The sequence below is a fragment of the Rhinatrema bivittatum genome, chromosome 7 (assembly GCF_901001135.1).
Source record: "Rhinatrema bivittatum chromosome 7, aRhiBiv1.1, whole genome shotgun sequence".
NCBI lineage: Eukaryota > Metazoa > Chordata > Amphibia > Gymnophiona > Rhinatrematidae > Rhinatrema > Rhinatrema bivittatum.
In genome coordinates, this window is record NC_042621.1 from 216,577,957 (window position 1) to 216,801,717 (window position 223,761).

General features: G+C 43.6%; 2 protein-coding genes across 7 annotated transcripts; one reads left to right on the top strand and one right to left on the bottom strand.

Annotated features, from left to right (window-relative positions):
- The first annotated feature begins 15,257 nt into the window (after positions 1–15,257).
- Positions 15,258–145,084, top strand: STAMBPL1 (STAM binding protein like 1). 6 transcript variants are annotated; one of them, XM_029609815.1, is made up of 12 exons: positions 15,258–15,504; positions 25,790–25,958; positions 93,537–93,620; positions 101,203–101,420; positions 105,977–106,052; positions 107,662–107,757; positions 116,468–116,822; positions 130,086–130,210; positions 132,596–132,733; positions 140,747–140,859; positions 141,824–141,923; positions 144,790–145,084. In XM_029609815.1, the coding sequence occupies exons 3-12, from the start codon at positions 93,537–93,539 to the stop codon at positions 144,844–144,846; spliced, it is 1,362 nt and encodes a 453-aa protein (XP_029465675.1). In that variant the 5' UTR covers positions 15,258–15,504; positions 25,790–25,958; the 3' UTR covers positions 144,847–145,084. The 6 variants fall into 6 exon arrangements, with proteins under 6 accessions (XP_029465675.1, XP_029465677.1, XP_029465676.1 ...); XM_029609817.1 differs by lacking the exon at positions 25,790–25,958; XM_029609816.1 differs by lacking the exons at positions 15,258–15,504; positions 25,790–25,958 and adding an exon at positions 16,044–16,416.
- A 10,600-nt stretch (positions 145,085–155,684) lies between these two features.
- On the bottom strand, positions 155,685–199,201 carry ACTA2 (actin alpha 2, smooth muscle). The gene is made up of 9 exons (XM_029609830.1): positions 199,048–199,201; positions 197,218–197,394; positions 191,640–191,768; positions 178,319–178,429; positions 177,226–177,310; positions 176,631–176,792; positions 171,856–172,047; positions 168,977–169,158; positions 155,685–155,983 (listed from the first exon to the last, which is right to left on the bottom strand). The coding sequence occupies exons 2-9, from the start codon at positions 197,344–197,346 to the stop codon at positions 155,840–155,842; spliced, it is 1,134 nt and encodes a 377-aa protein (XP_029465690.1). The 5' UTR covers positions 197,347–197,394; positions 199,048–199,201; the 3' UTR covers positions 155,685–155,839.
- Positions 199,202–223,761: the final 24,560 nt, after the last annotated feature.

Below are 223,761 nucleotides of genomic sequence, written 5' to 3' on the forward strand. Positions count from 1 at the left end.
GACAGCATCAACTGGTGCAGCAGGAAGTGATCCTTTAGCAATGACCTACTATCCAGGTGATGCATTGTCCTCTCACACCGAGGATGTGTCTCCCAGGACTACTACCCAAGAGGGAAGGGTTAGGTTGACCATCATAGTTGGTGATTTGATTATTAGGAATGTAGATAGCTGGGTGGCTGGTGGGTGTGAGGATCGCATGTTAACATGTCTGCCTGGTGCAAAGGTGAAGGATCTCACGCATCATCTAGATAAGATTTTAGACATTGCTAGGGAGGAGCTGGCTGTCGTGATACATGCAGGCACCAACGACATAGGAAAATGTGGGAGGAAGGTTCTGGAATCCAAATTTAGGCTCTTAAGTAGAAAGCTGAAATCCAGAACTTCCAAGGTAGCATTCTCTGAAATGCACCCTGTTCTATATGCAGGTCCCCATAGGCAGGCAGATCTCTGGAGTCTCAATGCATGGATGAAACAATGGTGTAAGGAAGAGGTATTCAGTTTTGTAAGGAACTGAGAAACATTTTGGGGAAGTGGCACCCTTTTCCAATGGGACGGGCTTCACCTTAACCAGGCACACACATCAGTGAATCTTTTAAAGGGCCCGCGGCGGGAACCTAGCCACATGATCCATAGCATTGCCTTTGCAACAGGTCTCCTCTGGGTTCCTGTTTCAGATCTCAGAGTACTTGTTGCCTCCGTGCTTGTCTTGCTTCATGTTCCTGTTGATTCCTGGTTCCTGATTCCTTCTCCGTTTTGTCTGTGTGTTGGATTGACTTCTTGGTTCTGACCATTGCTACATCTGACCTTGCCTGCCTTCTCCAAGCCTGACCACTGTTATGTCTAACCTTGCCTGCCTTCTCCGTGCCTTGACCATTGCTTTGTCTGACCACATCTGTCTTCTCCATGCCTTGACCATTGCTTCGCCTGACCATACCTGCCTTCTCCGTGCCTCGACCATTGCCTCACCTGATCATGCCTGCCTTCTCCATGCCTCGACCTGTGCCTCGCCTGACCACGCCTGCCTTCTCTGTGCCTTGACTTCTGCTACGTCTGACCATGCCTGTCTTCTCCATGCCCTGACCATTGCTACGAACGACTATGCTATAGACTTCCTTGAGTCCAGAGTTCTATGTTGCTTGCTACACCTTCTATTTACTGCCAGCCTTGGTTCAAGCTTGACAGTGACACCTCTGGACGTGGACTATTAAGGCTCTGGCCTTTCCTTGCTCAGGCACCTTCAGTTTCTTCTTGTTCCTTGGTGCCTGAGTTCCTGTACCAGATCCCGTCCAGGATAGACCTACACCATCTACTGGCTGCTGCCTCTGGGCTGAACCACCTATTGACTTTATCTAACCTCGAGGCCCGCCAAAGTTCTGCCGGCCTCAGCACCAAAAGGCTCAACCCGAGGGGAACTTGGGCTGGTATAGGTGAAGCTCCAGTGGCTTCTAGCTTCAGCCCACTCCACCTGCTAATGGTAGGGACCCGTAGGTGCTTGCCTATGGGTTGCATCAACCCCACCTCAACCTGAAGAATCCACCTCCAGCGCAACAATTTCACTGTCTGTCTCACCATCTTGGCCAGGTGGACAGTAGTATACACCTATCACTATACTCTTCTCCAACATGCAAGGGATTTCTACCCATATGGAACATAAAGCTCCACCCCATCACCAAGATGCTCCTCTCTGTCATTGCAATGTAATTTGTACCCTGGTATAGCACTATCCCATTGGTTATCCTCTTTCTACCATGTCTCTGAGATGCCAATTAAGTCTATGTGTTGTGTTCATGGGTAGATGTGAACCCTTGCGTTGAGATGAGCGTTGTCACCGCCACAGGGACCTGTGAGCCTCAACGTCAACAGGCGTGGTCTCAGCAACGTAGGACAAGCTGTAGTAGAGACTTTATTATGAGGAAGGAAAGCAGAACCCGTGAAGTGGGGCTGTTAGTAAACACAATTCTTGAGCAAGGAGGTATATAGGAGAAATACCACAGCTGATGATCTGGTAGTGGCCCGCAGTGCAGGGTACACCGATAAGTTCCACCGGAGGTACAGATGACCTCAGGGGTGCAGATCCGGTAGTGGCCCGTGGAGCGGGGTATGCCGAAGAGTCTGTACAGAGATGAGAAAACTGAGATGTAGAACCCGGAACTGGAACAGGTAGCTGTAGCTAGAATACCCAGTAGCACAGGATATGTAGTAAAGGCTTCACTGAAGCAGGAGCGGTAGTGGCCTGGTGTACGGGGTAACCCGCAGGAAGGCTTCAGTATAGCTTGACTCGTAGAAGTCTGGAAGAGGTACTCACAGGTGGAGGTCCAAGGTAAAGTCCAAAAGTAGAACAGGAGAGTTCCCAGGGTAGAAAGGCCCTCCGAGGAGCGGATAGCCAAGAACGAGGTAAGGCCCACGAGGAGCGGGCACACAGAGCGTTCAGTTACCCAGAGGGAATCCAGAACAGGAACTCCAGTGTAGAGCGGATTCAGCAACGAGGAAACTCCTTGCTAACTCGTAGGTGTAGAGGGCTGGTCGGCTTAAGTACAGCATCATGCTGATGTCATCCGGAGGGGATGCCCCTGAGGTTCCCACCATGACGTGTACAAAGGATGCCCTCGTGGTCGCGCGCGCCTTAGGTGATTCCAGGTTCAAGATGTCGGTCAGCAGTGCTCACGCCATCCCGGGGACGCCGGGGAGGTCGGCGTTGACTGGCAGAGATCGCCACTCTTCCCAGAATTGTCAGAGAAGGGAAAAAAGAGGTGAGCATGAGAGGTCGCAGCCGTCTGCGACCGATGGGTGTAACACTATGTCATCATTCACTGCAATACACTCTAATTCTCACATCATACCACCACCACCTGCAACCCTTCTCACAGTAACTCCTTCATCTTCAGAAAACCTTGTTCCACCGAGGACCTAACCTCTGCTCTATCTGAATCCCTGACCAAACTTGACTGCTCCACCCCTGAAGCTGCTCTTAGTTCATGGAATAACCTCACCCACAACATAGCAAGCAAACTATGTCCTCTCACTACCCAAAACCAACACCCCGCACAAAAAAATAAAAAGCCATGGTACACCCCAGAACTACATCGAATGAAAAACAACCTCAGATTGAGAGAGAGAATCTGGCATAAAGACCCCACCCCACAACATGCTGCCACTTACAAATCTACCCTGCACTCCTACAGACTCTCTACTCTAAAAACTAAACGTGACTACTACACTTCCAAAATACATGAGTACAAGTACAATCCTAAAGCCCTTTTCTCATATGTTGCAGCCCTTACCAAGTCTGCTCCACCTCCTATCCCTGACAACGAAGCCAGCAGTAAATGTGAGGAACTTGCCCTCTTTTTCCACAATAAAATAGCGAACATCCTCCTCCGATTCCCCGTCACCTCCCCCCCATGTATCGTCCCCCCCCCACCCCACTAACACCAATGCTACCCTAGACTCTATTGACCGTACATCTTCCAAGGAAATTGAATCTATCCTCAAAAAGATTAAACCCGTCTCCCACCCCTCTGACACCATCCCCACTAAAGCACTCCTAACCATTCCTAACACTGGGGTAGATTTTCAGACGAGCGCGAATAGCCTACTTTTGTTTGCGCTCCAGGCGCAAACAAAAGTACGCTGGATTTTAGTAGATACGCGCGTAGTCGCGCGTATCGGCTAAAATCCTGGATCGGCGCGCGCAAGGCTATCGATTTCGTATAGCCTGCGCGCGCCGAGCCGCGCAGCCTACTCCCGTTCCCTCCTAGGCCGCTCCGAAATCGGAGCGGCCTCGGAGGGAACTTTCCTTTGCCCTCCCCTCACCTTCCCCTCCCTTCCCCTACCTACCCCACCCGCCCGGCCCTGTCTAAACCCCCCCCTTACCTTTGTCGGGGGATTTACGCCTCCCTCCGGGAGGCGTAAATCCCCGCGCGCCAGCGGGCCTCCTGCGCGCCGGGCCGCGACCTGGGGGCGGGTACGGAGGGCGCGGCCACGCCCCCGGCCGTAGCCACGCCCCCGTACCCGCCCCCAAAACGCTGCCGACACGCCCCCGAAACGCCGCGACGACCGGGCCCGCCCCCGACACGCCCCCGACACGCCCCCCTCCGAGAACCCCGGGACTTACGCGAATCCCGGGGCTCTGCGCGCGCCGGGAGGCCTATGTAAAATAGGCTTCCCGGCGCGCAGGGCCCTGCTCGCGTAAATCTGCCCGGTTTTGGGCGGATTTACGCGAGCAGGGCTCTGAAAATCCGCCCCACTATTGCCAAACTCCTGGCAGACATCATTAACTGCTCCCTCTCCATCGACTCAGTCCCTGACTCCTTAAAGCACGCTGTTGTCAAACCCCTTCTCAAAAAACCCTCTCTAGACCCCAAAGACCCAGCTAACTACCATCCCATTTCAAACCTTCCTTTCATTGCTAAAATTATGGAAAAGGTGGTCAACTCCCAACTTATGGACTACCTTGAAAGCAACAATATCCTTCACCCCTCTCAATTTGGCTTTCGAAAAACTTGAGCACCGAAACACTCTTACTTTCCCTCACTAACGCCCTCTTCATTGGCCTAGATCAAGGTCAGAGTTATATCCTTGCCTTCCTTGACATCTCTTCAGCCTTCGACATGATGAGCCACAACCTCCTCCTTTCCCGCCTATCTGACATTGGCATCTCTGGCGCAGCCCTCCTCTGGTTCAAAACCTACCTGGCTAATAGACAATTCTCTGTAAAACTAGGCAACTCAGAATCTACACACTTCTGCCTCACCCAAGGAGTCCCTCAAGGCTCCTCCACCCTATTTAATATATACCTCCTGCCCCTCTGCCAACTACTATCTGACCTTGGCCTCAAATTCTACATCTACGCAGATGATGTTCAAATCATCATACCAATACAAGAATCCATCTCCAGAACGCTAAAATTCTGGGAGAAATGCCTCTCTTCCATTAACTCCCTACTCACTAATCTCCACCTTGCCCTCAACTCCTTGAAGACAGAACTGCTCCTCATCCCCAACCACCAAACGCTCAAGCTCTCCCCAGCAAGTAACCCAGCTTCCAACTCTTTCGCCTCACAGCCTCCCATACGAAACCTTGGTGTTCTAATGTATCAGCACTTAAACCTAAAAAAACACATCAATTCTGTCCTAAAAGATGGCTTCTATAAGCTCAATGTTATAAAAAAAACTCAAACCTTTACTCCATACCCACGACCTCAGAACAGTCATTCAAGCAACCCTTTCTTCTAAACTGGACTACTGCAACTCCCTATATCTAGACCTACCCTTCTCCACTATCAAACCACTTCAAATGCTACAGAATGCTATTGCCAGAACCATCATGAATGCCTGCAAATCTGACCACATAACCCCCCTCCTCAAAGACCTCCACTGGCTCCCTATCCCTTCACGCATCCTCTTCAAGACCCTCACCATTATTCACAAATCCATCTGCAATCACAACTCCAGCTGGCTCGATGAGCCCCTCCGGTTCACACCTTCCACTCGCCCTACCAGAGCAACTCTTAAAGGTACCTTGCACATTCCATCCCTCAAGAATGCTCACCTCACCTCCACAAGGGATCGTGCCCTATCAATTGCTGGCCCCACCCGCTGGAATGCACTACCCACAAACCTCCACCTTGAACCTTGCTCCTTCAAATTCAAGAAAAAGCTAAAGACCTGGCTTTTCCCCAGGCCTATCCAGACTAGGTCCATGCACTAGAGATGTGAATCGGAACCGGAATCAATTCCGATTCCATTTCCGATTCACATTGTGCATTTTTTTTCGTGCGGCCCAATCAGGTTTTTTTTTATCGACTGCGCCCGAGCCGATAAACAAAAAACCCACCCTGACACTTCAAAACAGCTCCCTTAGCTTCTCCCACCCTCCCGACCCCCCCCAAAACATTTTAAATCACCTGGTGGTCCAGTGGTGGTCCCGGGAGCGATCTCCCGCTCTCGGGCCGTCGGCTGCCACTAATAAAAATGGCGCCGATGGCCCTTTGCCCTTACCATGTGACAGAGTATCCGTGCCATTGGCCGGCCCCGTCACATGGTAGGAGCACTGGATGGCCTGCACCATTTTTAAAGACTCCCCCTTCCCCAAAAGGTTTCCCAGTTCCTGACAAAAGTGAATCCCCCTTCCTTGCACCATCTGCGCATTGAGACTCTGGAGCTCTGCCTGCCTCTAGGGACCTGAGCGTGGAACAAGGAGTATTTCAGAGAATGCTACCTTGGAGGTTCTGGATTTCAGCTTTCTACCTAAGAGCCTAAATTTGGCTTCCAGAACCTCCCTCCCATATTTTCCTATGTCATTGGTGCCTACATGTACCACGACAGCCGGCACCTCTCCAGCACTGTCTAAAATCCTATTTAGGTGACATGTGAGGTCCACCAACTTCGCACCAGGTAGGCATGTTACCAGGCGATCCTCACACCCACCAGCCACCCAGCCACCCCAGCTGTCTACATTCCTAAGAATGAAATCACCAACTATGATGGACCTAACCCTTCCCTCATGGGCAGTAGCCCTGTGAGACACATCCTCGGTGTGAGAGGACAATGCACCACCTAGAGAGAAGGTCCTTGCTACAGGATCAATTCCTGCTGCATCAGGTTCATGCTCTCTGATCATGAGACCTTCCCCTGTAAGGTAGCATCAGGGTTACCAGACTGGAGTTGGGACTTAAAAATATCCTTCTAGCACCCCCCTCCCTGCCTATGGGGATGTGTGCACATACATCATACTCACATTCTATGTTCCAGTCATCCACCTGCTCTCTGGGCTAGTGGAGGGTCCCTCTACACCACCACCTAGCAGGTCTCCATCACTGTGTTGCATCCGAGCTGCATCCTGCATCTCCTTTGGTGTCCGCTGTTGTGTCTGCCTCTCTCTCTGGATAGTTGTCTGTCTGCATGTCTCTCATATCTGCTGCTGATCCACATGTGTCCGCATCTCTCATGTTTGTGTCTAGTGCCTTAAAAAGCTAAGAATCAATCAAAAAAATCAAGGTACAAATGTGAAGCTACTGATACCAACACAAAAAAACAAAATGTAAAACTTCACCATGTCATGTTTCAATCATCCTTATTGACCATGAATTTACAGATGCTTAGAAAAAATGGAGGAAAAAAAGACCTCAGGACCTCGTGTTATGTTCTACATAGAACTTTCAACATGTAAGAGGTAGTTGTAATCATTGGTCTTTACAAAAAACCTCCAACCTCCAAACTTTTAATTGATTTATTAATTTTAAATCTTTTTAATCAATTTTCTAGATAAATCAATTTTCTAGAAAAGTTTTTCTAGAAAAAAAAGACCTCAGGATACGAGGTCCTGAGGACTTTTTTCCCTCCATTTTTTCTAAACATCTGTAAATTCATGGTCAATAAGGATGATTGAAACATGACATGGTGAAGTTTTACATTTCTTTTTTTGTGTGTTGTGTCTAGTGCCTTGCCATCTCATCTGATCTCTCTCTTCCTCTGGACCCTCACTTTCCTGCCCCAATTTTCTTCTGTTTCCTCTATTAGACCAACACACTGCCCTATCTATATTTTAGATCAAGAAATGAATGAGCTACAAATAAAATTCACCCTCATCCTGGTACTTTTAGTTGGTCTTTTTAATGCGAAGGAATTACTTTTCTATGCCATCCCCTGTACCTGATATCCAGCTGCTATGCCTCGGCTGCACTGTGGGCCAGTTTCCTCTCTGGTTTCCCCTGTTCTGGTCCAGTTTGGCACATCGCTTTACCAGACTGGGAATCCTGCACACTTCGTTCCTTAAAATCAATGCCTGGGAGGTCTTTATATTATGGTACTTTGGTAATTAAAGTTTTCTGCTTGTTCTCTGCTACCATGCTCCCCCACCCCTCCATTACTTCTCCCTTCCATCTGTTTAATGACTCTTCAGGACTCCTGCAGCTACAACTCTGGGATTGGAAGCATATTGCTCTCCACTCACTTTTGATTACTTTTGAATTTTCTTTCCCTTCTCATTTGTTCCTTTCCTTTCCTCTCCCCCTGCCATGCTTGCCCCAGGATGTCTGCCCAGTTATGCAACCTGTGCCCTGGCTAGCTAGGCCTCCTCTGTCTTAATTCTGATCGTGCTGAAAACCACTGCATAACCCTGGCACACTGCACACATTCAACCATTCCCCCTGATCATGCACTCCCTACCCCCCAATTAGAAACTACACCATTTGTTATATCATTTCAAGCTTATGTAACCACCAACGTCAGGGTACATGGCAACATTAACTTGCTAATTCTAGCCTTAACACTAAACCTTCCTGACAATGGAGAAATTAGGCCACAGCTTCGAATATATTTTATAATGCAGCACTCACCGCCCAGAAGATTTTTATTGTGTAACCGGATTGTTATTCTCTTTATCACCATATCACCATTATTCACCTTGTAACCCCCCAGCATCAAGCCATGCTGCACAAGATGTCTGGGACACTGGACAATGGCGCTGTGCTGCCCCTGCTATTTATTTATTTATTTACCACATCCCTATGCCCGCCACATTCCTTTTGTTATTTATTTTTCTATACCCTCCCCAGCCATTTGTTATTTGTGGTTTGGGTACTCGGAGCTATTATAGCCAAGCTAAAACTAATGCTTATTACCAGCCCAGCTATCTAATGGCACCTGAGCACCCTGCCATTTTTCATCTTCTTTTTTGGCTGGTGAGTTGCCACCACGGGAGGGGCCAGTAACCTAATGTAATTTGCAAACCAGTTTTGCAGAAGCTCGTAAAGATGTGAATATACTTTACCACTGCAGTACTCTGATCTCAATATTGTAGGTTAAAGAGCCATTTCTAGTCTCTTGTCTTAATTCCTAATGCATATCATGAACCTCTCCAAAATTTAACATTCCTACTCATCATAAAAATTGGGACTGGCTTATTCTCAACCTTTTGTTTTCACAAGTGCTGTCTCTCTGTTTACCCAGCTTTTTTGAATAGGGACAAGTAGCTAGCTCCGTTGGTAAATGTAACCATCCTTGAATTAATCTGTTAATTCATTGAAAGACTGTTGGTATTATAAAATAAATCAATCTTCTCCGGAAACTTTTAGAACCGTTCGTTTCTTACATTGCTCTTTAAGTTATAATTTAACAGCAAAGTAAGCTTCTCCACAAGTTTAGCCAAATGTAATTGAACTATTATTTTCTTGTACTGTATGCTCTTGCCATTTAACTATTTGAAAGTACAACTCATAGACAAGTTATCCAGAATTAACTATATCTCATCCTAGCTATATAAATTCTGCATGCAGCATATAATGTTAGATAATTATAGATCTGTCTATACACATATACATACTGTAAACATACAACCTCTCTCCCCCGCCCCCTAACTAGAAAACTCCATGGTGCCTGGAGTTATCATAGACTTCCAGCAACCCCTAACTGGTTAACTTGCTACTATTCAGATTCTTTTATAGAAAGATGCAGTTTGTCATTGCTGGGGATCCCAACCATTTGCCAGCCTTTGTGTATCTAAAGATGGCGGAAAAATCCTTGCCCTGAAAGAAAACAAGAATACTACACCCTTCTTCAGAAATACAAAAAAGATATAATAAAAGCCAAAAAATCCTACTACACATCTCAATTAAAAAAAGCATATGGAAATCCGAAAATTTTATTTTCCATTGTAAAAGACCTCACGACAATATCAGAACCTCCAACAACATCTATATCAGATGATTTATGCAACAATATAGCAAAATTCTTTACAGAAAAATCTGAAAATATTTCTGCTGAATTCAAACATTTACCTATTCCAAAACCATCAATTCCACCACTTGACTGTAACTTCTCAAAGTTCACGAACATAAATGACACCATAATCAAGAATATACTTACAAAATCAAAACCTTCAAAATGTCCCTTTAATTCATGCTCAGGATATTTACTAAAAAACATTAAAGAACACATTACTCCCTCTATATCTGAAATAGTAAATGCTTCACTATCGCAAGGAACATTCCCTGACTCACTCAAAAGAACATCAGTTATACCCATACCAAAAAAGAAAAACCAAAACCCCTCAGATTTATCCAATTACCGTCCAATTGCTACACATACATCGCTGGCCAAAATAATTGAATCAGTTGCCCTTCATCAAATATATATATATATATATATATATATATATATATATATATATAGTCTATATATCGAAGAAAACAATATACTACACTGCAACCAGCATGGTTTTAGAAAAGGGCACAGCACTGAGTCCCTACTTATATCAGCCTTCGATACAATCATAAGAGGATTTGACTCCAACACAAATTATATACTTGTCTTGATAGATATATCAGCTGCCTTTGACACCTTAAATCACACAATATTACTCTCCAATTTACAACAAATCGGCACCACAAACACAGCCTTACAATGGTTCACCTCATTTCTACAAAATCACCCGCAAAGAATATCACTTGGAAACTCCAAATCTGAATGGTACACCACCAACACAGGTGTACCACAGGGTTCGTCACTTTCTGCACTATTGTTTAACATATATCTTCTACCATTGTGTCGTCTCCTTGACGGCCTAAGCCTAAATTTTAAACTATACGCAGATGACATACAATTCATCCTACCTGTAACAGATTCATGGAATAAAACATTTTCATTACTTCAAATCTACCTAGAAACAATAAAAACTTGGTTGTCTCACAACAGACTCAAACTGAATGCAGCAAAAACTGAACTAATTTATTTATCAACCGTTCCTGACTCCGCTCAACGTCCTCCAAATACGTTTACCTTCGACAGACAATCCATAACCATAAAAAACCACGCAAGAAACCTAGGAATAACTGTTGACTCCAAACTATCACTAACTAAACATATATCGGAAACTGTTAAAAAATCGTTCTTCAAAATACATATGCTCAAAAAACTTAAACCACTGATACTATCATCCGACCTTCGAACCGTTACACAAGCTCTAATACTATCAAATCTAGACTACTGTAATGCATTATACATAGGTTTACCTTTATCCATGCTACATCCCCTGTAACTAATCCAGAATGCAACCGCTAGACTAATCTTCAATTTACCAAGAAAAGAACACATTACCCCCATATTACAACATTTACACTGGCTTCCCATAACTTACCGTATTAGATATAAAATCTTGACCATTATCCACAATCTGCTCTACAACCCCAGTTCTGTATGGATTTGCACTATGTTACATATATACAAACCTACAAGACAGTTACGATCAATAGACAAATGTCTACTAGAGATTCCATCGGTTAGGACAACCAGTTTAGCCTTAACAAGGAAAAGAGCCTTCTTGGTTATAGGCCCAACTCTGTGGAACTCCATTCCTGATTCTATTCGTATGACATCCAACCGCAAAGAATTTAAAAAGATGCTAAAAACCTGTTTAATGATGCTTATAAATACAATAACTGATATCAATTTATACTGCTATTTAACCTAACTCTTTGATTTGATAACCTGTTAAGACTAACAAGTTTGTTTTTATTATGTATGTAGGTTTGTAAACCGCCTAGACGGACATGTAATTGCCCAAGTGTGCGGTATATAAAAAACTTTTAAATAAATAAATAAAATAAATAAAACAGCTTCTTTTACAATGCACTAACATTACTAGTTATTCAGATTACCTGTTTTACTGCTTCTAGCTAGGTGTCAAAGCCCATTCAACATGCTGCTACAGTTAATACCTGTACATCTCTGCTCATGCATTAAACAAATTGATATTATCTTGTTTATAAAACTCGGCCACTATTATGGCTCTCCCAGCATTTTGCTTTCAAAAAGAGGACAATCATCTCAGAAGTATCCCTCTCACCTCTCCCCCCAGCCCATGTGTGTGTGTGTGCGTGAACACACATACTATACTTACGTTCTCTATTCCGGCAGTCCACTTGATCCACTGCCTCATGAATCTGCCGTGTGTGCAAACACACATAACAAACCCATGTTCTGTGTTCCTGCAGTCCACCTGATCTTTGGCTAGAGGATGCCCTCTGCACCACCACCTAACTGGTTTGGATCACCATGTTGTATCCTCACTGCATCCTGCATCCTTCTCTGGTCCCCCGCCATTCTGCTGTATCGTGAATCTTTTGTGTGCGCGCAAACATACACACAGCAACCTCATGTTCTCTGTTCTTGCAATCCATTAGATGCTGGGCTAATAGGGGCCCTCTGCGCTGCTTTCTTTTATATCCATGCAGCTCCTTGTCGGTCTGCATCTCTCTCTCAGGTCCCTCACTGTTCCTTTTCTGTTTGGTCCCTCCCTGCTCTGTGTCTTTCCGGTTCTCTCTCAGGTCCTCGCTGTTCCTCTTATGTCAGCTTCTCTACCTGATCCTGCGCCATCCTCTGACACTCCTTCTGCTCTCGCTCTCGCTCTCTCCCCTCCATTCCCTCTCTGTCCAGAGACTCTATCTGCAACTTCTTTATTCCCATCACTTGCTTTGCTGCTCCACATGCATTATTGCCATGTAGTGAAACTGTAGGTGGCAACTGAAAATCCTACTCTGTCCAGTCTTTACTGCGCTGCTCTGGTTCCATAACTACACGTGCTTACACATACAGTCACCTTCTTCCAGGTCCTTTAGTCTGTTTCTCATGTAGGGGATTACTTGATAGGTCACCCATGTACCTGACATTGAACTGTCATGCCTTTCCTGTTCTGAAGCAGCTTGGCACACAGTCCTAGCAGGGTTGCCAACATTTCCACAGAGCAGGACTGGACACTTGAGGACCAGGGGCAGGAAGAAGAGAGATGGTATCCCTCATTCGCATAAATTTTAGATCCTGCCAGTGTACTGCCTAAACTCTGTATCTGGGTAAGCAATAAATAGCAATAATGAATTGATAGGCTGCCCACAGGCAACAATTTCTCTTCCAGCCTCTCAGGGCAATGAAGGGGACCCCCCTGACACTCAGTTGTTCCCCATTTCTTATCTCTTGGATTATTAGGGGTTAGTGGTAGTTGGCACAAACCTTTTCCTGTCCTTCTCTCATATGCATTCATTCTGTAACACAAAAACACACTTACTCATACATGCTCCCTCTCTCACACATGATCTCAGAAGGTCAAAAGCATGCTGGGCAGGGAAGCGGGGAAAGAGGGGAGAACTAGGGCTGTTAGAAGAGGCAAGCAACTGCCCAGGGGGCACTATCGCCTTAGCCCCTATGTGGCTGCTAGCTCAGCTGGCCAGTTATGCACACCCAACGAAGCACTGCCTGCCCCATCCCCCCCCCCCCCCCCCCCCTCCTCACCAGCCATATTACCTACATTATCCAGGGCACTGGGCAGCCCAGCAATAGGCCTGAGGGGAGCAGTGAGAGAATAGGCAGGGGGAAGACTGGGTTCAGGGCAGGGGGTAATGGGCAAGGAAAGGGGTACAGTCATGGGCAGAGAGGGGAAGGGAATCACTGCAGTACAAGTATGCTTTTGTTTAACGCTAGGTAAAGTCCAAGTTGCTAAGGGAAAAGGCATGGGTCCAGAGTGAGACCTGAGGAGGTACAGCAATTTTCCAGGCAGCTGCAGCTGTCTGCCGGATTGAGCGAGAGATCCTTTGACTCGTTCCTTATCTCCACCCCCCCCCCCCATGTATCTCAACCCTACCATGCTCCCCATGTGTCTAACTCCCCTTTCCTCCCCTCTGTGTCTCTCCCCTCTCCTCACCCTGTACTTCCATCTGTCCTTTTCTTCTCCACCATCTCCTCTGTGCCTGTATCTATCTCGGCTGGCTCGCTGCAGGGGCAGTAACACAACACAGCTCTCCTCTGTCTTTCTTCTCTACCTGTAACCAGCAGTCTGTGCGGGAGAGGAGCCACCTGCACTTTTAGCGTCCGGTCAAGACTTCTGACTGGATGCTGCACAGCATGCCTAAAAACCTGGCTGTCCAGTCCAAAACCAGGCAGTTGGCAACCCTACGTCCTAGTGATCTCCATGCTAATGAAGTACTGGGACTGTCACATTCCTCCTCCTTTATAAATACTATCTAGTAGTTGTCCTTATACCACATGAAACAAACCAGATTCCCAGCTGTACCTCTGAAAAATAAAAACCACTGTTGTCTCCTAGCATCAACTGCTGTTCACATCTGCTGTCCCCTTCTTTCTGCCTTGCCACTGAAGCATTCTTTTTTATCCCCTTATCTTTCACATCCGCCTGCTAATCCCCCACCTCCTCCTGAATTTTATTCCACCCCCCCCCCCATTATTTTAGACCCCAGGGATCCCCCATGGATAGAAATTGGGACCCCTCACATAGTTTTCGGTCACCCCCATAGTTCACAACTAAATTGTAAACTACGGCTGGTTATACACCTCTCCCCAAAACTGCTCTCTTTCCCCCTCCCTCTTCGCTCCATCCCCTTCCCCAGCTTTCTTCTATTACACTTCCCAATGCTTGCTTCCTTCCCCACTTCCCTTCATAAAGCTACCATCCGGGTAAGGAGCACAGAAGCTAAGCAAGATGGACAAGAAACGTTGATATAGAGAAGAGGGGCAGAGTCAGCTTCTTACACGGAGGAGAGAAGCAGTGGCGTCTTGGAAGCGCGAAAATAAGGAAAGAAGTGACAGCATGACGTCAAGACGGGGGAGGAGGGACAGGCCCAGGGGAGGGCTGAAAGGAAGCTAATGCTGCATGGCTCGGGGAAAAGGCGGAGGGCGGTGCCTGCATGGAGCCGGGGGAGGGCAGCACTCGGACATGAGGTCTGCAGGCTCTGGGGGAGGGTAGAGTTGCGTAAATCGGGCTCTGGCCTCTGTTCCTGCGCTGTCCTTCTGCCCGGATCTGGTCGGCCCTTCTTTTGAAACATGTTCAGGATAATGTAAATTAATGGGCGGGCATTCCCCTCTGAAACCCTCCAGTTTTCCGGGACACTTCCCTGGCACCCAGAGCCGGGAGAATCATTTTACAGCAGCGCCAGGTGAAAACGCAATAGCAGCGGGCGACGGTGCCAAGCCTCCAGACTTGAGGTGTGCGGAGACCTGGAGTTTATCGGTCACCCTCTGCCGCTATTGACAGATTAATTCACAACTAACCATGAGGCCGAAACCAAAAAAGTCTCGATGGACAGAAAGACAACGCAGCTATCGCCTGTGAACAACGAGGCACCTTTTTGTGGTGGCTGCTTCGGGTAATGGTGCCTCCCCGTGAGGCGTGGATAGAGCTTTACCAACGTTTTTGCTTCCTGCAGGGGCGGGGAGTGTGTTTTTTTTTTTTTTTTTTTTTTAACTGGAAGAAGTCAGTTGACCTGGGGCATTTTTTTTTTTCACTGGAGAAGTCATTGAAAGGTTGTGCTGCTTTTCTTTAAAGCAAGGGCATTGGGTTCCTTGTGCAGAGTAAGCGAGGACACGATGCATTTCTTGTCGCTGCGTGGACTCTTCTCGTTCTCCCCGCCCAGAGCATGAAGACGGGACTTTGGCTTTGGCTCGCGGTAGAGCAGAGGAGGACGCACGGGCTCCAAGCCGCACATCTGCTGCCGAGAAGGTAAGCAAACTAATGAGCCGGGGGAAGGGGCGCGAGGCCATGTCACTGGTCGCTCGCCGAGCACGAGCCGGGGCTGCGGTCCTTCCCACAGCACGGGCGGGCGGGCCGGGCACGTTCGGTGAGGGAGCGACCTGCCTCCCTTTCGCCTTTCTCCGGGAGATGCTGCCTTGGTAGCCCGCAGATCACTGCGGAAGAGAGGTACAGGCGAGGGACGCTTGCTCCTGACCTCTTTTTTTTTTTCAAGGATCTGTCAGCTTCTTCCGGCGAAGGGTTATTTATTGAGTAGAAATGCCCACTCTCTTGAAATTCTGCATGCATGGAGAGCATATGCTGGTGGTGGATGTAATAACCTGACAAGAAATTGTCATTAAGACTCTAGTTTTGTGCTGGGACCATCTGGAAGGGAAGTGGGGGCAGGTGGCGTTGTACCATGTTATTCATGTTGACTGTGACTGTAAACCTTCCGTTTTCTCAGGGGATGTGCACGCATGAGTGTAAATATCCACCAGCAGCATGCTGGTAATTATAAATGGAGGGGGAGGCAGCTGGGATAGGTAGGAATAGGGGCGGACAATAGGATTAGTGGGGCCAGTTCAAACCTGGGCATGAGCCAATGAGACAAAGAAGGCGGCGTCGCGGAGCTCAGGTACTTAGAGGTAGTACGGGGTGGGGGGAGCACATTTGCAGCCTGGAATCGAGAGTAACAGGCTGATCTCAGCACGGCTGTGGTGTTAGAGGCTCCAGCCGGGGTGGCTCATCTCTCAGCACGGCTGTGCTGTTAGGGGCTGATCGCAGCACGGCTGTGCTACAACAGTTTTGCTTTTACTTTCACTTTGCCTCCAGCACGGCTGTGCTGTAAGAGGAGCAGATCAGCTAAAGGAGCAGGAATGATTTCTTTGATTACATCATTGGGTAAAGTACAAAGATTTTGTGGCTTATAGGCAAAATGTTGAGAATATTAATGGTAATTTTGTGTTGCTAAGGTCTGGAAGGTATGCTCACCCCCTCCCCCTTTTGCATTGAACTGGCTCTGCATTACCAGTACTTTATTTAATGAAAAGGCTTTGAATGCATGGCTGCTTCTGCCTGGAATGTCCTTTTATTTAAGGAAATGCCTTAGCACATGGCTGGTTATATATATTTTAACTAATATATATTTAGTGAAATGCCATGGGCACATGGCCACACTTTACCTGTTATTATATATATATTTTATGAACTCATGGCTGGCTTTCAGCACAATGCTTGCTCTGCATGTTGCTGTATTTATTGAAAGGGCAGCGAGTGCAGGGCTGGTTATCTTTCACTTGTAGCCTTTTAAGAAACGCCATTGAAGGGGTCTGCACATGGTGAATGCATAGGTGGTTAGAGCACATGGCTGGCAGTAGCAGGCTTGGTAGCTCAGTGGTTAGAGCACTGATCTTGTAGGCTTGCTTTACTTTAAAATTGACTTTTCTATGTATTGCTTTACCCCTCGCTCTCTAAATTGCTAGGAAGTGGGCAGGCTTCATGTCTGCCATGCTACCTCAACAACCTGTGGATGTGCTTTGTTATACCTAAGTAATCTGACAATTAAAAAGTAGCCAGCATTCCGTAGTTGGGAATTCTGATGATATGTCTATGGGACTGCGGTACGGCATTTGAGTGCTCAGCCAGGTTAACAGGATGTTTTTTATATTAATCCTAAAGGTGATATTTAGTATTCGGTTACCATTTAAAGGGACAGCTGTCCCATGTGCACGTTTATACTGAATTATAAGGGGTACAGGACCCTCAGCTTGATAGATATGATTTAGGCTGCGCTATGCAGCTCTATACAAAGTAAATTAAAATATTAATGAAAGGTCAGCTTACATCTTAGCATGGTATTGTGGTTCTTATTGTAAGGGCTTGCCAGCAGAGGTCAGCACATGGCAGCGGCCATTTTGGGAGGTCAGCACATGGCAGTGGCCATATTTAGGATCGCCACGAGCATATTTTGACACCGGTGCCGAGATAATCCCAACTAAGAGCCTGTATTTACCAGTACAGAATGGTGACGGCGAGCCAGTGGTCATCGACCGCTGCCGAGTCCGCGACGCTGCATCAGCCCCCCCCTTGAGGCAGACGGGTCAGCAGTGGGGCTGATTGAAGTTCAAGGCCTAGCAGGAAGACCGTAAGGAAGGGAAAACGTCAGAAGCAAATGGATACTTCCAATCCATCATAATCACACTCCGCTACAACTCCTCCCAATGTAACAGCAGCAACACCCATTCCTGCAGTTACAGCTATAAGTGACTTAGACCTGTTGGAGGTTAAGGAGCATGCTGCCACGCATGGCACAGATTGGCTTAGGCAGCGCATGTCAGAGTTTCCCCCTCCGTCTCAGGAGCGCCCACCAAGCGACGAGCCACAGCAAGATGCCACATTGATCTCCTTTGTTCCAAGGAGTTCGTCGGCAGCTTCTCACAAGAGGAGCACCAGACCACAGCAAGTAGGGGCATTAGTCGGAAAGAAAAAGCGCCCGGCGGACCTGAAAACGATTGCGGCCGGGCCCCACGGTGGCGATGGGGCGCCCACGCCGACATCAGGTTCTGGTTCTGCCCTCTGCTCACTGGCTACAGCTTCTACGGCTGCTAGCACTGGGACCACTTCATGTCACTTGGGACGAGGTAAGCCCCAGACTTGTGACACTTTATCGTCATCAGATTGCAGTGATACTGAGAGAGTGTTAGCCAAGTCGCTTTGCTCTCTATTCCATTGTCTTAAAAGAAAGAGGAATATGAGCCAAGGCAATTCGGCTGCCGTTGTCTGGGGTGCTAATCCGGTAACCGTGCCAGTGATCAGTGGGCAAATTGTTACTGAATCAGGGAGGCTACAGAGTATGCTGGCCACTCAAGGTATGCCAGCCTCACCCACTATACCAGCCAACACTCTGCCAGCCCCAGTTCAACCTACTTTGCCGCCTGTAGATGTAAATCCTCTTTTACACACTAATTCAGCGGTGCAAATTCCAACACAGCAGTTAGGGTATGAGGTTTTATGTGGGGTTACTTCCTTAGCTCACAGTGTGCCAGACACAATAAAAGACAAAATATTGAAGAGGGAGTACATTGACATATTTTCCCTCCTTGTTACGGATATGGAAGTGGACCCCAAAAAAGGGGGATCCACTGAGGCGAAAGATAAGAGGCCAAAGGTTGCCAAGAACATCCAAAATTGGACCAGGGCTTTCCATATTTTTATGTCCGTGATTGTGGAACATGAACCTGCACATGCTCCCTTTCTCATAAGATACATGGACACCATCTTGACAGCACAAAGGAGGGGAGGGTGGGCCTGGCTTAATTATGACATTCATTTTAGGAAAAGCATGGCCCATAACCCTGCCGTCTCTTGGCAACACAGGTTGATTGTCCTTTGACTAGATGAGATGACCCAACAGAAGTCCTCATGGGCAGAGAGAGCGGGTACATCATACAGTCATCAGAGGGAGAGGGGCCTATATCAAAGGGATAGATTTTCCTTTCAAGGTTCGGGGAGGCGGGACACGTGTAGGCAGTTCAATGCTGGCCACTGCACATGGAAAATTGCAAGTTCAGGCACACTTGCTCCACATGCGGTTTTGGCTCCCACCCAGCCGCTCAGTGCCGTACCTCCAAGGATGAAAGGCAGTTTCCTCAGCAGCAGGTGGGACGCTCGCCTGATTTCGCGAGCCCCAACCCCGGTCCGCGTTGACGCAATGCGCCCATGGCTGGATCATTATCCCTACCAAACCGAAGCGGAGCACATTTATGCTGGTTTCCTGTATGGCTTCCGAATCCCTATTCAATCTTTACCCCCTTTAGCGTTAGACTACCCCCCGAACAATGCACGATCACTGGCGATGCATGAGGAGAAGGCGGATAACGTTCAAGCGGAATTGGCGCTAGGTAGGATAGCGGGCCCGTTCCCTTATCCATCTTTTCCAAATCTAGTAATATCTCCTCTGGGAACGGTACCCAAGAAAGAGCCAGGCCATTTCCGGCTCATACACAACCTGTCTTTCCCGCCGGGTAATTCGGTTAATGACCAAATTGACTCCCATTTGTGTGTGGTGTCATACTCCTCCTTCGACTCTGCAATCCAGCTGATCAAAGATGCAGGGCCCTGTGTGAACATGGCTAAGGTGGACATAGAGTCAGCATTCCGCCTTCTGCCGGTGCACCCAGACTCCTTCCACCTTCTGGGTTTTCAATTCAAGGGGCAGTATTATTTTGACCGCTGCATTCCAATGGGCTGTTCAATTTCCTGTGCATTGTTTGAATTGTTTAGTTCCTTCTTGCATTGGGTAATCGAACAGCAGTCGGAGAGAAAGCAAATAGTACCCTACCTTGATGATTTCCTATTGGTAGGGAGGGACAGCGCAGACTGCCATAACCTACTGGCCCATCGCTCAAGAGGTGGCCAGGCGTTTTGGCGTCCCCTTAGCACAAGAAAAAACAGAAGGTCCAGCTACCACAATTACCTTCCTCAGTATCGAACTGGATGCCCAGGCCCAGCAGTCTAGGTTACCTACTAAAAAAAAAATTTTTAAACTCAGGGAGACAATCTTGGAGATGCGCAGCCTCAAGAAAGCCACCTTGAGGCAGTTCCAGTCATTGATCGGATTGCTTACCTTTGCGTCAAGAGTAATTCCTATGGGCAGGGCCTTTTTATGCAGGTTATCACTTGCTACAGCGGGGGTTCGGAAAAAACACCACCGAATAAGGGTCTCCAGGGCAATCAAGAGTGACCTGCTGGTGTGGGAGACCTTTCTAACAGAATTTAACGGCTTAGCTTTTGGCAGGACCCCCCCCCAAGGCATAACAGTGAGCTAGAATTATTCACAGACGCGGCAGGAGGTGTTTGTTTCGGGAATTATTTCCAGGGAGCTTGGTGTGCCGTGCAGTGGCCGCAATCGTGGCACCAGCACAAAGTCGCCAATGATCTAACCTTCCTTGAATTATTCCCAATTGTGGTTGCCCTTGTCATCTGGGGGGAGTCCCTTGTTGGATCTCACATCATTTTCAGATCCGATAACATGGCTGCGGTGCAAGTCATTAATGCACTGTCTGCACGCACTTTTGAATCAAATGCCCTCATCCGGCATTTGGTGCTCACGTGCTTGCGTTTCAATATCATATGTAGAGAAGACACACGTGCCTGTAACCTCTGTTACACGAACGGCTTTTTTACATTTCTCCTACCGCTTTAAATTCTAAAGACTAATCAGCTTCAAACCTTCGTCTTCTTACCCTGCATCTCAAGAAACCTCTGTTCCTCCCTCTCCCACCCATTTCCAGCCAAAAGGATCTTCGTCTGAGGCTACTTCGAGTTGAATCCAATAATTGTGAGTAGTAGAAAAATTATCTATGCATCTTTGTTTGGATACTGATTTAAAGGAGAAAAGTTAGCTGTCTGGATGAGAAAACTTGGGAAGTTTTTATTGAACCAGCGTACTCAGAGACATCACTTTTCTCGAATTGTTCCCTATTGTTGCAGCAATACACATGTGGAAAACATGTTTCCACAATAGAAGAGTGGTTTTCTGGTCAGACAACATTGCGGTTGTACAGGCTATAAATTCTCTCACCGCTCACTCCCCCAGGGTCATTATGCTATTGTGCCATTTAGTACTGCTCTGCCTGCGCATTAACCTGGTCTTTAAGGCTAAGTACATACCGGGAGAGGTTAACGGCATCGCTGATGCATTGTCTCGTTGTCAGTGGTCTCGTTTCAGATTCCTGGCCCCGGAAGCAGAGCATCAACCATGTCGCATCCCTCCTTGGATTTGGGAATTAGGGTGCCCGGGATCGGCTCCATATTGAGATCGGCTCTGGCAGACAGTACTTGGAGAGCATATTCACGCGGATGGAGCGTGTTCCAAAAATTTTGCCAAACAAACAGCACACAAGTTCAGGGGACAATGACAGAGAAGAAGGTAACAGAATTCTTACTCTACCTTAAGAACTCGGGTGTATCCAGAGCACAAACAGGGCAACACGTAGCTGCTATTGTTTTTGTCTCCAAACTATGGGGTATCGGCAACATTACCCACTCCTTTCTCATAAAAAAGATATTAGAGGGTTGGCAGAGACAAGAACCACTTAGAAGGGACACCAGAAAGCCTATCACACCGATGCTGCTTTTAGCACTGGTAAAGGAGCTCCCCAGCCTAGTTTGGGACAATTATGAGGTAAAGCTTTGGACCGTGGCCTTTTCACTAATGTTCTTTGGTGCATTTAGAAACAGTGAGCTTATCCCGAGGGCAAAGGTGACCAACAGGGTTGCGGATGGGGGTCTCCCAATAGACAACATAAGGATGGTTAAGGATGCAGTAGAGATCTTTATCAGGCGAGCAAAAAATGATCAACGGGCAGTAGGTCGGCGGATTGCTTTATGCCCTGCTCATATGGGAGAGATATGCCCCGTAAGGGCCACAAGAGAATATCTCAAGGTACGACCTCCGGGGGGGGGGGCCCTTACTAAAACACAAAGATGGCAACGCGCTATCGCGTTACCAGTTTATCAGTGTACTGCGCAAAGGATTGGAAAAAATAGGGGAAAACGCGGAAGATTATCACACACATTCATTCCGTATACGTGCAGCATCCTTTGCCAGCCGCAGCGGTTTCAGCGAAGAGCAAATTAAAGCGGTAGGGCGGTGGAAATCCAGTAAATTCAGATCCTACATACGGCCCAATAACCATTCGGCACAATGACCAGTTTCACTGGGTAAGATAAACTGCATAGCATATAACTACCAGCCTGTTAACCATAACCCCATAACCAATTTATTTTGTCTCATAGACTCGTCAGCTGGGAGCGCGAAAGTGTTACGGCTATGGCTGCAGTGCATCCGCCTCACCACCAGGGGTCCCTCTAGTGCTGGCTCTCCTCACAGGCCCAGTCCATCTCCCCTGTCCACTCTATGTTCTGGGCTGTCCCTTATAACCTTGCCTGACAGTTCCCTCGGTGCTTCGGCATCGAGCTCACCTGGGCTCCCTGCTCTAGCCTTCCTTCCCTGCTTGCTGTGCGTTTGGTCCCAGGACCTTGCCTTGCCTTGCGCGGCCTTCGGGCCTTATTCCTTGCCTTGCCTTGCGCGGCCTTCGGGCCTTATTCATTCCTTGCTTTGCCTTGCCTTGCACGGCCTTCGGGCCTTCTACCTTGCCTTGCTCTGGGTGTACCTTTGGGCCTGCTACCTTGTACTGTGTGTGGCCTACGGGCCTTCTGACCTGCCTTGCCCTGCTTACGGTGTGTGGCCTACGGGCCTTCTGTGTGTGTGTGGCCTACGGGCCTTCTGACCTGCCTTGCCCTGCTTACGGTGTGTGGCCTACGGGCCTTCTGACCTGCCTTGCCCTGACCCAGCCTGAACCCAGACACTGCTATCTGCCGCCTGCCCTGACCCAGCCTGGACCCAGACACTGCTAATTGCCGCCTGCCCTGACCCAGCCTGGACCCAGACACTGTTTCTAGACATTCCTGTCTCTCTCCACCTGGAGCCACCCTTCTGGGTGGTGTTCATGACTCCTGACCGGAGCCCATTCGTAACAAAAGTGATATGGATCATGGAGCACTCTTACATTTATTGGGCGCACATTAGAACCAGGAAAAGGACCTCCAGCGATCAGATGGGAATTCCTCGTAGCAAGGCCAGCATATTCTGGCTGGGCAATCGAGGGATGAGGTGGGTCCAACTAATGCCTTGCATCCTCCAATACGCCAGGCAGTTACCACGGCCGGACATTATCATCTGTCATTTGGGAGGTAACGATTTGGTCGCAGTCAAAAACATTGACTTAATAATCACTATCAAAAAGGACTTGACTGCAATTAAGGCTATATGGCCATCCGTGGTATTGGTGTGGTCCCACATTATCCCCCGATTGGTCTGGAGGAACGCACGATCGCATACAGCCATCGAAAAAGGAAGGCGCAAATTAAACAAGGAAGTGGGGACTTGGTTGCGGGCAATAGGGGGCTACGTCATAAAACATGAGGACATTTCTCACACATGCCCAGGCATGTATAGAACGGACGGGGTACACTTATCTGATGTTGGGGTAGATATCTTCCTTCTCGCCCTGCAAACGGCCACAGCAGCTTTAGTTAATTAGTGGGGGTAGGAAACAAATAAGGTTTTACTGTTTCCTACTTTGGCAGGGGCCCTCACCGGAGCTTAAGGGGATGTGTCGCTGCATAGGGGGGAAGTTTTTGGTGTTGGGGGAGGGGGAGGGGGAAGGGGAGGAGCACAGCACCAAGGACTTTGCATGGGGGGAAAGCGGGGGCATGGATATAACTAAGCATGGCGGAGACCGAGATAATGGCCGGTCTGGGGTTGGCCCAATGAAGGCCTGGCATAAGCAAGAACCGCGGCCTGCAAGGCCAGGGGTGGGAGGAGGCGGCAGAATACTGCACGGAGCGGCAGTAGCCACGGAGGCGTTCACGGAGCGGGATGCCAGTGGCGGGCGTTCCCCTTCACGGAGCGGAAGGCGGGATTGGCACTCACGGAGCGGGGTGCCAGTGGCGGGTGTACCTCCTTCACGGAGCGGAAGGATGGAGGGCTGCCGTCTCCAAAAACAGAAGGGTGGGGAAGAGCAAGGAAGGTACCGGTGAGGGCGTTGGCTTTAGTAATGCCAATTGTGGTTAAGATGCTTCAATATAAATTAATAATGTTATAATGTTAAATTTGGCTGTGGCCGTTTTCTTCCACTTAATAAAGGATATTATGGTTTACCTTACTCTGCTGTCGTGTGGTCAAGGGTGGGAGGGGCGGTCGTCCCTAAGCTACGGTGTGCCCGAGTTAAGGAGGCCCTGCCTCTTGAGGCGAGGGCCGTATAACTGGGCTGACGTGCTGTAGGCAGGAGGGGGGGAGGCAGCTGGGCTAGGTAGGAATAGGGGCGGACAATAGGATTAGTGGGGCCAGTTCAAACCTGGGCATGAGCCAATGAGACAAAGAAGGCGGCGTCTCGGAGCTCAGGTACTTAGAGGTAGTACGGGGTGGGGGGAGCACATTTGCAGCCTGGAATCGAGAGCAACCCTCCCACCACCCCACAGCGCAAGGGGGCAATGGGATTGGGGGGATAAGTCGTCACAGCCATAACAAAAGGAACAGCGGGGCAGGGGCCCTCACCAGAGCTTAAGGGGATGTGTCGCTGCATAGGGGGGAAGTTCTGGTATTGGGGGAGGGGGAAGGGGAGGAGCACAGCACCAAGGACTTTGCATGGGGGGAAAGCGGGGGCATGGATATAAATAAGCATGGCGGAGACCGAGATAATGGCCGGTCTGGGGTTGGCCCAATGAAGGCCTGGCATAAGCAAGAACCGCGGCCTGCAAGGCCAGGGGTGGGAGGAGGCGGCAGAATACTGCACGGAGCGGCAGTAGCCACGGAGGCGTTCACGGAGCGGGGTGCCAGTGGCGGGCGTTCCCCTTCACGGAGCGGAAGGCGGGATTGGCACTCACGGAGCGGGGTGCCAATGGTTTACCTCCTTCACGGAGCGGAAGGATGGAGGGCTGCCGTCTCCAAAAACAGAAGGGTGGGGAAGAGCAAGGAAGGTACCGGTGAGGGCTTTGGCTTTAGTAATGCCAATTGTGGTTAAGATGCTTCAATATAAATTAATAATGTTATAATGTTAAATTTGGCTGTGGCCGTTTTCTTCCACTTAATAAAGGATATTATGGTTTCCCTTACTCTGCTGTCGTGTGGTCAAGGGTGGGAGGGGCGGTCGTCCGTAAGCTACGGTGTGCCCGAGTTATGTAAATTAATGGGCGGGCATTCCCCTCTGAAACCCTCCAGTTTTCCGGGACACTTCTATGACACCCAGAGCCGGGAGCAGCTGGGAGAATCATTTTACAGCAGCGCCAGGTGAAAACGCGATAGCAGCGGGCGACGGTGCCAAGCCTCCAGACTTGAGGTGTGCGGGGACCTGGAGTTTATCGGTCACCCTCTGCAGCTATTGACAGATTAATTCACAGCTAACCATGAGGCCGAAACAAAAAAAGTCTCGACGCACAGAAAGACAACGCAGCTATCGCCTGTGAACGAGGCACCTTTTTGTGGTGGCTGCTTCGGGTAATGGTGCCTCCCCGTGAGGCGTGGATAGAGCTTTACCAACGTTTTTGCTTCCTGCAGGGGCGGGGAGTGTGGTGGGTTTTGTTTTTTTTTTTTTTTTTTTTTAACTGGAAGAAGTCAGTTGACCTGGGGCATTTTTGTTTTTCACTGGAGAAGTCATTGAAAGGTTGTGCTGCTTTTCTTTAAAGCAAGGGCATTGGGTTCCTTGTGCAGAGTAAGCGAGGACGTGATGCCTTTCTTGTCGCTGCGTGGACTCTTCTCGTTCTCCCCGCCCAGAGCATGAAGACGGGACTTTGGAAAGAATTCCTGAGCCGGGCGCCAGGCTCGCGGTAGAGCAGAGGAGGACGCACGGGCTCCAAGCCGCACATCTGCTGCCGAGAAGGTAAGCAAACTAATGAGCCGGGGGAAGGGGCGCGAGGCCATGTCACTGGTCGCTCGCCGAGCACGAGCCGGGGCTGCGGTCCTTCCCACAGCACGGGCGGGCGGGCCGGGCACGTTCGGTGAGGGAGCGACCTGCCTCCCTTTCGCCTTTCTCCGGGAGATGCTGCCTTGGTAGCCCGCAGATCGCTGCGGAAGAGAGGTACAGGCGAGGGACTCTTGCTCCTGACCTCTTTTTTTTTTTTCAAGGATCTGTCAGCTTCTTCCGGCGAAGGGTTATTTATTGAGTAGAAATGCCCACTCTCTTGAAATTCTGCATGCATGGAGAGCATATGCTGGTGGTGGATGTAATAACCTGACAAGAAATTGTCATTAAGACTCTAGTTTTGTGCTGGGACCATCTGGAAGGGAAGTGGGGGCAGGTGGCGTTGTACCATGTTATTCATGTTGACTGTGACTGTAAACCTTCCGTTTTCTCAGGGGATGTGCACGCATGAGTGTAAATATCTGAGATGACTGTTGTACTTGTGGCTGAGAAGGGCACCGCGGGTTGGGCATGTTGTCGGGGGGCAGTGCGCAGGAGAAATTTACACTGCCACTTACCGTAATTCCGACCTTGGTGAAAACAACTTGAGAAAATCAAGTCGAGAGCCAGTGCGGCTTTAATGTGAGCTATGGATGGAACTGGCCTTGTATGGCAGATTCGGGCCGTTTTTACGAAGCCCTCTTATTGATGATTTAGCCTCTAGTGAGGATGACTAACCGTCTCATCTTTTTCCAGAACAGTTCTGTGTTTTGAGAGGACTGTCCTGCAACGTTTTAGATTTCAATCAGGCTGCCTAAATGTTTTTTCAAGCATGCCCGTGTATTGCTCAGTAATTTGCATTGCGCAGGGCATCACGTTTTAAAAGCAGAGCTGGCTTTGTAGAACGCAGGCAAGAATTGCTGGCGAGAACCTGATGAGGCCAACTCCAGAGAGAGAGAGTGTGGCTGGTAAGGAGGGTTTGAGGAGCGGGGTGTTGGCTTGCACTGCGAGAGAACCTTTCTCGCTCATTGGTGCTCCATTCCTCTGCCTCCAGAAGCTGTCAGCTATCTAATCCTTACCTCATCCCCATTGGTGCCACTTCTCTCTGCTTCCCCACCTCCCACCACATCCTCCCAGTGTCTCTCTTTCCCCAACCTTTCTGCCAGCACCTCTCTCTCTTCCCCACTCCCTGGTGCTGCCATTTCTCCCTCTCCCCCAGATGTCCTGCTTCTCCCATAGCTTTTCCCCTTCCCCATGTGCTGTAGCCGTACTCTAGCAAGGATGTAAAGCAATTAGAGAGGAGAAAGGAAAGTCAGAGGAAGCAAGGAATGGGGGGGAGGGGAATAAAAAAAAAACAGGCCACAGGATCTGAAGAGAAGATGGAAGGAAACAGGCTCTTGAGAAGTACATGGGAAAAGACAGATGGGTAGGATAAAAGTAAAGATTGTTGAGATTGCTTGTATTTGAGGGGAAAATACAGGTTAGCTGGGGTCAGAAGGTGAAAGGACAGACTTGGTGAGGGAGAAGGGAGAGGAAGTTGGACCTGGTGACAGGTGTGGAAATGGTAAAACTAATGGAGGACAGAAAAGGTAGTAAAATGTTTTTCTCCCACAGATGTTAAGTTGGTCAGCAGAGGAGTAATTCTAAGGCATGCCTTACTTATGGGATTACAACAGATGAGAGCACGAGACGCTTGTCTGTGTAAGCCAAGGCTTAGTTTTGTTTATTATTTCTCTATACTGCACTTTAATTATTCATTTATTTACAGTAATTATATCCTGTCTTTCTGTTTGCAATCATGGAGCAGCGTTACATAGTAACAATATCACAATGCTAAAACAAGAAAAAACTGAAACTGGGGATGTCTTTAAAGTGTTTTAGCAAAATAAAGAAGAAACAAAACAAGTAAAATTAAAATGCCCATTAAAATACCAAATTACAATTTGTTTTATTAAGGACACAAAATTACTATTATATAAAATTTGGAACATCTGGAGTAATACGAAATACTAGAGCAGGGGTGGGCATCTCTGGTCCTGAAGTGCCAGAAACAGGTCTGGTTTTAGGTCATCCACAGTGAATATGCATATGAGATATATTTTCATTCAGTGGAGGTGATGCATGCAAATGTACTTCCTGCATATTCATTATGGATATCCTGAAAAGCACACTTGACTGTGGCACTCCATGACTGGAGTTGACTATCCCTGTATTAGTGACAATTTATGTGAATAAGTAACATAAGAACATGCCATGCTGGGTCAGACCAAGGGCCCATCAAGCCCAGCATCCTGTTTCCAACAGTGGCCAGTAAGGAAAACAGGGCTGTGCTCCCCACCACAACACAATGCACTTCCTCCATCTTTCGCCCCACATATTTATTTATTTATTTAATTTATGTTCCACCTTTCAGACACCTCAGTGGATTTCATTCAGGTACTGTATGTATTTCTCTGTCCCCAGAGGGCTCACAATCTTAAGTATAGCTGAGGCAATGGAGGATGAAGTGACTTGCCCATGATCACTAGGAGCAGCAAAGGGATTTGAACCCTGGCTTCCCTGATTCACAGCCTGCTGTTCTAACCACTAGGTCACTCCACATGTAGCTTGGAACCAAATCGCTGCCGTTAATCCCTTTCCATGCCCCCTTAGCACAAATCTGCTTCACCTCGTGGCCTGTTGTCTACCAAAGGATCTCTGCATTCCCCAAAGCCTTTCCTTGCCCTTGCATGACCTTTCCTTCCAAGTCTCTTTGCTTCCCTGCCAGCCCTTACTGAACCCTGTCTCTATACTTGAGTCTCTCTTCAGGTCCCTGCCCATCCAGATTTCTACCTTCTGTACTGACAGGCTTTTCCCTAACTCCGCTAGGTCTCCTGCCCTGAGCCCTGGCTGTTTGGGGAACCTATGAGAATGTTCCACAGTTGCTTCTGCTACCTGGTGCATTTATTTATGAAAAAAGCACACTGAGGGGGATGCAATACAAGCACGTGCGCCCATCCACTTCTCCTGGGCACCTGATGCAATATGTTAATGAGGTGCCGCGCTAAAAATGACACGTTAGGGATAAATTGTGCGTCCCTAGCATGCCCTTGGCATCTGGCGCCCAGGAGACGTGGCTTTGTGGGTTAGAAAAATGGATGCTCAATTTACCAGCATCGGTTTCTCTAACCTGACTGCCGTCATGACTTTTTTTTTTTTCATGATGCTGTTTTCTGTGGTTCTTCCTACTTAGTATCGTGATATTAAGTCAGAGGAAACACAAAAAAAAAAAAAAATCAAACAGTATTTTTTGCTGTTTTGTTGCGGCTTGGGGGCGCCTCAAGACTTAACACCAGCTGCGGGGCTGGTGTTTAATCTTTGCGGGTTAAACCGTGCATGTTGGGCACATGGTGATTTTGTTTTTGCTTCGGGGGTACTAGCTAATAGCATCTACATGGCATTTACATTTGATGAGTGCTATTAGCTACGCGCTGGTTGGGAGGCGCCAATCCCATTATTGCATGAGGAGTTATTCTAGCGTGTCCAGCGCACTATATTGCATCGGCCTGTGGGAAGGCAAGGAGGAGCATCTGCTGGTATTGCGAGTGCTCCGTGCTTCTGCTAGAGGGAAGATGCCAGAAAATGTGATAGGCAAACTAAGCAGAGCCAAGCCAAAATAATAACCACAGGCTGTTTGTACCCGCAGACCTCTGCTAGAATTCTTGAAGCTGCCTGTGCAGCTATACTGCATCATCCTATATGGCCTTGCCAGAAAGTTTTGTATAAGGCACCTAGGTTACCAATATTTAAGGTCTCTAATAAAAGAAATGGGTAGGAGAAGATCTCTGTTGAAATGAGGGAATGCACTGCCAGGCACTGTGTGGTGAGGCATTCGGATGTTTTAATACATGTGCATATGCTATATAAGGAGTGTAGAGGTTGTTTTTTTTTTGGGTTGGGGGGGGATTCTGTACTTCTTGCTTTCTATACTGTGTGGAATATGTCAGTAGGTGTTAGATAATATTGTGGCCCAACGTTCTTATAAACTAGTGCTGTGTGCGCCGTGTCCCAAATTATCAGGCCAATACAGTACAGCGCGGTGGAGCGCACAGTTAACCCGCATTTGAACGCGCGTTTTCGACACGCTAGCTTTACCCCTTATTCAGTAAAGGGTAATAGCGCTTCAAAAACGCGCGTACAACCCCCCTGAGACTAATAGGGCCCGCAACATGCAAATGCATGTTGATGGCCCTATTAGTCATTCCCGTGCAATATAGTAAGTAAAATGTGCAGCCAAGCCGCACATTTTACTTTAAGAAATTAGCGCCTACCCAAAGGTAGGCGTTAATTTCTGCTGGCGCCAGGAGTGCACAGAAAAGCAGTAAAAACTGCTTTTCTGTGCACTCTCCGACTTAATATCATGGCGATATTAAGTTGGAGGTCCTGAAAGTGTAAAAAAACAAACAAATTTGAAATCGGCCCATGGCTTGCGGGTTGAAACTCGGACGCTCAATTTTGACGGTGTCCGGTTTCCGAACCCGTGGCTGTCGGCGGGTTTGAGAACAGACGCCGGCAAAATGAGCGTCGGCTGTCAAACCCGCTGACAGCCGCCGCTCCTGTCAAAAAAAGAGGCGCTAGGGATGCGCTAGTGTCCCTAGTGCCTCTTTTTACCGTGGACCCTAATTTAAATAAATTAATTTACTGAATCGCGCGCACAGGAGAGCGGGCGGTCGCCCACTCTCCTGCGATTTTTACTGTATCGGCCTGTATGATGTCCCATGCTTTGCGTGCATATAGCAATAAGACGTACTGAAAGCTTTTTAAATTTTATGCATGCTCCCCCGTGGCATAAAATGAAGTTACATCCTGATTCCACCCAAACTCCATCCCCAAATGCCTATTTAGTGTGTCATAAAACTACATGCAAAACTGTGTTCAGTGTCTACTTTTACACACACAGCCACTTGTGCGCATAAAGTTGGGCTTGGTCTGTGTGTGTGTAAGTGCCTTTGAAGATTATCTCCATTAAATTTAAGCTTTTGGTACTTTTTTTTTGGTTGCTGGTCTGAGGAGGGTGCACCTATGCCTGTATAGAAATTTAGGAAGTGGCACCGTGTGAACATGTCACAGACCACACTTTGAATTTTGTTCAGGTATTAATTTGTGTTTAAACCTTGATTCATTTTGTTGGGATAGAAATTAACCCTTTGTACAGCTTGATTTGGCTTCATCAGTGGCTAGAACTTGTCAGACGTAACAGTTGGAATCACCTGTTTTGTCATAGTGTTTGTGTTGGTTGATTCAGTCATCATAAAGCAATGCAAAAATAAACATAGGATAAAAATAAGATATGGCCTGGAGGAAGATATGTGCTGAGATAACTTAGTCGCCATGCTGGGTCAGACCAAGGTCGGTCGAGCCCAATATCCTGATTCTGACAGTAGCCAATCCAGGTCTCAAGTAGATGGCAGAAAAAGACCAATTTACCCATCTAGTCTGCCAGTTATTCCTTCTATCACAGCTGCCAGCAGTAGAAACTTTTTTTTTTCCCCATATCAGAGGTGGGTCGAAATCACATTGGATCAGTGGGTCTGAGGTGATACGAGAGGAATATGCGCTAGGATTTCGCAATATTCCTCGGGATGTGTTCATGGTTTCTCCATGCCACGCACCACAAAAAAAAAACCCAAAACAAAAGCAGGCAGTAGAAACTGCATTGGCAAGCTCTCCTCCGTATGAGGGCTGTGGTCCCAGTGCCCACGTCTCAAGAAAATACGGGGCAATTTTCCATTATTTCGTTGTGCCAAAGGAGGGAATTCTCTGGAAGCCAGGGCGATCCAGTTGGCATGTTTACAGTTCAGCGACAGGCTGCAGGGTTGCTCGGTCTGCGTAATGTCGGACAATGCAACGACTGTGGCTTAAATCAGTCAGCAGGGGAGGTACCAAGAACCAGTAAGTGTCGCAGGAAATAGATCGTGTTATGGAATGGGCAGAGGTGCATCTCCAGATGATATCAGCCTTGCACATCGCAGACTTTCTCAGCGGGAGAGTCTGGACCCCAGGGCGTTGTCAGATGAGTTTCAGCTGATTCGGGATCTCTGGGGTCTCCCGTTCCTGGACCTGTTGTGACTTTGCGCACTGCATAAGTTTCGCGATTCTTCAGCCGCAGAAGAGATCTGAGGTCATTGGGGATCGATGCCCTAGTGCAGGAGTGGCCGGAAGATAAGTTGCTGTATGCCTTTCTTCCATGGCCCACGTTGGGCAGATTTGATTCGAAGGAGCGAACGCCACAGAGGGATGGTGCTCTTGGTGGTTCCAGACTGGCCCAGAAGGCCGTGGTATGCAGATCTGAAGAGGCTCCTGGTGGATTTGCCTCTTCGACTTCTGGTGCACAGGAACCTGTAACAGCAGGAGCCTCTCCTTCACAAAGATCCGACTCGATTTTGTCTTGGGTATGGCCCTTGACCGGCCTCGCGTGCTGAAATGCGGATACTCTGTGGCAGTGATCTCCGCTTTGCTAAGAGCTAGAACGTTCTCCTTCCTTGGCCTATGTGTGGATTTGGCGTGCGTTTTGAGGCCTAGTGTGAGGATCGTGGCACTCTTCCTTGTTCGATCAAGATACTGTTCATTTTAGAATTATTTTCAGGCTGGCTTGAATAAAGGCTTGGCCTTTTATTCCTTAAGGGTTCAAATAACTGCCCTCGCCTGTTTATCAGTAAGCATTATGTAATAAGTTTTAAATATTATGAATGAGTCTCTGTGCATGTGATTTATTTCTTTCTTATTACATTAATAACGTTTCTATATACAGCAAATAACTGCAGGTAAAAATGAAAGAGAAGCATGGGGGGGGTCCATGAAAATTTTGGAACTGAAAAAGAGTCCCAAAAAGGTTGGGAACCCCTGCACTACACTAATCTAGAAAGCTAGTAACTAAAGCATGGTAACTTTAACATGGGTTAGTGAATTGACCCCATCAAACATATAATGGGTCTGAAGCACTTACTACATACATTTAATCTGCATTAAGGTTAGTGCAGGTTACTGTGCTTTAGTGAATAGCCCTCACTGACTCTTCAAATCCCCAGCTCATATGTCAATTCAGTGAATGTACTGAAGGCTGCAATTTATCATTATGTTCAAAATTTTTTTTTTTATTAAGTTTTAACCTATATATATTCTACAGTAATAGTGAAAGGATGCACATGAAGATGGTGTACTCTTGTATCTCTCCCCATAGAGTTTACACAGCAACTGTGCGTGCCCTGTAAAGTGTAAATATTGTTGCAAACAGTAGAATGGCCAAAACTAACAAAGTCGTTGAATTATGGTATTTTGGGATTAAACATGTTTAGAGCAGCTCAGAGCCTGTAAAAAAGTCATGACCCAGGGATCATGTCAAATAACCAGAGATGAGCTGCAAAATCAGTCATAATCCCCCCCCAAATTACAGGCAAGTATTTTAGCTGCAGAAGGGTTCAGAATGTCACTGCCACAGATTTTGCTAAGGTAGAACCATTTCACAGCCCAAGTGCAGCTGTACCTCCCTCTGCCCCTCATGACTCCCCCCTTCAGCTGGTCTGTGCCCTGGTTTTGGCTGCTCTCAGGGATGGCAGTAGCTATACAGCCTTGCTTGAGTGTGGTACCGTGAGCTACTCACTCTCTGTCCCCACAGCAGCCCTTCCACCCTCTGGCATGGTCTTTCTTAACATGGAGCTTGTAGGGATAGGAAAGGGGGTGGGCATGAAGACTGTGTCTATTACCATCCCTGAGAGCATCTGAACACAGTGTGCCCCACACATGTTTGCTAAGACATAGATCAGCTAAACAGGTGAGAGAGGGGTGGGAGTTGCAAGTAAAGTCAAACTTCAGTGATTTTAGGTTTTTAGAATATTTATTGAAGGAGGCCATGTTTGTCAATGCTATCCAGCAAACGGTGGGTTCTTTGCTTTGGTCTTTACTGAGGAAGAGGTAAGGCAGATAATCATGCCAGAAGTGATTCTTAAAGGTGATTATTCAGAGGAACTGAAAAAAAAAAATCTCATAAGAACATAAGATATGCCATACTGGATCAGACCAAGTGTCCATCAAGCCCAGTATCCTGCGTCCAACAGTGGCCAATCCAAATCACAAGTACCTGGCAAGAATCCAAACATTTAAATGAATAGATCCCAAGCTACTACCGTATTTTTCGCTCCATAAGGCACACTTTTTTTCCCCCAAAAGTGGGGGGGGGGGGGGGGAAATGTCTGTGCGTCTTATGGAGCGAATATAAAAGATTTTTAGTTTTTTTTTTTTTTTTTGTTTTGTTTTTTTTTTTTTTAACAAACCCCCCCCCCCCCCCCCCCAAGACCTGCCAAAAGTCCCGCGGGGTCCAGGAGTGATCTCCTGGACTTGGGCCCTTGGCTGCCAGTAATAAAAATGGTGCTGATGGCCCTTTGCCCTTACTATGTCACAGGGGCTACCGCTGCCATTGGTTGGCCCCAGTGACATAGTAAGGGCAAAGGGCCATCAGCGCCATTTTTATTACTGGCAGCCGAGGGCCCAAGTCCAGGAGATCGCTCCAGGACTGCTCCTGGACCCCCGCGGGACCACCAGGGACTTTTGGCATGTCTTGGGGGGGGGGGTGGCAGGTCTTGGAGGGGGGGTGGTGTCAGGAGGGTTGGGGTTGTTAGTTAATTTAAAGGGTTGGGATGGTGTGGTTTTTTTTGGGGGGGGGGCTGGTTTCCCACAGAAAGAGAAAGATAGAAGTTTTCTGATCTGGGGAGTGGACCGAAATGGCCCTCCCCTGACCCGAAAACAAAATGGGGAGAAAAAAAATGTTATGCACTCCCCTAATTTGCTCCATAAGACGCCCGGGGACAGAGCCGGTTTAGCACAGCATTTTTTTTTTTTTCCCCTCTGAATCCTAGGTGCGTCTTATGGAGCGAAAAATACGGAAATTCTTATCAATTAATAGCAGTATATGAACTTCTGTTCTAGGCACTAATCCAAACCTTTTTAAACCTAGCTAAACTAACTGCAGTAACCACATTCTCTGGCAATGAATTCCAGAGCTTAATTATGCACTGAGTGAAAGAATTTTCTCTGATTTATTTTAAATGAGCTACTTGCCAACTTCATGGAGTGTCCCCTAGTCCTTGTATTATCCGAATGGGTAAATGTGAATCTGTTATTTACTCTTTCAAGTCCTTTCATGATTTTGAAGACCTCTATTTTATTTTTTTATTTTATTTATTTATATTTATATTCCACTTTTCGCACTTTTTTCAGCACTTCAAAGTGGATTATGTTCATCATTTCCCCCCTCACCTCTGTTTTCTCCAAGCTGAACAGCCCTAACCTTTTTAGCCTTTCTTCATGGGTGAGCTGTTCCATCCCCTTTATCATTTTGGTCGCCCTTCTCTACTTTCTCCAGTGCAACTATATTCTATTTGAGATGCAGCGAGCAGAACTGCATATAGTATTCAAGGTACAGTTTCACCATGGAGCGATACAGAGGCATGACCTCCACAATTTTATTCACCATTCCATTCCTAATAATTCCTAACATCATTTGCTTTTTTGACCACCAAACACGCCTAGCCAACTATTTCAATGTATTATTCACTACTACGCCTAGATCTTTCCTGGGTGGTAGATTCCACATTAAGCGTTAACATTGTGTAACCATAGCAAAGGTTATTTTTCCCTATATGCATCACCTTGCACTTGTCCATATTAAATTTCATCTTCCATTTGGGCACCCAATTGTCCAGTCTCAACGAGGTCCTCCTGTAATGTATCACAATCCATTTGAGATTTAACGACTCTGCATAATTTTGTATCATAGGCCAATTTTAAGCACCTTACTCATCATGCCCCTTTCTAGATCATTTATAAATATATTAAGCAATGGTCCTAGTACAGAACCCTGAGGCACTTCACTGTTTACGTTTTTCCACTGTGAAAACAGACCATTTAATTCTACTCTCCATTTCCTGTCTTTTAACCAGTTTGTAATCCACAAAAGGATATCGCTTCCAGTCCCATGACTTCTTAGATTTCTTAAAAGCCTCTCATGAGGGATTTTGTTGAACGCCTTCTGAAAATCCAAATACACCACATATACTGGTTCACCTTTTGTCCACATGTTTATTCACCCCTTCATAAAAATGTAGATTTGTGAGGCAAAATTTCCTTGGGTAAATCCATGCTGGCTGTTTCACATTAAACCATATCTATCTAAATGTTCGGTGATTTTATTCTTTATATTAGTTTACATGATTTTTCCCGGTACTGAAGTCTGGCTCACTGGTCTATAGTTTCTCGGATCTCCCCTGGAGCACTTTTTAAATATCGGGGTTACATTGGCCAGTCTCCAGGTACAATGGGCGATTTTAATGATAGGTTACAATTTTTACTAAAATGTCTGAAATTTCATTTTTGAGTTCTTTCATGACCCTGGGGTGTATAGCATCTGATCCAGGCGATTTACTACTCTTCAGTTTGTCAGTCTGGCCTACTACATCTTCCAGGTTCTCCCTAATTTGGTTCAGTTCATCTGAATCATTACCCATTCCGGAGATGGTTTTCAAGGGTATCTCCCCAACATCCTCTTCAGTAAACACCGAATCTCCTGATTGGAGAGCATCAACCTGGTGCAGCAGGAAATGATCTTGTAGGAAGGACCTGCTCTCCAGGTGGTGCATTTAGCTCTCTCACTGAGGATGTCTCCCCCCAAGGCTCCTGCCCAGGAGGGAAGGTTAGCTTGGCTGTCATAGTTACTGATTCGATTATTAGGAATATAGACAGCTGGGTGGCTAGGGGTGTGAGGATCGCCTGGTAACATGCCTACCTGGTGCAAAGGTGGTGGACCTCATGCGTTATCTAGATAGGATTTTAGACAGTGCTGGGAAGGAGCTGACTATTATGGTACATGTGGGCACCAATGACATAAGAAAATGTGGGAGGGAGGGAGGCTCTGGAAGCCAGATTTAGGCTCTTAGGTAGAAAACTGAAATCGAGAACCTCCAGAGTGGCATTCTTTCTTTTTTTTTTTTTTTTTCTATATTTTATTTATAGTTTATTAAATTTCTTAATACATTTTAAATGAAATAAGAAAATAGGAATATTGTGATTTACATTGTATTAACACATAGCACATTTTAACTCAAAGAAAAATCCCATTTGTAATATCAACAATTCAGTCATTATAGGGAGCCTTTTATAAAGAAATAAAAATACATGAAAATATCAATAATAACAAACCTAGGAGATTCATACTATTTATTGCCATTAACTATCCTACATGGATGCTGCATCTACTCTATCCACCTTTATCTTGAAGAAAAGTTTCCAGATGCCCAGGGTCAGTGAAAACAAATTTATTCTTTTGAAATGAGACCAAGCATTTGCAGGGAAATTTGAGAGAGAAAGTAGCCCCTAGGGCCAATACTCTCTGCCTCAACAATAAGAATTGTTTTCTCCTTAGCTGTGTGCTCCTGGAAACATCTGGGAATATCTGCACTTGTTGACCACAGAAACTAAAGCTCTTACTTTTAAAATACTTTTGCAAGACCACATTTTTCTGTTGTTCTAAAGTAAACACCACTATCAAAGTGGATCTAGTTTGAATATTATCTACTGAAGCCTCCAAAAAAGATGTTAAATTGGGGCTTTCTGGTAGTAAAACATCCATATCCCCCTCATTTGTAGCAAGATTTTTCTTTAAATTTGAAACATAATACAGATTAGAAATAAGCAATTCATCTGAAATACATAACATTTCTTTCACGTATTTTTTGAATAACTCATGTGCAGACAATAACCTAGTAACAGGAAAATTCAGTACATGCAAATTCTTTTTTCTCATTACATTTTCCATTCTTTCTAATTGTTTATATATAATCAAAGTGTCCTTTATGAACACAGATCCTGTTGTCTGCAGTGAAGTAATTTGCAAAGCAGTAGCTGAGTTTGATGAGACTAATTGCTCTAGTCTCTTCCCATAGTTTTCCAGTGCTATCTCTGTTTCAGAAGCAAACTTAGTGGATTGAGACATGGATTGGACCAACCTCTTTTCCATATTAGTTACAGCTCTCCAGTCATCAGCCAAAGTAACATTTTTCAGGTTCAGTCATACTTAGTTCTAATTCAAAGAGAGGGTTACTTGTACACGTTACTGTGTTACTTTCACTCACTTCTCTTACAGCTGTAGTCTGATCCCTTTAAATTATTCCCTCTGTCCTCAGAAGGTGTTAAAACCAACTGATTGGGGGTAGTTGTAGCACCACTAACCCCATCCTTTCCAGAGGGAATTTTGGATGTATGGCTCTGGGCAGGACTCACAGAAGCCCCCGACGAAAAGGATATATCGTGGATTGCCTCTCTCGAGGTGTAACTCACCCTTCTTACAAGATGATCGTCCATAGGGCCTTTCACTTCTTTCATCACCAGTGTAGAGGCTGTGACTTTCATTTTTTTCTTTTTCCCCATCTAGTGCAATGTTAAAACTTCTTTACCAAATTCTCTCCCAGGGGCGCGCGGCCAAAGCTGCTTAGTTGTTTTCCACAGGACTTCTTGCTGGGAACCCCAGGCTTGTACAGCTATTTGAAGCTGCTCTTGCAAGGCTTCTGTAATCTGTCCCAAAGAAGCTTGTTGCTTATTCAAATCTCTTGCAGTGCTTCCTGCCAGACTTGTACTTCTGTTTGTTGTTGCTGTTGTCCCTTTGCGAGTACCTGTAGTATTATGTCCATTTTAGGGTCCTCTGGTGCAGCAGAGGCTTCTCCACTTAGAGGGCCACTGCCCTGTTCAGGGACACCGAAACAAAACCTCTCCCCTTTGCTTTGGGAAACAAAAAGAAAAAAAAATCCTAGCCTTCCTAGCTCTGACTTACTGTTCTTCCCTTGCTATCCCTTAGCCTCCTGGATTTGACTCCCAGGCTGCTGGTGCAGCCAGACCCCAGAGAAAAATGAATTTTTTTTTTTTTTTTCTGGCGTGGATCTCTGTTTGTGCAGGCGCTTAGAGCAGAAATTCCACTGCTACCACTATATGTAATGCCATGCGAGCAGTCTTGGGCTTTAGAAGAAGAGGGTGGGAGGTCAGAATAGTCTGGACTCTAGCCTTTCTTCACAGAGAAATACTTTCTTCACAGTGAAGCAATAACAAACGGTAGTAGAAGCCCAGCAGCTGAAGTCAGAAATTCAGTCTTGGTAAGATATTGGTCTTTCTCCAACCCCCAAGGCCTGTCTTTTCCTTCCTGCTGGCTTAAATCCCTTGCTCAGGGAAACATCCTGGGACCAGGATTCCCTTCTGGGCCGTGCCTTAAGGTGTGGACCAGGCTAAATGTCTGGTAAGTGAGGCAGGAATTGCTCACCATGAATGCTGGTTGCAGCTATGCAGCTCCATTCAAGTTCTGTAAGAAATCCACACATTGTTTCCTTCCCTTCCATCTCTTCTCCAAATGTCCTCTTCCTTTTTTTTTGTCTTTGTACAAATATTGTCCCCTTCACCCTCGCATTTTGCTGCCATCTCTTCCATCCCCGTGGTATACTGCCACCTCCACCCTCTGCCATGTATTTGCTTTTACTTTCTCCTTCATTTTGCCTATTCTCCAGCTTTTCACTCCACATTTCTCTACCTCCTCTGCAGCCCTTCACCATAGCCTCTTGCCCATCCTGGTCTTTTGAAAGTTGTGCTTCTATTTCCACATGCTCCCTGTGAACATTCTGTCTGTACTGCCAAACCCCTCCAAAGAACCATATCCTCCATGCAGAGGGACACCCTTTCCTTGACCCTCTTTGCCTCATACAGGTACTCTGCCATCTCTCCCTTTTGTCTTTAAAATGTCCATCTATATTAAGCATGGCACATGATCTCCAGCTCTCGCTTTCTATTCAGGACCCTCAGACAGGCAAATAAGGGTGCTCCCTGCTCCCCCAGACGTTTCATTACATGCAAACTGCACACAGATATGAAATACAATACATACCATAAACCAATCCTAAAAATCCTGCACTGGCTACCCATCCAATATAGAATACTCTTCAAGGCTCTCACCATCATCCACAAATCCGTCTACCAGCAATCCACACTCCAACTCGCCATCCCTCTCGAACTACATACTTCCGCAAGGCCGATCAGATCTGCCTACAAAGGTTCGCTCAAGGCCCCCCCCCCCCCCCCCCCCCCCCCAACAAATCCTCGGTCCATAACTCTATTCATAAGCGAGCACTTTCGACAGCAGGTCCACTCCATTGGAATTCGCTTCCCCCAGATATACGCCAGGAACAATGCCATCTCTCCTTCAGCACGAAACTGAAAACCTGGCTGTTCACACAAGCTTACCGCTGAAGGATCCTCTATCAACCAGCATTGACTCTCACCCTCCGACCTCTTCCCTTCGACCTCTTCCCTGTTCCAGTCCCTGCCCTGACACCCCCCCCTCCCCTGCTTACCTCCCCATGTCTCCCCCTTCCACAGGATATATTAAGTTAATAATCGCCTAGGATAAATCTCCAGCCGATCTCAACAATCTGTTTGTCTCGCTACTCTATTGTTTTTTGTTGATTATTTTATCACTCTCCAGTTGTTATCGTTTAAAATCTTTCCTGTCTTCCATCTCCCATGTTTTAGCTCCCTGTCTAATGTAACTTTACCTTCTACATAGTTGTTAATTGGTTTCCCCCTGTTCTGTTGTAAACCGGTACGATAAGACCTCATCTTGAGTATCTGTATAGTAAAAGAATTTAAATAAATAAACAAAAGCAGAATTAACTGACACAAACAGAATTAGTAGGCAAAATGATAGCTGTGAAGATATTTAAAAATGTGTGTGTATATATATTTATATTTTGCTTTTGAAGAGGAAAGTAAATACAGTTCCATCATTGAGTTGTTGGTGGCAGTCAGGGATGATATCTGCACCATCTGTTGGCACTGGCTTAGAGACATGAGAGATCAGAGATCATGATGGGGCTCAGCTGTTAGGCATGAAGAATAGAGAAAGATCTTCAGGGTTTGGATGAAGAGAGCATTTCCCTGGCAACAAAAGAATATCTTTCCAAGTGGGCATTTGTTCTTTGAGAGGATGAAACCAGTGTACACTGCATTTGAGGCCAATACCTTAGAAAACCAGACTGAATATCTCTATGTAATCTTTGATGGGCAGGCTGACATACTTTTTTTTTTTTTTTTTTCCTGCCTTAGGCAGTCTCATGTTTAGGATGAGGTCCTCTGTAATAGGTTTCCTCCTCGCTCTCCCATGTGCCTCTACTTTTTCCCTTCCACCTTTCTTGCGCACCTCATGAGTGAAAAGAAAAAAATAACCCCACAACATGCACATGTTCTTCTATCCCTACTCATGCCTAGCCTTCTAGCATTTATCTCCCTCCTTGTGACCTGTCACCTCCTCTCCCTTAGCAGTGATCCCGCTCCTCACCTATCCATTTTCAGTATTCAATAACTCTCCCTCCCTATAAATCACTCAAGTTTGTCTGGTGGGGGGGCTGCCTCCCCCCATCTCTGCTGGCAGCAGAGTCTCTGAAGTCCCTGGAGCACAGTGTGGCTGCTGCGCTGATTCAGCCCTTCCCTCTCCTGTCCCAGCAGCAACAAGTTGCATGTTCAGGGTGAGTTGCTGCTGAGAGTAGAGCAGTCTTACTGTGCTCCTGTGTCCACTTACTTCCATTTCCAATCTGGGCTGCTGTGGTCCTGCCCTGCTGGCTGTGTGATTTTTAACATAGCTGGCAAGCAAGAGAGAGGAAGTTCAAAACAGACTTTTATGTTGCCTGTTTTGAACTTGGCTGGCAGGGGCCTGGCCAGGTAAAAACTTGTCCATGCCAGATGCATATTGATCAATTGACAACCCTACACCTCCATCCTCCCCTCCCCTATGCCTTCCACTTACCTTATCTGTGTCCCAAAGTGGTGGATTTGTGCTGGGCGGTGCTGGGCCTCTGGCCCAGCTGTTATCAGGGAGCAGCAACAGCTGTACTTTTGTCATTGAATGTGGTGACTATGAATCAGAGCATGGTCATGGTTTGCACAGTGAGCCCCTCCTCCCCTTACACAGACTAATAGTTTGCAAAGGAAACTTGAGCTGTAAAATAGGCTGTATGCCCCATTTCTTAGTGCCATCAGCAGTTGGGGCACGTTCCACGGACTCTGCCCTTATCGGAATGATTCCCTCAGAGGTATATATGCCTTATAAGGGAGGTGACAGGAGAATGTGGGTGGCTATTTCATGGCCTAATTTGGGGCAGGGCTTGCAAGATATTTTAACTCTCACATGCGTGAAATGGCTGAGGTCCTGGGCAACGCCTCAGCCCTATTTTTAAACCCAAGATGCAAATATTTACATTTACACTAGCACATGAATATCTCAGAGGAAATCTTGATGGAATTTCTTTTAGCAGAACATAGGCCTCTATTTTGCAATTGTTGTCTCCATGAATTTTAGACAATTTTTCTTAAAACACATGGAAAAAGCTGCAGCCGGGGGTCTTCATTTTTGACTGATGTGGTAAGAAATTGAAAAGCAATTATATTTTTGATTTTCCGCCTTCATAAAACTTGACTCTGTACCATGGTCTGTTTTTACAAATTGAGTTTCACTTCTGTTCTAGTGCAGCTTTTATGATCGTGCAGGTGGACAGGCATTGATAATTCACAAGGCTGAAAAGTCCAGACATGCTTTAGAAACCAAGGCAGTTCTTGTTTTGTTTGCTACAGTTTCTTTAACTCAATCTTGCCTAAGAAAAGTGGTCTCAGGATTTTTTTCTGTCCATAAGCAGTCTGAATTAGCCATGAAATTTGTCATTTGGCAGCACCAAACAGACTTCTCTCTCCTAGCTGGTAGAGCTTTTTCAGTGCTAAAAAAAAAAAAAAAAAGGCAGAGGAACAAGGGGAGGACTCTCTCACTTTCCTGCCTGTTTAAAATGTCCAGCAAAAAGAACTTCTGTGAGTGCCTCTGCGGTAAGATAATGTCCCTCACCAATTGACACTGTTATTACCTTGGTCTGGATTATGACCAGGCAATCTGTTATGCCTGCGGACAGATGTCCCCATACACTCAGTGTTCTAGGTGCACAAAATAGAGGAACTGCGCAAGTCTCTTAGAAGCTGCAATCGCTTCTCAAACTCCCCTGTCGGTGCACCAGGCCAAAGTCTCTAGGCTGAGTATTGCTGGCTGCCTTGCATCGAAGAAGATGCACCATCACTCGACGGACCCGCTGGATTGATTGGTAATGAAGAAACCGAAATCCAAGCATAGAGGCAGATTTTATAAATCTGCGCACACGCGTACTTTTGTTCACGCACCAGGCGTGAACAAGAGTACGCGGGATTTCAATAGATATGCGCATAGCCGCTAAAATCCGGGGTCGGCGCGCGCAAGGCTGCCCAAAATCGGAGCGGCCTCGGAGGAAACTTTCCTTCGCCCACCCCTGGGCCCTATCTAAACCTCCCCCCTACCTTTCTCGGCAAAGTTACGCCTGCTGGAAGCAGGCGTAACTGCGCGCGCCGGGCCGGCTGCTGCGCTCCAAGTTCTGGTCCGGGGGCTGGACCGGAGGCCGCGGCCACGCCCCCGAAATTCTGCATCACTTGCGACACGCCCCTCCATGCAAGCCCCGGGACGTACGCGTGTCCCAGCGCGCAGGGGGGTGGGGTTTGGGATAGGTTTTCGGGGGGTATGCGCCTATCGTACGCGCGTACCCCTTTGAAAATCTACCCCATAGTGTATCAACACCATTGATGCATTGTCAACACATAGCATATGGAGTTTGAGCTTCAGCGTAAGCTACGTCTGCACTGCTGCTGTTCAACACATCGATGCTGCTACAGCTCAGTGATGGTTTCCATGGTGCAAGGCACATCAACATCATTGCATGGCCCATTGATGCACTGTCTCACAGTACCGGAATCCTGTCGATGCAAGCAACACCGTGATTTGTTTCAGCTATTCTGAATCACCATTAAATACTATTTCCAGTATGGATATCTCCCCAACATCCTCTTCAGTAAACACTGAAGCAAAGAATTCATTTTAGTCTTTTAGCTATGGCCTTATCTTCCCTAAGTGCTCCTTTAATCCCTCGATCATCTAATATCCAGTTGACTCCCTCACAGGCTTCCTGCTGTGGATATAGTTTTAAACAGTTTTTTATAAGTTTTGTGTTTGTTTTTTTTTCCTCTCTGCCCAACTTCTTTTCAAATTCTTTTTGCCTGCCTTAACCATGTTTTATATTTAACTTGCCCATGTTTATGCTTTTTCCTGGATCCTTTTTTCCAATTTTTGAAAAATTATTTTAACCATACTGGCAGTTGTTTGGCCTTCCTTCTGCCTTTCCTAATGCATAGAATACATCTGGTTTGGGCTTCCAAAATGGTATATCTTAACAGTGTCCACATATGTTTTTTTTTTCCTAACTATTTTCCTCATTTTATCAGTCTCTTTTGAAAGTTAAATGTTAGACTAGTAGATTTACTTTAGTCATTAATTCAAATTTGTTTGATTATGATCACTATTACTGAGTGGCCCATTATAACCTCTTGCACCAAATCCTGCGTTCCAAAAAGAACTTGGTCTAAAATGGTTCCCTCCCTTGCCCGTTCCTGGTAGAGCCGCTTCATGAAGCAGCTAGAAACTTTATCTCCCTAGCATGTCCTGATGTGACTTTTACCCAGCCAGTATTGGGGTAATTGAAATCTCCCAGTATTACTGTGCTGCCAAATTTGTTAGCTTCCCTCATTTCTGTTAGCATTTCATTGTCCGTATGTTCATTTTGGCCAGGTGGATGATGGTATATCCCCACCGCTATACTCTTCCCCATCACACATATGGAATTTCCACTCTCAAAGATTCTATTGTGCATTTGGTCTTCTGCAGGATCTGTCACAATTCCATCAAGTTGATCCGCCCTATCATTGCGATATAATTTATACCTTGGTATAGCACTGTCTCATTGGATATTCTCCTTCCACCAGGATATCTGAGATGCCAGTTGTTTAGCTCTTCATTCAGTGCTATACATTCTAACTCTCCCATCTTATTTTTTAGGCTTCTGGTATTAGCATACAGACATTTCAAGGTACATTTTTTATTTGTATATATACCTTTCTTAGCAATTGACAGGGATAATTTGGAATCTATTAACTCAATCTCTTCTTTACTTATAGGCAAATGGGCTACGTATGCTTCTGTTGGAGCCTCTCTATTGGGATGCCCTGTTTTACTATCATTTGGAGATACCTCTCTCTGAACCATGTGCTGCTGAGCAATTGTCAGCTTTCCCCCATATTCTAGTTTAAAAGCTGCTTTATCAACTTTGTAAAGGTTAGTGCCAGCAGTCTGGTTCCACTCTGGTAAAGTAGAGCCCATCCTTTCAGAATAGGGTCCCCCTTCCCCAAAATGTTGCCCAGTTCCTAACAAAATTAAAGTCCTCTTCCATGCAGTATTGTTTCATCTGCAAGAAACTCCGAAACTCTGCCTCCGTCTGAGGAATATTTCAGAGAGGATCTGGATTTTAACTTTCTACCTAAAATCCTCAATCTGGCTTCCATAACCTTTCTCCCTCATCTTCGACAGCAGGCTCTTCCCCAGCACTGTCTAAAAACTTATCTAGGTGACATGTGAAGTCTGCCACCTTTGCATCAGGCAGGCAAGTTATCAAGCAATCTTCATGTCCACCAGCCACTCAGTTATCTACATTCCTAATGATCGAATCACTAGCAAGGACGGATGACATAACGCTTCCCCTTTGGATACAAGCCCTTGGAGAACCATCCTCTGTGCATGAGGATAAGGTATCACCTGTAGAGCAGGGACTGCCAGATTGGAGTTTGGACTTGTGTACTTTGTCCCTGTCTCTGTCTGCCTCAGCTTCTCCATGTCTGCAACTCCAACCTTCAGAGATCGGATTCATTAGCTTTCAGAGATTAATGAAAGGATTGTGGAATGTCAAACTGTCGGTACGGAAGCCTTCTGTGCCATGTGACCTGAATGTTGTCCTCTCTCAGCTGATGAAACCACCTTTCAAACCATTGGAGTCTACTCCTCTCAAATTCTTGACATGGTGAGTGGTGTTCCTTGTAGCAGTGATATTTGCTAGAAGAGTTAGCAAACTCCAAGCTCTACATTTCTTCCACCATAGGGTGATCCTTCGCACACACCCAAAGGTTGTCTCTGCTTTCCATATTCAATCCATTGTATTACCTACCTACCTTTCCGAGACCACATGAATGAAGGAGAAAATAACCCTTCATACCTTAGGTTGCAAGAGAGCCTTGGCTTACTTATAAAAAGAGAACTCTACTGCATCGCCAAGCTTTACAGTTTTGTGTCGTATGATCCTAACAGACTTGGTATAGCAGTCACCAAACATACATTCAACACTGCTCAGAATAGCAGGCTTATAAATCAGACTCTCAAAGCTCAGCAAGTGAGAGCTATGGCCTCTTCTGTTCATCTATGAGAAGTGCCTATTGAAGACATCTTCAAAGCTACAACACCCTCTCAAGGCTGTTGTAAATTCAGACACATGGTTTTGTGTAAATGGTTCTCACAGTAGTCTGTCTACAATGGAATCCAGGTTGTTTACTCAAACGCTGCACTGCAGCCCTTATCTCGGGACTCCCCACATGTCATGGATAATTCAGCTTGCAAGTTTTTCCATAGCTGGTGTTTTCTGTAAATAGGATGAATCAGCCATGCTAAACACCCGCCCACCTCTCTGGAGAATCAACTACTCAGCTAGATTTAGCTCAGATATCGACCAAGGAGGCTCCTGAGGCAACACTTGTGCAGGAACTCCTGCATGTGACTAGTTAGTTTGGTGCTGCTGGATGATGTCACTCTCATGGTTAATTCAACCTGCTATCTATGGAAAACAGTTTATGATAAGCAAACTTGCTTTTTTATTCTTTGATCCTTTGTAATAAAGCAGTTTCTCCAGGTACTGGGGAGCTTGCAGTTCATTTGCATACTACTTCCAGCTGCCTCAGTGGAGCCCAGAGGAAAGCTTGGGCTTCCACTAACTGGTTAGGTTTAATATACGATAGTATTACCTCAGGTCAGATTTTTTTTTTCTTATTTCCTGTGGCTCCACTACATCTACTCTACTTGATATTAATCCTCATCAATTTTATTCCCTACAGCAAACGACTACTAACATAGTCTACTGTCCCCATTCTCTACATCCTTCTCATTACCAGCCATTCTGTCTTCTGCCTTGTCCACTGCTCTTTAGCTTCAGTTTTCTTCCTCTCATCTATCCATCTTCACTCTCCCTGAGAGCACTCAACCTTATCGCTTTTGTTACTTCTCCTTCTCTTTTCAGATATCAGTCCAAATCCTGGCCTCCACGTCAACTTTCACCCTATTTGTACAGCTCAAGCCGTTGCTCCTACAATATTATCCCTGTCCCCCTTTCTCCCTCTTCTCTTCTCATAAGTACATAAGATTTGCCATACTGGGTCAGACCAAAGGTCCATCAAGCATAGTATTGAATAGTGGCCAAACCAGGTCACAAGTACCTAGAAGGATCCCAAAAGGTAGATTCCAAGGATAAGCAGTAGATTTCTGCAACTCCACCTTAATGATGCTTTATGGACTTTCCTCCAGGAACTTGGCCAAACCTTTTTTAAACACAGCTACACTAACAGATTTCTCCACAACCTCTGGCAATTAATTCCAGAGCTTAATTACGTGTTGAGTAAGACAATATTGTCTTTGTTTTAAATGTATCACCTAGTAACTTCATAGAAATGAAATGATGGTAGAAAAAGACCAAATGGCCCATCTACTCCACCCAGCAAGCTCCCACACTTATTTTCCCATACTTGTCTGTTTCACCGACCACCAAGTTCAGGGCTCTTGTTGTAATTACTCTCTGCCGTTGATGCAGAGAGTAATGTTGTGTGTCCCCTAGTCTTTGTACTCTTTGAAAGAATAAACAGCTTATTAATGTTTACTACTTCCACTCCACTCATTATTTTATAGACCTCTGTCATTTTTTCCTTCAGCTGTCTCTTCTCCAAGCTGAAGAGTCCTAAATTCTTTAGCCATTCCTTATAGGGGAATCATTCCATCATCTTTAGTAACTCTTCTCTGTACCTTTTTCTAATTCTATATCTTTTTGGGATGTGGTGACCAGAACTACACACAATACTTAAGATGAGGTTGCACCATGGAGTGATATAGAGGCATTATAGCGGCCTTCGACACCATCAGCCATAATCACCTCCTTGCCTGTCTGGAAAGCATTGGCATCTCAGGCCTTGCCCTTGCCTGGTTCAAATCCTACCTCTCGAACAGAAAGTTCTCTGTTAAAATTGGTGATGCCATATCCGCCCCCCACCCATTACAACAAGGAGTCCCACAAGGTTCATCACTTTCATCCACCCTTTTCAACATCTACCTTACCCCTCTCTGCCAGCTCCTCTCTGATCTCAAACTAAAGTTCTGTCTTTATGCGGATGATGTCCAGATCATCATACCTATTCACAACTCTATCTCAGATGCTCTAAAGCACTGGGAAAACTGACTCGCAGCCATCAACTCCCTGCTCACCAACCTCCACCTTGCACTCAATACTAACAAAACTGAACTGCTACTTATTCCCCCCCCCCCCCCCCGGTCTAATGACCTCCAAACTTAATATCACCACTGCTCAACCATTCGTAAGGGATCTGGGAGTCCTCCTCGATCAACAACTAAGCATGAAGAAATACATTAACTCCATACTTAAAGAAGGTTTTTTCAAACTCAATGTCCTAAAAAACTCAAACCACTACTATACACCCAAGATTTCTTCACAGTGATCCAAGCCACTATCTTCTCCAAATTGGACTACTGTCATGCACTCTTCCTAGGGCTTCCCTACTCCACGATAAAACAGCTACAAATGCTGCAAAATGCAACAGCAAAAATCATCTCAAATACCCATAAATTTGAACATATCACCCCATCCTCAGAGAGCTACATTGGCTCCCTATCCTCTCCTGTATCCACTACAAAACTCTGACCATTGTACATAAATCCATCCACGCTCATAACTCCAACTGGCTAGACATTCTTTTCATCTCTCACCAGTCTACCCGGCCCACCAGAACTGCTAACAAAGGCACCCTACTAGTACCCGCACTTAAAACTGCCCACCTCTCCTCCATACGCAACTGTGCCCTCTCAATTGCTGGCCCCTCACTTTGGAACTCCCTGCCTCCAAACCTGCGCCTCGAACCATGTACCACCAAATTTAAAAAGAAGTTAAAAACCTGGTTATTCAAACGAGCCTATCCGGTTTAGTCTTCCACACAAAATATCCACCTCTGTATGGATACTACTTTCCTTATGTTAAGGATCCCTATGTTCAATTGTTGTTGTTAACCTATACTTCCATGCTGCTCTGTCATTTAAGTTATCCCCCTCCCAGTTCCTTCTCCCTGTTAACATGTATTTTCAAACCTGCTGTTAAAATGTGAACCGGTATGATGTCCCTACAAATACCGGTATATAAAAGCCTTTAAATAAATAAATAAAATTATGATATTCTGTTTTATTCTCCGCTCCTTTCCTAATTCTTAGCATTCTGTTTGCTTTTTTGGCTGCTGTGCACACTGAGTAGAAGATTTCAATGTAGAAATCTCCTAGATCCTTTTCCTGAATGGTGACTCCTAATGTGGAACCGTGCATTGTGTAGCTATAATTTGGGTTACTCTTCCCTAAGTGCATCACTTTGCACTTGCCCACACTAAATTTAATTTACCATTTGCATATCCAGTCTCCCAGTTTTACAAGGTCCTCTTGCAATTTCTCACATTACTGTTCTGATTTAGCAATTTTGAATAAGTTTGTCTCATCTGCAAATTTGATCACCTTACTCAGATGATCTAGGCATCATAGTGATAATACTTTAAAATTGTTGGCTCAGTGTGCTGCAGCAGTCAAAAAAGCAAACAGAATGTTAGAAATTATTAGGAAGGGAATGATTAATAAAACAGAAAATGTCATAATGCCTCTGTATCGCTCCATGGTGAGACCGCACCTTAAATTCTGTGTACAATTCTGGTCGCCGCATCTCAAAAAAGATATAGTTGTGATGGAGAAGGTACAGAGAAGGGCGTCCAAAATGATAAAGGGGATGGAACAGCTCCCCTATGAGGAAAGGCTGAAGAGGTTATGGCTGTTCAGCTTGGAGAAGAGATGGCTGAGGGGGGATATGATAAGAGTTCTATAAGAGCATGAGAGGTCTTGAACGAGTAGATGTGAATCGGTTATTTACACTTTCGAATATTAGGACTAGGGGGCATTTCATGAAGTTAGCAAGTAGCACATTGAAGACTAATCGGAGAAAATTCTTTTTCACTCAACGCACAATAAAGCTCTGGAATTTGTTGCCAGAGGATGTGGTTAGTGCAGTTAGTGTAGCTGGGTTCCAAAAAGGTTTGGATAAGTTCTTGGAGGAGAAGTCCATTAACTGCTATTAATGAAATTTACTTAGGGCTAGATTTTAAAAGCCCTGCGCGCCTATTTGGCATAGGCCGCCGTCCCGGGGCTTCGTAAAAGGGGCGGGAGGGGGTGTGTCCGGGGGCGGTCCAGGGCGGGTCCGGGGGCATGGCGACGGTTCGGGGGCGGGCCGGGAGTGCGGTCCCGAGTCCCCCGGCACTGCGGCCTGTGCTGGGGGATGCCGAAGCGGCGCGCGCAAGTTACGCCTGCTTCAAGAAGGCGGAACTTGCACAACAAAGGTGGGGTGGGGTAGATAGGGGAAGGTGGGGGGACGCGGCGGGAGCAGAGGCAGGTTGCATGGCTCGGCGCGTGCAGGAAGCCGATTTTGCGCATCCTTGCATGCGCCGACCCTGGATTTTATAAGATACGTGCGTATCTTATAAAATCTGGCGTACTTTTGTTCGTGCGCGCGTACTTATTTAAGATCTACCTCTATGGGAATAGCCACTGCTATTAATTACATCAGTAGCATGGGATATTCTTGGTGTTTGGGTAATTGCCAGGTTCTTGTGGCCTGGTTTGGCCTCTGTTGGAAACAGGATGCTGGGCTTGATGGACCCTTGGTCTGACCCAGCATGGCAATTTCTTATGTTCCCATTTCAAGGTGATTTATAAGTATATTATGAAGCAGTAGTCCCAGAATAGATCCCAGAGGGACTCCACTATTCACCTTTCTCCCCTGGGAATATTTAACATTTCGCTCTACTCTGTTTTCTATCTCTTAACCAGTTCCCAATCCACAATTGGATACTACTCCTATCCCATGATTTTTTTAATTTCCTAAGAAGTCACTCATGAGGGAGTTTCAGATGATTTCTGGAAATCCAGACACACTATATCAACTGGTTCACCTTTAGCCACCTGTTTTATGTGGTCAGAAAATGTAGCAGATTGGTAAGGCAAGACTTGGCTAAATCAGTTTTGACTTTGTCCCATTAAACTATGCTTATCTATAAGTTCAGCAATTTTGTTCTTTATAATAGTTTCTACCACTTTGCCTGTTACAGACTCAATGGTCTGTAGTTTCCTGGATCACCCCTTGGTCCCTTTTTAAAAATTGGTGTTACATTGGCAGCTCTCCAATCTTCAGGTACCATAGACAGTTTTAAAGATAGTTTACAAATTACTAATAGGGCCACAATTTCATTATTCAGTTCTTTCAGCACTCTGGGATGTATACAATGTGGTCCAGGTGACTTGCTATTTGTTAGCTTCCCTATTACATCTTCCAAGTACACTGAGATTTGTTTGTTTATTTATTTATAGTTTTGTATATACCGCGGCACGTAATGCACATCACCTAGGTTTACAGCAAACAGTAATTCAGCCAAAGGCTTTACAATGAAATAAGTGGAAAAAGCAAAGTGCTTATTTAACAGAAAAACTAGGAGTATACATATGTGTAACAATATTAACTAAAGTCTGTCTTGAAGGGAGTTATTTCTAAGGAAAAGGAGGGTAAGGGAACGGGGAAATCATAGTGGGGGGGAAGGGAGTCAGACCCGCACTGCTGGTCTGACTCTCTTCCCCCCCCCCCCCCCATGTCAGAGAGGAAGGGGAGTCAGAGGGGAAAGAGAAAGGCAAGGTAGAATAGAGGAATCAGGAATAGGTTGAGCAGCGAAGTATGTAATTGCGTGATTCCCATCCTTCAAAGGAAGGCTTTTCTAAACAGTCATGTTTTTAGGTCATGTTTAAATTTTTGGTGGCAGGGTTCTTGGCGCAGATCCGCAGGCATACTGTTCCACATTTTGGTTCCTGCTATGATGAGCCGAACGTTCTTTAGTGGATGTAAGTTTAGTTAGTTTAGGAGAAGGGATCGGAAGTCTGGCCTGATGTTGGGATCTGATTGGACGGTTTGTTTTTTTGAAATACAGGTGCTCAGGAAACCATTGCATGTTTTGGTTATAAGAACATAAGAAAATGCCATACTGGGTCAGACCAAGGGTCCATCAAGCCCAGCATCCTGTTTCCAACAGTGGCCAATCCAGGCCATAAGAACCTGGCAAGTACCCAAAACTAAGTCTATTCCATGTTACCATTGCTAATGGCAGTGGCTATTATGAATCAGCGTAATCGATTTGTATATGTTCCTGGATGCTACGGGTAGCCAGTGAAGTGATTGAAGCACAGGAGTGATGTGATCGTGGCGGTGCGTGTTGGTGATGATGTGCGCCGCTGCATTTTGAAGCATTTGTAATGGTTGCAACGTGTTTAAGTTCTGCTGAAGCATCACCTTTGAATATAATTTCTGGCATGAGTATCTCTCATCTTCCTCGGTGAAGACCGAAGCAAAGAATTAATTTAGTTTCTCTGCTATGGCTTTGTCATCCCTAAGTGCCCCTTTTAGCCCTTGATCATCTAATGGTTCAGCAGACCCCCTTCCAAGCTTTTTACTTCAAATGTGCCTGGAAAAGGTTTTATGAGTTTTTGCTTCCATGGCAAGCTTCTTCTTACATTCTCTTTGCCTTCTTTATTAATGCTTTGCATCTAACTTGCCAGTGCTTTTGCTGTTTCCTGTTTTCTTCTTTCAGATCCCCTTTCCATTTCTTGATAGATGTTCTTTTAGATATTATAGCCTCTCACCTCATCTTTTAACCATGCCGGTGGTTTAGCCTTCCTTCCACCTTTTCTAATGCATGGAATACATATGATGTGGGCTTCCAAGATGGTATTTTTAAACAATGTCCATGCCTGATGTAAACTTTTAATCTTTACAGCTACTCCTTTCAGTTTTTTTTCCTTACCATTTTCCTCATTTTATTATAGTCACCCTTTTGAAAGTTAAATGCTGTCGCAGTAGATTTCTTTAGTGTCCTCCCTCCAGTTAAGTCATATTATGATTACTATTGCCAGGTGGCTCCAACACTGTTAGTGGAACACAGGATTTGGTGTGAGAACTAAGGACTAGGTCTAAAATAGTTTCCCCTCTTGTTGGTTTTTGTATCAGCTGCTCCATGAAGTAGTCGTCTATTTCATCTAGGAACTTTATCTCTAGCATGTCCTGATGTGATATTCACTCAGTCAGTTCTGGGGTAATTGCTGTGCTGCAGATTTTGTTAGCTGCTTTAATTTCTTTAAGAATTTCATTGTCTCTCTTTCATCCTGGCCAGGTAGATAATATACCCCACAGCTATTCTATTCCCCTTTTTTCACCTGGAATTTCTATCCATTAAGATTCAACATTGCATTTTGTTTCCTGAAGAACTCTTATCCTGTTTGACTCAATGCCCTCTTTAATATGTAGTACCACCCTTCCACCAATTTGATCCATCCTCTCATTTCGATAAATTTGTACCCTGGTAGCACAGTGTCCCATCAGTTATCATCCTTCCACCAGGTCTCTGAGATGCCAATTATATCTACCTCTTCATTCAGTACTATGTACTCTAAACTCCCCGATCTTATTTTTAACATTTCTAGTATTTGTATAGAAACATTTCAAAGTATGTTTTTTGTTTGTATTAGCAACCCGCTCATCAGTTGATAGGGGTAATTTGGAATTTTTCTTCTCTGTCTGTTCTTTACTTAAAGGCACCTGGTCTGTGTTAGCATTTATTGCAGCCTCTACTGGGATGCTTTAATTTCCTTGTTCTCTTATGGGTAGATTTTAAAAACATACGCGCATGCACATGGACGTGATTTTATAACATGCACACGCCAGCACGTGCATGTTATAAAATACGGGCCGGCGCAAGCAAGGGGGTAGATTTGGCCAATTTACGCGCGGTGACTAGATTGGGCCTCCCCCAGTTCCCTCCCAGTCCGCTCCAATTAAAGAGCGGACTCTGGGGGGAACTTTTCTACCACCCTACCCTCCCTCCCTCTTCCTCTCTCTTCCCTGACCTCCTTTTCATGGCCTAACTTTTTTTTTTCTTATTTATTAGTTTTTGTATACTGGCATTCATGTAAAAACATATCTCGTTGGTTTACATCCATGGGCAAATATCAATTAAAACATTTGCAATTCAAAATTAAGTCTAAAATATAAATACATAATATCAACTTTTTGTAAAACCTATTAAATAAGCAACTAAAAACAATGCTTCAAAATAAAATCATAAAACCTATAGAAATAAAAATAAATCCTGTTTTATTTATTGGTTCTTTATTTCAGAACTTATGCCAGCTCCTGAGGCTGCCGGCGAGTGATCCCCCAGCACAGCGGCAAATGGCTGCTGTACTGGCCGCCTCCAGCTCCGCCCCTCCCCACCCCTTGGATTGCCCCTTTTCTTGGGCCCAGCACTTCTGTGCATAACGGGAGTTGTGTGTGTGGCCGGGCCCCTTTGAAAATGCGCGCAGTGCGCTCAAGGCCCGGTCACACATGTAGCCCCCAGTTTCCCCATGCGCAGGGGATGTAAAAGATACATCATTCCAAACCATGCGCTTCTGAGCGACTCTCAGCTTTCCCCCATCATCTAGTTCTCATGTACTCTGTGGAATGTCCACTCTTTCTAAAAGATTTTCCTACATTCATGACCTCTTTCTCATACTTTTCATCTACTTGGCTTTCCCCTGAGGATTCTGCTTCAGTTGTTGCTTTCTGTCATGGAAGTTACCTTTCCTCCCATACTCCTCACACAATAGGCATTGGTGGTGATGTACTTCTGCTCTCTCCCTCCTGTAGGTTTCAACTCCTTTTTCCACTTCACTCCCACTCCTTTTCTTCCTTTTGAGGTCTACTTCCATCTACCTGTTACCCCACTACCTCTCTTGGTGACTGTCATTTATCAATCTCCTGATAAATCCCTCTCTTCCTTTCTCACCAACTTTGACTCCTGGCTTTCCTTCTTTCTTGAACCATTTTCCCCTCTCATCATTCTTGGGGATTTTAACCTTTAGACTTCTATACCTCAAAATTCCTTGACTTAGGGGTAGATTTTCAAACCGCGCGAATTGGCGTACTTTTGCTGGCGCATCAGTCGCAAGCAAAAGTACGCGGGATTTTAGTAGATACGCGCGTAGCCGCTAAAATCCTGGATCCGCGCGCGCAAGGCTATCTATTCCGTATAGCCGGCGCGCGCCGAGCCGCGCAGCCTACCCCCGTTCCCTCCGAGGCCGCTCCGAAATCGGAGCGGCCTCGGAGGGAACTTTCTTTTGCCCTCCACCCGCCCGGCCCTGTGTAAACCCCCCCCTTACCTTTGTCGGGATTTACGCCTCCTGGAGGGAGACGTAAATCCCCGCGCGCCAGCGGGCCGCTAGCGCGCCGGGACGCAACCTGGGGGCGGGTACGGAGGGTGCGGCCACGCCCCCGGGCCCGCCCCCAAAACGCTGCCGACACGCCTCCAAAATGCCGTGCCGACCGGGCCCGCCCCCCGACACGCCCCCCTCGCCAAACCCCGGGACTTACGCGAGTCCCGGGGTCTGCGCGCGCCGGTAGGCCTATTGAACGTAGGCGCACCGGCGCGCAGGGCTCTGAAAATCCGCCCCCAAATCTCCTCATTTGACCACCAACCTGTTCTACCATCCTTCCTCACCAGCAAGGTCAGTACCTTGAGCTAGCCTTTTCTTCCAACTACTGTGTCTGATTTCTCCACCTCAGTTCTTTCTCTCTGACAATCATCTGATAACTTTCACACTAAACCTTCCTCCCCCACAGCTTCCCCCAGTCACAGCTAAATGCCTTCAAGAATCTCAAGCTATTGACCTTTGTACCTTCTTCACTATTGTCTTATCTCTCCTTTCTTCCACTACATTGAGACAATTGACAAGGCAGTTTCTTCTTACAACACTATAGTCTCCTCTGCTTTAGACACTCTTGTCCCACCCCAAACCCAAGCCTTGGTTTACCCTAGAATTTGCTTCCTATGTTCCTGTGCCCACTCTGAAGAGTGGTTAAAATTCTTTGCCCAGGCTGAATTTATGCACTTCAAATTCATGCTCCTTCCAATCTGCTATTGCACTTACCAGGTAAGCTCACTATGTCCATCTGACCAACTCTTGGCTCCAACCCTTGCTTTCTCTGTGCCACTCTCAATTCCCTTCTCAAATTGCCTTCACCTTCTATCCACAGACTGTGCCTGACTACTTTTAAGACATTGTTTATAATTTTTTTTTCAATTTAAACATTTTATTATTTTTTAGAAAAGTACAAAATTTCCATTATAACATTGAGCATAGACAATCAGGACAAGAATTCCTACTTTCAGGAACACAGCTATCTTCTCCAACAATCTACACATAGTGGATAATAAGCAATGTAAATTAGTAGCTGGTGTTACAGACAGCTTTTCATAACTACTCAATGAAAACTATAATCATCATGTACTGTAAACTTACAACCATCCTGCTCTACTGAATTCTAATAAACTACTGTTTTGAAACCGTATAGCGTCGTCAATTTTGTAAGGAAACTTTGATTATACAAATCGTTTTAAATTAAATCTGTTCATTTCTATTCCCCCCCCCCCCTCCCCCCCTGGTCAACCAATGATGTTAAAAGTGAAAGTGTATCTCCGAGGTGGTCTCTTGATAGCTCTATTCACAAGTACTGCCAAATGAAAATCATGAACTTTACACTCAAGTGCACCTTCTACAAGGCAGCCTCTTAGAGCTGGGTGGTGAGCCATTGTTCATACGATACCCATATCTGATGAAATTGCTTTATGCGTTTGATAAATTTAATCTTAAAATTGACCTCATTGAGAACTCAATCTCCCCCTCCCACCACTTCTTTCCTCTTTCCTTCCTCTGGCCCCTGATAGCCTCTCCTGAAATCATTGTAAGAAACTGCTTGTCTTCTCTCCTTCAAACTCATTACTTATTCCTTTGTCTGCATTCCCAATGAGCTTCTCAGCTCTGTTTCCCCTGAAGTCTTCCATCTGTTACATCTTCAGTCTATCACTTTCCTCTGCAGTTCTTCCCACTGTTTTAAACATGCTGTGATCACACTACTCCTCAAAAAGCCCTCAGTGGACCCTACCTGCCCTACTAACTATTGTTTCATCTCCTTGTTTTTGCATCCAAATTATTTGAACATGTTCATCTCTGCTGTCTTGACTTTTTCACCTCAAGCCATTCTAAGTTCACTCTAGTCTGGTTTTTGCCGTGTACCTTCCACGGAAACAGCCTTGCCATAGTCTCCAATGACCTGTTTTTGGCAAAAACCAAAGGCCTTTATTAGATTATTACCTTCTTTGACTTATCCACTGCTTTTGACATAGTTGATCCCACTCACTTCTTGATTCTCTATCCTCACTTGGATTTTGGGACTCCGTCTTGGGTTGGTTCTCTTCCTACTTCTCCCATCATACTTTGCTTTCTAGTGGATTTTCCTCTATCGCTATTCCAATATCAACTGGTGTGCCTCAGGGCTCTGTCCTGGGTCCTCTTCTCTTTTTTTCTGTCTAGTAGTTACCTTAGTGTTATGTTCTCTTCTCATGGCTCTCAATACCATCTTTATGCTAATAATTGCCAAATCTACCTCCTGAACATCAGAAATTTCATTAGGATTCCTGTCCCAAATCTCAGCCTGCTTGTTTGATGATGTGCTCTGGATGTCCCACCGCCACTTTAAACTCAACATGGCCAAGACGGAACTCCTTGCCTTTCATCCAAAACCCATTTCCCCTCTTCCACCTTCTATTTCTCTGAATAATACTTACATCCCCCCAGTCCCCTCAGCCCATAACTTGGCGGTCATCTTTGACCCTTCTCTCTCCTACACATATCCAGAACACTGCTAAAATGTTTCATTCCCTTATCCAGTCTCCCATCACCTCCCACTTAGACTACTCTAACCTGCTCCTCACAGGTCTCCTGTGGATCACCTTTTTCCACTAAATATTAACCAAAATGAAACTGTGCAACTTGTCTTTTGCCAGTGTCACTATATCCATATAACACCTCTTCTCAAGTCACTATCGGGCTGATACAGTACAGTGCGCTCCGACAGAGCGCACTGTTAACCTGCCATTGGTCGCGCGTTTTCCCTTACCCCTTACTCAGTAAGGGGCAGAAAACGCGCGTCCAACCCGCGAACCTAATAGCGCCCTCAACTTGCAAATGCATGTTGATGGCCCTATTAGGTATTCCCGTGCGATTCAGTAAGTAAAATGTGCAGCCAAGCTGCACATTTTACTTTCAGAAATTAGCGCCTACCCAAAGGTAGGCGCTAATTTCTTTGGGCACCGGGAAAGTGCACAGAAAAGCAGTAAAAACCTGCTTTTCTGTGCACCCTCATGGCACATATCATGGCGATATTAAGTCGGAGGTCCCGAAGGGTAAAAAAAAAAAATAAAATTTGAAGGCAGCTGTCAGGTTGAAAACCGGACGCTCAATTTTGCCGGCGTCCGGTTTCCGAGCCCGTGGCTGTCAGCGGGCTGGAGAACCGACGCCGGCAAAATTGAGCATCTGCTGTCAAACCCGCTAGTGTCCCTAGTGCCTCCTTTTGCCCGTTTCTACAGCTGGACCTCATTTAAATACTGTATCGCGTGCACAGGCGAGCGGGCGTTTGCCCGCTCTCTCGCGGACTTTACTGAATCAGCCCGTATGTTGGCTCCCTATCCATTTCTGCATACAGATCCAGTTCCTCATACTCACCTACAACATTCTTCATGCTGCAGCTCCTTGCTCTCTCTCCTTTATTTCTCCCTACACTTATCCTTGTGAACTTTGCTTATCAGGCAAGTCACTCATCTATACCCTTATTCTCCATTGCTATCTCCTATGCTTTCCACCTGCTTACACCATATATGTTTGGAAGAGACTTCTGAGTCTGTCATGCTCCTTCTCTGGCCTTTTCAAATCTAGTCTAAAAACCCACCTTTTTGAGGCTGCTTTTGAATTTTAACCCCTGATTATCCCACTCACAACCTTATTGATCTTTAGAAATTTCATTTATTAAGAACATGCTTAAGTCTCTTTTGACTTATGTTTGTCATGATTAGATGGTAAGCTCTACTGAGAAGGGGCTATCTTTTATATGTATCACTGTTTGAGTAGTGCTATAGAAGTGAGAAGTAGCAGTAATTCTATGCCTATAGGGAAAAAAACATTTCATAAGTAAGATCCTTTTGTCTGTGTCCTTTCTTAGCTTAGTGTATTCTATTCCTCACCTGTTGCTGTGTAACTCACATTGTAGTCTGTGCTATCACCCAAGAGAGAGGAATGAGCACCTCAAAATTCTGACTAAATTCTTCAAACAAAAAGGCTACAACCACAAAATCATCTCCAGGAAGATAGCTTGCTTACCTAAAATACCCAGGACAAACTTACTGAAGTACAAAGGAAAACTGCAGAGCCCTTGTAATTATATAGAACTCGGAACTAGAAAACTTAATCATAAAAGACTTCCAGCCACTATTCCTGAAGGATATGTCATTGAAAGAAATATCCCCTGCTCCACTGGTACTGGCCTTCAGGTAACCACCTAATTTTGAAGCAAGAATTAGTGAAAAGCAAGCTTCTAACAGAAATGCAGAAAGAAGAAAATGGCACACATTCCTGCAATGTATCATGCTGAAAGTTATGCCATCACATATCACAGGACCTCATAATCATCTACATAGGAAAATTATTCAACATAAGGGGATCCTACTCATGTTCATCCTCTAATGTAATATAATATATATATATATTATTCATTGCAGAAAATGTGAAGAAGCATGTGACATTGGAAAGATAGGCCAGGCATTAAAGGCAAGAGTCGATTCACACAGACACAAAATCAATCAGCACAGAGGAGACCATGGTAACACGTTCCTGGAGGAGCACTTTTCAGAACCAGATCACTGCATCAATGACATTATGATCAGGATAATTAAAGGCAAATTTTAAAGCTATCCAGGAATATAATACTTTTGAAGTTAAAATGATCAGACACTTTGGAACTGACGAGAGGAAGCAACAAAGATCAATGTTTCTTAACTCATTGTGAACCATAAAATTATACTGCTTGTCGTCATGTGATAACCCATCAAGCTCCCCTTCACACTATCATTGGAATGCCTTTTATGCCACTTATTTTCTGGTAATGTCATCCCAAAAACTGATCAAGAAATGAATTGCGTTGGTTCAATAAGAAGGTATTAACATTTTTTTTTTGTTCAACCTTTATTTCTATAAAAGAACAGGTCAGCAGTGCTGTTCTTGTTTTTGCTGACACCCAGTGATACTCAGCCTTGTGATCTCTTGCTTTCTCCTTCTTTATAATAGACCCTTTTCAGGGAAACCTCACCTGAGGGAGGGTGAAATCCAGAACCTGTGCAGCCAAAGAGTCTAGGACTATACACTGGGCTTTTCACACTTTTTCTAATGGACCCTGCTTCCCAGATTCTAGAGAGCACCTAAAGTAAAATGCTGGGGCAGTTTTGGTTGGGTTTCCTAGGGTTGCCCTGTAATGCTTTGTCTTGCATTTCTTGCCCTTAATGTGGGAGGGGCACAGAGTATTTGCCGTTCTGATGCACTCGGCCGAAAATATTAAAGTTGTGTCCAAACTTGGTAAATGTTCAAGAAACTGAGACCACAGACCACTCCCTCAGTTCTCTTGCTTGAAACAGCCTGTATTGTTCTCCTGTTTGTGTGCAGAAGGTGCACACTCAAATTTCAGATGACATGTTGCATGTCCTAGTTGTATGAAACTGGGGACTGAAATCGTGCTTGTTTTTTGGTCTAACAGAAAACCTATTGATGATAAGAGCCTGGCTGTCTTTTGTGTGTTTTGCTTTCTTATCCAGCTGAACGTTGCATATTAATTAGCCTCTTGCACAAATTAGTTGAAGAGGCTTATTGCTTCAGTTGTGCTGGACTTGTACTGCAGATCTGCTCAGAATGTGTTATGCATGCATGGACATGCCTAAATGAGGGGCTCTCAGAAGTCCCTTGTGAGATTATTTTATAAAAATGAAGTGATACTGAATGAAACAGAGGTGGCAAGTTTAGATAGTGGAAGTGCAGACTGAAAAATATAGCAAGGTATAGGTCCCCATATAGAAACTGCACGGTAGCAGAATACCTCATCTCTATCAGACATGCGCAGTACAGACAGATTCTCACCAAATGCAATATAAGTAAAAACAAATTAGAAGTAGGAACATGCAAAGAAAAACTGAAATAGAAACTTCATGAAACCATAGTTTGCATGTAGTGAAACAGTGGAGAAAATAGAAACAAATGTTTTCTTCTATACTGTCCAAAATACAAAGAGGTCCATCTAGCCCAAGACTAGTGGGAAAAAAAATCAAAATCTTCCCACAAATAATGAACTGAAAACTGAAGAAGCAATTATAGAAGCAAAATGATGTATCCTTTGACCAGGTTAGGAATGTAAAATGATGGACATTACTGAGGAGCACAGGAATGCTTACTCCTGGGGAAAGACTGCGCACAAAAACCTAAAATTCTGCAAACTTTATATTGGTTAAAATAACACAATTTATATGACAGTCTTTAAGTAATTACATTTTAAATTAATACAGAAAAGTTATTACTTAGATGCAGAATTTTAAATATTTTGAGCAGAATTTCCCTATAAATTCACTGTAAGAGTGACCCTTCCACTCGCTCTCCCTTCTCTCCTGGCCACTTTGCCCTCTCGGGCCCCAACTCCTCCACCTGCCAGTATCTCTCCCCTCCACCTCTAGGCTCAACCCCTTCCACTCTATCATCCCAGAGTTTGACCCCATTCTCAGTACTGCCCCTCACACACATGCTCCTTCCCTCTAGTGCACATACACCCTCATGCAGGCTTCCTCACTCTTTCGCACATACATATATCCTCATACAAGGTTCCCTCTCTCTTGCATACACACCCACACAAGCTCCCTTTCTCTCTCACACATACATCCTCACACAGGCTACCTCTGTCTCTCTCTCACGCACCCCTTCACACAGGCTCTGTCTCACACATACACAATCCCTTCACACAGGCTAGCACCCTCACATACACATGATCCCTTTCTCATACACACTAGCTCTCAGTCTCTCACACATATACACACTCCTTCACAATCTCCTCATATAGGCTCCCTCTCTCTGGCATCCAAAGTCAAGCATCCCCCCCCCCCTCCTCTCTCACACTTCCTCCCCTTTCTCAAGCCCCTCTCCCTCTCCTCTCACACACACACATTCACTCTCACTGGGGCCTTCGTCTTTGCTGCAAGCAGAACACACTCCGCAGCACACGGGGGCCTTCATCTTCGCCTTGCACGGCACACAGGGGCCTTCAGCTTCGCCACAAATTGCGCACGTCCTGTGGCACACGGGGGGCCTTCATTTTTGCCACGAACGGCGCACCAGGGCCTTCATCTTCGCCACGACTGGAGCGCGTCCCGCGGCGCGCTGGGGCTTTCATCTTCGTACGCTCCGTTAGCGACATGCTGGGGTTTCCTGCCATTTTCTGCGCAGGGGGGGGAGTTCTGTGTGAATTCTGTGCTCCACAGTAGCACAGAAATCCCCCAGGACAATTGCTGCAATGATAAGTGGTGGTTATTCTCTAGTTTTAAATTTTCGTTTTGCCACTTTTGATCTGAATCATCAATCTTTTTCCATAGACACAGAAAGGGGAAAAAAACTGTAGAGAATCGACCTCTTTTAGCAATGAATGAAGGGTAATGATGCCAAATCTCAGCCCTGATACTAACAGAGCTGGAAGAATTTTTTTTTTTTTTAAAAAGATGGAATCAGTGGGCCAATTAAAAAGAAAAACAAAATACATCTAAAGCTCCATGTTCCCCTTTTTTAGGCTGAGGATTCAGGGTCTTAGTCTCCTGCACTCCTAAAATAAAATTTGTATTTTACTATGGATAGTTAACTTAAATAGTATAGTGTTATAATATGTACAAATGAAGAATGTGATCTTTCTCTTGGAAAGACTTAGGTTGAATTGACACTATTTTGGTGATTCCATTTTGTGTTTGGGATGTTAGTTCCGGTGTCTAGGCTGAATCCTGTCTCCTTTCTTTTGCCCTGTTATCTATGGTTCTCCCCTCCCCCATAGCCTTCGCACCAAAACCAATCTGATCAGTTCAATCAGTGAGGTCACTGAATGTTTAATGGAAGCATTGCTAATGCATAATGTTTTTCAGGTTTGTGCTTGAAAGCAAATGATCATTTCTTTCATTTTGTATAGTGATAGAGCCATGTCTAGAAGTAACAAGATACTTAATACTTAGTGCAAATAAAATACTGGATCAGCAGACCAAATCTTGAAGAAGTACTTGGCTCCCCCAGTTAGTAGTCCTTGGAGAGCTGGGACCTGTAGCCAGGGGCTGGAAAAAGAATTAACCTACTGGTAAACTGACACCAAAGTCCATAATGAAATACAGAAGTGGTTAGATAAGTAAGCAATTTCTCCTCCAGCTAGGTGATCTAACTGCATTTTCTTTTCACTTTCTTTCATGCATTTTTTGTGCACTGGATTCCAGAATGGATTATTAAAATATCTGGGCCATGTGGTCCAATTTACAAGGGTTGCCAAGGTTGAACACGTTTTCAAGAGGAAGATTTTCAAGGCACAACATTGCATCCCATCATAACTTTCAGCCCTCCCCACCCTATCCTTGCAGTAAAAACACTTGAGCACTTTTATACACGTATCCATACACAGGACTTTTGTGCGAGCAGTTAAGGAAATGTGGAGTATTATTCACCCCTCCCGCCCCCAAAAAAAACAAACAAACTTAAAAATATGTACAATTTCTTGAATCCATTTTCTTAGAAGTTAGATATTATAAACTCCCTCATTAGTTTAAAGGAATCGTAGGTTCTGATACCTTTTGAAAGGACCTACCCAATGATGTATAACAAACTACGCTGACTCCAGGTTTCTCCAAGACCAATATGGTTTCCAGAGTTGTGCACCACTGATCTGACGAAGAAATCTTATTTACCACATATATGTGATATTATTGTAGAAATAGAAAATCTGAATCAAACATACAAAGCATACTAGAAACCAAGAACTAAGCAAAACACTGTGGGCCGGATTTTAAAAAGGCTACGCGCACAGAGCCTATTTTAAAAAGGCCCGGTGACGCACGTAAAGCCCCGGGTCAAGTGTAAATCCCGGGGCTTTACAAAAGGGGCAGGGTGGGGGCGAGGTGGTCTGGGGGTGGGGCCAGAGGCCTCTGACAGAGTGGCCATTGCCACTGTGTTGGATCGCGTGCCGACAGGCTGCTGGCGTGCGCAAAGGTTTTGGGGGGGTTAGAGTAGGGGGAGGGGTGGGAAGGTCAGGTTAGGGGGAAGGCAGCGCGGCTCGGCACGTGCAAGGTGCACAATTGTGCACACCGTTGCGAGTGCCGACCCGTGACTTTATAACTTGTGCGCGCAAATTATAAAATCAGGTGTACATGTGCGTGCGCCGGGTAGCGCGCGCACCTTTTTAAAATCTACCCCTGTGTGTACATCCTGCCCAGTGCTGTTTATTCCTGGTATTATTGGTGGCAAACCAGGTAAGTGCTTGGGGCCTCAAACCTTAGGGAACCCCCAAAATTTTGAAATCAGTTGTTTTTTGTAACACTCAAATATTTAGCTAATTTCCTTAAGGAATATAAAAAAAAAATCCACTACATAACTTCCTTTGCAGTTTCAGCTGTAGGGCAAATTGAAAATGTCCAACTTGTATATGTCGTCATATTTTAACTCTTGACTGTAACAATATTTTTCGTAGCAACATAGTGTATGGTCATTTTCTGTATCATGTTTCTATCTAGTCTACCTATCCACATCAACTGCTCAGTTCTACCCCTCCTATCACTCCCTCAGAGATCCCCCCTGTGCTTATCCCATGCTTTCTTGAATTTAGATTCTGTCCTGGTCTCCATCACCTCTACTTGGGAGGCTGTTTCATGCATCTACCACTCTTTCAGTAAATAACTATTTAATTACTTCTCAGTCTATCCCCTTTCACCCTCTTCCTATGACCCCCTTGTTTCAGAGCCTACTTTCCATTGAAAAAGACCTGGCTCCTGTGTATAGCTTGGAGGTATTTAAATCTCCCCTATCCTGCCTTTCCTATAGGGTATACTATATATATATATATATATACTATATATCTTCATCACATTTATCTATGTTCTTTGTTGTATTCATTGCACCCCCTTTTTTTTATGTAAACCGACATGATGTGAGAGCCTCATGAATGTCTGTATAAAAAAAACTTAAATAAATAAAATAAATATATATATATTTGGATCTTTGTCTATCCCCATATTTATTTATTTAATTTTATTTAAAAACTTTTCTATACCGTCATTTAGTGATATACCATCACAACGGTTTACAAATAGGCACATAAATAAGTTCGAAATGGATTTTACTTTAACCAGAGGGTGCCACATTTGTTCAGATACATGATTTGATATTATAAGCTATATGTAAAGTGTATTAAAATTCTCTTTATGAGCTAACCGTAGATGCGGTATACTGTAATTCTTTAACTTAATACTTAAGTGTGATAAAATAAAAAAAAACCCCACATACCAAAGACCATTGACCATTTAATAGTCATCCTTTGGACCATCTCCATCCAGTTTATATCCTTTTGAAGTTGCAGTCTCCAGAATTGCACACAATATTCCAAATGAAATCTCACCAGAAACTTATTTCAGGGGAACATCACTTCACTTCCCTTTTTTCTGCTGCCTGTTCTTCTCTCTATTCACCCAAGCATCTTTCTGGCTTTTGCCATCAGCTTATCCACCTATTTAGCTACCATGAGATCATCAAATATAGTCCCTCTCATTTCCCATTCTTGTTTCGTTCATAGAACAATTTCACCCCTTTTAGTATAGGGGCTGCAAAAACCCAAGATAGCAGTACACTATAGGGCATATACTGTATCCCTCCCTTGACGTTTTGCAGCCCAAATGCATGACAGCAATTTTTAGTATTAAATCTTAGCTGCCAGATTCTAGACCGTTTTCCAATCAGTGTATCCTCAGACCTGAGCAGGGGTGCCATGTAAAAGTCACCACTAGCTGGTGCTCGGATATAGACCAGCAACTGGGCTCTGCTCTCAGTACCAGCAGTGGTTCTTAAATATGTAGGAGCTGCTTTCTTTTTTTTTTTTAACATGTGTAATGCTTGCTTCTTTCCTAGCTACTGCACAAATCTAAAGCCCAAATGTTTGTTAGGAAAAGTCTAAACACTCGAATGTATTCCATAGAGTAAATGTCTCTTACAATTATTTAAATTCTTGTTTTATACTGTTTGCTGGACCTAGATCTATTGGGAGTCACTTGGTAACAATCTCATGTGATTCTTTAAGGATAAATGGTCTTTTAAATTGTTTTTTATGCAAATGTGTTCAAATTAGACATGGTGCTTTAAAAAAAAAAAAAAAGGCATAATTTAGCTGCTAGCCCCTAGCTACAGGCATGAGATCTCGAGTCTGGTAATTAATGGGCAGCATGTAAGGCATGAATAGCTGGGCCCTGATTTGTGCTACACGCACATTTGCATGCAGCATCTCCTCGTCTTTGAGTTTTTCCAGTCTCCGTTCTTTATCCCCTGGCTGAGTGAGATGGGGAGAGCAATACACTAAGCAATGGGAATTCACTCATTCCGAGGGTTGGGAGTGACAGCCAAGGTAACTAACCAAGCCCAGCTGCCTGCATCATTACCAACTTTTTTTTTTTTTTTTATTTATTTGATTTATCTTGTTTACATTACATAGTAATTTCCATTCAATACAATATTGATGTAACTAATTTTCCAACTGACTATATAACATCATATTTAGAAAGAAATATTAAAAAAGAAATAAAAGATTATAAATTAGTCTGTTGGTGAAATAAACTATTAAATTAGTTTCTGTAGGAGTGTTAATACACACATCTGAAACCCATTAGGCAGGATAATCAAGGAGAATTCCAAAAGGAAAAATATTTAAATTAAATGGTACCTTTAGCAGCTATATATTACTTCTATCTTACACCTTAGGTTGCTACTGGGGATGAGGTAGTAGGCTCTCTAGCCACTACAAATTGGCTTAGATGGTCAATCTGAGAAAAAGTAAAGGATTCATGTCCACGCTTAATTATACACTGACATGGGTATTTTAGAAGAAAAGTGAAACCCAGAGCAGTTACTCTGGGTCTCAAAAGCAAAAATTCTCGTCTTTTGCTACGGGTGATTGGGGCTAAGTCTGGAAATATTTTTACATCCTGACCCATAAATGAAACTGGGAATTTCTGAAAATAAAACTTCATCAATTTGCTAATGTCTGTGGTAGTTATAAATGAAACTATCAAAGTGTTTCTATCGATCACCTGTTGAGATGAATCTTCCAAAAAACTGGTAAGGTTTGCAGGAATAGATACTGGCAAATCTGAGGTTCTTTTCTTTATGAAAAAAAGAATTTATAGAAGGTAAATCATTCATTACCAACTTAATCCTTCTCATTCACCTGTATATGGAGGGAATTCACCCATTGTGACGAGTTCATGTGTGTTTCTGCCCCCCTCTCCATTTCTTTTAAAGTTTGGAAGAGAAACTGATGGGACTTTCAGTGCGTACCTGGCTCTTCATTTGACCATATGAGTCCTCTCCATCATTGTTCTCTCTAAGAATGTGTATGTGGGTTATAAAGCCTGTGCACACAGCAAAACATTGCATGCACAAGAAGTCCCTATATTTGCATTATAGTGGCTTGAGGTGCACAAATTTAAACTGGACATAAAAAATTGGAAAGAAGAAAGTATGCCATACAACATTTTTGCTAACGTAGCGGTGCCTTGACCTTGAAAAGGTTGGGAAACACTGGTCTACTCTAGACCAATTCCTTAAGCTTTGCTAGATCTCTCTTTGTGTTTTCCACACCTTCCTATGTGTCTATCCTGTTGCAGATTTTGGTATTATCTGCAGATTTCCTGTTAGTCCTGCAATATCACTTACAAAAATGTTGAAAAGAACCGATCCCTATAGCAGACAGTTTAGTAATGCCCTTCTCCTCAGTGTGTACTCCATCTATCACTACCCTTTATTGCCTCCTATTCAACCAGTTTCTAACTTAGTCACTTTAGGGCCATACCAATAAAATATTTGCAGATATTGCCATGCTGGGTCAGACCAAGAGTCCATCAAGCCCAGCATCCTGTTTCCAACAGAGGCCAAACCAGGCCACAAGAACCTGGCAAGTACCCAAACACCAAGAAGATCCCATGCTACTGATGCAATTAATAGCAGTGGCTATTCACTAAGTCAGCTTGATTAATAGCAGTTAATGGACTTCTCCTCCAAGAACTTATCCAAACTTTTTTTTAACCTAGTTACACTAATTGCACTAACCACATCCTCTGGCAGCAAATTCCAGAGCTTAATTGTGCATTGAGTGAAAGAATTTTCTCAGATTAGTCTTAAATGTGCTACTTGCTAACTTCATTTATTTTTCTTTGTTCCATTCTCCTGAACCCTCCTCATTTTTTTACGTGTGATTTATGCTTTTATTTATATTTTCACTTTTCTTTTTTCTTTTATTCATTTTACATTTTTGACATTTCCTCTCCCCCTGATTGTTTTATTCTTCTCTTACCCATCTGCAACATCCTAACACACATTCCTCCCCAGCTGTCATACACACGCACATTACTCTCCTCCTCTGTCTCACATATAATTCATCTTCTTCCTCATACAACTACTCCTCTTTTCCTCCACCTCTCCTTCCTTTAGTTTTTCATTTTTCCACTCATTCCACCCTTCCTACAGCTCTCCCTTTTCCGTCTTCTTCCTTCCCTTCTCTCATCCTTCCCTCTCTCATTCCTTTCTCTTATACTACTGTCGTGCCTGAGCTCTCCTGAACAGGTGCAGTGCTTCCCGTTCCTGTGGTTCGCTGCCTTCCTCCACCTGCATGCTTGTGTTAAATTAGGCAGGCCACAGGGACGAGTAGTGCTGCACTTGCCAGAGACCCTGTAGTCTGCACTGCACTAGCTGCTCCTTGAGTTTTGAAGGGTACTGGCAGACAAGGCCAACCTTGTGGGGAAAATAGGGGTGACAGCTCTGTGCCTTGTGCTGCCACAGTAACCTCATCCCCTGACATTACTTCCTGATTTTCAGTAATGCTGCAGCTGAGAAATTCGGGTGTGATCCAGAGAAGGCCTGCTAACACCCGTGAAGATATGTGACTGAATAAGAAGCAATCCATGAGTGTTTGAACATAGTATGCAGCCTGTGTGAAATCTAGTGGAAAATGATGATTTTTTTTACCTCTTGGGTACATGCTTAAAGCAAAATCTGCAAGGAGACCATTGATGCATTTTTTTATACTCCATCTGCACTTACATGAATGCCATATGATACAATAGAGCCCCTGATGCAGCCCCTTGACAGAGGGCGAAACTCGGCCTGAGTCGGGCGCTTTTGAAAATTCCAAGTCTCCAATAAAGGATTAAAATTTGACATCTTGGCTTCTAATCCTCATTTTGTTCCCTCCCACTCTTTGACCTGCAGAGTTTGTGCTTGGGCGGATTAGCCCTGTGTCCTGCACCCCTCTAGGGTTAGACTGGCAGGCTCGAAGAAGTTCTCGCGAAGTGATTGGGCTTCTGCTACATCAACAGTGCCATGCATCCTCCATTTGGTGGAAGTTTAGTGATGCCATGTGGGAGACTCCTGCCAAGTTCACAGTCTTGGCAGGTCTAGGGATGTCTCCCATTTTGTGTTTGTGAGAAAACTCTTTAATCAGGCCAAGGATCACTTGTTTTACGATCTTCTAGTTTCATAGTAATACTTGTCCATAGCTCATATACAATAGTTGAATTTGTTTGCATGCCCTCATAAAATTCTTTTATAATTTACTAAATCTAGTTGATCAGATTTTTTTTTTTTAATGTTTTCTTTGATATGCATCTACTATGCAGAGGTTTTGAAGCTTTTATTGATTGACCTTTATTTGTCTTTATCTAAGTGGGCTTAACCCAGCGATCACATTACTCGTTAAAGCACACAGAGGATGTCATTTAACACTAAGATTTTCATCTGGTAGAAAGATCTTCCATTCATTGGTGTAATGATGTCATTACACTCTTCCGAGGGGTGAGGTTCAAGATTTTTTTTTAGCTTTTTGATGTAACACAAGACTACAGGTAATATGGTATGAGAGTTGAAACACTAGATCAGGATAAAAATATTTTAACGCATGGTGTTAGAGTGAATTTCTGTTTCTTTGGATGAGTCTTGCTGGTGCTCTGTTACATGAAATATTAAAGAGCTGATGCTTTCAGGAAATCAGGAACAGTTCAGTCAACAAATGGTTTCTAATGGCATTACATCTTAGATAAAATGATATATTTTGCTGATCGGGTTTTATTGTTTTTAAGCCAAGTGATTGGAGACTAGTCTGTTCAAATAAAAGCAAAGCACCAGCTGGCAGAGCAATTACTGTACAGTTTTCAGCAAGTGCTAATATGCTTCAGCTCCAAAGGCTTTGAAAACGCGTTATGTCAAACCCACTTATCATTTTTGACTCTGACTCAACTGCCGATTCGGTAAGGCTTAAAATTGCATTAGTATGCATTGCAGGAGTCTGAATGCAATCCTTGATGTATATAACCATAGCCCCAGATTTTCTGTATTGAGTGTCAGAAAATTCTGCAGTAAAATTTCTGAAATTCTGCAGCAATTCTGCAGTACACTTGCATACATTTGAATTATTTTGAATAATAAAGTTTTCCAACCTTCCTTTGTATCTGAATAATTTCTTTTGTTCTTTTAGGAGATTGGAGAGTGAGGTATTTCAGATATCAATACAGGGGAGGAGATCTCAGGGATGGGGCGAGAAGGAGGGAAGATGAGGGGTAGGATGTGGTTCTGGACCTTGTGGAGGGGGGGAGGATTCAGAGAAAGGAGAGGGAAGCGCGCACCCCCTGGCTCCAGCCTTGTTCTCTTACCTCTCCCTCTCACTAACTTCATTTCTAATCCTACCCTTACCGTGGTCGTCTTTCTTTCCTTTCCTCTCTTCATCCTATGTGCTAATACGCATTCTCTCTCTCACTCCTTTTTTACATACCCCATACTCTCTGATGCACTCCCCCCCCCCCCCCCCTTTCATCTCTTCCCTGAGCTGCACACAGATTGGACTGGAAAGTGGAGGAAAACAGAAGCTCTTTTGGCCATATTCTCCTCCTGTCGTCCATGGCTGATTGATTCTGTAAACCACGCAGGACACTGTGTTAACTGTGCATTCAAAGAAGTAGTTGGGCCCCAGCCGGATTTGATTCGAGGTGCCATAGCTCTCCTTCTTTTTCTTGTTTCCTGATGAGCATAGTATGGGGGGAATCAGTCACGGGAAAGGGAAGGATTTAAAAATTGTGTTACCAGATAGCTTCTGGCTCAGCCCCTGGTCTCCTGCGGGAAGGAAGAGTTGAATTTTAAAGCCACAGTCCCCTCGGAATCATGGCCACAGAATTGCAGAAAACTGGCGGCACTCCATATAACATTAAGGTCCAACACTTAAGTGCTGAGGCTGGTCATGGTTCAAAGGCACGAAGTCAAAGACTGAATGATGCAAGTCTTTCAAACTGTGATGAGCAGGTCAAGCATGAGTTAGAAAGCTTCAGTACAATAGGGATCATAGTTTAAAAAAGGGATCATAGTTTATTAAATATTCATAGAGATAGATATTAACCATTATCCAGGTAAGAAATATCTGGCTAAATTAGCACCACCAAATATACCCAGTTATCTAAAAGTTAGCTAGCTAAGTTTAACCAGCTAATTTTAGACCTACTCAATAGCAGCTAACTGGATAAGGCTGAAAAACGCGACGCGTTAGCAAGGTAAGTAAATCTGCCCCAGAGTGCCCCCATCCACTCACCACTTAGCTGGATAAATAGTTGTCTAAGTAGCGGTCACTGAATTTATCCGGCTAGGTGGCGCTGAATATTGGCCTCATCATTTTTTGTTTTAATTTCAAAGATTTGAGATGGCACACCAGTGCTTTTATCTGCCATTAGCACAAGAGTGTGACTTCACAAAGTAGCTTTTGAAGCCACTAGGATTGCAACCTACATCTGTTAGCAACCAAAGGACATTAGCTTTAAAAGTGAACAGAACACATGTTTTGAGCAGTGAAATGAGTTGTGTGCCTATCTTAGTTGTTTGTGCAGTTTATTTATAGTAACAAAAAAAAAGTTTTTAAATTTAGACTGTTACATGCACCAATAAAACCACCATCGAAGCATGTGGATAGAGTTGAAAGAAGTAAAAACTCATCAGGGTATGTGAATAGTAGATTTGCTCATATATTTTAAATAAAGCCCATAATTATTATAAATTACAAATGATATCTAAGTATTCTGAGTAAGTACTATGCTTGGCTTCTAGAAGCAAAGGGCCAGATGGTACTAAACATTTTCCTATAGAAAAGTCCCTTTAGTACACTTGACTCCCAAAACACTTTAGCTTCAATCTGCCCACTGAGATTTCTAGTTTTTCTCCTCTGTTATTCAAAATACATTTCTGTTTGCATAGAAGCTAAACGGAACACATACTCTCCCATAAAAAAATGCTATTTTACAGACAGCATTCACAGCCCTTGGGGGCTAGGGAAGGGAGTCTGAGGCATTGTACAGCAGCAACATTTAATGGCTAGACTCAGCGTGCATGTTGGGTTTTGGAGGGAAGCACGGTCAGTGGCCCCTAGTCAAGGACTGTTGTTGTGATGACTGACTAAATGGGGGGGGGGGGGGGGGGGGGGAAATACCTGAGTGATTAGGAATGATGGCTGTGGCCCATTAGGAGCAATTTTCTATTGAGCTCAAAGCCCAAAGGAGCAGGAGGAAACTTGGGCTAAAAAATTAATAGAATTAGATGTTGGTTGTATAGCTAGAATAATGCTTGCTTGTCTCTAACAATGTACAACAGCCCTGTCAAAATTCTAAATGGACCTTTTTCATGTCATCTCTTGGTAACCCTGAAGTGTCCCTCACAGGAAAATGTCACGATTCTCAGGTATAGCAAACCTGATGCTGGGGTTTTTCAGCTATGTGTCACCTCATCATGCATTTTAATGATCTGGTTTTTATTGCTCCCACATCTGCATGCAAATAAGTGCTGTTGAGAATTATGTTCCCAGGTCATCCGAGTAGTTCAGTTTGGGCTAACAATATTGTAGCTAGGATGGTGTTTGTGGTTCATTAGCACAGGGAACATCTTTGAGAGGGTCACACACTGAGCTATCACAGATGATGTGAGATGGCAGAATTGTTATGGCTGTCCTTTTGGCCAATGGAGGGGCAGGGTCCAGACCTTTCACTGTTTAAGCACAAGCTTGTTTATATAGCACCTGTAGTGGAGATAGGCAGAGTGTATGGGGTAGATTGCCACTTGTTTACTGATGACATTCAGTTAATAGCAGCTGTGAACGGTGACCAAAAATCTTGCGTAGGAAGTCTTTTGAATTGTTCATAAGCAGTAGCAGTCTGGTTGCAGTGGTACAAGTTGAACTGGCTGTCAGAACTGCTTTGGGTAAGTAGGCCTAAGGAGGAGTTGACTATTTATCCCTCAGTTTTGGGTCACAGTTTGAAATTGAAAGATGTGGTCCATGGTTTTGGTATTTATTTGGATTCCCAGTTATAAATAGATGCTCAGACTTCACAGGTGATGAAGAGTGCTTTTATGTCTTTATGACATTATCACCAATTATGGGCATTATGACATAAGAAAGATCTGTTAGTAGTGACCCATGCACTAGTACTTGGAAAATTGGATTACTGTTAATGCCTGTACCAGGGACTGTCACAAATTAGGATGAGATGATTACAATGAATGCAAAATACTGCAGTTTGTTTAGTAGTAGAGGTAAAAGACTGCGATCCCCTGTTCTTCGATCATTATATTGGCTCGCAGTGCAGCATAGAATCTAATTTAAGATCGTGGCATTCATTTTTAAAAGCTCTTACTCTGCCAAACCACCGTATTTAATTGAGCTGTTGTCGTATCATGAGCCGCAGTGATCACTATGATCTTTGTCGCAAGCCTTGTTGATAGTACTTGCATTTCTGGAGATAGGTTTAACTTGTACCAAGAAATCCACCTTTTGATGTTATGGCCCAGTGCTGTGGAACTCCATTACTTTGGGGTTCTGCTTGGAGTTAAGTTATCTGATATTTCAGAAGGAAATTAAAACCTGGTTATGTCAGCAAGATTTTACATAATTTGGGAGGAGAACAAAAGAGAGGAGGGCAGAGATGTGGTAGAAGATATCAGTAGTGGGTTGAGTTGTAGGAACATTAGGTCTTTGGGGTGGGGGCTGAGGATGTTTTTTTTGTTGATGGTTGGTATAAGAAATGAATTAGCGGAAGGCATGGGCAGGGGTAAAATAGTGTTCAAGGGGGAAGAGGGGTGGTCAGGAGGGTTTTGAGTTGCTAAGAAGGGGAGGGGGTTTATAGATGAGTTATTTTATAGGCAGAAGGATGGAGTTTTTAACAGATTGATTTTTAAATTGGGTATTGTTAGTATTTGTTATGTTTCCTTAAGACCTACTTTCGGATTACTGATGTAATGGGAATTCAAGTTGAAATAATAAATTATGTGCTAAACCTTCTGGCTATGGGCCATCACTGAGGCTAACAAGCGGGATTCAGCACTGTGGGTTACTCAGGAGTGCACTGCCCTCTGACCACTGTGCTGTGATTCCTATGAAGAATATATGTAGTCAGATGATAGCAGCAATGAGGACCAATAAACAGACATTAACAATGTGATGTTTAAAAATAAAGTAAAAGTTAAACAATTCTGGACAGTGTGTAATTTTAGTAACACCTGGTGTCTGACCCATAAAAACTTGTTTAATTTTACCCATCTCATGAGTGCAATGTCTTCGCCATTTGTAACGCTTAACACAGCATCTTCAAGAAGGGTTAGTCATTCCCATTAACTTGTGTAATACTTCCAACTACTTTTGTAAGTGGTGTTTTTCCTTTATCTAATTTAACTTGAAATGTCTACAGGCTCACTGTAAGGTGGTGGAATCAGTGGTCAGGTCCTTGTTTGCAGATAACTGTGCTCAAATTGGCAACTTGCTGGAGGATATTAGGATATCATAAATCGGTTCGCCCAGACAGCTAGATTACTCATGCTCACCATCAGCCTGAAAAAAATAGAGATCATATATCAGCCAGTTCCATTAAACCCTATGTCAAACCTTTTCAACATTACTACCATTGACAATGAGATTATGCAATGCATTACCAAAACAAGCTCCTCCTTTGTCTGGCTCCATCATCGTCTGTGGGATATGAGAGAAGTCCACACTGCTGTAGAGATGTGAATCCTGGACATTATACTGTAAATGCCTTGGGCAATGCGAACAATTCCACTTGTGCGCTGTGGGAACCATCTGCAATATAAAGTGGCAAGACAGGATATGCAGTAGCAAAGCCCTTGAAAGGTGACAAATTTCTAGTATGGAAGAAATGGTGGTGAAAGCTCTGCTTTGGTAAGCAGGCTATATAACAGGGGTTGGGAACCTTTTTGGCTGAGAGCCATGAATGCCACATATTTTAAAATGTAATTCTGTGAGAGCCATACTAACTACAGCCCCCACCCTCCTGAACCCCCCAAGACCTACCAAATTAATTTACTACAACCCCTACTCTCCTGACGCCCCCCCCAAGACCTGCCAAATTAATTTACTACAACCCCCCACCCTCCTGACCCCCCCCCCCCCAAGACCTGCCAAAAGTCCCTGGTGGTGCAGTGGGGGTCCAGGAGCAATCTCCTGGACTTAGGCTGTCGGCTGCCAGTAGTCAAAATGGCGCTGACGGCCCTTTGCCCTCACTATGTCACTGGGGTCGACCAATGGCGGCGGTAGCCCCTGTGACATAGTAAGGGCAAGGGGCTATTGACGCCATTTTGATTACTGGCAGCCGACGGCCCTTTGCCCTTACTATGTCACAGGGGCTACTGCCGCCATTGGTCGACCCCAGTGACATAGTGAGGGCAAAGGGCCATCGGCGCCATTTTGACTACTGGCAGCCGACAGCCCAAGTCCAGGAGATCGCTCCCAGACCCCCGCTGGACCACCAGGGACTTTTGGCAGGTCTTGGGGGGGTCAGGAGGGTGGGGGGTTGTAGTAAATTAATTTTGGAGGTCTTGGAGGGCGTCAGGAGGGTGGGGGGTTTTGTTAGATTTTTACTTTTTTATTAAAGATTTGTCTGTGAGCCAGATGCAGCCATCAAAAGAGCCACATCTGGCTCGCGAGCCATAGGTTCCCGACACCTGCTATATAAGGATGGAGGATAACACAATTTCCATAGTTGTGCTCTATGGCCAACTACAACTTTAAAATCTGCAAGGTAGACCTCAGCGTTTGGGATGAAATGGCCTTGGACAGGTTCAGATGGAGGCAGTTCTGTTACTTGGCTGTCCCAAACTTGAAAACCAAATGAACTCAAACACTAATGAGAAAAATGAGAGAAGAAAGGCCAACTCCACAACCTCATCAATTGCAGGTTTTTCCTATGCTACTTGAGGTCTCATTTGTGGATCAGGAATCCATCTTATATCACATCAATGGGCACATAAACTTAGTCAAAGGGAGTTGCTGAAAACCGATGCATTGTCATAAAAGGGAGACTTCAATTAGCCACTGAGCATTGACCAGCTAATTAAATACAACAGCAGAAGCTAGAATGTATTTAACTTATTTCATTTTATTATTTAATCATTCTTGATTTCTCACCATTCAGATGAGCATCATGGTGAGGTAGAATAAAATAAATACATAAGATATGCCATACTGGGTCAGACCCCAATGGTCCATCAAGCCCAGTATCCTGTTTCCAACAGTGGTCAATCCAAGTAACAAGTACCTAGCAAGTACTCAAATATTAAATAGATATCAAGCTAGTAGTGCTGGCATCAAGCAGTGGCTATTCCCTATTGAATAATAACAGTTTATGAACTTCTTCTCCAGGAGCTTATCGAAAGCTTTTTAAACCCAGCTACATTAACTGCCTTATTTCATCCTCTAGCAATGAATCCCAGAGTTTAATTGTGCATCGAGTGAAATAATTTTTCTCTGATTTGTTTTAAATGTGCTATTTGCTAACTTCATGGAGTGCCCCCAAGTCCTTGTATTATTTGAAAGAGTAAATAACTGATTCACATTTACCTATTCAAATCCTTTCATGATTTTGTAGACCTCTATCATATCCCCCCCTTAGCCTTCTCTTTTCTAAGTTGAACAGCTCTAACTTCTTTAGCCTTTCCTCATAGGGGAGCTGTTCCATGCCTATTAACATTTTGGTCGTCCTTTTCTGTACTTTCTCCAGTTCAACTATATCTTTTTTGAGATGCGGCGACCAGAATTGCACACAGTATTCAAGGTACAGTCTCACCATGGAGCAATACAGAGGTATTATTACATCTACAGTCTTTAGTCACCATTCCCTTCCTAATAATTCCTAACGTTGTTTGCTTTTTTTGACCACCACAGCACACTGAACTGACTATTTCAATTATCCACTGATGCCTAGATCTTTTTCATGGATGATAACTCCTAAAATGGAACCCAACATCATGTAACTACAGCATGGGTTATTCTTACCCGTATGCATCAGCTTGCACTTGTCCACGTTATATTTCAAATGCCATATAGATGCCCAATCTTCCAGCCTCGCAAGATCCTCTTGTATTTTATCACAATTCGCTTGTGATTTAACTATTTGTCATCTGCAAATTTGATCATATCTTTCGTTGTGTCCCTTTGCAGATCATTTATACATATATTAAAAAACTCTGGTCCAAGTACAGATCCCTGAGGCACTTCACTGTTTGTTTTTACAGTGGAAAAAAATAGACCATTTAATCCTACTGTTTCCTGTCTTTTAATCAGTTTACAATTCACAAAAAGACAGTGCCTCCTATCCCATGGCTTTTTAGTTTTCTTCGTAGCCTCTCATGAGGTACTTTGTCTAACACTTGTGAAAATCCAAATACACCAGATCTACTGGTTTACCTTTATGCATATGTTTATCCACCCCTTAAAAAAAAATGTAGCAGGTTTGTGAGGCAAGACTTCCCTTGGGTAAATCTATGCTGGCTGTGTCCAATTAAACCATGTCTTTCTATATGCTTTGTGATTTTATTCTTTATAATAGTTTTCATGATTTTTCAGACACAGAAACTCAAACCTTTTTCCTACCTTTTGGCTTGATTTTTGTAACACACTTTAAAGAATATTCCCCAATAGTTTACCACTTGCCAAAAATTTCCAAAAGCAATACTTATTGATCCTCTTCAGCCACCAGCAAGATGATCTCCTCTCAGTGCTCTCACTAGATTGAAGAATATACCACAATACGCCCATACAATACAAGATAATGAAATCTTCTTGTCTTGCTCATCCAAGTTGTAACTCTTGAGACTCTGATTTTGGGACTCTGTCCTGTCTTGGTTCTCTTCTTAACTCTCCCATTGCACTTTTAGCAGTTCCTCCGGTGGTTCTTCCTCTACTGAAAATTAGTTTGCCTCAGTGCTCCATCTTGGGCACCTCTTCTACTAATTCCCTTGGTGCTCTGATTTCCTCTCATGACTTTCAATACCATTTTTGTGTTGAAGGCTCCCAGATCTACCTATGTATACCAGAAATATAATCCTGGATTTTGGCCTGCCTGTCTGACATTGATGCCTGGATGACCTGCTGCCACCCTAAATTCAACATGGCCACGATGGAGCTCTTTATCTCCCCCCCCCCCCCCCCCCCCAAGCCCACCTCCCCTCTTCCTCCTTTCTCTATTTCTGTAGATAACACAGTCGTCATCCCTGTCCCATCAGATGGTAACCTTTGAGTCCTGTTCGACTCCTCTTTCTCCTTCTCTGCGCATATCCAATACTCTATTAAAACATGTTTCTTTTTTTTATGCAAACAGGTAATGCAACTACATACACTGTTTGGAGCTATTATCAGGATAACTTTTTTTTCAGTGTTTATCACAGAGCTGCTCCTCCAATGTGAGGTTTGTGCTATTTTGAAGTCCTAAAGTCGATAATTATTTTACAATACCAAGATATATGCAACACTATACACCAGTTTAGCCCCTGATGCAGCCCATTTAGAGCACTCTAATTTAAACTGAAGCTTTTACAATGAATAAAGTATTCCTGTATCTCAAGTGGATAGGTCTGTTGTCTTACTGTTTCTTTCTTTATAACATTGCCAAAATCTGTCCTTTTCTTTCTGAACACACTACCAGAACTCTTATCCACTCTCTCCTCTCCTCCCGCTTAGACTATTGCAACCTGCTCCTCATAGGTCTCTCTGCAAGTCATCTCTCTCCACTGCAATCTGCCCTAAAACTTGAGCTGCGTAATTTCTTTCACCAAAGTCACTATGCTCACATTACTCCTCTTAAGTCACTGCATTGGCTCTTTATCCGCTCCCTCATACGCTTCAAGCACCTCTTTCTCACCTACAAATGCCTTCATTCTACAGCACCTCACTACCTCTCCTCGCACACTCTGCTCATGGGATAAGTCACTCCTATCCGTGCCCTTCTCCTCTACTGCCAATTCCAGACTCCATGCTTTCCATCTGGCTGCACCATGTGCTTGGAATGCTCTTCCTGAACTGGCGAGTCATGCTTCCGCTCTTGCCATGTTTAAATCCCGTCTAAAGACCCACCTTTTCGAAACTGCTTTTAAATCTTATGCCTAGTTGTCTGCTTTTAGTCTTGTTAACTAACTTTCTTTTCTTTTAACCAAGTCTCTTGTCCTGTGTGGTTTTTTATTAGATTGTGAACTCTGTGAGCAGGGACTGTCTTTTTGTATGTTTGTACAGCATTGTGTATGTCATGTAGCACTATAGAAATGTGTAGTATGTGTAGAAGAAGAAGATTAAAATTATTGTGCTATTGCACGGATTACTGTAATGCCCTTCTACAAGACCACTTCAAATACTTCAAAACAGCGGCTAGAATACTAACTGGAAAAAGGAGGAGGGACCATATAACTGAAACCCTTGCGGAACTACATTGGTTACCGATTGAACACAGAATTAAATACAAAACCCTATGTACCATCCATAAACTAATTCATGATGAGAAATCAGACTGGCTAAACACAGCATTACGGGTACACGTCCCACGCAGAAACCTTCAATCAGCAAATAAAGCACTCTTAACCATTCCCTCAGTAAAAACAGGAAGACTAACCCAAGTGAGAGAAAGGGCTTTATTAGCAGGACCCATACAGGCGGATTTTAAAAGCCCTGCTCGCGTAAATCCGCCTGGATTTACGCGAGCAGGGCCTTGCACGCCTATTTTCCATAGGCCGCCGGCGCGCGCAGGTCCCGGGGTTTGTCGAAGGGGGCATGTCGGGGGGTGGGACCCGATGACGCGGCGTTTCGGGGGCGGGACGCAGCGGCGTGGCGCTGGCCCGGGGGCGTGGTCCAGGCCTCCGGACCAGCCCCCGGGTCGGAGGACGGCGCGCCAGCAGTCTGCTGGTGCGCGTAGATTTACGTCTGCTTCTCACAAGCATAAATCTAGGAACAAAGGTAAAGGGGGGGGGGGTTTAGATAGGGCCGGGGGGGGGGTGGGGAAGGGAGGGGGAGGGGAAGGTGAGGGGAGGGCGAAAGGAAGTTCCCTCCGAGGCCGCTCCGATTTTGGAGCGGCCTCGGAGGGAACAGAGGCAGGCTGCGCGCCGGCTGCCCAAAATCGGCAGCCTTGCGCGCGCCGATCCAGGATTTTAGAGGATACGCACGGCTATGCGCGTATCTTATAAAATCCAGCGTACTTTTGTTTGCGCCTGCATAATTTGGCACACAATGCTTCCAGAGATCAGATTACAAAGTGATCTCAAGGCATTTAAGAAAAGTTTAAAAACATGGCTTTTTAAACAAGCATTTTATAAAGAGACGGGAGAATAGGAATTATTCAGGAATAGGCAGAAGAGCACTGACACACAGTACTTAAGACTGTACAGTACAGTAGTCTATGAACTCTACATCACAATTATAATAATAATTATCATAATTATAACACTATATATAATAAATTTACCCGTGAAAGTACCTTTGGTACACTCTGTCATGACCAACTTCTCTAAAATGATTGTCTAATGATATATTGTAACCGAACCTTTGAAGGCATCTGTTAGAATGTACTATAGTACACTGTTACCTACATTAAATATGTGCCTTCATGTAAACCGTTGCGATGGTATATAACTTAGTGACGGTATAGAAAAGATTTTAAATAAATAAATAAACTATTGTTTTACACTTCCTTTCAGAGGGGCTGCAAAGTTTTGCCCTGAAAGTTGGTGTAGAAATGCTTAAATTAAAAAGCAGCAAAATGCTTGGGTTTTTTTTTTTTTTTTATAATTCCATTGACAGGCAAATCAAAGTACTATTGACTCCTTCATTCTAAGGTGGTTTTAGTTCTTGAGTCGGTGAGTGTGTTAAGAATACTTAAGCCTATCCCATTGTTATGAATCTAAACAGATCGGTGCATTGCTGTGCTGACAAATAGCAGAACCTCATGCAAGCATCACTGTGATTTACAGAAACCAGAAATGTAGCATAAACAGCTGAACTTAAGAATGGAAAAAGGCGATAGTTTTTTTTAAGATCAGGAGTATGATGAGAATGTAAACTGTACTAGGACAAAAATAAGGCCAAAAGATAAAATAGCCATTTAACTAGTTCTTCTCTATTTTAATGCTGTATCTAGCTAGCATCTGGTAAGCTGATGCAATAAGGTGTATGTGGTGGTGTGTAGATATTAGTACATGGTTGTGTGTGCACAATTTCCAATGTAATAATGAGCTTGGTGCTTAAATTGTGCATGTTAGCGCAGTTCCATGCAAATTCATGTCAATCAAGGCATTAGCTTTGACTCCCAAATGCAGAGAGATGTCTAGACTTTTTGTTTTCTAATTTATATAAATGTAATTCTTCCTTAAAGTAAAGTTTCTGGGATTAGTGTTAGACTTTGGAGCTAAACCTGGCATTTGTGGTGCAGGGGTCCTGTGTTTGCGATTTATGAGCACAAAACATGATTTGCATGCATAATGCATGTGCTCAGTGCCTAAATCATATTTTATGCCCACCAGGCGCATTTTTGTTCGCACATTTTCAGATTAAACTGTCATTTTAACATTAGTTTACTGCATCTGGTGTTGACTATTTTTTTTTTTTTTTTAGTGTGTGAATAAAGAAAATGTGCACTGAAGTTCAGCCACATTTTTTGCTCATGTCTTATTGCATTGGATTCAGCCTGGTGGTCGGTGTAGCTCCTAGGTTTGGTTCCCAGTCCTGCCTTTTACTCTCCAGGTTGGCCAGAGTTGGGGGTGCTGTGAAGGCACTATTCACAGCTCCGGGGGGAAGGGAGTCCCAGCTATTGCCCAGTGGTGACACCTACTGGCTAGAATGATGATGTTACAAAGGGAATAGTGGCGTGTGGCTTCTGGTCAAAGATCACTGTGATGCATGGTTATAAAAGAGAGGGAATACTCTAGTTGTAAATGAAAGCTCATATTGCTGATGCCCAGTAAGAGTCTGGTTTGATTGAGCTGGAAGTCTAAAGGAAAAAGATGAAACTGGCAGGTGAAAAATACATTTAAAAGAAAATACATTAAACCCTCTGATCATGAGCAAACAGAAGGCCCCACTAGGTGAGAGCTCCTCCCACCAGCAGGCAGGTGGAGACAGTACTTCTGCTGTAAAGTCTCTTGTGATGGCCTTCTCCCATGTGTGACTTCTGTAAATACGAGTGGACATTACCAGGGTGTCGCAGCTGTTTATTAATTGCATGGCAGCTTTGGTGGGTGAAAAAAAAACTTACCTGGGGTAAGATAAATTTCCCCAGTGAGGGCATGAATATGGGGAGAAGTAGTTCGTACACTAATGTGCAGGATAAACTTTCTTTTCAGTCCAACACCAAATGCCTGTAACTGTTGCATTTATAGTACCGTACGTAGCTTTATGCTTGAATTGTTAAAAGTGGGTCTTGTTTCTTCCTGAGGTCTCTTTGTGGCTCTCAGTCTTTGCTCAGTATCAACTGTTTATGTATTTGAATACTGTTAGAAAAACCTCTTGTCCTTTAAGGTCATTATAAGGGAGTGGCTAAGTACATTTATCTGGGGCAAAGTGACTTTTTTTTCTTTTAAGAGCTCTGTGAGAATAGTATTCCATCTGTGCCACTAATGTACTAGATATGCAATGTGAGCATGTTCGTGCTAAATGCATGCTTTTATCTGTTCTGTAGTTAACCTTGGCATTTTACAGGTTGGTAGTTCAGTTCCTTATGTACAGCCTTTTAAGGTGGATAATAACTATCAGATTATTTCTTTTTAACAACTGTTTGGAACATCATTTGCATGATGTTCCAAACAGTTGTTAAAAAGAGCAAGCCTAAGTATGTTAGATTTCTAAAAGGAACATTAGTACGCTTTGCTTCTAAAGTTATTCTGAGTTTACATATTATTTGGATCAATTTAACTTAGCAAGATTACAAAACAATACAGTGAGTTGGTTTATAGGAGCACTTTTCAATAGATACAATTTAAATTCATATCATTTAACTGCAGAGTTGTCATACTGTAGGTTATTTAAGGTGAAATCTACTATGAAAAAAGACTTTGAAGAGAAACCATGTAGGCATTAGATATATAGTAGCTACGTCTATCAGTGCTCCCATCGTAAACCCTTGAAAGACAGATTAGACTGGATTTTGGAGTATTCTTTCATAGCATTCTCCCTGATATTTTAACATTGTTTTCCATAAACTATAATTAGAAATTTTCCAATGTATTTGACTCTCAGGCTTCAACTTTTGCAAATACATTATACAAAGGGATTGAAACAGGGATTTTGTATTTATTTATTTATTTATTTATTTATTTATAGAAATGTATTTTCTGACTAATTACAATAATCATATTTAAAGACAAGGTTAATTTAAGGTTAATTATATTTAAGGTTAATTGCTTCAGTAGACAATCCTTGAGGGAATATTAAGTACCCAATATTCAGTGTCATTTAAGAACATAAGCTTCCATACTAGGGCAGTCTGAAAGTCCATCAAGCCCAGCATCCTGTTTCCAGTGGTGACCATTCCAGAATACAAGTACCTGGCAAGTACCCATGCTACTATGCCAGTAATGAGCAGTGGCTATTTCATAAGTCAACTTGATTAATAGCAGTTTATGGACTTCTCCTTCAGGAACTTATCCAAACCTTTTTTTAAACCTAGTTACACTAACTTCCTTTACCACATCCTCTGGCAATGATTTCCAGAGCTTAATTGTGTGTTAAATGAAAAATAATTTTCTCAGATTTGTTTAATGAACTGCTAGCTTCTTGGAGTGCCCTGTAGTCCTTGTATTATCTGAAAAGGTAAATAACAGATTCACATTTACTTGCTCTAGTCCTCTCATGACGTTTTAGACCTCTATCATATCCCATCTCAGCCATCTCTTATCCCCCACTTAGGCAGATAAGTTTTGACTTTATCCAGCTAAGTGATGGCATTTGAATATCCTGCTGAATTTAGTGGCCACCACTTAGCCAGATAATTACTTATGCAGCAAAGTAGTTAGCCAGCTAAGTGGTGGGCAGAACAAGGGTGTAACTGGTAGGAGCTACTTATCTGGATAAGTAACTATATTGAGACTTATCTAGCTAACTGGGTCATTCATCAAAATGTGTTAGGGCCAGAACACGCATTAAATAAGGTCTAACGTGCATTGGGCATGCTATAAATGGTATAACATAAGCCAGCATGCAAATTTTAAATTTAGTTATACATATGGGAGGAGTTAATGTAAATGAAGGTGTTTTCTTCCGCATTCTGTGATAGCTTAACACACACTAACGCGAGTTTTAATGTTAGAAATAACCACCTTTTTTAAATTTGTAGAATCGGGGGGGAAAAAACTTTATCGTGGGCCCATTATTGCAGATTTTGGCGATTATCACGCTGAATAAAAAGAGGTATTCTATTAGATACACCTACCTGGCCCTGCTGGGCCAATAAAAACACCTGTTCTTACCTGGCCTGACTTTCTAAGCCCATAATGTTTGTGGCAGGTTTACTTGTTGGGGATATAGGATGCTTCAGGGAGTTTGCCGCAGATGACGACAAAAGGAATAACCACAAGAACAGGCAAAAGAAGTTCCAACCCCTCCTAGAGAAGTCCCTGCACCAGGGCCTGAGCCACTGGCCCCGCGCGGAGAGGGTCGGGGCTCATGGCAGCACCTGGCGCACAGGTGCCCATTGCAGAGGCGATAACAGGGAGCGTGTCTTTCCTCCACGAGCCTTGTTGCTGAGCATGCAAGAGGATTATGTGGTTAGCAGGTATCTCCTCAGTTCTCAGGCTATCCTTGAATTATATGAAGAAATCAAGAGGGGACCTGGATCCGGGCACGGAAAATCCCATGCTGTGCCGGGCCTCACCAAACTATTGGCCACCCTGCATTTCATGGCAAGTGGCTTCTTCCAAATGACAGTAGGGGTCATGGGGGGGAATGTCCCAAACCACTTTTTCCCCTCTGTCTGGACCAGGTCATAACAGCTGTATGTGGCTGCATGAATTGTTACATGTCTTGCCTGTCCCGAGGAAATGCTGTGATGGAATTTAGGAGAGGCTTTTATGCCATTGCAGATTTTCCCAATGTAGCAGTCATCCCACCCTGTGACAGGGAGGAAATCTTCCGCAACAGAAAGCTCTTCCACGCCATCAACTTGTAGGTGGCCTGTGATGATATCATGGCCAGGTATCCAGGAGCCAAGTACGATTTCTTTATACTTGGGCCTGTATGAAAATTTTGAGGCCGGACTCTACGGTGACAACTCGTGTGTAAGAGAGATGCTTTTTTTTTATTCCATCTCTGGCTATGTGTTTGCAGCAAACGGCACAGACATGGGAGGAGGGGGTAGATGATACTTGGCTTGTGAAGTTAGGTCTGCATGCCATTGTGCCAGGGCCTGGCTTTCTCTCCCCATGCTCCAGATGCCTGCTAATCTTGTGAGACCAAACAATTCACTTGCCATAAAGCTTGGTGTGTGAGCAGGCACTACACATTTTCTATGGGTTCACTGTAAAAAGTGGCTGTTTTCAGTTCTCCCATTTGGAGCAGTTGAAATTTCATAGGTTAATCACAACCTTTAAGTGTCCACACAGCTGGTACTCGCAGATCAGGTGTGGCCTGTTAGTGATGAGTCAGCCAGGATGTCAGGCACGGTTTATCTTGCTCATCACTTAGGTAAACCAGAAGCAGCAGCCTGTGCATTTTAGGGCCTAGCATATTCCCTGTGTCACGGCTGACAAATTTGTATCTCTAGAGGACATACTGCAGAGCAGCCAGGAACTTGCACGTTCAGACCACGAGCTAGAGGATTTTCTGCTAGGACAGGTGTGGCAGCTCTGATGTACCTCTTCAGGGTTTGATGACTGCTATGAACGAGTAGCCTTAGCTTGGTTGTGAGGGGCAACCACACATTTGGTGGAATCCCCAGATGCAGTTTATTAGTCAAGAAGATCTGACCTAGATTCAGTTAATGCAATACTGGTCAGAAAAAGGTGGCATGCGCTTACGGTAGGGAAATAGACGGAACCTTACAATCCTAAGCTAGAGGCTAGCTTCTACTCTACTGACTTATAGCATCCTGTGGTTTGGCAGCTAGATCTCAAAGTGACTGTGGTGTGATTGATGCACCCATTATGTCTTTGCCTCAGGAGATCTGGGAAACAGTTGCAGGACCTGGCTTCTCACCCCCATTGCTGTTCCCAACACGCCGACAGAGATGAGGTACAACAAGGCATTATGTTCTACCCGCTGTGTGTTAGATCGTACCTTCAGAATTCTCAAAAGTAGATTTTGCTGTTTGGACAAAATGGGCTTAGCTTTAATGTATGCCCAATCCAAAGTAGGAAATATAGTGCTGCTCTGCTGTATATTCCATAATCTTGCTCTACGTCATGGGATACCAAATGGAAATACTTCCGGATCTACCTCCGGATCCCCTGTGTGCACCTGCACAAGCCGAGAACCCACACTGAATGGCAATCAGTTTTGGCAAAGCATCATAGAATGCTACTTTGCCAGTTAGGCCTCAACTACCTTTTCCCTTTCTATGGAAAGAAGGCTAGTAGAGTGTTTACAGCTGCTCTCCTCTCTATCATTTTTGTTTCACTCACTGCTCCTCTGTCCGGGTCAGTGTGTAACAGAAATCACGTCTGCCTACTTAGGCTTTCTCTTAACAATGGAGCAGTAGACTGTACTTGAAAAATTGTAATCAAAGTAAAGGTAACACCAAATACATGTGGCTGGCCTAAAGTTTTCTGACTGATAGTGAGTCTAAAAGAGGCATGTGTTGCCAGATAGTTCATGTAGGACTGTCAACACCATGTACACAGCTTGGCTGTCCTGCAATGTTTTGCGTGGCGGGCCTCCACCTAGGACTGTGTCCTAGCCCTCACATGTGGGTGAGATAGTGCCATAGGTGTGATGGAACTCCAGCTGGGCCTTGAACATGGAGAGCAACAGCTCTAGAAATCCTATAAATCACAAGTAGCTCTGACGCTTAAAGGAGCAGCCTAAAGCTACAGGTAGACAGTTTAAGGTATCAGAGTTCGCATTTTACAGCCTCATCCCATAGCTGACAAATTTGCATGTGAAGTTATGCACTTGTACTTGGGATACTTTGTGTCGCATTGGCCTGCAAAGACACTGCTGACAGCACTGCCTCAGCTGTTTCAGAGCCAGTGCTGACATCAAAGTGCTCACCTAGGAGGACTTCACTTACAGCCTTTGGTAAAGTGCCTATGCAACATTGTGACGTTCCCACAATGCTCGCAGGTTCTTCCAAGCTAGTATACCTCTTTGTGGTTGCATGTACCCATACAAAGATGCAACCTGCCACACCTACCTAGGCAAAATGTCAACTATCATGTCCAAATGGTGAGGCCATTGGAATGTCATGTTGGTTAGGGTAGCTTCTCGAGGAGGCGACACAAGGATGCTAGTCAGACTGTGTGAAGGCAGGATTGGGAATCAGATGATGCCATGCCTTCAGTTGTTTTTGCACATCACCTCAACATCACAGTGGGGAGTCCCCACATCTCCTAAGAAAAGGTTCATGCCATTGATCCAAATGGAAAGATGTTAGACGCTGTTTGCCTCACCTGACCCGACAAAGGTAGCTTTAGTCAGATATGGAGATGTCACGGTGCTGCTAGGCCCTTGGCTGGACTTGCTCAGGGCTAGTCATGTGGAGCTGCTGTATGTATGTACCTAGAAAATATGCAGAGCAGTTTGCTTGTTGTGATAGCTAGTATCAGTTACAGTCCTTATGCTATCTATTGCCACCCTTAAAGCACATAGGCTGAGGAGTCCTGGGGCAAATAGCTTGCAGAATGGTCTGTTTACAAGGTCAGTCACCACATTTCAGAGATGTTATGGTTGCAGGCCCTTGCTGATCCACATGGTTGGCAGGACTTAGGGCCAAGCTGGAAGAGTTGTTGTCTTCTAGTCTGTGCCTCATGTAGTGTTTGTCACTTTTACAGTTAGTGGTGAGCAGGGCAAGAGTGCTTATACACTCTGTCATTAGCTTTGTGTATAGTATAAAGGCTAGAGAAGCTGTTGTCAGCTGATATCCTCAGGGGCCTACAACCTGCCTCATTCGGAAACCTCTCGCTGTGCTGAATGTATGGGGCAACTGCTCTCAGAGGTGTCATCCGGTTGCCATGATGGCTTATGCACTTTCTGTGTTGGCGCCTTTCAAGACCAGCATTTCCTGCTCTCTGAGGGCTTGAGGGGCCGATGTCAGTACTTCTGACAGTGGCAGGTGTACCTAATCTTCTGTGCGTACTTTGGAATCCTGACACCCTCAGTATCACTTAGGGACCAGGCAGTCACAAGCATCGATGATAATTACGGACATGCCAGGAATATACTCATTGGCCATGTGTGTGTGCACAAACTGCTGGAGGTAGTCTATCCTCAAAAAAGGCCCAACACATGTGACTGTGTGCATCTGAGTGTGTGATATGCTGTGTTAGCCTTGGTCTACATTTGCGTCTGGAGGTGATGTTTGCCTTGTTCCCTCCATTACCACACCTATGCATATCCCAGAGCAGATGTATCCATTTTGCTCAGACTGTCTTTCAACCCAAGTGATCCTGTGCTTCCAGTGTTTACAATGGGTGCCTCAGAGATACGATTGTATCGTATGGGGAGAAAATGTCCTCACGCTTGCTCAAAGATCATTCCACCTACGGCTCACACTGTTTATTCCTTGTGTTGAGATGGGAAGGATGTGAAACTTTATAGCTTCAGACCAAAGATATGGTGTGTTACGTTTCTTGAGTAGAGCTTTGCCTGTATGTGGTGGAGGTGGACATCATGGTTCCTTTCCAGCAGGTCCAGCTGCTCATACATTGAGGCCGTGGTGCCAGAGCTGGTGCTGTGCTAGTTATGGGCAGAGTGGAAGTTCTGAACTTCCAGAAGTGGCATGAGGGAGCTGGTGGGCTGCTTCGGCTCAGTGTCTGCTTCTTCAATCTGACCATGTGGTATGCTGGAGGGAGGTTGTGCTGGCTCAACTGTGCACCCACTGCAGGCTGGGCTTCCTCCATGAAGCTTGAAAGGTTTAAGCTCACATTCAGTGGGCTTGCTGAGCCCAAGGGCTTGCAGGATCTGGCTTTGCTCAGGATGCTGCTCCTCCACCTCTTCCTCGCTGAACTGTGTCTGAGTGTCCATAAGCAAGAGGGCATGGAAAAGTGCTGCTGCACGGCTGGGCCCTGGCTCTTCAGTGCTGGCCCCTGGGGCTGGACAGCTGGGACAGGCAGAGTCCTGGGTGAGAGACACAAGTACCAAAGTGAAGAGGTTACACACATGGACCTTTTGGCATGAGATGCACACTTTGCATGTCAATCAATGTGAGCATCTTATGCCAAATGATGTGCCCAATTATTTATTTATTTATTTTTAGTTTTTATATACCGATGTTCCTGTATAATATACATATCACACCGGTTTACAAGGAACTCAAACTGACACCTCAGAGGGCAGTTTACATTGCAACAAGATAACAAGATAACAGATAAAATGGGGGGGGGGGGGGGCGGAACTTGGCAAAGGCTACAGAGATTAAGCATAAATAGCTAAATAAAGGTAACTAAATATACAATATACAGTAAACAATGTACATAAGGTGAGTTGGGTCAGAGACCAGGCTGATAGTAGTAGCCTTGCCATTTACAGGTGAAGTGAACTTACTGGCTCTGGCTCACGTGGTGTCCAGCCGGTCAGCCATGTCTTAAACACATCTGGTCCCAGCCGTTGGACGAGGCACTCCTCCATGAATAAGCACAATTGGACAAGGGGCTCCTCCTTCAGTCTGTTGGATGTACTTGTTGCAGTTCACCACCTTTGTCTTTCACTGGGTCTTTATGTCCCGGTACCTGTGGGCCATCTGCTCCCCACTGTCTCTCACGCTGCTGTGCCTTGAGATAGCCTGAGTGATGGTTCGCTAGATCTGGCCCTTGGCTGCCCTCGAAGTCTTGGCCACACAGTTGCCGAACAGCATGGCATAATGTTCCAGGGCCCCAGCAATGATCATCTCATTTTCTTCCGGGCTGAACTTCAGTGCCCTTAGATGAATGCGCCCTGCTGCCTAAAAGGGGTGCCACTTCTACTTCTGGAGAGGTGTTCTCCCTTTCCTGACTCTCGCTCCCACGCCTCTCTCCCCCTTCTCCCCTCCCCTCCTGCACCTGATCTACTGATTCCCCTCCCCTCTGCCCCCTCTGTCTATCCCTAGCCTGTCATCTTCCTCCCTGCCTATCCCCTTCCCCTCCTGCCTCCTGTCTCTTTCCCCTCTCTGTCTTTACTCGTCCCCGTCCCTACGCCTACTCTTCCTTCTTTCCCCAGCACTCTTGCCCTTGTCCTCCCTCCTCTCCTCACCTCCTGCCTCTCCTCTGCCTGTCATGCTCCAGCCTCTCCACTTCTTAAACCCACCGCACTTCACCACTCCTCCTCTGCCTCACCACCATGGTTTACCACTTCTCACCACTCTTCTTCCACCTCACCACTCCTCCTCCTGACACAAACAGGACAATGACAAAAACACACTCACACAAAAGACAAAAAAATCAAGGTAAAGGGAAACAGATCAGAACAGAAGACAAGACCGCACTCAAGAAATTGAAATCTATAAGCACCTACTCGGGCTAATCCACTCACCAGCTCTCCTTTCTACAATGCCTGACACACCCTCAGAGGCAGCTTCAGGAAGCTGGTATATATAAACTAGAAAAATAAAGCTACACACACAAATCAATGTGTGCCACGTAAAATGACGAGCTATATGCTGATGCAATGCGCTATGTGATAATTTCTTATGCGATACACAGGCAATTAGCCCAACCACACCCATTTTTTTTTATTGTGGGTGCTATTTTTGCTATATTTATAGCATTTTGATGAATCTAGGCCAAAGTTAGGTTGATAAGTTAGACCTGCTATTGAGCCAGCTAACTCATAAGTTTTCTGGGCATATTCACGGCTAAGTTACAGCTCGATACAGTAAAGTGGGGCCGCGGTTACCCCGCTCCTAACCCGCTTTCTACTCACTTTCTGGCCGCGTTAGCCCTTCCTGCGATACACTATCCCCTTTAAGCCATCCTTACCGCCTCTTTAAATCCCCGGGTAACCCCTTCCGCACGCGGCATGTATATCAGATGTAAACGATCGAATTAGCTATTCCCTCCCATACAGTAATGCGTGCCCCGACTATCGCTATTTTACCCTGCCATTTTGCCCCGCGTTTAACCTGCTAACTTACCGCCTACCCTTACCCCTGCGTTAGAGGCAAGGGTAATGGTAGACGGCAAACTTTCCCCCAAAAGAAAACCTCTAAAAACCTAAAATCCCCTCCTCCCGAAGCGACTCAACATTACTTTCTGTTGTTTTCTTACCTTTCGTTGCTTTTCAGCCCCTTCCCTTCTCTACCGCCCTCCGGAGGGGGCAGCCGGCGGCGAAAGCGGCTCGCAGCGGTCCCCCTTCCGCGCAGGTCCCGGTTCTCCTGGCTCGGCAACAGCAGTGCAACAGCTAGGGCTCCACCCGGCTTGCAGCGTTCCTCCCCCCCCCGTGCAGGTCCCGGTTCTCCTGGCTCGGCGTGAAGTGAGAGCCCACTGTTCTGTGCCCTCTCCGGCACGAGCGAAGCGTTCTTTCGTGGGCCGGAGCGCCCGTCGATTTGGGCGCTCCGGCCAATGAAAGCACATAGATGGGCGCGCGTGACGCACGCCATGACGTCACGCGCGCCCATCTATGTGCTTTCATTGGCCGGAGCGCCCAAATCGACGGGCGCTCCGGCCCACGAAAGAACGCTTCGCTCGTGCCGGAGAGGGCACAGAACAGTGGGCTCTCACTTCACGCCGAGCCAGGAGAACCGGGACCTGCACGGGGGGGGAGGAACGCTGCAAGCCGGGTGGAGCCCTAGCTGTTGTACTGCTGTTGCCGAGCCAGGAGAACCGGGACCTGCGCGGGGGGGGGACCGCTGCGAGCTGCTTTCGCCGCCGGCTGCCCCCCTCCGGAGGGCGGCAGAGAAGGGAAGGGGCTGAAAAGCAACAAAATGTAAGTTGGCACATGTCGAGCCGCTTCGGGAGGTGGGGATTTTCGGTTTTTAGGTTTTCCTGGGTTAAAGTTGGGATCCACTTCCTGGTGCCTGTCATTTCAAATGTCATTTGAAATGACAGGTACCAGCGCACCCAGGATACTGTATAGGCGCTGTATTAAGCGCCTATACAGTAAAATGGGTTGCGCGGGCCTAACGCTTTGCCTAACGCTTTGCATACGCGGCTTGCATTTGCAAGCAGTTTAAATAGAGTATCGAGCAGTATGTGATCAGAACAGTGCGTGGGGCAAACGAGGGTGCGCCCGGCACTGCCGCACTCTTTCTAACGCGGCCTTACTGTATCGACCCGTTAGCGAGATAAGTTTATCCAGTTTACCTACCTAGCTGGCTATGCTTTGAATATGGACCTCAAATTGGTTCGTACTGGATGTATCTGTGTGTGTATATATTTCTGTTCAGTTGACTTTCTTATTGATACACTATCAGAAAAAAAAAAAACGTTTACGTGTACAGGCTGAATAGGGAACAGATTTTGGTATAAGCTATGTGCATGGCATTGATTTATTTCTCTCTTTTGTTTGAGTGTAGATGGAGGGACTGGGAGGAAAATGTGAATATACGAATGTGCAGACAGAAGCCAACATGGAGCAGCCTTTTACTGTCAGCTCGCTGGTATGTCTTTAAAAATGTATTTCCACATAAGCAGTGAACATGATCTGTCATGGAAAATGCAAGGTTTGCAGCGAATGTTATGACATGAAGAAAGGCAGATTTCCATTTACCCTTCCAGAGTTATAGCAACACATTGTGCAAGCATATGGCTTTAATATATTTAATTTGCATAATAACTGCTTGTATAATATCCACATATCACTGCCTGTATAATAGCCAATTGTTTGTTCGTGCCATGTTTGCTTCATATGTAGTGTGCCGTGCTATGTGCTTTCTGCTGCTACACTGTTTAGCCACTCAGGAGAAGAGGGATGGGCCTGCAGTGCAGAGAGAGCCCCAGTGAGCGGTGTGGCTGGTGGGGAGCTGTGCCTTCTGTCGCATGCAACTGCATGGTGAGGTAGACAGCAGTGGTGTGTGTGTGGGGGGTGGGGGGTTGGTTGTCTGCACAGGTTGGAGGGCTAAACAAGCAGTGGAGGGTAGCGTGAAGAGGCACAGGTACAGAGGCGGTCTTGCCCATCATTTTTAATGGGGCTTTTCAGCTAGTTTAATTATAATTTCTAAAATAAAAGTATCTTGTATTAAGTTACGCTCAATCCCAAAATGAGATCTTGCTTTTTAAACCCTTTTTCCCTTTAAAAAAAAAAAAAAAGCAGCTTCTATATTTGCTTTGTCTCTTTGTATATACATTTATCTCCTGAACCAATCAACTTACAACAATCAAATTTTCAGAATAGGTATATCCATATTAAAACTGGAAACTGAAAATGTTTATCCAGAAAATCTGTGAATCTAGCCCAAAATTGAAGAAAAGTACTTTTTCCCATTAAACTTGCACAGCTAGTTTTAGGAAGAAAGCGCTTATTAATCTTGCTGCAATTCTTTTCTTATGTTTTTTATTCTGTTTATCATCCATGCCAGACTAGCCCAGGCAAGTGGATTATGTCCTGCTACCCGCAGATGGAAACAGAAAAAAAGCTCAAAACTGGAGCCTGAGAAATAATGAAGAGCTGAAGGCAGCACCAGACCTTTATATTAGGAGTGAAGTCAATTTTGAGCTTTTCTTTTCTCTGTCTCCATCCGCTGGCGGGAGGAGGACATAACATACTTGTCTGGACTAGTCTAATAGGACTAAAGGAAAGGAAATTAATTGGTAAATTTAAATTTCGCCATTTGTGAATTTTAGAGTACTAATAATTGCATAGAAATGAGATTTTTATCTTTATGTATTCATGTCTACACAAATTGACCTCTGAGAAGTATTGTTTATTATGACCACTTTATTTTTTCTACTTGGGGCCTGTTGGTACATTTCTCTCCTAGTTCAGACTGTCCCTAGGAGTACCACTAAATAGATTGCTCACAATATTAAGTTTAATTTATATATTTTCTATTTTGTTCTTATTCATATATCTCCTTTTCTTTTTGTCTGAAAAGGTGATCTAAATACTCCCCATTGCAAATCAACCTAAAACAGAACATAAACTATTCAAAAAAGCTTTCATCTTGTACTTTTTTCTACTCTGTAAGCATGCTAAAACACAAACCTTCCAAAAACTCTCAATATGACTTCTAAAACTGGGAATTCATAGTTAGATGGTAAGAGTGCTAGCAAGAGTCACCAGACAAAAAGCTTTGACATAGAAGATATTTGAAACATTTAGGGGATATCATTGCACATAAATGACATGGTAAATACGTGGATAAGTTACACCAGTTTTTAAAGTGGACTTAGACTTATAAGTCCGCTTTGAAAATTTTCCCATTGAATTTATCAATGTGCGTACTTCCTTTTTCAGAGGACAAACAGGATCGTAGTCCTCACACATGGGTGATATCAGATGGAGTCTGATGTGGAAAACCTATGTCCAAGTTTTTAGAAACTGTGACTAGGTACACTAAGCATGCCCAGCATGCCCTATACCACGTGTCTACAAAGGGTCCCTCTTTAGTCTTTTTTTTTTTTTTTTCCCGATGGATCTGTGAGCCTCATGGTTTGAATGAGCTCTAAAATTTTTGCTTTTTGCCTTGTGGAAAACTTCGGTTTCTGTGGTTTTTTTCGCTATCTTTTCCTTTGTCCATCACTGGGTCCCTCTCTGTGCCTCCCCGTAGTGCCCCCAGTCAAGGATTTCAGCGTTTGGGTAAGTTTCATTTCGTGGTCAGTTCCCTCCATGGTGGCGGTGCCTTGGTGCCCATCAGCAATCAATGCCCGCCGCCATCATTCTGTCTTTTTTTTCCTTTTTGTTTCACCCCGTTATGGCCGCGTCTGTTTTCCGCCGATGCCCCTGTGCCCGAGGATCATGTCGATCACCAATCCTCATGATTTTTGCATCCTCTGCCTAGGGGCATCGCATGACATCCGGGCTTGCCGTTTGTGTGTCCAGATGACCCGAAGGGACATCGGCTTTGACTTGACAAGATTAATCATCTCTTTGGGTCAAAAGAGTCCAAGCCATCGGCATCAAAGGACTTTGGAGCCACACCGATGGGCACCATGCCATCGACATCAGTGGGCCCATCAGTTTCATTGAGGTCGCCAGTGGATAGAGGCGCTGGAGAGACTGATCGTTGTCTACCTCCTCCAGGCCGAGGACGTCATCCTCAAACTCTGCACTGGGGAAGGACAGGGCCGAGTATCGTGGGAATACAAAGAAGCATCAGCACTGGTCCCCGTTGATGCACAGTGCCGAGCACGGAGATGCACCAGCTTTTGCCTCTATGACCCTGAAATGATTGTGGCGAGGAACGCTAATCGTCCATCGATGCCCGGGTTCCGCAACGGTCTCCACTGCTCATGGTGCCAGTCACCGATCCCCCTCTCTGTCCAAGGAAGATCAGGCCATCCCTTCTTCCTTCCAGTCAGGGTTGGCATCGGCAATGTTCAAGGAGGAGATAGAGCGTCAAGTCCAGCTAGTGGTGTAGCTGGTGCTGCAGGGCTTTAGTCCTGTGGCACCAGAGCCAGTGTTATCCTGTCTTCGTACACTTCTGGAGAAGCTCAATGTGCTCATCAGTGTGTTACAGACTAAACTGGCGTCTGTTCATGGGGTGGTACCAGTGCCCGGCGAAGCACTGAGGATTTCCCCCCCTACCAATATTGTGGTTGTCACTGGTTCCTCCAAGGAGGAAGTTCCGCCAAGGCTGGCGAAGACACCAAGGCCTGTAGTCTCCCATTTCCATCGGTGCCTGCACCTCTGGACATAGATTGAGCACCTAGGGCCCCATCAACTGTGGCATACAGTGAGGATATGGGTCCCTATGACCCCTGTGGGGATGATCAGATGGAGTCCTCCTCAGAGAATTTGGATGGTCTCCCATCAGACCCTTCTCCTCCAAAGGAGCGAAGGAAGTCTCCGCCTGAGGACTTAACATTTGCAGGTTTTGTAAGGGTGATGGTGAAGGTCATGCCATTCCAGCTTTTGACTGAATATGCCAGGCACAAAATGCTTGAGGTTCTTCAGTTTGTGGACCTTTCTAAGGAGATCTTGGCAGTCCCAGTGCATGAGATCCTTAAGAGATGGCATCAAGGGTCTGTGCAGCGGGAATCTGTGCCCACAGTTTGGCAAGGCTGTGGGACTCTGATCTCAGACCAGAAGTACAGGAATGACTTGCTGATGTGAGAATCACTGGAGAGAATCTCTTTGGAAATAGGATGAAGGATGCTGTGGCCAGCTCCGGGACCATCATGAAATCCTCCCAACATCTCTCCACCAGCATTCCGGACCTGCCCTCCTCATCCAGGAGGTCATCGAGGCTAAAGCCAAGGAAGCCTTTCTTTCAATAAAGGAAGTACTATCCTTCGTCTCCTTGAGCTGTCAAGACCATCAGAGCTCCTGCGGCTGGCCTAAGCAGCAGAGAGCTCCCGAGCCCTAGCCAGCATCTCAGTCAAATCCGGGGATAGGGTTTTGACTGGCCTTGGAGCATAAGCCATATGCCTGTACCCAGCATGATGGACCCTCCAGTTGGGGGCAGGCTGCAGTTCTTTGTGAACCAGTGGCCCAGTTAAACTTTAGACCAGTGGGTTTTGTCCATCATCTGCCAGGGGTACCAATTAAATCTACTGGGTGTCCTGCCAAATTGCCCTTCGTGCCCATATTGGGAGCTGGTAGCACACCAGGAGATCCTACAAGTGGAGCTCTCCTCCCTCTTTATGACCAGAGTGGTCAAGCACATACCACCAGTGCAAAGAGGGCAGGGATTGTGCTCCAGGTACTTCCTGATTCCAAAGAAAACTGGAGGGTCTCTGAAGACAGTGAACAGATTTCTAAAACAAAAAGAAAAGTTCAAGATGGTTTCCCTGGGCACCTCGATTCCCCTTTTGCAAAAAGGGAACTGGCTAGGCTCCCTCGACCTAAAGGACACACACACCCATATTGAGGTCTTCCCCAGTCACAGGAAGTATCTCCAATTTGTGTTGTATAAACAGTACTTCTAATACCGGGTGTTGCCATTCGGGCTTGCATCCGCCCCATGGGTCTTCACAAAATGTCTGGCCGTGATGGTGGCGCATCTCCACGGACTGTGAGTGCATGTTTTCCCATATCTGGACAATTGGCTGGTGAAGAGCATGTTTCAGGCAGGGGCCATTTTGGTCCATGCGCTTGACCATTCGGGTCATAGAGGTCATAGAGGCATAGAGGTTTGTTTAAGTGTTTCTATACCGCTTTTACAAACAAAGTTTAGTCAAAACTGTTTACATAAATATAAAAATCATAAAAATAAAAAATTACATAAATCCCATAATAGTAAAATAAAGGTTAATAAATTATCAAAATCTAATTAAATCAAACATATCAAAAATCAAGTGCCATCTTGTAGCCACTACATATGTATGGGAAAGGGGAATTTGAGGAAAAGGGGTAATTTCCAAATGTATATAAAGACTAATGGGAAGGGAAATTTCTCAACTACCCAAAGTCCCACCTCAGTCAGTCACCTCAGTTGGACTTCATTGGAGCCCTACTAGATATGGCTCAATTTAGGTCCTTTCTACTGTGCCAGAGGGCCATCTGTTTGACAACCATTGTGATAGAGGCAGCAGGTGTCAGCCTGGCACATACTGAGGCTGTTGGGCTATATGGCCGTGATCGTCCATGTAACTCCCTTGGCACGCTTATGTATGCGCAGAGCCCAGTGGACCCTGAGGTCATGGTGGCACCAAGCCAATCAGAGCCTCCAGGATTGCATCTGAGTCACCCTGTCTCTCAGGGATTCCTTGTCTTGGTGGTGAGTATTTTCCAATCTGGAGTAGGGGATTTCCTTTCGGAGTCTCCCTGCTCAAATTGTACTACCACGATGCAGCCACCCTGGGGCGGGGAGCTCATGTAGATGGGCTTGGCACCCAGGGAGTTGTCAAAACAACTTCCTAAGCTTCGGGCGATCAGGTATGCGCTATGGGCTTTCAGAGATCGGCTGTCCAACAAAGTTGTCCTGATCCAGATCAACAACCAAGTAGCGATATGGTATGTCAAAAGGCAGGGAAGCACGGGATCATACCTCCTGTATCAGAAAGCAGTTGGAGATCTGGTCTTGGGCCCTGTCCCATGGAATAGTGCTCAGTGCCCTGTACCTGGCCAGAATGGAGAACATGGTAGCAGACAAGGTTGAGTTGAGCCTTCAGACTTCATGAGTGGTCCCTGGACAGGGGGTAGAGAATCGGATATTCTGCCTCTGGGAGAGTCCAGACGTAGATCTATTCGTATCTCCCTGCAACAGGAAGGTGCCTCTATTCTACTTCCTGTACAGGTCAGACAGCAAACCAGCCTCTGACCCCCTTGCCTGTCATTGGGGTAAGAGTCTTCTGTATGTGTTGTCTCAGATTCCCTTAGTAGCGAAGACTCTCTTGAAGCTTAGCGAGGACAGAGGGACTATGATTCTCATAGCCCCTCATTGACCGATGGAGGTCTGGTTTCCAATCCTGCAGGAATTGTCTATCCGGAAACTAATCAGTCTGGGGACTTCCCCAGATCTCATCACACAAGATCAGGGCATGCTGCAACATCCCATCCTCCAGGCCCTGTCGCTCACAGCCTGGATGTTGAGAGGTTAATCCCGCAGCCGCTTGAAATTTCAGAGGGATATGTCTCTGGTCCTGGTGGTTTCCAGAAAGCCTTCCACTAGAAAGTCCTATGTATTGAAATGGAGGAGGTTTTCCGTGTGGTGTGAGCAGAAGTCCCTAGATCTATTCTCCTGCCCAACAAAAGATGCTTGACTATCTCCTACACCTATCGGAGACTGGCTTAAAAACCCTTTGAAAATTGACCCGTCAGTTCATAACGCATTAATGTAGTAAATGATGGCAGAAAAAGACCAAAATGGCCCACCAGTCTGCCCAGCAAGGTTTTTAGGGTGTTAACATTTTGTGCAGGTTACACCCATGCCTTCCATTTAGGGTTGTAACTGCCACAGTGCTGTTGTGTACAGGTAACCCCTCTGCCTTCCCTTTAGGGTTGTGTTCATCCATGCAAGTTACCCCTGTTCCTTTTGTTTAGGATTATAACTTCTGCTCCATGCGGTAAGCCCCGGCTTTCTTGGTAGCACAATAGTCATTTCCACTTAATTTAGAAAATCCTGAACATCCCCTAACGTAGCTGTGGTTCATGCTCTAAAGCTCTGACTCGAGGGGAATTAACTCGAATGCTTTTCTCATTTCCTAGGGTACACCAAATCCCCTATTTCTAGCAGCCTTTTCCCCTGAGTGTGTTCACCTCTCAGTGTAATAACTGCATGGGGTTTTGCTGAAGTTTGGCATAGGAGTGCCCACCCATCCCTGTCCTGTTTGATCAAAGTTTTGTGATGGTGGGAGTGTGAGGAGGAGATGCTGTCAGAAACTTTGCACACTAATGCCCCTTCAAGATTTCAATATAAATCAAAACGTCGAAATGGTGGGATCCTGTCGACTGCATAGACTCTCACCTAAATGAACAAATTGTGTGTACGTTGCTGCTTTAAAAGTAGATTCCAGTTCTGTTTGTGTTTTGGCTCCTTTTCAGAACACAATCAAGTCCGGGTTTACATTAAATGTTGCTTCAAACGTATTATAAAAAATAAAAAGAGGATTAACCTTAAAAGTAATTTGTAGTTCATTGTCAGTTTATAAATAGCTGCTTCTTATTCGTGTGTCTGAGTTGCATCTCTTTCATGTGGCATGCTCGTTTAGTGATATTAGTAAGTGGTGGTGAAGGAGATAAAGCAGTTCAATGAGTACAGCTCCTGCAGTAGACAAATGCCTTGAAAACATTCTTCCTAGTATACGCTAGAAGGCTTTTATTTTGCAGGCGCGTATGCCAGCAAACATCAATGAGCTGCCATGCTTCGTGTTTCAGCCTCACCCCGCTACACGTATTTCTGTGGGTGTTATTGTGCTAGGCCATGGCAGGGGAACTAGAGTGCCTTTGTATGCCTGTGAATACTGGGGCAGCTCGCCCTGCGAGGCGTGTGAGCCTTTGAAACATTCAGTGTGAAGTTTTCTGTTTCCAATAGGGGGATGGTACGGGATGGCGGGGGGACGGACAGACGATGAAGTAACTCTCTAATTTATATTCTGCAGTGAAGTAACACTCTAATTTATATTCTGATGAATTTGCAGAAGAAACTGGCAGCTGTGCCTGACCACACAGATGTTTCCTTGAGCCCTGATGAGCGGGTGCGTGCCTTAAGTAAACTTGGCTGCAATATCACAATCAATGAGGACATTACTCCACGGCGCTACTTCAGATCTGGAGTAGAAATGGAACGGATGGCATCTGTATATATGGAAGAGGGAAATCTGGAAAATGCGTTTGTCCTTTATAACAAGTTTATAATGTAAGAAATGGTTTTACTGCCTCCTAAAATGACATACCGTCTGTCTGGATTGTTTTGCCGAGGGCTGTGTTTGTCATACCCTGTTGGATGCCAGCTGAGTGTGTGTGTGCTTGTGAAATAACAGGTGAACATGGAGAGGAACATGATGCAACAGGGAAGTTCTTGTTACGATATGAGAACACAGAGAGCAGCCTCTAATTTACAGGAAAAGAAAACGTCAGCACATGGGTGAAACATCCTCCAGGGAATGGTTTACGGTTCAGATTTCTAGCCCAGCTGAGATTTACTGCCCATATTTGGAATCAGAGCTCAGACCGACTCCTTTGTAAATTGATGAGCGTTGAATTATCATTTTTACACAACAAAGATCCTAATGAAAAAATAAACTGACAAACCAACCTCACAGTGAACACTGGATCACTGTGTCAGAACGATGGTAGTGGCAAAGCTTAGTTGTCATGGTGCTGCTGAATACTCTGGCCACAGTAGCATTCTATTCATGAGAGCTATCACTAGACCTGTGTTACTGACTGGTCAACAAAGAATCTCCTGCGACTGCTTTAGGATGCAGAATGGACTCCACCTGATATTTAAGTGGAGACCATGTGGAGGTGTTTGCTGTGAAAGTCCAAAAAATATTCAGTGTTTCTTGTTATCTGAATTCATTCAACGAATTCATGGAATTTTATGCATAAAATACATAGGGCCCAATATAAAGCTACTATCCAACTGAATAACAAAGCTGGATAACCTTGAATATCAGCGTTTATTAGCCAAGAAATCAGACAAGTGGCTCCAGCCCGGAACACCCCTTGCTTAGCTGGCTAACATTTTAGCTGAATAAAATGTTAGCCTGCTGCTGACTACTACGAAATTTTTAAATCCTTCCATTCAGCCAGCAAAGGCCGAACTTAGCCAAATGTTGTTGAATATCGGGCCTATAATTTGTTTTACAGGAAACAACCTTGCAAAAAAAAAAAAAAAAAAGTTAGAAACAGGCAATATAAGAAAGCTGTAATTCCATCCAGCATATCCATATCTTGAAGGCCCATTTGCCCTGCTCCCAACTGTTAAGCTTTTGTGAGTTAAACAGACTGTTTTAATGGATTGCAGCAATAGTTTTAAGGTTCTGATGAGATTATGATGACAGTATTTGCTTGTATAGGAAAAGACACCTGTTGAATGAGGTTTATGACACACACACACACACCCACCATTCTCAGAGAATTTGGGGCTTGCTTCTGGGTGCTGTGCAGCCGTCTGATCTCTGCATAGCACTCAGCTTCCTGACACACTTAGCGGAGATTCCGATTGAAGTCAGGTAGAGAACGCACAATAGACCCGAATCTCCGAGAAAATAATATCCAAGGTGAAAGTGGCTTTCTCCCTCTGAGGTTGGGAAGTGTCATAGGTTAGTGCTAAGGCCTTCAGGAGTCATTCCAACTTGGTGACTTTTTTTGAGTTTGTGATGTTGAAATATGTTTCATACTACTACTGCCACAACTGTATGAGAATCTCATGCATGTTCGTTACGGAGAGCCTGAAAACACAACCAGTTTGTGACTCGCAAAGAACAAATGATCTCCACCCCTGCTCTAGTGCATAAAACATCTTGAATTTCCAAAAATCATTAAGGAATTCCTATTTTTAAAATTGAGGCCAGAATTCTTCCTTTTATTCAAATTTGTTTGTCCCACTTTCTGTTACTAATGGATTTGCTAAAACTACTAATCAGCATGTGTTTAACAAATGCAAAATAACTTAGTTGGAGAGGTGAAGGTATGGGGACTATTTTTTTTTTTTAATCATTACATTTGCTGGCCAGGAAGCCTAGTTATATGAGTATAGCAGAAATTGAGAAAATGAGAATTAAAATTGGTCATGGAATACATATTCTAATTCCAGACATATGCCATGATTGTGACTAGAAGCTGAGGGGAAGGTACAAAAAGACATTTCGGTATAGTAAAGAATTAGGGGCTGGCCTGCTGGTTCAGTGGCAGTGCTGCCAGAGGGACCTGGGTTTGAGTCTCAGGTCAGGTCTTCAGTTTCCCAGGTTGATCAGGACTGAGAGCTAGTCATTGTGCAACAGTGACCCCTAGTGGCCGCAAGATTTCAGGCAAATGGGCCCAGCTGAGAACTGTCGCTGCAATGATTGGATAGAGTAAGTTGGGAGAAGATATACAATAAGGGAAAAATCCAATCTCCCCCCCCCCCCCCCTGAAAATTGCAAATGAAAGTTCCTGGCATCAGATCCCAGCCCTGGTTCCAACTGATCTGGAAGGCATAGGAGCAAGAGGAACCTGCCAAGTCTCCCCCCCAAAAATTATTATTATTAATTTTTTTTTTTTTTTTTTTTTGTGGCCTGGCAGTTTTATTCTTGCTCCTTTTGGTTTCCAGGTTTTCTGGCATCCTCAGCCTTCACTTGCATGGTTTATTTAGGATTTGAGGGTAATGAAGCAAGAGCTATGGAAAAAAGGAATGCCTTTGGCCTAGAACTCGTTCTTCAGCTGATCGTGATATTTATAAAGATCAATTAGAGAAGTATAGCATCACCATAGCAAAGCTAAGAAATGATTGTTTACATCTGGTCATATGTAGCTAGACTTAATCATTCCCCTCTCACACTAGTACTGAAGAAGTCATCTCTCGATTCCTTAATGATGGCTAACTATAGATCTATTTCTTCATTGCCATTTTTGTCTAAAGTAGTTGGAAGCTGCTTACTGAGCATCTTGACAGCTACTCTTTGCTTGACCAATGCCAGTTTAGACTCCATAAATTTCATAGTATGGAAATTCTCCATCTCTAGTTTTGGTGTTAGCCAACATGGTTTTGATCAAGGTACCAAATATTTGTTAATAGTGCTTGTTATTTCTGCAGTCTTTGACACCTTTAACTATCATATTCTCTTGACTATCTGGAAATGTACCATAATAATTTACTTCATACGTGGAGGACAAGGAGCAGCAAGTGAGATATGGGAATGGGGTGTCATGAATCTGGCTTCTAATCATAGGTCTTTTAATCAAAAGATTTTTTTAGAACATTTTTTTCTTTTTAGAAGTCCATTATCTTTAGGAAATGCTTTCTTACAATTCTTATATTTCTAAATCCAATGAACAAATTTAACTCTTATCTTAGTTGTACTGAAGACACCAACTCATTCATTTTACTATTGGAAAAAGATTTTCTAAAAAAATATCTTTTGATTAAAAGAGCTATGATTAGAAAGTACCACGGGTATATGATTCATTTGTAGTGATGTCAGTCAAGCCTTAAAAGAATCACAAATAAGTGATTATTACCCTAAATCCTATGAGGTCTTGCAAATGGTAAATAAAGTATTTCCTCACATATATTTAATAGTTTGTAATCTAAGGCTGCCATAATACATTACAGCCTTATTCTAAAATGGATAATATGCAGTTAAGGGATCTGAATACTTTCTGAATGCACTTATCTCTGCTCATTTCTGAGGATATATTGACCCTCTCAGGCTCTTCACTCAAGTAGTTGGAGTCTTTTGGGGGTCTCTTATCCTAAGCGTGCATTTAGTTGAGGGTCGGGAATGACCTTTTTCTGTTGCTGGTCCGGTGTTTTGGAACTCGCTTCCAGTGTCATTACTGTCCGAGTCCCAGCTGTTTCAGAAGAATCTTAAGTCATATCTTTTTAGGCAGACATTGTGTTAGAAGTATGAGTTGCATTCTGTGTCCAAATTTGAGTGTTTGGTCTTCATATACTGAATACACTGGGAAAACATTGCAAACAGATGGCCCTGGATGAAGTGGTTCTATTCATCTTCTTTGTTCTGCATCATTATAATAAGCCGAACATAGCGTGGTATCCTTGGCTGATGAAAATATATATCTTATGCTATGATTTCCCAGTACTGTAGTGATAATGACTTCTACCCATTGGCCTATATTGACTCTTGTTGAGGGGGTGGGGAGGGAGATGGGAGGCAATAATGATTGTGAAAAACCCTTGTTCTGTGTTCAGATGATTATGTGATTGTTTGGTATGTATACCATTTTTATAATGCAGTAAACTTTAAATGAAAAAAGTTGTGCCATGCAAAATATTTATATAATATCTTGTTACATTTGAGGAATGCAGGGTTGATCATTTTCATTTTGTATATGTTTTGATTTCAGTTTATGGTTGTTATAAAGCGTGTTGGCAATACACTACGTAAGACAACCCTCCCTTTTAACCCTACTTTGTCTAATCCAACTATCACAGCAACAATTCTCAATCATGGGCCTGGTTCATGTGTACCCTGAATCTGGTCAGTAGGTGGCACTGCTGAGCAATGACTGGGATTCCTATTCCCCAAGAAAGATGAGGGGAAGGGCTGTGAACCCTGACTGTCCAGCACTCCCAGCCCTGGCTAATCCAATAAGCAGAATATGAGCCACTGGACCAACCTGAATTATCTTATTTTATAAGTTTTTTAAAGTTTATACTCATTTAATATGTAATAGTTTATCCCTGTGTAAAAGAAAAATTGTGACTAATAGATTTTTATTTTTGATGCATACTTTAATTTTTAGCTTGTTTGTAGAAAAACTCCCTAACCATCGAGATTATCGGCAGTGTGCTGTACCAGAAAAACAGGATATTATGAAGGTAATATATTTTATGATTTGATGTGGTGCTGTATCATGGCAAAATGGAAAAAAAGGATAGAAAACAGACCTCCTGTGTACATCAAAAAATTACTTATTTCCATAAATATGATGTCCCACAATCTTTCACTCCGATTTCCATTCACTTCTTGGCAACCCAAAGATATTTGTTCTTTACTCAAGTCACTGTTCTCAAATTTGTGTTCCCTACAAGGGACCCACATTATGCTCATTTGAGCTTCCTCAAGGGAAAACATACACACCTCAATACAGTTTTGTATTGGCGAAAAAATGTGATCAAGCCACATTAACAGAGTGGCAATGAATAAGTGTCTCCCCTATTGCTGCCTATGAAGAAAGCTAAGAATTGCCAGACCGTAAGCCACCCTCAAATAACCTCTTCAAAGATCATAAACTGCCATAGTCTATCATAATGACGTTACCCAGCAGAGCACAGGAACAGGTTAGCTGGAAACGTTTTTTTTATACACAGAGAATTGTCTCCTGGGACCAGACTGCAAAAGCAGCTTTAAAAATACCCCTGCAGGCTAAGAAGAGTAGTTCCACCTGGCTAGAGAGAGTCTGTATAGTGAGTTGGATGGAACACATAGAATTTTCCTTCTGGGTGTAAAGAAAGATAGTTTGAACAGGTCATGGTCCTTGAAACAAGGCCTCTCCTGCCAGAGTGTTTCTCTGAAAGAAGAGAGAAAAGTTGTGCTATAATGTATTTTTGTGTGGTAGCAGTTCATCCCTCCTGAGTGGAGAGAGAACCAGAGTCCACCCAAAACAAGGAAGAACTTAGGAAAGGCTGAGGAGATAATGCAGCCAGAAAAGCTGGCCAAGATAGAAGAGCCAGTGAACCTACTCTTAGGAATCCAGGCCAGGCAGAGAGGCCAGTAGCTGCAGCTGGTGGTGGAGATACAAGAGATTGGAGCAGAGATGGACCAAGTAGAGAGTAAGGTGATACAGCTTGTCAGAGTGATTATCATGCTGAAGGAGTTACAACAGGAAGAGAAGTGTAGCATGGCGGAGGCTCACCCTGATGGCTCTGTGGGCAGGTCCCTGAGAGGAGGAGGAAAAAGAGCGTAGGCCCAGAAGGGAACAGACAAGTCCCGGTCTCCAGGAGAAGGCAGCTCCTGAAATACTGCTGTGCTGATTATGAATGCTGAGCTGTTATATACTGCTGAAGGTAAGCAGACTGAACACTGTACTATATTACAAATAAACCCCTGCTTAAGGGGGATAAGGCTGGAGTCTTGCATGATTCATTGCTCCAGCCTCACTGCTCAGCTATGTTGCACACCCTTTAGTTCTGGAAATAGACGTGTAACAGCATTCTCTGGTTTGAAGTACAGAGGTACTGGCTTCTCCTGCAGAGAAGGGTTAAAAGGTGATTTTACTGTCTCCATTATAAGAATTGTTCCATTGCCGGTGCCATGCAGCATTAATGTGAGAAAATCATACAAAAAGTAAACACAACTGAATGTCATGAGAAGTTCTAAATATAGAAACAATTTACAAAAACCATAGAAATCTGCTAAAATCATAGCTCCCATAATGTACTATCTGCCTTCCCCCAAAAGCATAACCAGTATTTTTTCTATTTAAAGAAACTGAAGGATGTAGCCTTTCCAAGGAGAGATGAACTAAAGAAAGCTCTTTTAAAGAAGTACAACACAGAATACCAGGAACATATCCAAGGCAGAGTAAGTATTTGCAAGTTATCTGTGGTTCTGCTCCTCTCTCTTTCCATCTGGCTGTGTCTCTGCTCATCTCATCAAACTTCTTTGTGGCCCTCACACCAAGCAGGCTGCTTCTTGGTTTCAGGCTTTCTGTCCTTTCTTCTCCTGAATGGAACAGACACACTCCTAACATTCAGGAGACCACCAGGTAGACTTGTTTAAATCTGTTTTTTTGTTGTTGTTTTTTTAAACTTTGTATTGGGAAATTCATTATTTAGTATTTTGGCCATAATTTCTATTCATATGGGTTATCTATCCTCTGTAGTCTTCAGTGTCTTAGAAAGCATTCTGGTTAGATGGTTATTGATAAATGCATAAATAGTTTTAAATAACTTGTACATTTTATTTGCATTGTATCTTCCATTGATTAATTTTTTGTAAATAACTTTAATTCTAAACAGTACATTTTTTTTAAATCTGTATGTCAAGTAAAAATTCACCACTTACCTGTGGATTAGATGTCCTGAATTTTGGTTGTATTGAACAAGGAATATTATATTATCTACAAGTAGCATAAGGAATATGTACATCTAATGCTTGTGTGCATTAGTAATGTTGGCCTCCTATATGTGTTAATGCAAAGTAAAACTTGGTTACAGAGTGGTAGATATTCAAAAGTCATTTAGATGGATAACTAAAGGTTATCCGTCTAAATGGCACGTTTTTTGGGATATTCCGACTGATATCTGGCTAAGTTATAGCTGGATAAAGGGGCATTCTGAGGCGTTCCAGGATGTGACAAAGTTTTCTGACTCTTAGCCGATTTTCAACTATAATCAGCTAACAGGGTCATTTATCATTTTGCATTAAGGTATTAATGCTAGCGTTAAGGCCCAAACACACGCAATAATGCTGTAATGTGTGTTATATAGCACAACGCCTATTAGTATGCAAATGTACCATTTTCTAGCGTGTAGCCAGATGGACTAAGGACCAATGGGTATTGTGCTCTCCTGATAGCAGATGGGAGACTGAGTCAGATTTCAAAGCTGACGTCAGCCTATATATACCCGTGCAGCAAGCTCAGCTCTTCAGTATTTCTCCATCTCCATAGCAGATGCGGACACTATCCAAAAAAGAATAGTGTAACAGTTACAACAAAAAAGAAAGAAAATTAACCTTTTAAGAAGAGAGCCCTTCTCCTGTGGTGAAACCTAATGGTCCCTCCCACAGTCGAGACTTTCCTGAGGTGACTCCGATATCCCTCCAAGGCGAGTCTTGGTCCGACTGATGATTTCTGGCGTGGACTTAACCCCCAGGGTGGCTGAAAGGCAGCGGGTGCAGATTCGAGCGTGGCAGTGAAGGTATTCCCCTCTCCCCCCGCAGCTGGAGACCACCTGGCATGCGACCGGTAAGCGCAGAGACCAGGTAAGGTAGAAACCTTTACTTCTAAGTCTCTGGTCTCCAAGGCTCGAATAGCCGTACCAATCTTCCTCCCGACGATGTTTAAAATCAGGTTGAGCAGCCCTCCTGAGGCTAGGCCCCGATTCGGTGCGAGGGTCCAGACATGTGGAGACCCTCCGGGGGGGGGGGGGGGTCGCTATCTTGCCGTCGGGGTCTTCTGTGCCATTTCCCCCCCCTCGACAGACGGTACACCCGAGGCGCCTAGCTTGAGCGCGCCAGTAAGGGCACACGCTTAACTATGCGCACATCTGGGTTGTGCGCACAGCGGTGTGCAGAACTAGGCCGCATGCACAAATTCCGTTGTCCGCATGCACAACTTGTGCGCACGTTGTGCGCATAACTTCTGCGTATACGACGTGCACAACTAAGCGCATCCGCGCGCATAACTCCACGCATGGACAAGTTTTTTTGAAGCCCTACATGTGCACAAACAATGGCACTGCCATCCAAGAAAGCCAAGGGACCCTTCCTTTGCCCAGCCTGCCACTTAAGAGCCTCGCAGCCTGAATTGGAATCCCTCCTGTGCCTACAGTGTGAGCAGACCCATAAAGAATCAAAACAAGACCTCCTACAACCAGGAGAGGGATCCAGAACCACTGATGACACTCCAGACCTGAGTATTGCCAACTCGGCGCCCCCACAGGAAATTACCTCTTGGGCTCCCACTTCAATCCCTCCTGGGATCAACATGGACCCAGGAACCTTCTCCTGGGTAGAATTTTTTAAACTGCTGCAAACCTTTGTCCAGGCACAACCAGCCCCTGCTACCCACCTAACTCAAACTCTGCCGGAAGTTCAAGCCCTTCCTGGCCCCTCCCGAGTTCCTCGAGACATGCCTCTCCTAACCAAGAGTGTCCCTGATGGAGACCCAGACACCTCAGATGAGGAAACTGACTCCCTGGAAGAGGGAGAAATTCCCCCAGGGATGGAGCCATACCGGACCATGCTCTGATCCTTTCACAAGGACGAATTACCAACCCTTGTGTCCCAGACTATGAAGACACTGGGTCTTCCAGGCACGGAGCCTATATTGGAACCAAAGAAGAACCCCATGTTGGTGTACCTCCATAAGGCCTCCTGCTACTTTCCTATGTTGGAGCCCAACAAGGAACTGATTGACCTGGAATGGAATGCTCCAGAGGCCAGTTTCAAAGGGAGACGGCCAGCCGCCGCAGTGGCAGCCAGAAGACAATTATAGCTCCGGAATTGGCCAGCTGATGCGACTTCCAAAGCGAACCTCACAAAAATGCCTTTTAAAGGATCCCGCCTGTTCGGGAGTGAACTGGAGAAGTTAGCCAACAAATGGGGCGAATCCCCAGTACCCTGATTACCTGAAGTCAGGAACAAAAGAACATATCAGCGCTTCTCCCCCAGAAGAACAAAGGGTAGAGGATTGCAGCGTTTTAAGCCTTACCGGAGCACACAGTCCCAAGCACCTCGTCCGTCAGGAAGGCTTATTATTCCTTTTGGAACAAGAACATTGAGAGGAGCAGGCGCAGGCTGTACCCCACAATGAGAAGATGCAGACCCATCGACAGGAAGAAGACATAGGAGACAGACTTGCCCTCTTCTACCAAAGATGGGTCGAGATAACATCGGACAAGTGGGTCCTAACTATCATTCGAGAGGGGTACTCTGGAATTTCAAAGCTTCCCTCCCGACAAATTTATGAGATCAGCTTGCCACTCCCATGCCAAGAGACTGGCAGTGGAAACCACATTAGCAAGAATACTCAGCCTGAAGGCAATAGCCCCGGTGCCCACGCTTCAATAAAATATTGGCCACTATTCCATCTATTTTATCATTCCCAAAAAAGAAGGAACATTCCAGCCCATCCTGGACCTCAAGACCGTCAACCGTTTCCTGAAGGTACCACACTTCCGCATTGAAACCCTATGCTCCGTTTATAATGGTGGTACAACCCTGGACCTATCTGAAGCCTACCTTCACATCCCGGTCCATCAGGACCACCAGTGCTTCCTGCGCTTTGCGATACTGGGCCATCATTATCAATTTCGAGCGCTACCCTTCGGACTAGCTACTGCCCCCAGAACCTTCACCAAAATTATGGTGGTAGTGGCGGCAGCACTGAGGAAAGGAGGAGTCCTGGTATCCTTATTTGGATGATTGGCTGATCAGGGCAAAGTCTCAGGAGGAGAGTAGCCATGTGACCACCAGAATCAAGAACCTACTACAAGAACTCTAGTGGGCCGTGAACACAGCTAAGAGCCGTGTACAGCCCTCCCAGTCACTAGAATATCTGGGAGTCTGGTTCGATACCAAACAGAAAAAGGTCTACCTCCCCCCTCTAAGGAGAAGGAAGTTGATGGGTCAATTACAAAAACTGACTTCTGTTCACCCCAAGGTATGGGACTACCTGCAAGTCCTTGGCCTCATGACATCAACTCTGGAAGTTGTTCCATGGGCAAGGGCCCATATGCAACCGCTACAACGTTCCCGGCTGTCACGATGGAACCCAGTGCCCCAGAACTACTCAATTCACCTCCAGCTACTGACAGAGGTTCGGGATCAGCATCAATAGTGGCTGCAGGAAGAACACCTAGGCAGAGGCATAAACCTATCCTCACCGAATTGGATCTTGCTCACCACGGACGCAAGCCTGCGAGGGTGGGGAGCCCACTGTCAGGAACTGACAGCCCAGGGACAATGCAACAAGGAAGAGGCGGGATGGAACATAAACCGCCTGGAAGCTCAAGCAGTCAGACTAGCCTGCCTACGATTCAGCCACAGACTCCGAGGCGAGTCTGTTAGTCATGTCAAACCTCGCAACAACCGTTGCCTACATCAACTGCCAGGGAGGAACCAAGAGCCAGCAGATGTCTCTGAAAATAGACCCCCTCATGGAGTGGGTGGAAATAAACCTGCAAGGGATTTTGGCCTCCCACATCGCAGGAAAAGACAACATCTCGGCGGATTACCTCAGCAGAGAGAGCCTAGATCTGGGGGAATGGTCGCTGGTAGACTTAGCCTTCCAGCTGATAGTAAATCGATTGGGCCCCCCCCCCCAGCCATGGACCTACTAGCAACTTGTCGCAATGCCCAAGTCCCCAGATTCTTCAGCCGCAGACGAGAATCACGATCTCAGGGAATCAACACATTCGTCCAGAACTGGCCAGAGGAAGGTCTCCTGTACGCCTTCCACCCTGGCCACTATTGGGCAGGGTCATCCACAAGATAGAGCACCACAGGGGACTAGTTCTACTAGTCACCCCGGATTGGCCAAGAAGACCATGGTACGCGGACATGTGAAGACTACTGGCGGGAAATTCTCTGTGTCTACCGCCATACAGGGACCTTTTCCAGCAGGGACCGATCTCCCACGAAGACCTGGCTTGATTCTCTCTTACAGTGTGGCCCTTGAGAGGACTAGCCTAAAGAAGCGCTGCTACTCAAAAGCTGTGATTGACACCCTGCTCCGGGCATGCAAGTTCTCGCATCTGTCTTACATACGGATCTGGAGCGTATTCGAAACCTGGTGTGAAGACCGCGGTCTCCTCCCGAGGACAGCCAAGATTCCCACTATCCTAGAATTCCTACAGGACGACATGAAGAAGAGGTTGTCTCTCGACTCCCTCAAGGTCCAAGTCGCAGCACTGGCCTGTTTCAGGTCCGAAGTGGACGGTATCAGACTATAAACTCATCCTGATGTGTCTCGCTTCCTGAAAGGAGTTAAACAACTCCGACCACCACTAAAATGGCCAGTGCCTCTATGGAACCTCAACCTAGTACTAGACTTCCTAGCAGGAGAGTCCTTCAGACCAACAAGCGGCCTGTCTCTACATCTCTTGACCTTAAAGACAGCTTTTTTGATCACAATATGCTGAGCTCAGCGCATCTCCAAGTTTCAAGCACTATCCTGTCGGGAACCGTTGCTCAGGTTCACCCCAGGCACCATACAGCTGTGTACGGTACCATCCTTCCTACTGAAAGTGGTTTCCCGGTTCCATATGAACCAAACCATATCCTTACCATTGCCAGATGAGCACAGGGATTTGGAAGACTCACACTTCCTTCGCCACCTGAATGTCGGCAGAATCCTAGTCCGATACCTGAAAAGATCGTAACCCTTGCGCAAAACTGATCACCTGTTTGTTCTTCACAGCAGGAAAAAACAAGGGGAAGTGGCATCGCGTGCGACCATAGCCTGCTGGATTAAAGAAGTAATTAATGCAGCCTACATAGAGGCAGGAAAACCATTACCTCTACAGGTCAAGGCGCATTCTACAAGGGCCCAGGCAGTCTCCTGGGCTGAAACTAAGCTGCTTTCACTAGCTGAGATCTGTCTGATGGTGACATGGTCCTCCCTACACACCTTCTCCAGGTTCTACCACCTAGATTTATTTATTTATTTGCAGTTTTTATATACCGACATTTGTTTAGTAACCTCACATCGGTTCACAATTAACAGAAACATTGCAACTGTACTAAATAAAACGAACATTTGCAACAGTGCTTTACAATTAACTTAACTTATTAACCGGGGGGGAGAGAGGGAACAATGGAAGGGAGGATAAAATAGTGGTACATTGTTGTATTGCTGAACGTATAAGACTATAAATAAATGGGATGCATTTTTAACACAAAGTTAGGAAAAGAAAAATAAGGGAGACAGGATTGGGGTAGAAATCTTTTATATATAAACGATAGGAATAGATGTCAAAATAAATTAGGAGTAGTGAGAGAGAATTAAGGTTGTATTCTTAAGTAAATTAGTGCGCAAAGCTGTAGGAATAGGAAGATGTTCAGGCCAGGGAGGATACAGCTTTCGCAAGGGCAGCACTAAGTGGGGCTGAGCCGTTTCTCGGAGCGGCAACTCGTCTGCCCTTTTCTCCTCCCCTCTGTGACACCCAGCACGTAGTGCAGAGCTCTATGGTCCACACATGCGCGGTAGAGCTGCTCTCTACTGTGCATTTGCGGTCCGTCGGTCAGAGATAGCGTGTGTCGCTTTTACGTCCGACAGATGGCGCTGTTTTTCCCAAAAAGCATGTTTTTACCTGTCACAGGTGTGACATCTATATAACATAGGTATATAAAAACACGCACGAAATCGAATGCAACGTTGTATCAAAATTTCAAAGCAATCGGTGAAGAACCTTCGGAGATTTAAGATTTTGAACAAACGAACATTTACATTTTTATTTATACAGATAAAATTTGAACTAGTTAAAGGTTAATCAAGTGTATTCAAGTATTAAGCAACATATATCCACACTGGCTTTTCAAAGAGAATACTGAAGAGCTAAGCATGCTGCACGGGTATGTGTAGGCTGATGTCAGCTTTGAAATCTGACTCAGTCTCCCATCTGCTATCAGGAGAGCACAATACCCATTGGTCCTGAGTCCATCTGTCTACACTAAGGAAAACGAAATTATCAGGTAAGTAATTTCTCCATTTGCTATGCAAGTGGGGGGTATTAATGGTAATGAGCAGTTCTTAAAATCAAATGCAATAAAGTAATATTGGCTTTAACGCCAGAAATAACTAAACCTTTTTTCTGTGCTTTGTGCCTATGTTAAGTTGTATGTTACCATGTGAAGGTTATTATCGCACATGCTATTCAAACAAGGTAGGCAGAGAATGCAACAAACAAGGTAGAAAGTGCATTGTACAAATCAATTCCTCTTGTACCGTTCATAGATTCAAACAGCAGAAAATTTTCAGTAATGTCAATTTTTCTGTTCGTACCTCCTACTGTGTATGTAAAAGTGCTCCCTCTTACAGAGGTATAAATAGTAGAAATTATCCTAACCACGCCTTCTTTTTTATCATGGGCGCTCTTTCCACTATAAAGCATTTGATAAATCTAGGCCTAAATTAGCTGGATAAAGTGAGCATATATTCCCATCATTGTAGCCTAGCAACTACAGTAACGCCGAGCCTGGATTGCATTAGGCCGCAACAGCGATCTAGGCTGAAGAATTTACAAAATTTCAGGTATGGGGAGAGGGAAAAAGGTTAGGGTGGGCATTAGGAAATGGCAAAGCGCCATATGTTAAGACACAAATCGGAAACTGGGAGCTAGGACCTGGGCGTGGGGGAGAGGGATTGACCAGCAATGACCCCTGGTCCTCAAATATATTTTTAAACATTGTGATGGAGCACTATGGGGTTGGGAGCAGCAGGTTCAGCCCTGCAGGGCCTTTGGAGCTCGGCTGGGAGGCAGATGGAGGACAGGTTTGGGCCTGTAGGCCCGCAATGTGCTGCCTTTTTTTTTTTATTTTCTTTTTTTTCTTTTTTTCTTTAAAAATAGGAATGCAGATTAACTGACTATATTCTTTTTGAATATAGCCAATTAAGTGTAAAGTTATCCGGCTAACTGTAGCCGAGTAACTGTATATGTTACTGCAGATATTCAAAAGAATATCCATTTATGTTTAAAGTTACTGGCTAAGGGTAGTCGGATATCTTTAATTGGAGATATTCAGTGGGACATTTATCCCACTGAATATCCAGGACAATTTATCCAGCTAACTTGTCCTCTAAATGGCCTATTGAATATTGGTCTCAGTATGTCTGATTACTACAATCAGCTTAACCTGAACTATGTATGACTTTTCTGAAGTTGTATTGATGACTAGATATAAATGTAGTCAAGGTTTGTTATTTTTTTAATGGATTCTATGGCCAAAACACTAATTTCTGGATAATTGTAATCCTACTGCCATTAATAGACTATTTAGCATTCTGTGTTCAAAGATTTGATGAGAACTTTTGATAGCAATTTTCAAAGGTGTTTGCCAAGGTGAGAAAAGTTATGCTGCTAAAATCCCCATGGGTAGTTTTAAAATTGCTCCCACATTGACCAGATCATGCAATTACTAGTATTACAATTACTATTGCTAATTACTACTGTTGATTCTCATTTTATTTTTTACAAAAGAAAATATGGCATTAGCCTTGCCAGAATTTGAACTCCTGCCAGTCAGGTTTCTACAAATACCAAAGGTGGTTGCTTGGGGTAGCAGAGCCATTTCCTAGCTGTTGGGCTTTAGGCAGTTGGTCATAAAATGCTCTTCCAACTCTAGTTATAGAGCTAGAAAAGACATATAACACTTAGTGCTTTCTGTTGTCCAAGACAGAGTACATCAGTCATTTTAAAGTATGTTCTTTTACAGCTTTCCAAGAGCAAAATATACCCATCTTTAAACACTGATAAAATGCTCAATTTCTGTCTTTCCACATCCACATGCTAGATGTTGACTCATGTGACATGTTTTGTTTATAAACTTTTCTTACAAAAATTTATAGAACAGACACCAGGCTGAATACCTAAAGAAATTCGAGCAACAACAAATGATCGAGGAAGAAAAGAAGCGAATCGCACAGATGCGGCAGCAGCACATTGAAACCCAACAATTTAACTACTTTGAAGATCAGCTTAGGAGGCAAGATTTAGTTCGAGATCAGATGAATGCTAAAGGGAATCTGAAGATGTCTGAGCAGATTGATGGAAGCTTGTTGCCCTGTATTTCCACACCTAAAACCACCTTGTCTAATGTAATCTCGGATCATGTCCTTAAGAGTGATGAAACTATGTATGCTGGACACTCTCCCCCAGTAAACAGAGCCTTAAAGCCAGCCGCCACTCTCAGTGCTGTACAGAGTAAGTGCTCAGTTTTGCTGAAATGCTCTGGCCCCTTCCACAAGCATCATTTTACTGTAACTGCATGTATTTATTTGATTTTAGTTACATTTTTCAGGCACTTCAAGCTGGTTGCATTTAGATACTTTAGATATATTTGCTTCAACACTTTTTATTCTGTTTCTAGGTGGATGCATATTTATTTGCGCAGGGTCCTGCTGGAAGTCTTCCCAGGTGATGAGTCACTTGCATATAAATGTGACTCTTTGGTTGGATATGGTTGTACTTCACTATCCCATGAAAATCATGGGATAAGAGGCAATGTCCTATTGTGGATTGGTAATCTGTTAAAAGATCTAAATGGTCAGTTTTCCCAGTGGAGAGAGGTGAATACTAGTGTGCCCAGTGCTCTGTATTGGGGCCAGAGATATTTAACATATTCATAAATGATCTAGAAAAAGTAGCAATGGCGGGATGGGAGGTGGAAAGAGTTATTGGATTCAGACGACAACCAACACGGGCCAGGTTTTTACAATCTGTTTTCTTTGGAATCAGGAAGTACCTGGAGTATCGGGCTCGGCCGCTTTGGCTGTTGAGAGAGGAGAGCTCTGCTTGTCATACCTCCTGATGTGCTACCAGCCCCCAATGTGGGCACGGAGGGCAATTTGGTGAGACAAATTGGCGTACTGGTACGCAGAAATAAGGGAAAAAGCACAGCACTGCTTCTATGGCTAAGTCCATAAGCAAAGCACGTCGAGCAGCACTGTCTGAATTTTAAAGGCGGCTCATCACCCGGTAAAAGAAAAGCAAGGGGGTGACCTGCATAGCGTGGCAGATACTACCATAAGCTTGCTGGGCAGACTGGATGAACTATTTTGGTCCTTTTCTGCCGTCATTACTATTTCTCTGAGGACAAACAGGATGGTAGTTCTCACACATGTGTATCATCAGGTGGAGCCCCAATGCAGAAAACTTATGTCAGAGTTTCTAGAACTTTTTACTAGGCACACTGAGCATGCCCATCATGCTCTATACCATGTATTCTCACAGGGTCCCTCTTCAGTCTCTTTTTCCACAGAGCTGTAAGCCTCTTTGTGTGATTGAGCTCAAAACTTTGGCTTTTTGCTTTGTGGAAATCATTTTTTCTTCACATTAAATAGATTTAATTGGTACCCCTGACAGATGATAGACAAAACCCACTGGTGTGAGATTACACTGGGTTCGCAAAGAACCACAGCCTGCCCCAACCGGATGGTCCATCATCCTAGGTACGAGCAACTGGCTTATGCTCCTTGTGGCCCAGTCAAAATCCTGTCCCCGGATTTGACTGTGGAGCTGTCTGGGGCTTGGGCGCTCTCTGCTGCCTTGAACAGCCGTGGGATTTCTGGTGATGCTGACGGGATCAAGGCGGCAGAGGTTAGTACTTCCTTTGGTGAAAAAAAGACTACCTAGGCCTCTGTCTCAACAGCCTCCTGGATGAGGGAGGATAGGTCTGGAGCAATAGTGGAGTGTCGTTGAAGGGTTTCATGATGGTGTTGAAGCTTGGGCACAGCATACCTTGACCTATCTCTGAAGAGATTCTCTCCAGTTCATGGCATATCAGTGAATCTTTCCTGTATTTCTGGTCAGAGATCCAAAGCCCACAGTCATGCCATTCTGCAGGCGCCAATTCTTGCTGCAGAGTCTCTTGATGCCATCTCGAAAACATCTTAGGGCGCACGGACCTCGTGTTTTCTGTACTCCAGACCCTTGTGCACCAGTGACATGACGATGTCTTGCTACTGCTGAGGCAGCTGCTTAGCCATCTCCTGCACCTGCTTCCAGATGTCCCACGAGTACTGGCTCAAGTACAGCTGGTAGGCAGAGATGCAAGCAATAAGCATGGCGTCTTGGAACACCTTCCTTCCAAGAGCATCCATCACTCTGTGGTCCTTCCCCAGGGGGTGAAGAGGAATGGGTCCAAGAACGCTTGGCTCTCGACAGCAGATTCGACCACCACCACTTGTGAGGCAGCTGCTTATTGAATCCAGCAGCCTTTTGGACGATGTAGACCCTTGTCCACCTTCTTGTTAATAGAAGGCACGGTGATGTGGTGTTCCCATATCCTCAGCAGCAACTCCTTAAGGATCTCGTTTACTGGGACCACCACGATTTCCTTAGGAAACTCCATGAACTGGAGGATCTCAAGCATTTTGTACCTGGCATCCTCCTCTGTCATCACCCTCACAAACCCTAAGAAGGTTAAGTCCTCAGACTGAGACTTACTTTACTCATCTGGAGGAAAAGGTCTGATGGGAAACCATCAGAGTGCTCAGAAGAGGAGTCAGTTGGATCCTCCCCCCAGAGGTCATAGGGATGGGGCTCTAGTTCGTCTATGTCCAGAAGTGCAAGCACCGGGAGGGCTGCATGCCACGGTGGAGATTCCTCTTCAGAGGAACCGACAACAACAACCATATCAGTAGGGGCTGGCCAGGCATTGATGCTGCCCCAGGAACCAACGCCAGCTGGGTCAGTAATGCACCAATGAGCACATTGAACTTCTCCAGAAGTGGTACGAACATAAGAACATGCCATACTGGGCCAGACCCAGGGTCCATCAAGCCCAGCATCCTGTTTCCAACAGTGGCCAATCCAGGCCATAAGAACCTGGCAAGTATCCAAAAACCAAGTCTATTCCATGTTACCATTGCTAATGGCAGTGGCTATTCTCTAAGTGAACTTAATAGCAGGTAATGGACTTCTCCTCCAAGAACTTATCCAATCCTTTTTTTTAAACACAGCTATACTAACTGCACTAACCACATCCTCTGGCAACAAATTCCAGAGTTTAATTGTGCGTTGAGTAAAAAAGAACTTTCTCCAATTAGTTTTAAATGTGCCCCATGCTAACTTCATGGAGTGCCCCCTAGTCTTTCTACTATCCAAAAGAGTAAATAACAGACTCACATCTACCCGTTCTAGACCTCTCATGATTTTAAACATCTCTATTATATCCCTCCTCAGCTGTCTCTTCTCCAAGCTGAAAAGTCCTAACCTCTTTAGTCTTTCCTCATAGGGGAGCTGTTCCATTCCCCTTATCATTTTGGTAGCCCTTCTCTGTACCTTCTCCATCTCAATTATATCTTTTTTGAGATGCAGCGACCAGAATTGTACACAGTATTCAAGGTGTGGTCTCACCATGGAGGGATACAGAGGCATTATGACTTTTTCCGTTTTATTCACCATTCCCTTTCTAATAATTCCCAACATTCTGTTTGCTTTTTTGACTGCCGCAGCACACTGAACTGACTATTTCAATGTGTTATCCACTATGACACCTAGATTTCTTTCTTGGGTTGTAGCACCTAATATGGAACCCAACATTGTGTAATTATAGCATGGGTTATTTTTCCCTATAGGCATCACCTTGCACTTATCCACATTAAATTTCATCTGGTAGCACCAGCTCTGGTGCCATCGGTACCACAGGACTGTAGCCTTGCAGCGCCCGCTCCACCGCCAGCTGGACTCTGCGCTCCAGCTCCTTGTCCAATGTTGCCAATGCCAACTCCATCTGGGAGAAAGAAGAGGTGGCCAGATCTTTCTCAGACCCACAAGGGGTATCAGTGCCTGCCACCATGACCAGTGGAGACCATCACAGACCCCGTGCATTGATAGAGGATAAGTGTTCCTCGCCATCGGGCCACTTCAGGGGGATAGCGGCAAAAGCCGGTGCATTCCTGTGCCCAGCACCGTGTATCGATGGAGACCAATGCCGATGCTTCTTAGGCTTTTCCTCTATGCTCAGTCTGATCTTTCCCTGGTGCAGAGGTTGAAGATGACAAAACCGGCATAGTTGGCGCAGAGATAGACAACAGTCTGTCTCTGGTGCCCCTATCAACCAGCAACCTCGACAAACAGACGGTCCCACCTATGTCGATGGAGTGGTGTCCATCGATGCGGCTCAGAGGTCCTTCAATGCCAGTGCTGCTGATGCTGAAGACAGTTGCTCAGACTTTCTCGACTAGAAGATTTGATCGATCTTGTTGTGTCGAAGTCAATGTCCCTTCGGGGTCATTTGGGCACACAAGCGGCAACCCCAGATATATTGTGATGCCCCCAGAGGATGCACACCACCAAGATCAGTGATATACATGGTCCTCAGGAACTGGGGGCATCGGTGAAAACAGGACATGGCCATGATGGGGACAAAACGAAAGGGCTGAATTTGAAAGCGATGGCAACGGACATCAATGGCATGCAAGCAATGAGGTACTGCCACCACGGGGGGGGGGAATAGACTGTGAAAGGAAAGTTACCTGAAATGCCAAAAAACCTGACTGGGGACACTACGGGAAGGCACTGAGAGGTTCCTGGCGACAGAGCAAAGAGAAAAACTATGCAAAAATGTGAAGAAAAAAAATGTTTTCCACAAAGCAAAAAGCCAAAGTTTTGAGCTCAATCACACAAAGAGGCTTACAGCTCTGTGGAAAAAGAGACTGAAGAGGGACCCTGTGAGGATACATGGTATAGAGCATGATGGGCATGCTCAGTGTGCCTAGTAAAAAGTTCTAGAAACTCTGACATAAGTTTTCTGCATTGGGGCTCCATCTGATGATACACATGTGTGAGAACTACCATCCTGTTTGTCCTCAGAGAAATAGTAATGACGGCAGAAAAGGACCAAAATAGTTCATCCAGTCTGCCCAGCAAGCTTATGGTAGTATCTGCCACGCTATGCAGGTCACCCCCTTGCTTTTCTTTTACCGGGTGATGAGCCGCCTTTAAAATTCAGACAGTGCTGCTCGATGTGCTTTGCTTATGGACTTAGCCATAGAAGCAGTGCTGTGCTTTTTCCCTTATTTCTGCGTACCAGTACGCCAATTTGTCTCACCAAATTGCCCTCCGTGCCCACATTGGGGGCTGGTAGCACATCAGGAGGTACGACAAGCAGAGCTCTCCTCTCTCTTAACAGCCAAAGCGGCCGAGCCCGATACTCCAGGTACTTCCTGATTCCAAAGAGAACAGGAGGAGTCCATCTCATTCTAGACCTAAAAGCCTTGAACAAGTTTCTAAAAAGAGAAAAGTTCAAATGGTTTCCCTGGGCACCTTTGATCCTTCTTTATGCATAAAGAGGACTGGCTTTGCTCCCTTAACCTGAAGGATGCATACTCACATTAAGATCTCCCCAGTCACAGGAAATATTTCCAATTTGTGGTGGGAACACAGCACTTCCAGTACAGAGTGGTGTTTTTGTGGGGCAGATGCCAGCACGTCTTCACAAAATGCCTGGCTGTGGTGGCGGCGTACCTCCACAGACTGTCTTCGCATATCTGGACGATTGGCTGGTCAAGAGCATGTCTCAGGGGCCAACAGATCCATGCGCTTGACCATTCGGATGTTGGACTCACTAGTGTTTGTTCTCAACTACCCAAAGCCCCATTTCAGCCTATCACCTCAATTGGACTTCATAGGTGCCCTGCTAGACATGGTTCAGGCCAAGACCTTTCTGCCCTGTCAGAGAGCTGTCACTATGGCGACCATGGTGGCAGACATAAAACAGAGCCAGCAGGTATCAGCCTGACACATGTTGAGGTTGTTGGGCCATATGGCCGCAATCGTCCATGTTACTCCCCAGGCACATTTACACATGCAAGGAGCTCAACTGACCCTGAGGTCACAGTGGTGCCAGACCACTCAGAGCCTCCAGGATTTCATCCAAGTCACCCCTTCTCTCAGGGACTCTGTCCTGGTAGTATATAATATCCAATCTGGAAAACGGGATCTCATTTCAGAGTTCCCCCACTCAAATTGTTCTAATCACAGATGCATCTACCCTGGGGTGGGGAGCTCATGTAGATGGGTTCAGCACCCCCAGGGTCTTTGTTCGCCCAGGAACGTGGCATGGGGTCGAACCTCCTGTGTCAGGAAGCGGTCCAGATCTGGTCGTGGGCCCTCCAAATGATGGTGCTCATGGCCATGTACCTGGCCAGGATGGAGAACGTGGAAGTGGACCGGCTGAGTCAAGCCCTCAGATCCCACGAGTGGTTCCTGGACCGGGGGGGTAGCGAATCAGAGAATCAGGCTTTGGGGGAGCCTAGATGTAGATCTGTTTGTGTCCCCCTGCAACAGGAAGGCACCTTGTTCTGCTCCCTCTACACATCAGTCGGCAAATTAGCCTCGGATGTCTTTGCCAGTCATTGGGCAAGGGTCTTCTATATACGTATCCTCAAATTCCCTTAGTGGCAAAGACCTCTTGAAGCTTTGTGAGGACAGGGGGACTATGATTCTCATAGCCCCTCATTGGCCAAGACAGGTCTGGTTTCCACTCCTGCGGGGGTTGCCATCCAGAAATTGGTTAGTCTGCGGTCTTCCCCAGATCTTATCATACAAGATCAGAGCCAGCTACGGTATCCCAACCTCCAGGCCCTGTTGCTCACAGCCTGGATATTGAGAAGTTGATTCTGCAGCCACTTGATCTTTCAGAGGATGTGTCTCGGGTTCTAGTGGCTTCTAGAAAGCCTTCCACTGGAACAGACTGAAGTAGAGGAGTTTTTCCATGTGGTATGAGCAGAAGGCCCTAGATCTGTTCTCCTGCCCCTCACAAAAACTGCTTGATTACCTTCTACACCTATTGGAGGTTGGCTTGAAAACCAACTCCGTTAGAGTTCACCTGAGTGCAGTTGGCATATATCGCCAAGGTGTATGCCCATCTCTGTACAGCATATAGTTGTACATTTCATGCAGGGCCTGCTTCAGTATCTTGGGACCTCAATGTGGTGTTAACTCAGCTGATGAAAGCTCCACCTGTGACCTGAATTACCTGACCTGGAAGGTCATATTTTTGGTGGCGGTCACTTCACTAAGTTTTATCATGACAGGCTGGTGTTGCGTAAGCACCCTAAGTTCCTGCCTAAGGTGGTAACGGATTTCCATCTCAACCAGTCAATTGTCCTGCCAATATTCTTTCCCAGGCCTCATTCACAGCAAGGCGAATGAGCACTGTACAGTCTGGACTGCAAGCGAGCCTTAGCCTTCTATCTGGAGCAGACAGAAGCCCTTAGACAATCAAACCAACTTTTTATTTCTTTTGACAAGAATAGGTTGGGCGTTGCCATTGCCAAACAGACACTATACAGTTGGCTAGCAGATTGCATCCCTTTCTATTATTCCCAGGCGGGACTGCATCCTGGGGGTCATATCAGAGCCATGGCAGCGTCTGTGGCCCACTTGTGAGCAGTTCCCGCGGAGATCTGCAAGGCTGCGACGTGTAGTTCTCTCTACAAATTCACATCCCATTATTGTTTGGATAGGGATGGCTAATGCGTGACAGTAGGTTCAGCCAGTCTGTCCTTTGGAACCTATTTGAGATGTAGAACCCAAGTCTCCTAACCTAAGGCCCATTGTTTGGGTTCAGGCTGTCTCCCCATCTGCTACTAACAGCACCGGTGGTGTTGTGCCCATTGGTACCTAGTTAGGTGTCTGTTGGTCCCCTTTTGTGTTGGGGAGCAGCCTGTAGCGAAGGATTCAACCATGTGTAAGGACCACTTTCCTGCTTGTCCTTGGAGAAAGCAGAGTTGCTTACCCTGTAGCAGGTGTTTTCTGAGGACAGAAAGATGTTAGCCCTCACGAAACCTACCCACCACCCTGCGGAGTTGGGTTCTCCTATTTTTTATTTTAATTGTACTGAGACTAAAGAGGGACCCCGCGTGTACACATGGTATAGGGCATGCTGGGCATGCTCAGTGTGCCTAGTCAAAGTTCTAGAAAATTTGACACAAGTTTTCCATATTGGGGCTCCGATGTCACTCGTGTGAGGACTAATATCCTACTGTCCTTGGAGAGCACTTGTTTCAGGTAAGCCACTCTGCTGTATGTTACTGTGAGCGAGGTGGTCAAATTTACAGATGAGAGAATTTTATCAAAAGTTGTAAAAGCAAGCTGATTGAGAGGAATTATAGAAGGACACTGTGAAATTAAATTTCCTCAGCCATTTAGATATTCAATGTGGATAAGTACAGAGTGATTCATATAGGAAAACATTATCCTAATTACATTTACACAATGCTGGGTTCTATATTAGGAGTTACAGTCAGGTAAAGGACAGCACATTGAAATATTTATCATGTTGTGAGGCAGCAGCCAAAAAAGCAAATAAAATGCTAGGAATTATTTGAAAAGGAATAGAAAACAAAACTAGGAAATTAATAATGCCTCGATTTATCGATGGAACAGCCACGCCTTGAAGATTGTGTGCAGTTCTGTTCACCGCACCTCAACAAAGATGTAGCAGAATTAGAAAAAGTATAGAGAAGGGTAACAAACATGATTATGGGGTTGGATCAGCTCCCTTATGAAAAAAGGCTAAACAGGCTAGGCATCTTCAACTTGGACAAGAGACAACTTAGAGGTTTATAAAATTGCATGGTATGGAATAGGTTAACAGGGAATTATTATTTATATTATCAAATAGTACTAGGAATAGGGGATGCTCCCTGAAACAGGTAGCAGATTGAAAACAAATTTAAGAAAGGATTTTTTCAGTCACACAGTCTCCACCTCTCAGTACATGAGGAGAGACACATGAAACATACGTTCATATTGTGATTTGCTGGGCACTTAGAGGATACCCAGACTGGCCACTATCAGGGACAGGATGCTAGACTGGAAAGACCTTTGGTCTGACCCAACATGACATTTCCTTCTGTTTTTATTTAGTAACAAGATGGTTTGTTAGATTAGCTAAATTTTGTTTTCTCTATTGTTAAGCACCAAACACGCTTAAGGCGCATCTCCACGGACACAAGGATACCACACCAGACTTTTGTAAAGCAAATTTCAATTTATTGTATATAAATAAGCAATACAAGTATCCTTGGGAGATAAAATGGAAGCAATTCTCTGGCCAGGCGCACATGAGACGCACTACTGTCTTTCATTATACATTAGTCAGTTCTTTTTATAGGTAGAACATGCAATCTCAAGTAAGTAAATCCTTAAATTGCATGAACCTATGGGAATATCATGTACAGTTTCTTATGTCACAAAAGAGACAAATTAGACTTATGTTACCCTGATCCCCTTCCCAAATTGGGGCCTAATTGCCTGGTATATGTATCAATATTCTGTTAGTCCTTTGTCCTGTCATTTTTTCATCCTCTGAGATCTTCATGGCTTTAAGCTGTTTTTTTTCAAGTGCCACTGTAATTGAAATTTTAGCCTGAGACTCTGACCTTTTCCTTCTGCTTATTGTGACCCTCTGACCCTCCATCACAAGTTTGGACAGCTCCTGCTGTTGTCCAGATGTCTCCTAATATTTCTGCAGGTCAGGCTGTATAGGGCATTTTGGGTTCCCATAGCCAGAACTATAATCAGGCTAAGGCAGCAGAGGATTCTGGGTAAATCAGTGTTTATGTTGATCTCCGACTCAGGCACACATATCACTATGCACAGATGATTTTGTTACGCAAAGATCAGCAATATATGGCCAAATAACAATATCTGCTTAGTTAATAGAGGTATGTAGGCCCAAAATTTTCATTTTTAGAAATAGTGTACTCTTTCTAACAACAACAAAAAACTGGCTGGTTTTTGTTTTCTTTCAACAAAAGCAAACTCCTGTTAGATTACCGTATTTTTTGCTCCATAAGACGCACCTGACAATAAGACGCACCTAGGATTCAGAGGGGGGGGAAAAATTTTTTTTTTTTCTCCCCATTTTGTTTTCGGGTCTGGGGAGGGCCATTTCGGTCCACTCCCCAGATCAGAAAACCTTTCTTTCTCTGGGAACCCCTCCCCCCCCCAAAAAAAAACCCCATCCCAATCCTTTAAATTAATTAACAACCCCCACCCTCCTGACCCACCTCCAAGACCTGCCGACTTAATTTACTACAACCCCCCACCCTCCTGACCCCCCCAAGACCTGCCGACTTAATTTACTACAACCCCCCACCCCCCTGCCCCCCCCCCCCCCCAAGACCTGCCAAACATCTCTGGGGGTCCAGGAGCGGTCCGGGAATGATCTCCTCTGCTTCGGCCGTCGGCTGCCAGTAAACAAAATGGCGCCGACGGCCCTTTGCCCTCATTATGTCACTGAGACCGACCAATAGCAGCGGTCGGTCCCAGTGACATAGTGAGGGCAAAGGGCCGTCGTCGGCTGCCAGTAATTAAAATGGCGCCGACGGCCCTTTGCCCTCACTATGTCACTGGGACCGACCGCTGCTATTGGTCGGTCTCAGTGACATAGTGAGGGCAAAGGGCCGTCGGCTGCCATTTTGTTTACTGGCAGCCGACGGCCGAAGCCGAGGAGATCGTTCCCGGACCGCTCCTGGACCCGCGCTGGACCACCAGGGACGTTTGGCAGGTCTTGGGGGGGGGGGTCAGGAGGGTGGGGGGTTGTAGTAAATTAAGTCGGCAGGTCTTGGGGGAGTCAGGAGGGGGGGTTTGTTAGATTTTTAGTTTTTTTTTTTATATTTGCTCCATAAGACGCACATACATTTCCCCCCCACTTTTGGGGGAAAAAAAGTGCGTCTTATGGAGCGAAAAATACGGTATATGCTTGATAGCCATAGCTGAGGTGCACTTACATTTCTGTATCAAAGGTTGCATGTGAATAAAAGTCAACAAATTGTAAAGTTGTGTGTAAAAGTGTAGACATGCCTTGTCATGTTGTATGTTTCAATGAATCTCTGTGACATAAGCTGTCTCATTGTACAAAATTAAATGACTTCTTTCTATCATTTTTTAATGCAAAATTATTTGCTGATTTTAACAGATTGAAAATAATAAACAAGTGAATATGGCATGTGCAAAGGTTTGGACACTTCCAGTTGATTCAGTATTAATTTTTTTTTTAAGTTAAGGCCCAAAATGTTGATTAGGCCTTCAGTTGGGTGAAGATGGTTCCATGGTTGAACAAATACAACCTGAAAGATTAGAAGGGAGAGTATTTGTTCCTTCTACTTTGAACAAACATGGGTTCCTCAAAGTAGTTGTCTGAGCATTTGGAAATTAAGAAATTGTAATTCATACTTATAAAGCAGGGGAATGATATTAAAAAGGTCTCTAATTACCTTCAGGTAGCAATTTCAGTTGTCAGAAACATTAAGAAATGGAAGTTACAGTATCGTGTATTGTTATGGCCGAACAGTTCAATTTTTGTTTTATCAATCCAAACCACTTTGTTCCAGAAAGTTTCAGGCTCATAAAGATTTTGGTTTGCATACTTTACATGATGATTTTTGTGATGAGGTTGTAGAAAAGGTCTACTTCCGACAAGTTTCCCACACAGATCATTGTATAAACAACGCTGTACTGTGTACCTGTAGTCTATGGCTCCAGTATCAGCTAAATATTTTGTAGGACATTTACAGTGATCTGTTGGGTCTGTTTTGCAGATCTGACTACTTTTTGGGCAGTTCTGTCATATTTTTCTTGGTCTTCCATATCTTGCCTTGACTTATAGTTCATAACAATGTTTCTGACTGATGAAGTTGTTAGCTGGAAGCATTTAGAGAGATTTATTTTGTAGCCTTTCCCTGCTTTTTAAGAGTGAATTATCTTTATTTTCAAATTCTCACAGCTATTGCTTAGAGAGGAGCTCATGGTTGTTGAAAGTAAACAGACCAACAATCTCGACCTGAAAAGTTAGAAGTTTGAGTATTTTTCCACTGTGAAGTTGTCTTCATCTGACTAATTGAAGGCCTAATAAGACAGTCAACATCTTGGGCTTTAAAAAAAAAATAGTAATGAATCCACTGGAAGTGTGTCCAAACCTTTGCACATGCCATATTCATGGTTTTATTATTTTCAATCTGTTAACAACATCACAAATAATTTTACATTAAAAACTGAAGAAAGATGTCATGTTTCAATTTGTATGGTGTAGAGGTTGTGTAAGCTTCTGTTCACTTAGAGTTAAACGTACAATTTGACTTGGAATGTCCAAACTTTTGCATACAATGTAGGTGATACCTTTTTAATGTCTTGACTTAATTCATTTATTTTATTTTTAAAAAACGTATAACCCACTCGCATCCATTGTTCGTGGTGGTGAACAATGTAACATAAACAAAATTAGCACAAACCTGGCATACTAGATGAGAGCCATGCTCCTTTCATCAGGTTAGTGCAGAATGAGCTAAGGATGGCAAAACAATTTTTGAAAAACTGGTCACAAATGTCCAATAAGAAGAGATTGTCTCCAACTTGCTTGTTGATCTTTATTTCTTTGTATAAAGTGGACTGAGGTGTTTTGTCTGCTTTACATGAGAAAAGTGACTCACTTTTTGGTAGAGGATTAAGACTGAAATTAGTGCATCCCTTTTCAGGATTGCTTTCATGCCTTTGGTGCAGCATGTTGGATACAAACTGGAGGGAAGGATTTTGTGGAGGCAATAATATGATGTTTGTTCATGTAAACTCCTCTCCCTACTCCTGCATGGGTAAAAGTATGCAGGCTTTCACAGCACATACACTTTTACTTGCCCATAAATAGTCATTGAAACAGGTCTAGGGAGACAAAGTAAGCATGGAGATTGCATTTTTTAAAATCTCTGCACAATATAGGCACAAAATATGGCACTAGTGAGATTCAAGTGGAAGCTTTGCAGGATTTGCAGGGAAGCTCATAGCATAGCTAGCTGTGAAAGCAATCTTCCAGGTTTAGTTTAATAGAAACTACACCAAAAAGAATCAGGTTATGAGTATCCTCACAAGTTTAATGTACTATTTCTCCAAAATACCACCATTACCTATGGGTCCATATTCAGCCACTTGCGGCTGAGAATGTCAGATAAACTTATGTGGCTAACTTGGTCAAGATAATCAGCGGCATAACTGCCCCTTTGAATATATTCAGCTATTTAATAGTGAGATGGATTTGTTTATTGAGCTAAGCTTAGACCTGTTATTCAGCTGGTCTGAAGTTAGCTGAATAAGGCTGACTATTGGCACTTATCTGGCTAAGTTAGCCAGATAAGTAGCTTTATCCTGGAATGCCCATGTCATACCCCTCACTTTTTAATTATACAGATAAATGACAGCTGAATATTGAAACAGCTCCACTTAGCTGGATAAGTCATTGAATATTGGCCTTTGTGTTATATTACTTTTAGTTGCTATCAAATTTATGCAGGCTGTTAATTTTTTTTTTTTAAACCTAAAAGTGTTAGCTCAGCCTAGATTAATAATGCCATCCCTATCTTTGCTTCTAGTTCTTGTTTTACTTTAATTTTAATTTTTCTTTTATCTGTTAGAAAGAAGCAACCATTGACTCTACATGCTCAATCCTTTTATTTTTAATAGATCAAATGGTTGAAGGACTCCGAAGTGTAATTTTGCCAAAGGATCTGTCTTTCAAGTTTCTGCTGCTGGCAGATGCAAACACAGCAAGAGGCATAGAGACCTGTGGAATTCTCTGTGGAAAGCTAGTAAGACTAAATCTTTATTTTTACAGTCCAACACTTTCTTGTGGCAAAACTGGAGGAGAGATGTGAAACATAATTGACTTCATAAAACAGCTTTTGCAGGCCTTTTGAGATTAGTTATGCAATTGTGGTTCACTTTTTGTTCTGTCAGATAATTTTGCAGTGCTTATTCTTCTTAGTCAGCGAGTCCTCTTGTGTAGCTATCAACTTACAGTTAGTGTAGGTTAAAGTCATGAATCTTATACTTCCTGAAGAATCCTTTTGTCATCATAATTGAAGTTTAGATGCTGAAAAAGAGAAACATGAGCTAATACAAATAACTTCATTAGTAGACTCCTTTAAATTTGAAGTTTAGCACGATATTCTCCAATTTTATATCTCTTGACTGCTTTTCTTGTAGATGTAGGGAGTCATTTTCAGACATTTCTGCAGGTAAAACAATGCTTTACTTGCAGAAATGGCCTGTTATAGAAAAGCCTGCCGGACATGAATAAACTGTCCTGTAAACACTTAATTTTACCTGGACTGCATAGAGGCTTTCCCAGGGGCAAAGTTGGGAAGAAATTTGCAAGTAAAACTTCTGAAATATTTCTGTGCATATAATAGGTGTCATTGTGTACAGTTACTGTAGTTTTGGTGAGAGAACTTTGAGAACAAACTTATGCACGTAAATTTTGCTTTGAAAATTGGTGCAAAATATGCACACATTTGCTTTTAAATGTATGCTGGTTTTTACAGAATTCCCCCATAATGTTCTGTGCTAGTGCTCCTCAGCTCTTTTATTGGGTGAAGTCAAAATATCAATCCCTTCAATTATCCAAGTGTGATAGTTTGTAGATATTATAGGTCAGTTTGGAGAGCACCATTCTTACCTCCTTTGTCTGCTTCTTTGTACTAGCAAAGGTTCAGAAACCTTAGTTGCAAATCCTGTATGCGATTCTTTTCAGAGCTGTGTGCACCTTGCTGAGCTCTCTTAATTTGATCCCTATCTTTTCATGGACATGAAAACAGATTTTACTCCTGGAGCATAACCAAGGATTTGAAACGAGTAAAATATAGAGGTAGAAGATAATCCCCATTAGCTTGCAGTTTAATAATATGTTCTGCATCAGGAACAATCATAGCTCTTAACTGGAATAATTTTATCTAAAATAGACTGGGATGTTTTTGGTGTACAGAGTTCTGAAGCTTATAGGACAATTCATCTTATCTAAATGTTAATGGTAGTCCTATGTTAATGCAAACTTTTTTTGGTCTGGCAGTTTCTTGCTGTTCCTTTGGGCTTCTAGATCAATTGGAACCAGTCCCTACTTGGAACTACATTGTTGTGAATCTTCATTCACAACTACACAGGGATTCTCCCTCTTATTTTTTTTTAACCCTCCCCCTTCTAGCTAACCCAACCATTGTGGTGACTATCCTTCAGCTAGGGGCCACAGACTGTGGTTCCTTTGGGAACCTGATACATGTGCACCCTCATCCACACATTAGGCATCATAATTGCACAGTGACTGGGTTTGCCTCCACCCCTTGAACACTGCCACTGCCTCTGCGGTTTCCCCATTCCTAGTTGGTTTAAGAAGCAGAAGCCAGGTTGGCCATGATCCATATGGCATTGTGCAGCATTTTTTCCAAACGGATATTGTAAACAAATAATGGCTCAAAAACCTCACGTATTACATATTAAAAACATCCCCTCCACTCATGAGGAACACCAATAATATTTTCAAATAATTTAATCTTAATTGATGTAGGGAATTAGTATCAGAAATAGAGGTGCTCTTTCAATCCAATCTCCAGGCTCTTGCCAGTATCATACATGAGCACCAGGTTTCACTTCATTTACTTCTTCCCACACACCTCTCTATTTTACTCTATTTTATTCATTTATTACATTAAAAAGATTTTTACTTATCTTTCACTTGCAAAACATTAGCAAGATCCAGGGTATAGAAAGTGGAGATACTGCAGCGGGCAGAGAAAGAGATTAAGATTTGTCAAGCAACTGTATTGCAAGTGAAAGATAAGTAAAAATCTTTTTAATGTAATAAATGAATAAAATAGAATAAAATAGTGGTGCATGGGAAGAAGTAAATGACGTGAAACCTGGTGGTCGTGTATGATACTGGTTGAAGCCCATTGTGGACAAGAGCCTGGAGATTGGATTGAAAGAGCACCTCTGTTTCTGAAACTAATTCCCTACATCAATTAAGATTAAATTATTTGAAAATATTATTGGTGTTCTTCATGAGTGGAGGGGGTGTTTTTGATTGTGCAGCATTGCCACTGGCCCAATGGAAAAATCTTGTTCATGACTTCCTAATCAAAATGTATTCTGCTGCTGCATGCATTTACTGTTGGAATTATCTGATACTTTCGTTTGTGCAGACACACAACGAATTTACTATTACCCATGTAATAGTGCCAAAACAATCTGCTGGACCAGACTACTGTGATATGGAGAAGGTGGAAGAATTGTTCAATGTTCAGGATCAACATGATCTCCTCACGCTGGGCTGGATCCATGTATGTATTCTACGGTAATAAGCATATTCATTTGTATCTGGTCTTCCTTTGACATTTTTCCACAGGAAATGTGGGCCAAAAAAAAATACAAACTGAATCAATATTTTGACAGGATCTTACCTGATACATAAGTGGTAATGCTCTTCAAGTCTGTGTTAAATGTCTCTTTGAGAAGTAACTATGGGAGTCATGCATCAAAATATGTGATAAACACCACATTGCGAAAGGCATAAGCAAATTGAAAAATTTTATTCAACTAGGAGGCGTTTGGGCGGAGTAAATAGAAATGAGGGCTGGTTAATGTTGTGTGTGATAATGTAATGCACACTATCGCAGGATTTAACGCCAGAAATAACTATACCTGCAATAGCTATACCTGCAATAACTATAACTGCAATAGCTGTGCGTTACAGCCGAAACGGGATTTATCGCAAATCCCGTTTCGAGGGGGGGGGGGGGAAGAGGAGAGAGAATTTGTAACTTATCATTTGTAACTTATCATTAAAATCATCCATTGTACCTGAAGACTGGAGGATAGCAAATGTAACCCCAATATTTAAAAAGGGCTCCAGGGGCGATCCAGGAAACTACAGACCGGTTAGCCTGACTTCAGTGCCAGGAAAAATAGTGGAAAGTGTTCTAAACATCAAAATCACAAATCTGCTTCACTTTTTTGAAGGAGTTAATAAACATGTGGATAAAGGTGAACCGGTAGATATAGTATACTTGGATTTTCAGAAGGCGTTTGACAAAGTTCCTCATGAGAGGCTTCTAGGAAAAGTAAAAAGTCATGGGATAGGTGGCAATGTCCTTTCGTGGATTGCAAACTGGCTAAAAGACAGGAAACAGAGAGTAGGATTAAATGGGCAATTTTCTCAGTGGAAGGGAGTGGACAGTGGAGTGCCTCAGGGATCTGTATTGGGACCCTTACTGTTCAATATATTTATAAATGATCTGGAAAGAAATATGACGAGTGAGATAATCAAATTTGCAGATGACACATTGTTCAGAGTAGTTAAATCACAGGCAGATTGGGATGAATTGCAGGAAGACCTTGTGAGACTGGAAAATTGGGCATCCAAATGGCAGATGAAATTTAATGTGGATAAGTGCAAGGTGATGCATATAGGGAAAAATAATCCATGCTATAATTACACAATGTTGGGTTCCATATTAGGTGCTACAACCCAAGAAAGAGATCTAGGTGTCATAGTGGATAACACATTGAAATCGTCGGTACAGTGTGCTGCGGCAGTCAAAAAAGCAAACAGAATGTTGGGAATTATTAGAAAGGGAATGGTGAATAAAACGGAAAATGTCATAATGCCTCTGTATCGCTCCATGGTGAGACCGCACCTTGAATACTGTGTACAATTCTGGTCACCGCATCTCAAAAAAGATATAATTGTGATGGAGAAGGTACAGAGAAGGGCTACCAAAATGATAAGGGGAATGGAACAACACCCCTATGAGGAAAGATTAAAGAAGTTAGGACTTTTCAGCTTGGAGAAGAGACGACTGAGGGGAGATATGATAGAGGTGTTTAAAATCATGAGAGGTCTAGAACGGGTAGATGTGAATCGGTTATTTACTCTTTCGGATAGTAGAAAGACTAGGGGGCACTCCATGAAGTTAGCATGGGGCACATTTAAAACTAATCAGAGAAAGTTCTTTTTTACTCAATGCACAATTAAACTCTGGAATTTGTTGCCAGAGGATGTGGTTAGTGCAGTTAGTATAGCTGTGTTTAAAAAAGGATTGGATACGTTCTTGGAGGAGAAGTCCATTACCTGCTATTAATTAAGGTGACTTAGATAATATCCACTGCTATTACTAGCAACAGTAACAGGGAATAGACTTAGTTTTTGGGTACTTGCCAGGTTCTTATGGCCTGGATTGGCCACTGTTGGAAACAGGATGCTGGGCTTGATGGACCCTTGGTCTGACCCAGTATGGCATTTTCTTATGTTCTTATGAGAGCTTCTGTGGAGGCCCACTAATTAATGTCTGAACTTTTTATACTACTATAAGAGGGGGCATTATGAACTTGGCGTGAGGGGTGGGGTGAGTCGGGTTTTAGGGGGCAGTTTAACATGCACAGTCGTACGTATGAACAGCACAGTTACCATCAATGAAGATTTTATGTGATTTGGAGGGATGAAAGGTGAAAGATCTTTACCATGTTCTCTCTTCCTAGCTTGATTGCAGTTAGTACATCAAGCTAGGTAGAAAGAACATGGTACAAATCTACTCTTCTTTCACCTTTCATCCTTCCAAATCAAATAAAATCTTCACTGATGGTATTCGTCATATGTCTTTGCATGTAAAACTGCCCAACTCTCCCCACAAACCTCACCCGAGTTACTAGTGCCTCTTCTTATAGGTGTATAAATAGTTATCTCTCTCCCTCTCTTTCTCTCTCCAAAATGTGATAAAAGCTTGGCCGGGGCTGCAATGTGAGAATATCATAGATATGAGAAATTTAACATGCTTTGTGGTACCAGGAAATTTACCCTAACCACGCACCCTTTTTTTTTTTTTTATCATCGTGGGACTATTTTTTAGATATTTATCGCAAAATGATAATCGAGGTCTATATTTCATTCGTCACCATCAGTCCTATTAATATACGAATTTCTTTCCTGCGCCCTTACCAGATTCGATTTTTCCAGATTTCACATTCATAAAACGTCATGCTTTTCAGTGACAGTTCCTTCATTGTTTTTCCTCTGTATGTGATCCATTATATTGAGAATGCTTAGCTTTAAGGTTCGCTGTCCATCAGAGTCAGAAAGGAAAAGGACCTGATAACAGATGTCTTTCTACTTTTCCAGTTTCTTCAGCCTCCAGTACACTCCACAGCTATCCCAATTCATAAGTTTCTTCAGGACCTCTGTGATGTGGCAGATAACTGACATGCTTGCTGGTGGCTCAGAAACTGGATATAAAATACAGGTTCCAAGCTTCCCCAGGGTTTGTGGTTTCTTTGGCTTACCTGTGTATGCATAGCCAAAACCAATAGAATCAGCTCTGCAGCCTTTGTCCCACCAAATTTTTGTGACCTCAGGGATGAGAGCATCCTTTCAGTGGTGAATGAATCTGGAAGTTTTAAAGGTGGATCTTTGTGTTGCGTTTTCCATTGCATTGAGTGTCTCTGTCTCTGTTTACCAATGCCTCCACCAAGGCTGGGTAGTGCACACTGCAGCAGTATGGACCCAAGAATCATGGTCCCCAGTGGAGAGTCATCTACAAATTAAACACTTGGAATTATGAGCCATTTGTTTTGCTCAAAAGGCTTTCTATCACCTTCTTTCAGGAAAGAGAATCTTGATCCAGATGGTCATCAAAGTGAACATGTTCTGCATAAACAAGTAGGAAGCTATGGGCTCTTATGCCCTCTAAATCTGTTTGTGGACAGGATATCACAATGCTCATCTTCAGGAGACCTACCTTCCAAGAATCCAGAACACATTGATGGACCTCCTCAAGGGAGTATTACAACCACATGAATGATCCCTAGTTCAAGGGATTATGGACAACTTGTTCGGTCATTGGGAAAGCCAGTTTAGGCCTGTTCACCTCAGAAGACAATAGAAAGGTTAAAGTTCTGCTCCAAACATCCAGGCAACTGCAGATCAGCTCCCAAAGCTTTTCTGTTAGACTGAAGAGTTGGTCTTCTCTATTCATACCCACCGATTCCTCTCGTTGCCAGAACCATCCAGAAGGTACTTTTGGAAAAGGCGAGGATAACCCTCATAGAACAAACCTGGCCTTGGCAAGTGGTATCCATATCTTGTCCATCTGTAAATTCAGTCTCATCACACAGAAGGAAGACAAGCTTTGCCAGTGCTAATGCTCACAACATAGATGTTGAATGAACAGTATTCTCCTCCTCGCTCCTTCCCAAAGAGGTGGGTGATCTGATTTCCATCAGGAAACGTTTAACCAGAAGATCCTATGGTTTCAAATAGAAGAGGTTTTCAACTCTGTGTAGGGCTAGCCAGGTTGCACCTTTCTCTTATAGTCTGAAAGTCTTGCTTCAGTATATGCTTTGCTTCTTGTCCTCAGGCCTTAGCACCTTTTCAATCAACATTAATCTCTGTGCCATTGTGGCATATTACCAGTAGGCGGCAGGAGCTCCAATCTCTCCAGTCATTGGTATCAAAATTTATTAAAGGATTATGGCATTCCAAACCTTCACTGCCTTAGGACCTCAGTGTGATGCTGGCTTAATTCATGAAATCTTTTGAAAATCTAGAGTTGGTGAACTTGAACTTTCTCACCAGGAAAGTGTTTCTCATGGCTGTAGCTTCAACATGAAGAGTAAGTGAACTACGGGCTGTAGTTTTATATTCAACATACTTACAATTTTTCACAATAGGGTGATCCTATGGACTCACTCCAGGTTCCTTCTGAAAGAGGTAACTGTATTCCATAGTACTCAAGCATCGTGCTACATATTAGAGATGTGCATTCGTTTTTGCCGAATTAGAAAATTTCAACGAAATTGTCCAATTCAGCATGGATCGGACGACCAGAAAAACAGTTGGGTTTTCCCTGAAATTTCGGGGGAAATCGTTTTTCGGTTTAGCGCGGGGGGCGGGGCACATTTATTAAAAAAAAAACAACAAAAAAAAAAACCCAACCCAAACCCACCCCAACCCTTCAAATTTACTTAATTACAAACCCCCCAAGACTTACTGAAAGCCCCGGGGGTCCCAGGAGCAATCTTCTGCTCTCAGGCTGTCGGGCCTGCCAGGAATCAAAATGGCGCCGGTGGCCCTTTGCCCTTAGGATGTGACAGGGGCTACCGGTGCCCATTGATTGGCCCCTGTCACATGGTAGGAGCAATGGATGGCCGGCGCCATCTTAGAAAATGGCGTGAGCCATCCATTGCTCCTTCCATGTGACAGGGGCCAACCAATGGCACTGGTAGCCCCTGTTACATGGTAAGTGCGAAGTGCCACAGGCGCCATTTTGATTAGCGGCAGCCGATGGCCCAAGAGGGAGAGATTGCTCCCGGGACCCTGCTGGACCACCAGGGCTTTTAGTAAGTCTTGGGGGGGGGGGGGGGATCGGGATGATGGGGGGTTGTAATTAAGTAAATTTGAAGGGTTGGGGTGGGTTTTTTGTCAAAAAGCACCGAAAAAAGAGCCGCAGGAAAACGACATTTTCCATGAGGCGCCAGAACCGCAGCCCCACCCGAAAACCTTAAACGATGCACATCTCTACTACATACATTCTTTCTAAGCTTATATTGCACACTAAAGAGAATGAGCACTTCACTCCTTGGACTGAGAGCCCCCTGGTATTTTACCTAAAGACTACTCAGCCTTACCGACAAGCTTCTGAACTGTTCATGTCCTTTGATCCCAATAGATTGGGAATGACAGTTGCCAAACAAACTCTGTCCAATTAGCTGGCAGGTTTGATAGTGCATTGTGATGTGCTGGCTGTCTCATAGATCACAGTCTGTCAAGGCATAACAAGTGAGAGCAAAGGTAACTCGGTGGCTTATTTCCTAGCTACTTCCACTGAAGACCTTTGCAAAGCTGCTACTTGCTTGTTTGTTCACTGGTTCATGTCTCACTACTGTCTGAACAGCATATCCTGAGAGATAACAACTTTGGACAAGCATTTAACCCAGTAGTCCATTCTACACTTGGGGCCAGGTTGTCTTTAGGTATGTGCTTCACATTACAGCGCTCAGCTTGGGATGCATTATGGCTAATTCAGGCCTGTTTATCGATGGAAAAAGCAAGATTGCTTACCTGTAAACAAGAATTTCCTTAGATAGCAGGGTGAATTTGCCATACTTCATATATGCCTGCCTCACTAAAATTTAAGCTCTGGAAGAGACTGCGGGGATCATGAAGCAGTGCATGTGTGCTGAGGACTCCCATGCATGCTCAGTCAAGTCTTTATTGAGCTCTCAGAGCTAGGTCTGTGTCACTGCTGTTGGATGATGTCACCCGCACATAATGGCTAATTCATCCTGCTGTCTATGGAGAATCCTTTACAGGTAAGCATACTTACATGACTGGAGGAAGAGAAAAGTGTGACCATTTGCTTATGTGTAAGATGGTTGCTAAATGTATTTGATCTTCACTGGAGAAGAACACCTTGGTTATTCCTGAGTTGCATAAAGGGGATTTGATAACTGAGAAGAAGTTTCCTCTCTACACTGGTATCTTTGCAACATTGTCTGTAAAATATAAGAAATGTAAATTTTCCATATGAATTAAACATGAGAACTGTGAATGGTCACTTCCTTCCTGAAAGCATTTGAAGAATAAACTTAGCCCCTGTTTTGGAACAGTTGTCCTGCCTTCCAGCTTGAGAAGTGTGTTCAGCTTGTGATTTGTGACAGCCTGGGACAAAATTTATTTTATCTCACCACTTACGGTACAAATCATCATCTAAAACTACCCGCACTTCAATAAATGCTGTGAGTGGTTTTTACCTACAAGGTTTGCCACCAGTATTCAAAGCAAAACTACAGAAAAGTACCCACACAAAGTTGCACCTTTTTGTGTGGATACTTTTTCAAGACAGACTTATATAGGTAATGTTGAGCAATCAAAACTACCCATGTAAGTCCTAACCAAGTCCCACCCTGGAAATGCCTCCAGACATACAAAGGTAAAATTATATGCATTAAAGACATTAATGGATATTACCCATGTAGAGAGTGGATAATAAAAAGCCCATTTTTTAATTTATTTAATGTTTTATGTACCGACATTCATTAGAAACATCACATCTGTTTCCATAAAACAAGAATGCAGCCAACAGGGCTTTACAGTGAAATAGATGTTGTACTGGGGAGGGGGGTGCCACAAGGAGGAGCAAAGGAAAATACAATATTAAGGTTTAGACAATATTCAGGTTTGGATATTATGTACAATCATTAAATGATGAAAGCTAATATAGGGAGGGAAACTGTCATATGAGATACTGTAAGTAAAGTCATTACAATGAGAGATACTAGAGTAGCGATGTTACAATATGAAAAGCTAATATGGAGGGGTAATACAGAAGTTGAATTTGAGATTATGAAAATATGTTACAATCAGGTATACTATGAGAGCATTGCTACGGTGGGTTGTTACAAAGTGATGTGCTCGGAAGTTACAAAGTGAAATGAAGGGAAAGCGATGTTACATTTTAAGAGAATAATACAAGGGGTATGAGAGGTTGTTACAATAGGATATACTATGAGAGCATTGCTGCAATAGGTTGTTACAATGTGGTATACTAAGGGAGCGATGTTACAATAGGAGATATTAATAGGGGGGAGAATATAATGGTTAGCTTAGAGGTTATGTACATTAAATTAAAAAAAAAAAGAGATAGGAGGAATGGGAAGGGGGTAAGGATATCTAAACAATTGAGTTACATGGGGGAACTGGGAGGGGGTAAGGGATGACATATTAAAATACAAGGAGGAGAGTATAACTTTGCAGTTAGGCGATGACCTTCGGAAGTTTATCTGGAGGGGTGGGAGGTGGCAAGATTTGGGGAGGAGCTTTGATTTATTGCTCTCCCAATGACTAGCTTTAAAAGAACCCCGAGCAAACTTCTAACTAGCCCATAGAATAGTCCTGCACACATGCAACTCGCAGCACAAACACAGACCCAAATGCACTCATCTGTAAGAGCAAACAGAAAAAACTGGAGACGGGGAGGGTGAAAATAGATTAAAGAGAGAGAGGGATGTAATTGCAGTATATAATAAGCACATACAAACAAAATAATTGCTCCTCACTCCTATTTGCCAACCTAATCACTCCGCTTTTTACCCCCTCCCTTGGTATGCAACCGAACACAAAGTGAGCAGGCGGGAACGCTGAGCCAATCTGCGGCCTTTCTGACGTGCTCCACAGCGGGGTGAAAACCTAGAATAACTTATCCTCATGGGGAATGTGTATTTCTGTTTGCTGAGTGGTGCTGTTTTGTTATCCGACCTTGGCATGTGTTCATTATGTAGAAATTATATTCTTGGTCTTGCAGACACACCCCACGCAGACTGCGTTCTTATCCAGTGTCGATCTTCACACACATTGCTCCTATCAGCTAATGCTGCCGGAGGCCATTGCTATTGTGTGTTCCCCGAAGCACAATGAGTAAGTTATTTCCCTTTAAATATTCTTCTTTCTGTCCTAGGCAGGTCTTGGATACTTTCAAAACAGCAGTATATCATAAAATTGAGGCAAATGGGACAGCAGAAAATGGGTATTTCTTTCAGTGAGCACTAATGTACGATATTTGGCCTGCATTTTTTATCTGTTTTATTTTGGAAATTAACAGTACAATCACAATTTACCTTTTTATTCTTTTGAACCAGTTATATTCATAATTAGTTGTAAATTTAGAATGTGAAGAACATTTAAGCAGGTGGGATGTATCAACCAGTTTCAGGTGCGTTGCAGAAAAAGCAAAATGCAGACTATTCATGTATAAGAAGATCCGATGTAGACATGCAGTCATTGTTTCAGTTACAAAATGAGATGTGTAGTTTACACACTAAAGATTTTTTTGACATCACATTTTCTTGGATGTGTTTGTTCTCTCTGCCTTTGTTTATTATAACTTTGTGCCAGAATGGAGGAAAAATTTTCAGATTTTGCAAAAAACATGGTGGCTCAATAAGCGTGCATTGCAGGTTTTGGATGCTTCTTTCTGAATGCAGATCGCTCTAACTAGGCACATCAGTGGAGTTTATTAGGCCAGCGGACCATTTGCTATCATGTTGAGTATAAAAAGTATATTTGAAAAACGAGCCTTACCCCCAGAATGCCCGGCAGTTCTTAGCCTCTCCAAAGTTCTCTTTCTCTCCTCGGAGAGTCAGTCAAACAGCTCCGGCTTTCAAGGATCCGCCGGTCCAGACGTCACACGGGAGGGCGTGGCTTCGGCAACGCCATCGGGGCGAGGAAATGCGAGCCTTACCCCCGGAATGCCCAGCAGTTCTTAGCCTCTCCAAAGTTCTCTTTTCCTGGCCCTGACGCTAAAACCAGTTGTACAATGCAGTTAAGACTCAATCTCTAAACCTCTTTAAAAGTGTCTCCATTTATTTTGTGTTCTGTCCAGCACTGGAATATTCAGGCTTACCAATGCTGGGATGCTTGAAGTTTCTGCTTGTAAGAAAAAGGGATTTCATCCACACAGCAAGGATCCTAGGCAATTTAATGTAAGTACAGAAGAGGCTACTTTTTTTTTTTGTTGATGGAAACAAGCATGGAAACCTTTCCTCTAAATGATATTTAAAGAGCCGCACATGTGCGTAAGTGGGGGGATTTTAGTAGATGCTCGCGGCAACGCATTAGGACGCATGTTATAAAATCCACTACCTGCGCACACGAGTTTATATTGACATGAGCATTTGCGTGCAAATGCCATCTCGTGCGCGTAAGTGTGGTGGGGGAGGGGGGATTTTAGTAAATGTGCGTGGTGACACATTAGGGCCTATTTCCCAGTACCCTTCCATTTCTCTCCTGCAAAGGAGTGAATTTCCTAAACCCACTACCTAATCTGCCTCCCTTTTACCCTACTAGCCTTGACCCCTAAACCCCACTGACCACACTAGATTTTTTTTTGTTTTACTACTTACCCGCAGTCCGTAGCAGCAGGAAATTACGCGGTCATTGGATCCCGGCGCTCGCTTTTGCATGACACTAACTTAATGGTGTTGTCCTGGCCCGCCCATGCCCTGCACCACCTCTTTTTGCAAAAATCTTTCCAGCGTGCGTACCGGGAGATACGCGTGTGGCCGTGGGCCTTTTAAAATAGTCATGCCAGCTTGGCCATGTGTAGAGTTTTTGAAAATCTACTTGTATGGGAACATCCTACAATTTGTACAGTCACTGCTATTTCATGGAAGATATATTTAACCTTTCCTTTGGAATAAAATTGAAAATAAAAAATGACCATGCATTTCAAATCCCTACCCAAATATTTCTGTGCTGGCTCAGTTTTAGATTAGTGATTCCTAGCCAGCTGGATACTTATCTATAATTTCATAGTATTACTGAAGCTTAAGTGCAAGGTTACCTTTTGTATTTCTGGTCATGCAGTAAGAAAATAACTTTTTCAGTTGAAATAAAGTGCTATAAAATTGTGTGTAATGAACAAATAAGTAAATAATTTCTTAAAATGTATTTAATAGTTGACTTTCATTATTATGCACTTTATTTCTTAATTGCAGTGAAAAAAAAGTGTTCTAAAAGAAATTCAATGTAGAGTGCTGTAGAATAGCACAAATTCTCTTATGGCAGATAGTGTAGAGTTCTAGGAGCTGTACTAGGCTTAGATTACTATTGCTGAACTACCACAAGAGTTCTCCCAGAAATGACATGCACTTTCCTGATCCCACAGGTCCTTTGTTCACTGGTTAAATAGTGAAACTTTCTCTGCATGGGGTTGACGTAATAAAATCAGAGCTAAAATTGGAGTTAGATTTTATTGCAGACCCCACAGAATGCAGGAAGCTAATGACATGCAAATTGACCAGGAGTAAAAAAAAAAAAAAAAGCGCACACAGCATTAAAACCACGCTTTTTTTGACTCCTGGTTCATTTGCATGCCCAACCCATGTTTAAAAAAAAATAAATTCCCAAACACCCCCAGTGGGCCCAATCTGGCCTGGGCAGGCTGAGGTGCTCAGGTCAAGCTGGGCAGAGTGGACTGACCTGGCAAGTCCTTCCTTCCTCTCTCTTACATTAAAATAGAGTCTGGGTCTGGGTCCCCTCCCAGTTGCCCATCTCCTCTCTCCCTCAGCTTAAAATGAAATCGCTGGCAGGTCCATGTCATGGTTGGGTACATCCAGGCAGTCAGTCAGGATAGCTCCTCTCCTCGGCCCCCTCCCTCTCCCTTTAAAAAATCAAATTGGGCCATGGAACTCTCCAGCCCTACCCACCTGGGAGGACCTCCCTCACTGACAGCTGATTGGTTCTTTCAAAATTGCAAGTCAGTGAAAGGACCAATCCCCTTTCAGAATTCTGAAAGTCCAGCATTCTCAAAAGGGATTAGTTTCATTTTGTACATCGCTTTGGGCGATAATTTATTATCTGTAAAGCAATTAATAAATGACAGTAAATAAATTTAGTTCTTTCACTGATATGACAGTGAGGGGACCAATCGGCTTATATCAGTCCCCATGAAAACAAATGTATTTAACCTGTCTTTGAAGTTTGTTAAAGCAACACCCTTCCAAATCCCCAGTGCCCACCTGAGCAGCCATGCTGGCCAGAGTGCCACGAATTACGTCAGTGTTTCTGATGGGTCCATGCTGACAGTGATATAAATTTCATCCCACTTGCTGCTTGGATAAATGGGATGCCAGTAAATGTCACTTAACACGGAATGTTTTAAGTGACATGAACGTGTTTAGAGGACCAGGAGTCAAATAATTAAAAAAATATATATATACCCTCATAGTAAACCCTCTTTGTTTCTGCTGGTTTTAGCTCTGTAGCAAAGGCACAAAAAAGGACAATTCATTGGTTGAAAAGTTTGTTGTTGCTAACTACACTGGTTTGGGTTTGCCAAGTTGAAAAATATGATTTTATGCTTTTCCAAAATGAAAGGATTGTGTTACAAAAAGTGTGCCCAGGTAACAAAAACGTAGCAAATTATATGCTACTGCCCTGAAATTGAATTATGTTTTGCCCACTACTTTTGCTTAACTCTGCCTGTTAATTTATTATGTTCATCTGCACATCTCTGTCTTGTTTATCGGTAATAGACAAATCAGGAATTGCCATCTATGGACCATAGAAAAGTATATGATTATACTCGCATTTAATGAGAACATGTTAGTATGGACTAGGATTAAAGCTGAGCTTTCACAATAGATTCATAGCTTATGTATTTGATTTTGATAATTCTCTTTAAGAACTTCCTAGGTCACAAGGAAGCAATGCAAAGTGTAGAATTTAGAAATCTATCCAAGTTAGAAATGAAAGCCTCAAAGATCAAGATTTTCCAGATAACTGGTACACAAGTACTGTAGATTTGATTGCACATTGGGATGAATAATGGATTTATTTCTCTTACAGGTGTGTAAACATATTGTTGTAAAAGACACAAAAATAACCCTTCTGGATCTGAGGTGATATGGCTGAAGACCAGACAGATTCTCAAAGGGGAAAGGGGCTGCCAGTTTTCCTATGACATTTTCAGAAACGACGACTGAAGTTTTATATTTATAGATTCTAAATGTATTGTTTGATATTTATTGTTGACATTTTGCATTTTGTTTCTGTAAAGATAGTTGACAGAGTGATATTAATCCTATTCACAATGTGTATGTTTGAGTAGGTAACCTAAGAATAAATGAATCTTTATACCACACAGGTGAAATGCTTACAGTGATTTTGGGGATCATTTTGTTGCACTTGCCTGTATAGATGCTCTAGGTATATCATATGAACAAGGGAGTGTGTATATTTATTTCTCACAGGACAAGCAGGATGGTAGTCCTCACATATGGGTGACATCACAGGATGGAGCCCAATCACGGAACACTTGTCAAAGTTTCTAGAATTTTGACTGGCACCTACTGGGCATGCCCAGCATGGCACTAAATCTGCAGCCAGAAGGGGTCCCCCTTCAGTCTTTTTTTTTTCCACGCAGCAGTAGCCACGCAGGTTAAGGAGCTCCACAGAGATTCCTGACAGGAATTTTCCTCACGGAATTACTAAAAACCTTAATATCCCACAGGGGTCCCCTCTCAAATTTTTGCTTCCGCGGTACTCTGGTTGATTCCCGTTGAGTTTGGCCCTTGTGGCCTACTGGCCATCAACCACACTGTGGCTCAATTTTTCAAAGGCCATGGCTTCGAGGTTCCGTCGGTGCCCTGACTGCGCTCGCACCATGTCCATAACGTCCATAAAGTCTGTGTAATGTGCCTCTGGTGTGAGCATGCTGTCCTGACTTGCACCAAATGTGCCTTAATGACACTAAAAGGTCGCAAAGCCAGAATGGAGAAAATGGAACTTCTTTTCCGTTCTCAAACTCCGATGCAGTCTATCGCTTCGTCGTCAGAACCGGCACAGACTGGTGACCGTCCTGTGTCGACGACTTCCCGGCCATATACTACCTCTACTCCCCCTCAGGACCAAGGGGATCATAGAGAGAAACATCGGCATCGACACTGAAAGCCTCGGACCATCGATGAAGGAAAATCATCGACCTCACCATCATCCGAGCTGCCATTGAAGAAACCCCATCCAGAAAAGGCATCAACCCTTTCTGGGACTGGGTCACAGAGGCAACCCTCACCCTGATGAGTATTGGGAGCCACCTTTAACGGTGGTCCCTCCGGCTATGCCTCTGCCTCCTTCTCCCCTTCCGGAGCCGGGGCTGATTGCTCCAGGTCTCCATGAAGAGCTGGACCGGATGGTTCAGGAGGCCATCGATAAGGTGATGCACAGATTCCAAATTCCTCCGATGCCGAAACCAGTGCCGATTGTGGAACCGACCACCGATCCCATTCCGGCAGCATTGGCACCGCTGCTCTCGAAAATGGAAGCGCTTATAGCCGCTTTTCCACCAATGGATCCTGGGTCACCGATGGCTCCGGTGCCTTCTCCACTTACTCTGTCTTCCTCCATCTGGAGTCCTGCCGATGCCGCGGCCATCAGCGCCACTGATCCATCCATCGATGCCCTCGATGCCTTCATCGGTGCCTCCAGTACTTCCCTTGATGCCTTCAGAGCCTAGAACAGGACCTTCAGGAATACCTTTGTCCCGTCCCTCTCAGGTTCCTAGAGAGACAGGTGCTGATCCCTATGACACCTGGACTGACAATTCATCCCCAGACACCAATGATTTACAATCACCACCTTCTCCTACTGAAAGCATGAAACGTTCTCCTCCAGAGGACTTGTCCTTCATAAATTTTGTGAAGGAAATGTCTGAGTTGGTTCCCTTCCAACTACAGACTGAACAAGATGATAGGCATCAGATGATGGAACTGTTACAATTTCTGAATGCCCCCAAGGAAATAACCTCCATCCCTATCCATCAGGTTCTTTTGGATCTTCTCAAAAAGAATTGGGAACACCCTGGTTCGGTAGCTCCAGTCAACCGAAAAGCAGATACCACTTACTTGGTCCATTCAGCTCCAGGGTTCCAAAAACCTCAGCTGGATCACCAATCCATAGTGGTAGTATCTGCCCAAAAGAGGGCACGACGCTCAAAACCCCACTCTTCCTTCCCCCCCCCCCCCCCCCCCCCCCAGGTAAGGAGCAGAAATTCCTGGATGCCATTGGCTGGCATGTTTTCCAGGGATCAGTGCTCATCTCTCGGATCGCCTCTTACCAGTCATATATGACCAGTATAATAGGGTCTTATTCAAGCAGATACAGGACTTTGCAGAGTCCCTGCCTCAGCAATTCCAGGATCAGCTACAAACCCTGGTTCACAAGGGGTTTGAAGCGGGGAAACATGAAATAAGGTCCTCTTACGATATCTTCGCTTCCAGGGTATCTGCAGCTGCTATTTCTGCAAGAAGATGGGCCTGGCTTAAGTCTTCGGACTTGCGCCCTGAAGTAGAAGACAGATCTGCCTTGCATAGGAGACAATCTGTTTGAACAGATCCATCGGACAGTGGCAGAACTCAAGGAGCATCATGAGACCCTTCGCCAACTCTCTCTGATGCCTTCTGAGTATTCCTCTAAACAACCATTCAGGAAGGACACCAAAAAAGTCATTCTTCCGTCTAAAGAAGTCCTATCCACCACCGTCTAGAGGTCGTTCTATGAGGCCTTTCCAGAAGGCCCAGTCTCATCAACCTCGTAAACAAAAGCTGCAAGCAGCTCCTCAGCCGGGCCCTGCTTCCTGTTTTTGACTCCTGCATAGAGAGCAGCAGCCAGCTTCCACTGCCACAGGTACCACTGGGAGGTCGATTTGTGCCATTTCAACAACATATGGCACACAATCACCTTGGACCAGTGGGTCCTTGCCATAATCTCTCAAGGTTATCACCTGAACTTTCTCTCCATCCCACCAGATTCCCCACCTCGGCTGACGTGGGGAACATCAGACTATTCACTATTCCTGGATCAGGAAGTCTCCCTACTCCTTCAATCCAGAGCAATCGAGCCAGTGCCCTACTCCCAACAGGGCCTAGGCTTCTATTCCCGGTACTTTCTAATCCCCAAAAAATCAGGCGGCGTTCATCCAATTCTGGACCTGCGTGCCCTCAACAAGTATCTCAACGAGAAAAGTTCAAGATGGTAACCTTGGGTTCCCTCCTTCCTCTTCTGCAAAGAGGAGACTGGCTCTGCTCTCTAGACCTCTAGGATGCATACACACACATTGTGATATTTTGCTATAATGGTTTAATCTAGTAGCATAAACCAACTGTCCTTTAACTCCTTAATAGGTGAGCACTGAGCAAGGATTCAAGTATAGCTGTGGAAATAGTATCTGGTCTGTCTAGTATTACCTACATATATTATTATATTCACTGAGATTACTGTATTAAACCAAGTTTATGAAAAATTATAGTGGAAGTCAGACTTTAAAGTTGGATTATGTGCCATCATAGCAATCATGTATTGTATCATCTCAGCTAGTTATAGTATTTATTTAAGATAGTCATGCTGCAGCTACTGGATGACTCAGGCCTACAGAGCCTTTTACCTATAGGCCACAGACTTAGAGTGATTTTCTGTCAGTAGTGACAAAGTTACTAACATCTGAATATCATTTGGTGTCATATGTGAAATGTTTGTGATGCTGGTTATTTCCCAGTAGGCAGGTGTCCACATCATCACTAAAAAGAGACACCTTCAGAGTTTGACACAAATTAATACCTTCCCACCTTTAGAGGAGGTCCCTCCAGAGTAGGGTTGAGGTATAAGAACATAAGAAAATGCCATACTGGGTCAGACCAAGGGTCCATCAAGCCCAGCATCCTGTTTCCAACAGTGGCCAATCCAGGTCATAAGAACCTGGCAAGTACCCAAAAACTAAGTCTATGCCATGTAACCATTGCTAATGGCAGTGGCTATTCTCTAAGTGAACTTAATAGCAGGTAATGGACTTCTCCTCCAAGAACTTATCCAATCCTTTTTTAAACACAGCTATACTAACTGCACGAACCACATTCTCTGGCAACAAATTCCAGAGTTTAATTGTGCGTTGAGTAAAAAAGAACTTTCTCCAATTAGTTTTAAATGTGCCCCATGCTAACTTCATGGAGTGTCCCCTAGTCTTTCTACTATCCGAAAGAGTAAATAACCGATTCACATCTACCCGTTCTAGACCTCTCATGATTTTAAACACCTCTATCATATCCCCCCTCAGTCGTCTCTTCTCCAAGCTGAAAAGTCCTAACCTCTTTAGTCTTTCCTCATAGGGGAGTTGTTCCATTCCCCTTATCATTTTGGTAGCCCTTCTCTGTACCTTCTCCATCGCAATTATATCTTTTTTGAGATGCGGCGACCAGAATTGTACACAGTATTCAAGGTGCGGTCTCACCATGGAGCGATACAGAGGCATTATGACATTTTCCATTTTATTCATCATTCCTTTTCTAATAATTCCCAACATTCTGTTTGCTTTTTTGACTGCCGCAGCACACTGAACCGACAATTTCAATGTGTTATCCACTATGACACCTAGATCTCTTTCTTGGGTTGTAGCACCTAATGTGGAACCCAACATTGTGTAATTATAGCATGGGTTATTTTTCCCTATATGCATCACTTTGCACTTATCCACATTAAATTTCATCTGCCATTTGGATGCCCAATTTTCCAGTCTCACAAGGTCTTCCTGCAATTTATCACAATCTGCTTGTGATTTAACTACTCTGAACAATTTTGTGTCATCTGCAAATTTGATTATTTCACTCGTCGTATTTCTTTCCAGATCATTTATAAATATATTGAACAGTAAGGGTCCCAATACAGATCCCTGAGGCACTCCACTGTCCACTCCCTTCCATTGAGAAAATTGCCCATTCAATCCTACTCTCTGTTTCCTGTCTTTTAGCCAGTTTGCAATCCACGAAAGGACATCACCACCTATCCCATGACTTTTTACTTTTCCTAGAAGCCTCTCATGAGGAACTTTGTCAAATGCCTTCTGAAAATCCAAGTATACTATATCTACCGGTTCACCTTTATCCACATGTTTATTAACTCCTTCAAAAAAGTGAAGCAGATTTGTGAGGCAAGACTTATGGGTAGGGTAGAAAAGGGAAACTTGCACTTCCACACTCAGCCCTGTGCTCTGTGGACAAAGAGAGAACTTTGGTTGCTAGAACTGTCAATCCAGCACCTTTCATGAAAACTAAATTCACTAGGAAAAAAGGCAAAAATTAGATGGGTTAATTTCTTTTCTGTGAGATTTATTTAGCATGCACCGAAAGGACAATTTACTGATTCAACCACTAGGTGGCAGTTTCAGCCATTGATTGAAGCTTGCAGTGTCTGCAGAGATGAAAAGAATAAATGCAATTTCAGAAACTAGTAATGTTGGGTAAAGTGGAAAAAAAAATCCTCTAAGATTTCTCTTCTGATGGATGGATGGATGGATGTGACAAAGCAAAGGTATAAAAGGAACACATAGGCTGGTGCAGTATCGGCACGTAGAAAGTGGGTGCTCAATGCTAAGCACCTGCTTTCCTAACGCGCAATCAACCACCTCTCCTGGGCACCTGAACCTTGCCCTCGAACTTTCCGAAAAAAACTGAAGACCTGGCTCTTCCTTCAGGCCTTCCCCTAACTTTCTAAGCCATTAATTTTACCAGCTAATGCCCCGCCATGTTTAGACATTATAATTAAGCCGCCGTTTCTTTTGTTTCACTGCCTTTTCTAGTTCTCCTCAGTTACACTGTCCTGTACCTCTGACTAGCCTAGCCCCAAGTTATCTACCCTTGTTATATGTAACTTCTGCTTCTAGTGAATTGTTCTTGTTTAAGTTATACCCTTTGTTACATGTAAACCGATCTGATATGAAATTTTTCATGAAGGTCGGTATAGAAAAATGTTAAATAAATAAATAAATAAATAAATATTTAAATTGTCTGCCATGCTAAAAAGGGCATGCTAGGAAAAGTTTTTTGCATCCCTAGCGCATCCTTGGCATCGAGCGCATAAGAGACATGGCTGGCCGCCCAGCAGCTGACCTGACCTAAGCTCCCTTCCTTCCAAGGTCTGGCCCGATAGGCCAAGCAATCCGGGTCAGACTCAGGGGGGGGGGGGGTCCAGTACCTGAATGCGGGAATCCAAGGTTTTTACGATAAAATGTTCCTTGCCAGACTGCAAATCTTGTCCCTCCCGACCAGGAATGCCTGCCGGAGACCCTCCTCCAGCAGGGCTGTTCTCGATTGGTCCTTTTCACTGACATTTGTCTGTGAAAAGGACCAATCCCCTTTTAGATCCTGTCAGTGAAAAGGACCAATCGGGAACAGCCCTGTCGGAGGAGGGTCTCCGGCAGGGGTTCCTGGCTGGGAGGGAGGAGATTTGCCGTCTTCGAGGGCGGTTTTATCATAAGGACTTCAGATTCCTGACTTCAGGTACTGGACCCCCAGGTCCGATCCGGCCTGCTTAGCCCATTGGGCCAGACCTTGGAGGTGGTCAGATCAATTTAAAAAAAAAAATTTTTTTTTTTACCTTATTCCTTTTTCTGTTCCTCTCTTAATATCTCCATGATATTACGTCGGAGGAAATACAGAAAAGCAGTATTTTCTGCTTTTCTGTGCACTTTTTGGGCTCCTTCAAAATTAACACCTGTTTGGGGCAGGCATTAATTTTGGAGAGTAAAAACGTGCACCTTGGGCGCACAATTTTTTTTTGTATTGGATGGAATAGCTAATAGCCTCATCAACATGAATTTACATGTGATGAGCACTATTAGCTATGCACGCAATTGGACGTGCGTTCTGGATGCGCCAACTCCTGTTTTGCATTGGGGGTTATGGACATGTGTCCAGTCGCGCGTTGAGCTATGTGCTGCGGCCAGTGCATGGTACTGCATTGCCTGTTAATCTGGAGTCTTGACTCAGCCCAACTAATGAAGTGAAATAACTAATGGGACTGGAAAAATGCCACATGCTTTGCAAAGAGATGGAAGTGATATCATATAAGGCATCAAAATAATGAAAAATTCACAGCTTACTGCCTAATGCAGTTAGGTTTAATCGTATACATCTCAGAACTCCAAACAACTTTTAAATATTTTTATATTGGTTAACTAAATCTATAGTGTCTCCCAAAAGTCCCAAATCCAATAAATCTCACTAGGCGGTAAGCCGTGATTTGATGCCTTATTGACACCAGTTATGTCCATTTATTTGTTAAGCACATGGCATCATTCCAAGCTCCTTATAGTTATTTTACAAAGCAAAGGTTGAAACAGAGGCCTCAATCTGTGGTTCTTTTGTTTACTGCTTTCTAACTGTAAGCCATGATTAAGGATTTTACCTTTATCCCAGCTATCTGGATTTGTACTGGGCCCTCAATGTGCTTTGCATGCTGTTGTGTGCTCTGAATGTTCCTCTAATATTTGTACATGTGGGTTTGCACAAGCTGCTGCAGTATATGTGAAGTTGATGGCTGGCATTATGGCCCTGCCAATAACTCATAAGTATGTATTTGGGAGAGGCAGGAATAACCTTTTTCTTTGTTGGACTTTTTCTTACTAGAATAGCAGTACTGTTTCATGCAGTGATGGTACAAGCTGTTTTTTCTTTAATGATGCAGAGTGAGTTGCATTAAATGCCAACTTGGTATTTAAATGCGATTTAAAAAAAAAAAAAAAAAAAAAAAGCATTAGATATTATACTTTTAAATTGTCTTGTTCAGCCACACTGTTACTACTTTCCCAAAAGAATACTTCATCTTTTATCCTACTTTCCAAAGGAAAGAAGGCTTATGAGATGACCATGTCTATCCATGTGTATATGTCCTTGTGTAACCTTTTGTAATAACTTTTGTGTGTTTAGTGTCCTGTTCACGCCAAATTTTCAGGACATCTTAAAAGGTCTAAAGGGATCCTGATGGGCCTACTTTTTTTTTTATCCATGCATGGAAAATAGGCTCCATTAGTTCTGCATGGAACTCCTTGTATTTCAGTGAGAGGCAATTTAAAAAACATACCTGTATGTATTTTGCACTATGTGGTGCTATTTCTAACCTCAAAGAAGGTATGTCTTCCAGTATTATCAGTTTTAAAGAACATTAGTATTCTTGGGGACTTTATTCGATAAAATGTTTTTCTATAGCGAGAAGCCATTTGGAATAAAGCCCTAATTCTGTTGCACTTCTAAGTAAATCAACAAAGATTTTTTTAAAGCTTTTTTTCTGGGCGGGAAGAGGATTTGAATAAATTAGCAAAATAAGCCAATATTGTTTTGAAATTCCTTTGTTTCATTCTGATCACCAAACCCTGCTCAGGATGTTATTCCCATCTGTTTGTAGTAAAGAAAGGACCTGCTTTACTAAGCCTCTTTTTCCCCATGGGTTCAGAATATACATACATGCCAATAAGTGAATTTGCCCTACGTCATACACTGCCAGTGGATTTGAAGTTGTGTTCTAGAAGTTTTTCTGACCCCTAGTTCAGTGCTGTAACAGGAGTGTCGAGCTCTGGGCCTCAAGGATTGCATGCCAATCAGCTTTTCAAAATATCCCTAATGAATAATTGTTTTCATATAGGATATGATATGTATCTTATGGGTCCATGTTGACCTCAGTTGAAAAAAGCAATTTGTAGCCAGTATTTACTTTCATTATTTAGTAGCATTTATTTTTAGTGTGCATTTTAAATCACTGTGATGTCATAGCAAGTATTCTTTCACGATGGTACTGCATGTGAATGCACCTAAGTTTTATATAAAATTAATTTTAAAACCAAAGCAATAGCTGGTTCAGCTAGCACAGGCGGGTGTATTGGCAATGCCATGTGTTGCCAGAGAGAGGGTCCTGGGTTCCATTCCCTGATCAGGACTGTGCAGTATTAGCATTCACAGTCTTTGGGGGGGAGGGGGGAAAGGAGCCCCAGTCATTGCTCAACAGCGACACCCAGTGGCCAGAGACAGGGACCACTTTACCATGCTCTGGAAGGAGGTATTGTCTGTGCCCCCATGCCCGAGAACTGTCACTGCAATGGCTGGCTATGGGAGTTGGGAGGAGATATAAAATATGGAGGAAATTCCTGGGTAGTTGTAAATGAAGCTTTATGGCACAGTTCCTAAAGGAGACCAACTCCAATTCTGCTGAAAGCCCAAAGAAACAGGAGAAAACTGAAGGGACAAAAAATGTTAACAAATGGTTACAAATGCAAGCTTTCAGGACTTTCATGTAGGGGTGGCCAACTCCAGTCCTCAAGAGCCACAAACAGACCTTGTTTTCAGGATATCCACAATGAATATGCATGAAACAAATTTGCATGCACTGCCTCTAATATGTGCAAATCTCATGGATATTAATTGTGGCTATCCTGAAAATCTGGCCTGTTCGTGGCTCTTGAGAACTGGAGCTGGCCACGCCTGCTCTAATATATTTCCACAGGCAATGCATTGCAAATGAAGCTGAAGTTCCTCATAAGGAACTATATAATGTATTGTATATTATCCATGCTAATCCATCTTGTGATTCCTTTTATGAGACCAACATAACGCTTTATGCAGAAATGTTTCCTGCACATGAGCTTTGAAGATCAAATGGATTCATTCTTCAAGATGGCAGCAGGCTGTGATGATATAATTAACTAGCAGATGTTTCATTCTTCTGTCTGGTAGACTGTGCAAGTACAGAAATAATGAACTAATGGAAATATAAGTGCTTATTGTAGCAGGGCTTGTGTTCCAGGCTACACGTTCCTATCAACAGAGCTAAATTTGTGGGGGAACAGTTCCCTACCATTACTTTTCACATGCCATCAACTGGATTGGTGGTGGTGCAGAGACTACAGGAAACTGCATGTTGGGCATCAGCCATTCTAGTATACTGGTATCTATTCAGATTATTACAAAGCTTTTGATGACACATGAGTAGGGAGGAGTTCTAAGAGTGAATTAAATAGGGGGATCTTGCACATGCATCTACCCAAAAGGGTAAAGTATAGAGGAGGAACATGTCTTGGATAAGGAGTGATTTTTTACAGTTACACTATCTGTGGCAGCTGGGATCGATCCTTGGCAATGTCCACAGGAAAAACTAGGTAGAATAGTTGGGCTTTTTTCTGTTATTTACTATCAGGCCAATACAGTAAAGTGCGCGCCTTTGGACGCACGTTTGACACGCTAGCTTTACCCCTTATTCAGTAAGGGGTAATAGCGCGTCGAAAATGCGTGTCCACCCCCCCCCCCCCCCCGAAACTAATAGCGCCCGCAACATGCAAATGCATGTTGATGGCCCTATTAGTTATTCCTGCGTGATTCAGTAAGTAAAATGTGCAGCCAAGCCGTACATTTTACTTTCAGAAATTAGCGCCTACTCAAAGGTAGGCGTTAATTTCTGCTGGCACCGGAAAAGTGTACAGAAAAGCAGTAAAAACAGCTTTTCTGTACACTCTCTGACTTAATATCATGGCGATATTAAGTCAGAGGTCCCAAAAGTTAAAAATAATTAAAAATAAAAAAAATAAATTTAAAATCGGCCCGTGGCTCACGGGTTGAAAACTGGACGCTCAATTTTGCCGGCGTCCGGTTTCCGAACCCATGGCTGTCAGCGGGTTTGAGAACCGATGCTGGCAAAATTGAGCATCGGCTGTCAAACTCGCTGACAGCCGCCGCTCCTGTCAAAAAAGAGGCGCTAGGGACGCGCTAGTGTCCCTAGCGCCTCTTTTTACTGCGGGCCCTCATTTAAATACTGAATCGCGCGCACAGGGGAGTGGCCTGTGTGCTCTCCCATGACTTTTGCTGAATCGGCCTGTATATTACTAAGAACTACTCCATAAGTGTTCTCTTAGCCAAATAAGTGATAGATTACTGTACTGTAGCATATTTGAGCTTTATTTATTCAAAAATACTTTATATCCAATTAGAACTACTACTAAGACATTTTGGAATGAAATTTTGGGAAAGTACTCATAAGTACATTCACAGTTACAAGCTGAAATGTAAATACATATAAAATATAAGGGAGTTTAAAAACATTTGCGGTGAACGATGGATGGGCCAGCTTCATCATATTCTGGCTTGCTGATCCACATCTGCTGGAAGGTAGACAGGGAAGCAAGGATGGATCCACCAATCCAAACAGAGTACTTCCGTTCAGGAGGAGCAATGATCTGTTGTAGTAAAAATAAAATAAAGACAAACACATGTCAACAGCTATTGTAAAAGCATCTTTAAAATAAGCCCTGCTATCTGCCTGAGTACTGAATACCCTTCCAGTAATGGGAGAATAACTACTACAGCTAAGGAAAGGTACCAGAGCTAGTACAGCTTAACCAGCACATGTTTCCTTATGGCTGAACAGTAGAGCTGCTTTCTATAGTCCAAAAAGTTGGTTATAATCTCACCTGAGATTCTGCCTCACAACTGTACAGCTAAGTTTTGGCCTTTGGAATACAAGTGAAATAGGCCAGCGCATCTTACTAGGGAAGCAAAATTTTCTGCCTGAGGTGAATTTATGTATTTGTTTTTTATATACAGACATTCGATATGGTATATCACATCGGTTTACAGATTAACTCATGGAATAATATGGCAACGGTGCCTTATTACATAGAAACAAATGATCTTAATTAACTGTTTAACTCATGGAATAATATGAGAACAGTGCCTTATTATTATTGCATACATTACATAGTAACAAAGAACCTTAACATAGTAACCAGGAACCTTAATTAACAAATTGGGATTTATGTTGGTATACTTTGAGACAGTGTAACTTAACAAATTGTAATTTCATTTGAATTACATTGTGTGATGGATGGGGGTGGGTTGGGGAAGTTAGAGAACTTGGTTTGTAGGGGGGGGAGAGAAGAAGAGTACAAGGAGGTCAGGTGATGACACTAGTATGTGGGTTGGAAGGCTTTCTGGAATAGCCACGTTTTTAGGATTTTCTTGAAGGACTGGGTTGAGAGTTCTAATCTGAGATGTGTGGGTAGTTTGTTCCATAGTGAGGGGCAAGCTATTGAGATGGCGTGTTCTCTGGTTGTGGTACGGTGGGTCAGTTTGGTGGAGGGAATTGTCAGCAGGCCGTTGTTTTTGGATCGGAGGTCTCTTTGAGTGTTGTGAGGGTGGCGGGCATCCTTTAGCCATTCAATCTTCTCGTTGTTGATGGTCTTATGCATAAGGGTTAGAGCTTTGAATTGTATTCTATAGGTTATGGGGAGCCATGGAGGTCTTTAAGAATGGGTGTGATGTGGGTGGAGCGTTTGTTTGTGATAGATCTGGCTGCTGCATTTTGCAGTAGTTGAAGTGGTTTGAGGGAGGATGTAGGGAGCCCGAGTAAGAGGGAGTTGCAGTAGTCCAGCTTGGAGAATGAGGGATTGCAGTACTGTGCGGTAGTCTTGGTTGAAGAGGAGGGGTTTGAGTTTTCTGAGGACTTGTAGTTTGAAGTAACCCTCTTTTATTGTTGCGTTGATGTGGTTTTTTTAGGTTAAGTTCGGAGTCTAATGTGATTCCTAGGTCTCTTACTGTGGGTATGAATTGATTGCTTGGTTGTGTGGTTGGGAGGTTTTGAATATTTTAGTGGAGAGTTTGTTTGTTATATATAGTATTTCGGTTTTCATGTAGTTGAGTATGAGTGATATCTGAGTAAGGAGGTTTTTTAATTGGGATGAGAAGGACTCCCATTGTAGTAGGGTGTTTTGGATGTTCTCTTTGGGGAGGAGGATTTGTCCATCATCTGCATAGACATAGTTGGAGATGCCCAGGTTGGAAAGGAGTTTGCAGAGGGGGGAGCATGCATATATTGAATAGGGTGGAGGAAAGTGATGATCCTTGTGGTATGCCGTGTGAGAGGGGGAATTGTCTTGATTCATTGGTATTTATTCTTACTTTGTAGGTTCTGTTTGATAGGTAGGAGCCGAACAATTTTATGGTGGTGTCACCAAGTCCAATTTCCCTTAGCCGGGCTAGTAGGATATCGTGGTTGATGCTATCTAAGGCGGCTGAGATGTCCAGTAGTATTAGTAGGTAGGAGTGACTAGCATCTAGACCTCTGAGTGCTGTCAGCAAGGGATAGTAGGAGTGTGTCTGTGCTGAGTGACTTTCTGAAGCCATGTTGAGTAGGATATAGTATTTTATGGGTTTCCAGGTGTTCGGAGAGTTGATGGTTTATGAGTTTTTCCAGGATCTTTGCTATGAATGACAGATTTGAGATGGGTCTATAGTTTGCTGGGTCGGAGGGATCCAGTTGAGGTTTTTTAAGTATTGGTTTGATTACGGCACATTTCAAGGCTTCAGGGAAAATGCCTTGTTTGAGGGATGTATTAATTATGTCTGCAATTGGTCTGGCTATGGGTTTGGGGATTAGTTTAAGGGTTTTGACTGGGATTGGGTCGAGGGGGTGGGAAGCTGGGTTTATTTTTTGTATGATTTTTTTTTAACTTCAGTTGAGGCTATGAGTTTGAAATTGGTCTATGTGGAGGTAGTTTTGGTCAAAGGGTTTAGCATTTCCTTGCTTGCTTGGGGGGATTGATAATTTTGTGATTTTATCTGTGAAGTACTGGGCAAGTTCTTCGCTTGCTTTTAGGGGAGCTTTCTGTGATGGGTGGGTTGTGACTTGGTGAAGGATTAAATGCCCCCCCCCCCCGCCCGCCCGCCCCAATGGCCCAGTGCAGGTGAAATCACAGAGGACCAGGGGGAAGGCACTGGAGTGTGACGTGACTTGTCCAAAGGTCACAAGGAATGGCAATAGGATTTGAACCCTAGCTTCTCTTGTTTGCAGCCCACTACTCTGACAACTCAGTTTTTGGGCCTGTTATTTTTTTTGTGCTCAAGTCTTCTGCATCCGTACTAGAGGGCAGAGGTGGAGAAATGTTTAATGGGGTGGAGCGTCCCTCCTGGATCTAGAAATAGAACTCCTCTATTGCCTGCCTCCCACCCTTCTCCAGGATTTGCCCCCTGGGGCTGTGAGAGGGTGGTGAATGGTGGGAGTCTGTGTGTTTGACACACTCTATCTTAGGGCTGCTACAAGGGTCTTAGATGCCCTAGACCAGGGGTCGGGAACCCATGGCTCGCGAGCCAGATATGGCTCTTTTGAGGGCTGCATCTGGCTCGCAGACAAGTGTCGCCATACTTCGCGGTTCCCCGCTGACCCAGCTGCTCCCCGGTCCTCCGCCGCCCGGGCTTAAAATGCTGTCAGCCCGGGCGGAACGCGGCAGGACAGCTGGAGTCAGCGGCACCGGCGTGCTCTCTTCTCCTCCCCCCCCCCCCCCCCGCGGCCCGGAAGAGGAAGTGGAGAGCATCGGGTGCCTGCGCGGGAAGAAGAGACCACACTAGCGTGGTCTCTTCTTCCGCGCAGGCACCCGATGCTCACCACTTCCTCTTCCGGGCCGCGGGGGGAAGGAGAAGAGAGCACGCCGACTGGAGTCATCCGGGTGCCTGCGCGGGAGTCATCGGGTGTCAGCCGGGTGCCAACGCTGGAGTCATCGGGTGCCTGCGCGGGTCTTCCCGATGCTCTCCGGTGCTCTCTTCTTCCCGCGGCCCGGAAGAGGAAGTGGAGAGCATCGGGTGCCTGCGCGGGAAGACCCGCGCAGGCACGCTAGTGTCCGACGGGAAGAAGACTGCAGCGCGGCTCGGAGGAAAATGAAAATCTTCAACCGCGGCCGATGGGACTCCGCCTTCGCCTCCGCGAGGGCTGAAAATGAAGGAGGATAGCGTTGGGAGGTGGCTGCTGCTGCCGCGAGTTCCCGGGGGGGGGGGGGGGGAGAGAGAGAGTGAATGAGCGAGCAAGCATGTGTGTTTGAGATCCTGTGTGTGTGAGTGAGAGATTGCATGTATGTGAATGATTGAGAGCCTGTATATGTGAAAGAGAGTATGTCTGTGATTGAGATCCTGCCTGTGAGAGAGAGAGCATGAATGTAAGTTTACCATTGGGAACCTGTATGTGTAAGTTTGTAATTGAAAACCTGTTTGTTTGAAAGAGTATGTGTGTATGATTGAGATCCTTTGTGTGTGAGAGAGATCATGTGTATGTATGATTAAGAGCCTGTGTGTATAAGTAAGAGAGAGATCATGTGTGTCTGTGTCTGATTGACAGCTGGTTTAGGTGATGGAGCATGTGAGTATGTGATTGAGAGCCTGTGTTTAAATGAGAGAGAGAGACCATGTGTGTCTGTGTGATTGAGAGCTGATTTAGGTGAGGGAGCATGTGAGTAAGTGATTGAGAGCCTGTGTTTAAATGAGAGAGAGAGACCATGTGTGTCTGTGTGTGATTGAGAGCTGATTTAGGTGAGGGAGCATGTGAGTATGTGATTGAGAGCCTGTGTGTAAATGAGAGAAAGAGAGGACATGTTTGTAAGCATGTGAATGAGAGTCTGTGTGTGAGAGAAAAAGACAGCATGTATTTATGTGATTGAAAGCCTGTGTGTGTGTAAGCGTGAAAAGATAGACAGCATGTGTGTAAATGTGTAATTAAGAACCTATATAAGTGAGAGAGAAAAAACATTTGTATATGTGAATGACTGAGAGCATGTGTGTATAGGTGTGTCATTGAGAGCCAGTGTGAGAGAGAGCGCTGGTATGTGACTGAGAGAGGAGAAAGTTCCAAGCAAACCACCCCACCTCCTGCTAATTCAGAACAATCTCAGGACACCTGGATATCAAACGTTCCCAGGTATGCAGAGCAAAAAAATTTTTGTATCCTTATCATTTTTCATTACTGGATCTTTGTGTCTGCTATTTTGAAATATTTTGTTGGTATCTGGAAATGTTTTATATGAGTTTTTAATTATTGGATATTCCACTCATCAGCTGTTTCGAAATATGTTCTTTTTGTTAGTACAGTTTTACTGCTGATGATTTTATATTTCTTGATTTGTTTTATAAGGATGTGTGATGTTTCTTTTTTCCTTTGTTACACTGCATACAGAGACTCTGGCTTGTTGCAGTTTCCAATTCAGTTTTTGTCTGCATGCTTCTTGTTATGCGTTTTGGTCTCTTTATTCTATGTTAGGTGAGGGACAGCACGTGATTCAGGTGAGGTTTTCTGCTGGCGTGTAGTTTCTGTGTAGGACTCTATAGCAGCCTGACTTGGTCCGTTTTCCTAATAGGAGATGTATTGGTGTCTTTAGGCCTGGTGTAATATTTTCAGAGACTTATTGTACTTTAAAAGTGTGATCTTACATAAAATGCACACATTTACTTGTATTTAGTTTTAAACATATTGTATGGCTCTCATGGAATTACATTTTAAAATATGTGGCGTTTATGGCTCTCTCAGCCAAAAAGGTTCCTGACCCCTGCCCTAGACAAACCTTACGGCCTTTCACTCCCCCTTCGTATCCCTCCCCACATAATTAAAACGTAGGCATTCCATTTTAAAATGTATTAACTTTCTCATCCTAAAAAGGCAGATTGCATATGGAAAGTAGATATTTTTTCTTCAGAATATTGTACTTTGAATATCACAATATATTATATAGGTATATACTGCAAGAAAATACTTTCAAAAATAATAGTTTAATAGACTTAATAAACTACCTTTCTTGTAGTAATAAAGGCAGTTTACTGGATCCCATCTGGTATTAGGCCTATGGTAAAGTGCAATGGGTGTAGACTGGGCCCACAGAAAGCCAGGAATAAACTGAACTACAATTCCAATACAGTAAGCTTTCCATATCAATTGTTTGCACTAAGAAAAAGCCATACTGCACATCTTACACCAGGCCCTAAACATCAATATACCTCCTATTTGAGAAACAGATTAAAGCCAGGTTGTTGTAAATCCCTACACAGAAACTATGTGCTAGTAGAATACACTGGTAAACAAATTTCTGGGAACATTTTGTTTCCTCCACAACCTTCGGTGAAGCAAGTAGCTTTTAACAAGCTGAACACAAATATGCATTTATGTCTGTATCATGTACTGTTCGCCAGAAAAGTATGATATACATTAAGCATTGTTACGTGTCTGCCATTATAGCTTATGCTGCTATAATGTTGGCACCAGAAAAAACTAAAAATGTTTTGCTACTGATTTTAGTTTGTAATCACTGCTTCGAGGATGAGAGTCTAACTGTGTGGCCACCCATAGGCAATGAGGGAGCGGGGAGGGTACACCCCTCCCCTTGTAGTAACCCATTGACCCCAGCCCTGCAATAGCAGCAACCAGCAAGGATCCTGTGGTACCCCACCTTCTTCTCCATCACATGCTTTCTGTTACCATGAAATAACCCCTGTGAGGGTTAGGACCCCACAGCTTCTCTGAGCGGGTGACTGTGCTCAGGTTCCCTGTGAATTTCCTTGCTGAAGCTGCTGCTGTAGGGCCAGCGGTGGTATGGAGGACAGAGGTGTGGCAGCAGCAGCGTTCCAGCACTCTTGAAGTTGCCTGTGCCTAAATCTGGGCCTGCTCATATGAATAATGATAAATTCTTCTTGCTAGTTGCATACTACTACTGAAAGCTAATGGAGCTGCACTTGCTATATTACACAACTAGGTTGGCAGTTATCTTTCCCCACAGAATGCCACTCTGCTGAGTACCCTAATTCAAGCAGGTACTTTTTATTGTCTTGCAATAATTCATAAAATTTCTTCCATGCTTCTACCTCCTACTTGGTGGTGAGATATCTGCACATTCAAGCTCTCCTCTTGTATTAATTCAACCAGTTTACCCTGCCAGGCCCTAAAAATTGGCAGTTCATCTATCCTCTTTCATAATATACATTTACAAGCAGTTTGGAGGACTAAATACACAAAACTCTTTTGCCCTTTCTTTAATCCTATTATATCACACATTTATTTATTTATTATTTTTATATACTGACATTCGATCTCAATTGAGATATCACACCGGTTTACATTCAGGTACTGTAGGTATTTCCCTATCCCCGGAGGGCTTACAATCTAAGTTTTTGTACCTGAAGCAATGGAGGGTAAAGTGACTTGCCCAAGGTCACAAGGAGCGACAGCAGGACTCAATCCCTGGTCTCCTGGGTCATAGGCCACTCCTCCCAAATATACCTCTGTTGACATGCAGCATTATAGAGTCTAAGATTTGGTAAAGCTAACCCCCATTCCTTGTCCCTTGTTAGTTTATCTGACCCTTGCCCTCGTCCCTCACCATATAAAGTCAATGAAAACTGATGTAATTGGCATTAAGTCTGATTTTGTCAGCCAGCAGGGTAAGATTTGTAGATTTCTGGCATCATCATCATCTTTAAAAGTGCACAGCTATCTATGAAAAACAATGGAAGGTCTTCCCATAGTTGTAAGTGAACTTTGATCTGCAATATAGTCTCCTTTATATTCGATATATATAATGTACCCAATTCTCTAGGGATCCATACCCCTAAATATTTTAACTTCCCCATCGTTCACTTGAAAGGAAAGGTACCACACCATGTTGCCTCTAAGGTTCTGGTTAATGGCATTGCCTCAGATTTATCAAATTTTATCACTAGGCTTGCAAAAAATTCTCAAATTGTGAAAACACTTGTATTATTTATGAAATTTCCTGCTGCATGTTACCTGTGAACAACAGAATATCATTTGAAAACATGCACATTTTTAAAGTTTCATTTCCTGCTTTTATACCTTGAAATATATTTGAGCGTCTTAGTTTTGTTGCAAAGGGTTCAATAGCCAGAATAAACAATGCAAATAGGGGGCATCCTTATCACACTCCACAAAGCTGTTTGTGAGTGTATCATTGATGAGCAGTCTCGCGGTGGAGCTTTTGAGAACTTGAACCTATTGCAGTATTTGTCCTACCCAGCCTAACTGCTCCAAAACATATAATAGCAACTGAGACAAAAGCCTTTTCTGCATCCAGACTTAAAATCAGACCCAAACCACGCAACCCTTAATATAGCCTGTTTGATCTGCTACTTCCAGTTCTTGGATTAGGGTATTAAGCTGCAGTGAGCATAGCTGCCAAAATCTTTACATCTACATTAAAGATACAGGGCAGTATGATCCCACTTCAAATTAGTCTATTTCAGGAGGAAAAGCACCTTTATCCAATATCTCATTTTACCTACATTTCAATGGCCCTAATTCCTGAAACCTTAACAAAGAATTCTGCACCTAGGCCATCCTGCGGCCTTCCCTAGCTTGAACCTTTGTATCACACTAATGAGCTCATATTCCTTTAAGTGTTTGTTTATAATTTCCAATTGCACCGCTGTAAGTTTAAGCCAAACAAAATCGCTGAAGAAACTGTTTCTCCCATCAAGATCTTCCTGCTTTTTTTACTATACAGTTCTCCACAACACTCAATAAAACTTTTTGCTATTTCCTCATTGGCAGACTTTATGTGGTCCATATTCAGTAGGGCGGTTTGTGGACAAGTTATCCAGCAACTTGTTCCATATATTTAGCGGGATAAATGTCCTGCTGATGAATATACTTGCTTAAAGTTATCTGGCTCCATGCAGTCGAATAACTTACATTCAAATATAGGGACCTCCGGGGCAATCTCCTCCCTCCCCCCCCCCCCCCAACAATACCTTATGAAGGCCGGGTCGGAGGCTCCATGTACCAGTTTTTGTTTTTTTCTATTTTTATGAACAGCCTGCCCCCTCCCTCCACGAATGGCTGTACCTTACCCCCGACACTGCCGAGAAATCTGGACGCTGCCGGGTGTCTCCTTGGCAGGAACGCTGCCATTTTCTGCCTTGCCGCTTTCACCGTGCCTCACTCTAAGCGTGCTTGTGCTTCTGCCGCATATCAAGGCCCCGCAGCGGGAAAACCCTTCGCAGCGCTCCCCGATGACGTCAGCGCAGCTGGGTATTTAAACCCCAGCCGTGCTCTAGCTCAACCCCTCTGCAACAGGTCCCTCTGCCTTGCATTGCATGTTCTTACTGTATACTGTGCCTTGCCTCCTTGTCTTCTCATTGTTCCCTTGCTCCTTGTTGCTTTTCTGCCATGTCCTGTCTTGCCTTACCTGTCCGCCCTGCCTGTGACCTATTCCCCTGTGTCTTGATCTGTCCATCCATCTCTGCCTGCCACCTGGTACTGACCTCTGCTACAGCCACCGGCCTCTCCTTTACCTCTGCCTGCCCTGACCTCAGCTTGTACCAGGATCCTGTCTCCTCGCTGCTAACCCTGACCACTGCCCGTCCCTGGACTCTCTCTGACCGCTCCTTAAGGGACACTCGCCTAAGCCCTGCTGGCCTCTGGAATCCAAAGGCTCAGCCTGCAGGGAGTGGGGCTGGTTTAGGTAAAGCTCCAGTCCTAATAGGGGCATCTGGCAGCTGTCGACAGGGGCCTGCTAGGCTTACTTACTAGGCTGTGTCAACCATACCACAGTTCTTCTCACATCTGTGACATCCTAACCATCAAATCATACTTTTATGATTGTTAACCATTATAAAGCCTTCTTCAGACTACAGCCAATTTGCTATTTTAGTTACCTGGATCCTCCGCAGCCAAAGCATCCAGTACACTTTGCATACAGCCACCATAAGGTCAAATTAACATAGAAAAAGCAAAATGTAAAATTTACACCTGCTTATTTTGTATATGCCAATTATTTGCAAACTGCCATTAATTTCTAGTATACATGCACACATATTCATTTAAAAGTGTTTATATACCACTTTTACAAATATAATTTAATCAAAACAGTTTACAATATAAAAACATACGTAATAAAAACCTAGTTTTAACCATAAAAATAAGTCTAAAAGAAAAATCAACATAAACTCAAAGACAAAAACAAAGCAGATCACAGCACACCCTTCATCAAATGAACAGCCATATTTTTTCCTCTTTCCTTTTATGACAATAAACACAGTAGTTAATGAACCAAAAGAGAAAACTTCTTTGGATGTTTATGGACCAGCCAACAGTGTGGGATAAAGTAATTGTAATACAAAATGATGAAGAATGTTCCTTATGCTTCATTTCGGAACACGCTCATCTACAACTTTTAGTTCTCATTTTCACCCCTCCTCAGCTTTTCCAAGAAGGCTTTTGCTTCATATTTTGTGGCAAGAAAAAGCACACAGCCCGTTTGCACTCTGATCTTAGCGGGAAAGAGGCAAACTTCAATCCTTCCTCATAAGCACATAGAAGCAAGTTGCTTCCTTTGCACCACAATTCACAACGAATAATCATTAAATATTAATAAGGCGTTATCTTCATATTCCAATTTTTGTACTTTGTGGTATATCTGGAGCAAGTGGATTTTGTGTGCCCGGTATAAATTCGGGCAATCACTAATCATGGCTTGTTTCCATTATCTCAGCTCATACTCATGCTATGGGCCCTCACACCTGACCTGTTTTGTTGCCACATCTAAGCCCACTTTTTCCGGCAGCCATTTTTCAATGAAGCCAATCAGTTCATGACCTTTCACCAAGTCCAGCAAGTCAATAATTCTTATATTCTTGTGGTGTCCCTGGTTTTCTTGGTCCTCAATTCTTTTGAGCAGTTCTGAATTTACCTTTTGCAGAGCCAGAATTTACTGGGTTGCTCTGTCTTTTTTTTTCTCTCTTCCTACAGTTCAGCTTCTTCTCTTCTTTTGGTATAGATTTCAAGCACCTCTCTGGTTTATCACTTCTTCGGAAACCACCACAGTAACTTTTTCTTTTTCCTCTGCATCCTCCATTTTCAAGATCCCTGCTCTAGACTTCTCACATGCACTTTGTAGAGCCTTTGTGGTCATGATCAGATTTATAAAGATGAAATAGCAAAACCAATCTTCATTACACAAATTATTGAGGCTAAATGTAGTGTTCACTTGACTTACTTATTGGCTTAATTTGAGCAAAATAGCTGAATGTTGGGGGCTCTGTAGGAGCTCCAATTTCCTGATCTGAAATGTATAGAACTCTTGACTTCAAGAACTAGTTTATTCAAAATATGGTAAATAGCTGTGACCTGGTCTCATGTGCATGATCCCTCCCATTTTTCCAGAAATGCTCTTTTTGTGAGGATTACGTAAATTAGTTTATAGAGATGTAAAACATTTTGCTGAAATGTGAATAAGCAATTTCCCTGTGTTTGAGTTATCATAATAGGATACCCTCTGGTTTATTGAATACATGATGCTTGTGAGAGTCTTCTGTCTAATTGTTTTGGTTTTGCTCAGGTACCATTAGGTTTGTGAAGTTTTAAATTAGGAGTTATACACATATATATCATAAGAACATAAGATATGCCATACTGGGTCAGACCAAGGGTCCATCATGCCCAGTATCCTTTTTCCAACAGTGGCCAATCCAAGTCACAAGTACCTGGCAAGTATCCAAACATTAAATAAATCACAAGCTACTATTGCTTATTAAATACCATAATAGCAGTTTATGGATTTTTCCTCTAGGAACTTTTCTAAACCCAGTTACACTAACTGCTGTAACCACATCCTCTGGCAATGAATTTCAGAGCTTAACTATGCACTGAGTGAAAAAGAATTTCTTCGATTTGTTTTAAATGAGCTACCTGCTAACTTCATGGAGTGCCCCCCTGGTTCATCTATTATGTGAGGGAGTAAATAACCAATTTACATTAACTTGTTCAAGTCCTTTCATGATTTTGTAGACTTCTATCATATCCACCCTCAGTTGTCTCTTCTCCAAACTGAACAGCCCTAACTTCTTTAGCCTTTCCTCATAGGGCAGCCGTTCCATGCCCCTTAACATTTTGGTTGCCCTCTTCTGCACTTTCTCTAGTGCAACTATATCCTTTTTGAGATGTAGTGACCAGAACTGCACACAGTATTCAAGGTGCGGTCTCACCATGGAGCGATACAGAGGCATTATGACATCCTCCGTTGTATTTGCTATTCCCTTCCTAATAATTCCTAACATTCCGTTTGCTTTTTTGATCACCATAACACACTAAGCCGATGATTTCAATGTATTATCCACTATGATGCCTAGATCTCTTTCCTGGGTGGTAACTCCTAAGACAGAACCTAACTACAGCAAGTGTTATCTTTCCCTATATGCATCACTTTGCACTTGTTCACGTTAAATTTCATCTGCCATATGGAAGCCCAATCTTCCAGTCTCGCAATGTCCTCCTGCAATTCATCAGTATCCGCTTGAGATTTAACTACTCTGAATAATTTTGTGTCATCCACAAATTTGATCACCTCACTCGTCAGAACCCTTTTCCAGATCATTCGATTTGGAGAGGGATTCGAGACCTTATATGAGCTGAGGCAGCAAAGGACTAGTTTTCCTTATGAGTAATACCTTAGAAACATATCAGATGGCAGAAAACCATAAGGCCCATCTGGTCTGCTCAGTTTATTTCCTGGTACAATGTGATAGATCCATTTAATGTACCTTCACTTCTTCACATCAGAGAATCCTTTATACTTATCCTATGCTGTCCTGAATTCTGTTACTGTGTTTGCCTCCATCACCTCCGTTTACAGGCTGGCTCTGTTGAGGTGTGTGATTGAAAATAGTTTATAAGGGAGGCAACAGGATAAACAAACCTGTTCTCATAAAGAGGCATAGCATAGTACTGAGAGAGCTAGTAGTGTCTGATACTGCATATTAATGCATAATTTTTAATGTTCATTTGCCTTAAATAAATGATGTACTCTTGTAAATATTTATTCAAAGGGAAGACTGGAGCAGTAATTAAATTAAAAAGAATGATAGTGGACAAATATTTATACAGGTTGTGAGTTACTACACTATACCTTTATTTATTGATAATTTTAAGGCAACAGGATACCTTTAAAATGAATTACAGCTGTTTTAGAGATGCATATAAACTGTATTTCACTTACAGTATATGTACTTAGCTATACTGTGCATTTCATGAACTATCTTCAAAAAAGTTTTGTAGTCAATAAAAATTAAACTTTAGCAGATGAAAAGACCGGTCTTATGGTTTGGGGGCAATGCAGTTGGAATTAGTGGATTGTTGGAACACTGCATTGATAAGCCTTCTGAGGCGAGTATGGACTGGTCACTACATACATACCCCCTTTGAAGTGGGGGGTGGTGGTTTCTTTATGCACATCTATGCTCAAACTTTACAACGTGATCATCAGGGAGGATACAATGGAAGAATAAAAAGGGGGCACTTAAAAAAAACCTCTCATTTGTACAGGAGGTAATATATACCTGGATTACAAATGTGTTTTAGCAAGAAAGGCTATTGACTATTTTTCAGGTAAAATACACAAATACGCTCATACCTTGATTTTCATTGTGCTGGGAGCCAGAGCAGTGATTTCCTTCTGCATCCGATCAGCAATGCCAGGGTACATAGTCGTGCCACCAGATAGCACATTGTTAGCATAAAGGTCCTTTCTGATATCAATGTCACATTTCATGATGCTGTTGTAAGTGGTTTCATGAATACCAGCAGATTCCATACCTGCAATGAAAAGAATAATTTAGAGAATTAGTGAACAAAAAAAAGGTTAATAAAATCAGTAAAAAGAAGGATCCAGTAGCTTAGTATTTAGTGCTGCGCACTGCCATGCAGAGGACTGGGGTTGATTCCTATGTCAGGTCTTCTGGTCTCTGGGCTAGCTGAAATTGCATGCTGCAGAGGCAGTATACACAACCTCCGGGAAGAGGGGGGTCCCAGTTATCGTGAAATGGTGATACTTAGTGGCTGGATTTAGAGTGAGCCTTGGTGCACAGCCCCCAACTGAAGACTGTCACTGTGCTGACTGGGCTAGTGCACTTACTATGTAAACCACTTTGATGTTATGAAAGGTAAGTATTAAATAGGATAATTAAATAAAAGCCCAAGTAATTGCGAATGAAGGCTCATAGAACTACATACTAGCTCTGGTTCCAACTGAGCTGGAAGTGCTAAAGGAAAAAGGGGAAATGGTCAGCCTCCCAAAAATATCAGTGTAAAAAATACTAATTTTGAAAAGTATATAGTAGTATGGCCAGAGTGGGACGTGAAGGTTTAAATGGTAAGGAAGTTCAAGAAGGCATGGGGTAAACACAGAGGATCCTCAGCTGCAAAAATGTGAAAAGATAACAGAAGAATGACCTAGTGATACTACAGGCCCTGGGGGTAGCTGGGTTGGTATAGCAGGCTTTTTCTCCCCAGAGATCAACTGGCACAGTGAAACTGATTGATGTTGGCAAAGGTACTGCCTGAGTGCCAAAGGCTAAGTCTGAGCAGAACATGGCAGGCCAGTGAATGTTAGTCTGGATTTGTTACCCTGTCTGAATTTTGGGCCAAGAAGCGAGATGTACAGGGGAGATGGTGGGATCATTTAGTGTTAGAACCATAAGGAGGCACTGGATGGAAATATGTGCAATGAGAGGCGATCACTTGCTACCAGTTGTAATGTAGAAAGGAGAACATCTCATTTTGATTCATCTAGGAGGAGAAAACCTTGCAGCCTGCAAAGGATCAAGCAGGGCCAGCTCTAGGCTATAAGACTCCCTGTTCAAAAACCAAATTTGGTGCCACCATTCCCCTTTCACAGTAGGAGCTCCGGCACAGTGCTATTGCCTTTGCTAGTGACAGTAGGCTCCAACACAGCATCCCCCCTTTATCTCTCAGCCCCTTTTGTAATTTCCCACATCCTGTGGCCAGCACCATTATTCTCCCAATACCATTCTCTCTTTCCCCCTGCTCACATGATGTGGAAGGGTGCTGGGGGTGGTGGTGGGGTTTGGTGTGGCAGTACCCCCATGTGCTTGCCACCCTGTGTGGCTACATAGCTTGCACACCTGAAAAGTCAGCCCTGGGGTTGAGTTCATAATAAGACTTGGATAGCAGCTTCATTCCCCTGAGCTAGAATTGTTGGTATATCATCTAAAGGAGAATATGGAGAAATGAAATAGGCAAGACATTGGAGTTTGCTTTTCATTATTTTTTACTTAGAAAAGGGATATATGCCTCACAGAAAAACTGTAAATACATGACTCTCTAATAATTCTAAATAGGGTATGGCTGGCAGTGCTTCTTGGTAATTAGACAGTGATAGCTCCATATAGCTGCTGGCTGTTTTTATGCATTTTTTATTTTCCAGTCTATATGTTGATTATCTTTTTATATAATATTGATATAAGCTATTAATTCCAGATAGCTATAGTATCAGGTGGCTTATTCATCTCTTTGGTCAGTAGTGCTGCAAAGGTGATTTATAACAAATTACAATTAAATTGGGAGGTATCTAAACTTATTTAGGGAGATGAGGGCATAAATGTAGACTGTGATTATAGAATTAAACTAGCAGCTGGGTCTGTCTAGTAGACTGCAAGTACAGTAATATCTAGAAGTCCTAGCAGAATTGCAGGCACTCAATTAGGGTCCAGCAGATAAAACAGTGGACCTGGGGGGGCTGGATTGTTGAGCAAAAGCTTTGTGGTTTGACATGAGAAGAAAGGGGCAGGGGGTATAAACTAAGAAGATGATCTTTTATGCCCATCTTCCTAAGATGATGGAGTGTCAAGAAGAAAGAAACAAAAGCTGGGCTGGATAGGGAGCGAATCTTACAAGTGGTCATGCGGTGTGGATGGAAGCTGAGGCATATCCTTAACAGAGGTAAATGGGCAGACTGAATGTGGGCCATGTGGTATTTTTCTGCTGTTATCTACTGTGTTATATTATTATAGTTATGTGCACCTTTTTTACCCCACTGAATGGAAAAGTCAGCAGGAGCATAGAGTCTGGTTTTGTTCTAGTCCCTCAGAGCCTCACTTGAAGCCAAAAGGAAGAAAAATTGCTCCATTTATTATTTTTCCCCACTTTGACCGGACCAATTATTAGAAAGGCAATGCATTTAGCGAACAGTTTTCAAAGACATATGCCTGCGTATCAGGCACTTCCTGGGTAAATTCAACAGGCTGAAAACTGCTGTGTCAGGCAAGGGAGCTGCAGGGAGTTTCCATTTGCAAATTGCCTTGCAGACAAGCAAGCTATCTGGGCAGTCTCAAAATGACCCCCTCAAGGCCTTAGTTCTACAGCTGCATTACTCTGCAGACTGGCTATACAGCATCCTGCCATATTGGGAAAATGCAGAGAAAGGAGCTGCTACTTCAGATGCATGCACTGTAGCTTCAAAAGCAGGCACTGCCATGTCCTAAAGGGACTCACCGATAAAGGAGGGCTGGAAGAGGGTTTCTGGGCAGCGGAAACGCTCATTACCAATAGTAATAACTTGGCCATCGGGAAGTTCGTAACTCTTTTCAAGAGAAGAGGAGGAGGCAGCTGTGGCCATTTCATTTTCAAAGTCCAATGCCACATAACACAGTTTCTCCTTAATGTCACGGACAATTTCACGCTCAGCTGTTAGAAAACAAAGAAAGTCATAAAAGATATATGAATTTCTGTATCTAGCATTACCGTTTCCTATGATTTAAAATGAACAATGTTTAAGAGAGATGACTTTCCATATATAATTTTGTCTTATATAAGTCAGGAATGGCAGCTTATTGAAAAAAAACACAAACTATGCAATTTGTGTCTTATTCACATTAGCAGGCCGATACAGTAAAGTTGCGTGGAAAACAGGCACTCAGTGTTGAGCACCCACTTTCCTAACGCTCGCCCAGCCAACTCTCCTGAGTGCGCAATACAAAATTTAAATGAGGGGTCGTGCTAAAAGGAGGCGCTAGGGACAATAGCGCGCCTCTAGCACCTCCTTGGCAGCCCAGGAGAGATGGCTATCAGCGGGTTAGGGAAACAGATGCTCAATTTTACAAGCAACTGTTTTCTTAACCTGTGCACAGCCACACGATATTAACTCAGAAGATGTACAATATTTTCTGCTTTTCTATACACTTTGTTGGGCTGCTCAGAAATTAACGCCTACTCTGGGATGGTGTTAATTTCTGAGCAAACAAATGTGCAGATCGGGTGCACTTTTTTTTTTTTTTTGTATTTGGGGCAAATAGCTAATAGCTTCAACAACCTGCATTTGCATGTGATGAGCATTTTTTTTTGGGGGGGGGGGGTGTTGGATGTGTGTTTTGGATACACTAAACCCCTTATTGTATAAGGGGTTGTGGACACATGTCCCAAACATGCGTTCAAACTTGTGTTAAACAGTGCACTCAGCTGAGCACGCTTACAGTATCAGCCTAATTGTATTTACCGTAAACTGTAGTTGTGCCATTGTTGATAATAATGCATTATGGTATTTGCAATTTGTGGCATAACAGATGGTAAACCTGGGTAGATTTTCACATATGATTAACAAGTGCGGTCCAGTTTCACAAGAATCAACCTTTGAATTCCCGAGTTATGTTTCTAATATAATCTGAGGTACATCAACAAATGTCAAACATAGATATGTATTGACATGAGCGAGTGTTCCTTAAAATGTACTTGGCACACTCTCCAAGCTACCCCTCCTCCTAAGAGTCATACAGTCTACACATCAAGCAATGGAAATGATCAAGGTTTAAGAACATTTTATGATCCTGCAGACATGCAGTTTTTTTCATGGATCTTGAACTGAATGCAATAAAGTTGATCCTCTCCATTACTGATGGCATGAAGCTGTGCTGCATTATGCATTTCACATTTACAGCTGTAATTACAATGGTATTTATTTTGGAAACCTAAGATTATTTAGAAAAAAAAGATTTCTGAAGATGGTGGATCTAGCTGAACGCGCCTGAGGTTGCTCTCATAGTCTTTTTGATTTCCTTTGCCAAAGCCTCATACTGCTAGGAAGCGGCAGGCCAGAGAGGCTATGTCTGCTCCCTTGCCAACTCAAATTTCAGGCCCAATGGATGCCCATGTGCGGCGGGGAGCTTGGATTCTGAGACTTGGCTCACTGGGAAATGTTTGGGAGGAAGTCAGACCCAACATTTTCCCTGAGCTCAAAACAACTTTATCCCCAGAAGAACGGATGGCCCTGGCTAATCCAGCAGAGTCAAGACCATCTGACCAGCCCCGCAAAATTGCCCAGCCCGAAGAGGGGGAAAGTGCAGTTTTCACGGTCAGAGGCTGGGAGCTCATCAGGGAATGCCCTGGAGTCCCCTGTAACCTCTGCTGAAGCCGGGGATTTTGTCAGTAACGCTGTTTCTCAACGAACTGCAAGAGAAGGTCTTGATTTACCATCCATTCAGAAATTGGAGTTGTTAAGACCCATGTTAATTACTTTGGGTGCCATATGGGTGGCAATACAGATTTTAAATAATAATACATTCCACCAAATGAGCCCTGTCATTAGTTCCTTGGGCATTTTAGATAATCGTTTGCAATCTGTTGAAAATGGTGTTAATGAGAATAAGAATTCCTGTGAGTTTTTGAAAAAGGATATTGGTAACATCACAGATATTCAATCCAATATGACTAAGGAAAACCATTTTACCTCCAACAGAGTGGAACAAATGGAAAACCAAATGCGGGGAAGGAGCCTTCGTTTCATAAATTTTCCAGAAGATCCTTTAATTGCCCCTAAAGACATGTGGAAGAGATCCTTGACTGGGATTCTCAAAATTCCTGAGCAAGCATTGCCGCCTGTCTCAAGAGTTTATTATATTCCACCCTTTAAAAAGGGTCCTCCTGATCAAAAGGGGATTCAGGTTCCAACAACTGTTGAGCCATCCCAGTTGGACCTTACTAATATATTGGAACCTACTAAGAAACGGATCGATACTGTAAAACCGCGGGAGAGCGGACGAACGCCCGCTCTCCCGGCGCACGCACCGGCCCTTCGCCGGTGCGAGTGATCCAGTATGCAAATGAGGTGACGCGGTGCAAACGAGGAAAAGGAGGCGCTAGGGACACTAGCGCGTCCCTAGCGCCTCCTTTTGGCCTGGAGCGGCGGCTGTCAGCGGGTTTGACAGCCGACACTCAATTTTGCCGGCGTCGGTTCTCGAGCCCGCTGACAGCCACGGGCTCGGAAACCGGACGCCGGCAAAATTGAGCGTCCGGTTTTCGGCCCGACAGCTGCGGGCCGAATTCAAAAATTTTTTTTTTTTTTTTTTTTTACTTTTGGGGACCTCCGACTTAATATCGCTATGATATTAAGTCGGAGGGTGCACAGAAAAGCAGTTTTTACTGCTTTTCTGTGCACTTTCCTGGCGCCGGAAGAAATTAGCGCCGACCTTTGGGTCGGCACTAATTTCTTAGAGTAAAATGTGTGGCTTGGCTGCACATTTTACTTACTGGATCCCGCGCACATACCTAATAGGGCCATCAACATGCATTTGCAGGTTGAGGGCGCTATTAGGTGCCGCGGGTGGGCCGCGTGTTTTCCTCCCCTTACTGAATAAGGGGTAAGGGAAAACACGCGTCCAGAGCAGGCTGACAGTGCGCTCCGACGGAGCACACTTTACTGTATTGACCTGAAAGAGAGTTAGTTACTCCTGCTACACTCATCGTATCTTTTCTCCTGGAATCTGATAGAGAATGGATATTAAGGATGTTTTTTCATCACCGCATGGAAACCTTAATGGATTTTAAAGTCTGTGCCTATCCAGATCTGACAAGATAGACTGTTAAGGCCCAGAATATTAAAAATGGGTGATTTTTTCCTGCTTAAGTTTCTATGCAAATGTATTATTAAATACCAGAATGTTTCATACATTTTCTTTTTACCATCACAACTCGCCTCTTTCTTGAGTGAAAAACTACCAGCTATCTTAAGTTCTTTTCCTACTGTTTCTTCTATTGTTCCTGATTGAGCATACGATTCTGGCAATTTAGTCTGTTAATACTGATATATTGCTCTCTGTATACGCTAGATCTTTTCCTGCTAAAGAATGGAAATTATATTCCTGTGGTAGTGTAATTGGATCCTTCTATAGAGGATTTAGATCATAAGAGTCATTAATATCATTGTTTCTTTCTTTCTTTTCATTATTTCCCTTTGTCATTTTGTATTTCTTTATCTTCTTGATTGCAAATTCAAGTGATTTCTTGAAATGTATTGAAAAATGTATAAATAAAAAAAAAAGATTTCTATTGAAATGGCATTAGAAGATTTCTGGATTATAATATCTGAAGTCATAAGATATATTTAGTCTTTTTGTGGGTTTGAGAGGCATTTATACAATAAATAACACTACAGGACAGGTAATTAAAAAGTTGCAATTTACACAAGGCACTTTAAGGATGCTTTTAGGCACCCACAATCAGCTGCATAATTTTACAGAGAGCTGTTGATGGGCCACAGATGTCCACAGACACCAGTGTTTCTACAGTGACCTATAAACATATGCATAATTGATACATTTTGAACTGAACAACTTGCCCATATTAACTTTCCAGTTCAGGTTGACTCTCTTTTCTTTCCTTCCCATCTCCTTCAATTCAGTGATAAAGCAGATGACTCTGAAAACAATATGGTGACCCCAGTTTTTCTTGCAAGTATTTAATTGTTATAAGTAACCACAAAGATTGATTATAAAACTGTTATGAAATGTGTTCTCATTATTTTGTTCGGCAAATAATATAAATGTGAAATGCACATTGTCATGATTGATTTATCCATCAGTTCAGTATCAAACACTTTAGCCAGGGGTTTTTCTTTTCATTTTGATTACCAAATAATATATGGACTTTATGATAGGCATTTTCTCTGGTTTTATAGGGGGGGGGGTGAAGAGTTTGCATGCAGCTTCCTGCAAGGTTGAATAACTCAGATATAAGCATGGTGGACCACTGATTATTTTGCTGATTTAAACCAGAAATTCCAAGGGCATAGAAAGTAAATGTTACCCATCAAGGTAGTCCCTAATAACCTAATGCATACTGGGGAAGGAGGACAGGAGAGCAAAGTGGAGAAACTTGCACTGTCACTGCACAACTGGCATTTCTCTCTGAACAAAATGTGGCCTCTGGTACATGGGGTTGTCCATCTGATGCACTTTGCAAGCATTACATTATTACATTCACAGCTTCAAAGATCTTACCAGTAGTAACAAAGGAATAGCCACGTTCAGTCAGGATCTTCATGAGGTAGTCAGTTAAATCACGACCTGCCAAGTCTAGCCGCATTATGGCATGGGGCAAGGCATAGCCTTCATAAATGGGTACATTGTGGGTGACACCATCTCCAGAGTCAAGCACGATACCTTATGGAAAAAAAACAGGTGTCATTTAACCTAAGAAACTTCAGGGCTATGTAAATGGTTAAAAATACAAATGGTAGGGACCAGCCAAATGTTTCAGTAGCAGTGTCCATGTGGAGGGAACTGGGTTCAATGCCCCGCTCATGTCCTCTACTCCCTGGGGGTTGGCCAGGGTTGAAGATGCTCTGGAGGCAGTGAGTCACATTGGTGATACTACACAGCTGGATTTAGGGCCCAAGATTGAAGGATTTTAAAAGGAGCTCTGGTGTATGGCCCCCAGCAGAGGGCTGCTGTTGCACTGATTATAGAGTATAGTGCAAGTGGATATAGAATAGGGAAAAAAACCCAAGTAGGCAGATCCCAGCTCTGGTTCTACTTGCCAGGTGAAAAAACCTCCTTATAAATATCAATAATCCTTAGTCAAAATGTTACCTACCAGTTGTACGCCCAGAAGCATAGAGGGAGAGCACCGCTTGAATAGCAACGTACATAGCTGGTACATTGAAGGTTTCAAACATAATCTGAAAAGCAATCAGAAATATTGATGATAACACCCATAGCCCCACCTGTTGGGAGCTTGGTTTCACTTTTGATGGTTACTTCTGCCAAGGTATTTCAACTGTGACCAAAAACATTAGCAACTATCAAATTTTTAAATGAATGATCTAAAAGTTGAGTATTTTATAAAAGCAGTGAGGAAGAGGATGGGAGCTGTGCTCTTGCCTGTCCTGTTCTCCAATCTAGAACAAACCTAGTTTATACAGTTCAGGGGTTCTCAAGAGCCAAACAGATCTGGTTATCAGGAAATCCACATTAAATCTGCATGAGATAGATTTGTATGCACTGCCTCCATGGTATGCAAATACCTCATGCATATTCATTGAAGATATCCTGAAATACAGGCCTGTTTATGGCTCTTGAGGACCCCTTGATACAGTGTAATCTCTTCTTCAGTGATGTATTGTAATAAGGTTTAATCTAAACCAAGGCTCCCCAAACTCTGTCCTTGAGGGCTGCAACTTGGCTGAATTTTAAGCATTTCCACAGTGAACATGCATGAGATCTATCTGCATACAACAGAAGTAGTGCATGCAAACAGATCTCATGCACATCGATTGTAGAAATTCTGAGAACCTGATTGGATTGTGGCCTTTGAAGAGCCCTGATAAAACTGTCCTCCTGTTTCCTTATCTGCATCAAAATAATCTTCCCTTCTCTCCTTTGCTCTGCTCTCCAAACCATTCCTCTCTCCCCTCTTTAACTCTATATCAGGGGTGGCCAACTTCAGAAATCAAGAGCCAAAAACAAGCCTTTTTCTCCCTTCACTTGGGGTTTGTTTTGTTTATATAATATATTACCATACTAGAGAAACCTTTCCAAGAGTCCCTGGATCTTCTTTTCAGGATGTTAGTAGGTTATAGGCCAAAACACTGTTCTCATCTGAATGTCAAGAGAACAGTATTAACCTCACTATTAATGAACCAGTCTAAAGAGGACAACAAATTGTTTGCTGGGAAGAATCCAGTTACCTGGGTCATTTTCTCTCTGTTGGCCTTAGGATTTAAAGGAGCTTCTGTAAGTAGAGTTGGATGTTCCTCAGGTGCAACACGGAGTTCATTATAAAAACTGTGATGCCAGATCTAGAAATTAAAGGAAAGCAAGTCTGTAACAAACTGCTTTTAATGAATCCAAGGTCACCATCTTTGAAACTTGAACTTGTAGGTAAGGAGTTCATAAAAGAAAATATATGCATTTGAAATGTGGTGTTACAGAAGAATTCTGACAATTAGCTGGAAGGACATGATCTTAAATGAAAATATGCATGAGACGATGGGAGGTGGAAGAACCCTGTTAGAAAAAAACATCAATAGAAAAATTAGATTTGCTGGTCTGGACTCAAGAGATGGCAAATTAGCTCATCTAATACTAGAGGGCAGGATAGAGGAAAAGAGAGGGCAGTCTGGGACAATGTCATAAAAAATAGTCAAGATATGGAAACATGAGCAAAACAGAGAGGAAAATGAACATAGAGAGAACTGGTCCATCACTTGCCAAGTTTGTATTGATACCAGCACCTGATATTATTTAAAAATTTATATTCTGCCTTTTGAGACACTTATTACATTCGGGTACACTAGGTATTTCCCTATTCTCAGAGAGTTTATAATTTAACAGATTACCTAAGCCGCGAGAAGGGTATAACACATGTAAAACAGCATTTATCACACGATGTTTGCGATATCATACGCTTTTTTAAAAATCTGCCCCTATTGAAATTAGCTACTTTGTATGCATTTGCATGCTTACAATTAACTAATTTATGCAAAACCACTAATACATAATTAATCTAATGCAAATAAAATAATGCAACGGGCCTCAAAAAAAAGCCAACTGTGATATTTTAATGCATTTCAAGGAGTTGTAGTTATCCAATCCCAGGGACCTTGGGACGTAAACATGCATTCAAATGTCCTTCAGGATTCTTAGCACCAATAACCCCTCCTGCAATGAGCCACCCCCCGGTGGTCTTATGAAACCCCTGCCCACCCCCCACCAACAGCCTAAAAAAAGTTTAAAAGAGAGAAAAATTACTTCTGTGGTGACACCCCTCCCTTTTATTAAAAATTACCCCCATATTGAAAACTATTCCCCAAGTAGTTGGCCCCTCTGGCCCAACCCCTAATATATATATCCTATTCCCTGGTGTCTAGTGGGGCCCTCCCCCTTTTCCTCCCCCCTTTACATAGAGCAAAGACTCTAGTGGGATAGGGAGGCTCCCAAACAACCATTTACCTAAAGAAGACTCCTTAGTACTGGCCCAGAGTGATCCCTTGACCCCGGGTTGGTCAATGCCATTTTTCATAATGGCGCCGGCCAGCCATTGCCCCATCACATGATGCGGAAAACTCCGGTCAACACCATTTTGGAAAATGGCGTCGACTAGCCCAGGGCTAGGGGGCACTCCAGGCTACCACTAGACTACCGGGAGTCTTCTTTAGGTATGAGGGAATTCAGAGAGTGTGGATATGTCCAAAAGATTTTCTGGTACTCTAGTGGTGGCTTGATGCACACCCTAGCCTTAGGCTGCTTAATGTCACTTTCCAAAATGGCATCGACCGGCCTTTGCCCCATCCTGATAGGGGCAGTGGCCATCCAGCACCATTTTAAAAAATGACATCAACTGGTCTGGGGCTAGGAGGCACTCTGGGCTGCCATTAAACTACCAGGGAGTCTTCTTCAGGTAAGTGGGTCTAGAAGCCCCCCTAGACCACAAGGGTATTGGGAGGAGGAATAGCCTAGTGGTTAGAGCAGTGGGCTATAACCCAGGAGACTAGGGTTCAAGTCCCGTTGTTCCTTGTGATCTTGGGCAAGTCACTTTACCCTCCATTGTCTCAGGTACAAGATTAGATTGTAAGCCCTCTGGGAAATACCTACAGTACCTGAATGTAAACAGATGTGATATGTCAGTATATAAAAATAAATAAATGGGGGGGGGCATTAGACAACAGGAATTATAGTGTGTGTTGGGGTGGGAGCCTGCTACTAGAGGTATTTGGTTGGGCAGAGAGGATTTTTGATCCAAAGGAGGGTTTTGGGAAGGAGGTGGTGGGGTGTTGCTGCTCAATTATTTATTTTTTTACTTTTTTTTTTTTAGTTATTTTAAATATTAGGGCCTGCTGGGTCACCTCTAGAGATGGCGGGGTCTTGCTTGACATCCGGGATGGTGGGGGCCATGTGGCCCTTTAAAATGATGGCACAAATGTGTGACGTGTGTGATTGTGTGTTTTCTCAGGCTGTGCTATATTCTATTAGCACATAGTTTTTCTGCAATAAAGTATAAACGCAGCAATACTGCGCAATATTTTCCTGGGAAGGGGCAAAATATCACAGGTCTGCTTCACATGATATTTCATCACGTTCATGGTAAAATATAACAGTATAGTAAATTGCACCCTAAGTTTGTACCTGAGGTAATGAAGAGTGAAATGACTTACCAAAGGTCCAAGAAGCAGCAGTGGGATTTGAACATTGGTTTCCCTGGTTCTCAGCCTGCTGCTCTAACCACTAGGGTATTCTTCCATAAACCATCCCTACCAAGGAACAGTTCCATCTTTGATTCTTAAATATCTACACCAAAACAACTTTACTAAAGCATACTAACCATCCACAGAAATCGACTGAAAAAGAAAAATCACAACTGTCCACCCATAATCTGCGGATTTAGTATTGAGCAGCCTTTATTGGGTCATGATCTGAGACTAGCGTAAGAACTTCCACAAAACCAGTGAAAAAAATAACCAAGTTTCTGATTTCATTTTTGTCTTGATTTTATATGATAATCTCAGTAAATCTCATCCTGCATTAGGACCGGTTTGAATGCTCACTGGTATGCAGTGCATTCTCATAGGGAAGATCCCCAGTTCAATCCCCAAGTTGGGTCTTTTATAGTTTCATGGGTCCACCGGGACTGAAGATGGTGTGAAAGCAATGTTCACAGTGGCAGGGTGAATAGGGAGGGAGTCATGGCCATCAAAAAGGGTAACACATGGTGGCTGGATTTAGAGTCCATGATACACGGTTTCAGAAGTCCTGATGCATGGCTTTTAGTCTCAGGATGCAATGACCAGACTAGGAAAACTGGGAGGGTGGGTCTAGAATATTAGAAATGTGCAGGGAAAAAAAGTTTTGTGGTCATTTGAGAGGTTCTTTTTCCCATGAATTTGTTTCAATCATGTGAAAAAAACAAAACAAACATTAACCCCCCCAAAAAATGGCCAAAAAGCCCCCAAAATGGGGCCCAAAGGGGCCTCCTACCAACCCAGAAAAATGACAGGGCTAGGATTCCCCCTGGCCCCCACTCACCTGGTCTGGTGGGGATCCGCCAAAGAGACCTAGGCTCAGGCCGAAACCTCAGTTTTGCATAGGCCACAATAGATATCCATGACCTCAGGCTGGAGGCTGAGTCCCGATGCCTGGGCCTTGATCTAGGCCAGAGCCTGGGCCCAGGCCCAATGCCGGTACCCAGTCTGGAGCCTGTTCCCAGGCCCAACTCTGGCCCAGCCCAGCATACATCAAAATGGTACCGTCTGCTGGGGTAAATACACTGGAGTTAATTAACTCCAGCACGACCAGAGCGCACAGCATCAGAAGAAGAAAGAAAAGGAAGAATAGATTGCCCAAAAAGCTGCGAGGCCTGGGCCGAGGCCCATGCATCGGGAACTAGCCTCCAGGCCAGGCCTCAATATCAGGAGTTGGCCTCTGGGCTGGGTGTCAGCATTGGGCCTGTAACTGGGCTGTGGCCTAGGCCCAGGCTTCAGGACCCAGCTTCCAGTCAGGGTCCTGGCATTGAGCCTGAGTCTGAGTCAAGGCCCCAGCACCAGGAGCCGGCCTCTGAGCTGGACTGCGGCATCAGGCCTGGGTCTGGGCTGCGTCCTAGACCCAGGCCCAGGTGTCGGGACTCAGCCTCTGGACCAGCATTGGGCCTGGGCTGAGGCCCAGCCTGGACATTGGATACCCGACAGATCATGTAAGAACTTATTCAGGACTTTGGGTCTCAGTTGAGGCTCAATGTATTTGTTTCAAACGAATGCAATTAATTGCCCTTATTCATCGCATTTTTTAAATTTGTTTGAAACAAATGCACATCCCTAGTTATTAGAATGGAAAAATAACACTGGGTTGTGAATGAAGGCACATGGTGCCAGAATCCCAGTCCTGGTTCTAACTGAGCTGGAAGAAAAAGGAGGCAGGAGAATCTAGCAGGCCAAGAAAAACTATCTAGATTATGGAATGCAACATTTTGCTCCATTTTTACTTTTTGGCATCTCTAAGGCTTTAAACAAATCATTTTCACTTGATTCTTACCGAAATGCATCCTTATCTTAGACTGATTTGGAAAAGGCCCGATTCAGACTTTTTGATCCTATATGTTCATTTGTGTCCAGTATAAAGGGTCCCTGTACCTGACAAAAACACTTGATTTGGCAAGTCTGTCTGGCAATTTCAGGATGTCTAACCATATCTAGGATGTGGCAATTAGGAAGGGTTGAACTGGCACATAACTTTCAGCAGCAGCCTAGTAGAAAAGAATTGTGAGTCTCCTGCAATTTTTTTCTAACCCATTTTTCTACTATTACTTACCACTTTGAGGTAGCTGGGAGCAGACACGGCTTAAGAACCAGCCAGGAGAATAGAAGGAGGCAGACTCTGGCTGTATCACATACAGTTTTATTTACAAAACAGAAAATAAACAACTTCCAAAGGATGCTTACTTCATCAGTCCTTCCTTGCAGTTCCAAGAGCATCAAACATAAGTCATCTGGCAGAATGCTGACTTCCTGCCTTTTTCCATGGGGACTCTATGCCTCTTCTATGCCCTGACTCCTTGCACTGTGGTGAGGGGAGCCTCCTCCACCCAGAATCCCTTGTGGGGATGGTTCTTAAAAAGGACCGGGCCGGGTAGCCATGTCTGGTCTCTTAAGGTGTTCTGAGGGAGCTTCCTGTAGACTCCCTCAAACACTTCTATAGTGTTATTTGACATATGCAGCACTGTATGAAAACATAAGACTGTTCCTGCTCGGAAGAGCTTACAATTTAATCAAGACAAACGTAAAGGTAAAACTGAGAATTTTATTTATTAAGAAAATAGTTAGAATCAATAAGGCTAAGAGCGGGATAATCAGGGGTTAAGATGTAAAAGCCACCTCTTTTCCTGAACATTTCTATCATCAGCAGTATGTCAACACAGAATTTAATCCCTAATGTAGAATGATAAACTATGATTCATTATATTCTTATATTACAAACAGTGACGAAGCAAGGGGGTGCGGGGTGGGGGTGGGGGGTCATTGCTTCTGGGCGCCAGGCTTAAAGATCTACTTTTGGAACAACGGTATATAAAAGGCTTAAATAAATAAATAAATAAATAAATAAATTAAAGGAGGCGCAGCAGAAGGTGGTGATTGCATCCTGACGCTGCTGCGACCCTCCCTCCCTCACCCCCCCCCCCCCCCCCGTGCTGCGGCTGACATCCCCTAATTCACACTGCCCTACTCCTAAGAATTGAAGGATTGTAGCCTTGCAGCACAGGCTGCTTCCTCCTTCTCGGCTGCCAGCGCCTGAAGGATGTCATCAGGGAGGGAGATAGTGCTGCTATGAAATGACTAATTTGCTACATATGTGCCGAGCTTTTATTTTTTTAATTATTTTTGGCAGGATTTTGTATTTTACTACATGCTTGGTAGTGAAGAGAGTCTGTGTTGCTGTTACTGAGATGACAAGAGAACATGAATTATTTTTGAATGGTTATTTGTACGGGGAAATAGTCAATTAGTACTGACACTTGAATTAGTAATCTTCTCCTTTACCACTATGGGGGTCATTCTCTAACACCATCGCACGCGAAAAGTCCCTTTTTACGTGCGATAGCTAGCTCGGGGTGGAGTCGGCCCCGGAAGAGGAGGAGTCGGGGCGCTGCCGGGGCCGACGCCGCGCATACATCGCTGGTGGCAAAAGGTAAGATTCCATATCGCTGCCAGTTTCGTGCCAAATAACTACCTCTTTTATAGTGTAGTTATTCGACGTGAAAGCCGGCGGCGATTGCACCGTGGAGGTGCAATCGCTGCCGGCTATCGCAGGACCGCCCCCGGCTTCGCCCGCCCCCCATTACCACCGGATTCTCTAAGGTCTGCGACCTTAGAGAATCCAAGCCTATGTCTGTTTGCTTAGCATCAAACTTTTTTTTAGTTGGTCTGGGAATAATTAATTTCTATGATTTATGCAAAAATGACTGCACAATAAACTGGCAGGAGGCTAACAGCATCTGTAGGAGTGAGTTAGAGTAGGGGTGACTAAACGTTTTGAGCTGCGGCCCCCCCCTTCTAGTCATGCAATTGGTTGGGGGTCCCCCCAAGCCTGGTGGAGGAACACGGGGGAGGTGCATAAATGCATTTGCTCCTGGGCACTGGAGACTCTTGCTATGCCACTAATTACAAAGCACCATTGGAGTGCATAAAAATGCAGGAAAATTTGCATATTCTCAGGTTTGCATTCAGAGTCTCAGGGATGTACCTGGTGGGGGTGGATAGAGAGTGTGGTAGCATCATTTGGGGCATCAGGAGAAGAGGACCCAAAAAGCAACAAGGTAGGCAATCTAGAAAAGCCGTGAGCAAATGTAAGAAAGTAGATGCCGAAGAATGTCTTTTTCAAATCTTTATTGGCTGCGGACACATAAAACAATAAAAATTGCCTGACTCAGGCCCAGTTTCGCCACATCCGTATGGCTGCCTCAGGGGCTTACAAATCACTGTCAAATTTGTTCGCAGCAAATTAGTCCTTAAACATAAACCGCAGCACGGACGTATCTTAATGAAGTTCAACTTGCTCATACATTCTTGCTGGCTCCATAACCTTAATGGTGCCTTATACGGTTTGCGCCTCTGGTTGATGTATACCGTCTCCACTCAACACAAGTAAAGTAAAGTAAGTTTTACTTGTGTTGTGTTGATTTGAAAAAGACATTCTTCGGCATCTACTTTCTTACGTTTGCTCAGGAGAAGAGGGCCAATTCCTTCTGTTGCAGCATAGGCTGCTAAATTCTCTACTTACAACACTATTTATTTTATTTATTTTGAATTTTTCTATACTGCTATCAGCCCTATAGGATCTCCCAGAGAAGCGTACAGTAAAAGCAACAACATAATCCCTCATGCATCTCAACCAACCCAGTTACCACATAATCCACCCACACCCTAAAACCAAAATTTAAAAACAAAGTTAAAACAGCTTCTCCCAAACCCACTACCTAATAAGTTTAATTGCCAGCAAAACAGCAGCCTCCCTTCCCCCATCACTACAGCCCCTAATCCAGGGATATAGATTCCTCTGTATTACAGGCTGTCTGAACTTCAGTTTTCTCCTGTTACAAAAATTCTCTCTACCTTTTCATAGTTTCTTTCATGCAAGTGTAAGTATACAAACTGCATAAAAACCAATAAAAATGGGAGATAGAGCTGGGGTTATGAGGCTGTGACATAAATTATTATTATGTTCTCGGCTATTTGCCTCCTTCTACTCTTTTTTCCAGCTACCTATGCTTCCAAGTTTATCCACCTTGTTGATTGTAACTTTGCTCCTTTTGTTAAATGATTGTTTATTGTTAAAGTTCCTCCCTGTTCTATGTAAACCGATCTGATATGGTTATTACCATGAAGGTCGGTATAGAAAAGTGTTAAATAAATAAATAAATAAATAAATATAATAACTGACCTGAAATGTCAAATATCATGACTATAATTTAACAGTTTGTTATACATTTGGGAATAATAAAACATTTTTATTTCACAATGAATGCTACACCGTAGTTGCATTTCTTTGTGGAAAACAATCATTTTAATACATCATACCAGATGGTAAGTTTTGTTTGAACAAAAACATCCCACATTGCATAGAATATAAAAAGTGCACTCCAGCACAGTTTCACCTTATGGCAGAAGATGCCGTCTAACCTAAGCTGCCAATGTACACCGCGATGCAGCTTATCTTGTACACTGCGGAACCAGTTTTACAATGGTTCTCCACTGCTGACTTTATGTATTGTTTTGCTAGAGCACCTCGCCAAACTGGTGCTCAGAGTCATTCCTTACAGTAGGAAACTGCCCTATTTTGGAAGATGAAATCACAAAAACCTATGTACCTTTGGGAGGTGATATTTTTATCTTGGTTGTCTCTGGCACTGTGGTGTGATTTAAGGTCATGCTTATTTTTTAAAATAGATTTTGGTTAAAGAAGTTACAATACTTGATTATTTATTTATTTATTTGATCACATATGTATCATTGCCCAATTTGATGTTTCATTGGGAAGGAGTGTCTATGTAGAGTTGGTGGGGGGAGTGTCCAGCGGATCATCATCAAAGCAAAAAAAAACAAAAACCACCAACTGGATACGATAATGATAGTATTAATTATATTTTTGATCACGGATCACTGCAGTTTCCTGCAGGAACACAGAAGGAATAGCCACTGCTTGTTGCCGGTATTAGTAGCGTGGGATCTATTTAATGTTTGGGTACTTGCCAGGTACTTGTGACTTGGGATTGGCCACTGCTGGAGACAGAATCCTGGGCTCGATGGGCCCTTGTTCTGACCCAGTATGGCATGCCTTAGGTTCTTATGTTAACCTGAAAGGCTCCAGATTACTTGTATACTAGAATTAGCAGGTGCAGAGTTGGCATGGCAAAATAGTGATACTCTACCTCCAGACGAGAAACATGTGATTATGGTGAAAGGTGGACCATGCAACACTTTTTGGTTAGCTCATTGCTTGAGAATGGCTCTTGCCAAGTCTAGTATCTTGCTTACACTAGATCACAAATACTGAAACATGCTTGTCAGTGGAAAGAAATATGACTTTAGTGGATGAACAAAAGAAGATCATTGTGTTGTCACAGGTGATGTGAGCTATTTTTCCAATTAGATATGGATTACTGTATGTAGTACCTAAATGTAGGAATATTCCGAGGAACCCAGGGATACAAGAGATACGAAGGGAGACCATCACAGTTCTCTACTCTGGTATTATTGTTCTCTCAAAGTATTAGTATTTATGTGCTACATTTTTGTGGTTTCTGCCTATAACTGATCATCCATTCCTTAACAGAAAATAAGGAGCTGTTACAGCTCATTCACAGGCCTGCTCTTAGGACGGCAAAGCTCTGAGGGAAGCCAAGGTCCATGGGCTGCAAAATGCCTTTGTGGAATCAGGCCATACAGCCTCATCACCTGCCCTGTTAGAAAGTACAGTTACACATCCTATTAAGAGAAGCAGAGTTTCTCAGTCTGCCTAGAGTTGGGGAGGATCATGGTGGTATAAGCTTGACCACTGCCTCTGCAGCTTTCATTGTGTCATATAGGCTGCAACACAAGGGCCAGGCTGTTAAGACCATGTCCAGCCTTCCTAGGAAGTGAGAGGGTGGAGAGGGGGAGGGCCAGTACTGACAGTGCCTAAGCACAGCAGAAACCTAAAACCATCTCTGCTCATCTGCTGTCAAATTCAATTTGAAACTCCCAGCCAGTCAGGTTTTTAGGATATCTTCAATCAATATGCATGAAATAGATTTGCATGCTCTGCCTCCATTATAAGCAAATATATCTCGTGTATATTCATTGCGGATATCCTGAAAATCCAACTGGCTTGGAGTCCACCAGGACAGGTATGGGAAGCACCACCCTACACTAGTGAGTAATGTACCAAGACTATGTCTCATAGGGTTGCTTTTTATTTTTCATATATACACCTGGGATGAAGTGATAAGTCCCACTACTCTTTGGAATACAGGCCCAATTGTGGGGTAGATGCCAGGATTTAACTAGGCAGTGAGTGGAAGTTTCTGGTCACCAAGAATGAAGTGATGTGGTCAGGAGTTAAGCAGCTACGTATGAAAACTCTCTAGCTAAGCAGCTTACTGCTTCTAGGGAGGTTATGCTGCATCTGCACCCTAAAGCAGGAGTGGCCAACTCCAGTACTCAAGAGCCTCAGACAAGTCTGGTTTTCAGAAAACCTATAATGAATATGCATGAGATACAGTACATGCTAATCTATTTCATGCATATTCAGTGAGAATGTCTTGAAAACCAGATGTTTGTAGCTCTTCAGGACCAGGAGTTGGCCACTTCTGCCCTAGGTCAGCATAGGCAACTCTAATCCTGGAGTGCCACAAACAGGTCTGGATTTCAAGATACCCACAATAAATATGCATGAGGTATATTTGTAGATACTGCCTCCATTGTATGTAAATATACACCTCGTGGATATTCATTGTGGATGTCCTGAAAACCAGATCTGTTTGTGGCACTCCAGGATTGGAGTTGACTATTCCTGATTTAAGTGATTGAATTCTGGGTTCCACTAGAGTAAGGAGTGGAGTAACTTACAGCCCAGGCTGGAAAGCTGAGTGCATGGTGAAAACCCTGTTAGTGGGGAAAAGGGTTTCTGCTGTTTCAGCAGACAGGAAAACAGTCAGATGCCTACATGTCCCTTAATTCTGCTACTGGAGCAAGTAGAGACTGGCATAGCTCACTTCTACCTTAGGATATCCCTACTGGAATCTTGTTCAACATTCTTCATGCAATATGAGAACTGTAACAACCCAGTGTTTCCTGTGGAGTACAGCTTGTTTCTCTACCACCTTGTAAATAAAATCAGATCAGTTTGGTACCACTCCAACTGAGTAGTCTACTATTATTTGAAGTTTTCTAACAGGAATTGCAACAGTAGCCACAAAGAATACTATTTCCTTTACATTTAGTGTCCACCCTAGGTTCATTATAACACTGATTGACCTAAGAGAATCAGAACCCTACAACCTGAAGTATCAGGGGGGAATACTTAATTTTGTTATGTTTTTAGCATCAGTGGACAATGAAGTCATCAATTATATACATTCTATAAAATGAGTCAATCTGAGTTTTCAGGCTAAGCCCAAGTCCAAAATTCACCAAATCAAATGTTTCATTCAGCTTTCATATCAGACATGTGGGTCACTAAATCAAAGTAACCTCCAACAGTAGATGGAGAAAAACATGACGGCTAAGTAGCCAAAACTTTGATTTCCCTCAGCAACATCGGATGTATTATGGGAATTTAAGGCTCTGGGAAATGCAATCAACTTATTTATTGCCTGCTTTTCCATTAAAAATGCTCAAGGTACAGTGCAACAAGCACAAAATCCAATTAAACAATAGAGAGCAATAAAACAATGACAGTCAAAGTCACAACAAACTGCTACACATCAATAAAAAGTAAAAAAAAACCAAAACAACCCAAACCTCAAAGACAAAATCTTAAAAAAAATGTACGTCATCCTAAGCCTGTTGAGTCGAGTTTTGATTGCTCTTTGCCCTGACTTCATTCCTCTTGAACTGTTCCTTCTTGCAAAACAAGTTAGGCATCACAAAATTATCAAAATATCTTAGAGAGCTTAACCAGAGAGAAGATGTTTATTTTTATGCCTTGACGTTTGGATTTTTCTCCTTGAAAAGTACCTCCCTCCCCAGATTCTCCAGGTAGAATTGGAAAGCAGTGCCAAGACAGTGCCTAGGCCTTCTTAGTGTTAGGCGGTTTATAATGCAATAAATGTAAATGTAAAAAGATGAAAAAGTCATGCTCAAGTAAAACAGAAAGATCTTGCATATGCATGTTACACTAATCACACTGAATTAAGATTCACTTTTAGCAACACTCTTTGGTAAAACACATGCTTTTCCTGAAATGGAATCAAGCAGAGCCATAAAATGCCAAAAGTACAACAGCAATCCAGTTCAGATGCTAATAAAAATAAGAGAGAAAAATTTTGGAGGTAAGTTCCTCTTTATATTTCAAGTTTTCATTTTATGCCACTTGTTTTCTCATAATTTCCAGTTCATCTGGTGCTTGCTGATAAGGTGTCGGGTCTGGGAATTATCCTTCCAGCCATGGGTCTCTCCTTTGCTTTCAGTCTGTGCCCATCTCTGTATTATAGCCCAAACACAGCTCAGCTGTTCAGCTGCAGGTCCCATGTGCTCAACACACATGCAGATTTATCTTGTTTTTATACTTTAGTTTGAGAACACGAGATAGGGTTAAGATTATGACAGGATTCTGCTTAAGATTTGTGCATACTGAATATAGCACAATCAGAATTGCTCTACTGCCCCCTCTTCCAGTGTCTCATCTGCTGAAACTGGTAATCTATAATATATAAAGGAGTGGGTTTCAACTTGGCCCTTGGGAACAACCCAGCTAGTCTGGTTTTCCAGATATCCATAATGAACATTTGCATGCACCACTTTTATTGGACCTGGTTGAGAACCACTGTTCCAAAGGACGGTATAGAATGATATCATAAGCTAGGAAAACAGTTGAATCTGGGCCACCCACAATAAGCTGACAGTAAGCTGCAGTTCTTCAACAGTAACCAAAAACATAGGCAGTTTCTTGCAACCAGCAGATTATGCAATTGATGTGCTAAACTGAAGCATTTCATGTTCTACTGAATATTACTATACCAAGCGAACTTAAATACTATTTATTAGTTTCAAAAATTGTAAGAATATATATCATCATGCAACCTGAATGGTTTGAATGGTACTACAGCATTAAGAACAGTTTGAATGGTACTACAGCATTAAGAACGAGGCAACTCACATTTACTTGTCTGCTATACGGCATTTAAAAAATTACAATAATTTGTTTAGATAATCCTAAATCTTGCAGAAAATTCATACAGCATCTTGAGTGCCATTCTGAGTTAGTGACCAATGGTAACGCTTATTCTGCGCAGATAATATATCATTAGCAGAATAATTTCAAATATATTAAACATTCATGGAATTAGACTGTAACAGCAAAATTTATTTATTTATTTAAACTTTTTTACACCTGCATTAGTGGGTACATCATACTGGTTCACATCCGAACCACAGGTGGAAAATACATAAAACAGGGACTAGGGGTGGGACCGGAGAGAAAAGGGGAGGCCAAAAGATAGCACATAGAGCAACAAATAATATATACATAACAGGATAAATATCAGAACTATCAATATAAATAAAAGGATAACAGTATCAGAACTATATACATGGGTTCAGGTCAAATGGTGATGCAGCTTCAGGTTAATGAGACAGGGAAAATTCTGAGATAGGGAAATTAATGAGATAGGGAAAAATTCAGGTTAAAAATTAATGAGATAGGGAAAATTCAGGTTAATGAGATAGGGAAAATTCTCTTACATTATATATAATTTTTGCTAATCTGGAATACAATTAATGTTGGGTGAAGCATGCAAGCTTTTAATTCTGAGTATAACTGTACCTTCTCCATGTCGTCCCAGTTTGTGATGATGCCATGTTCTATCGGGTATTTCAAGGTTAGGATACCTCTTTTGCTTTGAGCTTCATCTCCCACATAACTGTCTTTCTGGCCCATCCCTACCATCACTCCCTGTCAAATTAGAAAACCAAAATTCTCTTAAGATATAATTTTCAAAGAGTTATGCACATAATAATCAGAAAATTAGTGCTTAAGTAGCTTGTTCTCGTATAATTGTTCTTTTATAAAAGTCAAAATGCCAAGCATACTTTACGCTTCGCGTGCACATATACCGTACACGTGGAAGAAAGGGGTGGTCCACAGGTGTTCTGGGGCGGAGCCAAGAGTTACACGCAAAAATTGCTATTTCAAAAGACAAGAGTGTACATTTGGCAACTTTACTCATTTAATTTTACACGATAATTATTTTGCGAGGAAATGACTGGGTGCGAGGTCTGGGTGAAGAACCAGGAGGGACTGGGATGATCTGGAAAGGACTAGGAGAAATGGTGGAAAACTGAATAATTTCAATTATGCATGCATGTTTTAAAATATGCCAAGTTACGTGTGTAAATTGGGTTTTATGCAATTAAGTCCTATTTTATTTTCAGCTGTAAAATGTAAGTGCGTATATTTTTAAAATAGGTAGAAAAAGACCGCATTGCATATATTCGCATGTAAGCATATATAGGCGCATATGTTCTGGGGTAAAGATACCAATATTTTATAATATATGCATATATGATTTGTGTGAGTTATAAAATATTATCAAAGATCTACATGTGGCCAAATATGCGTATAGGTGTCACCGCGCACAGATGTTTGAAAGTTATCCTCTTAGTGTTATAGAAGGGGATACTGAGAAGCAATTCTAAGAAACAATGGCTGTGAAATACTATTTATTCTGACATTTCATACAATAAATCCTGTGAACTATTACATGAATCTTACTTTTCCAGTTCCTTGTCAACTAACAATCGAGGCAGATATTGTAAACACGTTACTTCAGCTTCAAATATTCAGCTTTCACAGAAGTCAATTTTAACTCTGAGCTTTAAAGACAGAAGTGTGTTTTATAGTGTGAAGAAATGTTTTTGAAGAAGAAAAAAAGTAATACAAATTAAAGAGCTGCCAAAAAGATAGCATCTAATGTCGTCTCACTAGATGGTAAGATGTAAGCAGTAGCGAGCTCTTAAGACGTTCCAAGGTTTTGGGGGGTTTTGTATTAACCAAATGCGTTCTGAGATTGGACCCGAAGTTAAATCCTTCTCTGACTCTACTATAAAAGCATACATGTTTGGATTTTTATATGCATGCTCCAGTGGCGTAGCCAAAACTGATTTTTTGGGTGGGCTATAGACCTACTAGTTGTATTCTGATTGATAAACAATAGCCACTGAAGGGTGCAGTATATGCTTTCTAAGTAGTTTGCAACAGCCATTATGCATCATGTGTGAAACTTTAAAATGCTTTATCTCAATTATTTCAAGTACTTACTAGGATTTAAAATTTCTTATTAATCTGTATTAATTTATTTTATATTTATTGCAGTTTATAAATGCACAAGTATATCATGTACAAAGCAAAAACAAACAGATCCAATCAATCATGTAATAAAATAAAAATTAATGTATTCTTTCATGAATTCTCTTTGCAAAAAGCCAGAAAACATCATAATTACAATAAAATAGCATTAATCATCAGAACAGGTGTAGAGCAGAGCTAGGACAATTCACATTATAACTAACATGAAAAGAAAAATTCAAATTCTGGTGTCACCTCAGCAAAAAATAACCCTCCACTGCTATTTTGGGAAGTAACACAAACTCTTGCAAAGAAAGAGGCATCTAGAACCTTGCTATACAGTCACAGCACTGACTTTCAGGATTCAAATAACAGCAACCTTATGAAAAAGCAGCAAAGCAAATACTACACCAGGCCCTAGAACATTAATACATCACCTACTGGAATAACAGAACAAGCTAGACCGCTACAGAGAAACTACACGCTAGCAGAAATACTGCACTTCCATCACACACTGGCAAAACAGAGACCGACCCTTACCTAATATAGAAATAAGAGACTACAAATTAGAAACAGAAACATGCAGACAAAACCGAAATAGAAAGTCTGAGAAACTAGACTCTGAACAATGGAATACTGAAAAAAGAGCAATACAAAAATATATGAAATGCATATGGCATATTCAAATTGCTAAAATCTCAAAATATTTTTTTTTTTACCTTTGATGTCTGATCTTTGTATTTTTCTAATCAGTTGGTCCTGGTCTCTTTTTTTTCCCACTTTTCCCTTGTTGCTCATTTCCTAATTCCTTTTCAAGGTCTCTATTCTCCTACTGTCTTTTTCCCTTCCTTTCTCTCATGCTTTCTCTCACAGACTCCCTCACACACACAAGCTCTAACTCTCATTTGCTCTTCCCCCCCCCACACACACACACACAAGCTCATATTCTCTACATACATACACAAGCTCTCTCTCTCTCACACATACCCTCCTGGCTCCCATTCTTATACAGATACAGACACAAAGCCTAGCTCCCATTCTTATACACACACAGATGTATACTCAGGCTGCCATTCTCATCCACAGTGGCTTCCATTCTCACTCACATACACACACACATGCCCAGGCTCCCATTCTCACCCTCTCACACACACATACACTCCCAGGTTCCCATTCTCACCCACAGACACAAACAATCAAACTTCCATTCTCACCCACATATACACAATCAACTTCTATTCTAATCCAACACACACCCAGGCTCCCATTCTCACCCACACACACATTCAAGCTCCCATTCTCACCTACAGGCACACACAGTCAAGCTCCAATTCTCCATCCACAGACACATATATTTAAACTCCCATTTTCCATCCAGACACACACATTCAAGCTCCCATTCTCACCCCCTCACATGCAGGTCTTTTCATTAGGCACAGAAAAATTCCTGCTTCTGCCGCCACAGGGATGGGATCCCATGACTGCATTGTAGCTCCGGCCCTCCTCTACGCCTTCGAGGGGATGGGATCCCGAGACGGCCTTGCTTCTTCTGAGGCCCTCCTCATCACCATTGTAGGGATGGGATCCCGTGACAGCATTACTCCAATAGACCTTTTCTGGTGTGAAACAATCCTGAGCCCAAAGTGAGTGGGCCATGGCCCACCCATGGCTATGCCATGGCCATGCTCAGAGCACTCCTGCAGGTACTTATTTAAATGTCCAAGGCACACTGAATGGGCCAACTGGTCTTTATCTACTATGTTATAATTGTAAGGGGTCCCCTAGGACTCTATACTTCATTGTCCCGAGTAAGAATCAGTCTAGAGAGCGAGAGATTGAGAGAGTTAGTCCATGTAATTCCCAGCATTTCTGCTAGGCTGCAGGCATTGGCTATCCACTCTGCACGAATGCAAGCAGAGACGTGAGTAGGTGTGGCCATTCTGAGTTCATTCTGGAAGTGAAGCCGAGTCTTTGGAGTTTCCCCAATTTCTATATTTTTTCAGGCCCCAGTCCTAATAACTGAGAGAGGGGAAGAGGCATTCATTCTCCCTATCTGGTACTCCAGGCTCTTAAAGGGATGGCCTCAAGAGAGAGCACTGCAACTTGTCGTAGTAAGAAGAGAGGAGAGTATGATTTTTGTGTGGAGTTTTATTTTGTGGAGAAACTCTGTGCCCAGTTTCCAGCAGGAGTCTTCCTGCCTGAAAGCAGTCTCAGGAAAGAACTGTTTGTCCCTGCCATCCATACAAGAGTGAAACAGAGTTTGAGATTTCAGAATTATTTGAAGAAACTTTGGTCCCTGATTCTGCTGGAAGGGTATTTTTTGTGTCACTATCCCTGCCCGGAGGAAGTGTGAGAGGAGTGTGTTTATGGACCATCTACCAGAGAGAACCCGGTACCATCAGAGAGGAGTGAGGAGAAGCCAGTGCCCAGCTTGGAGCACCATCCTCCACCCCTTGGAAGGAAGGGTTGCCCAGCTGCCTGCCATCGAAAAGGATACTTGAGCAGAAGAGCAAACCTGTGACAGAGTAGAGAGACTTTTGAATTTGCTCCGGAAGATCAACTGGAGGCTGGATGGTGATTATTTTTACTTTAGAGACTTGGCTACAGTAAATTGTTTATTTTGGAACACCCCAGCAAAAATCCTGCATGTGTCTTTGGGGTGCTGGATAGGCATCTCCTAGCAAGACAATTAACTGTGGTTATATATATAAGGAGGGAGTTGGAGAGAACAGAGACTGAGCCATCCCATGTGCCTTTGGCCCCAGAGGTTGAATCCTTCTCCCTGCCAGAAAGAACCCAGCCTCTGGGGCCTCTGAGGGAGAGAAATGTGGCCCCAGGACTCAGTGTACCCCTGCATGCCAGGAGATCCCCCAAATAGGGGGTTACACAATGTTAAAGGTTGCCATCCAACTTCATAGTAACATTCTATAGGAAGAAAACTTTTCATTCAGGAAGAAAATAACAGAATTTCAAGAAAAACTAAGGAGACATGTTTAGACACTGAATAGGGGAAGAGAAGGCAGGAGTAGACCAGAGCAGTGAGGGATACAGAAAAAACAGCAAAAGCTATTTCTTGCTAGTGGCAGTGATGCCAGGGTAGAAAGTTAGCTAACCTGGGGACCTATATACTAAAATTTCCCCAATGACACAAAATGGGAGAAAACCTTTAGTGCAAAGGCCCTGTAGGATATAGAATAGGTGGAAGGGGCAACAAAGCACCAGGTTTATCAACTATAGCGCCAACCACCTCCTAAAACCAGCTGCTGCCTTCAGTCACTTTCTGGACCTATACCTGAAAATCTTAACTAGTCAAGAAATAAAAAAGAATCTAGTTTTGCAATATTGCAAGCATTTCAATAATGCTATAACATTACTGTTTTTAAAGTTGAATGCTGAATTAATGTATAATGAAATGAAAAGCAAAGCAGTGAAAACAGAATGTAAAAATACATAAAACATGGCAGAAGTCCCTAAGCCTTTGAAAGATTTACAGTATAGTAATAATAACAGAAGGGCTGGGTTATGAATTTTCATGGCAGTTGCCCATTACTATCAGCGATCTCATCTATCCCAGCTCTCTCCACGTCTACCAATTCTTTTTTTTTTTTTATGTAGTATTTTAATCTATTGCTTGACTAATCCTGATCTAGCTTTCATAACTCCCTAAATAACCTGCCTCTTGTTTTTCTTATAATGTTCTATCAGGATTTATATTACCACTGTAGGAGCGCCAGTTATGTTGACAAACTATTAAAGTGCGGTCTTCTAACAACTCTCAGACATTCTGAAAATCCTGCTTGTCCTTACTGTGAAGAACTGAATTACCAAAAGCCAAAATGTGATTCTTCAAGTTAAATAAATGGAGAGGCTGAAAATCAGTTTATTCTGCTCAGGATGCAGAAGAAAAATAAAAGAATTAGCTTTGGCCTTTGGGTGCAGTGCCACCTTGCTATGTCAGATGGATTATTTGCCCCCTCCCCCAATTTTATTCTCAGGAATTATAGCTAATGGAGCTGCCCCAAAACCGTCCCATCAGGAAATATTCAGGGTTATTGACCTGATGCCTGGGTCGTCCCACGATGGAAGGGAAAACAGCTCTTGGAGCATCATCTCCAGCGAAGCCAGCCTTGCAGAGACCGGAGCCATTGTCACACACCAGTGCAGTAGTGTCCTCCTCGTCGCACATCTTCTCCTATCCCCAACTTCCTCAGCCCGCTCACAAGCAAAAAAATGCCTGAAAGAGGACAAAAGAAGACAGCAGAGCACAGTTAGGGACTCTCCTAAAATACTGTGACAGACAGCAGTGCCCAAGGGTGCCCAGCTCACCAAATCCCCTGGGAGCTGACGAATGAGACTAAGCATAATAAATTATATAAAAACAAGCCCTCTGCTATGTTAATTATATTAACTTCTGAAGAAATGATGGTAAATGAAAAATAAAAGTTCAAAATTCATCCTTGAATTTCAGAAATGGAGTCCCAAATGCTGTGGATTCCTACTGAAACTCAAACAAGATTGTTTAAAAAATAAATATATTTTTAAAATCAAATATGTAATCTCTTCATTTTGTACTGTTTTGTTTGCATCTGCAATGTGGCTATAAAATGCAAAAAAATAAGTTGTCAACCCATCTGTGTTAAAGAATCTGCCGCTGCAGGAGTCTGCACTGATATACTGTGTTTAGCAGTTCCCCTCAGGGACTGTGCTGGTCTACTCCATGAATGAAGCGCCTGGTTTGGAACAAACCATTTCCTAATTAGGAAATAGTCTCGCAAATGTCTGTTTTTGGAATAGAATTCTAGGTCAGGGCTCTCGTTCAAGCACCAATTCAAGCAAATGCAGTGCCAAAAATGACTGGAAGGGGGAGGGGGGAAGGGAACACCACAGTTCAAAGCTTATTGGACTCTTAACTAGAGCCATATTTAGTAATAAGCCACAAAACGTGAAGAAATCGAAGTTTGAAAATTCAGGCGGAGCCCTTTGCTGCTGAGCTGTGGATTCCAGCATGGGCCTGCAGCATCCATTCTGCAGGAGAGAGCACTGTAGACCAGAGTAAACAGGCATTTGGCTTCCTACTGAGCTTCAAGCATTGACTTTACTGCTTATAATCCTGCTCCCTCCTGCTGTCTATCAAGGGAAAGGGTAAATTACCCAAAACCTCAGTCCACACCTGCACTGCTGAGAGACCCTAGAAACGCCTTCTTTATTATCCACCAAGAGTAACTCATAGTAAAGCAATAAACATTCACTCACAAAAGAGTACTGGGGTTACAGGCACAGTAATATTAATACTTTGGACTTTTAGTCTGCCTTTCCAAATAATGCTCAAGGGGGCTTACAGCATTATTAGTAACTCAGGTGCAACAAGTCCCTTCCCCAAAGAGCTTACAGAGAGAAATGCAGCACTGCTTTACATATAACATTTACTGTGGTAGGTAAAACTCTATGTCTCATTTCAAAGCAGGCAGCCAGACATGCTGGGGAGCTCAGCATGAATCTATCCATCATTCAAATCAGAGCTACAAGACCAACAAGCAGCAATTTTTCTGCAACTAATACCTGGAAGGTGTACATTTCTATCGAGAGTGGAGCTTTATTATCACGGCCACAGATCAAATCAGATGCAACAAATTTTACCATTTTCACTAAATCTTGCTATTATTATCTGAGGAAATTAATTCTATACATTTCAAGAGTACAATATAGCAATCTCAATTGCATATTAATTAAAAGCAAATAATATAAATAAAGTTCTAGCTAGAACTTAACTCCAAATAAAATAGTCTATCTACTGCACCATCGACTTATCCTCACTGACGGATAGGCTGAGCTCATGCCTATCTGTGTCTTATCTTTGCAGTTACAGTATTAGCTGAGTTTCACTTACCCTGACAGCACTTGGCTGGGGTTAGCTGCTCTGGATGCTGCACGGTGAATCTGAAAGTTGTTTGATTATATAGCCTCTTGCCCTGTTCTCCTCCCACCGGCTTCCCAAACAAGGAGCACAGACAGACTTCAACTCCAGCTCTCATTGTAACGCAACCATATAGGGACCTTAGCACAAAAACCTCTAATCTGGGTGGACAAGGGTCTGGGTCTCTTCCATTGCATTCCATCGTAGTACTCATGAAACCGGAAGAGGCTTCGACTGCGGAATATAAACATGTTAAAGTTTCAGGACGGCTGCTACAATACACTGACATACTATACTCCTGACAGTCTTTGGCAAAGGAATCACATTCCAACAAGAGAGGCATGAGCTTCTGATATAACATAAAAGGTAGCATTTTAAGGTACAGTGCAGGGTGAGATGAACACTAGTGGTTAGCGCGGGGTATGGCAGGAATACATCTGCCAGAAACTCCTCTGTTCAGTGACAGGCTTGTTTTATTTCTTTTAAAGTGAGGATTACTTGGCACCATCACAACTGTATAACAGAAAACAGTGAAACATAACATTCATATTCATTTGCTATGAAGTATGACAACAAATAGTCCGTACAATAGCATATGGGACAAAGTGAAAGGGCTTTAGAAAGTCCTTCCTGTGCGGGACCCTGAGGAACTAAGACGTAGTCAAGGCAGAAAGAGCAGCGAGTGGGGTTTTTATTTGATTTTGAAATACACTGCTGAAAAAGCAATACTTGGATGGGATAGAATACAAGAATAATTGCTCCCATATGGATGTCAAGGACATTTGATAGTACTGTCAGGAGGCTCATACATTCATTTTAATGTTTAGGAGCCTCTGATTTTTTTTTTAAACTTGCCTGAAAATCTGACTCCTGGGAAACCGATGAATTTTTCATTAACGACTCCTTCGGATTTGATTTCATTAACCCACATCTTTTCAAGTTATTTGCAAGAGCAGAAATAGCAGCCATTCGGAGAGTTGCTATCAACTGAATTGCTGTCTCCATTTGGTTTCCACTACTAGTTCCTTGTAATGTAAGTATGGGCAAGACAATGGATAAGATTATATCTAGATTAAATGGTAAAGCAACAGCTGAAAAATCAGATAGCCAAAAATGCTCCTTGGAGACACTGGGTCATATTCAATAAGAAGTTCTTTTTCCACCGGTACAGAATGGGGAAATGTTATTTTGAAAAAAAAAAAGGCGTATTCAAAATGGCCTTCTTCTCATTCTGTATCTATGGAAACAAGGGCTATAGGTGTGATTGTTTATGGCTCTAAACCTCCGATTGGGGTTTAGAATGGTGAGAAATAAGAAATTAATTTTGATTGTTGGGGAAGAGTAATTTTTTCAAAAGTCATTTACCTGGGCAAAAGGGCTGTCTGAAAATGTACACCCTCAATGTGGCTAAAAGCACACACATTACTCAACAATGCACAGATTTTTAGCCAAAATTGGGAAGAGGTTTTCCTGTGGGCATATTTAGATCAAAGATGGAAAAGTAAGTGCATAGATGGCATTTTCAAATCTATGTGCACACTTTTCCAGCAAACGTCTACCTGCACAAAGAGTAGGTGCAAATGGTCAAAACTGTAACATTTGCCAGTCGTGGGGTCATCCTGCAACTGGAAGCACTCATCCCAGGATGCAGACTGACTCTGAAGCAGCAAGAATGCCGCCATAACACCACTGGCTCCCCCGCTCCTCAGGCATCTCTAGGTGTGTGCAGCGCAGCGTTGTTTATAGTCCCTGCTGCGGGAAACAGCCTGGCTGACGCGCTCTGATAAAATCATGCAGCTGGGTATAAAGGCCCCAGTCGCACTGCCTTCCTTCCTTCAGCAACAGGTCTTCCTGCTTTTTTGTAATATGTGTTGTTCCTGCATTCCTGATCCTGCCTTGGTTCCTGATCCTGCCTTGTCCAGCCTTCCTAATCCAAACCTTCTGGTCTATCCTGTCTTCAGTACAGAACTCTGCTACAGGACCCAGACTATTCTGCCTGCCATCTGCCACTGACCTTAACTATGGACATTGCCTGCATCGTGATTCCTCAGCCCTGGATACTTAAGACACTGAAGATATGAGTTATATCGTTTATTGCTATAGTGGTTACATCATTTTTATATTGTTTTATATTGCTATATCTTTATATTTTTATATTGTTGTATTTTTATACTGCTTCTACCCCTCAGTCCCAAGTAGCCCTTTCCCGCCATCTCCCCTGTTACCTTCTACTTTTCCCCACTCTAGGTTTTGTTCATAATTGTTATTCTCTAAATGGTTTTGCAAAAATGTTAATAGTCCGTTATCGACCAAGTTTTTACCCCCTGTTCGATGTAAACCGATGTGATATGACAGGTCACGAACGTCGGTATAGAAAAAGAATAAATAAATAAATAAATCTTGCTGGCTGCCCAAGCCAACCTCTACTTTTCTACTGGTAACTCTCTACAGCTGCTTGTCCTGACCTGGGCCCAGCCCTGGACTCTCTTATTCTATATGCCCTGTGGGGACCCTCACCCAAGTCCTGCTGGTCCCTGGAACCTAAAGGCTCAACCTGTGGGGGAACAGGGCTGGTATAGCTGAAGCGCCAGTCTTGCCCAGCCCAGGGAATGTTCACCAGCTGTCAGCGTGGGCATATTAGGTTCCAAAGGAGCAGATCCACAGTACAAAGGTCCAACATTCTTACAAGTTTGCTGAGGCCATGGACCCGGTGGACTTGTCACCGCTCCAGGCCATACCCGGTCTAGCCCAGCGTATCCAGTAGCAATGAGACATATTAAATCTAGCAAATGGTCTGCTTGAAAGATTGGCAGTGCAGATGGACACGGTGCAAGCTCAGCTACCAACACTGGATCCAGTTCTGCTTTCTGAGGCCCAGGTCTACTTGACCCTTACCACAACTCCCTTCACTATCCTGATACATGGGGAACCCAGGGAGTGCAAGGGCTTTATAAACCAATGCAAAATACATTTTAGCTTCAGGTGGCTTTTTTTCCCCTCTGATTGTACAAGATAATGTACATGCTGTCTGTCTTTCGTAGCTCCACCCTGGCTTGGGCTTCTCCACTGTGGGAGCAAAAGGATCCGCTCCTTTGGAATTTAGATCTCTTCCTACAGAAATTTCAGTTTGTATTTGATGAACCAGGCCATGTTACATCTGCCACTACTGAACTGCTGAAGATCTGACAAGGGACTTGCTCCGGAGGCGAGTATGCAGTGCAGTTCCAAACCCTAGCCTCAGAGGTTGGTTGGGGACAAGATAGCCAGACAGCCATCTTTTGGAGGGACTGTCTGGAAAAAACAAAGGTGAGCTAGTGGGGCATGATATTCCATCCACATTAGAAGGCTTGATTGTCCTAGCAATCAGAGTGGATCTCAGGCTTCAGGAATGTGCACAGGAAAACTTTTGAGATCAATATTGAAAAGCCATTTAGATGTATAACCAGACCTGGGATAGAACTGTCTCCAACTCTGGACTGTCTTTATAGGTCCCCTAGCCAGGACTTCCTGTGGCGCTGGCTGATGATCTCACATCCTCCAGGAATATATAAGGAAGTCTCTTGCAACCAGCCAGTGCCTCAGTAATATGTCACTTGGTGCTCTTTTGGTCCAGTGTGTGGTGCTAGCCTTGTCTTGGCTCCTTGCCTTGTTCCTTGCTCCTCTGTGCTCTGCTTGTTATCCAGTTCCTTACCTATCTGCTCTTGTTCCAGTTCCTGCTTGTTCCTTTCCTTGCTGGTCCTGTTTGTCTTGTCTGCTCTGTTTGTCTTAGACACACTTCCTGGATCTAGACCCTGACCTGGCCTCTGTCCTTCTGCCCTGACTTCTGGCTTGTTCTGCTGTCTGCTGCATGTCTTGACCCATGCTTGCCTGGACTCTTCTCTTGGATTGTCCCTAGAACCCAAGGGCTCAACCTGTGGAGAACAGGGCTGGTATAGGTGAAGCTCCAGCTGGTCCTGCCACATGGTTTCTCTGCCAGCTGATGGGGTGGGCCTAGTGAGCATCAACCACCCCTTGGCACTAGGGTTCCACTTCTCCAACAAGTGTTACACATATGTGGATAAATTCTAGATGCATAATGAGTTAATATTCCATCAACATAGCATGTCAAAAACATGCAAAATTTACTGGTTTTTGAGAGCCAGAGATCATTCATCCTTTCATTAGAATAATAGTTTCCAATTTTTTTATATTATGGTAAACCTGGTGGTGGGTTCACTTTCTTGTGCCACACTATCACCTTTCATCTCCTCTCTCCCACCCCAGCATCACCTTCCCTTTCCCCATCCCCTGAGTATCATCATCTTTCCACCCCTCACCGACTCTACACACACATACTCTATGACATTATCACCTTTCCTTTTACTCCTCATCCCTCCCCTGGCATCATCACTTCCCTTCCTCTCCCACCCTTGGCATCATCACCTTCCCTTGTCTGCTCCCCTTTCCCCCTCCCCCAAATACACTATCCACCCTTCCCTTCACCCACTGGCATAACCATCTTCTTTTCCTTCCCATTGCCTGGTATCACCACCATCCTTCCCACCCCATCCCTTGACATTACAGTCATCCCTTCCACCCCACTCCCTGGCATCCCCTGCTGTTCCCTGCTCAGAATCACCTCCAGCTAGCAAGAGGAATTGGACAATCTTACTTGATGCTGCCTTCTCCTGCTCCTCTAACAGCTTCCCTCTGAAATTGGAACCACATAGGGACTTGTAGTCTCAAAGACTGCTGGCCCCACACAATTCCAACTTTAAAAAATAGCCAGAAGAGGAAGAAGAAGCAGCAAGTAAGAAGCAGTGCTCAGACTTCTGCCGATGGAAGGCTGGAGGTAATCATGCAGAGGATAGGAGGGAGAAAAGATCAAAATTTTGTTGCCAAAAGTGGTGGCTTTGACCAATCTTTCTCTGGAAAAAGATAAATGGTAAACTTGAGGATCCCCATAGCACACTGGTTGAAGATGTCTGCATTAGGACATGCAATGATACTGTAATTGCTGCGGAAGTGGACCCTTTGACTGAGGTGAGGTTGGCGCTACCTATAGGGAGGAGCCCTGCAGGTTCTCACCATTTGTAGGCGGTGCTGGCAGGAACAGAGGCCCAACAGGTCCCCTAAGGTTGAGCCCTCGGTGCTGGGGCCGGCTGGACTTGGGTGTGAGCCTCTATGGAGAGAAGAATCCGTTGCTGAAGAAGTTGAAGGCCAGTCAGAAGACAAGGTCAGTTCATGCAGAGGTCAGGGCAGGCAGCAAACAACGTGGTCAAGGGACAGTCCGAGATCAAACCAGGAAACCAGATGAAGATGAGCCGAGGGTCCATGCCGAAGTCAAGCCGGGGAGACAATCCAGGAATAGGAGGGAAGGCAGAACAGCAAGAAGACACAGAAGACGGACGAAGACCATAGGACAAAAACACAGGAATTCCAAAGATGCGGGGAGGAAGCAGGAACACAAAGACAAGGCACTGGAACAAAATCAGGAACAGGAACAGCGTGGCAAACAGCTTCTCCAAAGAGTTCGACCTATTGCTGAAGCGTCTGAGACCAGTCTGAGCCAGCCTTACATAGGGAAGAGCCTGTGACATAATCAGCGGGTGCCACAGTGGTTTTCCTGCCGTGGGCCCTTTAAATATGTAGGGACACCCCGTCCAGCTGAGTGGTGTCCTTAGCGCGGTGTTGTGCAGCCCATGTGGTGGCCTGCCATGTCTTCACTTGAAGGCCCATCACGGTGTCGGCAGCCCCTCTCCGGTCCGGGGCAGAAGGTGAGAGCTGACCCGCGACCGGCCAAACGCAACAGTAGTTAATTAGCATCAGATTTCAGTGTGTTATAGTGGAAAATGCTGCCTCCATCATAAATCACCTGCTCAAAGAAAAATTGGACTTCCTTACATTTAGTTTTTGCATACAAAGTTGAACCAGCAAAGAAGAACCACAACTCTGACACCAGAAATGATCTTTGGGAAGAATTTGGGGTATGACTTTAGAAAACGCCATTTAGTGTTTAGCACAATGTAGTAGTGCTACACAACTGCAGAACAGAAGGTTTGTTTTGGAGGTAGAGGGAAGTTCAACTGCTGTTTTGAATTTACTAGGTTAGATGCTCCAGAAGTTTGCAGGTTTTGAACACAAAATTTGCATGATTTGATGTTATTTCTAAATATAAAACTTTAGTGGTAGAAGTGAGGAGTAAATACCATCCTATACTGGTTTTTTTTCTCTCTTTCATGTAGCATATAGACAGATTTATGAGTCACAGCATGCAAGAAGAGTTCTGTGAGTCATAACGCACAGTTGATCTTGGTTTAGGGTTACTTTTTTGTTCTGTAAGGAGGGAGAAAAGGCAACAAAATTGATACAAGGGGGGGGGGTGTGAAGAAAAAAAAAGTTTTAGGAAATGATTCAGAAAATGTGTTACTGTGGGTGGGATGGGGGATGTGGGGCTGTCACAGTCTTCCAATGCTCTTCATTTCTTGTTCTTCTATCTTTCCTTTCCCTCTTTGCAACGTGGTCAGATACAAGTCCCCCAGTGCACCAAGGGAAGGGGCATGGTGAGTTTTGTGGCACTGATGTGCATCGGGCAGGGGAGAGATCTCGGGGTGATAGCGGCTGGTAGTCTCAGAGTTACAGAATGGTATGGTAGGGTGGTAGACAGACCCGGGGGAAGGGAAGGCTTTGGGGAGTGGTATAGCCATCGGAACCGGTTTCCTATAATAAATACTAGGGATGTGCATTTGTTACTCCATTAGTTTCATTTGTTGCAGCTCTATGTGCATACCTTTCAGATTTATAGTATACGCGTGTACTATAAATCCATGAGGTATGCATGTGCCGCCACAACGAATGAAACAAATGGAGCAACAAATGCACATCCCTAATAAATACCTTTCCTGAAATCTCCTATTTGTCTTATATGTGTATCTTGACTAGACTGCAGGGACTGTATCTGATGAGAACAATTTTCAAAAGCCATTTACCTGGGTGAATATCAAGTTACCTAAGTAAAAGGGCTATTTGAAAATTGCCCACCCTTAAGCTTATGAAAAGTACCCATGGGGCTCCACAGTGCACATATGTTTAGCCAGATTAAGGGGAGGCGTTCCCGGGGGGTATATTTTGGGTGGGATCTGGATACAGTGTGCAAACATTTCTTTTTCAATTGTACATGCGCTATTTCCCAGTCAAATTTATTTCACATAAAAAGAGGATGTAAACTAGCTGCACCTGGGGACAATTTTCAAAGAGAAAGTATGTGCAGATTTTCCCTTTGAAAATTTGTTCACAGACCGCAGGTGTGAAGTACCACTGAATCGAAAAACAAACAAAAAGGAGGCAAATCAGGATTTACAAGAAAAAAAATCTTAGTCTTTGATAAAAGCTATTGACCAACCTTGAAATCTACTATTGAATGTATTCACGCTGGCCAAGTTAGTTCTTTCTGTAGGTAAAGGTGGCAGTTTCATTAGGTCATGTAGTTTGTTTGTAGGTTCACATGTGCCTGATTTAGACAGAGCTCCTTCTCGCAGCCCAGGAACACTCTTTCTGCCTGGGCATGTTTTCTTTTTCTTTTTTCCTTTTGTCCAACTGTTCTGCATGTCTTCATCCTTGGTTAGTATGGCTAGTGTGGAGTCTGTTCCTTCTAATCATTTCTTACTGTTTGTGTTGCTTAGGTGGTGCCTTCTATGTACCCTGTCACAATAAGATTAATAGCTTTGGTCTTTCTGAGAAATCAAATGTACCCAATGAAGAAATCATTGTAACTAACTGAAAGTTAATGCCACTAAATTATATGTCAATATGACATCACAAGTGCCATGTTGGGTCAGACCAATCAAGCCCAGCATCCTGTCTCCAACAGTGGCCAATCCAGACCACTTAGAAGTAGCCGGCAGATCTTAATGGGAGGATCCCTTCCTTGTTGCTCATTCCCAAACATAGGAGGTGTTTGCTGAACAGATGAGAGGTCAAGAAGCTGATCACTAGAGATGTGAATCGTGTCCTCGATCGTCTTAACGATCAATTTCGGCTGGGAGGGGGAGGGAATCATATTGTTGCCGTTTGGGTGTGTAAACTATCGTGAAAAATCGTTAAAATCGTGAGCCGGCACACTAAACCCCCCTAAAACCCACCCCGACCCTTTAAATTAAATCCCCCACCCCAAATGCTTTAAATTACCTGGGGATCCGGCGGTGGTCCAGAACGGCGGCGGTCCGGAACGGCCCCCTCAATAGAATCGTGTTGTCTTCAGCCGGCGCCATTTTTCAAAATGGCCGCCGCAAAATGGCGGCGGCCATAGACAAAAACGATTCGACAGAGGAGGTTGTTCCGGACCCCCGCTGGACTTTTGGCAAGTCTTGTGGGGGTCAGGAGGCCCCCCCAAGCTGGCCAAAAGTTTCCTGGGAGTCCAGCGGGGTTCCGGGAGCGATTTCTCGCCGCGAATCGTTTTCGTACGGAAAATGGCGCCGGCAGGAGATCGAGTGCAGGAGGTCGTTCAGCGGCGGTCCGGAACCCCCGCTGAACGACCTCCTGCAGTCGATCTCCTGCCGGCGCCATTTTCCGTACGAAAACGATTTGCGGCGAGAAATCGCTCCCGGAACCCCGCTGGACTCCCAGGAAACTTTTGGCCAGCTTGGGGGGGCCTCCTGACCCCCACAAGACTTGCCAAAAGTCCAGCGGGGGTCCGGAACGACCTCCTCCGTCGAATCGTTTTTGTCTATGGCCGCCGCCATTTTGCGGCGGCCATTTTGAAAAATGGTGCCGGCTGAAGACAACACGATTCTATTGAGGGGGCCGTTCCGGACCGCCGCCGTTCTGGACCACCGCCGGATCCCCAGGTAATTTAAAGCATTGGGGGGGTTCGGGAGGGTGGGGGATTTAATTTAAAGGGTCGGGGGTGGGTTTTAGGGGGTTTTAGTGTGCCGGTTTTCCTGCCCTCCCCCTTCCCCCGATTTACGATTTTTTAACGATAAATCAGGGGAATTGGTATTGTATCGTGGCCCTAACGATTTTTTGACGATTTAAAATATATCGGACGATATTTTAAATCGTCAAAAAACGATTCACATCCCTACTGATCACAGCATATTAAAAATAATCAGCTTACAGGACTGACTTGAGAGGGGCTCCCAGTGATGGCTATGCACTGAATGGACACAAGGGAAAGAAGTTCCCAGCGAGTTCTCCATGGACTCTTGCATAAAAGCAAAACACAACTCTTAAAATTGGTTGTCCGACTAGAATTTGGCCACTGATAGTGGTGGAAAGAAATCTGGTGCCTTATCTCCTAGGAACACAAAGGTATGAGCACGAAACTGCAACACAGCATCAGAGAAACAGCAAAGGCTGGAGAGTCGCAGCAGGCTGCAATTGATGTCAGAGAAAAATCACAGTATTGGCTGCTTTAGATGAGCGTCTTACTAGGTTACAAACTGCTAAGGAAGGACTGATTTGAGCATAGCTACAGTTGAGAATTGTGTATTTTTCATCTCTGTTTACAGTTCCTGAGATTCCAGTCAGTTTTCTGATTTTAAGAAAGAATAGGAAGAGGGTCAACATGTAAGATCAGTCAACAAATTAACTGTTGCTTTTTTGAAGAAACAAAACCTTTACACTAAACTGTTATTTAAAGTTTATGAATTGCTGAGGTTTAAGATGCCATCTCAGTGAGGGTAGTGATGGGAAGTAACAAATCAAAATGCTATATGGTGTTGTGTGTTTCTCAGTTGGAGAATTCAGGAAAATCTACAAGAGAGTTAGTCTTTCTGTTGGGGCTGAAAACTACAATGGAAGTTTCTTTTATTACCAGAAAATTGCAGAACTGGGGAATTCCTCACAGGAACAAAAGTGCAAAAAAAAAAAAATAATTGTGCAGTAGCCCCTCTCTGAGCCTCCCCCCCCCCCCAAGCCCCAGCCTTTTTTAGAAAATGGTCAAGTCAACACCATTTTGGAAATGGCATTGACCGGGTCAGGTGCAAAAAGGCACTCCGGGCCCCCAGTGATCACCAGTGCTTCCATTTTGAGGTATGGGGTGGCGGGGACATGGAAGTTGAGGTTCCTCCCTAGATCATCAGTCTTTTATTTATGGCTGGGGAGGCCATAGACCCCAGGGATATTTTCTTATTTGGACTGGAGGGAGGAAGGGGGGGACTTTGGAAGGGGGGTTGAAGCCAGGAGGGGAAACCTTTTTCCTATAAGGGAAGGAGTTAGGAAAGGAGGTGGGCCATCACCACATACTTGGACTACTGATTTTTTGGATTTTTGAGGGGATAGATCTGCCTCGGAAGGCAGTGGGTGTGGGGGTAGGGCAGGAGTCTCCAAAGAACCCTGGAGTGATTTGTGAGGTTTGGAATGGGAGGGGGGTTTCAGGTCACTAGGCTCTTTAGCATTATGGCAGCCCTAGCTGAGCTGGGCCACCATTGTGGGATTAGGTCCAGTATCGCTGCACAATTTTTTGTTGCACATTTGTGCCATGATAAAGATTACACTGTGATTCTGCAGTGATATTTTGTCACGGGAGGGGCTCAATATTGCGGGGTTGCACACCGTGATATTGGTCCCCTCCCATGATAAAAAAATTGTGGCTTTGTAAATCGCCCCCATTGGTTGTTATATGACATAATGGAAATTTCAAGGATGGCCTTTATGTACAGTGTCCACTAAGGACTGAAGATACTGTAGATAGATATAAGTTCAAAGTGAGCAAAATGTTGTACGTAATTTGAATCCTTCTTATTTCAAAGCAAATTATTTTCGACTAGGGAAACAGTATAACTTAGGTGCTCTGAAAGGATTTTGAGGACAGAAGGGGGCCCTAGCAGTCACACAGAAAAAGGATGGTATGGTCCAAGAGCACTCCTACAGGAAGACTAGAGTGGACGAATCCCAAGGGAACTGATGACATTTGGGATGCTAAACAGGGGGAGTGTGGCATAGACAAGCCAAATGCAGCTTTTCCAGAGTACAGACACATTCTAGACTTTGGTTCTTCTTATATAAGACTTTATTTTACACAAGCAATTGGTTTAACACACATGGCTTACCTTCAGCCAACTTCACACTCAGTATTTATCTTTAGGAGAGAAATGTTTCAGGGGCCTGTCTGTCCCCCTCTGGGTCTACACCCTTGTTCCTGCTCTCAGGAGTCTCACCCACAGAGCTACCTGTTTCTTTAACTTTTAAGATGGCCCAGGCTAGATGCATGGTCCAGCACAGGTTAAGAAGGGTTTCCAGGGATACTCATTTACATACCCTCCCTCTTAGCTTGGACCTATTGGGTTGAGAGTCTTTACCAAACCTGGATACATTTCAGGGAGGTGACTTCTCTCTCGTTTACTTCCCTGCGCTGAATTTGGGCTGATACTCCCCCCGGGATGGGCCAGGATGAAGCAAATTGTACTACTTCTGGAAATACTTTCTGTTTTACATGCTTTCTACAAAATTCCAAGGCCACCTTAACAAATTAACCTGGGTTTAGGACTACAGGGTCACCATTTCCCCTTCTTGCTAGGGTTACTCTTAAAAATGCCCAAAACTGCAAAACTGCCCACTGTGCTCATTGCCCAACAACTCCACATAACTCTACATACATCATCTCAAAAGACCCCACTTTGTCTCTGTTAGATGTAATCATTAGGGATGTGCAATCATTAGAAACAAAACAGGAAATTTAGTTGTCATTTCCTATTTCATTTTATTTCATTCTCAAAACAAAACGACTGAAAATCTAACAAAATTTAGTCAGTTTTGACATTTAGTTTTGAAAACCAAAAAAAAGTCATAAGTCAAGCCTAGGCCTGAGGCTGGGGCCTCGCTTATGCCTGAGTGCGACACTGGCGCCTAGGCTGTAGCCCAATGGCACAAAGCTAGGGTCTCGGCCTATGCTTGGGCCCAACTCCAAGGCCTCGGCCAAAGACCAGAGCAAAGGCTCAGGCCCCATATATTTTGTCAGGGCTGGTAAAACTTTCCGGCCCCACTTACCTTGTTTGTCTGGGATCCAATGTCACAGTCCAGACGCAGGCTGGGTCCTGAAACCTGAGCCTCACTCTGAATCCAGGGCCCACTCCAGAGGCTGAACCCTGAAGCCTAGGCCAGAGTCTAGGCCAAGGCCTGAGTCAGAGGCTGGGTCCTGATGCCTGGACCTCATCCTAGGACCAGGCCCATGTCCAACACTGGTGCCCAGCTCAGAGACCAGGTCCTAGGCCCGGAGGCCACAGCCCAGATTTCATACGCCAATGTTTTTTCTTCAAAATGACAACATCCACTGGGGACACGCTGGAGTAAATTGACTCTGATGCCTTCCTCAGCAGAGGGCATCATTTTGGTGTAGGGCAGTTTAAATGAACTGCCATACATCAAAATGGTGCCTTCTGTTGAGGAGTTAATTTACTCTGGCATGTCCCCAGAAGATGCCATCATTTGAAAGAAGAGGACATCAGCATACAAGGATTGAGCTCCAGCCTGTAGGAGATCAGTTTTTACCACTGTATGCAACCAAATATGAATACTAACCCCACAAGAGGGACACAGATTTCATAAGATGGATGCTGACATGTATGTTTCAACAGAAAAACAAGATGAGGAACTTTTGACTAGAATGACAATACATGCCCAGGTTGTCTGATCTGCCTATTTAACTTAGAACTATAGCTTCTTTCCATAAACAATGAGTTAAGACCTGCCCAGAGCAGGGACAGGTCACAGAGGTGAAAACAACCCAAATCTGCCTAGAGATGAAAAACAACCTATTCAAAGGGCAGTTTCAGACAGTTAAGCACACAGAAAAGTGCTGATACTGCAAGACAGCTTGCGGGTCTAGAGGTTGCAGGACAGACATCATGTCCTGGTCTGGAGTCGCTACACAGCAGGAGCAGTGACACCCGATGGGAGAGGGGGGCAACAGTCTGAAATGGAGAAACAACCCCTTCCATCCCACTGCTTGACTATGCATGAACTTCTTACATATTCATGATTTGTATGTTAAAAGCAGCTAGGGAGAGGGTTCATAGGGCAGGTGAAAGAAGAACCATTAACACCTGTAGACGACGCTCAACCTCACACCCCTCACTCCTCCCTGCGAAGAAGCAGGTGAGTTCTGGTGTCTTGCACATGTAGGAAGCTCTGCTGTTATCTGTCTGTTTGTCTCAAACCTTTCTTTTCCAGGGCTCAGACCACGTCCTCTGACAGTGGTAGATGTATAGAGTTAAGGTTACCTAGCAAGTGTTCAGCCCACTGACACTGCCTAGTCATGCCTTATGGGCTCTCAGGAAGTTGGAAACAAATGAAGGCAGAAAATAAAATAGTTTTGAGTGGAAATGCTTTGCCTTTAAATGGAAAGACAGCTTTTTGCAGCCTTGCAAATTTCTTCCTGGTGCAGTCTCATTGGGCAGTGAGATAAAGATATCTTGTGCATTATTTAGGGATTTACTTCATCTTGCAAGCTACAGTGGTCTTTGGTTTATCTTTATCTTCGGCATATAGCTTTCTTACTACTTACAAATATTTTGTGAAAAAAGCCCAGGCACATAGACTGCATAGTCTGAAATTTCTGCAACACTCATACCACATATGATATTTTAATAACTGAAGGGTCAGATTTAGAATCCAGGCAAAAGCAGGACAAAATATTCTCTTCAGAATAGGAAAACCATTTTCTGAAAAACTTGTGCAAAGAAAAACCTTGCGAAAAATATGTAGAACTTTTTCCTGAACCTGCTAAATTTAGGAAATGGGCAAATTTTCCTTAGTGGTTTCTGCACAAGTTTGGCTTTCAATTTTTTTTCTGTCAAATTTCTTTTTCTTTACAAAATCAAGAAACTAAATCCTGAATAAAATGTGCTACATCCAAACTATAAGAGCAAACAAAATTGCAGACCTTTTGCCTAAGTATTTGGAGAACAATTTTCTATCTACAGAGAAAGCGCCTTTGAAAATTGCCTTCCTCTCACAGTGCCTGGTTAGGTTTAACTCCCTGTGAATACTTCCCAGCAGGGAGTCTGTGCCTGCAAACTCTGTGGGGATTTATGTAGCCACAACCCCTGGTGCGGAGGGGAGTTTCCTTTTGAAAATTGGCTTGATGGCTCATGGGCCTGCAAGCACCACAGTGAGATGGAAACTTCACCTCAGAGATTGAGATGTAACTGGTTAAGTTCATTATTAGATCCTGTGAAGTACTAAACCAGATTGCCTCACATTAGCCCTTTCACAAAAACCGCTGTTATAGGACTCTTTACACTTCTGTTTAGTACACTAACATCACAAATGAAACTACGGATGTGGCATATTCAAATTAGGCAGAAAGTCACTAAAGCAAGTTACAACAAAAATACAGTAGATCAATTATTTATTAAAATTCCATTTGACTATCAGGCACATTTTCAGAAATGATTTTCCTAGAGCTATAGGTTGCTAAAGAATTAGAGCGTATTATGCACTATAACAAAGAAATTGAAACATTTAGTGGCCAAGTAGAAACTTGAGACTTGGCTGTTCACACACGCCTACTCATGATCCCCTCCCTGCCCTCTCATCCTCCTTCCTTCCTCTCCCTCCGCCACCTTCCCCTCCCCCCTCTCTCTCCAGTTCCTCTCCCCTGATATCTTTTCTTAATGCCCTCTTCCCTCCCCCCCTAGATCCCCTCTTCTCTCCCCCCCCCCCCGCTCCCCCCTCTCCTCCCCCTTCTCCTCCAACCTTAACCTCCTCACACACACCCCTACCCCCTCGCCTTGTACTCTGATTGTATATATCTTGTATATATGGTTCTAATTTTTGTTTTTGTTTCGCGTTCCCTGAATGTGCAATAAAACCCCCTTGTATCAAACCCCCCTCTGCCCTACCCCTCCCCCCAGTTCTTCCATCAGTTACACTGTAAAGCCCCGTTGGCTGTTTTCATGTTGTATGGAAACCGATGCTATATGCCCCAGCTTAGGGCATATAGCATCCTGTGGATGCTATATGCCCTAATCTGGGGATGCATATGCCCTAAGCTGGGGATGCATATGCCGCTTGCAACTGATTAGCTGTAATAAAAGTCCCTAGACCTGGATATTTGGCTTAATATAACATACGTATCATGATGCTCGTTTAGTAGTGCACTATTGAAATATTGTCAGTACCCCTGCAATTTTTTTTTTAATATTCAGGCTAAAGGACTTATTCCTGCCTGAACAGAAGGGGAAAATTACAGTTAGTTAGGGCTCAGCTGAGCTAGGTGTTTGTTTCTTTTATTTTATTTTGTTAACTGCATTTTAAGTAAGTCCTGTCACAAATATAACTCTCTGCCTAAGTGTGGACCTCTCCCTGTAATTTGTTTGCCAGGTGATCCAGTGTTATTCCAGCTCCATTGGCTGAAAGAAAAAGGCTAATACTGGTTGCTGCTTGAATTTAAAAGATGTTTTTGCTCTTTTTACATACTTTTGGCAATGGGGAATCAGCAACAAAAGATTTAGTTTCTGCTACAGCAGGTTCAGACACTACAAACTCAATATGATGAGATAACCAAGTTACGGCAGCAGAAGTGTCAGCAGTTAGAGGCTGCATACATGCATTCAGAAGTGTCAGCTGCTAGAAGCTGTACACACGCACTATGAACAGAAGTGTCAGCAGCGAGAGGCTGCATGCACACTATATGAACAGAAGTGTTCATATAGTGTGCATATATATGCAGATTAGCTCATGCATATTCATTATGGATATACTGAAATCCCCAACTAGCTGTGGGGTCTCAGGGCAGGTTTGGGAAGTCCTGCTCTAACTGACAACAGAAGTGTTGTCAGTTAGAGCAGGACTTCCCAAACCTGCCCTGAGACCCCACAGCTAGTTGGGGATTTCAGTATATCCATAATGAATATGCATGAGCTAATCTGCATATATAGAGCCTTCAAGGTACGCAAATTTGTCTCGTGCATATTCATTGTGGATATCCTGAAAACCTGAATGGTTTTGGGGTCCCTAGGACAGGTTTGGGAAACTCTGAGATAGAGACTGCATACACACTACGGTAAGATGGAATTTTCCAGCCCCTAGATCCTTGCCTCCAGAGCAATTTAATGGAAACAGGGGGCGCTACCAAGGTTCTCTCTTATACACAAAAACACTGCCTCCTTCCCCATTCCCCTCGCCCACAAACATTTGCCCTCTAGCTGAGCCCCTTTCAAATCCCCCAGTGATGCTCCATTAAGTCTCTCCAAAACTCTCCAAAATGATGCCCTTTTGCTCTGCCTGTCCAAGCTCTCCCCCTCCCCTCTTGTTCCCTGCAGCTGCCTGGGCATGGAGGGTATGGATCAGGAAGCAGAGGGATGTTCTCTGCTGTGTGAGATTCAGCACTGCTGGAAGGCAGCAAATCTTCAGCCATCCTGCTGCCCCCCCCCCCCCCCCAGAGTTTTGCCACTTTAGACACAGGCCTAGTGTGCCTATTGACAAATCCAGGCCTGTCAATAAACACCTCATTAGTTCCACTGACGACAATTAACAGTGCCAGCAGATACCCAGTAGAACTCAGATCCCAAGCAAGAATGTAGGCAGAGGGTGCTTTGCCTTAATATATGGATAAGGGAAAGAAAATATTGATATGGAGTATTACTGTTTGGTTGATGGAGTTTTGAAGGCAGTCTGAAACAGGTATGTTTTTAAAGATTTCTTGAAATGTATAGGGTTAGATAGTAATCGCAGTGAGTCAGGTAACGCATTCCAGAGGGAGGGGATTTGGTGCTGGATTTCTTGGCGGGCCCTACATTCCGACCGCTATGTAGCCTTTCCTTGTGGTTATTAACCTTGAAGACAGTGTTCCTGGTGGCTGTATGTTCTGCGCATCGGATTTCCGAGCTGCAGGCCTTGTCTTTTCAGGAGCCATTCCTTCGGGTGACTCCAGGGACATTACAGCTACATACTTCTTGTCTAATGTAGTTTCAGGTTTTCATTTGAATCAAATCCATTTCCTTGCCGTCCCTGTATAAGATCAGGGACGTGGAGGAGTATCACCTCCTGCATCTCTTGGATGTCAAGAGACTTTTCATGTGGTATTTGGAGGTTTTTGAGCCTTTCCAAAAGACAGATTGCCTGTTTGTTCTTCATGGTGGAAGGAAGCAGAGTGAACCAGCTTTACGGGCTACCATAGCTCATGGATTAAGAAGGTAGTTGTGGCCGCATATGTGGATGAGGAAAAGCCATTGCCTACTCAGATTAAGGCTCATTCCACTAAGGCTTAGGCAGTGTCTCCCATCGACATTTTATGAGCTGTGACATGGTCCTCCTTACATACTTTTTCCAGGTTTTACCGTCTGGATGTGCAGGTCTGGGAGGGTGCAGCCTTTGCACATGCGGTATTGAGTGGATCGCAGGCAGCCTCCCACCCTGTTCGGGAGTAGCTCTGAAACTTCCCACTGGTCCTGAGTCCATCCCTCTATATGCTAAGAAAGGAGAAATTACTACTTACCTGATAATTTTGTTTTCCTTAGTGTAGACAGATGGACTCAACCTCCCACCCTTGGCTGCCAAATGATTGTGTCAACAGTCCTCCTGTGGGGCTATGTGTTCCAGGGGATTACTGATAAGTGTTTATCCAGTCCCTAGATTGTGGTGCATACGTTTCTTGTTTGAGTTCAGTGTTCTTGTTGGTTGAGTACAGTAATAGTTGACTGTTTTTTAATCACGTTTTTTGCTAGTCTGTCCACAATTGCTTTTGAAGAGAATACTGGCAGTCTGGGGTCACTACATATACTGTGATGTTACCTTGCTCTGTCTACATCTGCTGGCAGGGCAGCATAACTCACTGGTTCTGAGTCTATCTGTCTACATGAAGGAAAACAAAATTATCAGGTAAGTAGTAATTTCTCCTTAGTTCATTATCCTTTTGAGATTCTATCTACAATCCCGTGGGTTGCTCAACCTGAGGCAGCATAGATTCACCAGGGGAATGTGCTGTCAGACAAATCTGACTGAGATTTTTGATTGGGTGACTAGAGAATAGGATCAGGGAAGAGCACTCGATGTGATTTACTTGGATTTTAGTAAAGCTTTTGATATAGTCCCTCATAGGAGACATGTGAACAAAATGAGAAGCTTGGGAGTGAGTTCCATGGTAGTAGCGTGGATTGCAAAGTGGTTGACTGACAGGAGACAGCATGTAATGGTAAATGGAACCTACTCCGAAGAAAAAATGGTGTTAAGTGGAGCGCCACAGGGATCAGTTATGGGACCGATTTTGTTAAATATCTTTGTGAGTGACCTAGTGGAAGGGATAGAAGGTAAAGTTTGTCTGTTACGTCTGAAGGAGTAAAGAGAATGAAAAGTGATTTAAGAAAACTGGAAGAGTGGTCAAAGATTTGGCAGCTGGGATTCAATGCCAAGAAGTGCAGTCAGGCATCTGGGGTGTGGTAATCCAAAAGAGCTTTTTCAGGCCGATACAGTAAAATTTGCGCTCTCCCGGCGCACGCACTGGCCATTCTCCTGTGCGCGTGATTCACTAAAAAAAAATATTCAAATATTCAAATTAGGAGCGGCGGCTGTCAGCGAGTTTGACAGCCCACGGTCAATTTTGCCGTCATCGGTTCTCAAACCTGCTGACAGCCACGGGTTCGGAAACCGGACGCCGGCAAAATTGAGCACATGGTTTTCAAGCCGCGGGCCGATTTTAAATTTTTAATTATTTTTAACTTTTGGGACCTGCGATTTAATATCGCCATGATATTAAGTCAGAGGGCAGAAATTAATACCTACCTTTGGTGCCGGCATAAATTAATACCTACCTTTGGGTAGGCGCTAATTTCTGAAAATAAAATGTGCGGCTTGGCCGCATATTTTCCTTAGTGAATCGCGCGGGAATAACTAATAGGGCCATCAACATGCATTTGCACGTTGTGGGCGCTATTAATTTCGGGGGGGTTGGACGCGCATTTTTGAAGTGCTATTACCCCTTACTGAATAAGGGGTAAAGCTAGCACGTCGAAAATGCACGTCAAAACGCGGGTTAACAGTGCACTCCACTGGAGCGCACTGTACTGTATCAGCCTGTATGTGATGGGCAGTGAAAGACTAATACCCACTGCCTCGGAGAGGGATCTCTGTGTGATAATGGCTGATGATCTGAAGACGGCGCAGCAATGTGACATGGCGATAGCTAAAGCCAGAAGGATACTCGGCTGCACAGAGAGAGGAATAACCAGTAAGAAAAAAGAGGTGATAATGCCCTTGTACAGGAGTACTACATTCAATACTGGTGCCCATATTTAAAAAAGGATAGAGGTGGTGCAAAGAAGAACAAACAAAATGGTGAGGGGTCAGCATTGGAAGACTTATGAGAAGAGGCTGAAGGATCTGGAAGAAAGGAGGTGCAAGGGAGATAAGATACAGACCTTCAGATATCTGAAAGGTTTTAATGATGCACATTTGTCAAACCTTTTCCATTGGAAAGAAATCAATAGAACTAGGAGTTATGAAATGAAACTCAAGGGAGGATACCTCAGAACCAATGTCAGGAAATACTTCTTCATGGAGAGGGTGGTGAGTGCCTGGAATGCTCTTCCAGAAGAGGTGGTGAAGATGATAACAGTGAAGGAATTCAAAGGGATAAACACTGTGGATCCCAAAAGGCTAGAGGTTGGAAATAATGAAAAGAGAGCATGGGGGGGGGGGGGGGGGTAACTTGCTGGTGTGGTACCCTTAACAAAGAAGCCTTGATATTCCTAAAGCAACTCCATCATTGCTCTCTGCTTCAATGGCAGTGAGAAAAGAGGAATTGGATTCAAACAAACACAGGCTGCTGTTGATTGTAAGACATGAGCACAGGAGGTGACCCACCCTCCTTCTCCTGGTCCTCATGAATCTATGCAGCCATAAGTGCTGCAGAGATCATCTTTAAAAAAATCGTCAAGCAATGGTTCTGTAATGGGAGTTTTTCCCAATATCTTTCCCCAGCATTGTTTTCTGATTTCATTCCAATGGCAGCAGAGTAAAAGGAAACAGGACGACAGGCTAGATGCCATGATTTTCCAGGGATAGAAATTAAATTAAAATTCATTTTTTCTTCTTATAGGAAATAATAGGTGCTGCATGGGCCAAAGGGAGGTCGGGCTGCTTCCTGCTCTGAGCAAGCATAAATCTATTTGAGGTAGAGGTCTCAGGGACCCACACATGTACTTGGGTGACTAACTCTTGGGGGCAGGGCTACAGGTGGAGCAGAATCCAAAAATGGAACATATAGGCTGGCTCCGCCTCCTATGCACTCCGGTATCTTTTTGGTTACTCCTGAATAACGTTTGAATGTTCAAAAACACACCAATAGCAGATATTTGGGAAAGACCAATATTTAGCCATTATCTGCCTACTGGTGGTCAAAAGCTTCAAGGCAATTTTTGTTTTACAGAAACCTAAAAATGTGATAGCAGGAAAAAAAAACCATACAGCCTGTCTAGTCTGCCCATCTACACTTACTGCTCAGCTCTACAAACCCTACCACTCTCTCAGAAATCTCCTGTGCTGTGTATATAAATGTTAATGGAGTGGTGTTTATTTTATGTAACAAGGCATTTTCCCCAGGTTGATATTTGTAGAGGAAGCGGATGATTACACAGAAGTCTGTGTTGTTGCATACTAGAAAGACTTCAGTGCACAGCACAAGTGAACCTTATAGCCAGGAGAAAAGATTCCAGTGAAATAAATTACAAAGCTTCAATCAAAGTTTGGTGGCTAAAAAAAAAAAGAAAAAAGAAAGGATGTGTTAGTTTGTTTTGGGTGTCTAGTCTGCAAATTCCTGAGCCACATATGCAGCAGTAAAATACCTGGACTATTTGCACAACAGCATTTTTCCTCCATGCTGCAGAAATGGATATTTGGGCCAGTTTAGAAAGAATTCTTCTCTGTCCTGAACAGATTTATTCTTGTGCAGAATTATCTATACATCTCCAAATTTCATAGATTAGAGGTTATTATAAAAGAAAAAAACCTAAGCATCTATCAAAGTTGTATGTTTTTGTTTTTTCCACTTTATGCTATGCTAACAAAATCAGCACATGCTGGCCTGAGCTGGAATCTGCCAGGCTGAGAGAATATAGCACTGAAAAACTATTTTATACAAACTCTTGTAAAAGTACTAGGAAGAACACCATGTTCATATGATTTTTTCTAACTGATCATTGAATAAATGCACCATTTACATCTATTATTGCACTAGTTTTCCTTGTTGTATGTAGTATGAATGTAAATGGTGTTAAAACTGTAACAATATTGTGAAACCTATTTGATCATCACATATTGTAATTACTTGATGCTCATATACAACATTTGGAGCTGTCTACATTGTAACTATATTGTTAAGATGTGCAAATTTGCCATGTGTACAGTTGTCTTGTTTATCTCAGTATTCTATTATGGAGGATTCAGCATTTTATTGTTAAACCCATAGAAGCATATAAGTATTTGTTTGTTCAACACAATACATGTAGGAAGATCAAGGTGTTCTATTATTTTATTTATTTTGAGCAGATGCCAATAAAGTTGTACTTTAATTGATTCTATTTTAATTCAGATTAGTGTCTTTGTCCCACCCCTTTGGAGCATATTTGGGTCTCTGTCTCTCTCTCTCTATATATATAAATATATATGAAATGGAGACAATAAAAGGCCATTCACAACAGCTTGTCTCTATAAAGAACGAACACATGAGGAAAATAAAACAAGGAAAGGCCTCTCTGGTATAAACAGTTTTCTTCATGACTGCACGTGGCACATTGCCAGGACCCCAGTGCCTAACAAATGTACGTCACCCTCAGTATATAAGTTAGATGGAAAAGATCAGGAGTACCAGCAACAGTAACAATAGTTCGTAGGAGGAGCATAGGCAGCAGTAAGAATATTTGGAAAGAAACAGGAGATAGGCTATAGTGAAGAGATGCATCTGGAGTTCTGTAGCTGCTTAAAAAATATATTAGAGCCTGTGGTCCTAGAAGGAAGTGTTACTGGCCTGGACATGCTCTGCAAGCTTTCTATATTTACAGATCCATGGAGCCACAGCTGAGCCATCTGTTAATAGATGGAAGGGAAGGAGAGAATAAATGCTGGCCTCATATCCTGACCACACTTCAGGAGCCATGTTTACTCCTCAATGTCCTTCTGACGACTAGATTGTAAGCTCCACGGAGAAGGGACTGTCTTTGCTTTGTGTCTGTACAGTGCTGCATACATCTTGTAGCACTCCATAAATAAGAACATAAGACTTGCCATACTGGGTCAGACAGAGGGTCCATCAAGCCCAGTATCCTATTTCCAACAGGGGCTAATACAGGTCACAAGTACCTGACAGGATCCAAGGGGTAGAAAGATTCCAAGCTGCTTATCCCAGGGATAAGCAGTGGATTTCTGCAACTCTACTTTCATAATAGTTTATGGGCTTTTCTTCCAGGAACTTGTCCAAACTGTTTTTAAATGCAGCTACACTAATAGTTTTCACCACATCCTCTGGCAACAAATTCCAGAGCTTAATTATCCATTGAGTAAAAAAATATATTTAAAACTAATAAGGGAAAATCCATTGAGTAAAAAACTATATTTAAAACTAATAAGGGAAAATATTTTCTACTCACTTTATTGTGTGTCCCCTAGTCTTTGTACTTTTTGAAAGAGTAAACAACCGATTCACTTTTACTCACTCCATTACTCTCATTATTTTGTAAACCTCTTATTTATATTCAGTCATCTCTTCTCCAAGCTGAAGAGTCCTGACCTCTTTAGCCTTTCCTCATAGGGGGATTGCTCCATCCCCTTTATCATTTTGGTTGCCCTTCTCTTTACCTTTTCTAATTCTGCTATACTTTTCTTGAGATGTGGTGACCAGAACTGCACACAATACACAAGATGAGGTTGCACCATGGAGTGATACAGAGGCATTATGATATTCTCTGTTTTATTCTCCATTCCTTTCCTAATAATTCCTAGCGTTCCATTTGCTTTCATTGCTCCTGCTCCACACTGAGCAGAAGATTTCATCATATTATCAACAATGATGTCTGGATCCTTTTCCTGAAGGGTGACCACTATTGTGGAACCTTGCATTGTGTAGATAAAATTTGGGTTATTCTTCCCTAGGTTCATCATTTTAAATTTGTCCACAATAAATTTGATTTGCCATTTGCATGCCCAATCTTCCAGTTTTGCAAGGTCCTCTTGCAAATTCTCACAAACCTCTTGTGATTTAACAACTTTGAATAATTTTGGTCATCAAATGTTTTTAATTTATCTTTTTTTAAACACACAAAAAAGAGAAACATGTTCAACAATAACAATGGACATAGCAGCCAAAGCAGTGTCCAGCAGAAAACATCCATTATATAGCAATGACCATAGAGCAAACCCACATTAAAGAACAGGTACTGCCCTCCATCTCCAGTAAATTTTCCAAATAAGATCATATTTCACAGATTGATTCTTAAAAGACATCAGTTCCATAACTGCAATGTCAGCCAGCACTTTCTGCCAATGGGACAGTAAGGTTATTGTCTTCCAATAATAGGCAATAGTTACTCAAGCAGCATGTAACATATGTATTACTAATTTCTTAATAGCAGTGGTCACTAAATGATCACCCCAATATCCCAGCAAACAGAGGGGCTGTCAACTGGATAGCAACCTTAGTTATATCTTTAATATCCAACTGTACCTTATGCAAAAATCTCTTACAATATAACAGCTCCACAACATATGTAAGTAAGAAGCTGATACAACACAGCCCCTCCAACACAATGGATTTGAAGCACTGAATTTGGCAAAGAACATAGGGTATCTATATGTACAATGCAATAAGTGAAACATCAATTCCCGTACTTTATTGCACCTGGATAACTTCAATGTGGCTATCCATATGATCTTCCAATCATCCTCATCTAGGACAAGAGACAGGTTGCTATCTATTGATCAATAATAGTTTGTCTAGTGTTTTGATCATGTATTCCATCTTGCAGATACATGTAGAATCTAGATATTAATTTAACATGAAATTTAGGCTTGGTCAAAACAGATTCTTTATTTTTTCAGCCCAATAGTTTCTTCTTACTCTTTCAAATGTTCAGATCAAATCAACCATAGGCTGAGATCTGGCAAGATAAGCATTCATTGCAAACTCTCTGGGGTGTTTTACCCCTATTTGATGTCCCTGTCCCTCAATTAAGCTGGCATTCTCAGCAAACAGTTTGTAGTCGGGGAACGTACTCCGCGGAATGTGTCATCACGGTCCCTGACTGGCCACTGGGTGTTGCTGCTGAGCAAATATAGTCTCTGCAGCATCCCAAGCCCCAGCAAGCCCAAGAACTGAACCCGGGTACTCCGCATGTTAGCGTGCAGAAAATGTACAAAAGATAAATAATGTATGAATTAAATAGAATCCACGACATTACAAAGCACAAAATCATTCACGTGGTACCAAGTTATAGAAAGAGGAAATATATTAAAGTTACAGAGAATTGAATTATAATGGATACACATTAAAAAAAAATCTGTCACATGAAAATCTGTCACATGAATATAAATGGGAAGGTACAAACTTTGGTGAGTCAGAGGCTGTTTCTAACTTACTCTCTTCTAGCCACTTACCCAAAAAAGGTACATCAGGGGCTTAGGGTGTGAACTCTGAGGAGGTTGACAGGCCAAGGAACCATACTGAATCATGAGGCAGAAACTTAGGCAGGCAGGTAAGGTCAAGGCAGGTGGAGTTCA

Bases quoted from the DNA above. Each gene is read 5' to 3' on its own strand.
- STAMBPL1 (XM_029609815.1), top strand. From the start codon at position 93,537: ATGGAGGGACTGGGAGGAAAATGTGAATATACGAATGTGCAGACAGAA. The intron at 130,211-132,595 runs GTAAGACTAAAT...TCGTTTGTGCAG, and splicing joins GAATTCTCTGTGGAAAGCTA to ACACACAACGAATTTACTAT. The intron at 132,734-140,746 runs GTATGTATTCTA...TTGGTCTTGCAG, and splicing joins TCACGCTGGGCTGGATCCAT to ACACACCCCACGCAGACTGC.
- ACTA2 (XM_029609830.1), bottom strand. From the start codon at position 197,346: ATGTGCGACGAGGAGGACACTACTGCACTGGTGTGTGACAATGGCTCC. The intron at 191,769-197,217 runs GTCAATAACCCT...CTAATTTGACAG, and splicing joins TGGGACGACCCAGGCATCAG to GGAGTGATGGTAGGGATGGG. The intron at 172,048-176,630 runs GTAAGATCTTTG...GTTTTCTAACAG, and splicing joins CTATTCCTTTGTTACTACTG to CTGAGCGTGAAATTGTCCGT.